The sequence below is a fragment of the Mytilus galloprovincialis genome, chromosome 2 (genome assembly GCF_965363235.1).
Source record: "Mytilus galloprovincialis chromosome 2, xbMytGall1.hap1.1, whole genome shotgun sequence".
Lineage (NCBI taxonomy): Eukaryota > Metazoa > Mollusca > Bivalvia > Mytilida > Mytilidae > Mytilus > Mytilus galloprovincialis.
Window position 1 is genome coordinate 114,758,933 of NC_134839.1, and position 288,358 is coordinate 115,047,290.

Consider the following 288,358-nt stretch of genomic DNA (forward strand, 5'->3'; position numbering starts at 1 on the left):
AAACGATATTTAATTTCATTTTCAATACCAAATAACGAGTAAATAAGTTCATTTGGCCTTCTTAGTCATCACTTAACTCTATTATAGTCCGACAGAAAAGATCTTGTTTTGTTTAATGTGTTTTGGTTTACCTTTTGCTGTGTTTTGTTATGATACTTTTTTGTAAGGTCTTTGTAGTCTAACATAAGTTATATGAAACGAATTTCAGGTGATTATAATTTAAAGGAAGTATTTCCATTTGTTTTTTTTTTTTATTACATTTTGTTGCGAATCGCCAACGTGTAATCACCAAAAAATATTCATTGATGTTGATCAAAAACTTTGGTATCTTTGATGATTCCTTTTTTAACATCAGTCATATCATTTTTTATAAAGACATTCGGTATTCAACTGGCCAGTTATTGTACATCTTTACTCGCCAACTGGTTTATATACTCGTATATATGAAGGAGAATTCGTACAGAACCTTTTAAAGAAAAAGAAAATCTATTTAGACTTAAAAAAATTTTAAGATATATTGGTGGTGTCCTTCATTTAATAAAATATGTCAGTGCGTGATGGCATGTCATATGTCCGAGTGAACCAACAGAGTAAGCAAATAACAGAAACGAAAAGGTCTGTTTAATATGTTGATTGATCTTTTATCTGATATTGATACAGATTAACGAGTTCAAACTAGAATCTTTAGTACAAACGTGATGATTTAAATTTGCAATGTGCAAACATACCCTGATCCCCGTTAAAAAGAATTTTCATATTTTAAAAGATACATCACTGAATATTTTTCATGACTTTATGAAACGCATCCCATTGAAGTTGAAATACAGGATACAGTTCAGCATCCCATATTTTGATTTTCATCTATGAAATTGACAATTAGGGTCAGTTGAGAACAAAACTTCACGACTAAAGCGAAGATTTCAGAAACTAAGAACCTTTCATTACTTTGTAGCAGCATTGCATATTACTTAACAACAGACACATACTTTTCTTTTCTTAAAATATCCTGTTCCAAGTCGGGAATATGGCAGTTATAATCTAATAGTTCATTTCAATGAATGATGCATTTGGTATTTGTTTTTGTTGCACTTCAGTATTCTGTTGTTTTGTTGTTTTCATCTTATAGTTGAAGTATTTCCCTAGGTTTTAGTTTCTGACCTGGCTTTGTTTCCTCTCAATCGATTTATGACTTTTTAACAGTGGTATATTACTGTTACCTTTATTTAAGTTTTTTTTAACGACCTTGACTTGCTATAAAGCCCTCGCATGGATGGTAGCATAACAACAGCACCCAGCCTATATAAATATATATCTACCAGTTTATATAATATGCCAGAGCTTGTATTTCTTTAATAAGGTGAGCTATTGACATACAAAAACTCCTCCAGCAAGTTTATGCTGACATCATGCTCTTCAACTTTGTACTTGTTTGGCTTTATAAATATTTTGATATGAGCATCACTGATGAGTCTTATGTAGACGAAACGTGCGTCTGGCGTACTGAATTATAATCCTGGTACCTTTGATAACTATTATTACAGCATAATTTAGTTCACTAGATATGTATTGATTTAAATGATTAATAAAAGTTTTTTTTTGTATTGTATTTAATAATCGCCCTAAATTTTGTAGTTTTACTGACTGCAGCAGACGACAATGAACATCGTCTCGTGCGAGATTTGATGAGAACGTATGATAAAAGACTCCGTCCATCTAAGAATGCATCCCAGTCGTTAAATGTAACATTTGGTTTAGCTTTGTCACAGATAATAGACGTGGTAATGTATTACAAATGTTGTAAGAATTAGATTTATTGAAATATCGTAATATTATATTACAAACGAAAACCCAGATGAGCCTTCTCCAAATATATTTAGTGTATGAATGTTTTTTTTGTATATGTAAATGTTCTTTGACTTAGGTTAGGCATTCGTATATATGAACATAGAAAAATCTGTTAAATGTATGTCTTGATTTTCCCTTTGTTACTGTTGATATTCCTAAATATTATGTACTTAAATTATTCTAAAATCTTGAGTGATCACTGTATTAAAATCAAACAGTCCTAGAAATTCAAACTGTTTTCACCTAATTCGATGACAACAAAATGTGAAAATGACCAAATGACAAACAACAGTCAACAAAAATATTTTGAATGAATGTTTGTGAAGAAATTTGTGATTGTCAATTCTTCTATAGCACATGGAATCTTATGAATGGTACCTCTTAAGCGTTTTTTTTTCTACGCTGAATCACACATAAATTATCAAATTTTAGGCGAAAATCATAGGTTTTGACCATCAAGTCAGTGCAGTCTATTTTTTCATCGTGTGTTATCTTTTTAAGATCCATGTTCATTCATATCTATAGTATATCAGTCAGACTTATACCTGCCTCATGAATTACTTTTTTACACATATTAAAATAAAATCTATTTATTATTTATTTTAGGATGAAAAGAACCAGATATTAACAACAAATTGCTGGCTCAATCAAGTAAGTGGCATTACGCTATAAGACCCTTATACGAGCTGATTATATATTTACTGGCTTTCTGCACTTAATTTATAGTTCATAAATCAGTTTTACTGATTTTCTAATTTGTTTAATTAGATAAAGGCAACAGTTGTATACCGCTGTTCAATAGTCACAAATCCATTAACCGAAATTATAAAACAGGGTCACAAACAAAAACCGCTGGAAACTATAAGAGGGAAAACAATGGAACAACTGAAACACTGAACTGTATACTACAAAAACAAACGGCGACATACATAGAAACGAACTATTTGATAACAACCGCAATATTCCTGACTTCCGAAAGGACAGTTTGTATTTTCTAATCATGTCGGTTTTCTTTTTTTTTAATCAAAATATTGATACAAATACAGATTAGCAATTCAAATAAACATTTATAAAATGTAAATATGTGTTAAATGGCTTTTAGATCCTTCTTCTACTGTATTTTCATAATTTTTGTGAAAAGAATTTTTGTAAAAATACCGAATTCAAAGTTATTTCTAAGTAAAGAAAGTCCATAAAGATAACAAAGTCAAACGTATGACTATATCAACAAACAGAAGGAATGAAAAACAACTGTATTCCTAACTTGTCGGAACAGTCATTTTCGAGGAAAATTACACCTGGTTTTATTGCTAGCTAAACATCAGACTTGTAGGACATTTTTTTCTAATTCAGTTACATTGAAAGGTTGAAAATGAATAAGAAATATAAGTTTCCGTTCTGTCCACAATTTACTTACATCATTAGTAGAGGTTATATGCTTAAAAGTAAAAAAAAAAATAAAAAATATAACAAACTCCAAGGGGAATCTGCGATATTTCTGACATTTCCGTTTAAAGTATATGCGACTGTAGTTTACATTTTTGCTTAAATAATGACTATTGAATAGCGCCATAATCTTTATAACCGATGTTAAAATCGCACTTAAACAATTATAGGACGACACAACTCAAGGTAAACACAGGGTTAAGATTTTGATTGCTATTAAATTGAAAGTAGTGCAAGTAACGGATGTCTCGTTTCTGACTTTAAACAATGAATACATAAAAGGATATGTAAATTAAAATGTTAATCAGAATGTAATCAAATAAATTATTAAAAAACATTAAACAGTTCACGCAATGAATCATTCGACCTTGAGAATCTACTTAGTATTTTAGAACGGGCAATTTCAAACTTAAAAACAAGCCACTTCATGGTTTTCCTTTCTTTTTCAATGGTACATTAAGATATACTTCGACCTTTACAGATGTGGAAGGACAATGGATTGTCATGGGATCCAAAGAAATATGGAGGCATAGAAGTTATACGCCTGCCTCATGATCTCGTCTGGAAACCAGATATTTTCTTATATAATAAGTAAGTTTTTTAGAATTCAAACAGGAAGATTAAAAGCGATTATCAAACTCACATGACGAAGAAAGACCGACTATATCATAGCAAAAAAGAACGAAAACACAAAATTAGGTCAACAGAACACTGCATAAAAAAACTCTATAGACTGATCAAAACGCTAAAAAAAACAGGGGTTATCTCAGTTGATCAACTGTTTCTTTATTGAATATTAAATTAAAAATAAATTCAAATATCTAACAATATAGAGCAACATTCGTCTATTATTTATTATCTATAAACAAAAGAATTTTAAAATCAAAGTGTTACATGTAAGATTGTAATAAACGTATATTATAATATATGTGCACACAACACGTGTTACGCAAACTTGAGTTTGGAAACAACACGTCTTAATGGTTTGAAGGCAAACTGATACAGACATCAATAATGCCTGTGATAGGTTTATATATTATGGACTGGAAAATTCCAGACAAAATGTACCATTAAAGTCCTTCTAGTTAAACTCAAATGCAATAAAAAAAAATCCTAAGATATGATTTGCTTCTGTGTAATATGTGTTTCCTGAATAGCCGTCATCAGTCTTGATTAAAGCCAAAACTTTGCAAAGTCGAAAATGTAATTATAAAAACCTATGATTGATTATGTATTGTTTTTCAGCGCAGATATTTCTACGTACTATTCCTCTCTCAGCTCCAATATGATCGTTGCCTCCGACGGAAATGTTACATGGCTTTCTATGGTAATTTTCAAAAGCACGTGTTCAATAAATGTGCGATATTTTCCATTCGATGAACAAAACTGTTCAATGACCTTTGCTTCATGGACTTATGACGGTTTCCAGGTGAACTTATCGTTGACAACAACGGAGGGGGATATCTCAAATTATATCAAAAATAGTGAATGGAGCCTTCAGAAGCTGTACGTTGAAAGAAATGTTATGTATTATTCTTGCTGTGCTGAACCTTATCCTGATATAACCTTTTATATTTACATACGACGTCGACCATTGTTTTATATCTTTAACATGATAATGCCATGTATTCTGATAACATTGGTGGCATTGCTCGGGTTTTATATTCCGTCCGATTCGGGAGAAAAGGTGACAATGGGAATAACAACATTACTATCAATGACAGTTTTTATGATGCTTGTAGCTGAAAATATGCCACCAACATCTAACGTATTACCCCTAATAGGTAAGTTATTGTTATCTTAATTATCATTAAGAGCCAATCTACCAGAAAACCATGCAAAACCGTCCGAATACCACTTTTGCAAAATGAGTTCATATTATATTCTTAAAAGACGTCATATGTTGTCTTGCACATTGCGCTTTTAGGTTATAATGGGCAGCACACCCTTGTAAATGATAGACGAAAGATACCAATACGGGCACTCAAACCATCGAAGTTGAGAATAAACTGATAACGCCATGAGTATTAAAAAAAAAAGTCGAAAGATACCACAGGAACAGTCAAACTCATAAATCGAAAAAAAAAACCTGACAACGCCATGGCTAAAAAAAAAAGACCCGACAATCAATAGTACACAAAATACAACATAACCATAATCATCATTTATACGTAACAAAACCATAGTCAACAGTTATACAAATATTCCGTAACGGTCAGTAAGCATTCATCATTATGAAGGCGTCTGGGTTGTCTTGATACATTTCAATTACGTTTATAATACATTCAAATGTAATTGAAATGAATAAAGGCAACAATAGTATGCCGCTGTTCATAAGACATAAATCGTTTGAGAGAAAACAAATAGGGTAACAAACTAAATCGACACATCAACTATAAGAGGAAAACAGCGAAACAACAGAAACACTGAACTGCCACAAAAAACAAACGACAATGCAACATACATAGAAGCGCACTATTAAATAACAACATATTCCTGACTTGGTACAGGACATTTTAGGAAAAAAATGGTGGGTTGAGCCTGGTTTAATGGCTAGCCAAGCCCCGCGCTTTATGGCAATGTTAAATATGACAGCGCTACATGACAAGAAAACAGTACAAATAAATGCAAGAACACTCAGAACAAAGACGTACATACTAGTAAATAAATAATATAATATGTTAATCACAGAATAACAACGAATACATAGGAATTTATGACTGTACCTTTTAATGTTTGATAAGCATGCTCAGTTGAAAGATCGACTTCACCATCTCATAAAACAGAGCTTTTTCTATAAAAATGGGAATCGTAGATACAAATTTCTTGTTTTGGGATACAATAATTCATATTTTGTAAAGAATCACACTGAATCTTCCAGAAAATATACTGAAGATGATATTATTAAAATGCTGGACTTTTTGATCGACAATATATTTGTTGAGTTTGGAGGATTTATATTTCAACAGACAGTCGGTATTCCAATGGGTACTAATTGTGCACCCCTGCTGGCTGATTTGTTTTTGTATTCGTATGAAGCAGAATTTATTCAGAACCTTCTAAAAGACAAAAAGAAAAAGCACCTTGCGAAATTCTTTAATTTTACTTTCCGATATATTGATGATGTTTTATCATTGAACAACCCATACTTCAGCCAATACTTACATCTCATATATCCTAGTGAACTTGAAATTAAGGATACTACTGATACTAGAAGGACTGCTTCATACCTTGATCTTTTCCTCAATATTGACGTAGATGGACGACTTCACACGAAAATCTATGATAAACGGGACGATTTCAACTTCCCAATTATCAATTTCCCATTTCTTAGCAGTAACATACCCTCTGCCCCTTCGTATGGTGTTTACATATCACAATTGATACGTTATTCACGTGCTTGTTCACACTATACGGACTTCATATACAGGAGTGTGCTCCTTACGCAGAAACTGCTCCAACAAAGTTATGAGGAGGACAGATTAAAATTGACACTCCGTAAATTTTATGGACACCATCACGAATTGGTGGATCCATATGATGTCTCTTTAACCAAACTAGCTAAGGACATTTTTACCACATGGTAGATTGTGGTTTGTCATTATGTCGTCTAATCTTTTAATTACCAAACGTGACTTATTCCCGATTGTGACTGTTTTGCTGAATGTGAATTCGTATTACTATAAGACGTGTTTCTGTACTTGTTTATCCCAAATTCATGTATTTAGTTTACATGTTTAATGTTATATTTGTAATTCTCATTTTGTCAAAATGTGTTGACGTCTTTTTATTATATTTAGGTGTTACGGATGGAAAAATTAATCACCGCCTTTATTTATTATATTTAATTTCGTACGATTAATTACGTTTGAAGTTGGATTCATAACAAACTGGATATATATATATATTACAGTTAATTGCTATTAATAAGTATTGCAATATGCATTTTGTTTTAATAAATTATCAGTATTTAGTTCTAATAGAATCTCAAAGCAATCCTAATTCTATCTCACTTTTGAATTATAGTTTTTCATGTGTGACGTCATGCTGTTTCTAAATTTCATAAATTCAAATGTGGCATAACGTTTGCCTTTTCACCATCGTATGTGACGTCATTTATTTTTTAATTGCGTTGACGCCTGGATTGATTCGGGTGTGTCTATGCTGTATTGAACTTGGCATCATGTATTCGGGTTGAGTTTTCTGTAATAAGTTAATACTTCAGTTTCATTATGAATATATCTTTCACATTCATTTGTTAAAATTTACTGTTTGCAATAGCATGAATCGTTCTATATAAAAGTGTTCTTATCCCGGGCATAAAAACAATGCCGTATTTGGCAAAACCTTTTCAACTTTTGATCTTCAGTTCTGTACAACTTTGTACTTTTTTCACTTTCGATCTTTTATATCTGGGCGTTATGTATTCGGGTTTAGTTTTCTGTAATTAGTTAATACTTCAGTTTCGTTATCATGATTTCATATTCATTTGATAAAATTTACTGTTTGCAATAGCATGAATTGTTCTATATAATAAGAATGTTCTTATCCCGGGCATACAAACAATGCCGTATTTGGCAAAACCTTTTCAACTTTTGATCTTCAGTGCTGTACAACTTTGTACTTTTTTCACTTTCGATCTTTTATATCTGTGCGTCACTATTGAGTCTTGTGTGGACAAGACGCGTTTTTGGCGTATTGAATTTTAAACCTGTTGCTTTTTGTTATCTATTAATCATGGTTTTCTTTGTCTAATATGGTCTCCTTTTTATTTGTATTGTAGTCCTGTAATATTATGTTGTCATTTCAATGTTATATTTAACTTTGCCATTAAAGTGCGAGGTTTGGCATGCCATAAAACCAGGTTCAACCCACCACTTTTATTCCCCTTTAAAAGTGTCCTGTACCAAGTCAGGAAGATGGCCATTGTTATAATATTGTTCGTTTCTGTGTGTGTTGCATTTTAACGTTGAGTCGTTTGTGTTTTCTCTTATTTTTTAGATAAGACGTGGCACGGTACTTATCTATCCCAAATTCTTGTATTTGGTTTTGATGTTATATTTGTTATTCTCGTGGTGTTTTGTGTGTTGCTTTTCGGTGTTGTGTCGTTGTTCTCCTCTTATATTTAATGCGTTTCCCTCGGTTTTAGTTTGTTACCCCGATTTTGTTTTTTGTCCATGGATTTATGAGTTTTGAACAGCGGTATACTACTGTTGCCTTTATCTATATATAATCGATGCTGGTCACTATATCGTGATAAAAACTTTGTTTATTGACAGGTATATACTATGGTATAACAATAAGTATTGTTTCGACGGCAACCGGCATGACTGTGTTTACTTTGAATATTCACCATAAGGGTCATAGAGGCAGACAGGTTCCTCAACTCATTAAGAGACTTTGTCACAATTTCTTCGCCAAGATTTTATGTATTCGGCTAGAACATGCCGACTATAGTACTTCACGAGTGGTAAGTTGTCAGTATATTTATTTAGTGACCTGTCTTTTCATGTGACTATTCATTGCTTGTTAAATTCGTTAAATTCTTGCGAAAAAGTGCATATACCACCTAGATTAACAAACGTTTAATAACCATCTAACCATCGTTTTCAATATAATGGAATTTGATTCAACTGTCATACAAGTGACAGGTTTAGCTAACTATAAGACCAGGTGTATTCCATCATTTTCTACTTAAGGAAATGCCTTTACCAAGTCAGAAATATGACAGTTGTTATCGTTCGTTTGATGTGTTTGAGTTTTTGGATTTGCCATTTGATTATGGACAGTACTTTTGTGATATTACTTTTCACTTCGTTCTTCGTGTATTTTGGTACTGAACTTAATTTTGCTTTTGTTATATTTACAAAATATCGTTTATCAAAGATATCAAGCGTATATTTTTGTACACTAGATGCTATTAGTATACTTAAGACTCACCAGCGACAATCGAACAAAACGATTTGACGACCAAGTCAAACACCAAGTTGAAGAGCACGTAAAACTGAATATTCCAAAAAAAGAAGTATTGGATAAACAAATGCCTCTACCGAGTCAAGAATATGTCAGTTGTTATCTATTCGTTTGATGTATTTGAGCGGTCGATTTTTTGTATAAGCAAGTTTAAGGAAATAGCTAATATTCAATTACAAATATTTTTTTCAACGTGAATAATAAATTTGCTTCAGTTTTTCATGTTTTTATATGTAATTTTTCATTGTTTATTAAATTGGTTGATAATGCCGATCGTAAAATTGATGGTACAATGAGTTATAATCCTGTTTCATGACAAACTTGAATTGTTTGATCACAGAAAGAACTATATATTCCAATTTCATATAAAGGGGGTCTTTTTTACCGTCATATGAGTAGTTCAATTAGTAAAATGTTTGACGTAGGTTTCGGTATATTAAACTTTATTTGATATAGTTTGTTTAATGTTAACGTGATGTTTATTTGGACCACTTATGATCAAACAAAGAAAAAAGTTTGATATCAGATAGTATAAACCTTAAACATGAGTAAACATTTGCTTCGTTGGAAATAAAATCGAAAGTCCTTGTTCTTAAAAGGTGACAAGTGTCATTGCTTTTTAGATATTAAAAAATCAAGAAAAAACACGTTATAAATTTAATGCGTCCGAAACACTTTTCTTGATTTCCCATAAACAGGAATGATAAAAGCCGAATGTTTAATAACCGAATCAGTTGGAGAGATATATTACCAGTTAAGAATTTATAACTATGGTGTGATATATGAAATCGTAAAACGGTTTGGTTCAACACATCACAAAACCGCGTTCAAACCTGAATGAAAACTCCTTTTGTTTTTTATTCTACTCAATTTTACAGTTTTGTCGTTCAATGTTTTGTATTGCTTTATAATAAATATATCGCTCTATTTTCTTTTTTAATTATATCATATTGATTCAGTGTTTTTATTTCGAAACTTCAACTGTTGAAGGTTACATATTCCATGGATATCAAAACCACCAATAATAAAGCAATATTTAAAAAGAGTGGTAGGCACGGAACGATCACTATTGTCTAATCCTCGCATAGTTTTTGTGAGATAAAAGATCGCAAGTTTAAAGTATAAGTTACAATCTAAGTTAATTTCAGCTGACAATATATTCTTCAAAATTGATTTAATGTCCGAACAGTACACCGCCGTCAAGTCCACACAGATGATGGTACCCTCGGGGTCGAAACCTTCATGATCAGTGGCATCAACCCAATAGTTGTAAAAATCATCATTGATACCAGGCTAATAATTTTGTTCACGCGTTTTGTCTACATCTTAGACTTATCAGTGACGTTCGAATGACAGGTCAAATCAAATACAAAGTGGAAGAGCATGTACAACCGAAAATCAAAAGAGACAAATGTGTTGAAGTTTTTAATAGATAATTCATTATACGCAATGATTTAGGAATGCAGATCTTATTTTAAGATAAATAACACATTCTTATTCTTAGTGCATAGTGAGTATGAATTTGCAATCATTGCAACAAATGGGTTATTGTATTGACAGTTACTCTAATGAAGTAAACCTGTTGAAAGCCTGTTGAACTGCGACACATAATAATAAAGCTGAGATTAAAAACATATGGCACAAATATTAGAAAAAATAACAGGAAATTTATGTATTCAATTTATTAGGTAACTGTCGGACCTTTAAGAAAGGACAAAGACGTATACGTGGTTTTAACAAATTTCAAATATATTTAAGAAAACTTCCTTTCCTCTAAAAAAAAGTTCCAAACATGTAACTTACAAAACCAAAAGAAATAATAACGATAAAACTGACTGACACAAAGTTCATTTTATTTACTTTATTAATAGATTTACTCCTATTTCAGTACATACCATCAGACGATACAAAGAAAGGATATTTGCCTTTTGCAATGGTCAGCGATAAAGACCAAATGGTAAGACAGTTGTTGACATTTAAACCATCGGTCTTTACACGTCGCTTTTTCTTTTATTTGAACACAAGGCTGACAGTAGACAAAAGAAGCTATTACAAGTATAATAATCATTCATTCATTTCACGTTCGACCTTTATATTGACTTACTACAAAAAATGATGTATTGTTAATGACATCTACTTCATTTAACTTAGAAGGGGGACGAAAGATACCAAAGGGACAGTCAAACTCATAAATTTAAAATAAACTGACAACGCCATGGCTAAAAATAAAAAAGAGACAAACAGACAAACAATAGAACACATGACACAACATAGAAAACTAAAGAATAAACAACACGAACTCCACCAAAAACTAGGGGTGATCTTAGGTGCTCCGGAAGTGTAAGCAGATCCTGCTCCATATGTGGCACCCGCCGTATTGCTTATGTGATAACAAAACCGGTAAATAGTCTAATTCGGTAGGTCACATTCATGAAAGGGAAGGGGATTGTAGTAACGACGTAAGGAACTTATCCGATATCCTTTGTGAAACGGTCTTTCCGTAACGGTCAACCAACTCGTGATGGCGTCCGTAAGTTTACGAAGGGATGATTTCACCTTCACCATTTGGAAGTCTTTGTTTAATAGCTTCCTTGTGAGCAGCAACCCTCTATCAAGAAACTCATGATAGGAAATGCAAGCACGGGAATATTGTATCAATTGGGAGATATATACCCCGTATGCAGGTACTACTGGAATGTTGCTACTTAGAAATGGAAAGTTCACAATTGGAAAGCTGAAATCATTTTTTTTGTCGTAAAGTTTTGTTTTCAATCTACCCTCATTGTCAATTTCTAGATGTAAGTCAAGATATGAGGCCGAATTTACTGTATCTGTAGTATCCTTTATCTCTAGCTCGATGGGATATATGCGTTCCACATAGTCACCAAATTTTGAATTATTTAGTGAAAGAACATTATCTACATAGTGGAAAGTAGAGTTAAAGGATATTGCTAAATTCTTATCTTTCTTCCTAAGAAGTTCCTGGATGAAGTCAGCCTCATAATAATAAAGAAACAAGTCGGCAAGTAGAGGGGCACAGTTTTTTCCCGTTGGAATGCCGACAGTCTGTTGAAAAAACACGTCCTCCGAACGTAACAAATATGTTGTCAATCAAGAAATCAAGCATCTTGATAATATCAGTTTCAGAATTTTTTTTGTTTTTATCCCTCCCTAAGACAAGGTACTTGTATCTACGTTGGCCATTCTTTTTTTATGAAGCAAAGCAATACCAACTCCTTCAATTTGTCTTCTAGTTTGGAATGTGGAATACTTAGGTAAAGAGTAGAAAAGTCAAATGTTTTAATACTGTTACAAGATGAAAGAGAGTTAGATTGTATGTACTCAAAAGTAACGCCATCTTACGACATTGGCGTTCGGTAGAAAACTAAACTTTACAACAACAACCACTACTTCGGTTTTCTCATTATAAAAACAGGTTTATATACCAACATTCCATATGCACATTCATACACCATATTTTATACCAGACTTAGCATAATTTTGGTCCAGACTCGGGTTTTATCTAAAAAAGACGAACTTGTGACGCTCGATTAAAAACAATCTTACTCGGCAAAATAAAGGTGGAAGTTGAGGAGCATAAAAATAAGTAAACATTATTGACTAGATATAGGATCATGTGTTCTTATAATTGTACCTACTAGTTTATATAGCAATATATATTTAGTAGTGTTTTAATTTTTTGAAACAAAATCTATGTAAGTAGCGAAAGAACAATTTTTACGGATTTTACTGCTACGTCCAATTGTCTTCAACAATTTGAAACAGATCAATTTGTTTAAATGCATTGTATCTAAATATACGGTCTTTATAAATTCATAAACTAGGTTTTTTGCTGAATGTTGAACTTGTTTTTGCTCTTTTTTTGTGTCATTGGGTAAAAAGTAAAATCACAAAAATACTGAACTCAGAGGAAAATCAATTTGGAAATTCCCTAATAACATGGCAAAGTCAAATGACAAAACATAAAAAACGAATGGACAAGAACTGTCATATTCCTGACTTGGAACAGGCATTTTCAAATGTAGAAAATGGTGGATTTGACCTTGTTTTATAGCGCTAAAAAACTCATTTTCTTGACAGTCTCATCAAATTCCGTGATATTTACAATGATGCGTGAACTAAATAGACATAACAAATAAAATAGTCAAAATATGGATACAGCTGTCATCATCGTGTAACAATTTTAAAAGAAACAATTTAACGGAACACAAAACATCTATCTACAAACACATTCATTGCTTCGCGTGTCTGACGTCAGACAATTTTATACGTGAAATATTTTTGTTGTTCAATGTTTATACAAACAATTTTTAAATTTCACATGGGCAATGTTAGCATACAGGGTTAAAAAATCAAAAGTATGTCAGAATCAATTTAAAAATAGACCGAGATTTAAAATAGTCCAAAAGTTCTATAGAATTTATAAGAATTCACAAATAGTTCATTCCACTACGCGATTGAATTGAATTGTCTCTTTAACATATAAGCAAACAAAAAATTATTTCAACAATCATATATATTTTTTTATCATAGACAAACAAATTATATTATCATGGATATTAAAAATTTTAAATGATTTATACCAGCAATTTATATCTTATGATATACCATGTACTCTACAGACTAAAAATTGACAGAACTCATTCAGCGTTTCATGTTTTCAACATCAATATAAAAATAAAAAGATCAGTCAGTTTAACAAACCAAAAAGAATGGTTATGAATGACGTCTATGAAAGAAAATGACCATTATACAATCAATAATAACCATTAATTATATGGTTTATGCGTTCGGTCAGTTTCCGTATAGATATAAATCGTTACTTCGTCCTGTAAAGTCGTATTTGAATGTCATTTATTTAAGCTAAACCATTGATTTTAAAAAACGAAGAAAAAAAAAATAGTTTTTATCTTTGAATATTAAGTTATTACGCAGTTTGGCAAAAATATGGCAGTCCGATTACCATTTATATTAACAAAATATATTTTTATAATTCCCATATAGTCCTTATTATCTAAATTGAATTAGTTGCAAAATGTTTAACTATTGGCGAAGTTCTAGTACATTAAAGATTTAGAGAGTCAAATCTTAGAATAATTGATAAATTCCCAACGAATGTTACTGAAAAGTAATGGGATCTGTTTTATTATCATATCGTTCTAAAAAAATGTCGTAGCTTCATGTGGTCAATTTTGGTTTTTATTCGTCTAATGAAACCGCGAGATGTTTGTCAGATACATTCCCTATTTCCATTCTCAATTTTAAGTATTTGCCATCGAATTTATACTTACAAAATAAAGGTGATAGAATGTATTAAAGAGACCGTGATATCAAATAGGGCTTTTTGCCACATATTTGAAAGTACAAAATTGATGGTTCGGAAATATCTACCTCTCCTTAATTGTAAAAAAGAGTATTCATTGGATGTTAGAATGATTGAAAATTAAGACATAGATACATGATTTTTCTTATCAGTTGTAAGTGTCTTTGAACTAGCTGTCAGTAATTACAAGTACTCTCAGATCATACTTAGTATTTTACATTTGTCTTTCGGGCCTTTTATAGCTGACTATGCAGTATGGACTTTTGTTCGAAGGCCATACGGTCACCTATAGTTTTTAATTTCTGTGTCATTTTGTTTCTTGTTTAGAGTTATCTCATTGGCAATAATACAACATCTTTTTTTATATTTATTGACAAAAAATAACGTAGTAGATTAGAGCGATGTTTTATATTGGAGACACTGTTTGCATCATTCATGAAGGTCATGAACTAGTTTACTCATTGTCTTAACTAATAGTTCATTGCAATGCATTCCTGATCCAATATACTTATTTTAACATATTATAAGAATCAAACTTTTATTTAAGAGATACATTAAAAAAAGGCTTTTTTTATTTGCTTTCCTTCTTCCATGCAAATGAGCTTTTGAAATTATGAGGTAATTATTGATACAAATTTGTCAACGCTCTATACCACTAATTCAATACTCGATATAGACGGTTTAATGTTGCCATCAATTTGTACCGCTACCATAATAACATTCATATCGTATTATATTTGGCACCATGCTGTTATTCTAGTATCTTAATTATTCTCAAATGTAAAATAACATTTGGGTTAAGTAGTATTATGCTTCAATTTCTAACCAAAATTAATGGATTCAATACACATTGTTTTTCATGAATTACATGGCTTTACATAATTACCTCTTACTTGCTTGATAATATATGTACAATATTGTTTGTCATTTATTTTTACGACTTCAGCAATAGATCAGAAGCTTCTTTCAGAAAAAAATATATAATTTATGTTGTAAACTTTTGCTAAATGTTGGAAACATTTGGCCACTCTTTCGTACCTAGGGAGATTAACTCTACATTTTGTCAAATATTCCGTAATGCTATTGATTTTTTTATATATTTTACTAAAGAACATTGTTATTCACAGTTTAGCGTCTGCAAGCAGTAAGTAATAGATTTCAATATTTGTACCAAAATAAATCTGCATCAGAACTATAAGGATCTGTGAAGACTCCAAATGAACAGTTGTTCTGATTAAACAAAATCGTTACTCGACAAAACAGAGTATGTCTCAGATGCATCTCAAATAGATTTTAAAAAAAATTTTCATGCACCTCATCTCTAACTTAAAGAAACTGCTTGTATTTCAAGATTAACTTACTCCTTCCAAACTTCAACTGTTTTTGAAATAATAATAATATTCAACATAATAATTAAATATTTTCATCAACATACATATACCATATGCTTCTGTAACCTAACTTGCAATGCAGCACCTTCCCTTGGTGCTCCTCGCAGTGATGATTCATACCAACCGATTTGCCAATTCATTCAAAGCATGTTTGTATCCTCTTCAACTTTATATTCTATTTGGCCTTTTAAACATTTTTTTATTTGAGCGTCACTGGTGAATCTTTTTTAGACGAGCGTCTGGTGTAAATATGAAATTTTGATCCTGGTATCTATGATGAGTTTATTTGGTATGTCTGAGACAGTGGTAATATACGGTTATATATATACATCTGAAGTGTATGCATTTTTCATTTCCTATTGTTAATTTTCCTTTTTTAGACGGCGATGTGCCTTTGGCTCCATCATACGGTGTTTATATATCCCAACTCGTTCGGTTTGCCCGTGTGTGTTCTGATGTCATAGATTTTAACGAACGTAATCAATGCATCACTGGGAAATTGTTGTGTCAGGGATTTCGATACCATAAATTACTTCAACTTTTACTAAATTATTTCATAGATACAAAGATTTGATTAGTAAATTTGGCTGTACCTGTAGAAAACTTATTAAAAATGGTATTTCACATCCTAAATTTTATGGTAATATTGTACTTAAAGCGAGGAAATCACTATGTGATCCGTGTAAACTCTTCGAACCTTTAAACAAACTTATAAGTAAGGGTTATCGTACCAATATTGTAATTAGATCTCTGAATATAGTTTACATTGGTACTAATATTGATTTTGTCATTAGCAAATTAAAACATAACTAAATTGTATCTTCTTTTGAGGCGGGATGTATAGAGACACAGACACGTTAATTTTTTATCTCTATAGAAGTCGCTCCTTACTATCCCACTACCTGTCGATACATTTATTTTTGGCATTGCACAAGTCATGTCTTCTCTGACTGTTTATGACGTTTAAATACTAAATCACTGGGATGTGTTTTAGTTGATTTTAGTCTCTAATGCATGATTTTTTATTATTAATTGTTTTTGGCTTTTAACTAGCTGTCAGTAACTGCGAGTACTCTCAAATCGTATTTTCTTGTTATTTCGACCTATTGATACTGTTTATAATGTTTTTATGTTATTTTATATTAATATGGATCTTGTCTTTATACCAGCTTTGATGATTTGGAATATCTTCTGATTTTCACTTCTTCTTACTACATTTGTATTAACTTCAAGGTTTACCTGTATTATTAAAACTGTTTTTTTTTTCAAAAGTGATTATTTTCGAAGGATTAAATATTTCGCAGTGATGTCTTGACATGGCTTTGTTTGGACTTGTTTGTTTGTTTTTTGGCCTTAAAATGTTTGTCCCTAATATTTTATTAACTGTGCATTTGCATTCAGATATCGCAGATCAAATTTATTCGTTCATAGTGTATTAATTTACGTTTTTTGATTGAGCTAAGCCTGCCAATTGATATGTTATCGTGTGTTTTTCTATGTTGTGATGTTATGCTATTGTTACAGAAAAAGGAAGAAGGTTTTGGTACAATTAAAACGTTTAATCCCGCTGCAAATGTTTGCACATTTCTTAAGTCAGGAATCTGATGTACAGCAGTTGTCGTTTGTTTATGTAATTTATACGTGTTTCTCGTTTCTCGTTTTTTTTATATAGATTAGACTGTTGGTTTTCCCGTTTGAATGGTTTTACACTAGTAAGTTTGGGCCTTTATAGCTTGTAGTTCAGTGTGAGCCAAGGCTCCGCGTTGATAGCCGTACATTGACCTATAATGGTTTACTTTTTTAAATTGTTATTTGGATGGAGAGTTGTCTCATTGGCACTCACACCACATCTTCCTATCTATGTTTATACTTTTTTCTTTACTTTGCACAGTTTGTTTTTGTTGTTGTCTAAAATGATATGTTTTGACTTCTACGTGTTGTAAAAAGTGACATTAATCCCAAATCCAAAGTGCACACTTTGGTAACTATAATTTGCACTCGATCAATGTAATTTTATCTTTCCATTAATGTTGAAGAAAAAAATGTAATCTTTTAATTTGTGTTTACTTCCAGGACAATCGTAATACTGACGACATCCACCCTTCGTCTAAATATTGTGTGAACCAAGATAGAGGCAATGGTAAAATTCCTTGTAATTTACAGAACAATTTTCAGCATATGCCATCTTTTCCCGATATGAACAAATTTGAGAATCAGCTGCGTCATGTTTTACAAAAAGTATGCTGTACTATAGAAAATAACGAAAAACGCCAAGAGGAACAAGATCGCCGTGATGTCATCAAAATGGAGTGGCAACAAATCGCGCAGATTGTAGATCGTGTTTTACTCTCCATATTTGTTGTAGTGACACTTACTGTAACTATTGTCGTTATGGTACAAGGACCAGCAATGTATGGGTCACAAATAAATAACGATATACATGATTGAAACACCACAGATACTTGCGGTTCGGTAAACAATTATGCTGGAATCGGTGACAGGAAAATCTCCAGCGAGAGTCACAAGCAAACAGTTCAACAATATGTCAAATGTTTCACTGTAGCTATGTATTTACTATTATTGTTAAAAAAATTTAAAACCTTTATTTGCTAGTAAGTATTTTCGTTAGACAAACTCCAGTGGGTGTTCGCAGTGAGTATCCGACCATGGAATAATTTCATGTTTTGTTCTTTAAAGAATAAGGCACATATGTCATAATCTTACACTTTAATTAAAACGCTCATTCAACTCTTATAAATAAAGGCAAGCATAGGATACTGCTGTTCAATAGAAAATGCACATATTAAAATATTTATAATCGGAAGTGTTGAACGAACAAACATGATAAAGGTACTAAAAGTAAATGATTTGTAAACAAAATAATTCGCAAACGAATAATAAGTCAGACAAACATGTTTTCTACCCAAACGCTTCGCATGGTTTATATAAGTTTCGTACTACTAAAATCTAAACATACAAATATTTTAGCATTTGAATTAAGAACTTTAATTTATTTTGGTCAAATCTAGTAGTTCAGTATTTTTGTGATTTAACTTCTTTCTAGTTTTGTTTCTATTTTTTCTATGATTATAATTAATGCCATCTGTTTGCAATTTTCTCCATCAATCTAATGTAAAAGTTTATTCAGACAAGTTAGATGGCTAAGTACTAATCAATGATGTTAAAATGTCGTAGATTCATTAAAAAAGTACAAATTATGCTGAAAAACAAAACCCTTGGGAACCACAAGGTGTTGATTCAGATATCGGGTGATAGTTGCATAGACGAACTTAGTTGTATTTGTGTGAAATGGAAGAGAGGCTGAAATATAAACGTGTCATCAAGTCTCATACTGAAATATAAACGTGTCATCAAGTCTCATATTGAAATATAAACGTGTCATCAAGTCTGATACTGAAATATAAACGTGTCATCAAGTCTGATACTGAAATATAAACGTGTCATCAAGTCTGATACTGAAATATAAACGTGTCATCAAGTCTGATACTGAAATATAAACGTGTCATCAAGTCTCATACTGAAATATAAACGTGTCATCAAGTCTCATACTGAAATATAAACATAAACGTGTCACCAAGTCTCATATTGGAATATAAACGTGTCATCAAGTCTCATATTGAAATATAAACGTGTCATCAAGTCTCATACTGAAATATAAACGTGTCATCAAGTCTCATATTGAAATATAAACATGTCATCAAGTCTGATATTGAAATATAAACGTGTCATCAAGTCTCATACTGAAATATAAACAGACAATGACATGGCAAAAAATTTAATTCGACGAAAAGAAAAAATAAAAGTCCACAAAATACCTTAAAGAAAACAATAAACCGGAGGTGATCTCAGATGCTTCATACAGACGGCTATAAACCGGAGGTGATCTCAGATGCTTCATACAGACGGCTATGAAGATCATAGCCTGTCAACCAGGTTGTACCCTCTGACAGGAAGTGATCTCAGATGCTTCATACAGACGGCTATGAAGATCATAGCCTGCCAACCAGGTTCTATCCTCTAGTTTTTTCCTAAAATATCCTGTGCCAAGTCAGGAAAATGGCTGTTGTTATTTTATAGTTTTGTTTCTACGTATGTTGCATTCTCGCTTGTTTTTGTTGCACTTCAGTGTTTCTGTTGTATCGTTGTATTCCTCTTGTAGCTAATGTGTTTCATTCGGTTTTAGTTTGTAACCCTGATTTTGTTCTCTCAATCGATTTATGACTTTTGAACAGCCGTATACTACTGTTGCTTTTCATGCACCCGTCGTGTTACTCGTATGCGCTCAAATAAGTGACAATTGTAACTCCTAAATGTCACATTTAAGGACGGGATTGGATTACGACAACTTAAACATATCTAACGCCCTTTGTGACAACACGCATTAAACCAGTCCTGTAGTGCGTTTTGTCTTCAAAAGACTCATCTGTGCCAATCGAATCGAGAGGTAACAAGGCTATGTATAATTGAAGGGCATCTAAGTTACTAGTCAATTTCACTTCTGTTTATGTTTCGAATAGTATCAACAGACACAACCCCTTTTTATGTTTTTTTTTACTTCGTTATTGGGCATAGCGTACTAAATTATAATCCTTGATACTTTTGATAACTATTTATGAGCTAATAATTGTGTGACATCGGGCACTCCTATAGAGGCTAAGACATTTTATTCGGAATTTCTCCTTCTGGTGACATAATTTGCGTACCAAAATACAGAAAAAGACTTGTTTTTCTATAGTGCAAAAATGGTTAAAAGGAAGTAAATTAAGATGACTGATGCCACCTAGATTTTACATCCAAAAGAATAGGTAGAAGTAAATTTATTTTCTGCTGCCTTGGAAATAAGAAATCAAAATAAAATAGTGAGAAATGGGTGTTGGCCATTGGTGTAGAAATAGCGAGAAATCAAGAGAAACCTGTCTGTGACAAGCAACATTTTTTGTGCCAAATTTAGCAAGGGGTGCTCTTCATTCAAACTATTTCGAAATTTCCGGAACTGTTGACTACCCTAAAAAAATTCAATTTTTCAATCAAAAAAGCTGCGGCGCCATATGTGTTTTACCGTTCTAATTACACTCAAAAGTGTTGATAATTCAGAATTTGAAATATTTTTCAATAGTGAAAACGCAGGACCAAAAAAAGCTACCACTGTAAATAATTACTTCCTTGTAACATACCTTGTAACATAAAAGATTAAACTGTGTATAAGTATTAAAGTTAAATGCAGCGGTGATTAAATATGATTTATAAGTTAAACGTTATGACAGAAAATGCAATAGTATACTAAAACACGTAATAAACAGATAAAACAATATGATTGCCAGATAACCTCCAGAATCTATGTCTGACTTGATATGAATACTGTCAAACAAGTTTAAGTAGATAAACAAGAGGGATAATGTAAAGTAAAGTACTATCCTATGGGATATTGTCCCTCAAAACTATGTTAATGACTATGTATCATGAAATATCGTCCCAATCTAGGAAATAATGTAAAAAGGGACTGTGTGAAATCTTGTACATCTACAGAAAATAATTCATAGATGGATAGTACGAAATTTTACCTCGAAAAAGAGAGGTTTCCAAGGTTATATTTGGTGTATAGTGAGAGAAAAATATTGCAAGATGAATTGTCATGGAAATTTGTCTCATGAAAGGGAGTTTATAAACATTTAATATTTTGGTTAATATATAACCATTGTTTTCATGAAGAAAAAAAAGTTGTAATAATTCCAGAAATACCGGCAGAAGATTTCTCAAGGAAGTCATTATTATATTAAGAAATGTTTTCATGAATAGTATTTACAGTGATATATTGTCAAGGACAGAATTTCAAAGAAAAATTTTGTCACCGGTGGTATTTCATATTTAACTAATGTCCAGAAGGAAGTCAGAAAGGTTATGTATCAATCAAATGGGCTGTTTATTGGCCCTGTATACTCAAATACATTGTAAAAGTAATATTTGGGTCCTTTACTGAAACTAAGAGTTACGCCCAAAAAAACAAATGAATACAAGATATTTTGGCTCTAACATTAGAGACTCTCTTAATTTGATCGAATCTCTTCAATAATGTTTAACTCTTAGGATTTCACAGTTGATTGGAGCTAACTGCTGACCTCTGTATGTTTTCCCCTATTATTAATGATTATTAATCAATTAAACACAAAGCATCAAAACATGAAACAAACCTTTAAAATGATAAATAAGTTATAATTCATTCCTTCGACTTGACATGCAGGGTGCAATATTTGAATCAGTATCTGCGCACTCTTTCAAGCATCTGAGCTCACCTCCACATTTATGAGGGCTCGTTTTGCTCAGCCTATTTACTGTTTTGTGGACTTGTTTGTCATTTGATAGTCTTTTATTTTTGCCCAGTATGGATTCAAATACACTCATCATAGATACCACCTGGATTACTGTGGATCTGTTTAGTTAACGCATCAATGTAAATATAACGGAATTTGATGAGACTGTCATCAAAGTGAGAGGGTTAACGCTATAAAACCAGGTTTAATCCACCATTTTCTACGTTTTACAATGCCTGTACCAAGTCAGGAATATGACAGTTCATGTGATTATGGACTTTCCGAATTGATTTTCCTCTAAGTTCAGTATTTTTGTGATTTTACTTTTAATTTTCCTGGATTAAGGAAAATTTACATGTTCGTAAATGTTTAATTTCGTGGTTTTGTCATAGCCTGCATACACGCCTATAGAAAATTTGTTATTCGTTAAACACTTAATTTAGTTAACCTGTACCCTAGAAAATTGGTATCCAACGAATAATAGTGAATCCGCAGTTAATTTTGTATTTACGCCAGACCCGCCTATCGTCTACATAACTCATCAGTAACGTTCGAATCATAAAAAGTTTAAAATAAAATTGGGAAAGGAAATGGGGAATGTGTCAAAGCGACTACAACCCGACCATAGAGCAGACAACAGCCGAAGGCCACCAATGTGTCTTCAGTGTAGCGAGAAACTCCCGCACCTGGAGGCGTTAAAGGCCAAATGAAGAACGTAGTTGAGGAGCATTGAGGATTAAAATTCCTAAATAGTTTGCCAAATACAGCTAAGGTAATATATTCCTAGGGAAGTAAAGTCTTAGTATTACAAAAATTCAAAACTCTTGTAAACAGTATATTCATAAATATGACCATATCAATGATAATACATGTCAGCACAGATGGGCTGGTGATACCCTCGGGGAATTAAAACTCCACCAGCAGTGGGATCGACCCAGTGGTTGTAAATAAACTCCTCATAGATACCAGGATTAAATTTTATATTTACGCCAGACGCGCGTAACAGTAACAGAAACTTGTAATGTTAAGTTTCGTATACCAATTTGAAGAAAAATCCAAACGGGCATCCAGCATCGTATGTTTGTTATTATGCATTCTTGACGTTTCCAAGGTAACCATAAAACAGCGCTGTGGAAACATCAAATTAATAAAGTTTTATTTTGTTTAATGGTACTTTTAAAGTTTAATTACACTAAGTGCAAATAAAGTGTCAATTAATCAATTAATTTGGTTCGTTCAACTGGGTCCAAATCAACTAATGAGGAATGTAAGATTGCTTTCAGAAACAGTATGATTGTCATTGATAGATGTATTGCCTACCACCAGTTTGTTTACCACTTTTTACGCTGCTTTTAGCTTGAACATAACTAAACGCAAGTCCCTGAATTCCCATCCTAACGTAGCTGGGTAATTATTCATCTACAACAATTGGCATCCCTCTAAACAGTAGTGTAACGTCAGAACAGTATAAGTTCAGATGGCCCTTCCGCAGTACCTGCGATCACCCCCAGTCTTTGTTGGGGTTCGTTTGCTTATTCTTTAGTTTTCTGTGTTGTTTCTTGTGTACTTTTATTGGTCTGTCTGTTTTTTTTAATATTTTTTTGGCCATGGCGTTGTCTGTTTATTTCTTATCTATCAGTTTGGCTGTTCCTCTTGTATCTTTCATCCCTCCTTCAGATGGCCATATAACCTATATACCAGTCACCTTTAGCGTTTATTGCTATAAAGTGCGTATCTTTTTATTTTCACATAAGTGTACCGAAAGCATTCAATAAAAATATAAAGCAAACATAACTGCAGAATAATGTTGTTTAAAGAGTTATAAAAGAGTGTCATAAAGATTACATATTTACTATCATGTAATTGTTACGTTTTGACTTCTTTATTTGTTTCAGAAGATAGATGATTGAAAAAGGTAAGAAATGAGAATTACGATTTCAAATATCTAAAACATTGTTTTGAACCTTGCGTGAATCTCACATTTGAAGGACAGGACCTGGATTTTTGGGTACATTGTACTATTAAAGTGCAAGTAATAAAGTTCACTACTTAAAATTACATTCATTACATAAAGTATGATCAAATCTGATTTACAGCTTTAAATTGTTGATTCAAACTACATAAATGTGCTTAAACGCATAATAAGTAAACAAAACAATAGAACTGAATGACAAAGTCTGGTAACCTGTAGCATTCTTCAACATCGTGAAATATCTCAAGAAGATATATAAAGTTAGGTAGATTTACCTGAACTACAATTATTTCTAAAAGACACAAGGTGACTGAACAAAGGTAAGGACGCCAAATTATTCTCAAATAAATATTGAAAAATATGAAAAATCAGATAAACCTCAATTTTTCGTTTATGTCTATTGTTATATTTTGGAATTAAAGTTGAAGATGGACAAATTATCGCTAATATAAAAATTGGCCTGTCTTTTGAAACTTTTAATTTACATTTTTAAAAAAAAAAATATATATACCATAATGGGACAAGAGATACGCAGTTAAAAATCGAATGTTTTCTTTTCTCGATTATGATAGTTCGTCTGATTGTGGATTGTTGCATGCATAAGAAGTAAAATATATGTCAAGTAAAGAAACATTCAACCAGCAGTGTAAATCATATGTGAATGCATAAAAGTTTTGCATTTTCTTCATTTATTCACGTTCAAAGCCATATATTTGAAATCGAAGAATAAATAATAATCGAAACAGTCTTCCATCTTCTAACTTGAACATCCATTCGTTTGATGGGTTAGAGCTTTTAAATTTGATTTGACATTTGATACGGAGTTTTCGTCTTGAATTGTCTTCGTATTTCGTTACTTTTGTTATTTTACATTTTTACACTATATGTTCAATATACTGGAACCTTTAATATTATATCTATTTACTATACTATGTAAAAATATTATAGGTCACGGAAAAGACTATTTTCACCATCAGTAAGTCGAAGTCTATAAATAAAGTGAATACACAGAACCCCGATCCAATTTATCTTTAGTATCTATTTTGTATCTACTAACAAAATTCCATTTTTCTATAATTCCCATTAAAAAAAACTGCTTTGAAATTGGATATTCCCAATACACTGATTTGTTGAACTACTGAGGTGATCAATAGAATTCACAAACCTAAATAAACGTTCCCCGATTGGTTGAACTACTGTGGGGTTGATGAAATGCAACGCAAGCCTCGATGTAAAGCACACGCTTTCCAAGAATAAGGAGAGTTGTACAAATAATGTGAATACAAAGACCCCTGATCCAATTTGTCTTTTGCTACAAATTATCAAGTATTCATCATTTTCTGTTTTATATCTACTAACAACATTCCATTTTTCTTTAATTCCGGCTTAAATATGTCAAAATCTGCAGAGATTTTCTTGCGCTCTAATGTAATTATAAGTGAAGTTTATTAGTTAGAAATGAAAATATTGCTTAGAGTTAACTGTCCACATATGAAATAAAAAAAAAACATACTATTCAAAGAACATCTGGAAATTATGGGGTCTAACCCGTTGTTTCCATTTTTTTAATTTGTATATATCACGAAGTTACATTTTAGGGTAGGATGCGACGAGACAGTAAAATGTTTTACATTTATTCAACAATTCCACGTGTTAACTTATATAGTTACTCAGTAACAGATGTGTCTATGAAACAAGAACATTGATGCTTGTAAACACAAAGTCATTAGATTACGAGATATGAAAGAACTGATTTTTTTCATTATAATTATAAGGGGGTATAGTTATTTAACTCATAATTACTTCATTTTTATTTTTTTTTATTTAGTTTAATAGTTACTTGTGACTTAACAAACATTAAAAATTTTGTGTTTAAAAAATGTATTCTCTATATCTCTAGAAAAATGGTGCTAACAGTAATAGTTTACTGTTTGATGGTATTCGCAATTGCAAATTGCAAAAAGATCCAACCGCAATCCGTGAAGATGGCTTGTGAAAACTCTATAGTGAACCTAGCATGTCCAGACAAAACATCCATCAGAGTTGTCACAGCAAGTTATGGGCGGGACGATTATATCACGTGTCCACATTTACATATTAGGACTGACGACTGTTCTGCTGACAATTCTTTAACTATAGTTCAAAGCCAGTGTGACGGCCGACAGCTGTGTAATGTCAGAGCATCAAATTCTCTCTTTGGAGATCCATGTGTAAACACTTACAAGTACCTGAAAGTCAAATATATTTGCAAGAAAAACAAAGGTAAATAAAGGCAACAGTAGTATACCGCTGTTCGAAATTCATTAATCAATTGAGAAAAAAACAAACCGGGTTACAAGCTAAAACTGAGGGAAACGTATCAAATACAAGAGAAGAAGTACGACTCAACAGAAACACAACACTAAAATGTAACATACACAGAAACGAACTATAATATAACAATTGCAATTTTTCTGACTTTGTACAGGTGGGTTGAACCTGGTGTTGCGGCGAGCCAAACCTCGCGCTTTTATTGCAAAACATTTAAGAATCTTAATTCTACAACCCTCATGTCCATATATCAAGGTGTGTTACATGTTTATACTAGTAAATACTAGTACCAGTTTTCATCGACTTCTCTTTATACAGTGATTCAAGGAATGTTATAGGTGTTTTAAAATCAGTTAATGTATAAAACTTGGTTGATAGGAGGCATTTTTATGGGTTGGGGTATGTGGTCGCCATTGTCTCTAGAAGCTCGGCAGTTTTCGTACTTTATTCTGATTCAAGTTTGCATTTCCTTGACATGGTTTGACTTGGTTTCAGAGAAAAATGGACTCTTAATTTTAATGATAACTGACAATTACTATTTTCCATTCGTACTGTATATAGACATAATTGATTATTTCACCTAAAATATCAATATATATTAATAGCTGTCAAATGTATTTCAGGACCATCGCCACCCAATAAACCATCTTCTCAGTTAAATGTATGTGAAGGTCAAAGAGGCAATATACAGTGTCCTGGTAACAAATACATCAAGATCAATGGAGCGACATATGGACGGACAGACAGAACAACATGTCCAGATCCCAGAATCAAGACAACAGAATGTTCCACAGATAAACCACTTTCTATGATAAGAGATCAATGCCAAGGTCAACAGGAATGTACTGTTACCTCCTCAAACAAATTGTATGGAGATCCATGTGTGAACACGTACAAGTACCTCACTGTAAACTTTGACTGTACAGGTAAGACGCTTAATAATAAAAGACATGAAATAAAAGTCCACCAACACGTGCATTTCTAGTATATTTTTTTTCCCTTACAAATTTGATGTGCAGAAGGATTTCTTTATGGGTTATTGGTGAAAACTAATTGCTAGTTCGTGATTTGTTTAATTTGGTTGCTATTTTATTCATGTCACAGTTATTTTCGCTTCAACATAACATATTTGTGAAATCGTTTTGGTGGTTGGGGTGCGGATGAAATACATATTACTGGTAGTTTTTACAGATGATCGATCAACATTATGTATTCCCTTCCCTCCCCAACCCCACCCGTGAATCTGCTGGTTGAACAGAAAATATAACTTTCTGTTACTTCAGTGGGATATCAAAAGCGTCGACCGTAGCTCACATTGTGTAAAGCTCAGAACATAATAAAAAAAATGTACAAATATATTCAATTATGAAAGTCTAATAAAGCATAGTTCTTGATAAAAATTTTAGTGCAAATATACACAAATTGCGGAAGTCTCTCAGTTCTCCAAATTAAAACAAGTGGCATCACCAAATTCAATTTATTTGTTGAAGTGAAAGATCCAAACAGTGTATCTATTATAACCATGTGTCATGCGTGTTTTATTTTACAGGAAAAGGAAATGCAAACAAAGAAAAGGGAAACTGGAAAAAAGGAAAAAAAGATGATTAAAAATGAAGACCAGCGATTCGATTTTAAAGTTTACATTGTTTTTTGTTTTTGTTGTTTGTTTGCTGTAGTTGTTGGTGTAGATAGACGTTTAAGTATTGTACATAGATACGTTGTCTTCTTCGTTGTAGCGTTTGTCTGATCTCTACTTATGAAATAAACTGCTGATGGAAATAATCTGTGTTAATAAGTATATTATTTTCGAAGGAAGAACTTGGGACATACAAATAAGATTAAGTTTCATTGTTACTTCTATGAGTGTGATTCCTGAAGCATTTATAAATTAGGAAATATCACAAAATACATTATTTCGAATAAAATTTATACTACAAAAAGTACAGATGTTTGTAAAGGCATGATTTGTCAACCTTTACTGTTGCTGAGTGGCTTTTACAAATTAAAATTCACAAATTGTTAATGAATATTATTGACCACCATCCAATATAAGTTTTTTGGAAATCTTTTTAGTGATTCAAATATGACGTCACTTTCTGCGTTGATGGTTTTGGCTAACTCGGTTGTGTATTTTTACGTGCTGGTTTAAGTTGTTTTGTGTAATATATCCGTTTTTATTCTGAAGTTAGTCACCACTTCGGTTTTATCATGTACATCTATTATATAGTCATTTTATAAAATTTACTGTTGCACAAGTATAAATTATTCTAAACCATAAGTATGTTCTTATCCCAGTCAGAAGACCCTAGCCGCATTGGTCACATCTTTTTGGAACTGTTGGTCCTCAATGCTCGTCAGCTTTGTACTTGTTTTGGCTTTCGAATTTTTTTCGTCTGAGCGTCACTGGTTAGTTCTGTGTGGACGAAACCCACGTCTGGCGTATTACATTTTAACCTTGGTACCTTTTGTTAACTATTATTCGTGTGTTTCTCTGTCCTATATGTTCTACCATTTATTTGTCTTGGTAGTCTTGTCATGTTATGTTGTCATTTTAATGTTATATTTAACATTGCCATACAATCGGGAGGTTTGGCATGCCACAAAACCAGGTTCAACCCACCATTGTTTTCTAAAAATGTCCTGTACCAAGTCAGGAAAATGGCTTTTGTTATATTATAGTTTGTTTCTGTGTGTGTTACATTTTAATGTTGTGTTTCTGTTGTGTCGTATTTCTCTTCTTATATTTGATGCGGTTCCCTCAGTTTTAGTTTGTAACCCGAATTTGTTTTTTTTCTCATTCGATTTATGAATTTCGAACAGCCCTACGCGCGTTGATGAATTTCGAACAGCCAGACGCGCGTTTCGTCTACATAAGACTCATCAGTGACGCTCAGATAAAAATAATTGTAAAGTCAAACAAATACAAATTTGAAGAGCATTGAGGACCCAAATAGTTATCAAAGGTACCAGGATTATAATTTGATACGCCAGACGCGCGTTTCGTCTACATAAGACTGATCAGTGCCACTCAGATCAAAATAGTTGTAAAGCCAAACAAATACAAAGTTGAAGAGCATTGAGGACCCAAAATTACAAAAAGTTGTGCCAAATACGGCTAAGGTAATCTAAAGTATTAATAGCCTGATAGCAAAACATGCACTAATTTTAATCTGAAGATATCTTACAAGATGAAACAATGAACTATACGAATGTTTTGCAGTTTTCCAGTCAATATTTTTCAGTATTGTATCCACGGCAGAACATTCAATACTGTTTAAACATTTCTCTTGCAATCAATTAAGACCTGTTCAGTCTATATTCAAACTGTTAATTAGCTGCGATCTACGTGTACATATCGACATCTTACTGAAATGTCTGAAATGATGTGAACAGTACTGAATTGACATCAAGCGAACTGTCTAAACACTACGTACCTTACGGAAGTGAATACGTCTGAATATTTACGGAAACGCTGAACATGATGATCCTGTTATTATCTATATGACCTTTTCAGACTGAATCTCATTTACTAATGATATTTTCAATTAAACTCTATTTCCATATCGTGAACTATATTCAAAATGTACAATGAAGGATCAATTTACGACAGAAGAGATGATTTTATTTTGAACTTTCAAACTCTCTATAGCAACATGGCAGCAGCATCGCATATAGAACATGATATGTATTTCCCAGTTTATATAAAACCTTAGTACTTGTACATGTGGTGTTCTTGTGCTCTATCTTGTTTTGTGCAGAGTGTTTTGCAGGCTTGTTTATGTAATGCCCTCACCTACAATAATTCAGTACGCCAGACGCGCGTTTCGTCTACATAAGACTCATCAGTGACGCTCATATCAAAATATTTATAAAGCCAAAAAAGTACAAAGATACAAAACCTTAACTTTAAAATGTTCCTCACAAAGAAATCCCTCTACCACGTCAGGAAAGTGACAATTGTTTCCATTCATATCATATGTTTGAGCTTTTGATGTTGCCATTTGATAAAGGACTTTTCGTTTTGAATTTGTCTTCGAGTTTTTTTATTATTATTATTTTACTTTTTTACCAGCGGATTTAGTGTAAAGCCAATTTAAAGAAAATATTTCTGTTTGAAATTTGACAGTTCATGTCCTGGTAAAACGGCTATTTATTCTTTACAGTAAATGAAAAAAAAACATGATTTTTCAACTTTATTGCATATAAAATATATAAATAACTGTGTATAAATAAAATCTAATCAATTAGCTAAATGTTCACCAAGTCATGTTTACACAAATTTCAACTTGTACACCACTATAAAAAATAATATGCGGTATGATTGCAAATGAGACAACTTTTCACCAGTGACAAAATGATATGGAAGTTAGCAACTCAAGGTTCAATAATTTCTGTTTACAAAAAACATGATGCACATCAAGATCTGTTTTAAAAAATCACAATACATGTCTGTACAGAATTTTATTTCTGGTAATTTCATTCAAAGAAAATGGACGAATATTTAAAAAAAAGTTTGATTTTTGCATTTAAAAAAAATGTCATCAAATACAGCATTCAGTCTCGTGCATTTAGCTTTCCGATCTCAGCTTTGTCACACAAACATATACATACAAAGACTTACAAACACGCGCACCTATTAAAAATACAAAATGCATAGATCAGCACACTTAGATAATAATTCAATTTGTACAAATGCAAACAGGTTTTCTTTTAAAGTAAAATAAAAAACAAAAACAAAAAAAACAAAAAAAAAAAAAACAAAAAAAAGAGAAAGCATATACAACTCTACAATTTTGTTTTAACCGTAATTTCTGTCTAGAAATAGAAAATAAAAAAGTTACTCATTGTTTGATCAAGTTAAACTTAATATTATAAAGGTTTTTTTTTCCATTTAGAGATTGCCTGACTGATAATGATACAACATGCAATACCACATATCAAAGAAATAACTTGCTTTTGTTGGTTGCTTTTCATCATGATAATACGTTTTTAACTATGATCTCGAGATTCCATATCGATGACATAATTGCGTTCTATATTTTTTTCAAATACTTATTTGCAAGAATTGTTGCAACTCTTGGTAACCCCAGCATGAATATCTAAGAAACATTTAATCCAACATAAGCATCTAAGAAACATGTAATCCAACATAAATATCTAACAAACATTTAACCCAACAATAAATTTAGAATGATGTTATATACAGATAATAACAATAATAATAACAGGTAAAGCATTCACCATAAACAAGTTCATCAACAACAATAGTCACGCATAAGTATGTATTAATTAAATCTGCATCTGCAAATATGTGCGCTAAATACTTTTGAATGTTAGAATGACAAAACTTCTTACACTTAAACACCACAATGTCCAAAAGGCTTTTCCCAAAGGAACAATTATGATCGATGTCCAACGCTTTAATTTCCGATCAGTTTGCATGACCTTTTATTCTCTAAACAAAATTTAAAAAAAAAGCGTTGATTGAAACATGCCCAATTATGTATGTTGTAAAATAAGTTTCCTTTTTCACTTATGCTGAGTTCACACGTAATTTGAATTCGATTCGCATTAACTAATTCGAATTAGTTTAATTCGCATTCGAAACGTTTAACGTCCTTACGTCAATTCTAATTCGATTGCAATGCGCGTCACATTCCATTTACTGTCCGAACGACGTTAACTTTTAATTCGTATTAACAAAAACGTATTTCTAATGCAAATTGGGTAATTCGAATTAGCTAATTCGAATCAATTCGAATTAAAGAAGAAGAGTGTGTGAACGCGATTAACGAATTCGATTCGCATTCGATTCAAATTCAATTCGAATTAAGTGTAAGTGTGAACGAGGCATTAGCTTATACTTCTCATGCAAAAGAATTCCTTAAAAAATATTAAACTCTATACAATCAGAATTAATAATGTTATTATTCAAATTCAAATTGATAATGTTTACTATTCTAGTCTAATACAAACAATATTGTCCAACTGAAAATGTAATCGGGTGAAACTGCACAATAACATTTGACTTCGACCACGTGACTACCAGTCGGAAAGTGGTGATGTTTGCATTGACGAATCTCGGCCTTCGATGAGATAATTTGGCGGCAATCTGGAGGAAAACGGTTGATGTAAAATAGAACGACTTGATAAAGAACCATTTAATGCATTGCCATTGTCAACAGGAAGAGATCTGAAGGAAACATCCGGTCTGTGTGAACTACCCACATATTGAGCTATTACTTCCGGTTTATTTGAACTGCCTACATACTTTGCCACGACTTGTCCTCGCTCTTCAGCAATATGCATTTGTTTCTCGCGGAGTTTCTCAGCAATGAATTCCTTGTCTTTGGATATCGGATATAGCGCAGCTTGGAGTGTATTTTTCTCTCTTTTTTCTTGTTCAAGTGCGCGTTCTAACTCCTCACATCTGTCTTGTACGTCATTAGTGAAATGCATGATATTTGGCTTGACCTCAGTCTCGACCTCCATGTCCTTCAAAGCAATGTTTTCCTGAAATTTGATAGCAGCTATTTGTCTTTCGATTGCATATCTTTGCAGTTTGTTCCTTTCGTACATTGTCAATAAGTTTGTATGCCCGGAAACATTTATGGTCTTTTTTGTACCTTCAATATCTTTGACCAATTTTATTTTTTCTTCATTCAGAGTTTGCATGTCTGTTTCAAGTTTTGATATTTTCCCTTTAAAGTCGTGCACTTTTAATTCAAGGTCGCTAGTTCTATCTTCTCGCTTTAACAAATTCTGTAATTCCCTTGTCCCTCGTTCTAATTGCGATTCGTGATCCTGAATATTCTTAGAGAGTGCAGATAACCGTTTTGAGAACTGTCCCTCCAACGCCGCTAGTTTTTGTAATCGCTCATTCAAGTCTTTTGTTTTCATATCATCTAGTTCCAACCAACGCTTTGCTAACCATGCAGCCTTCTGAAACTTGACAAGTATATCTGGAATCAGTCTCATCAAACTATAAGTTCTGGAATTTTTCACTTTTAAGTGACAGACAGCCTTTTCGCTGTCTTGACTGAACATTTCCGAACTAAATTGAGACTCGTTGTCAATAAGGAAATCTAACTGTTCCTTCAAAAACGAAAGTCTGTGTGAGATCTTTTCGACTTCAGTAGAATCGTAAAGGTTTTTGATATCTCTAAACTCCCTACCAAGTAGGAGCAATGCAGCTCTTGCTAACATCTTTTTCCGTGTCGTGTGAATGTTTTCGTCAGATTCCTGACTTCCGGTTTCAGAGAGTCCAAGTTGACTCCATCCAGAAAACGAGGACAATCCTGTTACATGACTATCGAACGTTTTCACTGAGTTTACGCTGATATTTGAAAATGACATCGCTGAATCAACTGAACGTTCACGATCTGGCCCTGTACTCCCAAATTCATAAAAGTATTTGAACAGAGGATTGAAAACTCTGTCTATAAAGTTAGCACGAAGATCTCGTAGGTATTTTAAATTGTTGAAGAACCAAATAAAATATTGTACAACTTGATCGGGTTCTTCTGGTTTCTTTTCTGGTAAATCAGTTTTTTTATTTCTTTGACGCATGCGGGCTTTTCTTATTTCCACCTGTAGAGCCTGTCGTAGTCCCGCCAGTGTGTATATATCACGTGCCCCCTTACAACGTCGTGCCATTTCTCTGAACATTTTAAGGAGCATGTCCACGTTAAAGTTGTCATAGCTAAGGTACACTTTCTCTTCGAAAGCTTTTATTTGTTGGTAGAGAAGGTAACTGCGATATTTCTCTTCTAAAGTCAAAAGGCGTACCTAAAATATATTATTTAACAGAATTAATGTATATAAAAAAGATGTGGTATGATTGCCAATGAGACCACTCTTCACAAATGACCAAATGACCCAGAAATTAATAGCATATTTTACATTGTATGGGACGACATCGCGTGTTTTACATTGTATGGGACGACATCGTATTTTACATTGTATGGGACGACATCGCGTGTTTTACATTATTTGGAAAGACAGAGCATATGTAACATTACATGGGACGACATATTTTATGTTGCTTGACACAACATAGCTCATTTACATTTATTGGAATGACATGGTATAATTTATGTTGCTTGGAATTACCTATCGTGTTTAACAATGCTTGGATCGATATAGCATATGTCACGTTGCTACAAATTTGCAGAATTGGTTGACTATTATGTAATCTCCGATTCATAGATGATATCGGATATGTTACTTATGTCGTTACTACAATCCCGTTCCCTTTTCACGAATGTCACCTACCGAATTCAAATTGAGAAAGGAAATGGGGAATGTGTCAAAGCGACAACAACCCGACCATATAGCAGACAACAGCCGAAGGCCACCAATGGGTCTTCAATGTAGCGAGAAATTTCCGCACCCGTAGGCGTCCTTCAGCTGGCCCCTTAAAAATATGTATACCTTTTATAGCTCACTATGCAGTATGGGCTTTGCTCATTGTTGAAGGTCGTACGGTGACCTATAGTTGTTAATGTCTGTGTCATTTTGGTCTTTTGTGGATAGTTGTCTCATTGGCAATCATACCTCATCTTCTTTTTTATATACTAGTACAGAGATAATTGACGTCATTCTAAACTCCGAATTATACACAAGAAACTAAAATTAAAAATCATACAAGACTACCAAAGGCCAGAGGCTCCTGACTTGGGACAGGCGCAAAATTGCGGCGGGAATAAACATGTTTATGAGATCTCAACCCCCCCCCCCCCCCCTATACCTCTAGCCAATGTAGAAAAATTAGACTATTTGTCGGGTTTGTAATAACATGGGCAACACGATGGGTGCTACATGTGGAGCAGGATCTGTTTACCCTTTCTGAGCACCTGAGATCACCCCCAGTTTTTGGTGGGATTTGTGTTGCTCAGTCTTTAGTTTCCTATGTTGTGTCTTGTGTACTATTATTTGTCTGTTTGACTTTTCTTTTTTAGTCATGACGTTGTCAGTGTTTAAATGTCCCTCTGGTATCTTTCGCCTCTCTTCTGTAAATATATTTGAAACTTGCTATGATGCCCCAAATACTATATATAGTGGTTAATATCTATCTTGATTTTAATCACATTGAAACAGATGCTTTATTTAAAATTTAGTTTTATAAGTAAAAAAAGTGCGTTATACTTTTTATCATAAAGTATAGTAATTGTCCTAAGTGTATGTCTTTTGATGTATATGCGCTACATGTTTCTTTGTATATTTGTTTTAGAAGTTGGTTAAAAGAACTTTTCAATTTCTTATTATTTCTGTTGACGAAATGATTGCTCCGTTAAAAAGGACAGAATTCGAAAATAAGAAAGGTGTTCTCAAACACCTTATTGTGTTATGTGTTGTGGGCCATTTACATCCGAACTGTTGTACTTTGTATACTGTTTGGTAATGGTTTTTCGGGTTTTGCCGTGATGTTGACAGTTTGTATTCGACTGTTTGGTAATGGTTTTTCGGGTTTTGCCGTGATGTTGACAGTTTGTATTCGACTGTTTGGTAATGGTTTTTCGGGTTTTGCCGTGATGTTGACAGTTTGTATTCGACTGTTTGGTAATGGTTTTCGGGTTTTGCCGTGATGTTGACAGTTTGTATTCGACTGTTTGGTAATGGTTTTCGGGTTTTGCCGTGATGTTGACAGTTTGTATTCGACTGTTTGGTAATGGTTTTCGGGTTTTGCCGTGATGTTGACAGTTTGTATTCGACTGTTTGGTAATGGTTTTTCGGGTTTTGCCGTGATGTTGACAGTTTGTATTCGACTGTTTGGTAATGGTTTTTCCATGACGTTGACAGTTTGTATTCGACTGTTTGGTAATGGTTTTCGGGTTTTGCCGTGATGTTGACAGTTTGTTTTCGACTGTTTTGTAATGGTTTTTCCGTGACGTTGACAGTTTGTATTCGACTGTTTGGTAATGGTTTTCGGGTTTTGCCGTGATGTTGACAGTTTGTATTCGACTGTTTGGTAATGGTTTTGCCGTGACGTTGACAGTTTGTATTCGACTGTTTGGTAATAGTTTTGCCGTGATGTTGACAGTTTGTTTTCGACTGTTTTGTAATGGTTTTTCCGTGACGTTGACAGTTTGTATTCGACTGTTTGGTAATAGTTTTGCCGTGATTTTGACAGTTTGTATTCGACTGTTTGGTAATGGTTTTGCCGTGACGTTGACAGTTTGTATTCGACTGTTTGGTAATGGTTTTCGGGTTTTGCCGTGATGTTGACAGTTTGTATTCGACTGTTTGGTAATGGTTTTGCCGTGATGTTGACAGTTTGTATTAGACTGTTTGGTAATGGTTTTTCCGTGATGTTGACAGTTTGTATTCGACTGTTTGGTAATGGTTTTGCCGTGACGTTGACAGTTTGTATTCGACAAATACGTTTGAATGTCCCTTTGGTATCTTTTGCTTCCCTTTTGTTGAAATGAAGTAAAAAGGGGATATTCAACTGCCCCTTTCTTTTCTTGTTAAGGTTTTTGTTATCAGTCGTTACATCTCTCACCTCCTTTTTTTTTAGAACTTACTAAAACCGAAGTCAATGAGAAATCTAAAAATCAAAAAGAAAATCGTCATGTGTGCCCATTCTTAAAATGATCAAACAAGTGAAAAAAAGAATATAGTTCCTCCATTGAATACACCTATAGGGCATAGAAACAAAAAAATCTCTAACTCATTTTGCGGTATGTTCGAAGCTCTCTCAAAAAGAAAATCCATAACAACATTCATTATCAAATTAGTTAGTAATATCCAATATTCTGGCATCTTAATAGGTACGTGTATGTATATTAAATTATGACGGTGTAAATCGCCTGCATACTTTTGGGAGCACCCGTGTCATTAACAATCAGGTTTTTAAGCTTGATAGATTTATGCTTATCAATCTAATTTATATTCGTCAGATAAAATATCGTTTCATTTCAATTTTGACAGCATTGATTTACAGACAATATGATATGACTGTTTTTATTTTTATTTTGCATATTCTAATGAAAACTAATTTCAGTATTGAGTTTACCATTAAATTATGCATTTAGACTTGTTTGACTTAAAGTATGCCTTTTATACGAATCTATTTTAATTCATTTCACTAACAACCGGGTTAATACAAACTTTTTGTTACTAAACTTGTCTTAATGTTTGACGTATTAAAAATCCACTCGGGAGAAATTCTGAATAAAATGCAAATATAAAAAATCCGAATGACGTAAATACAATAATACTGTGCTGTGAACCTTCCATTAGTACACGGACATAGTTAATTTTATTCTTTACACAACCCAAATTTATGCATTTTTTGGAATACATATCTTACACAGGTCATCGACTTTCTAATTTCCCTTATTTGTCAACTTATTTTATATGTGTATAATTTGTTTCAATTTACATTCATGTTAATATGTTTATAGACTGCTCAAATATAATATTGTTATAGTAGTATTCAGGGGACTTCATCAACACAAACGATGTACTTTTGCTTTCAACATATAAAATATGTTTATAAAGTTAATTTAAAATGAACCATAAACTCTTTTTCAATATAATAGTTATCAATTATATCTTAAAAACTGTATGTGATTTACAGAAATACTAATGTCGGCAATCTTCATTGGATTTTTAAATCAGTACTAAAGTTGTAGAACGCTGATGATAATATTCAAAAGAAAATCAAATAAGATACGGCAAAGGGAATGGACTTAAAAGAGTATAAACTACTTAAACTTAAGCATGAAACAACACGATTATGTTATATAGATAACCTGTACATTCGTTTATGTCAATCAAATTGATATACTACTGTTTATAAAAGCTTTTACTTATAGTCAATACAAATGGCTTGTTTCAAATAAATGGTTAAGATTTACTACTAATGATTTATGAAATGTTTAAACAGTCGAATCAATGTTCTTGTGATAACTTTGATATGTGACTTTTATAGCTCCTATAAGGTATATACTAATACCTATGTGTAACCATGGATGCTTATTGTGGATAATCAATTAAACTACTTCACTATTTGTATGTTTGTTGTTGCAGTTTTCTATCACGGAACACTCTTGTTTTAAGCATTCTTACTATTCTCAATGTTATATCTATATGATTAATAGGAAAAGATCAAAATAATAAAAATCTATTTGTCGACTTTGACGGTTTTGGTTTCTCTTTGCATTGTTTTATGTTATCTTGTCTGAACGTTGCTAGCACACAGCCTTGCTTGAATCGGGTGACTATTTTTACAAATAGACGTATTTTTATATAAAAGAAAACTCTTAGCAATATGTGTACACAAAAATAAAAAACCGAAATTTTGAAAGTAAAAAAAGTTGTACTGAACTCTCATTCTAAAAATTTAATTCTCTACAGAAGTTCTCATATTTCAGTAAAATTGAACTAAGTCAAAACTAGCAGACACTTTGTGAATATTTAGGACGAGAACAAGCGAATTAGGTACGGATTTAAAGTATAGAGCAAGAAAATGAATGGATAAGTAAAACGGAGGTAAATACACATTGGCTTTGTGTCCTCTGTTTCAAATTCAAACCAATAAAAAAAAAATCTTAAACGGCCACTCATAAATCGAGTTATTTGTAACTTCAAAATCGTCAAACATTTGATGTCCGTGTATGGTGAGGTAGTGTTTTAACATAATTATATTGAGAAAAGATTGCTAAAAAAAGAAATCAATACATCACAATTGGATATCAATTTACCGCTGGAGATTAATACATTGCTGCCTCTTTTGATTTAACGCCCAAATTTAACTGTAGAAACTGAAAAAAAAAACGACCAATCAAGCAGTGGGTCTACAGCTAAGGCTATTATTGCAAAGGTATGACAGAAAATAAGAAAAATAGCTAATTCAACTAAAGCTTATATTAACATTCTGGGAAAATAAAACCTGTCAAATAAATCTTATTTTACAACTGACCTGTTGAATCAAATGTTTGAAAGTTATATCCATATCAAATTCAAGACTGACAATTGGAATTTACAAATATTTAACTTTACATCGTTAAAATTGAATTTAAATATTCACAGCAGTGTATGAATTGTTAGTATTGATCTACGGTAGTTAAAACACAACAACGATATAGATTTTTGAGCTAATCCACAGTTCTCTAACGGAAACGGATGTTTATATGTCCAAACATGAGAATCTATATTGTCACTTGGCGGGAATAGTTCGCAAATGGCCTGCAAAATCAATTAAACCATAGGCACCATGTATTGCTTTATGTAAACACGTGAATACTCGTGTTAAGACGATTTTGTTGGCTGTATGAGCAAAATTACAGCTATGATACTCATGAAAAAATGAACCATTGGCTGTTTGAAAAATAAACCCTTAAAAACCCGTGTTAAAACCCAGGGGGGATTGTGCTTAATTTGCATATGATGAAGGCATAATCTTTCAATCGGTTTAATTAAGATCTGAAGCTGGCATTATTATTACAAAACGTGGTTTGTTCTTTCCAATAAATAAAATTTGATATAATCAGAAATGATTAATTGATATATTTCAATTTTTTTTTTATTTTAATTGAAAAAGAAAAATCCAATAAAAGAAGAGATATGAGTATGATATAGGGACTTGCTGAATATTGTGAAACTTTTTCTTATGCAACTTCCTTTTTTATATTCACCAAAAGACTTGTATAGCTAGTTTAAATCCTACCAACAATAATAGGACTATCAAACCGCTATGTTAACACGATATACTTTTACTAAAGCATTTTTTAAAAGCTCATTTGACTATGTAAATCATGTTTCCTGCCAGGTATTTATGATAAAGGTATCATGTCAGGTATTTATTGTGAAGGATTACTGCCAGGTATTTATGATAAAGTTGTCTTGACAGGTATTTAATATGAATGATTGCTGCCAGGTATTTAGGATAAAGGTGTCATGTTAGGTATTTACTGTGAATGATAACTGCGAGGTATTTATGATACAGGTGTCAGGTGTCATGTAAGGTATTTATTGTGAATGATTGCTACCAGGTAGTTACGATAAAGGTGTCATGTAAGGTATTTATTGTGAATGATTGCTGCCAGGTAGTTATGATAAAGATGTCATGTTAGGTATTTATTGTGAATGATTACTGCCAGGTATTTATGATAAAGGTGTCATGTAATGTATTTATTATGAACGATTGCTGCCAGGTATTTATGATTAAGGTGTCATGTAAGGTATTTATTATGAATGTTTCAGGAATATAGCCATTGTTATATTATAGTTCGTTTCTGTGTGTGTTACACTTTAACGTTGTGTTTACGTTGTGTCGTTTGTTTTCTCTTATTTTTGAGTGTGGATTCACACTACTATAAGACGTATCACGATACTTATCTTTCCCAAATTCATGTTTTTGGTTTTGATGTTATATTTGTTATTCTCATAGGATTTTAGTCCGTTTCTGTGTGTGACGTGTGTGATTGTTACATTTTAATGTTGTGTCGTTGTTCTTCTCTTATATTTAATGCGTTTCCCTCAGTTTTAGTTTGTTACCCCAATTTTGTTTTTTGTCCATGGATTTATGAGTTTGAACAGCGGTATACTATTGTTGCCTTTATTCCTGACAGCAATTTATGATAAAGGTGTCATGTTAGGTCTTTATTGTGAATGTTTATTGTCAGGTATTTATGATAAAGGTGGCATGTCAGGTATTAACTGTGAATGTTTCCTGCCAAGTATTTATGATAAAAGTGTCATGTCAGGTATTTATTGTGAATGTTAACTATTCAGGTATTTATGATAAAGGTGTCATGTCAGGTATTTATTATGAATGATTACTGCCAGCAATTTAAAATAAAGGTGTCATGTTAGGTATGTATTCTGAATGTTCACTGTCAGGTATTTATGATAAAGGTGGCATGTCAGGTATTGACTGTAAATGTTTCCTGCCAGGTATTTATGATAAGGGTGTCATGGCAGGTATTTATCATGAATGATTACTGCCACGTATTTATGATAAAGGTGTCATGTCAGGTATTTATTATGAATGTTCCTGCCAGGTACTTATGATAAAGGTGACATGCAAGGTAATAGTTTTAAAGGTAGCCTTCCATACTTAATCAAATTTTAATGGTGAAATACTTTGCAAGCATTACCAATATATTTATTTTTTCAACAGTGTTTTGGAATTTTGGATCCTCAATGCTCTTCAACTTTGTACTTGTTTGGCTTTATGAATATTTTGATATGAGCGTCACTGATGAGTCTTATGTAGACAAAACGCGCGTCTCACAGTGGCGTACTAAATTATAATCCTGGTACCTTTGCTAACTAATTAGTATTCCATGTGGATCATTTTTATACTTTGAATAATTGGATTTACATTTGCAATATATTTATATATATGTTTATATCGCTTATATGACAATCGGAGGTATTCGGAGGTCAACTCAACAGTTAATTAGATAGCGTCTAGACTAAAATACACACGAAACGAAGCTACATATTATCGAGCCTATGTCCGGTATATTGTTTATTTTAGACTTTTTTTTAATAATTTTTATAAATGTTTGATACATCAAATAAGAGAATTTGAATCAAATCGGTAAACATGCATTTGACAGCTTGTGCATCTTTAAATAGTTATCAAAGGTACCAGGATTATAATTTAGTACCCAGACGCGCGTTTCGTCTACATAAGACACATCAGTGACGCTCATATCAAAATATTTATAAAGCCGATTTTCTACAACGATATACGAGTTCCGTTTTGATAACAAAAACACAAATTTTACACATATTTGCACATTTTTCAAACATCATTATGTTTAACATGATCACTAACAAATTAAGAGTAAATGCCTATAAATAGACGATGAGAGATAGAAAGAAAGAAAGAAAGAGAGAAAGAAAGAAAGAAAGTAAGTCAGTTAGTCAGTCATTTAAACTGACGAAATGCTAATAATTCGATTTGCTTGTAGTTGTCTGTACCTGTATCTTTTCAGCAGTTTTATGACTTTTCGAAGTTTCTTCATCTGTAGAACTGAAAAAAGGAAAAAAGAATACAATTGTGTCTGTGGCGTCAATCTTCTACTTGTAAAAGCATCCTTTACTATGCAGAGACGCTGTTGATCTTTAAGTACTCAGATGGGGGATAGTGAGGGTATTTTTTTATGTAATTGTTTGCTCATTGTTGACCACTGACCTTGTATCATGTATGTCTGTACACACTGAGATCCCACTAAAGTAAGTTTCAATAACCAACATATTTTATTGTTAAGATATATTTCAAACCTATTTTTACCTTTTCTGCACTGAAACTTTAAGAATTCGACAACATTACATTATTGTATAGACATCAAATAGTACTACTTGAACTCTTTGTCATCCTCAAAAAATAATTTGGCAGCACAGAAATAAACTGATTTGTAAATATACCTCTTCCTAAACCTATCATTATACGACAGACTTTTCTGTCAGTCTTTTCATGTGTAAATATATACACATGATTAGTAAAACTAAAATAGATTGAATAATGTGACTACTTGGGTGAATTAGAGGGTTATGGAGTGAATTATGATTTGTATGCACTATACAGATCCCAGTAGTAAACATGTGAATGAGAAGAATGAAGGGTGTTCGACAGTGATCATAAATTCTGTGTAAAACGATTTACTTTTGCAAGGTACCCATGCAAATTAAGATCACCTATCAATATATTTACACGTAGAAAAATATTATGACCTTATTAATCTTTATGAATGCTGCACCTTTTTGTGCAAGTATGAAGTAGTTGGTTTAAAATAAAAATAACACCAAAAACAAGAATAGGCATTATTTCGATGGGAACTCAATCTTGACAAATCTGTTAATTTTATCGTGCGTTCTCGATTTTAAAAACATGGTAAAGGACGATTTAAATTAAAAAAAAAAAACGGATTTGACTAAATTAAATGATATAAAGTAAAATCACAAAAATACTGAACTCCGAGGAAAATTCAAAAAGGAATGTCCCTACTCAAATGGCAAAATCAAATGATAAAACACATAAAACGAATGGATAACAACTGCTATATTCCTGACTTGGTACAAATATTTTCAAATTTAGAAAATGGTGTATTGAACCTGGTTTTATAGCGCTTAACCTCTCACTTGTATGATAACTTCACAAGAATGTTTATCATTTGACGTTAAACTATCCTACTGTATATACCTATACCATTATGGAACAATATACTATATTCTTATTCAAGTAGCGCGTGTTTCTGGTTCGAAACAGCAACTCTTATAACGACATTGAAAAAAAAACCCCAAAAAACATTTCCACGGCAACATAAAATACAGTTTTCAAAAATAGAAATGCCTTAGGTGCCTGTAAAATATGTCATGTTCTGAAGTAGTTACAGTTGTCATTGTGGCGAATTTTATGAGAAAGGTGTGTCACAATTGATTGCAATCATATTTTCTTATCTGATTCACAATTTTTACCATTTCAGCACCCCAAATCTTTTCATTCCAAGCGAAATACATGTCTTGTTCGCCGAATTCATTATATAGGCGCTGCCACTGAAATCAATAGCTACAACCAACGAGGCCCCTGCCAGAACAATCCGCCATGTAGTAATTGATTTGGTATTGAGTTGATTTATATAATATATATTGTCTTCTGTGTTTTAGGTAACAGATTATGTAAATGCACTATAGATTTGTACAACAACAAAACAACAACATGCAGTAGGGTTTCATAGGAAATCCCATAGGCTAAGTTTTAAAAATGTATGTAGTTTCTATCTTAAGAGTTATATACTTTGGTTTGATACCACAGTAACTTTGGCTACACTTTCAAATAGATTTAAAAGACTTTTTTTCGTATGAGATTTATGGATTGTTTTGAATAATTTGTTTATAGTGATCAATTCAAAATGATAAAATGAATTTACAGTCTAACTGAGTGTACGTTTTTGTATGATTCTTCAAGAATTACAGTGTACGCTTACCACGGTGGTGCTCCAAGTTCAAAGAAATTCACACAAAAGATGATTAAAGAGCTCAAAAATGCATTTATTTTACATATAATTTAATGGCCATTTAACTTTAAAAGTCGGTTCTTTATGTGTAAATTATGTTTTAAGGATTCATTAGACGTATTATATATTATAACACCTATGTCTAATCAAAAACTGGAATTACTTTGTACGAAAAAACTCTTCTTAAAAGTCCTTATTAAGTATTTTTCGTGGTAATTTTATCCCTCACTTCTTGTTTGGTTAATTTCAACTTTCTATCAACTACAAATTTAAGCAGGGAAATAGCAATTGGAATTTATAATTGATAATCAAATATCAATTGTAAATAACTTTATGTTTCTACTTTACTATACAGAAGTTTCATCAAGCACTGTCAATTTTCATACAAGTATGACTTTGCTTTTTTGTATGTTACGTAACTTACTGCGATAAAAGGATCAGTAAATACTATGACATAATGATTATAATACAGATCTATAAGTGCACCCTACCGAGAATAAAGGAAATTATTCTCCCTTTCTGACAATGATGTCATGTTTTTATAACATAATTCAATATCAATGACTTAATATCATGCATTGAACTTTTTAGAAGATTAGAACACAAGATTTGATCATATCTGGACTATGATGATTTCTTCAAGTGTCAGGTGTTGTTCTGTCGCCAAAAGGGGACGACAAAAATTACAAATGGTCCACTATCATATAAGGAGCCATTTCTTTCAAGCAAGATTTCTTAATTAAAAAATACTGTTAGACGTACGCCTAATTTTAGTTGACAGTTTCTATACGAGCAAGATTTCTAATTTAGAAGCTACGAGTAGACGTACACATAATGTTTGATGACACTGTAACCATTGAAGTGCAATAGTACTTCTGTTTTTTAAACAAAGAATAAAACCTCCCTGGTTTAAGTCATACACTGGTAGTATCGCTACCTTCGTACACACTATCTAAATTGTCATGATTCTTTCACGACATGACTTTCTATGACTAAACATGAAAACCTAAATATTTTTCCAAAAGGAGATGCACACGAGGGAGGGGACAACAGTTTGGTATATGTATTTGTTTACAGAATAGGTCTGTAAATTTGTGACAGGCATACTTAATCAAAACGACCCCCTTCTATGCATACGCATCCAAGATATGCCATAGCTCTTTGAAATTATGTAAAGGAAGTAGATGAAAATAACACGTTATGTAAATTCAACATAAAACAATTTACAGGACAATTTACAGGACCCGATTTAGATGTCATGATATTTATCAGAGGTACCAGGATTATAATTTAATACGCCAGGCGCGCGTTTTATCTACATAAGACTCACCAGTGACACTCAGATAAAAAAAGTGATAAAGCAAAACATGTACAAAGTTGAAGAGCATTGAGGACCCCAAATTCCAAAAAGTTGTACCAAATACGATTAAGGTCATGAACATATATTAAAATCATTAAAAATGGACTAATAAGTTATCTTCTTTGAAGCGCATAATTGTGTACATAAATTTCAATGGAATGTCCAAATATGCGTCAGTTAAGACTTTTGGGCCACTTTACTTTAGACCGATAAGGAAAAGGTCAATACTCAGAAAATATGATATTTTCTATATAAAGGACTGACTACTTCCTAAAAAGAGTAATTTCTTTATTATCTCCAGAGTTTTCACTATAAATGATGGTTTATTCATAAAGATTTAAGTAGTGTTGAAGTGCACAAAGAGCAAAAAGGTAAATAGAAAAAAATCTGCCACAGCGACAATGACATGAATATGATAATGAATTACCAAGATGATATCTTAGTTAGCCAACAGCAGCAAAGTGATTTATCTATACTAAAATGTATATTGTATGTAAAATAATCAAAAAGGTCGAGACAGGGTGCATTGATATTATTTATCACACGGAATATATTATGTATTATTCATTGTAAGGTGTCGAATACAATCTCAATAGTTTGTATTCATTTGTGGTTAATCATAAAAAAGATTTTAGAAAACGTTTCTTCCCCATTAAAATCTAATTTATTTTCATTATTCCAGAATCAATTAAAGTGTTAAATATTTGGGATGAGTAAACGATTTAGTATAAAACCATCAAAAGCAATAGAAATAAACACTATTATCCTTGAAAATGACAATCATTACAATTTATGACAATGATTACAATTTATGACAATATTTGATTATGTTATGATTTGTATGTCATGGTGTCCCCTTTACAAGTTCAAACCTATAACTCTACCACATCTTTGCTAACTCTTTTCACGAGGAATTTAAATGAACATTAGTTATACAATAATTCGGTTTTATCTTTTCACCAATAATTTTTGAACCACGTCAAAGACCGAATTTATTAATTTTTAATTGACGTCAGTTTTTGTACTGAACTGATACAGTTGTAGATATCATTTACATATATCTCGCCACGTCATTGGTGGAACATATATTCTTTTATTATTATTAATATTTTTTTAGTAAATTAAAGATTTGAAGATTTTATGAAACACTCAGACACAGAAACATGCGTAATATCAGATTACAACAACAGCATAACATAAAACTGAAATCAATCTGATGTTACAGTATTTGTTCATGGATTTTATTCAAATATTCATATTGTTCAATTTGAATAAGGAGTGCAGAAATGTTTTCATCCTTTTTTCTTCTTCTTAACTGCAATCTAATGTTGCCGGATCTTTATGTAAAACGACGAAAAACATTGTAAAGATGTTTTTAAAATACGATAATGCAATCAGAGATCTTTTAATTAGACTGACGTAATTGATACACAAATAAAGAAGCATTTGGTCCGTTAAAAGATACTGCGAGCCCGACAAGTACTTCAAGAAACTCCTGCTCCTGTTATATATGTTACTGACTTATGTTCTAAAGTACGTTATGAAGGACTTAAGTGCATATTTATTTAAGAATTGAATGCTTCTTTTTGTAACTTCATTGGGGTGTAAAAGCGTTGACCGAAGTACATTTTGTATGAAGTGCGGAAGCGCTTCATTCTAAAAATGTGCGCACGGTCAACTCTTTAACAACCCTATGAAGTTACAAAAAGAAGCATTTAATTCTTATAATTACATTTTTTAGCTACGATCATGAAAACACGAATTTTATCATTTTTTATTTAATTTGCCAGTGTACTTTATTGTGGGACCACGTGTTATCATGAACGATAAGTTTTATTGTGAAATGCAATTATTTAAGGCATAACACGTGATGTGCAATTAATCAATCAGAATAACGTATTATAATGAAACATACATCTAATGTAATTATTTTGTAACAAATTCGATTTTTCTTGGTACTGATTAATATTGCTGGTATTCCGTGATTTTATACGAAACAAAATAAATCTTCTTTGGTATGACATTATCAAGTTTCTTTAACGAATGAATATGAATTAAAATCTGGACTGTAAGACTCGGAAAGTTCGTTTATGAGTCGCTACTTATGAATGAATATAACTAGTTATATATTAACAAAGGGATTAGCATCTCGTGATATAACATGTAAAACATGTAAACAAATAAACATCAACAGCTACCTACCATTTTTTTTTATTAGTTTGTTTATTTGACATTCTAATCACCAAGATGCTTTAGTTAGGAGGTAAATGTGACCAATGAGAATGTGGCAATACATATAAAGATTTTAAAGTGTTTTTTCATTGTCTTGATTTTATATCGAAATCTATTTAAAATGACACCCTTAACTTTTAGGGCTTGGAAGAGTTCAAAGAATAAATATTAATGACCTTGAAATAGAATAATCAAGCACAAAGATACTTATACAATGTGAGTAAGATATAACAAAAGCCCCCATCTTCACCACAAGTTAAAAAATTTAATCTATTTCAATTAGTAAAGATAAAGGCGACATAAGTTTACCTATGTTCAACTCTCCTAAACCAACAAGCTAGGAACAAATCAAGGTAGAAAACAAAAGCTGAGGGAATCGCATGAAGTCCTTATAGAGCGAGATCGGGTTCGTCGACTGATATGCATACATGTATAGCCCCGCCACATTATGTACAGGTCCCAAGTCAGGAGCATGTAATTCAGTGGTTGTCGTTTGTTTATGTGTTACATATTTGTTTTTCGTTCATTTTTTTTTATATAAATAAGTCCGTTAGTTTTTTCGTTTGAATTGTTTTACATTGACATTTCGGGGCATTTTATAGCTATAGTTATTAATTTCTGTGTCATTTTGGTCTCATGTGGACAGTTGTCTCATTGGCAATCATACAACATCTTTTTTTATAATCACACGCCATGCAAACTCGCACTCAGTAACATTTTCACAATCGGGAAAGACGTTTACAGATTAGACGACTTTTCTTTTATTTAAATGTCTAAGACAAATGCGTTGAGATTTCAACACATTGTATCGGTTTACCAATTCGTCATGGTGGCCGTAAATAAAGGCAACGGCAGTATACCGCTGCTCGAAATTCATAAATCGATTCAGAAAAACCCAAATCCGGGTTACACTAAAATTTAACACATACAGAAACGGACTATAATATAACAATGGCCATTTTCCTGACTTGGTACAGGACATTTTAAGAAACAAATGGTGGTGTGAACCTGGTTTTGTGGCTAGCCAAACTTCGAACTTTTATGGGAATGTTAAATATAACATTAAAATGACACCATTACATGACAGGAATACTGTACAAATAAATGCAAGTACAACCAGGACAGAGAATTACGCAAATAAACAATACAATATAGTACATTTCGACAACGAAAAAAGAGAAAACATGAAGTTAACAAAAAACAAACGGCAATGCGACACACATAAAAAACTATACGACAACAATTGCCATTTTCCTGACTTGGTACAGGAAATTTTTTAAAGAAAAAATTGTTGGTTGAACCTGGTTTTGCGGCTAGCCAAACCTCGCGCTTTTGTGGAAATGTTAAATATAACATTAAAATGACCACATTATATGACATTGTAAATAAACATTACAATAGGACATTTTGACATGCTAATAGTTATTAAAGTTACCAGGCTTATAATTTAATATACCATATGTGCGTTTAAACTTATGTGTTGTCAGTTTCAATTATTCTTTCCCGTTACTCAGTATAAAGTAAAATCACAAAAAAATGAACTCTGAGGAAAATTCAAATCGGAAAGTCCCTAATCAAATGGCTAAATCAAAAGCTTTGTAAAAATAGCCATGTTCTAATGAGCACAACATATGTTTGACACATGCAGCCAAATTTACTGTTTATTTTCTCGTCATTTTCATTGTTATTTTAATAAAATACACAAGTATACATTTTACCAGCTTACATAAACTTTAATTATTAATTGTTTATCAAAGAACACATTTTTACCCTGCTTTTAGTTTTTAAACTTATTAAATATGAAAATGCAAGGTATAAACACCACGGAAAGTAAACAAGAGCAGCCAAACATATTTAGTGATATTCGTACGCTTCAACCTATAAAAAAGTACTATATTTGTCCTTATAGAATCGAAATCATTCCATCATGTCATGCTGCTCTATGCTCATTTTAACATGGTAGGCATCATATTTGACCATATATTACACCTTGCTTATGCTCAGTGTAAAATATCGACCAATATAATGCCTACTCATGTTAAAATGAGCAAAGAGCATGACATGAAAGAATTATTTCTTAATTGAAAGGCAAAATCAACGAATCTATGTGCTCTTCATGACAACGTAATTATTGTCCGTAAAAATATTCAAAACAAGGTTAAAGACCGAAGCTTGACTTATTTCGTTATATTCTGGTTAACATGTACCATATAAATATAATAATAAAAAAAGTAAAATCACAAAAATACTGAACTCCGCTGAAAATTCAAAACGAAAATCCTAATTAAATGGCAAAATCAAATGATAAAACACCTCAAACCAATGGACAACAACTGTCATATTCCTGACTTGGTAAGGTATTTTCAAATGTAGGAAATGGTGGATTGAACCTGGTTTTATAGCGCTAAACCTCACACCAGTACGTTTTTTTTCTAGTTTTATAGGACTTTAAAGGCACTGATCGTTTATGTAATTTAAAGTATAAAGCCATTGCAATGTATAAAGTCATCGTTCATTTTTATTAAATATCTACAATATGTTCATTATTCTGTCAAAGTGCATATTAAACTGACATTATTAACAGGATTTGGTAAAGTACTCAAAAGTGCGCCTTGAAAATATATAAAAAAAATATGGTGCATTTATTTGATTTTTGCTTTAGGTTCCAAAAAACACCAGAATTATGGAACAAAATTATTATCAATCCTATACCTAAAGCAAACATGACAGATCCGCGCGACCCTTTGTCTTACAGAGGAATTGCATTAGCTTGTGTTTCCTATAAGCTTTATTGTAATATTTTAAACGAAAGGCTTGTGCAATGGATAGATGACAATAATATATTAGTCGACGAACAAAATGGTTTCCGTCAAAATCGAAGCACTATAGACCAATTGTCTTCTCTTACAAACATAATTGAAGTCAGAAAAAAGCTTCGTAAATCTACTTTTTGTGCGTTTATTGATTTTAAAAAGGCATATGATACCATCAATAGAAATATACTATGGTCCAAGTTAAATGTAATGGGGGTGGCTGAAAATTTTTGTGCTGCTATACAGTCTATTTATTCAAATATATTATGTTCAGTACGATTAAACGGCCATTTATCAAAATGGTTTAATGTTAACAGTGGTCTTAAACAAGGATGCCCATTATCTCCCTTGTTATTTAATTTATATATTAATGACCTAGTTTCATTCTTGAAATCATATGAGTGTGGTATTGATATTGATGATGAAAAAGTTTGTATTTTGCTTTATGCTGATGATGTGGTTTTACTTGCAAACGATGAAAAAGAATTACAAATTCTGTTAAATGCATTAGATATATGGTGTGGAGATAATTGTATGACCATTAATTCCAAAAAGTGTAATATTGTGCATTTTAGAACACCTTCTGTTGATAAGTCACATGTTGAATTTAAATGTGGGAATGATATCATTGAATATTCTACTACTTATACATATTTAGGTTTAGTTTTAAGTGAATTTTTAGATTATAATGTAACTGCTAAAGCTGTTGCAGCTTCTGCAAATAGAGCACTTGGCCTTGTTATAGCCAAGTGCAAAATCTTAGGTGGTGTTACTCATAATGTCTTTTCAAAATTATATGAGAGTTTGGTGCTTCCAATTGTTGAATATGGTGCTGGTATTTGGGGTTGCAAAAATTTTTCTTTTATAAATGCCATCTATAATAGAGCTTGCAGATTTTTTCTTGGAGTGGGTAAATATACTCCAAATGCTGCAGTTGCAGGGGATATGGGGTGGATACCTATCTTTCAAAAACAATGGCAATGCTTAATTCGACTATGGTGCCGTTTGAACAATATGAGTTCTGATCGTTTAAACAGAAAAATTTTCATATGGGCAGACATTATGAGTAAAAAACATAAGTGTATAAAAAATTGGAATTTTTATGTAAGGAAAACGTTTTCTGAGTATAATGCAGAACATTTGTGTATCATTACAGATTATGTTGATAGTACCTCAGTTGTCAAAACTGTTATGTCTAAAATGTTTAGTAAATATGTCGAACAGTGGCAAGGCAATTTACAATCAGAGAAAGCTTTATCTGGTAAAGGTGGTAACAAACTTCGTACATATAATCTATTTAAGAACAGTTTTGAAACGGAAACTTATTGTAAAATTCCAATGCCATTTTCGCAAAGGAGTTCTTTTGCCAAATTTCGATGTGGTGTAGCACCACTAAGAATAGAAACGGGGAGATTTGAAAAATTAATTTTAAAAGATCGAGTCTGTGATAATTGTATGAATATTTTAGAAGATGAAGCCCATGTTATTTTATCGTGTCCTTTGTATGATGATTTTAGAAAAAAAATTATTTGATGAAGCAACACATTTTAATAGTGATTTTATGTCTTATGGTGATAAACAGAAATTAGTGTTTTTATTTACAGATAATAATATGATTCGTAGCTGTGCCAAAGCCTGTAATCTTATTTTAAATAGACGTAGAAATGTTTTATACTGTAAATAATGTTAATGTCAATATGTTTTATAATAGATGCATTCTTTATATAATTTTTAATGTTATAGTCTCTTGTAATTCTGTACAGAATGGCTCTCCTTTTATATTTATATATTTTTACATTTAATGTAATGTTGTATTATATATTATTGAGAGATGAGACTTAAATAAAATATTGAATTGAATTGAAAAATTGCATACTAGAATCTATATTTCTGTCAATCCAGTAAAAATATAAAAGAAAACCATTAAAAACTACCCTCTTCTGATATAAATTTATTGGAATATTGATATTCGCTCCTTTAGGAATTCTCTGCAATTTGGACCTTATTGAAAACAAAAATCACATACATGTATATTGGTTGACATTATGACGGGGGAAAAACACAAAAACACAGTTTTAAAATCATGTTTTAAGCGTTTACAAAATTGCTATTCTAATCAGCATCAATATCAATATACATGTAACTACGTATTCTTACTTCTTTGTAATTCTTTTGATAACAAAAATTTATTTGAAAAAACAATAATAACAGTGACAATATTTTTTTTTTTTATTATTTATGTTTTTTAGAGGTAACCTTTTGCCTTGATTAAAACAATATATTGTTTTGTTATTAATTACCTCGTTACAGTAATTCTTGGAATAGATGGTGAAACGTCAGTATTAGTCATCTGTTCCTTTAACACCATGTTCATGTCCTTCTTAACTGTATTTAACTGTTCTTCTAATAAACAGTATTACACGTCCCTTTATTGTAATACTTTCACATAGATTAAGGGTCATAACACGATGATGCAGTACAACTCAAGAGTATATCTCCTGCTTATATATTTGATAAATGACATTGACTGTTTAATTTCCCATCTGAAATTACACCTGCAAAGTTTCACCTAGAAGTGTGATATAACGAAGAAGTAACATTTATTTATTTCAATAGAGACCAATATGATTCGTTTTCTCAATAAAAACGACCCACTGCGCCACAAAAACCCATTTCAATAACATCATCCAAGCATACAATCAAATCTTAATCGACTTAAACGCAATTCTCTACTTTTATTTGAAAACCTTTTGTTCATCTTTGTACACTTCAAACAATGTTTATTTACATCATCTTGACTTGAAAAGTAAATACCTTTAATCCCTTTAAATCTTTTGTTAATGTCTTTTGTTAAAGACGGGTTTTCAATCGGTATTACAGAATATATGTGTTATATCTTTTCTTATATTGTTTGCAGTTGTTCACTTACTTCTGTTAATTGTTAATTTTATAAATATTTTTTTCATATATTAGATTTTTCTTCTGACTTCCAGCTTAAAAAAGGGACGAAAGATACCAGAGGAACAGTCAAACTCATAAATCGAAAATAAACTAACAACGCCATGGCTAAAACTGAAAAGGACAAACAGACAAACAATAGTACACTTGACACAACATAGAAAAACTAAAGAATAAACAACACACAGCCCACCAAAAACTAGGGGTGATCTCATGTGCTCCGAAAGGGTAAGCAGATCCTCTCCACATGTGGCACCCGTCGTGTTGCTTATGAGATAACAAATCCGGTAAATAGTCTAATTCAGTAGGTCACATTTATGAAAGGGAAGGGGATTTTAGTTACGACGTAAGGAACATATCCGATATTATTTGTGAAACGGTTGTTCCATAACGGTCAACCAACTCGTGATGGCGTCCGTAAAATTTACGAAGAGATGGTTTCAACTTCACCATTTGGAACTCTTGATTTAATAGCTTCCGTGTGAGCAACAACCCTCTATCAAGAAAATCATGATAGGAAATGCAAGCACGGGAATATCGTATCAATTGGGATATATATACACCGTATGCAGGTGCTGCTGGAATGTTGCTACTTAGAAATGGAAAGTTCACAATAGGAAAGCTTTTTGTCGTAAAGTTATGTTTTCAATCGACCCTCATTGTCAATTTCTAGATGTAAGTCAAGATATGAGGCCGACTTAACTGTATCTGGTGTATCCTTTATCTCTAGTTCAATGGGATAGATGCATTCGACATAGTCACCAAATTTTGAATTATTTAGTGAAAGAACATCATCTATATAGCGGAAAGTAGAGTTAAAGGATATTGCTAACTTCTTATCTTTCTTCCTAAGAAGTTCCTGTATGAAGTCAGCCTCATAATAGTAAAGAAACAAGTCGGCAAGAAGAGGTTAAATGTGCAAGTAGAAAAAATTAATGGCATACACTTAATTAATCAATTAATTAATTAATTAATGGTTTATATAAACGAATGTATTTTTGAATGGCTGGCTTTCTGTATAATGGTATAGTTGGAAAGGCCCATTATAGATGGACAGTAGTAGACCTAGTGAATCTATGATAGGTGGTAAAAGTCCAGATTTTAGATCTGTGAACCATGAGTAATGGTCGTATGTGAGTGATGTGCGATAGTCGATATGTGCGATATAAAATGAGAGAAAAGATGATCGACATGCAGGACCTTTGTGATATGAACGGTAGTCGCCATGATGAATCTACGGCAGTGGGCGATATTTGACAGGTAGAATGTGTGACAGAGGACCAATATGAAAGATACCTTTTTATCTCTTCAGTTTTCTCCTTTACTGGTTAGGGGACGACCATTTGATATTCTGGGGGGGGGGGGGGACAGGAGGATTTGTTTTTGATCAGTTATTTATTTTTGTAAACTAAGAGGACAGATTATTTATTTTCTGCACTATTGAAGCAAGATTTTTCATTTTCATTAAAGCAAGGGACTGATTATTCATTTTCAAACTATGTTTAAGATATTCAAAAACATAAATTTTTTAATCGTAAATGTATCGTTAAGTCATTATGTACCATTTAATCAGAATTAATCATCATCCTCTGCCAAGTGCTTATACATGTATTGCATACATACTTAGTTTTAAAGTTTGGTTGTAACTAGCCTCTTTTAAAAGTATCGACAAACATATTTCCTCGAGGGGAGCGAGGCAATTTTTTTAAGGGTTTTGGAGCCACTGAAGGCCCAAGAAGCTATAGAACAAATGATGCAAAATCATGCTCTTTTAATAGGTGTTTCCCCTACTCTTTCTTAATCTGAAAATGCAAGTTTTGTTTTAATAAATTTTTTTCAATATTTTGGTCTCAAAGCAAAATGCATCAATTCAGTGTAAGACTTGAGTTTCTAGGGACAACATCAAAAGACCAATGTGCATGCTTAAACAAAAATGGAATTCACATAGTTAAGTCTGTGGCTGCTGGTTTTTTTTTTTTAAACTCATGATCAAGATCATAACAAAATGACTAGATTACAAACGGAATGCAACACTAACAGAATACAGAAATGTAATCAATGAACAAATACAAATAAATAAGAAACATTGATCCCGAAAAATCAGGCCTACGTCTGAGGGAAAACAGAACTTGCTTCTTGCAAGGCACTCGCCGTAAACACAATTTGTTATAAAGACAAGTGTTTGGTCTGAAATTTCCTACATTTTACATGAGGCTTTTGCCTCAATGTAGTTATGGCCCTGTGTCGTGGGCCTCAATCCTTTTTGTTGTCTGGGGGGACTATGGGATTGAAGTCACGCTTTTCGTTTTCCAAATTTTATTTTACTGCCATCTAACAAACACATGGGTGACAGACGACACTAACTGTTCGCCGCCGACAAACATAAAAAGGTATACAGTCCCGTAAAATACAATAAACAGGATAAATTATGTCCTACATTTCCGGTAACCAGAAATACCAAATAGAGGTATATAACATCCCCCGCCCAAATATAAAATTTGAAAAATTTTGGTCTGGTCACTGGAAATGCAGACAGCAATATGACATAATACAATAATAATAATAATAAAAAACGTTTCAAATTTGTATACACCCTTTCTCATTCTGGCATTACTAACTCCGTACATGGACACAGTTTTGTTTGTACTTGCATATATACTATATCATATATAAGATGAATATAACTTTCATACAGTTGACTCAACTCTTAAGTTTGCTATATATTGGTTACAATTTGTGCTCTAATCACAGTGCTGCTAGCAGAGACCAGAAACTCTTAATAGAAATATTTTAAATAACACAATCTAGTATAACACTATCACACACACACTTATAAAGTAGCCAGAAGTTTCATGAAAATAATTTTGATAGACATATATACATACACTCTCAGCCTCAATAAACAATGTTATAGAAAATATACAGGTTTTCACTCCAGCAGACACTAACACTCTGTACACCGTTATATATTCAACTGAGAAAAACTTTCGCAAGTATTTGAAAAACTTTTCAATTCTGTTGCATGTAACACATCTAGTTCAATTAATGCCTTTTCTAGCTTCATGATATATATACCTTTTGAATGAAACATTTGATAGAAATGCATATCTTTAAGAAAAATCAAAACAATCAATCGTAATATCATACGAAAATAACAGTAAATAAAAGTACATTAGTGCAATTCAATTAAAGCGATGCTATCATCACCAAAAACGTCACAAATCAAGAAGATTATGTCCTTCTGTATAGTCCATAGCTGAAAATCAGGGTATGACTGTAACTACTCACATCTCGCGATCTAAGGTATGTAAGTTTAGCGATGCAATCATCACCAAAACAGCAGAACAAAAGTCCAACCATGGGTATTGCTTAACGGAGTGTAAATAAATTGAGCGATGCAATCATCACTTTAAAAAGGTCGCAACTAAATTTTGTAAGACATCCAATCAATGCTATTTTTAAACGAAGTGTATAATTTCAGTTAAGCGATGCAATTATCACTTTACAACGCACGCATTTTCTGTTTAGCGATGCAATCATCACCAAAACAAGGAATTAAACCGATTTCTGAAATTTCATCTACGGCACTCTGATTGTTTCATTGGAATAACTTTTCAATATATGACATATTTGACTTGAGCTAATCGTTTGGCGATGCAATCATCACCATGCGAAATTTTACTAAAAATATAACTACTGAATCAACGGCGGTGGTCTTGAAAGTAGCAAGGTTTGTGCTTTGGGTGGTAATTTTGATAAAGGGAGCCAAATTGCATTCTGTGCTGGTTCTCCTACTTTCTGAATCAAGTAAACGAAATTTGCACCGTCTTTTCGCTTGGCAAGAATACGTTTTACTTTCAATTGATTGTTTTCGCATGAATCCACTATTTTATCGGGGTCTATATAGTTATCATCACGGTACCGCACAGGCTTCTGAATATTCCTTCTTGGTCTATTTAAATTTGTAGTATCATGTTGAGAAACCACATCTGTATCCGGGGCGTCACTTTCTGTCGTAACATTTGTAGAAATAGACTTAGAATTCTCCGAGGTGTCTCTGTCAACGGAGCTAGAACTATTATCCGACTTACTGCTAGAATTTTCACTTTCATCGGTTTGTAGGTTAAAATAAGGTGCTGGTAAGGGCACCCGTATATGTGCAAGCTTTAATCTATTGATGTGCACGGGACGGCGAAAATTTCTCTTTCCTGTTGGATCTCTTAAAAAAACTAGATGTGCACTCGGAAGACATGTTACAGTAAACGGTCCATCATAAATATGCTGAAATTTCCTGCCTTGTCCAACGGGCTCTCTGGATAAATAAACATTGTCGCCTACAGTCAAATCTAGTTCATGTGCATTTTTATTTTCGGTCTCTACCATTTTCTGTTGAGCAACAAGGGTATTCAATTTTATATGCTCTCGAATAATGTTCAAACGGGCATCCAAATTCTCAATATATGTTTTTACATCTTTCGGAATGTCTTTAAAATCAACTATGTAAGAAGGCGATAACGGAAAATTTGGCCTTTTCCCGTAGACTATTTCAAAAGCAGAGTATTTTGATCCTGAATTTACACAACTATTGATTGAGAATACTATCCCAGGAAGCATTTCTTCCCATTGTTTATTGTCTAAAACATAAGGCGTTAAACGCTCCGCTAAGGTACGATGTGTACGTTCACAGCGACCCAAACAGTGATGCATCATACTAGGTGTAAATTCTTGCTCTACATTCAACATTTTGCAAACTTCCATTGTACATTTGGCAATAAATTCTGATCCTTGGTCTGAAATAACCGTGCTACACACACCAAAATTACAGAAAAAATTGAAAATTGCCTGAGAAACTGATATTGCATCGTTATTTCTTAATGGCACAGCAAACAAGAAATTACTGAAAGCATCAACTGCTGTAAAAACGTATGTATTGGCATTATTTGATGAAACAAGTGGTCCAAAAATGTCCATTTGCCATACTTGAAATGGTTCACTAGGAGTGGGATATGCTACTATTTTTGCTTTCGTTTTTAAATTGCTAACTTTACGTGACTGGCACTCATGACAAGATTGCACGTATTCACTGATTATTTTACCCATTCGCGCAAAATAATAACGCTCTCTAACAGAGTCTAAAGTATTCTGAATTCCACTATGTCCACCTAATGGGGAGTCATGAGTAATTTTTAAAATTTGCGAAATCAATTGCTTAGGAATAACAAGTTGAAATTCACTCATGTTCTTTGTTCTTTCTGATTTTGCCTTTCTACGGTGATATAACACATCGTCAACTAAAATGAAATCACACGACTCCAATAAAATACGGCGAGATTCTTTTTGTGAATCTGGCAAAACATCATCTTCTAAATATGCAATGATTTTCTTTAAATCGCTATCTTTCCGTTGTAACTTTTTGATGTTAGAGGTATTTGCACCAACTTGAAAATCGCGCAAAGTATTAGCAAGTTGTTCAACGTTCTGATTATTTCTGCCAAATTTCTTTTTGCGATTATGTACATAAGAGTCTGACTCGTCCGTATCGGCATCATATGGATCATTTAGCGAGTCATGCTCGTCAGTTTCTACACTGTATAAATCGATGTGCTTGTCAGCTACTATGTCTATAGCCTGTACAACAACGTCGGTATTATCATTCGATTCAAATAAATCAACAAATTTCACTCCACCGGGTAAACGTATTTCTCCTGTATTTTCTGTTACCAAGGGGAAAAACGGATCATCTTCTGCAGGGCTTTCGATCGGAATGTTTTTGGGATTTTCACATCTTGAGAGCGCATCAGCGACTTTCATTTGTTCTGCAGGCTTATATTGAATTTCAAATGTAAATTGCTGGAGAATGGCAAGCCAACGCTCATAAATAGCTCCTTTGAATTGCTTCATAAACAATGGTTGGAGTGCTTGGTGGTCGCACTCCACGATAAATTGTGTACCCCTTAAATAGTCCGCACAGTCAAGAATACTAGTGACCATTCCCAACAACTCTAATTTCGTAGGACCATACGACTGCTGCCATCGTGATAAAGACTTTGATCCGAAACGAATGATATTTGGTTTTTCCTTTGTTGGGTCCTTCTGATAAAGCATGTACCCTATTCCTTTTGATGAAGTATCCACAGCCAATATAAACGGTAAATCGAAACGGGGGAAACTGAGATTATCGGTATTTACAAGATGAGTTTTAAGATTTTGAAATGCTGTAGATTGTTCAATTTTCCATTCAAATTTTTGATTTTTCTTCAGAAGTTTAGTGAGTGGACTAATTATAGCACTGAAATTTGGTATAAACTTTTTAAACCAGTTAAATAATCCAATTGTGCGACGAAGTTGTTTTATATTCTGTGGTGCTGGAAAGTCGACAATAGCCTTCACTCGATCTTTTGGGGGTCTTATCCCATGTTTAGAAATCTCGTGTCCAAGAAAAATACACGTCTCACTTGCAAAATGGCATTTTGTCTGTCCAAGTTTTAGTCCTGCATCTCGAAATCGTTTAAAGATTTCTTTTATATCGTCTAAATGCTTTTCAAAGGTTTCAGAGCAGATCAATACGTCATCTAAATAGCACAAACAAGTTCTGAATTTTAGACCACGCAGTACCTTGTCCATTAGAAGCTGAAATGTGTTAGGTGCCGTCTTTAACCCCATTGGCAGCCTTAAAAACGTGTACGTTCCAAAACATGTGTTGAAAGCGGTATATCTTGAAGATTCGGCGGATATGCCCATCTGAAAAAATCCGGAAGATAAATCTATCGAAGTTATATAATTTGGTACTATTTCAGCAAAGGATTCCGTCAGTTCCTGTAAGTTTGGTATAACATATTTAAAATCTTCTGTTTGCGCGTTTAAATGTCTAAAATCACAAACAAACCTATAACTTTGAGTTGAAGTCTTACTATTCGACGCTTCATTTCGCTTTGTGACTAATACTATCGGACTTGTAATGGGTAGCTCCTCTTGTTCACTAACTGGCACAACTATTCCTTGTTCAAGCAAGTTATCCAGTTGCTCACGCAAAACCTCACGTTTGTAAGGGGGTAACCTGTACGGCTTATGATGTTTACCAACAGCATTCGGCTTCAGATGTATTTTATGCTCCACTAAATGTGTATATCCAAGGTTTGGATTTTCTTTCGTCACAAATAAATCAAGATTATCCAACAAACATTCAGCTAATTCTGATTTTTGATCGTGTGTTAAATGATCGGATAAATCAAAATCTGTCTTAATCTTGGTCAAAATTTCTTGCCTGTCGGGACTGTCTGTAATGTCACATTGCTGTTCGGAATTATCGGTCCGCAGTCCATTTTCATTAGCAACCAACTGAATATTCTGCACTTCGGGTATCTCGGGTTTTTCAGACATTGCAACATAGGTGTACTCATTCGATAATGTTGAAAATTCAGCAATATTTTTGCCTTTTGGAATCGTTATTTTCACATTACTAGCATTCAATAATTTAATCGGAACTTTGCGATTGACAGGAACGACAACTAAAGATTTGGCAACTAAAAACTTGTGGTTAACTGAAAATTTGCTGTTTACGCATATCCCTTGCAATCCGACTGTAACGTAATTTGGTAACTTCCCAAAAGTCAAGTATTCTGTATTCGGTTCAAGTTCTATCCTCTTAACTGTTTTAACTGGCACAGTCTTCTGATTACAACTAAAATCACTAAAATCTAAAACAATTTTATTTTCTCGTAAATATTCAGTACCGAGAATCAAAGGATGAGATGTTTTGGGAATGATATATGTTTCAATAATTTCATTTTTCTGATGAATTGTGGCTTGAAGTTTGGATATTCCGTTAATTCTGATTTTATCGTTGTTGGCTAATCGAATTTCCGATTCACTTAGTTGTTCAAAATAAAGTTTATGACGATCGGATATCGAATCATACAAAGATTTAGAAATGACATTGATAGAGCTCCCTGTATCAACTAATGCAGCTATTCTTAGATCACCAAATAAAACAGTTATGTACAAAAATTTATCTTTAGTTGAATTTTTATCAAAATCGGCACCAATAGACGAAGTTAACCCGGACGATTGTGCCCCACACCCGGGTTGGTTCTGTTTCCCTGTGCATAAAACTCCAGTTTGGTACAAGATTGAGCAATGTGGCCATTCTGATTACAAAGTTGGCATTGATCAGACGGTTGAAATTGACCATACCCGTTCCAGTTACAAACTCTTTGAAAATGACCGAGACCTTTGCATCTCCTACATTCAGCTGAGTCAAAACGAGACGTATTTGCATTATTCGTGCTTGTATTTTCAGGTCTTTGTGGTTCTTTGTGGGGTACTTCCCTGACTGCCATACTAGTTATCAGACCGCTTAACTGTCCGATTTGATCCCTAATGTCATGAACATCAGAACGTGATGGTTCACTCTGAACATGCTCCTTGCGTTTACCCTGAACTAAGTCGGTAAGAATAGCAACCTGATTTTGTAAATCACGGATAACCTCGTTCTGGTTGGAATCAGTACTGTTTGATTTTCCTGGCAACTGCCGAGGTGCATGTTTATTTTCATGTTTAAGAGCATTTATAGAGTCTCCGTGTTGTCTATACCCACAGGCTTCCGCCATTTTTGCAGAAGTTAAGGCATGGTGTGCATCGACTGGTTGACCAGCACGTACAAAAAACGACATTTTTTCGGGCAACCCACTTATAAATTTTGCTACTAACTCGTGGTCATGCTTTCTTAATATTTGAGCTTTTTCCGACAGCTGACTGAAATAATCTTCTAACGACTGACCCGGAGATAATACCATGTTTTGGAAAATTTCACTTTCCATTATAACTGTTGCGCTTTGCCAACTAAAATTTATATATTTTTCCTTGAACAAAACACAAATTGTTATCCACGAACTTTTAGACTCGTCACTCAAAGAATTGTACCAAGTTAACGCAGGCCCCTTTAGATGTAAATGAAATGCTGCAATGCGTCTTTTGTCTGTTTCTGGCAATTCATGGAGAAGTGCGTAAGATTCAAATTCACTGAAAAATCCTTTCGCATTATCTTGGGGGTATCCTGAAAATTCACGACACCTGACTAATTTGCTCATTATTGAAGTAGTCTGAATCTTAATAGGTAGATCAACCGATTCTGTGGGGATTTCTGTTACATTTAACGGTTGTGGGGTAGATGTAATTGGACTTGCCTCGGCTAATAACACATTTATTTCTGGTTCAAAATTTGCAGTGTTGTCTGGAGAATTAACATCACCTACATTTTGTAAATCAAACTCTGTTAGTCCTACAATTTCGTTATCCTCAAGGAATCCGTCACTTAATAATGATCCAGAAGATAAACTTTGTATGTTACTGTCCGTTTCTGAATCGCTTTGATATTCGTTGTGTTCTATAGAAGGCTCGGAATTTTCATCTGACATAATCACCATTTACCGGTACAAAACTTTGTGTTCATGTTAATAGAATGGATACAATAGGCACTACTTGAAACTCATTGGCGATACAAATATCACCAAACAAGTATTAATAATGGAACATCGAAAATATTATATGTCTACACACGTATTCAAAACTGTTTACTGCACATTTATTTAATTTGGAATGCAATATTATAATACTGGCGATACTATTATCACCCTGTCTATGCATGCATCATTTTTCCTTCCTAAATAAACGAAAACGGATAATATCGGATTGCTGAGTTGTTGAGACATGCACTGGCGATACTTTATCACCAAATAATTATGAGATACTAATCAAAATATGTAGCTGACTTGTCGCTGACAAAATTGTCAACTTCCACGTGTTCGCAAAAATAATGTTCACCAAAAATTATATCACAAATAAAAGCAATATTTACGCTAATAAGAGCCTTTTAAGTCCTCCACCATGTCGTGGGCCTCAATCCTTTTTGTTGTCTGGGGGGACTATGGGATTGAAGTCACGCTTTTCGTTTTCCAAATTTTATTTTACTGCCATCTAACAAACACATGGGTGACAGACGACACTAACTGTTCGCCGCCGACAAACATAAAAAGGTATACAGTCCCGTAAAATACAATAAACAGGATAAATTATGTCCTACATTTCCGGTAACCAGAAATACCAAATAGAGGTATATAACACCTGTTAAATAAAAGTGAGGTAAGGTTTCCTGAGACAATATACCTCAAGTTAAATGAAACCAATTTTCAAACATTTCAAGTATATTTAAATAATATTAATACGTTTATCATTAAAAAAATGGGAAGTGTTTCCCGATTTTTTTGGGGGGGAAAAGATGAATTTATGAAGAATCTGGTGCCGTCCCAGACTTTCGATTAGACCTGCGGAGTTATTTATTTTCAATACATTGCAAGTCAGGTAATTTATGTTCAAACTACCACAGAACAAACCATTTATTTTTGTGATTATCAAGGCCGAGTTATTTATTTTCAAAATCCTCCTGCCCCCCCCTCCCCCCCAGAAAATCAAATGGTCGTCCCCTTACTAGGATTCATAAAATGTAAATATATGTACCTATTGAATTAACCTTGAGTATATCAACTAGAGGCTCTAAAGAGCCTGTGTCGCTCACCTTGGTCTATGTGCATATTAAACAAAGGACACAAATGGATTCATGACAAAATTGTATTTTGGTGATGGTGATGTGTTTGAAGTTCTTACTTTACTGAACGATTTTGCTTCTTACAATTATATCTATAATGAACTTTGCCCATTAGTAACAGAGAACTATATTTGGTAAAAATTTACATATATTTACCAAATTAATGAAAATTGTTAAAAATTGACTATAAAGGGCAATAACTCCTTAAGGGGTCAATTGACCATTTAGGTCATGTTGACTTATTTGTAGATCTTACTTTGCTGAACATTATTGCTGTTTACAGTTTATCGCTATCTATAATAGTATTCAAGATAACCAAAAACGGCAAAATTTCTTTAAAAATTACCAATTGGAGGGCAGCAACCCAACAACCAGTTGTCCAATTCATCTGAAAAATTCAGGGCAGATAGATATTGACTTGATTAACAATTTAACTTCTTGTCAGATTTGCTCTAGATGCTTTGAATTCATAGTTATAAGCCAAAAACTGCATTTTACCCCTATGTTCTATTTTTAGCCGTGGTGGCCATCTTGGTTGAATGGCCAGGTCATCGGACACATTTTTCAAACTAGATACCCGAAAGATGATTGTGGCCTAGTAGTTTCAGTGGAGATTTTGTAAAAGATTACTTAGATTTATGAAAAATGGTTAAAGATTGACTATAAAGGGCAATAACTCCTAAAGGGGTCAACTGACCATTTTGGTCATGTTGACTTATTTGTAGATCTTACTTTGCTGAACATTATTGCTGTTTACAATTTATCTCTATCTATAATAATATTCAAGATAATAACCAAAAACAGCAAAATTTCCTCAAAATTACCAATTCAGGGGCAGCAACCCAACAACCGATTGACCGATTCATCTGAAAATTTCAGGGCAGATAGATCTTGACCTGATAAACATTTTTATCCCATGTCAGATTTCCTCAAAATGCTTTGGTTTTTGAGTTATAAGCCAAAAACTGCATTTTACCCCTATGTTCTATTTTTAGCGGTGGCGGCCATCTTGGTTGGTTGACCAGGTCACGCCACACATTTTTTAAACTAGATACCCCAAAGATGATTGTGGCCAAGTTTGGATTAATTTGGCCCAGTAGTTTCAGAGGAGAAGATTTTTGTAAAAGATTAATTTAATTTATGAAAAATGGTTAAAATTGACTATAAAGGGCAATAACTCCTAAACGGGTCAACTGATCATTTTGGTCATGTTGACTTATTTGTAGATCTTACTTTGCTGAACATTATTGCTGTTTACAGTTTATCTCTATCTATAATAATATTCAAGATAATAACCAAAAACAGCAAAATTTCCTCAAAATTACCAATTCAGGGGCAGCAACCCAACAACCGATTGACTGATTCATCTGAAAATTTCAGGGCAGATAGATCTTGACCTGATAAACATTTCTATCACGTCAGATTTCCTCAAAATGCTTTGGTTTTTGAGTTATAAGCCAAAAGCTGCATTTTACCCCTTTGTTCTATTTTTAGCCGTGGCGGCCATCTTGGTTGGTTGACCAGGTCACGCCACACATTTTTTAAACTAGATACCCCAAAGATGATTGTGGCCAAGTTTGGATTAATTTGGCCCAGTAGTTTCAGAGGAGAAGATTTTTGTAAAAGATTACTTTAATTAACGAAAAATGGTTAAAAATTGACTATAAAGGGCAATAACTCCTAAACGGGTCAACTGACCATTTTGGTCATGTTGACTTATTTGTAGATCTTACTTTGCTGAACATTATTGCTGTTTACAGTTTATCTCTATCTATAATAATATTCAAGATTATAACCAAAAACAGCAAAATTTCCTCAAAATTACCAATTCAGGGGCAGCAACCCAACAACCGATTGACCGATTCATCTGAAAATTTCAGGGCAGATAGATCTTGACCTGATAAACATTTTTACCTCATGTCAGATTTGCTCTAAATGCTTTGGTTTTTGAGTTATAAGCCAAAAACTGCATTTTACCCCTATGTTCTATTTTTAGCCGTGGCGGCCATCTTGGTTGGTTGACCGGGTCACGCCACACATTTTTTAAACTAGATACCCCAATGATGATTGTGGCCAAGTTTGGTTTGATTTGGCCCAGTAGTTTCAGAGGAGAAGATTTTTGTAAAAGATTACTTTAATTAACGAAAAATGGTTAAAAATTGACTATAAAGGGCAATAACTCCTAAACGGGTCAACTGACCATTTTGGTCATGTTGACTTATTTGTAGATCTTACTTTGCTGAACATTATTGCTGTTTACAGTTTATCTCTATCTATAATAATATTCAAGATAATAACCAAAAACAGCAAAATTTTCTCAAAATTACCAATTCAGGGGCAGCAACCCAACAACCGATTGACCGATTCATCTGAAAATTTCAGGGCAGATAGATCTTGACCTGATAAACATTTTTACCCCATGTCAGATTTGCTCTAAATGCTTTGGTTTTTGAGTTATAAGCCAAAAACTGCATTTTACCCCTATGTTCTATTTTTAGCCGTGGCGGCCATCTTGGTTGGTTGACCGGGTCACGCCACACATTTTTTAAACTAGATACCCCAATGATGATTGTGGCCAAGTTTGGTTTGATTTGGCCCAGTAGTTTCAGAGGAGAAGATTTTTGTAAAAGTTAACGACGACGGACGACGACGGACGACGGACGACGGACGACGGACGACGACGGACGACGGACGACGGACGCCAAGTGATGAGAAAAGCTCACTTGGCCCTTCGGGCCAGGTGAGCTAAAAAGGAAAAAATCACAGGTTTTTTTCTCGATGATTTCTTTCTTCTCTTTTCGGAAATCTTCTTTTTCAATTGATTTCTAATTTGATTTTTTTTTTTTATTATTTATTTCTTCTTTTAAATCTTAAATTTTTCATAAAATGAGTTAAATAGGTAACACCAAATAAAAAAGGAACGTACAGAGATGTCAACAAAATTCTATTTGACTCAAAATGATGTAGTAGTTTTATTGTTTCCAAATCCTTCAATGAAACCGTATAACCTCATTTAAACACATCCATGGCAACTAACCGTATCAATAATATTCTCTCTATTTAAAGTTCTCGTGATTATATAAGATTGACACACAAACCCAAAACGAATAAGTTATTGCTTTACACGAAAGATGAAAGTAATTTACAAAAATCTTACGTTTAATAGATGTTCGCAAATATAGAAAAAAAACTTCTAACGTCTAAAAGCTTATATATGAAAAAAATTATTCGTTTTAAAGGGATGATTAGAAAAGCAATTTTTAAATAACGAAATAATAACGAGGTGATTACATTAGTAAGGAATTCAGGTTTGATAGAGAAAGTTTCTTTTCATATTGAAAGAGTTTAATCAAATCAATAAATATATTTCACCAGAACACCGATCATTTTCAATTAATGAATCGTCTGATTAGTTCAAATCTAAATTAGATGATTTGCTTCATTTACAAAGGATAAGCATAACAGGATAAGTATTGATATTAGTGAAATGCAGTATGAATGTTTAACTGTGACATATTATACTGAAATCATGGCAGAACATATTGATCGAGGTCACATTAGAAAAAAAATATGTTATCCTTTTACTTATTAAAAGGTTTGCAATAGTCGACTTATTTTGTATCTGTTTTATTCAAACAGTACAGTTATCTATACTAACGAATATTTCATAACAAAAAGTTTTATCTTAAATTCCAAATTGAAAGTGTCATGATTATTTATACTATAGTTAGATACGATGATTAGTTTCCCCCCTTTTTGATTATGATGTTTGATGGCTAGTAAACGTCCAGTGTCACATTAAATTGGTCTTTCTCGTAATTTCCTTCTATATGGTGTTTTTTATTTTCTCTGTCGTCCATTTTGAATTTCTTTTCGTTGTATTTTGTGATAGAGTAAATTATGTTGGGCTGTCTCTTTGTTGTATTTGTGTGTGTGTGTTTTGTTTGTTATGAACTTAAATTACTAGTAGTTAAAATATTCCGTAGTTTTTTTCGTATAATATTTTCTCAATATTATGCGAGTCTTTGTTGTATTATAAGTCGTCAATGGTGATTTGTAAATCTGGTTGCAGATGTTTTGCTACACTATTAAAATTCTGTTGTAATGGGAAAAGGGAAATGTGCTAGTTTTTATTAGTTGTTAGTTGCTTTGAACTAGCTGTCAGATAACTGCGAGTACTCTCAGATCTGTTCATTGTATCTTTTTGTGTCGGGATGTATAAGTAACCGGCCACGTCCACTTGTATTTTTGTCCATCTGATGAGTTAAGCCCTTTTCGACTGATTTTTATAGTCCGTTCTTATGTTGTACTGTTATACCACTGTCCCAGGTTAGGGGAAGGTTGGGGTCCCGCTAACATGTTTAACCCCGCCACATTATGTCCCAAGTTAGGAACCTGTAATTCATTGGTTGTCGTGTTTATGTGTAACATATTTGTTTTTCGTTCATTTTTTTTTATATATAAATAAGGTCGTTAGTTTTCTCGTTTGAATTGTTTTACATTGTCTTATCGGGGCCTTTTATAGCTGACCATGTGGTATGTGTTGCTCATTGTTGAAGGCCGTACGTTAACCTATAGTTGTTAATGTCTGTGTCATTTTGGTCTCTTGTGGACAGTTGTCTCATTGGCAATCATACCACATCTTCTTTTTTTTATAGATTAACTTGATGAGATGATTATAGCTTTTAATTCACTGCGGAACATTATCGTCTTCGTTCGTTTTATCAAAACAGTTTATCGACAGGTTAAAGGTATTTGACATCAAATCTTTTTCCTGTATAATTATTCATCACAGTTTATAGTCTAATTCAGAAGAGATCCGTACTTTATATCAATGTTTTATGTCTATTGGTTTTATGTTAGTTGTTTCTGTGCCTCGTACCGATCGTCCGAGATAAGCCAATTGCAACATTTTTTTACAATTTGATTTTATGTTGTGGTGTTACGCCACAGTTTCCTGTTATCGGGTTGTACGACTTTGCCCCCCGCAGAGCTATAGAAAAACAGTACATTAACGGGTGTTACACGGACTCTTTTTAGACGATACACGGACTCTTTTTAGTTGTTACACGGACACTTTTTATGAATAGAATCACTCGTGCATGATCAGTGAGTTCATGGGCACTTTAACTTTCAATTAGATTTGAACTTTTTGGTTCCCCGACTTATTTCCTGTCTTTTTATTGAACAAAATATTTACGTTAGCATCAATATCTTTTTTCAAACATTTCCATTTAAATACTATTCATATCAGTACACTAAGGGATTAGACATTTAACTTCAAAAGGGGGGTATGGTTTTCTCCTTAAATAGATATTTTGATCCTAAATTTTATGAGAAAAAATCTATTATGGTCAAGCAGTTGACAAATTATTTTTTTGCATGATTCCCGAATACAATTAATAGTGCTAATTTAAACAAAAACATTTGGATGATGGCGTTGAAAAGTAAATAGTTAAAATACTAAAAAAAGAACATACCGCCCCCTTTATGAAGCAAAATATTCGTTCAATAAATGTTTTCTTCAATATATGGATATGAATAGTAATTTGGACAATGCTGAAATTAAAGAAAGGATGATACTGACGTATATTTCTATAAAAATAAGACAGGAAATAAGTAAATAAAAATCAAATCTAATATCAAAAGATAAAATTCCTATCAACTCACCAATGCACGATTGATCCTATAAACAAAAAGTGTTCATGTAATACACGTCCAAATAAGCATTCAACTTATGTCATCAATTTTGGGTGGTATGCTGCGATTGGATCATATAGTAACACGTGTTTAATCCCGATCAACACTTGCATATCTAGTGACGAGCATGAATTTAAAAAAAAAATCAAAGTATATGCCTAAATATATTTTATATTATGACAAAATCCATTTTGTTCATAAACATTTCATACACTAATGAAGTAGGAAATTCATTTTTTTGATACCTTTATATTTTTATCTAATTTATATCAGTGGCGGATCCAGGACAAAACAGGGGGGGGGGGGGGTGGGGGTGGGGGTGGGGGGGGGGGGTGGTCCAACTTTATGTCCCCATTTAAATTCATTGATCGTCAAAAAAGGGTTGTTCCAACCAACGGGACCCCCACCACTGAATATTAAATTCATGTATTTGGCAACAAACACGCGATTTTTACGATTTTTTTTAAGGGGGAATGGGGGATGGAATGGCACATCCTGCATTTTTTCATCAAAAATAAAGATCACAGCCTGTTTATTTTAAAATAAATTAGCCCCCTCCCCCTCCCCGCTTTCCGTTTCATTCATAAAAATCAAACGTTATCTTACTTACCACTTGAAAAAAATCTCGGTTGAATGGTAATGAAAAAAAAAGTGTTTATACTACTTACTACTTACATTTACTTACATTTACTGCTTTATGGCTATCTAAGTTTATCAAATGTTTAGTCTTGCTTAAAGTATTATAATAAATTTCTTAAAACGTCGTACAAGTCAGATAAAAAACAAAAGTAACAGAAGAAACAGGCCGGTTACAACCAGCCGAATAGTTTTTCTGCACTTGTAGTCAGGTCTGACCTGACTACTCGTGCAGAAAAACTATCCGGCAACGGTTGTTACCGGTCTGTTTCTTTGTTACCTTTGTATTTTATCTAATACGTAGAGCGCTATACATACATTTTATACACGCCACATTCTGTATGTGATTGGCACAGTTATGTCTTCCCCTCTTACACCAATCATCGGGTTTTACTGTCCATGATCAATGATGAGGTTCATAAGTCTCAAGTTTTAATGTGAGTATAAAAAAGAAGATGTGGTTTGATTGCCAATGAGACAACTCTCCGCAACAGATCAAAATACACAGAAATTAACAACTATAGGTCACCGTACGGCCTTCAACAATGAGCAAAGCCCATACCGCATCGTCAGTTATAAAAGACCCCAAAATGACTATGTAAAACAATTCAAACGAAAAAACTAACGGTCTAATTTATGTACAAAAAATGAATGAAAAATAAATATGTAAAACAAACACAAACGACAGTCACTGAATTACAGGCACCTAACTTGGGACAGGCACATACATACAGAATGTGGCGGGTTTAAACATGTTAGCAGGGTCCCAACCCTCCTCTTAACATGAGACAGTGGTGTAACAGCACAACATTAGAACGAACTATGAAAATCAGTTGGAAAAGGCTTTTACTCATCAGATGGATAAAAATATAAATACTACAAATGCAAGTGGACGTCCAAGGTTTGTCAGACTTTTGTTTGTTGCTAAGTACATTGTTGTTTTTTTTTCGTAATATATTGATTGATTGATTGCTATGTTCTTATTGTGAAGCTGCATCAGTTGTTTTTACAATGAATAAATAAGGGTCTGATGACGGTTCTAAACTATTATCATTCGTAGGGCCAGTACTGCGTTCGATGTCAGATTTCTCCGACACTAAATTAAAGCATTGGTTATTACTTAAGACGGGTTTATTTATATAATGTTACATACATACATCGTACCCTCCGTTTGTCCCTTTTAAGGTTGCATGTATATAGCCTATTGGAAGGCAGGTTAACATTATGTTGAAATGATAATAAGTATTTGAAGTCAATGTTAACTTCATAAGCTCTTTATTTATAAAAAAAAAAATGAGCAGACGTTTGTGTACTCTTGTAAAATATTGCTCAACCTTAAAATAAACTTGTTTCATAAGTGACAGACCAACGCACATTTAATATTAATGATATATCTTATTGTATTTGTCAAAGCCTTTGCCCGGATGTATTTTATGAATTGTTATAACTACCTTTTCAAACATTAGAATCAATTAAAAATATTAAGATATATATGTCTTTGCTCTTGGTAGAATCTCATATATTAGCTATCTTGTAGTACTTTTGACTTTTTATTTGTGTACTAGTATCTTTAAAATTGATTCTTTTATGCGATCCAAAACAGTAAAATCTGCCCGACTATTTTTCTTTCAAATGTTAAATATATCATTGACTATAACAAAAATAGGTTAATTAATTATTTGTACTTGTTTACAATTACTTTGTTGCTTATTTTGTACTTATTTACAATTACTTCGTTGTTAATATAGTACTTATAAGCAATTACTTTTTTGTTTATATTGTATTTATATACAATTAATTCGTTGTTTATTTTTGTACTTATACATAATTACGTCGTGCTTTATAGTGTACTTATAAACAATTACTTTTTTTGTTTATGTTGTACTTGTATACAATTACGTCCTTTTTTATATTGTACTTATATGCAATAACTTCGTTGTTAATGTTGTACTTGTATACAAGGACTTCATTGTTTATATTGTACTTATATACAAATACTTTTTTGTTTATATTGTACTTGTATGCAATAACTTCGTTGTATATATTGTACTTATAAACAATTACTTTTTTGGTTATAATTGTACTTATATACAATTAGTTTGTTGTTTATATTTATATGCAATTAATTCGTTAAAGTTGTACTTTTCGTTGTATATATTGTACTTACAAACAATTGCTATTTTGTGTTTATATTGTACTTATAAATAATTACTTTGTTGTTTGTATTGTACTTATACACAATTAATTCGTTGTTTAAATTGTACTAATATACAATGTTTTCGTTGTTTATATTGCACCTATATGCCTATAGTGTACACAAATAAGAGATGATATTAATACGAATGTTTTATAAACTTTTCTAAATTCTTGAGTTATCATTCACACTTTGTACAAATGTTGTATTTGTATAAAGTCTATAAACATCAATCTTCCACTGTTGTTAAACATAATTGGAAAGCTATGCCTTAATCATTTGGAAGCACATGTAATTTGACTCTGCATCCTTTTTCTACAATAAACGAGTTAATATCCTGGTGTAATTAATATCAACTCAATCATTCAGTAAACAGTCGCGTTGCTCTCTATGACACCATTAATTATTATATTGACTGATTTTATATGAATTGAAAGAATTCAATTTTACTGATAAAAAAATATACGACACGTTAAATATCATTTAAACCACCGGTGCTTTACAACAAATCAAAAACAAACGCGGACATCAACAATTTTGCATAATTCATTATCTTACAGTAGTTTCATTCGAAAAAGCTTGTATGCAGACGACTTCATAGTTTCTTAGTAATTTCTTAATTTGTCAACAGGGTACTTATAATGTTGTAAATCATGATGGTCTCTTGTAGAGAGTTTTATGGTATCAAATAACAGACTACTTAGCTGCTGATACCCTGGTGAACCATTAATCCACTAGCAGTGGAATCGACCCAGTATTGGTATATAAACATCCTATTTCGTAGAACCGAAGCATTTTTTCAGATTTGCCTTCATCGGGAATGCTCAAACCAAAACTTTTAAAAGCCAGAATTATAAACCTGGTACTTTTTCACAACCACTGGATTGATGCCACTTCTGATGGTCCCCAAGGGGATTTTCTGGGTTTTTTTTGCAATAACTTCATGCACATTCAGTGGTGAACACTGTCTCTAAGTTGATAGAACAGCAACGGGGACACAGATGACTACATCTTTTGTTTATTTCGTTATATGCAAAATAAAACAGCAAATTCCTTTGGCGACCATCAGCAGTGGCATCAATCCAGTGGTTGTAAAACTCACCAAAAATACCAGGTTTCTAATTTTGTACGCTAATTGCTCGTTTCGTCTACACAAGACGCGTTACCAATGTAAGGATCAAAATGGTGGCAAGATCAAGTCAAATTACGCAGTTACAGTTAAAGAGCATTTGAAATTTCTAAAATGCTGTCTCTATCTTGATGAGGAAACCTAACAAATATAAGCAAGAACTATTTAGACATTTTATATAAAGATAGTTTATATAGGAGCTGTTTTATTTTACATTCATATAAGCTTCATATTAATTCACATGATTTTTGTAACGAGTCGCATTAATGTATAGGTGAAATATGTGCATGACCCTTTTTTTTTTTTTTTTTTTTTTTTATCTTTTATCTAATTTTACAAAATATCGTCTGATCTTAGACGGATTTGTTTACCTTTTTCATCTGTGAGGTAGGCAAGTTCTTGATCTCGTGTGTTCTTGTTTTCTTTCAGGAAGTTCAACCCGTTTGTCAAGGTAACGAGCATCACACGTTTTGTATTATATAACTGTATAACTATAATGGCAACCAATGAACAACAGGCTCCTGACTTGAGTAATTTTTCCTTTTGGCAATGTTGTTTTCGTTTTTCGGTTCATTAATAGTTTATTTCCCTTGGTATCTTATCCTCTTTTTGATATAAAGGTAATTATGATATGGTTTAATATCTTGTCTAGATACGAAACAATTTATTGGTTGACATATGAAATGGATACCTCATTGTCGAACATCGGTGTGCTTTGTTTGTTCTTTGGTTTGTTTGATTTGATATTTGTGTCAATGGTGTCGTGGTATTGCTGTCTAATTCAAGTACAACACAAACTCCTTATAGTCATGCCTTAATATAAAACTATTTAATAGTTCTCTTTTCATTGAAGTTTTTTTGTCATGAAACGGGAATTTATTTCATTATATCTTTACATACAGGTATAATATATATTTATATTCAGCAGATACTAACAATTTACAAGCCATGCCATTTTCCATTTGTAAATGGCAATTAAAATATTTCATGTAAATACGATCATTTCAAAAATAGAATTTGAATGGACCAATAGTTAAGATTGTCAGTAAATAACAATGCTTAAAGAAGTACGAGCAATTTTAATTACTTTTTTTTCCAAAATAGATATCTATAGAAGAATGAGTTTACTGGTCCAAATAATTAGTATTGCCAAAATTACTATAGTATGTAGCAATTAATGTTAGTTATCTAAATTTACCAAATGTGTTCACATTTAGGTCAAACACTAAAGGCATCTAATCGACCAGAATGAAAGGGAGACATCCTTGATTCATATAGGTAACTTTGTCAAATAATACCTCTAAAAATCATATAGATAAAAAAGAACAAATGGAGGGAAAACAAATAAACACTGAAACAATAACACCATTATACAGATAAAATCAGATACGAAAATATATATAGAAGGGTTTTTTTGTGTTTTCATCTACAGAAGTTTACTTTTCCATTTTGTCATGCGGATCATTTTTGCAATTTAAACTTTTGACCGAGCTCCTTTAGTTTTTGAAACAATTGCAACGGAATACAAAAAAAAAAAAAATTCTCCCGTTGTTATTTCTTTCTCAACTTTTTTCTTTTCTTCGTATAAGATTCCTATTATAAGGAACACCCCTTAACGGATAATATCAAAATGTTCAAATGGGAGGACAAGGGTAAATATATTACATCAAGGTAAAATCCAATGGTGTTGCGCTCTACATTGACAGTGATCTGTAAAAATCATATTAGATTAAATATACAATAATATACATAAAAAGGATAAAACCAATTTTCAAAAGGTCATATAACCCAAATAGTTAGTCATTCATTTTACCAGCAAATAGCATTCTTAAAATTATATAAAAATAAAGTACTTGTTACAGAATAGTTGGAACGATATATATAGTAACAATAATAAATTTCAAAAAATTATCTGATATTTCTCTTTTCCATTGTCTATGTTTCACCATCCAATTCTTAATGACACTTGTCAGCCGTCTAGCTTTTTTAAAAGAGATAATCTATGGGAATGTATTTTGAAGCAGAAGTGTCTTGTAAGGGTATCCAGTTTAAGAATTGACTCTTCTTTGAATCCTAGTTGTTTAGTATACTTTGTACAGTCCAGTACAAGTTGTGTAACTGCTAGCTTGTTGTTAAACAGTAGTTTCCATGTTCCGGGGAGAGAGTTTTCTGTCACAAATCGTTTAATAGGAGTGAAGTATTCTTTTCTCTCATTGCCTAGAACAGGGCATGTTGTTAGGACATGTAACTTATATCCTCTATTTCTATTATGTTTTGCCCTACTGAGTCCCACACGGGATGTGTTGTTTCTGCAATGCCATAGGTGATGTTCAGAAATTTTAATTAGCATCACATTTTGTTTAGTTGACATTCTATACATGAAGCTGCTAGACTTTGGTTTAGTTGACATACTATACATGAAGCTGATAAACTTTGGTTTAGTTGACATTCTATACAAGAAGCTGCTAGACTTTGGTTTAGTTGACATACTATACATGAAGCTGATAAACTTTGGTTTAGTTGACATTCTATACAAGAAGCTGCTAGACTTTGGTTTAGTTGACATTCTATACATGAAGCTGCTAGACTTTGGTTTAGTTGACATTCTATACATGAAGCTGATAAACTTTGGTTTAGTTGACATTCTATACAAGACACTGCTAGACTTTGGTTTAGTTGACATTCTATACAAGAAGCTGGTAGACTTTGGTTTAGTTGACATTCTATACATGAAGCTGCTAGACTTTGGTTTAGTTGACATTCTATACAAGAAGCTGGTAGACTTTGGTTTAGTTGACATTCTATACAAGAAACTGCTAGACTTTGGTTTAGTTGACATTCTATACAAGAAGCTGCTAGACTTTGGTTTAGTTGACATACTATACATGAAGCTGATAAACTTTGGTTTAGTTGACATTCTATACAAGAAGCTGCTAGACTTTGGTTTAGTTGACATTCTATACATGAAGCTGCTAGACTTTGGTTTAGTTGACATTCTATACATGAAGCTGATAAACTTTGGTTTAGTTGACATTCTATACAAGAAACTGCTAGACTTTGGTTTAGTTGACATTCTATACAAGAAGCTGGTAGACTTTGGTTTAGTTGACATTCTATACAAGAAGCTGATAAACTTTGGTTTAGTTGACATTCTATACATGAAGTTGATAAACTTTGGTTTAGTTGACATTCTATACATGAAGCTGATAAACTTTGGTTTAGTTGACATTCTATACATGAAGCTGCTAGACTTTGGTTTAGTTGACATTCTATACAAGAAGCTGGTAGACTTTGGTTTAGTTGACATTCTATACATGAAGCTGATAAACTTTGGTTTAGTTGACATTCTATACAAGAAGTTGATAAACTTTGGTTTAGTTGACATTCTATACAAGAAGCTGGTAGACTTTAGTTTAGTTGACATTCTATACAAGAAGCTGGTAGACTTTGGTTTAGTTGACATTCTATACAAGAAGCTGGTAGACTTTGGTTTAGTTGACATTCTATACATGAAGCTGCTAGACTTTGGTTTAGTTGACATTCTATACATGAAGCTGATTGACTTTGGTTTAGTTGACATTCTATACAAGAAGCTGCTAGACTTTGGTTTAGTTGACATTCTATACAAGAAGCTGGTAGACTTTGGTTTAGTTGACATTCTATACAAGAAGCTGCTAAACTTTGGTTTAGTTGACATTCTATACAAGAAGCTGGTAGACTTTGGTTTAGTTGACATTCTATACAAGAAACTGCTAGACTTTGGTTTAGTTGACATTCTATACAAGAAGCTGCTAAACTTTGGTTTCAATCCACTGAACAGAAACAGAGGTGAGAGTTTTCAAGAAATGTTTACCGATGACGGTCGATAGACACAAGAAATGTTTACCGATGACGGTCGATGGACACAAAAAATGATGACAAAAGCTCACCTGATCCTTTCGGTTTTGCTTCAACGACGAAAAAACCCTTACTTCTGTGCTCTGTCCTGATAAATATATATATCGTAAATGTGTCTGGGTAGGGTATTAATACATCTTCCAGTGAATTGTTGTGACTCTTATTGCCCGACAACATCATTGAGAGGAAGAAATAAAGCAAAGATGTTGGTGACCTTCTGTTGTTGTCTGTTCTATGGTCGGGTAGTTGTCTCTTTGACACATTCCCCATTTCCATTCCCAATTTTATAGAACAGTAAATATCATTGTCTTTTAAAACAATGGAAAAATGAACTTACCTAGACAAGGAAATGTCACTGCTCTTACGTCGGAATTCCATGGCAACAGATTTCTCAAATAATTATTTTTCTTTGATTCTTCTTTGCTTGCATATTAATTTAGATTTCAGAGTTACTTTGTATTTGAAATTCCAAATTAAGCATCTTACACGAACACAAATTTACTCGTTAATTCAGTTAGAAATTCCAATCTCATATATAGACTTTCAAGAATTTGTTTCGACTTGTAAATATAGTATACGGACTACAAATATCCTTATAGTCCGATTTTAAGACCATTCAAAGCACAAAATATTCAACAAAACAAATAGTGGTTGTTGGGAAAAAAAGAAGCGAAAGATAGCTGTCTTTTCTGGACAAAAACAATGTCATTTGATAACAAGAACAGTATATCCTCAGCTACATTAAAAAATAAAAATAATATAATTTAATTTCGCGACAAAGATCACTTATCGCAATAATATAGATACGTGTAAGCTTCAATATAATTCTCTTTAAAGAAGTGGACACGACGATGGTGATTTATGAGGTTTTTGGACAGTGAGTATTGATGAAATAAGTCCACTTAAATCAAGTTGCTTCTAAGTAATATTGATATCATATAATAAATCAACTATTATTGGTTAAAATCAATTTCTGTATGTTTGGATAAGATACTAGTGGTCATGTATAGAAATGTCGGCAATTGACCGTCAATTTGACCTGTATGGAAACAATGTTTTCAATAACTCCTAAGTAACTGATTTCACTTCTTGTGGGTAAAATAAAATAATGATACATATGACTGCACAAAGGCAAAATTCTTATATTGCTTATGAAGTCTTTTTATACACTAAAAAGAACAATCCCAAGAAAACCTATATATTTTGTAGTAGGGCTTAAAGCGTAGAGACAATGTGTAACCAGTAGGGCGTTTACATCTCAAATTATTATACGTTCTAGTAAATACTTGGATTCAAGCTGTCCATAAACAATATATGGCTATATCTATCTATGCTATGCACAATGAACTAAAATATACACACTGACTTTAATCCGATATAAGGTAACAACGATTTTCATTTGATTTTTTGGTGTTTTAACGCCACTTTTAAGCACCGCATTTTGGCTATTTCGTGGCGGACAGTTTTTATTATGGAAGAAGGTAACGACGAACACTTTAATTTAAACATGAATGCGAAGTTCAAATATAATACCATCTAACAGCCTTTCCTTCAGAGTAGACGGGCTGTCACTACAAGACAGTGTTGCCGGTACAGTCCGTCTCTTCTAGACAGTGCCTGCTGGTACAGCTTTCCCTCTGAGTGGGACAGTCTGTCACTAACATACAGTGAGGGTTGGTCTACAGTCCCCCCGAGTAGGACAGTCTGTCACTAACAGCTCACTGAGAGCCAACTGCCTGCAGACTTGAGTTTATAATGGGATTTTTAACGAACTTGGTTGGCAACACAGCCCTCGCACGGTCGGCGTTTTTCATTCCTTTATATACTCGTGGTCGAATACATCATTTCCTTAATAGGGGTGTTCTTTTAATGTTCCCCATCTGGAACATAGAGAACCCCTTACACGAACACCCCTATAACCTTCGACTCTACCACTAACTTTCCCGCTAAAGACGGCGTAACGTTTTCTCTAGCGTTAATCATGTATGGTTACACTAAGTCTCTTCGTATTTGTAACCTTCAATATACATTACATTAGCTTAGAATCCTGACTCACAGTCCGATGGTAAAGGCGAAGAGACGATTGTGTTAGAACACAGCTTATGATGACAAGTAATTAAAAACCATGCAAAATCTATCAAGTCTCATCTTGTAGCACCTGTCACACGTTATGATGTTCTTGTATTTCGTGGCATTCATTTTATACTCATTGTATAAATGCATCCCTAGTATAGCGGGGTCAACATGTGTCGGAGCGGCCAGCACTTCCCCTGTAACCTAGGATACTGTGTTCTAGCAACTGTAAAACTTGTAAAACTCATTTTGAAATAGGTTAACACATCGCACAAGTACAAAAATGGAACTAACAAAAGACCAAAAGACAATTACCGATCTAGGAGTACTCGCAGTTACTGATGAGTTCAAAGCCAATATTATAACTTATCATCGGAATAAAACACATGTTCATCATAAATATCAATCAGTACTACGGGGCGCCGAACGGGACTCTTGTGGTTTTGTACTCGAAATTCAATTTTGTACGGACAAAAGTGAGTTTTGTTCAACAAAAATGAGTTCAGTTTAACAAAATTTGTAGTATACTACAAATTTAAATTTTGTCATACAAAATTATCTTTCAGTGGACAAAAGTTACTTTTGTCATGATAAAATTCATTTTTGTATCACAGACTTGACTTTTGTTACCTAATCTGAAAATTGGGCGACGAAAGTCAATTTTGTATGCAAATTAGTTTAGTTTGGATTCTGTGAACTAATTTGCATACAAAAACGACTTTTGTGATACAAAATTGAATTTTGTCGTCACAAAATTGAATTTTGTCTCACATAATTGAATTTGGTTCACAAAATTGAATCTTGTCTCACACAATTGACTTTTGTGTTTTAATTTCCATATCAGGTAACAAAAGTCAATTTTGTATGCATACCTTTTTGACAAAATTGACTTTTGTCATGACAAAAAATGAATTTTGTCTACAAAAATGAATTTTGTCTACAAAAAATAATTTTGTCATTACTAAATTGAAGTTCTCATAAAACAAGTCTGGATCACATAATTTTGTAAGACAAAAATGATTTTGTCATGACAGAATTGAATTTTGTATACACAAAATTGATTTTGATTACAAAAAGTGCAAGTCCCATTCGGCGCCCCGTTAGTACACATCTAACACATTTAATGTGGAGACGATATAAACAGTCTGAGAAAATTTGCAAGATATTGTTCCAAGCCAAATATAAGTATCCATAGGATGTAGGACTAAAGTATCTATCAGTGCACAACTTACAGACTTAGAGTGCAGTCTTAGAAAAGCATGACATGATTGCGCCACGCCAAATAAAAGCTAGTATCCAGAGGTTGTATGACTTAAGTATCACTCATGCAGTGCATATCTAACAGATTTAGTGTAAAGCCCTTATAAACAGTTTGCTAAAATCAAGACATTGTGCAGTGTCTAAATTTCAGTATCCACACTCAGTGGCGGATCCAGAGGGGGGGTTCCGGGGGTCCGCACCCCCCCTTTATTTTGGCCGATCAATGCATTTGAATCGGGACATATGTTTTGCACCCCCCTGCACCCCCCCTTTGCCCTGGGCTAGCACCCCCCTTTCGAAAATTCCTGCATCCGCCACTGACACTGCCGTACAGAACGCAATAAAGGCAACAGAAGTATACCACTGTTCGAAAGTCATAAATCGATTGAGACAAAAACAAATCCGAATTACAAGTTAAAACCGAGGGAAACACATCAACTAAGTATACAAGAGGAAAACAACAGAAACACTGAAGTGAAAAAAAAAACAAAAACAAACGGGAATGCAACTCACAGAAACGAACTACAAGATAACAACTGCCATTTTCCTGACATGGTACAGGACATTTTAAGAAAAATGTTGGGTTGAACCTGGTTTTGTGGCTAATCATACATCGCACTTTTATTGCAACGGTTAAATCATTACACTAAAATGACAACATGATTACATGACAGGGATACAGTTTCTGGATAAATTCAAGACTGACATTCAGGACAGAGAAATACACAAATAAACAATACAGTAGTAAAACACCAACCAGTACACGTCTTACAGATTTAGTGTAAAGACCACAGTCAAAAATAATTAAGTCAGTTGTGAAAAGCAAGATAGAATTAAAGTATCACAGGGTTCAGGACTAATGTATCAATCAATACACATCTAAAAAATTTAGTGTAAAGAAATTCTAAGCAGTCTCAGAAATGCAAGACATTGTGCATTGCCAAATATAAAGTTTATTTTTAAGAAGTTTAAGGTTGATGTTCTTCTTCCTGTATCTTCCTCCAGTGCTCAGGAGCACATCTATTTGAGAATACGGAATATTATATAACTTTGACCGATATTACTTTTTTATTAATATTTTTTTTATTATTTATCAGCTGTGTGTTTTAATTAATTTAAAATTAACACCACCGGCAAAGGACATAACGACACCGATGTAGAAAATTTATACACAGACAGGTTGAAATCCAGAACGTATCTCAGAAGATCATACAACGATTAAGTAAGTAAAGACTGTTTTTGAATTATACACAGTAAATATAGTTATATCCAGGTAAATTGAATTTAATATTCCTTATTCCATGTGGGAATATTGATATTTGCTGAATTATTGTAGAAACGTAGCTCAGGACAGTAGCTGTCTCCACAGGAGTTTGAAATCCTATCAAATTATAAGGGGGTAGAAATATAGCAAAGTCGACTATCACAGTAGAGCTTCTCTCGCTTCTTTCTTTGAGAGAATCTCTACTGTGATAGTCGACTTTGGTATATTTGTACCCCCTTATTGATAGGATTCCAAACTGCTGTCTCATTGAAAAATACAGACCCCCTGCTATAAGACAGTCAAATCTAAATAATAACTTCTCCAATTTTACAGATTTTTAATGAATGAAAACAGAAAGCTTGGCTCATACATGTGTCATTGAGTCTACATGTTATTTTACTTGCCTTGTACATTTTTTTACACACCATACATGTATATCAGACAATCAATAGACCTGTTTCTAGTTTTTCCTTCATCGGAAAAAACTCACCAATTATGTGTGCCTTTATGACGTCATTTACCAGATAGAGTGGGTTCTGTATCCCTGCACTATTAACGTTCATCAATCGTCTTAGTGATCATCATTGTGCAGGATAAACTAGAAATAATATTTGTTCAGAAGGTACTTAATCACAATTCCCTATTGAGAGTAGTGCTGATTGTCAATTACAACATTTCAATTTGTTGAATAATCAGTGCAATATAGCACCACAGTTTTCCAACCACTAGCTGAACAGAAATGACAACGCCCCCTAAACGTAAATGATGTTCACCAAAACCAAGATTTTTGAAGGAAATGCATTGAACTCGAAAGTTGTCTATTGAGTACGCTGCCACAGTGTGGGACCCCCATCAAACCACGGGAACTGCTATTTTGCATGTTGCGTGTTGTATTAAGAATAAAGTTAAAACACATATTTCTACACTAAGTCTTTTCTTTCTTATTTGTTTGTTGTTGTGCAATTGCTGTTTCGATGAGGTCATTCAAAATTATACTACAATACCTTCGATAGATGAATGGTGGTTTAATTTTAAAGGGTGGTTAATTAAACATCACGAGAACAAATTTATATATAAAAAAGAAGATGTGATATGATTGCCAATGCGACAACTCGCCAAAAGAGACCAAAATGACACAGAAATTAACAACTATGGGTTACCGTACAGCCTTCAACAATGAGCAAAGCGCATACTGCATAATCAGCTATAAAAGGCCCCGAAATGACAATGTAAAACAATTCAAACGAGAAAATAAACGGCCTTATTAATATAAAAAAATGAACGAAAAACAAATATGTAACAAATAAACTAACGACAACCACTGAATTACAGGCTTCTGACTTGGGACAGGCACATACATACATAATGCGGCAGGGTTAAACATGTTAGCGGGATCCCAACTCTTCCCCTAACCTGGGACAGTGGTTTAACAGTGCAACATAAGAACGAACTATAAAAATCAATTGAAAAAGGCTAAACTCATCAGATGGACAAAAATACAAGTGGACGTGTTATGTTATGTTTTTACCAGTGTCTGTAAATTTAACTTTTTTTATGTTGAAGTGACAGAATCTGAAAAATGAAGGCTATAAGTTTTCAATATTCATTTGTTTAGTTTACTTGATGTTCAATGTTAAGGTTTATGTCATAACTGAAATAATGAGTCAAATTTATTCTGCAGTATATTATGCTTGAAGATATCCTTCAATTCATTCGAAATTTATAATTAACCTTTCACCAAAAGTCATTTAAACTTGGATTCTGGAGACTGATAGTATTAATTCGATGATATGTGTAATTTGATAGAAAATTGTATAACCTGTTAATTATTTTCAATGACAGAGATTTTCTCTCAACATAGAGATTTTTATATCTAGCTAAAATAAATAAACAATTTATCAAGCTAAAGATGAAATGATCTCTAATACAACAATTAAAAACAATTAAAATTAAAGAACGCCCATGTGAAACGGTTTATTTGTCCCACCCCCACCCCCTTTTCAGAAAGTCATCCATAAACATACTCAACTTTTTTCACATTTTAACATTTATTACTTTTTTATGTAAACGAACAGAAAGTCACAGGACATAAAGTCACAAATAATTTGCTGTCAATTGTTTGAAAATATACAAGAAATATCTTGAAATATATACTAGAAAAATAAAGAATCGCAAATATTTAATCATGCAAAGGATATATTTTTTGGCACCATGAAGCCTTTTAAGGGCCAAGCCACTTTGACAGTTTGGTGGTTTTTTTTACCATCATAGATAAAAAAAAAATATAAATTGTGTTTATAAAGTTGGTTTATATACAATAGTTTAAGAAATATACAACACTGTTTTTGGAAAAATAAGCGTTTTCTTATTTAAAGAAAATAATCAGATAAAATGAATTGTGACTTTTTGTCCTGTGACTTTTTGTCCCTGACTTTACACTTTTAATTTTGACCAGGACTTGAATATTTTCTAACATAAAGCATCTAGTTCCAGTTGACACAACTTTAGGAACAGAATATAAAAACAAAAAAGTCGTAATGACAAGATTAGAGTTGAAACAAAATCATACATAAAATTTAACAGTCAATGGTCAGTCTGCTATATTACAGAAAAACAATACAAACAACACTCTTGAAAATAGCAAATTATTGTCAACAATTAAAAACTGCTTATTGATAAGATATAGTTTACAAACTTAAGCTCTATGACAGTATTTTAAACTTTAATTAAAAGACAGATCTCACAAACATGTTTAACCCCGCCACATTTTTGCGCCTGTCCCAAGTCAGGAGCCTCTGGCCTTTGTTAGTCTTGTATTATTTTAATTTTAGTTTCTTGTGTACAATTTGGAAATTAGTATGGCGTTCATTATCACTGAACTAGTATATATTTGTTTAGGGGCCAGCTGAAGGACGCCTCCGGGTGCGGGAATTTCTCGCTACATTGAAGACCTGTTGGTGACCTTCTGCTGTTGTTTTTTATTTGGTCGGGTTGTTGTCTCTTTGACACATTCCCCATTTCCATTCTCAATTTTAGATATTGAAAAAAAGTGCAAACTACATGATGTATGTCAAAGAAATATGGTGAAAATTCATTGACTGGTATTAAATTTTACAAATAAAGTTTTACAAAAAGTATATGAATATCATAGGAGGTCATATAACCTCCTTGGTATATCATAATCAACAATTGTTTCAATTTTACAAAAAAATGTAAAAGAAATAATGCAACACGCAACATGCATAATAGTCGATTTCTCAAACCACACCACTCTAATGAGTACAGCGCCAAGCAGCACATTTTGTATACAACCAGTACACCTACACTTCCCCAGGTTGTGTCACTGGACCAACTTCAGTGGGTTACCCTACAACAAAGACGAGAAAACCAATGACTTGTCCTTGGCTAAAAGATCCAGAACTAACTAGTGAAGATGCAACCAGGTATCTTCTACACACCTGAGGACAGTAGAACAAGAGGTGCCAGGCCATAGAATCAGACAGATCAGTGCAACAAAGAGAGTTTACAACAACTCCTTTTCCACACACTCTATAGGAGACTGGAACCTATTGCCAGACACAGTAGCAGCTGCAGCAACACTTGAAGAGTTCAGGGCCAGATTAACCAATGTGCCCTGGGCCCAGATGAAGTCTAACTAGACCATCTAGACACCAGCTTGTCAATTATACATTGGAAATAGTTTTAATTATTTGGTTAATCTTTTATTTTTATTTAATGGAGACACATCCTGTTTTACCAAGTGGAGTTATTAAAACACTCAAGTATGAGGTCAACTCCTTACCAGAAGAAGAATAAGGGTTTATAGTGTGAGTTAATGGTCTAGTGGTTAAAACTGATACATGTAGTTACAGTGGTGAAGGTCCCAGTTCCATCCTGACTTTGAGTGCAGGAAATTGCAATACATTATTTTTAATTTGTAAGTTTAGTTTCTTGTGTATAATTCGGAGTTTAGTATGACGTCCATTATCACTGAACTTGTATACATATTTGTTAAGAGGCCGGCTGAAGGACTCCTCCAGGTGCCGGAGTTTCTCGTTGCATTGATGACCCATTGGTGGCCTTTGGCTGTTATCTGCTCTATGGTCGGGTTGTTGTCTCTTTGACATATTCCCCATTTCCATTCTCAATTTTATTAGAACCATATTTATCATGTGTTTATTGCTTATACTCAAACCAGAGTTTAAACTAGAATGAGGCCTTGGTTGGTTTGGTATTGCAACATCTTGAACATGGTCACGGCCATCAACAGAACAGGAACAGTTAAACATTACAGACATATAGATTGATGTCATAATCTATAATTTTACTTTTTATATCAGATGACAAGGGGGAATCATGATGAAGTTCTGCTGTGACCAGTTAAACATTACAGACATATAGATTGATGTCATAATCTATAGTTTTACATTTCATTTCAGGTGACAACAGGGAACCATGATGAAGTACTGCGGTGACCAGTTAAACATTACGGACATATGGATTGATGACGGTATCAATCAGTGTTTCTTAGATACTGTGACCTCTAGTTTACTATTTGCGTTCTTGTTGATTTTTGGTTGTGTACAGTGTTCAATGTTCAGAAAATATTCCACACCAATAGATACAAACACCAGGAAAGGAACATTAGGATTCACATGTCAGGTAATATTCCACACCATTAGGATTCACATTTCAGGTAATATTATCACACCAATAGATACAAACGCCAGGAAAGGAACATTAGGTTTCACATTTAGGTAATATTCCACACCAATAGATCTATACAAACACCAGGAAAGGAACATTAGGATTCACATGTCCGGTAATATTCCACACCAAAAGATACAAACACCAGGAAAGGAACATTAGGATTCACATGTCCGGTAATATTCCACACCAAAAGATACAAACACCAGAAAAGGAACATTAGGATTCACATGTCAGGTAATATTTCACACCATTAGGATTCATATTTCAGGTAATATTCCACACCAATAGATACAAACACCAGGAAAGGAACATTAGGATTCATATTTCAGGTACACAGGTAAAATAGCTACGGACGTTTCACGGCCGTGGTAATAAACGTCCGTAAAACATCCGTAATCCGTAAAAAACTGATGTAAAACGGATTGTCCGTTTCACGGACGTATCGTAAACATACGTATTACGGACGTTTCTACAACATCCGTATTACGGCTGTATCATATTCAAAGATGTAAAAGTACCATGCATGATATACGCACGACTGCTTATACATGTATAAAGTAAAATTCTTAACTTGCTTTCAACATTCTGCATGCCAGACATACATATGTATAGTGAATCTCTGCTTCAAGGCTATAACTTTAAATATTTGCATAATATGAGTACATACATGACATACATGTACTAATATAATTTTTTATTATTAAAATAATTAACTTTTGTTCATTATGAACATCCATTCGCAACTACCCTATATTTTAAGCCTAGAAATAGCGTACCAATTATCAATAAGCACTGTTAATGTCAGAATTTCTCTCCCATCAGCCCAAAGAGTCAATGAAAAATATGTAAAATGTAAAATAAAAAAAATCCCTACCTATCCTATTTTTTCAAAGATGTAATAGCTGAATAGCATGAACACAGATATTATTTTATTTGACCTAATTACAAAAAAAAGAAATTGAAAAAAATCTTTCTATATTTTTTTCTAAAGGTTGTAATTACAATTAAGTTGAATTATAAATACAAAGAGTGCTTGGCAGTGGCAGATCCATTGGGTCCGGGGGTCGGAACCCCCCCTTTTTTTTGGCCGATCAATGCATTTGAATTGGGACATATAGTTGGACCCACCCCCCACCCCCCCCCCCCCCCCCCCCCCTGTTTTTAAAATGGCTGGATCTGCCCCTGCTGGGTGTCTTTCAAACAACCAACTAATCATGCTAATGATGGATGGTTAAATAATTGCCATAAAAGCAGTTAAAACAATATAAAACATCTAACATTTAACCTTATTTGCAATGCTTGAGCAAAAATGACTGTAGTCTATGTATATATTGTACAAGGCTGAATTAAAATTACCTCATACCAGGTTTCACCAATGGCAATAGACCTGACTGTTGTCTAATATACTTGATTGTTGATCATTCTGATTATCTGTCCAAGTACAAAACTATGCTAACAAGAAATTGCACATGAGCATATAGAAAGTACCTGAAAAGTTTCAGATTGTTTAATGTCTGAAGTAGTTTCTACTGTTCAATGAGGATCATAAGATGCAGGGGGAAGGAAACACTCTTATCATGTTTTAATCACAACAACCAATGCAATAGTCACATGGTGTTCCTTCGTCCCTTATACATTTTGTACCCGCCCTTTAATATATTAAAGCCCTTAGAATGTATATGTTAAAGTAGTCTCAGAATCAATGTATGTAGAATAATGCCGGTAACATTAAAATGTTATCATACATTTATCCTCCTTTGGTGTGGAATAAGAGCAAATTACCTGCTAAGCTTCTATTTCATTGTGGGACTATGGGAAGAAAGGGGTACTATTTAAAGTATTTTTAGGCAAGACAGAAAATTAAAGTACAGGGCCTTTTGCTGTAGGTCTATTGTTAACGATGAAATTGGAAAGAGGATACCAATTACATTAATCTGTAACAAAAAATACAATCAAACGAGATAAGACAGAGAATAAAAGATAAAAATGTCAATATTTAAAGTCCCTTTAAACTTACCATTAAACATAAACTGACTGATCCAGAAATTTGTATAAAGGGATGGGGGGGGGGGGGGGCACTGACTGTTAAAAAAACAGGCCCCACTAGTCATGCCATGTACTAGCGAACAGTTCGGAACTTCCCGTGGCTTCTCAAAATTTGGCAACCTACATCTCAATTGCAAATTTAGTAAGTACAATTTTGACTTGATTCGACATATTGACAAACATGATAACATAAGTGACACACTGACGACATTAAAAGATCAATGTAGGATAAAAAAAATTAAATCAAATAGTTTAGGGGTGTGGTGGATGGGTAAACATTGCTGCAAGTTTTGCTTATCTCACATCAATTTTACATGTATATTCAATCATTTTTTTCCAAAATTAAGTAAAGAAGGTGGGGGGGGGGGGGGGGGGGGGCAGTGAAAAAACTATGTTAATTAAGTTTTGTTTATTCCACATTGAACTTTTGATGTCGTCCACAAGATCTTGTGAGCTTAACGTTGAATATAGGAGGAGAATTATAAAACAAAATATATTGTTAAGTCCAAAATTTAGCCATTTCAAGGATCTATCAGGCTGATAATGTAGCACTGGCTATTATTAGAATCTTAATTGTATCGAGTAAATCAAGGAGACAGTAGGAAAACTTATAAGATGTTTCCTAATAATCATGATTACAAAAGAGCTTGACACGAATTTTTAACTGAAGGTCTGTCCGATTGGTAAAATTTTGATTGCACTTAAATGAATACATAAGTGACCCCCCCCCCTTCCTCCCCCGCCCATAATAAGTGTCCAAGACTTTAATTCTTCTCTGATTTAAGCTAGGATGTGTATAGTAAGTAAGTCAGTAATTTTTATTGGTTTGAAATCCAAAATCATAGGATTGATACCAAGACAATACACATTGGTTATACACAAACATCATGACAAACATACAGACATATATATCATACCAAATTCATAAAGATTGTACTATATATATATACACAGCCATGTATCACCATCATTGCTGGTGATCCGATGGATAAATCTATTGTAGAGTTGTCACTGACTTAGACGTTCTAATACATATAATAATTTCTGTGACTGTATCTTGCATTAATTTGTACTGAACAATAACATCCCCATGGCTTATATATCATGTAATGTAGTACGACGCTAGATTAAAACTGACGAGGAAAGGTAACACACGGCCACCGAAAACTTTATTCATTGTGAGGCCCAGGTGGTCGTGTGGTCTAGCCGGCGGGACGGCTACAAAAGGGGGGGGGGGGGGGTAGGGGGGTTCTAACTATGTCCCCCTGCAAATACATTGATCGTCCCAAAAAGGGGGGTCCAACCCCCCTGGATCCGCCACTGATGTATGATAATGTCATGTAGGCCTATGTCTCCGATTCATTTCTTCATAGTTTTATATAAAGCGGCCGTGACTGATTTGTAGACAAATCCTTGTTTATAACAGAGGCCTATTTTAAAATACTCAGTGTACCACTTCTGAACTTTTTTGTATTTATTTTCAATACTTAAATCCCCATTCTTGATTCCAGACCGGGTTCCGGACTAACTCTCAATCATATACGTAAATGATCGTAAAGTGTATTCTCGAAAGCTTGACAAATGGAATACGAAAACCCGGAAAAATCCCCGTTGCCGTTTTTTACACTATGACGCAACTCATCCATGGACGCTCGTCGGCTGCTGAATTCATGTTTTACAGTTAAAAGGAATGGAAAGATGTATACTAGTCTGATAGAAAATACGAGGACCTCTGGTTTTTCAAAACTGTTGGATCAACAAGTTATTATAAACAGATAAATTGAAATGGTTTGCTTGTCGATTAACTTGAAGAAACCGGGTTTTAAACAAGAAAGTTGTGTGTCTTTTTGATGGATTATTTACATACCCGCTATTTTGTACTTGGAAAGCGCACCGAAAGGTAAATATTATCATGCAAATATTTAAGAAGATGTTAGTGGTATACTTTTCACGAAAAAACATTTGAATTTATAAATTTCATCGCATGCAAACCCGAAAATCAGTCTGACAAAGATCCGAAGATTGGCAAGAACGGACGCAAGTCAACTCGACCCACTGCCAAAACGGCCTACTTTTTTAACAACACGTCTCCCTTTCTAAAAATGTCCCACTCTTGTTAAGGGAGCTACCATGTGAGTTTTATTGGAGGTGGGGGGGGGGGGGGGGGGGGGGTCACCATGTCACAGGCACTTGTCTCAGAAAAAAAATTCACTATATACCTTAATATAATACATATTTAATACATATATATAGGATTTTTTTTTCTGAGACAAGTGCCTGTGTGGGGGGTGCTTGGATGTTATTTGAAAAATATGCGGAACTGGAGTTCTGTCAACTTTAAAAAAAAATGCAGGATAACATTTTTATCGTAGCCCCCACCCCATAAAAGTCAAGTGGTGGCTTCCTTACCAACTCGTCCTGCTTTAAAAAAAAATTGCCCTACTTTATATAAAAATGGTTAAAATCTGTAAAATATACTCCTGCAAAGAATGGCCTTGCCCAACTTGCATGACTTGGGTAAAATCTAAATGAATATAATTAATATTTAATTTATATAAAAAATAAAAGTCTGCAAATTTGCCCTTATTTACATAAATTTGTACTTATCTAGACTACCTAGTTCAAATAATTATGACTTCTTGAAAGACTATTACATTTTTTTTATTTGACGCCTTACTGTACATAGGAGTAAAGCGTCCAAAAAATAATATTATAATAGCCTTTCAAGACGTCATAATAATTTGGAATACTAGACTACCCAGAAATTAGAAAACACTGATATAAAAATTTAATATACATTAAATTGATAATGGAAATGGGGAATGTGTCAAAGAGACAACAACCCGACCATAAAGCAGACAACAGCAGAAGGTCACCAACATGTCTTCAATGCAGCAAGAAATTCCGGAGGCGTCCATCAGCTGGCCCCTAAACAAATATATATACTAGTTCTAGTGCTAAACTCCAAATTGTACACAAGAAACTAAAATTAAAAATAGTACAAGACTAACAAAGGCCAGAGGCTCCTGACTTGGGACAGGCGCAAAATTCAAGCGGGGTTAAACATGTTTATGAGATCTTAACCCTCCCCCTATACATGTACCTCTAGCCAATGCAGATGTATGATATCTATTGATTTAAATTGATGTGTCATTTCTGAAACCATGATTGTGGATTCATATTTATTATTAAATTATTATGTACATGTAATTTATGTATTTATTTAGTGTATCATAATCTATTTGAACTTTTTTTTAGCTTACTCAAAATCAAGCTGTTTTGGCCTCCTTTTGTACATGGGAAGTGGACTCCTTGAGAAGGTGAAAGGTCTGCTTTACATGTACGTAATGTTAATATAAAAATACAAAAAATGTGGTGATCATGGTGATAGTGAATGAGAAAATAGAGGAATTTTTAAAAGTGTAAATTCACTTTTTTCCACTTATAAATCTGTCATATTGTAATTATGATAATAATGTTTAAATTACATAATTAGGGAGCTACCATTTGATTTTTAGGGGGTGGGGGGGGCTAGGATGAAAAATTTTGTCCTGCATTTTTTTTCAGTTGTAATTTCTGTCCTGCCTTTTTATTTTTCACTCTATTCGGTCCTGCCTTTTTTTTATTAGTTTATTCCGACTTTTATTTACCTAAATTGTCATCCTGCATTTTTTTTGCAAAGTGTCTCATCCTGCCTTTTTTTTACACTCAAAACTCCTGTCCTGCCTATTTTTTTCAAATTTCATCCTAGCCCCCCCCCATAAAAATCAAATGGTAGCTCCCTTATTTTCAAAATAAAATATTGTTTAGGTTGCTATAAACAGTTTCATATAAAAACTAGGGGTTATTCCCCAACTAAAAATAGACATGGAGGGAAGTCCCTTTTTATCAACATAATTGGTGAAAAAGTATCATGTTTTTTGTATTTGGTTGTAAAGATATATTAATTAACTTCAATTAAAGCAGGTTGAATGATTAAAATAATTAAAAAAATTAGATTAAATATACATGTTTTGAGGGGAGACAACACTGTAAACAGTCTGTTTTTTTTGGCAGTGAAAATTGAAAACTTATTTGCAGACACTGTAGCTCTTTATGGAGCAGGCGAACGTACAAAATGTACCCTGAAGCATGAATTTTTTGAAAGACCAGGTAAAAATCTATGAAATTCATACAACTTTGATTATGAAAAATGTGCAGGTATCATGTCTTCAGGGGTGTGCACATGACCTGATTTCAGGTTTTTGTCGAGCCTGCAACTTTTGTTGCAGAAAGCTCGACATAGGGATAGTGATCCGGCGGCGGCGATGTTAGCTCACTTCTTAAAAGCTTTATATTTTAGAAGGTGGAAGACCTGGATGCTTCATACTTTGTATATAGATGCCTCATGTTACGAAGTTTCCGTCAGTCACATGTCCAATGTCCTTGACCTCATTTTCATGGTTCAGTGACCACTTGAAAAAAAAGTTCAGATTTTTCGTAATGTTGAATTCTCTCTTATTATAAGTAATAGGATAACTATATTTGATGTGTGCGTACCTTGAAAGGTCCTCATGTCTGTCAGACAGTTTTCACTTGACCTCGACCTCATTTCATGGATCAGTGAACAAGGTTAAGTTTTGGTGGTCAAGTCCATATCTCAGATACTACAAGCAATAGGGCTAGTAAATTCGGTGTATGGAAGGACTGTAAGGTGTACATGTCCAACTGGCAGGTGTCATCTGACCTTGACCTCATTTTCATGGTTCAGTGGTTATAGTTAAATTTTTGTGTTTTGGTCTGTTTTTCTCATACTATATGCAATAGGTCTACTTTATTTGTTGTATGGAATGATTGTAAGGTGTACCTATCTAGCAGGCAGATGTCATGTGACCTTGACCTCATTTTCATGGTTCAGTGGTCAAAGTTAAGTTTTTGAGTTTTGGTCTTTTTATCTAATACTATATGCCATAGGTCATCTATATTTGGTGTATGGAAATATTTTATGATCTTTATGTCAGTCGCGCAGGTTTTATTTGACCGTGACCTCATTTTCACAGTTCATTGCACAGTGTTAAGTTTTTGTGTTTTGGTCTATTTTTCTTAAACTATAAGTAATAGGTCAACTATATATATGTTGTATAGAAGCATTGTTAGCTGTACATGTCTGCCTGGCATGGTTCATCTGACCTTGACCTCATTTTTAGGGTTCATTGGTCTTTGTTTAGTTATGTTGGTTAATGTTAAGTTTATGTGACAGTTGTATTAAAGCTTAGCTTTATACTTAGGACTATCAACATAATATCAATGATTAGTATAGAAGACGAGACATTTCAGCGTGTGCACTCTTGTTTAAGCTTAAATTAGGCAATGTTTTTCCCAGTTTCTCTGGATAAAACTTTTTTATACTATTAAAAGTACACTTTTTTTTATTCCATTATAAACTAGAGAACATTCTGATTCCAGTGATATCTAGTTTTATACAAGTATCTTTATTAATCAGTCCACCACTAAGGGTCACTTATACATGGTCCCTCAAAATATGACGTCATAGAAAAAAACTGTTGATTGCACCCTTAACAAGAAAAGAAAACTCTCCACCAGAAATCAAGTGACATCGAAGTTAACTGTTAACATATACAACAATAGGTCACTTTACATCCTTCAACAATGACTATGAGCAAAGCCAATACTGCATATTCAGTTTTTAAGGACCCTATATGAGAATCACAAATTTGTAAATCAATTCAAACAAGAAAACTAAGAGACTGATTTATACAATGTAAAATATAAAAAACAGAACAAAAAAAAATATGATAAACAGCAAGATAAGACAAATTGAACCACTAAATTACACTTATTTAGTTAGAAATATGTGTCGGATGACCCCTCTTGCTAACTAACATGCCAACATGCATAGGGGTAAAATGCAGTTTTTGGCTTATACATGTATCTCTGAAAGCAGAAACTAAAGCATTCAGAGCAAATTTGACCTGGAGTTAAAATGTTTACCAGGTTAAGAAGAGCTATCCTTTTTTTTTCTGGGAAAGTTTGTTGGTCTAGTTTAAAAGATCAAAACTAAGCCAATTTTGCAAAATCAAATATTAATGCAATTTTGGCAGATATTAGGCCAACCTTAAAAATATGTTTGTTTGCAGTTTACCGACTGTACCTTCAGACTGAAGGGTCGGTAGGTAGGAAAAATATTTTATTTTATCAGCCAAAATACAGTTTAAACAAGCAGTTAGACTAAACCAAGTTTCTTGTGAAGAAAAAAAAACATTTTAAAACAACAAACACTGGACATGCTGAAAACCAACATCAAATGAACAGGCATTTTCAGATAAAAAACTTTTTAACCAAAACTGAAACTTTAACAGTGTCATTATCCAATTTATGACATAAAATATGGTATAATTATTAAATACTGGAACACTTATAAACAAGGAATGTCATTATGACTAGAACTGTTTTAAAGAAATATATTCAGACATGTATGCTTCTTGACTAGAATGTTTTCACGAGTAGAGTATTTTCATCAGAAAAATGTAGATATTAAAGATTTATAAGACAATGTATTAAAGAGTGTATTTTTAATAAAAAAAATTACCATTGAATCATCCTCAATTGAAAAAAGGGCAACTTGAAAAAAAACTATTAAGACATTCGACTGTTTTCATATTTCTAACAATATTTAATTATATGTGATAAGGTTATATTTTTGCCAGGCTTTAATGAAAACCAAAGAAATCTAAAGTTTGGGGTGAAATCCATAGCACCCCATTAAAAGTAAATGGTCTGTACTGAAATGTTTTTAATGCATAAAAAAAATTGGCAGCATAGCTCCTAAGGACATGTTTTAATTGAATTCACACAGGCCACACAGTTTGGGTATATTTAATATTGTAAGAAAGAGAATAATTGCAATGAGTGGGGCAGCCCCCCCTTATCCCAAAGGAGCATACTCATTGCAATCGAAGATAGATTTAATATAGAGAGAGTATATTTATTATTCAAGCTAACCATTCATTTTCTCTACATCTTTGTGTAGTTAGGGTTGCTTCTTATTGATTTGGCATGATCTATATCCATTAACATTTCAAATGAGCCCATTTCTCCGTACAGGCGTGTTTACCACAGGCACTTGTCTCAGAAATTTTTTTTCCTATATACCTTAAAATTTTTTTTCCCTATATACCTTAATATTAAGGTATATAGGAAAAAAAATTTCTGAGACAAGTGCCTGTGGTGTTTACAGATATCCATGAAGATTTAAGTCACGGAGGAGTGGTTTCATCTTTGTCGTCTTCACAACGATTTGTAGAAAATATGCCATACTTCAAGCTGCTGTCGAATTATTTAACCACTGAAATTGGTTCCATAAAGTCAGGCTCCACAGATTCTGTACCCGATTTGTTTGAGACAGAAAGGTTATCGTGTCAGTTATGAATATCCGCTGCATCATCGTCAATGATATCATCACACATCATTACATGTGCCTGAATCTGTATAAACAGTTTACTAATAAACTTTTTTGTTTGTTATTTGTCTTAAAATTGACACGAGACGACAGCGTAAAGTACTCCTCCGTGACTTCATGGATACCTGTAAACAATTTCCATGTGCTTTATCATTAAATGGTCACATGAACGCTTGACGGGAAGCTAAGAAAAACCGTTCTTGAAATGCGTAATTGACCCAGACTTTAAATCATTTCCGGAAAGGACCCAAAGTTCCGGATCGCGTCAATAGAAGTATTAAAAAAAATTTCTTCAAATTTAAAGCAATAAAATTTTCACAGTCGGGAGGATTTTCAAGGGTCGGTCGGTAAACTGCAAACAAACAATATTTTAATTTAAGCCTTATAACTTCATTTCATTAAACATTATTTCTTTTAGCATTTTCAAAGAATGTACAAGTACAAGTACTTTGAGAAGTAGGAGAAGATAAGCAACAGAACAGAATTCATTTGGGTCATTGCTGTCTAGATTATATAGTGGATTCATAGATTGTCATTATATTGATTTATGCATGTTATGTGCATATGAGCACAGAGGAGCAGTAGTCAATGAATAATTTTGTGATGAGAGGTATGTTTATATTAAAATGATGCCTAGTTTATTTGATAATTTTGCTCTCTTGTCAAACTCGGTAAATCATGGACATGTAGTTTCCAAGATTTATTTTAAAATTTGAGGTCATAGAGTTCCAAGTTTTGATTCTTGTTGTGGGCAAGTTTGAAAATTGTCCATGTTAACAGTTAGAAGTGACAAATTTTTTTTTTTTACAAAACCATAAACAATTTAACTTAGATTTAACCCTTTCCTCCATGGAATTTTTTTTTTACAAACTTGATTCGCATAGGATTTTTTCAATAAAAAAAAAATCATCAGGTTTAAAGTATTAATGCATTGTAAAAACGAACATTTCATCAATGAAATTCAAGTCAGATATTCTCCTGAATATCCTTTTCATATTGGATACAATTTTTTTAAAGTCTTTTTTAATATGCAGACATTTTGTAGTCAATGCGTTTCAACTGAGGTACTACACAGGCGTCAAAAGGCGTCATTATGGAGTAAAGGGGTGGGGTCAAAAAGCGTCATTATGGAGGAAACGGTTAACCTCAAACTAATTAAAACAGAAAATGTTTTAGTTCTAATCTATAGCGTTATGCCCTTTATATACAGAGAAAAAAGTCCCATAAAATCTAACTTGAGGAAAACTCAAAAGTGGCATTTTATATTTCCTTTGGAAATTAACATTGGAAGGGGAGATAACTCCGCAAAAATGAGTCCTTTTTTGGTCAGTTTTTGGTTGATTTTCTTGAAATTTATGTAAAGGCTTAAGCACGATACTTTTATGGAGTTATAAGTTTGTATTTGACTAAATTATATAATCATGATAATCTCCTGCTCATGAAATGTACAAAACCGAAGTGTTACAGGTATTATTTTTTTTTGGTGCATTTTTCATTAAAGAAATTGCAAATTTGAAGCTTTGAGACCATTTTGAAAAAATAATGTGAATATTTGGTATTGTTTATATCTGTATATTATATTCTTTCAGCATCTTACTTGTCTAAAGAAACTTTAAACCACAAAATGAAGAATACGTGCTTAATTATTTTTATCAAATTTGAGATTCTTAATTACATTTTGTGTACCTTGACACCAAGCAATAGGTATGGGCTTTGCTCATTGTTGAAGGCCATACAGTGACCTATAGTTGTTTTTGTCTGTGTCATTTTGGTCTTTTGTGGATAGTTGTCTCATTGGCAATCATACCACATCTTCTTTTTTATAATAACTTATGGTAAAGTGATTAATATTGTGCAATTGTAGTTATAATATAGGGATATTGCATGAATATTGTCATGAGTAAAATTTATATTGCACGAGCTTTGAGTGCAATTTTTGTTCTACAAGGGACAATATTTCCCAATATTCATGCAATAATTTTGAAGATGTATTGCACTGGTGCAATATTATAGGGTTATTGCATGAATATTGGGGAATATTGTCCCGAGTTGAATTTTATATTGCATAAGCTTGCGAGTGCAATATATGTTCTACGAGGGACAATATACCCCAATATTCATGCAATAACCCTTTTATTGTATAGCAATATAATATTTGAAAGTAAAAAATTGGTTTAAACTAAGAGTTTGTCATTGATAATGTCATGATTTTTTGAAGATTTTTGCACTAGTGCAATATTATCAGATTATTACATGGCATTTTTCATATCGCATGTATTATCAGCCCTAGGTTCAATATCAGCCCAAGAGCCGCATGGCTCGAGGGCTGATATTGACCGAGGGCTGATAATACATGCGATATGAAAAATGACATGTTATGATCTTTTTATCATATGCTTCAACAGTAGAGAAAAATAACAGATTCATATATTGATCCTTCTACGTGGTTCCCAAAAAGATCTTGAAAGAGTAAAAAGTTCACGGACGTCGGACCCAAAATTTGATACATTCAATAAGAAATCTTTCTATCATATGCCTCAACAGAGAGAAAAAAAAAACCAACATTTTAATATGGACGAATCGACAAAAAAATAATTCAACAATATACATGATGAAAATTGTTTGGAAAAGTCAACTTTTTTTAAAGTAACTTTCTAAATTATGTTTCAGAAAAACTTAAAAAATGCATTTATTTAATATTTTTTTTTAATTTAATTTAATTATTTTACACAATATACTTTCCAGTATTCATATAATTGTTTTGTACACTACTTTGTAATGTTTTTCACTGAAAACGTAGCATTAAGGTGTATTTTCCGGAATTTGCCGAGTATCACCGGAATACCATGTGATAACGTTACGGAAAGGCATGTGATAACAATCGAAGCATGTGATAAACTTTTCATATCAGCCCGCTAAGCACCAATTCGAAAAATATAGAAAATACTTTAATTTAATGCTATTATCATACGGTAAAAATCATATGTTATTAAGTCTAAGTATATGATAATAGAATTTATTGCACGCTAACTTTTAGTTATTTTCTGTGGGAAATATTATATTGCTATGCAATAATAGAATTTATTGCACACTAACTTTTGGTTACTTTCTGTAGGAAATATTATATTGCTACATGTATGCAAAAATTCTTATAATTAGTGCTTCACTTAAATGTTGACAAGTTTCTTACTCCTTGATACAGGTCCTAATTTGGATTGTAAATAAATATTTGACATATTATATGTTTCTGAATAAATGAAGTCAAAGAACTTGCAATTGGTTACACAGCTACTTTTGCATCTATGTACTATTTCTGAACCAAAAAATATGTAGTACTGTAGCTTCGGAGGTGACGGCATCAACAATGTATTAGTTTGTGATTAGGTCTAGTTTATGGTGAACCACATGTGATAGGATAATCATATTTGGTATGCAGTTGTATAAGCATTGGCACATCTCATTTCCATGGAGATTATTTGGCCCTGCCTTCTCAGTCATGGTCTATTGACTTCGAAACTTTTGCTCATACATGTCAGTCTTCACGATGAACTTTTAAATCTACAGGCCCTGAGCTCAATTTTTGAAAATTTTGAGTTAGATTCTGTTGGCCTGTAGATGATTTTTACAGGCCAGAGAGCAATTTTACAAGTCTGGGCTGCCTGGGCTGCCACTCAGCGTGAAGACTGACATGTATTAGTTTGTGATTAGGTCTAGTTTATGGGGAACCACAAGTGGTAAGTCAATGATATTTGGTATGCAGTTGTATAAGCATTGGTATATCTCATTTCCATGGAGATAATTTGGCTCCGCCCCCTTAGTCATGGTCTATTGACTTTGTAATTTTTTCTAAGTTATCATGTATTAGTTTGTGATTAGATCAGTTCAAGGGGAACCATTAGTGGTTGGACAATGTTAATTGGTATTCAGTTGTATAAGCATTGGCACATCTCATTTCCATGGAGAATATTTGGCCTCGCCCCCTCAGTCACAGTCTAATGACTTTGAAACTTATCTTAGTTTACATGTATTAGTTTGTGATTAGATCAGTTTAAGATAAACTGCTTATGTTTAGTCAATAATATTTGGTATGCAAATTTATTGGCATTTGCAAGTATTGTTTCCATGGAGATTATATAGCCCCACCCCCTCATCATGGTTCATTGACTGTGAAACTGTTACATAGTTTACACATTAATGTTTGTAATTAGGTTTGGGAACGACTTATACGTGTACCGTACCTAAATGTTACAATAATTTTTAAGTAAAGAAAGTTATGATACTTAATATCAAAAGTAAATGTCCAGTACTACAGATTTTAAATACAGAAACATTACCTATGCAAAAGTAGCAGTTTATATGAATTCAAGAATTGAATCTACATGTATATTCAATTAAAGATTTCTTGCTGTTGTGCAATACACTGGGCTGTTGCGCAATAATTGGTTAATCTGTTGTCAGACTGCAAACAAACAATAATTTCTCATTGTCACATGTATATCAGAAATTTATAAAAAGAAAACTAAAAGGAGGTTTTCTTAATAGCTATAAATCGGTCTTCAAAGTTTAACGAAATTTTAAGGATACATGTATTTCCAAAAACTTGAAAGTCACCCCTTTTCTTATGACATGTATGAAGAAAATCTTATAACTCAGAAACTGACAAACTTAAATTTATAAAAATCAAATGGGAGCTTACAACAAAAAATATGAACAATTTAACTAAGTTTCATGATATTCAGCATTTTTATGTCCCACTCAACGAAGTTTTGGGGGGTATAATGTTTTTGACCTGTCTGTCGGACGTCAAGTCCTGTTTCTTGTCATCACAACTGTTCTCAAACCACACAACAGAATTTCATGAAATCTTTTTAGATAATAAGGACATACAATGTTTCAAGTTTAATTGTACATGTACAGTGTTGCTTATTTTTCTCACTTTCTGATTCAATGCATGCATTAAGCCTTACTCTGCTCGCCTCCTTCTGCTCCATACACACACACTTGAGATGTCAGAAATTCAGACTATCATAGCATTTACATTACAAACTTACCTAGTCAGACTGGCCAATATTATGTTTTGATAAGTTAACGTTGTTATTTAGAAAACATAAAATATTTGCCACTGGACATTCAAATAAGCAAAAAAAAAACCAACCCGTTAATGATTTTGCATTAACAGAATGAATTTGCAAACATATAACAATTAGCTTATGTAATTCATGGAAGTTCGATTTATATTCTTTATGAATATTTTATTTCAGTTACCATCACAGTGAACATGGTGAAGAATAACCAATACCATGAATACAGGACACAGAAGACTACCTCACAAACTTGGGAATTTTACAAAAAATAGAACGTTTAAATTTACAAAGAAGACATTTATTTTGACATTCATAGACTTGGAAAGTAGAGAAATTATAATGTGAATATAAATCCTTGGAAATAAAATTTTGAACTTTGAAGAAGATTGAAGATTATGTTTGTTCTAAGAAAGTTTGAAGAAAAAGGATACATTCAAAACTGTAAAAAGGAAACATAACAGTATTCTCAATTTATACTCTTGAGATCAATTACTCTTGATATATAATTAAAAGGACTTATAAAAGTAAGGACATTTGGTTGAATTGCCAATGAGAAAAATATCCACCAGAGTTCACATGATGTGATAGTGAGCTATTATAGGTATCCATATGTCCTCCAACAATGAAAAAAATGAACTATATAGTGTGTTGTGAAAGGGTTTGGACATGACAAATAGAGAAAACTAAGAGCCTTATTTTATCAAGTTAATACATGAAAGCAAAATATGAACCAAAGACCACCACTGAAATACTTCTGATTATTGTTGATTTACTCTTGAAATATCATGTAAAATGTTTAAAAAGATATCATCAATATTCAACTTGTTAAACAACAAGTCACTGTATGACAGAAAGTTCTTTGACAAAATCCTTGTATGTGTATTGCATCAGAATATTTTTTTTAGATAGAACAGTAGGAGACTATATACATGATATAAGGAAATGCAAATAAAAAGTATCATCACCTTAAAAAAAAGTATAGCATTTTATCATTGACAGTTCCATCAAAAGTTTCAGCAATACAATGCAACTGTTACATAAAAATCAAACTATACTATACACTATAATAAGTGTGTTATATATACTACAATAAGTGTGTTATATACTATAATATATATATATTATAATGCATAATTATAATAGACGTTATACGTCCGTGGTACAAAACATCCGTATTACGTCCGTGGTACTAAACATCCGTAATACGGACGTGGTACTAAATATCCGTATTACGGACGTTTTACGGACGTTTTACGTCCGTGGTACTATTCGTCCGTAGACGTGCCGTATAATACGGACGTTTTACGGATTTTTTACGGACGTAAAACGTCCGTAGCTATTTTACCTGTGTAATATTCCACACCAATAGATACAAACACCAGTAAGGAACATTAGGATTCACATGTCAGGTAATATTTCACACCATTAGGATTCACATTTCAGGTAATATTCCACACCAATAGATAGAAACACCAGGAAAGGAACATTAGGATTCATATTTCAGGTAATATTCCACACAATAGATAGAAACACCAGGAAAGGAACATTAGGATTCATATTTCAGGTAATATTCCACACAATAGATAGAAACACCAGGAAAGGAACATTAGGATTCACATGTCAGGTAATATTCCACACCCATAGATATAAACACCAGGAAAGGAACATTAGGATTCATATTTCAGGTAATATTCCACACCATTAGGATTCACATTTCAGGTAATATTCCACACCAATAGATACAAACACCAGGAAAGGAACATTAGGATTCACATGTCAGGTAATATTTCACACCATTAGGATTCACATTTCAGGTAATATTCCACACCAATAGATAGAAACACCAGGAAAGGAACATTAGGATTCATATTTCAGGTAATATTCCACACAATAAAAACAAACACCAGGAAAGGAACATTAGGATTCACATGTCAGGTAATATTTCCAGGGCCGTAACTACATTGAGGCAAATGAGGCAAATGCCTCATGTTGGAAATTTTCAAAAAAAAAAAAAAAAAAAAACTGAAACAGGATTGTCTTCATATCAACCTGAATTATTTTCACGAAGTGTCTTGCAAGTCTCTCTGTTGTCTCCCGTGCATGTTTTTCGAGATCCATGTTTCTATTTTACTTTTAGTTTTCAGAGTTGATGGTCTATTGTTTGTACTTCTGTGTCCCGGGTTTGTCTTTTGTTCATTTATTGTTCTACTTTATAACTCTAGTCTGCACAGTGTTGATTTTCATTCGTAAACTGTGGTTTTGCCATGTTGCATGTCCACCGATGTCCAGACATTGTACGTGAAACTATTTTAAGAATATACGATGCTACTGGACATCAAAAAAATGTCGTTTCTGCATGGAGAATTGAACTTGATATCAAAGAATACAAAAGTGGCTCTTTTTTGTAGATGAAACTAGATAGCTGACATGGTTTAGATTAAAGTAAGACCACAAATTTCCCGGTATCAAATCATCTTTAAAAAAAGTCAATTTATTGCTATATGGCCTTTTACATTGAAGGATTAAACTTGCATGAAGTCGTGTTTAGACTCTTAAACAGAAAAAAAGAATATGGAGTAAACGTGCACAGGACCTTATCTCACACGAAGTCAATGCATAGAAAAAATACAAATGATCAATGGCCAAAGTTTTTTTCCCCTATTCTTCATCTTGATAGATGATGGAGGGTCTTCAACAATAAAAGAATCATTAATACCATAAAACAAGGTCAAGATGGTCCTTAGTGTCGACTTAAGCAGTACTAGTACTTAAAATATAATACTGCACTGTCACTCTATTCAATCTAGCCATAAAAAAATCACCAAAGTCTGAATTAAGCACAATACAAGACAAGACAAGAACAGACAGACATAATGATTATGAGAATTTCGGTTTTTGCTTTATTCTACATATCGGTCTACTTTTAATGTTGTCCCCGTAAAACCTAAAAGTCTTAAATTACAATGAGTTTTTGCTTTGAGAACAGAATATTGTCAAAAGAAATAGCTTAAAATTAATTGCGTTTCAATGTAAGTAAGAGTCCGGGAAACGCTCAGAATGCACGATCTTGCGTTATTTTTCTCAGAGCTTCTGGGGGCCTTGAGCGGCCCGGAGACCCCACGCAAATTTTTTTTCACCTCGCTACGCTCGGCGAATATATTTTGCCTCAATATTATAAGAGGCTAGTTACGGCCCTGATTTCACACCATTAGGATTCACATTTCAGGTAATATTCCACACCAATAGATAGAAATACCAGGAAAGGAACATCAGGATTCATATTTCAGGTAATATTCCACACAATAGATAGAAACACCAGGAAAGGAACATTAGGATTCACATGTCAGGTAATATTCCACACCAATAGATACAAACACCAGGAAAGGAACATTAGGATTCACGTTTAAGGTAATATTCCACACCAATAGACAAAAACACCAGGAAAGGAACATTAGGATTCACGTTTAAGGTAATATTCCACACCAATAGACAAAAACACCAGGAAAGGAACATTAGGATTCATATTTCAGGATGAATGATTGGACAGAATATTCCTATCTTTCAGATACACATGACAAACTACATCGAACATGAAAGGGACAAAAATTTGGATTCACATTTCAGTTGTAAAAATATTTAAACATGCACATGAAATGTTCCATTCCAATAGACATGTTAGATACAAGCATGACAAAGAAATGGTAATTTAGATTCACGTTTCACTGTTAAAACATGATTAAAAATATATACAGAAAATTTTTCCACTGAGTCAATAGAAAAACTGGAGAAGGAACAGTTTATTTATATTTTAGACATAGCAGTTTAAAAAAAAAGTATAAAAATAAAAGCCTAATGATGATTACATGAGGGCATTTTGATTTTGTTCTAGTTCAGAAAAATGATCTTATCCAAAACTTATGATGAAAAGGGGTATATCTCAAGATTTTCCAAATGACAAACAAGTATAGGAGGACTAAAATTGTATGCTAGCACTCTTCCTTCCAAGGGGTGATTTATAACATTTTTTATACTGTCTGAACTGGAAACATGTGACCCAGCTATTTTTTCATGCTATGGTACATGTATATTGTATTTGTTTTTCAGGTTTTATTTACATTGGTCTTAGCTACAGAACCAGTTATTCATGCAGTTCTACAAGACACAGCCATTTATCCTCAGAAAGTTTATGGCTATCAGATACTAACAATGATAGCTTTGTTCTTAGCCTGGTCTGGATCAATTAGACTCTTGTTTCTGGAGAGGAACAAAGCTTTGCCGACCATCCCCACAAGAGGCCATGGATTAGTTCTACTGATGTTGTGGACTCTTGCTCTCATTAAGGAGCACCTCCCCTTGATCTCATGGTGGAGCAACAGATACTGGTGGAATATCAAAGGGTGTGTATATCTATTCATCAGTAACTACATGTATTGTAATGAATTTAATTTTTTTTTTTTTTTTTTTTTTTATGAAATACAGATATTCTGTATTATGTTCTTCTCATATATGTTATGATGGTATGATACTAAACCCCTAACGGGAAGGATTGTGCCTGATGTTCATATGATGAAATCATAATCTTTCAGTCAGTTTAATTGAAGTCTGGAGCTGGCATGTCAGTTAACTGCTAGTAGTCTGTTGTTATTTATGTATTATTGTCATTTTGTTTATTTTCTTTGGTTACATCTTCTGACATCAGACTCGGACTTCTCTTGAACTGAATTTTAATGTGCGTATTGTTATGCGTTTACTTTTCTACATTGGCTAGAGGTATAGGGGGAGGGTTGAGATCTCACAAACATGTTTAACCCCGCCGCATTTTTGCACCTGTCCCAAGTCAGGAGCCTCTGGCCTTTGTTAGTCTTGTATTATTTTAATTTTAGTTTCTTGTGTACAATTTGGAAATTAGTATGGTGTTCATTATCACTGAACTAGGGAAGTAACTATAAGATGTGATGATAAAGTTTGGTTTGATTCAAATTTGAGACGGGAAACGAGAAAACGGGACAGATTTCGAAAATTTTTTATGCGTTCACATAGTACATCTGCTGAACATAAATATAAGCAACAAAGGAACAAAGTTAATAATTTAAAAAAGCAAGCTAAAAAGCATTTTTACGCGACTATTAACGAGAATTTGGATGAACATAAAGTTGCAAACTGTAAACAGTATTGGAAGACCATCAATATGCTAATTAAAAGCGACAGACCAACTCATGATATTCCTCCGCTAAGAGACCCGGATCATAACTTTAACCTTGCGTATGAAGGAACAGAAAAGTCTGAGATTTTAAATAAATATTTTTGTTCTATTTCTAATATAAATGATGCTAATAAAAATTTACCGGAATTTGATGATCGCTGTCATGATTTTCTTTCGCAGATAATTGTTAGTGAACAAGATGTACTTGATATTATTTCCACGCTTGATCCAAATAAAGCGGTAGGACCAGATATTGTTAGCAACAGAATGTTACTTGCCGTTAGAAATGAAATTTCAAAACCATTATGTTTACTTTTTAATAAATCACTTCATGAGAGAGTATTTCCCGATCAATGGAAAATTGCATATGTTATTCCCTTATTCAAAAGTGGTGACAAATCACTTCCTTCTAACTACAGGCCTGTCTCCTTATTGTCATGTGTGAGTAAATTATTAGAAAAAATTGTTTTCAAAAATATTTTTAACCATTTACATGAAAATAAACTGTTGTATAAGTATCAATCTGGATTTATTCCAGGATATTCCACTACGCACCAATTAATTGAACTTTACAACAAAATTTTATTGGCGCTAAATGATAAGCTAGTTACTAGCATTACATTTGCAGATATAAGTAAAGCTTTTGATACGGTTTGGATTAAGGCTTTACTATACAAACTTGAAAAATATGGTATAAAGGGAGACTTGCTGTGTTGGTTAAAAAGCTACCTATGTAGCCGATCTCAGAAAGTTGTCTTAAAAGATTCACTTTCAAAATTTGGAAAATTAAACGCCGGTGTGCCTCAGGGTTCGGTATTAGGACCGTTATTGTTTTTGATATATATTAATGATATAGCTGATGGTTTTTCTGGATTTGGGAGGCTTTTTGCAGATGACACTTCAATAGGTCATACTGCTCCTAATGAATCGATCTTAAGAAATTTAATCAGCACAGATCTTGTTTATTTAAATGCGTGGTCAAACAGATGGCTAGTGAAGTTTAACCCAAATAAAACAGATATTATGATATTCAGTATGAAAACTATACAAAGTAATTTTTCTTTTGATTTTGATGGCACTACATTAGAGCCAGTTCATACGCATAAACATCTTGGTGTCATATTTAGTAGTGATTGTAAATGGAGTAAACATGTTGATAAGCTGATAGAAAAAACTTCGAAGCAGCTTAATGTTTTACGAAAACTAAAATTTAGACTTAAGAGGGAATATTTGGAAAAAATTTATATGACTTTTATTCGGCCAATTTTGGAGTATTCGTCAGAAGTATGGGATAACTGTGGACAAACAAATTCTGATCGGTTGGAAAATATCCAAATCGAGGCTGCTCGAATAGTTACGGGATTAACAAGTTACGCTAGCCGGAACAGTATCTATTTGGAGACGGGATGGGAAAAATTAAGCGTCAGACGGGAGGTTAAAAAATTATCTATGTTTTATAAGATTATAAATAACCAAGCGCCAGATTATTTACACGATTTGGTTCCGGATTTTGTATCAGATATTTGTAATTATAATTTGCGTAACAGTCAAAATATTACTATTCCCGTAAATCGTTTATCAGCTTATCAACAGTCTTATTTTCCGTCATCTATTGCACTGTGGAACTCTTTAGACTTAAGTATAAGACATATTCCTACATTTTCCTTTTTTAAATTAAACTTGCACAAACTATACTATAGAAATAATAAATCTCCGAGATTTGGTTCTTTAGGAGATCGTTTGTATTCTGTTTTACACACAAGGCTGCGTAACAGATGTAGCGCACTGCGTGCTGACTTGTTCAAAGCAAATTTGATACAAAATGCATATTGTGCATGTGGTTTTATGAATGAAAATGTTGAACACTATCTATTATATTGTATTAATTTTTCAGCTCAGAGAAATCTGATGTTAAACGAAATTAATGTCTTAAATGTAAATATTACTATAGATTTATTATTATTTGGTGATCATGCTTTAAGTACTGAAAAAAATGATAATATTTGTTTATCTGTTCAAAGGTATATAAAAAATACCAAACGTTTTTCTCTGCATTGACAACCTTAATTCTGTTTACAACACATGTGATTAAAGATATTTCTATATACATGTAATGACAATAATCGAATGATCTTGGTGAATATTTACTGTTATGTTTTGTTATCAATAACGATTCAATGGATTTTAACGAAAGAATATAAGAATAAGTTTCAAATCTATAATTACCATTGTGCAGCATACATCCTTTTCGTAAACTTGGATTATATGTTAAGATCCCATGCTTTATCATGAGAAAAACACACACACTTATTTAAGTTATGTCCACAAGAACAAAATTTGCGCATAGGTAATTCCACTAACCATTCGGTGTGTTTGTGTCGTATTTATACAGTAAAAAGATGCACTCGATTAAAATCCATTGATTCGCTTCAAAAAGTTTCCTTTTGTTTTCATGTCTTTATTCTTAAACTATTTGTTAGTATGAAATTTTTGATGTGTTCATTAATTATTGTGTATATTTTGTTTTTGTTTTGGAGAAGACGTTACTAAGTTGTAAAACTTGTGTCTGATCCTTTTGTCATTTTAAACAATAAAATATGTTTAAATTTAAATTTAACTGAACTAGTATATATTTGTTTAGGGGCCAGTTGAAGGACGCCTCCGGGTGCGGGAATTTCTCACTACATTGAAGACCTGTTGGTGACCTTCTGCTGTTGTTTTTTTTTTTTTTTTTTTTTTCTATGGTCGGGTTGTTGTCACTTTGGCACATTCCCCATTTCCATTCTCAATTTTATTAAAAAATATTTTTTATGTACAATTGAAGAAAAAGCATAATTTCATAACTGCAAAGCAAGATTAAAATTATTCTTGTTGAGAAACTGTTGCTTTGCATTTATTTAATTGTTTCCTGTATGTTGTACTATATCAATATAAACTAAATGGCCCTAGTGGCCAATGCAAGTGGTCTATCACTAGCCTTTCCACACTGTGGATGTGAGTTTAAACCAAGCACATGGAGGTTCAAATCAAACGAAGGATATTGGTTATACACAAGAGCTTCAGATTCCACCCCTAGTAAAAACTGATCTCCACAATATAGTCAATAGTGCTGAAAGTGGAGTTTCAACAATCAACCAATCAATATAAACTAAGCATAGATGTGTGAATTAACAAAAGAAAGTAGCCTAACGAGTCAAGATATTAGAACCAAGAAAATCTTTTAGAAATATCTACTGTAATCATAACTGTTAAACATCTAAGTGCTCAAATGAATGGAAAACCGGGAAAGCATCCTGAACATTTCTTTTCTTATTTGTACCCGTACATATTAGTAATTTAAGGGGCATATGATACAGTTTTGATCCCGTATTTACATTTTGATAAAAATTTCCATATTGACTATTTTTTACCTGATTAAATCAAATATGTAATAAAAAATATACCTTCATGTGCTACTTTTTGAGTAAAATGAGGTCGAAATTTTGTATATTTGCTCAAAATTTGGATTTGTGGCCATGTTTTCCCTTTCGAAAGAAAGACATAACTTTTTTGTTTTAAAAGATAAACACAAATTGTTTTTTGTTAAATAATTTGTAATTTCTGTATTTAATAAGTATCCTAAAAACTTATACATTTTTTTATTCAGAAACAACTCATATTTATCAAATGTTCATGAATGTAGGAAAAAACATCATTTTTGAGGGACTGGATGGGGGGGTCAGTTATTCTGTAAATATTTAATTTTCACCCCTTTTTTCTCTAATCTTCAAAAAATTAGACCACCCATTTCTCTAATCTTCATTTTTTTGGCCCGTTATTCTCTAATCTTCATTTTTTAAGGGCATTATTCTTCAATCATTTAACCTCATCAAAACCCTAATTTTTTGCCTATATTTTTTATCAAATTTTAAAAAATTGCACTATTTACGTTTTCATGAAAATTGGCACACATAATCTTCTCGCGTAATCAAACCAAATGGACTTTTAAAAAAGAGGGGTCCATGAACTCGTTTTCAAGTAAAATAAGTTTGAAGGATAAAATCAGTTAAAAACTGGATCTTGTCCTGATAGGTCAAAGTTTGACGTTGTGAAAATAACAATTTACGTTAGCAACGTCATTACCTCCCCTGTAACTGTATCATATGCCCTCAACCACATTCAGGGTCAATTTTAAGATGGACATATTATTATACAAACAGCTGTTTGATACTTGCTTATTGTTATATCATTGACAGTAACCCAACATCTACGGTTATATCTATTGAATAGAACAATTCATTTTGAATAATTCCAATTTAAATGTATTTATATTATATCTTTCAGTGATTCCAACAAGATAGAGTTTGGATTATGGGTTGTCAGATATGTGTGTACTATGATTGTATTTATAATAGGACTTAAAGCACCTGGGTTACCAAGAAGTGTCCATCAGTTATTGGTCAATGATGAAGATGAGGTGAGCTTGATGTAAATCTGTATCAGTCAAAACAGACATATACAACTACAGTAAAACCTGGGACATACTCTGATAAATTCAATGTCCACCATGGTGGCCTTACATTTCTATCATTATACTATCTGTTGCTAAATTAGTACATAGGGTATTAACTATTATAGCCAATCAGGGTAAAGGGAATCCTGATTACATTTTAGTGATAAAATGAATAAGCTTTCAGGTAAAGCATCTCTGGTAAAAGACTGTGACAATGACATAAATTAAAAGAAATAGAATAATACAACTAGTTAAACATATAGCTTGATAAAAATATTAAAGTCAATTTTAGAAAAAAATATCTGCCAAGGAAGAGTTATAAAAATGCCTATTTTTAGTCCCTAGAGGTTGAATATCACAAAATATCAAAATTACACCTTCCATATGGTCACTAGACAGATAACTGGTATCAGTTAAAAATACATTTAATTTTTGTATATGTTATGCTTTCAAACTTTTATGTGGAAAGTGCAAAGACTGCCATATCTGCCTCATTTTCAGGTATTCTCTTTGATATTTAGTTCCTGTGTGTATAAGAAACATGTGAAAAATTATATGTTGCCCTCAAAATATTGTATGCGAAGGTGCTGTTTCAAGTTAAATAACTTTTTGCGTTATGGCTGTTTCTCATATTTAATTTAGCTGAAAACAATAAGTAATGATTAATTTAGCTTGTTAAGGATAATTATTGACACAAATTGTCATGGTCAAATATGTTTTTTTTATGTTTGCAGATTAGGGGTAATTATTATCACCGATCCCCATTGTCAAATATTTTTTGTTTTTTTGCAGGTTAGGGGTAATCAAGGCCAGGAATCAACATGGTCAAATGTGTTTAAGAAGTTAAAGATCATGATTCCTTATGTGTGGCCTAAAGGAAGTTTATGGCGACAGAGTCTAGTGATCTTATGCTTAGTATCACTCGGTATAGGCAGAGCTGTCAATGTTTTTGTTCCTATTTATAGCAAATATATAGGTAAGCATGTTAATTAGGTGTCTATTGATCATGTATTTGATATCTCTGGGTAGCAGCAGTGCTGACAATGTTTTTGGTCCTAGCTACACCTTTTGCCTAGATGTTAATTTAACCAGATAGGACAATTTTAAACTTCGTTTGCTTTATTAATACCCCTACAGAAACATTATTGATTGCTTATACTGCCTTTTTAGACTTGTATTAGCTGGCTTATTTATGTTTACATTACTAATAATCATGGTCATCATGATTACCCTAGGTTGTTTTTTTATTTCAGTTGTGAATGTTCAATATATAGTTCAATTATGCAATAAAATCATTGCCTTCAACATCTGGCAGTGTCCCTGTTTTTCACATTGAAATGTTTTCTTGAATGGTTGCTGAAAAACATGTTAGATCTAATACACAGAACTGATGTAATTCATATTCTTTACATGTAATTATTTTTATAGCTGATATTGTGTTAAATTAGCCATTTTACCAAAGCAGGAGGGCTATTAGTTATAGCAAGTTGTAAAGAGTATTACTTCGGATTGTAACAGTACAAGAATATAATTTTGAAAAGACTAATTATATTGGTATTTACTATTCAATAATTGTTGTCAAGTCATGCTCTAACTTAATTGGTATATTTTATATATTTCAGTTAACAGTTTAACAGTTGTTGTCCAGTCATCTGAGGATGCAGTAATAAAGGCTGGTCCAGAGTTTAGATGGGACTATATTCTTATTTATTGTGGTCTGAAGTTTTTATGTGGATCTGGTAGGTGATAAAATTAGGAAATTGAAATACTACTAATATAGAAACCATTAGATTTTACCTGATCAAACTATTTAAACACATTGTAAGTAGTAGACAGTATATCAACATATAGATGTGGTACAGATATGCCTTTTGAAATTAAGTTTACTTGTAAAAAAAAAGGAAATAAAATAAAATTGATGACCATAGATTGGTGTAATTCAAAACCGTAAAAGACAAAAGTAAATAGCCATATCTGATCATATCTGTTTACAAAATTAAATTAAAGTAACTTATTTTAGCCTTACAATTAATATGCATCGTTTTTTTTTTCTTTTTATTGTTTTTTTTCTGACCCCTTTGGTTTTGTTATGTCAATAACTATGATAAATGTACTTTGTATAGAATGACATTAGATAGTATATCATACCATTGTGGACATGTCAATGACATTAGATAGTATATCATACCATTGTGGACATGTCAATGACATTAGATAGTATATCATACCATTGTGGACATGTCAATGACATTAGATAGTATATCATACCATTGTGGACATGTCAATGACATTAGATAGTATATCATACCATTGTGGACATGTCAATGACATTAGATAGTATATCATACCATTGTGGACATGTCAATGACATTAGATAGTATATCATACCATTGTGGACATGTCAATGACATTAGATAGTATATCATACCATTGTGGATATGTCAATGACATTAGATAGTATATCATACCATTGTGGACATGTCAATGACATTAGATAGTATATCATACCATTGTGGACATGTTAATTATATGTTTCATACATGTGGTTAGTTAACAATTATTTTATATGTTTCATACATGTGGTTAGTTAACAATTATTTTATATGTTTCATACATGTGGTTAGTTAACAATTATTTTATATGTTTCATACATGTGGTTAGTTAACAATTATTTTATATGTTTCATACATGTGGTTAGTTAACAATTATTTTATATGTTTCATACATGTGGTTAGTTAACAACTGTGAAGTAGGTCAATTAAATTTGTCTTATACTTGCATTTTATTTTTTTATTTTTTTTAGCAACCTCAGGGTTTTTAACAAATATGAGGTCGTTTTTCTGGATACCTGTTCAACAGTACACTACCAGAAGAATCTCTGTGAAATTGTTCAGTCACTTACACAAGTATGTTCAACTTAAATATACTTATCTCTGCATAATTTATGATATTAAAAATCTTACAAAAAAGTTAATTCTTCACTTTTCTCAATAGTTTACTTGTGGATTCAATATAATTCATGGGATACTAATTTTCGTAGAGTTCTTTGATATAGTTAACCACAAATTTTCATGTAAAATAAATAAGGAACACATGAACATTTTCTATAGATTTGAATGCAGACTGGCAAAACTTTGAATTCTAATATCCAGTAAGATATAAATCATCCACAATCCAAGAAAATTGATATCCATGAAAATGAATGCATCCACAGTAAGTAAAATGACTGAACATATTTTAAGGAATATTTAACATAATAATTTGTAGTTGATTAAAATCTTATCTCTACATTACATTTGATAGTATACCAATTTAATTTTAAGTTCAACATTATACTAACCAGTTACAATTTTTTTTATTTAAATATTTTCTCTGTTAGGAGTGACTAATGATAGTAGTTAATAAAGTATTCATAACTGTCATCTTTGTCTGATGCCTTTTAATATATTATGCAAATTTAATTTCCAGTTTGTCATTAAGATGGCATTTATCAAGGAAAACAGGAGAAGTATTACGAGTGATGGACAGAGGTACTACAAGTATGAACAGTCTTCTAAGGTGAGAATATATATATATATATATAAGTGTCTAAGAATGTAACTTTAATATGCATCAGCTACATACTCTTGAACCTGATGGACTTAATGAGAGGGATGAAAAACAGTTCTACCCAAAACCAAAGGAATAAATCATGAATTTCATTCTATTTAACTAAAACAACTATTTGTTAAGATTTAAAAATTGTTATGTACAATAAACGACAAAAATATGTTTTATGTAGACCATCAATCAATATGTAAAACTTTTACACGAACTTTGTGTAGCTCAAGCTACAAAGATATTTTTTTGTCATGCATCCGATTTCACCAAGATAGATGCACACGCCCGATGAAGCTAATTTGTTAAGCGAAATATTGCGTGAATAATATATAAAATATAACAACTAATTTTATAACACTCATTAGTGTGTTAAAGTTAAATTCTTAGACACTTATATAATTTAATTTAGTAACTGCATCAGTTTATTTACAAACTGATCCACACCTAGATAGATTGACTGTTGATTGTTGCTATTTTTAGCAACTATTATATATATATATATATATATATATATATATATATATATATATATATATATATATATATATATATATAGGAGAGACCATCAACAAAGCAACAGCTGTCAACATCAATATAAAAAAGAAGATGTGGTATGATTGTCAATGAGACAACTCTCCACAAGAGACCAAAATAACACAGAAATTAACAACTATAGGTCAACGTACGGCCTTCAACAATGAGCAACGTCCATACCGCATAGTCAGCTATAAAAGGCCCCGAAATGACAAACACTTCTAATGAGAAAACTAACAGCCTAATTTATGTACAAAAATTGAATGAAAAACAAATATGTAACACATAAACAAACGACAACCACTGAAGTACAGGCTGCTGACTTGGGACAGGCACATACTTCCAGAATTTGGTGGGGTTAAACATGTTAGCAGGATCCCAACCCTCCTCCTAACCTGGACAGTGGTATAACAGTACATCATAAGAACAAACTATAAAAAAGTGTCAATACCTTTCTATAATCTGAAGAGACCTATGAATGTTATGACTGATTAAGAACAATGATTGAAGAAGATTGTCATTGTTTGGTTAGACCATGTTGTTATAAAACCAATTGTTACATCCAGGTCATTTGTACTCTATTGTCATTGTTTGGTTAGACCATGATTTTATAAAACAAATTCTTACATCCAGGTCATTTGTACTCTATGTTGTCTCATAGGTAATCATACTACTTTTTATAATTAAGTTGTGCCTGATAATTGAATTTAGTGATAATATTTTTTCTACTTTCAGCTATGTTTTGTTCAACATTTTACCAACTATAATTGATATTACAATTGCTGTGGTATATTTTGTAACTGCCTTCAACTATATCTTTGGACTCCTTGTATTTCTATGTATGGCTATGTATTTAGGTATGTACACTAAGAAACATATAAACAATAATTACCCAAATTTGTATTACAACAGATGGATTGTGAGTTTGATTTATAGAATGAAATATTTTATAATCAAAAGTTACATCTTTTTAAGAAGTTCAATATTTTCATTTTTTTTATGTGGGTTATTAGTTAAAATCAGCTAATTAACAGTATTTCTATATTATCATGATTATAAGCAAATATTTTGCACACAATTATAATCCAATATGTAACATGAGTTTATGAAGTTAATACATGTATGCATCTTTGTAAATTAACAGGTCTTACAATATCGATAACCGAATGGAGAACTAAATATCGAAGAGAAATGAATTTAATGGACAATCAAAGAAATACAAAGGCTGTAGACTCCTTACTCAACTTTGAAACAGTAAGACATAATATATCAGTTTCTTTATAACTGATAACTTGAGAAATAAAAAAAGCTTTAAAACTGGGCATACATTTGTTCTCGTATAAATTACAGATTTATAACTCACCTTTGAAATAACAAGGCAATAAACTTCAAAAGAAAAGATTATGTAAATGATATGATTACAAATAAGCACTGTGCACAAAACCAAAAACAAAGGAACAGTGTTTTATTGCTGTTCTTCATCCCAAAGTCAGGTTGATGGAACAAAAAAACGTCACTTTAGTTAAACACATCTCAGATAACTTTAGTCAGAGGAAGAAAAACGTCACTTTAGTTATTAAAACACATCTCGGATAACTTTAGTCAGAGGAAGAAAAACGTCACTTTAGTTATTAAAACACATCTCGGATAACTTTAGTCAGAGGAAGAAAAACGTCACTTTAGTTATTAAAACACATCTCAGATAACTTTAGTCAGAGGAAGAAAAACGTCACTTTAGTTATTAAAACACATCTCGGATAACTTTAGTCAGAGGAAGAAAAACGTCACTTTAGTTATTAAAACACATCTCGGATAACTTTAGTCAGAGGAAGAAAAACGTCACTTTAGTTATTAAAACACATCTCAGATAACTTTAGTCAGAGGAAGAAAAACGTCACTTTAGTTATTAAAACACATCTCGGATAACTTTAGTCAGAGGGAGAAAAACGTCACTTTAGTTATTAAAACACATCTCGGATAACTTTAGTCAGAGGAAGAAAAACGTCACTTTAGTTATTAAAACACATCTCGGATAACTTTAGTCAGAGGGAGAAAAACGTCACTTTAGTTATTAAAACACATCTCGGATAACTTTAGTCAGAGGAAGAAAAACGTCACTTTAGTTATTAAAACACATCTCGGATAACTTTAGTCAGAGGGAGAAAAACGTCACTTTAGTTATTAAAACACATCTCGGATAACTTTAGTCAGAGGAAGAAAAACGTCACTTTAGTTATTAAAACACATCTCGGATAACTTTAGTCAGAGGGAGAAAAACGTCACTTTAGTTATTAAAACACATCTCGGATAACTTTAGTCAGAGGGAGAAAAACGTCACTTTAGTTATTAAAACACATCTCGGATAACTTTAGTCAGAGGAAGAAAAACGTCACTTTAGTTATTAAAACACATCTCGGATAACTTTAGTCAGAGGAAGAAAAACGTCACTTTAGTTATTAAAACACATCTCGGATAACTTTAGTCAGAGGAAGAAAAACGTCACTTTAGTTATTAAAACACATCTCAGATAACTTTAGTCAGAGGAAGAAAAACGTCACTTTAGTTATTAAAACACATCTCGGATAACTTTAGTCAGAGGGAGAAAAACGTCACTTTAGTTATTAAAACACATCTCGGATAACTTTAGTCAGAGGAAGAAAAACGTCACTTTAGTTATTAAAACACATCTCGGATAACTTTAGTCAGAGGAAGAAAAACGTCACTTTAGTTATTAAAACACATCTCGGATAACTTTAGTCAGAGGAAGAAAAACGTCACTTTAGTTATTAAAACACATCTCGGATAACTTTAGTCAGAGGGAGAAAAACGTCACTTTAGTTATTAAAACACATCTCAGATAACTTTAGTCAGAGGAAGAAAAACGTCACTTTAGTTATTAAAACACATCTCGGATAACTTTAGTCAGAGGGAGAAAAACGTCACTTTAGTTATTAAAACACATCTCAGATAACTTTAGTCAGAGGGAGAAAAACGTCACTTTAGTTATTAAAACACATCTCGGATAACTTTAGTCAGAGGGAGAAAAACGTCACTTTAGTTATTAAAACACATCTCAGATAACTTTAGTCAGAGGAAGATATAAACTAGAAAACTAAGGACAAAATCAATGCTTATGGAATCAATTGAATCAATCAATTGGTTATTATAGTAAATGGAAGGGAAAATGGGGTATATATCAGTGAAACTACAACACAAACATCCAAACAAACAAACTAGCAATAAGATATATGTAGAGACATAAAGTCCACAATTTCATTTATTGTACTTTTATATGGAATGGGATGACTAAATTTTTCTTCTTTTTTTAGGTAAAATATTATGGAGCCTCAGAGTTTGAAACAAACAGATATGATGATGCCATACTGAAATATCAAGTAAGTTCATTAATAATAACAATGGATTGATTAGAATAAATAATTGATATTTACCTAAGATTTACAGGAATTCTGATTTGAGAATTCAATTATCAATGATTTATTTTACATGGCACTAACATAACAACCTTACTAGAATTGGCAAGTTATGAAAACATTCAATTTAACTTGGTTGAAAAAAGATAAATGGTGACTGCTGTAATTGTATTTCCATATCAATGTCATAGGTGTTAATGTGTAGATGGTAATGGATGAAATGACAGGTACCACTATATGTTACATAGAAACAAGGATGTAAACATTGGTACCACTATATGTTACTTAGAAACAAGGATGTAAACAAATAATTGATAAGAGGGTAAAACACTTCAAATTATTAACAAAAGTAGGTGAATTTACAGTCAGTATTTTTTTTAAAATGACTAAGATATCTTATTTTTATTTTGAAATGTTATTATGGCATATTTATGAAAATAGAATTTTCCACAATAAATATTTACTTCAAAGAATACTAAGCCTAAACTTTTTTTGTTTTTTTACAGAAAGCAGAATGGAAATCAATGGCCACATTAAACGTGTTAAATACACTACAGAACCTTGTGATAACCATGTCTACTGTAGCAGGCTGTCTACTGTGTGCCTGGGCCGTGGTCCATAGTCTCAGTAACCTACATCTAACTGTTGGGGACTATGTCTTGTTTGGTACTTATCTCATGCAACTGTATGGACCTTTAAATTGGTTGGGAACATATTACAGGTCTGTATTTGTTTTATAAACCATATGAATGGAATTATTCTGTGATCTGTTTTAAAAGACGATGCAGGGTTTATATGTAAGGGACAGCAACCCAATGGCAGGGAGAAGCAATCTACCACATTTATTTTTCTAAAACCTTTGTCTATGCATTCATTAGAATTTCTGTACCTTTGTCACTACCTACTGATTTAAGAAAAAAAGTATATTTAATGAATTCTAGCTTAATTTTTAAACTAGGATTTAATGGCAATTGTCACAAGGTATCAGACTTTAAACAAATGATAAGATAAGATGTATATTTAAGCTTGCTTCTTATCTACTGTATCTTAGGCGCATGTGAAGGAATTATTTATAAATATGCCTTGGATCTATTGTTATTCATGCTGTGTGTGTATTTTCCTTTCATTGTATGATTTGTACTTTTTAATATCTTATTTATATTTGTGATAAATATCTGACATTTAGTCTTCTTTTATCAGAATGATACAGCAGTCTTTCGTTGACATGGAAAACATGTTTGATCTTCTTGATGAAGGCCAAGAGGTAATAAGCTACTACTATTCTATTGAAAATAAAATAAAATTAAACTACATCAATTGAACACTTTTTAAACTTCAGAATTTCTTTTAACAAAAATGGGAAATTTGATACTGTTCAAGCTTTCTCAACGTGACATTTTTTTAATGTATTTTTTAATTGATACAGTGAAATCAGCTTGATATTCAAGTTGTCATCATGTTATTTAATAAAACTTTAATGTAACTAAACATACACCACATGGATAAGCAAAAGTAACAATAAGGTATTGTTCACGAAAAAGATTCTAAAGCTGTGACATTTAGGAACATGTTTCTGAAGGATTTACTTGTTTTTCCTCTTCGTTGATCAAGTTCATAGCTTTGTTCCTATTTAAGCATGTTGTAAAGTTAACATTTTCCAATTCCAGGTGAAAGATATTAAAGATGCAATGGATATTGTTTTGAAAAATGGAGAAATACAGTTTAAAAATGTTGACTTCTATTATGATCCAAGGTAATTATAAGAACAAAGTAACCTGTAGATCTGACCATTTTTGTTTTAATACATTAAGTCTTAAGATTTATTAACAGTTTAACAAATAAGTGAAGTATAAATTGTGATTTTATCTGCATGAACTAGTTTATTTAGTTCTGTACCCTCGCTTTACTTTTCTCTCTCTCTCATCTGATTTACAAAAAAATACAAACATGGAAATAAAAATTAGAAAAAATAACCAAGTTTGAAAACAGACCTTTTATCCATTAAAAAAAATGGTTACATAAACAAAATACTAGATTAATCAAAGACGGTTTAGGTGTCATAATTGTATCTTGTTAATATTTTAACTTATATTTACTTTTCAGTAAACAGATTTTGAAGAGTATAAATTTTACAGTCCCTGCTGGTCAGACCTATGCTCTGGTAAGATAAAGTTGTGAATACAAAAGGGAGACAATTTGTGTGAATACTTGGAGCTCATATATATAAATTAAAATGTTTTTGTTCAATAAAGAACTCCCTTTAAAGTAATATTTAATTTAGCAATTTCATCAGTGTTTCAAACAGATTTATTATATTGTGTATGTTTGAGCTTGCCAGTTTCTCAGCACAAAACCTCTGAAAAAAATTGGATTTTAATCAGTACATGTATAATATGTAATGTGTAAAAGTTTAAAAATATTTAGGACAAGACAAGTGAAGGTTAGAGTCTGGGATAGTTTTTTTAATTGAGTGTTTACTACAAACATGTGGATGTAGAGATACATTAGTTATCTTAGCACTCGAAAAAATGTAAATATGTTTAGAATACAGTAAGTTATCTTTATACAGGTTCTGAAAATACATTTTATAGATGTGAATAAGTATTTTTATGTATTTGCCTCAGGATGGCTCTAACTCAATATTTGACAATCAAAAATATATAAAAGCTATAATATTAGAAAGACCTAAATGATCGAAATATTTGATTGTATGTAATTTATTGAAGATTATTTGATTGTTTCAGGTTGGTCACTCTGGAAGTGGTAAGAGTACAATTATACGGTTGTTATTCAGATTTTATGATGTCACTGGTGGTCAGATTATTATAGATGATCAGGATATATCCAAGGTAGATATAATACAAGAATTGATGTTTAAAGAATAGTTTGCTTGTCACAGCATTTATTAAAAGTTACAAGAATATATGTAAAAAAAAAATAGGCCATAGGTTCAAAACAAAAGATTGATAAATTATATGCTATTTATATTAAACAAAAAGTCCTAACAAACATAAACATGATAAATACTGAATCAAAAAAAAAAATTTGCATTGACTGGAAAAAAAAGAGAAAAAATTTAGAAAGATTTTGGATTACAGATTACTAAATGAATTACACTGAATGTTAGGCAAACTGCAACAATCAATCTAATTTATTGAGGAAATCATCCTTTATCTTAAAAATAGAGGGATATTATTGAAGAGAAGGAAAGGTAGAGGTAAAATATTATCAAGACTTAAGAATTAAATGTATTTTACATTCCAGGTGAAACAAGAATCATTACGACAACAGATAGGTGTGGTACCACAAGATACAGTTTTATTTAACGATGATATACGTTACAATATACGATATTCTAAGTTTACAGCAACTGACGAAGAAGTAGACAATGCAGCTGATGTGGCTGATATACATCAGAGAATTCTAACCTTTCCTAAAAGTAAGTAGAGGGAGCAATTGTGCACCAGATGTGGCTGATATACATAAAAGAATTCTAACGTTTCCTAAAAGTAGGACAGAAATGAAAGGGTATAGAATGTAGGAATTATCTTTGTTCAGTTTTTCTTAGGTTTAGACAGAAAAAAGTGAACATTTAAAAAAAAAAAATTATAAAACCAGATAAATGAATTTCTCAAATTCTTTGTTAATTTATCCCTTTATGCACCCCTTGTATTATTTTTTTTTAATCAAAGTGTGGTTCGTTTGATCTCAGTTCTTCATTGGTTAAAATCCGATTATGACTTCGAATTTTCTTGCTTTCCTCTGAATTTTCTATTGTGATGGCATGAAAAAAGGCGACCATGCCTGATGACGTCACATAGAAAGAACACATCTTTTTGCAGATCATTTGAAAAGAGTGAATAACTATTGTAAGAATCATTAGAGAAACAGATTCCACCACCAAATGTAGTGTAATAAGATATTTATCCAATCTTAACAAGTAAATTTTCAATATTAAAACGCTCTCCAAGCTTCATGTTTTAAATTTGAAAATTTAACTGTCTCGAGTGGATAAATGTCGTATCTCACTCGATGCAGTGGTAAAATCTTTATCTATATAATTTCACAAGCTCTATTTTATTAATTTATATGTTGGGTAATGAAATAATTCCCTTTATTGTCTTTTTTTCTTCATGGTTCTGATTAAGATAGATACTTTTGAAATGATTCAAACAATTGTGTTTTTTCTTTTCAGAATATGAAACAGTAGTCGGTGAAAGAGGATTAAAATTAAGTGGTGGAGAGAAACAAAGAGTAGCAATAGCCAGAACAATATTAAAATCTCCTGCTATTGTATTAATGGATGAGGTATATCTAATTACCAAAACTTTATAAAAATATTTGTCCATCTTTCATTATACAGCTGTGAACAAGTTTAAGTTGGGTTGGAAGTTTTAAATCACTCTATACATCTATCTACATGTCTGTCTGTCATTGAGCTGTGAACAAGTTTAAGTTGGGTTGGAAGTTTTAAATCACTCTATACATCTATCTACATGTCTGTCTGTCATTGAGCTGTGTAAGTGCTTTTCCTTAATGACTAAAACATGAAACTTTACACAATTGTTGACCACTACCTGAGACTACATTTTTAAGGGGAGATAATCAAACATTACTTACTTTAGCATTGAAATATGCTTCAATACTCTGTCATATTCACAAAAATGCTATATATATATGTAGGACTCTAAAGTGTGATGGGGACGCTAAAGTACGATGGTCTATGCTAAAGTACGTTGTTCCATACGCTAAAGTGTGATGGTCCGGGAAAATATAGATGAAAAACGTAGTTTGATAATGACGTTAACAGTTGTTTACACAAACTAAAAATGAACATACCGGAAAATAAATTAGGAATATTTGATTAACATTTTTTACACCATATGTCCATGACTTACGAGTAATTGATTGAATTTAACCGTTTTTTGTCGGCTGAATCACAATGGTTTTTTTTTCGAGTGCTGAAAAAAGGACTTGTATCTCACATTTAGATTTAAGCTTATGCAAATAAATGTTGCATATTCGGACAATGAACGAATTAGGGATTTTTAATTTTCAATGACAAATGTAAGGGAGGTTGTAACATTAGTGTGAACATCAATCTACACCAATTATCCAAATATTCAATACGCTCCGAATTGTTAAAAACTTGTTTTACATGAGATATAATATTAGCAAAACATAATTTACCTTTATAACAATTATTACTTGGTCGGACTTGTTAATTTAGAAACAATTACTTCCGCCTATCGGTAAATTATAAAGCCTATCACATATGTTATACCTTAGCATAATAGCTTTTGCAAAAAGACTTTTTAAATCTCGATGATTTAATACTTCGAATCTTACCCTTAGGACCATCACACTTTAGCGTGATACACCATTGTACTTTAGCGAACAAACAACCAAAGCACTTTAGCATGAGACACCATCGTACTTTAGCGTAGACCATCACACTTTAGCGTGACCATCGCACTTAAGAGTACCATCGCACTTTAGAGTCCTACATATATAAAAAGATGTGGTATGAATGTATGTTTATTTAATGGTGATACAATTGAAATTAGAAAAAAAATACAGAACTTATGCATAGGAAAAAGAATTAATGCATTAGAGCTTGGATTTATGTATAAAAATGTAATAATGTAAAAATCCACAAAATTTCTTGAATGTTTTGGTACATAAATATCATGTCAAAACAAGACTTTATTCAACTGAGACCTTTCAGTTTTTCCACTATTAGCTCCAAATTTGATAATTTGAATACTGTGGATACCAATTTTTGTGGATTGCAGAAAACTTGCCTTTTCGTGGATATGTAATTTTACGCATATGGTTTTGCCAAAGTCTACATACAACCTGATAGAAAATTTGTTATTAGTTGAACATTTATATTCAGTAGTCTAAGAAAACAAAAAAGAATTAAATACAGTCATCTTTTGTGTTCAAATAAATATTTTACATACAAAAATGAAAATTATTACTTTTGAAGACATCTTTTTTTAAATCCATAATTTTCTTGGATAAAAAGATAGAACTAAGATTTTTAATGCTTATTCAAAGCTGTATAAAATTTTATTTCAGTTTTCCATTCTGTGTCCTGCAATAATGTACTAAAAACAATATAAACTGTCTATAAAATTGAGAATGGAAATGGCGAATGTGCCAAAGAGACAACAACTCGACCATAGAAAAAAACAACAGCAGAAGGTCACCAACAGGTCTTCAATGTAGCGAGAAATTCCTACACCCGGAGGCGTCCTTCAGCTGGCCCCTAAACAAATATATACTAGTTCAGTGATAATGAACGCCATACTAATTTCCAAATTGTACACAAGAAACTTAAATGTCTATGTCTTTTAGGCTACATCAGCATTAGATACTAAAACTGAAAGAAATATACAGTCAGCTTTAGAAAGAGTGTGTGAAAACAGGTCTACAATTATAGTAGCTCATAGACTTTCTACAATTATACATGCACATAGAATTCTAGTTTTACAGGAAGGAGAGATTGTAGAACAAGGGAGGTAAGTACAACATATTGATATAGTATTGAACAAAATGGGGAACTAAGCCAGCCTTATAAAAGGTAATGACTATCCTCTCTGCCAAACAAACTTAATTTGATTGGGATAAATCCTTCAGTTTTGTGTGTATTTATAATTGCAATTATTGAACAATGCATGAATAAAGGCAACAGTTGTATACCGCTGTTTGAAATTCATAAATCGATTGAGAAAAAAACAAATCCCGGTTACAAACTAAAAGTGAGGGAAACACATCAAATAAAAGAGGAGAACTACGACACAACGGAAACACAACACTAAAAAGGAACACACAGAAACGAACTATAATATAACAAAGGCCATGTGTTTCAAAGATTTGAAAATATGGGGTTGATTATATATCGATTTTAGGAATCACTGCATACAAATAATACTATAATAATAAGAAATTATTTGATCTAAACAACAAAAACAAATGTTTCCGCTGTAATTAACTAGCCTTTATGATCACTACCATAAATTGAAACATTCAAAGTTTTGAAACCAATACTTTCGTTGCTAGGCAAAGTTCTGGATTTACATGAAGTGTTGAAGGACCTTATACAGAAGTTTCTAATAATTTTATATATGTTTTCAGTCATGAAGAGTTACTGTCAGCTAATGGACTGTACAGTGAAATGTGGTCGGAACAGCAGACTAAAAAGGAGGATGTAGATAATTCATCACTTAATGGCACTGCTGAAAACAAGGATAGTTGATATAGCATCATACCTTGGAATAAACATTTAATCTTGTGTTGAAGATGAAATATTGAGATTTGATTTCATTTTTTCAAAGTCATTTCCAACTTTCCTGCCATTCCATTATGATTCTATTATCTGTTTGTAATGAAGGGTATACATATATTATGATAACCAGCCAATCCTTCTTCCCCAGCCAAATACAAGGATTGTACAGATGTTATTAGCTCAAAGCATGGGCATTAAATGACTGTACGTTGCTGAATGGTGTTTATTTGTTATGTTTTTCTATTAGTGGTCACCACAGACTGTATCTTAGAAACCTAAGTCTCTAAGTCTCTGTCCCAAGTCATGAATGGTGTTAGCTATATAGTGGTTGTAATATTAGTGGTCACCACAGACTGTATTTTAGAAACCTAAGTCTCTAAGTCTCTGTCCCAAGTCATGAATGGTGTTAGCTATACAGTGGTTGTATCTCTGTCCCAAGTCATGAATGGTGTTAGCTATACAGTGGTTTTATTTTTTGTATTGTGTGATAAATAAAATCTTCAGGTTTTTTTTTTCGTTGAAGAATTTGGTGGTGAGTACAGTTTTGATGGTCTTATAACTTTTTAAAACGTTTTTGGAAATTAAGGGCAACCCCTTAGGTATAGTAATTTGAGGTTATATGTTGTCCTCTAGATATCTTTAGGCTTTGTTGTTTGTCATTCTCTCAATGGGTAATATTCCTCATCATCTTTTACACATTTTTATAATGTAGCAAATTATTTTTATTAAATGTTGTTGTTTCTCGAACTATCTTTCACTTCTATAATTATGTCCGTCCTCAAAAAGTTGTGCTATTTCCAAGAACCACAAATCAGATCCATCTGAAATTGGTATCTTAACTGTGTACTGTATGTTTAGATTCACCACTCAACATCTTCATATATGTACTGAATTTTTATATGTTCTTACATATGTTATGAAATTACTACAATTGCTCATCAACTTTGTGTCCAGGGAATACTTATTGCTGAGGTAACTTGGTTTTTTTTTCTGAAGCATTTATTGGGATAGAATGAAATGCATCAAGAGACCAAGTGAAATTGATAAAATTCACACAGACTTGATGCATCATATTGTGTTGTACACTTGCTACTTTAAAAAAGTAAAGAAGATATTATGGATAACTATTTATGATTATGATAGGGACCCTGCAATGGGTATTCCGACATTAGAATTTTGAGAATTTCATATCACCTTCAATAATAAAAGTCTGACCAAGCATTTTGATATGTCTTCCTGTTTAGTTTTGATTTGATTTGATGTGTTTTTAATGCCACTTTTAAGCACCAATTTTGGGCTATTTCATGGCAGCCAATTTTTATTGGTAGTGGAAGCTAGAGTTCCCAGAGAAAACCACTGTTCTTTGATAGGAAAACTGACAATCTTAGTCAATTAAGATTTTAGGCAAGTACACCTGCACAAGCAGGATTTGAACTCAAACAACCTCAGTGTTGACTGATTAATGATTACAGTAGTAACTACTTAGACCACTCAGACATTGAGGTCCCTCTCCCTATTTAAAACAAGAAGTGATAGAACTATATGTAATTTATGGTATGTCTATTCTAGAATGATATGCATGTTTGTTTTTTTGTTAAAATGTTTATGCTAGAATGATATAATAATTTGCTATCATTTCAAGTGTTTTTGTAATCATTCATCATCAATCTATTTATTTCAACATTTTTAAATTTTATCACCTTGTTTTTGAATGATTTGTTCAAATTGAACAATCCAGGAAGAATATATAGCTTTATATTCAAAATTATATGTACTTTCCAAGAAAAACATTCTAATTAAGATTTCCTTATCTTCTTGTTTCAAACTTTTATACAAACTGTAATTCACAAAGACATCCTCGTCAAGATTCCAAGGTTACAACCCTTCATACTAAATGTAATCAGTATTCAGAGACAATATATATTATTTGAAAGCATATATATTTTAATCAGTTGTGCATAATCATGATAATACTTGGGTACATTTATAGAATTGTTGGTGTTGTTTTTATCAATTTTGATATGAATATATATATGTTGTGGAAATACTACAGTTAGATTGCAAGATGCTTCCAGCTGATTACTTGCCACAACCATTGGGGTTGTGTATTACGTCAAACTTTATTTATAAGTAATTTTTATCTTATTCAATTGAACCCATCACTTACTGTCTGTTAGATTTATATGTTTTTGTATGAATTGAAATAAAAATGTTTTTTTTATTGAAAGAGACTACAATCAATTTTTATACGACCGCAAAAAAATTATTGGCATAGTAAAATGGTATGATGTCGTCATCTGTGTCTTCTGAAGACACATTTGGTGTCCAGACAATAACTTTAGTGTAAGTGACTGGATCTCTTTGAAATTTAACAAGAAGGTTCAATACCACAAAAGGAAGGTAAGAATTGATTTTGATGACGATGGTCCCAACCGTTTTGGAATAAGAGGCCCAAAAGGGACCCAAAACAAGCATTTTTCTACTTTCAGGATATGAACTTGTGTTCAAGTATTTCAATTGCTCTGAAATTGTACCACAATGTTTGATACTACAAGAAGAATGTTTGGATTAATTTTGGGGTTAATGGTGCCAACAGTTTAGGTATTAAGGGCCAAAAAGTAGCATTTTTGTGTGTATATGTATGGATCTCTCTTCTATTGTACCACAAGGTTCCATATCACAAAAGGAAGACTGGGATTGAGTTTGGGGGTAATTGCCAAATTCATTCCAGAATTACGGGCCAAAAAATTGACCAAAAACAAACATTTTTCTAGTTTCCAGACAATAACTTGTGTTTAAGAATATGGATCTCTCTGAAATGGTACTACAAGGTTCCATACTACATAGGAAAGGTGGGGGTAATTGCTCAAAGGGGGGATTCAAAAAGTTTGAGGGGGTTCAAGTTTTTTAAGGGGTTTCATTTTTTTTTTTTCAAAATTTTTCAAATTTTCAAAAAGAATCCTTTAATTGCACAGTATTGTGTAATAGATTTGTAAGATCTTGACATTTAGTTTGTCAGAAACCTTTACTATGTCAAAAATGTAATCACAATCCAAATTTAGACAGAATCAAGCTTGAACATTGTGTCCAAATTTGCCACAACTGTTCAAGATTCAACCTCTGCGGTCGTATCAGGCTGCGCTTAGCGAATCACTTTATTCTGTCATATCTAAAGTTCACAGCAATAATTATTCGGTATCTAAATAAAAAAAATCATAGGACTAACTCTCACACAGATACACATTTTTGTCAAGCCTTCGACTTTAGTCAAAAAAGCGAGACATAGCGATCCTACATTCCGTCGGTGTCGGCGTCGTCGTTGGTAGCGGCGTCCTCAAATATTCACTCTTTGGTTAAAGTTTTTGAAATTTTGAGAACTTTCTTAAACTATACTGGATTTCTACCAAACTTCGACAGAAGCTTATTTATGATCATAAGATAGTATCCAGAAGTACATTTTGTAAAACTAAAATTCCATTTTTTCCTTATTTTACTTATAATTTTTTTTCCTTTGGGAAACATTACTCTGTGGTTAAAGTTTTTAAAATTTTATAACTTTCTTAAAATATACTGGATTTCTACCAAACTTCGACAGAAGCTTGTTAATGATCATAAAATAGTATCCAGAAGAAAATGTTGTAAAAATAAAAATTCAATTTTTTCCGTATTTTACTTTTGAATGGACTTACATTTTCTGCCAGGTAACAACACATTAACTCTGTGGTTAAAGTTTTTAAAATTTTAATAACTTTCCTATACCATTTTGGATTTGTACCAAACTTGGAAAGAAGCTTGTTAATGATCAACAACTAGTATCAAGTAGGAAATTTTGTTAAAACTTTGCACCTGTGTATTTGTATTTTACTTATAAATGGAGTTAGTTTTTCTTCCAGTTAACATTACATACAGTCTGCAGTTAAAGTTTTTAAATCATTTATTAGATTCATTAACTATCTTGGATTTGTACCAAACGTGGACAGAAGCTTTTTACAATCAAAAGATAGTATCAGCAGGAATAGTTTTATTGATTTTTTTCTCCTCATTTTTGTTGATCCTGTGATTAACAGCAAATAGTTATCAAAGGTACCAGGATTATAATTTAGTACGTCAGACGCGTGTTTCGTCTACATAAGACTCATCAGTGACGCTCATATCAAGATATTTATAAAGCCAAACAAGTACAAAATTGAAGAGCATTAAGGATCCAAAATTCCAAAACGTTGTGTCAAATACGGCTAAGGTAATCTATGCCTGGGATAAGAATATCCTTAGTTTTTCGAAAAATTCAAAGTTTTGTAAACAGGAAATTTATAAAAAATGACCACATTATTGATATTCATGTCAACACCGAAATGTTGACTACTGGGCTGGCGATAGATACCCTCGCGGATGAAACGTCCACCAGGAGTGGCATCGACCCAGTGGTGTAAATAGTTATCAAAGGTACTAGGATTATAATTTAGTACGCCAGACGCGCGTTTCGTCTACATAAGACTCATCAGTGACGCTCATATTAAAATATTTTTAAAGCCAAACAAGTACAAAATTGAAGAGCATTGAGGACCCAAAATTCCAAAAAGTTGTGCCAAATAGGCTAAGATAATCTATTCCAGGGATAAGAACATCCTTAGTTTTTAAAAAATTCAAAGTTTTGTTCCAGAAAAATTCAGATTAACAAAGGGATGAGTTCAACTTCACCACTTAGAACTCTTGGTTTAATAGCTTCCTTGTGAGAAGCAACCATCTATATAATCCGTTTGTAGGCGCTGCTGGAATATTGCTACATAGAAATGGAAAGTTCACAATTGAGAATCTGAAATCATCTCTATTGTCGTAAAGGTATGTTTTCAACAGACCCTAATTTTCAACTTCGAGATGTAAGTTGATAAAGACTGGAAGTAAAAATAAACAACCTGCCCTGGTTCTATTTTGTTTGTCTATTAGCGGAGGTTCTGCTTCAAATGAATACAAAAATAAATGGCCTGTAGAAGGGTACGATTAGTAACCCATGAAATAATCCCACAGTGTGCATTAAAGGCCAACATTTTTGTTACAACATATTCGTTGTATTTTTTTGTTCGAATCAATGAGGTAGGTTGTTAAAAAAGTGGGTTTTTTTCATGACAGAAAAAAGGAATGTGTATTAACGATTTCCTTTTTTGTTCAACTGTTTTGTATCACAGGCACTTGTCTCAGAAATTGTTTCTTCTTATATACCTTTTAAATATTTTAGGAATATAGGAAATTTTTTTCTGAAACAAGTGCCTGTGGGCAAAACGGCTAAAACGTACTCTGCTACCCAATCGCAGCTTTCATATCTCTATTGACATGTAAGCCTCATGTCTGTACACACTATTTAGGCATACGTAATAGGGTAGTGATTCTAACATTAAAACTGCAACAGATGGATATAACAAGGAAGAATGACTAAAACCGACATTTCAGGAAATTTACAGACAGTCATGAGCTGGATCACCAATACAATGTGTTAAACGTCCCAAGCGACATTTTTTTCACGGTCTCAATTCTTTAGATACTAGGAAAGTTGTCCGATCTATTTTACTGATTTTGTTCTATTCCTTATTGTGATAATCTGAATGCTGGTGAAGTGCATGCATTTTCTTGAGGTTTACTTTTATTATTTCGATTTCTGTATTTTACACTGAACATAAGTAAACTACAATTGTATTTTACACTGAACATAAGTAAACTACTATCGTATTTTACACTGAACATAAGTAAACTACTATTGTATTTTACACTGAACATAAGTAAACTACTATTGTATTTTACACTGAACATAAGTAAACTACTATTGTATTTTACACTGAACATAAGTAAACTACTATTGTATTTTAACATAAGTAAACTACTATTGTATTTTAACATAAGTAAACTACTATTGTATTTTATAGTGACCATAAGTAAACTTCTATTGTATTTTACAGTGAACATAAGTAAACTACTATTGTATTTTATAGTGAACATAAGTAAACTACTATTGTATTTTACAGTAAACATAAGTAAATTACTATTGTATTTTACAGTGAACATAAGTAAACTACTATTGTATTTTACACTGAACATAAGTAAACTACTATTGTATTTTACACTGAAGATAAGTAAACTACTATTGTATTTTATAGTAGCCCATATGTGTAATGAAAAAAGTAAAATTACAAAAATACCGAACTCCGATGAATTGTTGTTTGTATTTCGTCTTTTTGTCATTTGTTTGTGTCGTTATCGCTCTACTATTTCGTCTTAAAACTGTCTGATTGACGTTTTGGTATCTATTTACTTTCCTTCATAAACATGTTTACTATGTTTACCTATTGACTATAATCATTCAACTAAGATACCCTTACCTTATCATAGACGTCAGCTGTCTTTTATTTTGCAACATTACTTTTTATAACGCATTTTCCTTAGAATCAAAATTGACGAATCGGTTGCTTATGAAATCTTGACAAGCCTAAGCTTGTTATTGTCAGTCTTCTGTTTTCGAGGTCTGCAAAATAACTTCTTTTCATTGACCTATTGTATAAGCAAACGTACATTCAAAAAGCAAAATTATGTATTTCAATTAGTTGTTCTATCAAACTATAAGTAACACACAAAAAAGTAAAATTCACAAAAATATGAAGTCCGAGGAAAATTCAAAACTTTCCCATATCAAATGGCAAAATTAAACACTCAAACACATTAAACGAATGGATAACAACTGTCATATTCCTGATTTGGTACAGACATTTTTAGTGGAAGAAGACGTCAAGTCTTCTGAAGACTTAAGGGGCCGACCATTGGCTTTGAGTCTCCGTATGCCGCATTCATTTCGTGTATTACAATTTCAAAACAACTTAGATTCCTGACACCGATTTTTACACATGATTGGGCATCTGAATCATTTAATTTGTAAATTATGATTGTAAAACAATCACTATCGTAAATATGACCCTTTTATTTATGTAAATTATTAGATTTCATCTCATCCACATGAACGTAATATTTGTTTACTTGTAACAGGATGTTTTAACTGTAAATATTTGTATTACGCATGCGTGAATTTGGTATCGGTACAACTCGCCCTGTTTACAAGTTCGCCCTTGAAGTTACGAATTTGCAATCCTGCAGACAAGAAGATTTTATTTTTATATAAATAAAAAGGATATATAAAGTGTTATCTTTATTCATGGGTTTCCTTTGTCATGTGAATTAGATGCCCTTCGTAACATACATGTGAACCTCCCGTTTAGGAGAAAAAACTCCCGTGTATGAAATTTTTCAGACGCCATATTTGATCATTTCTTACTACTGTACGGGTGTAATTGACACCTGTGTTAAATTTTACCTGAACATCAAAGAAGATGTATAATTATATGGCTTCACTTGACAGCTTGGGTGTCAAACATACTGGTAATCAACGATGTTTACCTCCGGCTAACTGCCGTTGTGTTATCAAAACGATGTGTATTGGGATTATTGAAATACTTTTTTGTTACTTCCCTTTGTTTTATCCTGTTTTCAGTTATTTTGCTTTTAAAAATGTAAATGGTAAAAAGACTATAAATGATTAATATTTTAATCAAATAATCATAAAAGGATGTTGATTAAATGAATTTAAATGATTTTGGACAAATAAAAAAATTAAAATTTATAAATTATTTTATTAATTTAGACCTCCTTTCAAGGATTAAATTGAAGTTTATATATTAAATTTGTTTATAACTGGTTAGAAGTCAACATACAATATGTGCAACTAGGCTAATAGTCTAGCTTCTACTATCTTCATGTATAATTTTTCTACCGATTTAATATATAACTAGAATTATGCAAACAGACTTAAGGAAAAGGCATGTAAGTCATGTAAGTTCATACAAATATGACACTTTTTCTAGACAATCCAGATCTTGCAAAATACATCGCTAAAAATTGTAACCTTTAATTTTGTTGTTGTGCAGTAAAAACCCATATGGGAACTTTCAAAAGTTGGCAGGTATGTAACAAGTCTTACTATTTTTATGCTCCATTTATGGGCAATATGTTTTCTAGTCTGTCCGTCCGTCCTGCTTCTGGTTATAAAGTTTATGGTCGAGGTAGTTTTTGATGAAGTTGAAATCCAATCAACTTGAAACTTAGTACACATGTGTTCCTCTTGATATGATCTTCTTAATTACTGCCAAATTAAAGATTTTACCTAATTTTCATAGTCAACTGAACATAGAAAATGATTGTACGGATGGGAAATCCATGTACTTATGACCTTTTCTTGTTTGAAGAAAAAAAATACATTTTAACGATAATGGAACAAAGCAGCCTGGGTAAGTGGGGCTGCTTTTATGGTAATTCAAGTTACCTTTTATTCACCTTCTTCCACTTCAGAGCTATCAGCTCTTTGATTATGAAGAAAATGGTCACTGATTAATGAAGCGGAATAACATATGTCACTGATTAATGAAGCTGGTATTTTGGACCCTTACAGAGATGCAGGTTTCATCCCACAGCTTTTGGTATAGTTAGTGTTACTTATAATTGTTCGTTTGGTGTTTTTTGTCTTCATTATCTTCTTTTTGTTGGCAATGAAGTTGTTTTTTTTCTCGACTTACTATTCTCGATAAGTCCTTTACATTTTACTTAGTATAAGTTTGAGTATAGGGCATTGTAGCGATGTTTGTTTTGTTTCGAAGCAAATATCTTGAAAGGTGTCAATCAACTACACGATTTTAATTTTTTTGCATTTTTTAACAATATTTTTAATCATTTCAATATTCCATGTAGAAAAAAAAAATTGAAATTGGAACTCTTAGATAGGTTTATTTTGAAATGAAAGAAAATTTACTCAATATAAACATTTATACCAATACGCTATGTACAACGTTGAGTCTCTAGAAAACAATCTATTGTGATATGCATTTAAGGTGATTGTCAAATTGCAAGCGGTATTACTGTTTATGGCACAAGAGCCTGAGTAAGAATCCATCTGAGTTAATAGTTACATTATATATCCATTTTATGGCATAATCCTCAACTCCATCCATTAGTAACCGGAAGTTCTTTTTCAAAGTGGTGGACTGGGAATTCGATATTTCGGGGCTTTGACTCACAGCTCTCTTAGTTTTACAACTATTTTGATCTGAGCGTCACTGATGAGTCTTATTAGACGAAACGCGCATCTGGCGTATAAGAGTAAAATCCTGGTACCTTTGATCACTATTGTTTCATAGTTGATGATGCCAAAGTCTCTAGTTGTCGAGCCTGCAACTTTTGTTGCAGAAAGCTCGACATAGGGATAGTGATCACGCGTCGGCGGCGGCGGCTACGGCGGCAGCGTTAGCTAACTTCTTAAAAGGTTTGTATTTTAGAAGGTGAAAGACCTGGATGCTTCATACTTTGTATATAGATGCCTCATGTTACGAAGTTTCCGTCAGTCACATGTCCAATGTCCTTGACCTCATTTTCATGGTTCAGTGACCACTTGAAAAAAAAGTTCAGAATTTTTGTAATGTTGAATTCTCTCTTATTATAAGTAATAGGATAACTATATTTGGTATGTGCGTACCTTGCAAGGTCCTCATGCCCGTCAGACAGTTTTCACTTGACCTCGACCTCATTTCATGGATCAGTGAACAAGGTTAAGTTTTGGTGGTCAAGTCCATATCTCAGATACTATAAGCAATAGGGCTAGTATATTTGGTGTATGGAAGGACTGGAAGGTGTACATGTCCAACTGGCAGGTGTCATCTGACCTTGACCTCATTTTCATGGTTCAGTGGTTATAGTTAAGTTTTTGTGTTTTGGTCTGTTTTTCTCATACTTTATGCAATAGGTCTACTATATTTGTTGTATGGAATGATTGTAAGGTGTGCATGTCTAGCGGGCAGATGTCATCTGACCTTGACCTCATTTTCATGGTTCAGTGGTCAAAGTAATGTTTTTAAGTTTTGGTCTTTTTATCTAATATTATATGCCAAAGGTCAGCTATATTTGGTGTATGGAAATATATTATGATCTATATGTCAGTCCCACAGGTTTATTTGACCATGACCTCAATTGCACGGTTCATTGCACAGTGTTGAGTTTTTGTGTTTTGGTCTATTTGTCAGTCCCACAGGTTTATTTGACCATGACCTCAATTGCACGGTTCATTGCACAGTGTTGAGTTTTTGTGTTTTGGTCTATTTTTCTTAAACTATAAGTAATAGGTCAACTATATTTGTTGTATGGAAGCTTTGTTAGCTGTACATGTCTGCCTGGCATGGTTCATCTGACCTTGACCTCATTTTCATGGTTCATTGGTCTTTGTTTAGCTATCTTGGTTAATGTTAAGTTTATGTGACAGTTGTAATAAAGCTTTATACTTAGGACTATCAACATGATATCAATGATTAGTAAAGAAGGCGAGACATTTCAGTGTGTGCACTCTTGTTTTAACATAATCAATAAGACTATATTTGTATGGGGACAATGCACGCATATGGGGGGGGGGGCTTGAATTCACATCTTTGACGGCAATGGTCTCTGATAACGTTCCGTGGTTGGAAATTTTAGAGGCAATAGGTTTAGCGAAAATGTATGAAATGACAGATGTAATTTGATCTTTGAGAGCACAATATTTCGTCATATATTTGTCAAAACATGCTTTATCATACCATCACCGCGTGCATTCACAATACGTAGAATGTCAAAAAGATAACCTTCTATTATAAAAAGCCTGTGCTTAGGTTTGTCAAGTTATATCTTGAATTTATTGAAGATGAAAGTTATCTATTTACTAGGAATATTGTTGGTGGTTTGTGGACTTAATAAGTCTGAAAAATGTGTCTGTCTTCATTGGGCAAACGATCCAGGTAAAACCGTGTTAGATTGTATTTGTATTTTCGCGGCAGAGTTAAAATAAAATAACGCAATATTTTATGGATCAATGTTTACAAATATTCAACCTTTTATTCTTATTTTCATAGAATCAACGTGCCTTGAAATCCACTTTTTCGAAGGGTTAATAAAACAGAATTTCAGTGTAAGTATTATGTCTTCAAATACAATTGAGAATGAAAATTGGGAATGTGTCAAAGAGACAACCACCCGACCAAGGAGCAGAAAACAGCCGAAGGCCACCAATGGGTCTTCAATACAGCGAGGCAGACCGCACCCGGATGCGTGCTTCAGCTGGCACCTAAACAAAAAAGTGTACTAAATCAGTGATCATGGACGTCATACTAAACTCCAAAATATTTAAATGAACTAAAATTAAAAATTATACAAGACTAAGTTGATTTCGAATAGTATATCATTCTCTTTAATCGACAGCTCATCAAAATATTCGAATTTATCAGGAAACATAAGTTTGAGAAAATGAAATAACAGATACAAACTTAGATTAGAAACGCAAAGGCATATTAATGGAAATTCACTGGTAAATATATCCAAACAGCAACAACCATTATTTTCTAAATCAGATCTTATCACCGGCTATCGGTACGACAAAAACAACAGGTTTTGTGCTAAAGATTGCAGATTTATGTCTACGTTTCCGTTTACAATTGGTACATTGGATTTTACAATCGTGTACAGCAGCTTTCGATCTGCGTGAAATTTGATATAGAAAGTTAAAAGAATATTCTTTGAAGTACTGTTTAGCTTAAGGTTTGGTCAGATTGATTTAGTTGATATACTTAACTTGTGCTTACAAAATTAAGTAAAATATGAGAAATATATATCTCTGGTAAAATACACGAAAAGTGACTGTCAGATGTTTTCTGCTTTGGTCGGATTGTTGTCTCTTTGATACATTTCCCATTTCCATTTTCCATTTTATTTTCCAAAAAATTTTGCACTTCTTATCTTTGTAAGAAATAACGAAATACTTGACATGAATAAAATGAGATCCTGACCTATACTTTCGTGAAAATCTTGCTAAATCTGTAATTACAAAGAAGAAGGGAAACCTGTGTTTCAATTTTGTTTTCCAAAAAAATTCTGCACTATTTATCTTTGTAAGAAGTAACGAAATACTTGACATGAATAAAATATGTATCTGGCCTAAACTTTCGTGAAACTTTCGCTAAATTTGTAATTACATAGAAAAAGGTAAACCTGTGTTTCAAAATAAATATTTGGAACAACAAATGAAAAAAAGCGTCTTAAAAATGATGCAGAAATTCGACAAGTCAAAATAACCGACACGTAAAAGTGATAGCTTGGTGAAACTTCGATATGGTTACCATACTTTGATATGTCTACCATACACGCACTTTAAAATATGGTATTTGTAAATTCTGTTTCTGCAATGCATGATAAATCTTAAAATGAAGAATTGATCATAATAATATTTAACTATGTAATTTGTTTCCAGATTTCGACTATCGATATTTCACTCATCACCATAGAGGAAAAACAGATATGTAGAAGTAAGATTAACAAGTTAATCTCTTTTTCTAACAGAAATTTAAAACATTGGTATAAATGATCATACCTGCACTACCTTCGAATTATCACCTTCATTTCAAATAATAAACTAACAAAATAATTATTTAAAAAGATGTGATTAAAAGTGATACTAGGTCTTCAGTAAAGTTACGTGAACCAAATACGAAAGAACTGGGAATTGCACTCTTAAAATTTCAAAATATTTCCTTATGTATGAATTATTTATCAGATCTTAAAGAAGAAGACAGAAAGCTTGGAGGGAGCATTGATATAACAACAAACCCAGACGGAAGTCATTCGTATGGCGGCAGTGTAGATACGCCATTTGGAGGCGTTAGCGGCCATGTGCATACTTCTCCAGATGGTCATATATCTGGTGGAGATGCTGGGGTGTCTGCTGGATTAGGACTTGGATCTATAGGAGTACACGGTAGTTACGATAAGGGTAAAGGTGTGAGTGGAGGTGTTCATGGTAGTGTTGGTGTTCCTGGAGCAGAAATAGGAGGTTCTGTTGATGTTAATTCACATGGGACTGTTACTGGTGAGGGCAGTGTTACTTCAGGGGGAACTACGTTTAGTGGCAGCGTTAATTCTAAAGGAGAAACTGGTTCAAGCATGACTCAGTCAGTTCCCTTTGGTAAACGTCACGGTAAGGTTACAAAAAACAAAGCTAGAAACAATGTTTCATAAAGATATACTGGTACTAGTAATTAGACAGTCCATGATAGGTTAAAACGGGAGGTTTGACTAGCTATAACAAGAGTGCACACGCTGAAATGTCTCGCCTTCTTTACTAATTATTGATATTATGTTGATAGTCCTAAGTATAAAGCTTTATTAAAAACTGTCACATAAACTTAGCATTGACCAAGATAACTAAACAAAGACCAATGAACCATGAAAATGAGGTCAAGGTCAGATGAACCATGCCAGGCAGACATGTACAGCTAACAATGCTTCCATACAACAAATATAGATGACCTATTACTTATAGTTTAAGAAAAATAGACCAAAACACAAAAACTTAACACTGAGCAATGAACCGTGAAAATGAGGTCGAGGTCAAATAAAACCTGCGGGACTGACATATAGATCATAAAATATTTCCATACACCAAATATAGTTGACCTATGGCATATAGTATTAGATAAAAAGACCAAAACTCAAAAACTTAACTTTGACCACTCAACCATGAAAATGAGGTCAAGGTCAGATGACATCTGCCCGCTAGACATGTACATCTAACAATCATTCCATACAACAAATATAGTAGATCTATTGCATAAAGTATGAGAAAAACAGACCAAAACACAAAAACTTAACTATAACCACTGAACCATGAAAATGAGGTCAAGGTCAGGTGACACCTGCCAGTTGGACATGTACACCTTACAGTCCTTCCATACACCGAATATACTAGACCTATTGCTTATAGTATCTGAGATATGGACTTGACCACCAAAACTTAACCTTGTTCACTGATCCATGAAATGAGGTCGAGGTCAAATGAAACTTGTCTGACGGGCATGAGGACCTTGCAAGGTACGCACATACCAAATATAATTATCCTATTAATTAAAATAAGAGAGAATTCAACATTAAAAAAAATCTGAACTTTTTTTTCAAGTGGTCACTGAACCATGAAAATGAGGTCAAGGACATTTGACATGTGACTGACGGAAACTTCGTAACATGAGGCATCTATATACAAAGTATAAAGCATCCAGGTCTTTCACCCTCTAAAATATAAAGCTTTTAAAAAGTTAGCGAACGCTGCCGCCGCCGCTGCCGTAGCCGCCGCCGCCGGATCACTATCCCTATGTCGAGCTTTCTGCAACAAAAGTTGCAGGCTCGACAAAAACCAGGTTCAACCCACCACTTGTTCAGGGATGTGGCAGTTGTAATTAAAGTCCGTATCAATTACACAACAAATGTATATATTGGCGTTTGTTTTTGTTGCACTTTAGTGTTTCTGTTGTTCCGTTGTTTCCGCTTATAGTTCGTGTTTCCTCGGTTTTAGATTGTAGCCCGGATTTGTTTTCACTCAATCGATTTATGACGTTTAAACAGCGTTAATTACTGTTGCCTTTATTTAAATTAACTTAGGAGTAAATACCCCTTTTCCACAAAGTATTTTATCAAATACTCAAATTAAAAAAAAACAGTTAAAAATAAGTGAAAATCTTGTATTGTATTAATAATATGCACTATCCAAAGACCGACCATTTTGTTTTGATGGTTGTCCATATTGTTATATTTGCTGCGTATTTATACTATTTAGAGTTTGATATTTTACTAATAATATTTACAGTGGAGGTTGATGAAGAAAGGGTGAATGAGGAATCCGAAGAATTAAAGATGATCATCAGTAACAAAAATACAAATGACGACAAATCCGGTGATGTCTTGATAACTATACTTATTCCACAAAGGAGTAGGATACAACAGTCACGGATTACTTACCGTTAATTCTACAGGACAAATTTAATGCTCCAAGACAAAGAAACGTTTAGTTGTTGTATATCTGAATCGGTGCTCACTGATTACCTAGTCAAATGTTATTTTGTTGAGGTGTCAGACCACCAATTAAAAATCCCTATCTGTTCAACCAAATTTTGCAATTTTCAGCTTTCTAAATATTTTACCTTAAGTTTAACTTCATAGAAACCAGGTATATCCTTAATTGTACATGTATCAGCTTTCTACATGCCAATTTTCACCATACCTTTAAAGCCTTCTAACAAAATAACTGACCATCAAACAGAGGTACTCCAAAACAAAAACCTGGTTTCCTGGAAATCTAAAATTAGTATACTATGGAGCGCATTAATCCTCAATTTTTAATGCAAACTCATAGACAAGTAAATTTTGGCTCAAAATGATCTAGATATATTTCTCTTTCACCAAAAGTTTCATTTCTGCAAATTTGTTGGTTAGTTTAAGTAAAAAAGGACATCAAAAGCACTATTTTGTGTCAGAGTAGGGCTACTTTTACATACGTTCTAAATTGGAGGGAGTAATTGGTGGTCTGACACCTAAAATTAGAATAATATATTGTTCATTACTACAGAAAGTTAATAAATGCATGAATTTCGTGTTCCTAGCTTTTTTTGGCCTGAAGAATTCCATTGTGACAATAACTTATAGTAGATAAGAAATTTTTCATTGCACTTCTTGTAAAATTAGATTTTTTCCCCCTAACAAACAGCTGTATTCTTGTATAAAATACGTGTAGCCTATTTGTAAAACAATATAAAATGTGAAGAATCTGTATATTATTTGTTAGCACGATTGATTTGAATCAATGTGTAGTTGGAAATCTGAATTTTATTTGTTTTCATTGCTTTAACTGGTCAAAATTTAAAGTTGTAACTAACAGGAAATTTAGCAAATATGAACGCAAGATAACGAAAGGATAAATATCCAAACCATGTTGGTTAGTTGCAAACTGTGATAAGCCATTTATAACATAGATACATAACCTGGGAATACGTAAATTACAACATTGCCTGATTAACTTTATATGAAAATTAATCTGTCTGTCCACTATGAGATTACATATTTTCTTTGACAACCAGTTCTGATAGAGATATTTTCCCATAAAAATTAAATTAGTGAAACAAAAGATAACAAAAAATGTTTGACATACTTACTGCTGTTTTACTCTATGATTGATAATGATAGCCTTAAAAGGGGAAGGCAGAAGGTACTGGATGGATAGTCAAACTAATAGTTGATGACATACTGACAAAGTCATGGTAAAATACAAAAAAAAAAAAAGGAAAAAAAAAACCCAAATAACTGTCTCCAAAAAAAACATAGAAAACTAAAGACTGAGGAAACGAATCCCTCCAAAAACAAGGAGTGATCTCAGTTAATCAGATCTCAATATGCGACACCTGTCTTGGTGTTCCTAATAAAGCATTGAAATGAGGTCAATGCCCCATCCGCATAATCATTTCCATGTGGACCGTAAAAATGGGGTAAACCTCTAATTTGGCATTACAATTAAAATGTTCATATCAGAAGGAACATGTAAACTAAGTTTCAAGTTGATTGGACTTCAACTTCATCAAAAACTACCTCAACCAAAAACTTTAACCTAAAGCAGGACAGACGAACGAACGGACGGGCGCGCATACTAGAAAACATAATGCCCATAAATGTGGCCTAAAAATAATCACTGTCCATAATCTATCATATATTATATGACAGTTGTTATCTTATGGTTCGTTTCTGTGTTTGTTGCATTGTTTTTTGTTTTTGTTGCATGTCAGTGTTTCTATTGATTTGTTGTTTTCCTCTTATAGTTGATGTGTTTATCTCAGTTTTAGATTGTAACCGAGATTTATTTTCTCGCAATCAATTTATGACCTTTGAAATAAACTCCTCATAGATAACAGGATTAAATTTTGTATTAGTGACACTCTAATCCAAAAGAGTTAAAAATGACAAATAAAGTATGAAGTTGAAGAGCATTGAGGACCAAATTTCCCAAAAGTTTTGCCAAATACAGCTAAGGTAAACTATTCCTGATTTAGAACAGCGGTATACCTCTGGTGCCTTTATATAATTTACCCTAAACTTTTGGTTAACCTTTAGTGCCACAACCACCATTATTGTAACATTAAAACTCCTGAACAATTTACCTTTATCTCTACAATGAAATCACAAACAGGTGTAAAGCTATTTAGCAAAACATTTGTATGATTGAACATTTTCTGTTGACTTTTGTACAGCGGTATACTACCTTTGCCTTTATTTTGTTATAATCATAAAACTTTTCTCCCCAAAAACTTCTTAGAGAAAGACAGAGAGTGATCATTAACACAATTTAAAACATTTCAAGCTTTTTTACTGCCAACATATATGAGTAAATAAACAATGAAATAAAGATTGTATGTAAATATTTTATTCAGCCATCACTTAAACATGTAAAAGTGCTATATTTTGGTTCCTTCACACCAAAACACATACATCAAAGCAGAGACTCTGAATTTCCTGGAATTTCCCTGGATCTGTGTTTCTTACTGGCATTACACTAGGCATCAAAACTATTATATCAATTAGGCATATCCACTGATGTAAGGGAGTTCTTGACTTTTATACCTATTTACGGTCGTATAAAAGTAGATTTATTAAAAGTTTTGATAAGGTGGATCATAACACAGTTGTCAATTATATTTGTGTTATATAATATTTTGAGGAAATTTAAAAAAAAATCTGATTTCTTTTGAATATGTAGTTAGCTCAGTTGACATTTTACTTTTAATTGTTGACTAAAATATTTGGTGTTAAAGAGTTGAGTCCTGTGTGACTTTTATCATTTCTCTCACTGTACCTTTTATCATTTGATTGATAAAGATGGTAACCAGGGAGGAATTTGTTCTCCAGAACTAGTTCAGCACAATCCAATGCGCATGTGCCTAATCCAAGTCAGAACCATATCAGTGGTTGTGTTTTTATGTCACACCTTAATGTTTTTGTCGCTTAGGGAACTTGGGAAGATAACAGATATATAGTAGTCTTTTTAATATTATTTATTTGTCTGGTGTTGAACAGTGCTGAATTTCTTCCTTAATTTTGTATTTTCTGTGCTAAAGAGGTTCCTCTTGTTACCTATCTTCCACAGACAGTCTGTAACTTTCATTTAACTTGTGTATTCAAAACTAATTTTGCTCATATATTTCTTTTCCATAACTATCATCACACAGTTATAATTGGAACTTAGAATGACCAGCTGACAGTGCTTTCTCTGCTAAAGATACTCTCTCTATCAATAACTTATTCTGTTCTTGTTTAGACTTCTTCCCGACAAGAAAATGTCTCATAAATAATTTAAGTCCTTCATGTAAAAGATGTAATTTTGTCAATGGTGCAATTCTAGAGAAAACTTCTTGCATCACATGATCAGGATGATCCAATAGAATTTCTTGTAACACTTGCTTTAGGAATCTCACCATGTTCTTGTCTAAAGTACCAAACTCTACTACCTGAAATAAGATAACATATATTAATTCTCACTTTTAATTTTGTTCCTAATTTATCAATTTCACCATTTGAATTGAATATTTTCAATTTTACTTTTCTTGCATTGTAGCATTTGTCAAATACTAAATGGTTACTTATTGTATGTGTAATTGCTAATTCAGGGTTGCAATATAATGACAGGACTGTGCCAATTAACAAACACAGACATAAGAATATATAACTTTATTTATTTTTTATTTTTTAATAAACAACATTTTATTTTCTATAGAAAATAATGACAATATTTTTCTTACTGAGCAGAAGCATTAATTTGAACATTTATATAAAACATAAAGACATGGATGCTGACTTTGTCATATACATAGGGTATAAGTGTTATTTGTACATTTTTAATATGTTTACATACATACCTTAAACACACTGAGTGATATGGACTTTGTAACCAAGAGATGGACCACAATTTTCCCTAAATTGTTTCTACTCTGTTCTGATTGGTGACTCATTTCTTTAAATTTGTCCCACAGCATGAATTGAAATGTCATCTGAAAATATCATAATTATCTAACTTTTAGTATTATTGAAAAAGCTATTGTGAATAATGAATGACATTTTTTTTAGTCTGTATTTGCTCAAATCGTTTTAAAATAAATAACATGCATTTGATTTATAAACTTATAACTTTAATTATCACCAAAATACCAATATATCAAAAATCCAAGTTGTCCAAGACAAGTATAACAACAAGATATCAATTGAAAAGTTATTGACATATCCAATGAACAGTGATGATTAAAGATAAAATAACTGAAATAGTGATAGCTTTATCTATCAGGAGATATGTCCCTTGCCATTGATAACTTTCCCTATCTGGAGTTATGTCCCATGCCATTGAAAGCTTTCTCTATCAGGAGATATGTCCCTTGCCATTGATAGCTTTCTCTATCAGGAGTTATGTCCCATACCATTGATAGCTTTCTCTATCAGGAGTTATCACATGACATTGGTAGCTTTCTCTATCAGGAGTTATGTCCCATGCCATTGATAGCTTTATCTATCAGGAGATATGTCCCTTGCCATTGATAGCTTTATCTTTCAGGAGATATTTCCCTTGCCATTGATAGCTTTCTCTATCAGGATTATGTCCCTTGTCACTGATAGCTTTATCTATCAGGAGTTATGTCCCTTGCCATTGCTAGATTTATCTATCAGGAGTTATGTCCCTTGCCATTGATAGCTTTATCTATAAGGAGTTATGTCCCATGCCATTGACAGCTTTATCTATCAGGAGTTATGTCCCGTGCCATTGAAAGCTTTATCTATCAGGAGATATGTCCCTTGCCATTGATAGCTTTATCTATCAGGAGTTATGTCTCATGCCATTGATAGCTTTATCTATCAGGATCCCTTGCCATTGATAGCTTTCTCTATCAGGAGATATGTCCCTTGCCATTGATAGCTTTCCTTATCAGGAGTTATGTCCATGCCATTGATAGCTTTATCTATCAGAAGATATGTCCCTTGCCATTGATAGCTTTCTCTATCAGGAGATATGTCCCTTGCCATTGATAGCTTTCCTTATCAGGAGTTATGCCCATGCCATTGATAGCTTTATCTATCAGAAAATATGTCCCTTGCCATTGATAGCTTTCTCTATCAGGAGATATGTCCCTTGCCATTGATAGCTTTCTTTATCAGGAGTTATGCCCATGCCATTGATAGCTTTATCTATCAGAAGAGATGTCCCTTGCCATTGATAGCTTTCTCTATCAGGAGATATGCTCCTTGCCATTGATAGCTTTCTCTATCAGGAGATATGTCCCTTGCCATTGATCAGGAGATATGTTCCTTTCCATTGATAGCTTTCTCTATCAGGAGATATGTCCCTTGCCATTGATAGCTTGCTTTATCAGGAGTTATGCCCATGCCATTGATAGCTTTATCTATCAGAAGAGATATCCCTTGCCATTGATAGCTTTCTCTATCAGCTTTATCTATCAGAAGAGATGTCCCTTGCCATTGATAGCTTTCTCTATCAGGAGATATGCTCCTTGCCATTGATAGCTTTCTCTATCAGGAGATATGTCCCTTGCCATTGATCAGGAGATATGTTCCTTTCCATTGATAGCTTTCTCTATCAGGAGATATGTCCCTTGCCATTGATAGCTTGCTTTATCAGGAGTTATGCCCATGCCATTGATAGCTTTATCTATCAGAAGAGATATCCCTTGCCATTGATAGCTTTCTCTATCAGGAGATATGTTCCTTGCCATTGATAGCTTTCTCTATCAGGAGTTATGTCCCATGCCATTGGTAGCTTTATCTATCAGGAGATATGTCCCTTGGCATTGATAGCTTTATCTATCAGGAGTTATGTCCCATGCCATTGATAGCTTTATCTATCAGGATCCCTTGCCATTGATAGCTTTCTCTATCAGGACATATGTCCCTTGGCATTGATAGCTGTATCTATCAGGAGATATGTCCCTTGCCATTGATAGCTTTATCTATCAGGAGATATGTCCCTTGCGATTGATAGCTTTATCTATCAGGAGATATGTCCCTTGCCATTGATAGCTTTATCTATCAGGAGATATGTCCCTTGCGATTGATAGCTTTATCTATCAGGAGTTATGTCCCATGCGATTGATAGCTTTATCTATCAGGAGTTATGTCCATGCCATTGATAGCTTTCTCTATCAGGAGTTATGTCCCGTGCCATTGATAGCTTTCTCTATCAGGATCCCTTGCCATTGATAGCTTTCTCTATCAGGAGTTATGTCCCGTGCCATTGATAGCTTTCTCTATCAGGAGTTATGTCCCTTGCCATTGATAGCTTTCTCTATCAGGAGTTATGTCCCATGCCATTGATAGCTTTCTCTATCAGGATCCCTTGCCATTGATAGCTTCCTCTATCAGGAGTTTTGTCCCGTGCCATTGATAGCTTTCTCTATCAGGAGTTATGTCCCTTGTCATTGATAGCTTTCTCTATCAGGAGTTTATGTCCCATGCCATTGATAGCTTTATCTATCAGGAGTTATGTCCCATGCCATTGATAGCTTTATCTATCAGGAGATATGTCCCATGCCATTGATAGCTTTATCTATCAGGAGTTATGTCCCATGCCATTGATAGCTTTCTCTATCAGGAGTTATGTCCCTTGTCATTGATAGCTTTCTCTATCAGGAGATATGTCCCTTGCCATTGATAGCTTTATCTATCAGGATCCCTTGCCATTGATAGCTTTCTCTATCAGGAGATATGTCCCTTGGCATTGATAGCTTTATCTATCAGGAGATATGTCCCTTGCCATTGATAGCTTTATCTATCAGGAGTTATGTCCCATGCCATTGATAGCTTTATCTATCAGGAGTTATGTCCCATGCCCTTGATAGCTTTATCTATCAGGATCCCTTGCCATTGATAGCTTTCTCTATCAGGAGTTAAGTCCCATGCCATTGATAGCTTTCTCTATCAGGAGTTATGTCCCTTGCCATTGATAGCTTTCTCTATCAGGAGTTATGTCCCATGCCATTGATAGCTTTATCTATCAGGAGTTATGTCCCATGCCATTGATAGCTTTCTCTATCAGGAGTTATGTCCCTTGCCATTGATAGCTTTCTCTATCAGGAGTTATGTCCCTTGCTATTGATAGCCTTCTCCATCAGGAGTTATGTCCCTTGCCATTGATAGCTTTCTCTATCAGGAGATATGTCCCTTGCCATTGATAGCGTTCTCTATCAGGAGTTATGTCCCATGCCATTGGTAGCTTTATCTATCAGAAGATATGTCCCATGCCATTGATAGCTTTATCTATTAGGAGATATGTCCCTTGCCATTGATAGCTTTCTCTATCAGGAGTTATGTCCCATACCATGATAGCTTTATCTATCAGAAAATATGTCCCATGCCATTGATAGCTTTATCTATTAGGAGATATGTCCCTTGCCATTGATAGCTTTATCTATTAGGAGATATGTCCCTTGCCATTGATAGCTTTATCTATCAGGAGTTATGTCCCTTGCCATTGATAGCTTTCTCTATCAGGAGTTATGCCCAATGGCTGAAATCAGCCATTTTCCTAATAATTACTGAATTAACTGTAATAGCCTGTCAGAATCACATAATGGTTTGTAAACAATATGAATAATGTTCATCTTATAACTTTCCTTGAGACAGTGGTCTTTTATCATAAGGTTTATCCTACTTACCAGAAATCTCCTGTCATATTCACAGAACTTTTGTAGAAGATAAGAATAAAATTGATTATATGATTTTTCCTGGAGACAGCAGTCTGTTATTACATGGATTAACTCCCTTTCTTGTTGATTTTTCAGACCAAGTCGTAAAAGTTTCTCAAATGCATCAATATAGTCCTGAAAATGCACAATGCATACTGTAGATTTAGATTTCTAATTCACCTAAGTCTTTTATTAGAATTTATGTTTCTCAATATTTAATTTCTGGACTATTGTTTGTCTGTTAGCATATTTTATTGACAAATTTACTCCTCTGTATATCTTTTGGATCCTGATTGTTTATAGATTCTACTAATTTGTGTGCCAAAACTATAATGATAGACATGTAAAGGAAGCATATACATTTACCATACTGTTCATTCAACTGAAAAATAATTTGCCTCCATTGTTTTACACATACTGTTTATTTTTTTCTTTTGAGGTTAGTGAAGTAAATTCAAGTAACGGAAAGAAATGGTACTATATTAACTAAACTATGTCTAAGGTTTGACATATTTTTCCTTATCCCAGTGTTACAACCTTGTTATTATAAAACAGAAGATAGTTCTCCTTATTTCAGTATTACTCCCTTTCCTGTGTATTGACTGAGGTCCATACAGAAAGGGGAGGAGGGATGATATGGTACCAATATCTACCTCACTTGTCATTACAGAACAGAAGATAGTTTTGAAGTTTGACTGAGGTCCACAGTAAAAGAAAGGAGGAATGATATGGTACCACTATTTACCTCGCTTGTCATTATAGAACAGAAGATACTTTTCCTTATTCCAGTGTTCATTCTCTGTTTTCTGGCTAATTCTAATATTTTATCACTGGCTTCTCCAAGTATTGTTGTTTGAACTGTTTGTTTAACATCTGTAACAGAAAAAAAATAATTCTTATATTTTAAAATATTTTAAATAAAAGAACCTTTATGAGTATGCTCACATACCCGACATACATGATATGCACATATCAAATTACTACATTATTATTATTTAATCAAAGCCTTAAAGGCTGTAAAAGCAATTGCTGCCATGTTAATGTTTGGGGAATTTTATTTTTCATCCACATATATACAAGAATTAAACCTGACATGAGTGTTGTCTAGTTAAAAGTAAGAAGGTTTTAACTTTATATAAATAAAAGACTTTAGCAGAAAGTCATTTTTAATATGTTTTATATTTCACAAGGAGACAACACGTTTACCAGGCTAAAGTTGGGGTCAAATATACATGTGCTGAAACATATAACTCAAAAAGAAATCATCATGGATTATCCCCTGGTAGTGTTTGTAACTTCCTTGGCAATAATTTCCTTTATTGATTTAATTTTAACAATTTTCATTATTAATTTATATTTAACCATTAACACAAATGATTAAGTTAAAACATTTCAACTTTCCAGACGCAAATGTTAAATCAAAGAGCTGAAGAGCTCTGAAGGGAAAAGACGGCCATTGTTATAATTTTTAGGGGGGTATCTTTTGATAGTCTACATACAAAGAATGAGCAAAAGAACAGCTAGAACACATAGAAAGGCTGACAATAATGAAACTAATTGTTGTTTATTGTTATTTCATTTCCTTAGTCAAGAATTCATCATAGAGACAATTTGGACCAATGAGATCTGCACCTTCTAAATCAAAATATTTGATTTAAGTTGGGAGTTAATTATCTAAAATTCAATTGAATTTAACAACTACTACATTATATTTTAAAATTTTAATTATGTACAACTGAACGGCAGACTATTCTCAATTTTTTTGTGACAATATTCTCAAGAAAGTGAGGACTGAAAAATCTATTCCGTTTTAATTTTCCATTGATAAAGTTCCCAGTTACAACTCTCATCACAGGGATACATGTACTTATAAAATCAAATATGATTGATATAAAAGCTGTGTGAAGTTTGTTTCCAGATCCCACATTTTGATATATCTGTAAAATTCATGAATAAATAGCTTTAAACTACAAAAAGCAATATTAAAAAAAAAAATGAGAAAAAAAAAAATGACCACTACAATAATTATGTTGGTACGCAAAATTATTTTTTAATTGATGACTACTTATCATATATATACTTAATGTGACATTTTTAGTGTTCATGAATATACATTAACTTTCATTTTAGTGGGTAATTACTCATCAATTGAGGTGCTCCTTAATTGGAGATTCTAAAAACATAACTTTACAGAAAGAATGAAAACTGCAGTTACTCTCCCCAATCTCAATAGGTATAAACTACAAAAAGCAACATTTTTTTTTTTTTTTTTTTAACCATTTCAATAATTATGTTGGTACACATTTTCTTTTATATAGAAGACTACTTATCATATACTAAATGTCACATTTTAAATGTTCAGAAACATTTACTTTGATTTTAGTGTAAAATTACTCATCAATTGAGGTGCTCCTGAATTGGAGGAAGATTCTAAAAACAGAACTTTACAGAAACAATGAAAACTGCCGTTTCTCTCCCCAATCACATGTATCCCCATTGACATTGTTTACCGCGAAAGTTGACCTACATATTATCTGATTATAGCCTCAGATTCAAGCATTTCATGTTGGTATGTGAATCATCTACACTACAGCAAACATCATTAGGTTTATATTTAACAAATACGGATTTTAAATTAGTATATAAGTACTGTGAATGATTTTTATAATGATTCTGAATAAAGGATGTCCCTGTGTAGTGTGGCATTCCAACAATGACGTCACTAGGTTAGATATATTTAGAATACTGATTTTTCCGAACTGTAAAAGAAACGTATATAGTGTAAGGGAAAGCTCAATATACGATAATTTCATGAGAAACAGAAGGGAAATGTGTAAAAAATGTATTTAAAGTCAATCTGTTCTCCTTGTCGTCAATTTCAGTATGACATATTGAGGGGGTTTCCAAACTATCAAAACAAAATGATTGACGTGAGGGAATGATACTCTGGCCAACCCCATTAGGGAATTGACGGCTTGAAGCCGTCTTTCCCCAAAAACAGGAAAGAAATAAAAGACATAAACATGTAAAGAATATCTTACAAGACATAAACATGTAAAGAATAAATGTATATTTCAGCTTAATAAAAATATTTTCATAATGTTACTTTGTCATCCTTTTAAAACTAAGTTCCAAACATTATTGCTCAGTTGATATGTGTCCTTCTGATGCGGTAGGAGCACAGGCACTTGTTTCTATCCATAGGAAGGTCGATTATCCATATGTGTTTTCAACAAGGGTTTCGTTCCGCTTAATTATTTGCGCAAATAAAGTTTGTCTATTTTTAGATTACAGGTAATAATTTGACACTACACATTAACCTGTGTAGTGATTTTGATTTTACAATAAATGTATGAATGAACGATAATTTTATGAATGAACAAGAGCACCTGACCTCTTAAAGAAACACAAATTAAACATAAAAAACCGTATTTATTAGGAGATAACTCAGTTAAATTTTCAATACTAAATCAACAACTGAAATGAATCCATATTTTGTTGAAACATCGTACGAACGGCGGAAAACGGAATCGCATTTATAAAAATGTACTTTTTTTCACTCGGACTTCTATGTTATTTGATAGTCAAACGGTTGACCCTTTAAATACAAAAATACATCTACAAGAACATATTCTGAAACTTCTTAAATCCACTAACGTTTTTTTAAAGTTTCAAGCTATGTATTGCATTAGAAAACATACATAGGTGTTAAAGAATGACTGACCAGGAGCCTGTTTAACAAAATACTATGGCTTGATCTGGGCGGAGTCTCTGATCTGGGTCACAAAGATGGCCATACGCGACGGCATAAAAGCAATTGCTTTAAAAACAGAAAACACGGGAAAATCTCCTTGATGGAGTCAATTGATGCTCTCAGTCATACTGCCTTTTTTTTATAGATCATGTGCTGCTGATATTTTTTGCTGTTTACAGTGTCTGTATACCTATTATATGTTTCAAGATAATAGGCAAAACCATATATAAAATTAGTACAAAATCTTAATTTATGGACAACAATTCCTAAATAGCTATAAAACAGTCATTTGTTCTTTTTATTTTTAAGTAGATGCTGACATTAAAAGCTCTTTTTCCATGTCAGAATTTCTCTATTTTAATTTTCAAGATTTAAGACAACTTATGGTTTTAACCTTAAGGTTTTATTTTCTAGCCATGGTGGCCATGTTTGTTGATTGGCGGGAACAAAAGCATAAATTGTAGGATGTTATTCAGTTTATGCCTTTTATGTGCCCTGTAATATGGGAAATAAAAATAATGTATTCTGTTCTATACTTGATACCCTAGCCATCACTATCCCAATTTTGGTTAAAATTGGTCCATTGGATTTTTTAAAGGTTGATGACAATGGACAATGACAAATGCCAACTTACAAGTGATTGCCATGTCCAACAATGCACACAGGGCTACATCAGATAAAAAGTGTAAACTAAAAGTGTGACATTTCTTCACATACCTTCATGTTTATCTGATCTTCCTTCCCATGCTGATCCTACGACCCACCAGCGACCTTTGTCCTCTGCATTCATTAAATCTTCTAAGCCTATTCTCAGTTGGTTAGTACCAAGGCTTGCTAAATAGGAAGTAATAAAAAAATCATGCTTTTAAATGTATGAAATACTATTGGGAATTACCATTATCAAAACAGTCAGCTGCCTAAGTGATAGTATAAAAGCTAACTAAGTGATAGTTTAAAAGCATTTAGTAGTGATATGGTTGGTCAATTTCAATACTAAGTGATAGTTTAAAAGCATTTAGTAGTGATATGGTTGGTCAATTTCAATACTAAGTGATAGTTTAAAAGCATTTAGTAGTGATATGGTTGGTCAATTTCAATACTAAGTGATAGTTTAAAAGCATTTAGTAGTGATATGGTTGGTCAATTTCAATTTATTTTTTTGAAGAGGTACAATCACCCAATCATCTTCAATGATTGATTTGATAATTGGGAAACCCTCTTCATAAAAATAATCATTCCATTCAGTGATTGGGTAGAATACTCAGCAGTTGTTTTGCAACATAGGTTCCCAATAGAACCTTTTTCATATTTCCAAATTTATATTCCATTGACACGCTTCAACTTGAAAGATTTAAGATCTTACATTGTTATATCGTCTTACACCAAAACTATATATCTTCAAATTATGTACCAAACTATATTTCGCTGGTATTTTCTAGTGTAGTTATATTTTAGTTGTAATAGCTTTTTGAAATAATCTTAAATTAATTTTTAACAAATTGATGGTTAATAAATATTTCTTGCAATGTTAAAATTGATGTCATCTCATAATGCAGTTTTCTTACAATAAATGAATAAATAAATACAAGTGGTTGTGTTCTTCCTAGCTTGACTGTCTAGCAGTTACCTGGATCCTACATATATATATATATATTATTATTATTCGTTGGATACCAATTTCTGTGGGTTTCATGTGTACAGGTGAACCACAAATTGAAATATTCAATGAACTAAAAAAAATGTATTGCTCTGTTTGTAGAGATTGTCAAAATCATAAATAATTAAATATCAACAAAAATAAAGGTTGTCCTCAATCCATGTAAATTGATATCCACCAAAAATAAACAGGGTATATAGCTGACAGTATGACATATTAAGGCTTACTTTTAGCATGATTTCTAGCTGTTTTTTTCATCTGTTCACATTTCTCTGGGTCATAATTTGGTATTTTCCTCATGTTATTGTTTTTAATAGCAAGTAAGACATCTAACATGAACTGTACCCGACTTGACTGAGTTTTATCCAATGACGTAGCCTTCCCTTGTATCAAGAGTATAATGTCTTTCAGTGTATGAGGGTCGTCCTTCCGCAAACTGAATCCAACAGCTGAAGAAATAAATCAAGGTTATTTTCTTTTAAGAATCAAATGTCATCTTATAGACAATTTCTAATTGATGTTACAATTAAACAGTTGTGATAAACAAGAGGCTCTTTAGAGCCTGAATCACTCATCTGACAAAAATGAAACTTTTACCTCTGATGTCTGTATAGAGTTCCCACCAATCTATTATAATCTTTCAGATCATAGGTAAAAACACAAGTGGCCATATTACTATATTGGTTATTGCTCTAGAAAAATATATTTTTAATGCAATTTATTTTCTGAAAATTTTCAGTTCAATAAACAAACTGTTTACCTGTCTTATATTAACTATGTGTACTTACATCTCAATACCAGTAATATAAGTTCAATGTCTTTTTCCGTAAATCTTTCTACAAACTTTCTAATGATATCAAAGATCAGTATACAGTGGATGACCTTAAATAAAATATATCTATTTTTACATTATTGTACAAGCCATTATCAGGATCAACATATCTATATTAAAACTGTATAGTTGTATTCAATTCAAACATCAAACAATATTGTAGACCTTTTATATCCATATCTCTCCCCCACATAGAATGTACTCACTATCACTTTGTTAAAATAAGAATACAACAATATTAATTAATAAGTATAGAAAAACTAATCAAAGAATTCAAATATTGAAAAGTATTCATCCTGCATGACTGAACAACACATTAATTCATGACTACGTTCTGTTTTTGTATCAAGTTAGGCTATCTGGACCACATTGTGTTGTATAGATTTTTTTCATGAAGGAGTGTTTTGTTTGAGTGAACTATTGTAAAGTCCAATATTAAGCCAGCTCCCATGAACATTTCTCACTTTACAGATAAAAAGGCAAAAAGAAACGGCATTGTAGAAATAATTTACCTTCATAGCTTACCAAAGTATTCAGTGTTATTTAGTACTCACTTTGAAGTTATAAAGATGAGAAAACAATAGAACAATATTGTCAAGGTATTTCCCCTCCAAATCTTCCCAAGTTGCTTTTAATTTCCATGCTAACTCCTGAATGAACAAGCCACCTAAAATATAGTAAAATAAATGGAGAATGTGCAGACGGACAAGCGTAAAAATTAAGAGTGAAACTTAATGCCCCTCTAGATCTGCTACAGCAGGGGCTTAAAAAGCGCTGAAAATATTTAGATAAAGTTCAGACTGACTGAAATATGAAATCCAAGCACTAACTTTTGTTGAAGCTTAATTCCATTTCTTTATTTATAAGTATGTGAAAGATGATGTGCAAAACATCGTGTTGTAGGTTATCTTTATTGTTTTTAAGGTTATATTTATCTATGTTCATGTTGAGTTTATATCTATATCATTTATGTTAAAGCTATTATACCTCTTTTATTGGGAGCAAATAACAATGACTTCTTTTAACTATTAGATAATATTCAATACAAAGGATGATCACATTATATATCACCATTTTACAAAATTCCTTTAACAACTAAATATTATTTAAAAAAAACAAAAAACATGACCGACTTTCATTACTATATTAATCAAAACAAAAGACCTTTTAAAATTCTAACATGACAGATTTTCATTTCCAAATTTATCAGAACAAGAGACCATTGTATAAGTTTTCCATCTTACCAACTTCCATTCCTACATTATTATTTAGTATAGCAACCAACATCATCAGTTCCATAGCTAATCTCTCAGGCGTGACCATACTTGACACAGTGGACTCCATGATGATATCTCGTAATGTTTCGTTAACATCTCCTCGACTGTTTGTTGTATAAATTGTCTCTATCTGTGAGATGATTGGACCCATGTTAGCTTCACTTGTCCTGAAAATATAAAAACAATGAAACACCAATGACAGTTCATGTATATATGTTGCATCATTGTAGGTTGATTTTATAGTCTAATAATTATCGTACCTCACAATTAATGACAATAAGCTTAGGTCTCAATCTATGAGATGATGGGAGGAATAGAACAGAACAGAACAGAACAGAACATATTTTATTTCCAATTAAGGGCCCACAAGTGGCATACAGAGCATACATGAAAGGGTATATAAACTTGTCCCTTTCAAACAGAAATCTGTTACTTAATATCAACAACTACTCAAATCTCACAAAACATGTTTAACCCTGTCACATTTTTGCACCGGTCCCAAATCAGGAGCCTCTGGCCTTTATAAGTCTTGCTGACTTAGTTCATATTTGTGCTTAGAGACCAGCTGAAGCCCACATCTATAGTCGCCGTCAGCTGAAATTCGTAGCGGTTATCAGTAAAAATAATCTAAACTATCAATCGTGTTCACTCGAGATATGGTTTTTCACATTCCATTCATAAATCGCAAAAAGAAAAACCACTACTGACCTATCTTTTAAGTGATCGCACTGTAATAATCCTGACCTTCACTTTTTCATAGACGATTTTGAATGGTGGAATCAGCCATTGTTTTGACCGGAAGTGTTTCCGTGGAGTTCAATTTCATAAAATTTGCATAAAGCGCGGGAAACCTTATCACATCAATGAAAGGAACATTTCAGGAAACTGCGTACAGTGACGAATGTCATATGTAAACAAATGATCCTCATAGAAACGAAGATGGCGGAATTACAATGGAAAATATTCTGGAAAATGTGAAGGTCAGGATTATTACAGTGCGATCACTTAAAAGGTAGGTCAGTAGTGGTTTTTCTTTTTGCGATTTATGAATGGAATGTGAAAAACTATATCTCGAGTGAACGCGATTGATAGTATAGATTATTTTTACCGATAACCGCTACGAATTTCAGCTGACGGCGACTATAGGTGCAGGATTTTCTTGCTGTATTGAAGACTCATTGGTTGCCTTCAGCTGTTTTCTGCCCATTGGTTGGATTGTTGTCTCTTTGACAAATTCCCCATTTCCATTTTTGTTATTGCAGCCATAATGATTTTGTGAAATGATTGCATGAATCAAATAATAAATATCTCATTTTTACCATTGGAGAATAATTTTCTTAAACTGATAGAACTACAAATTTTGTCAAGAATAGAAAGATCTGCTGCAGTTTACAGATAAGAGGCTTTAAATGCATGTGCCAATCACCTGGCATATTTACTAAATTTCACATGTAAAAAATACTATAATTCTTATCATGACTACACCTGAAGATCAAGAATTTTCCACTCTCTCAACACTAACATCTAAAGGGGCCGGTAGATAAGACTGTTATATTTTCCACTCTCTCAACACTTACATCTAAAGGGGGCCGGTAGATAAGACTGTTATATTTTCCACTCTCTCAACACTAACATCTAAAGGGGGGCGGTAGATAAGATTGTTATATTTTCCACTCTCTCAAGTCTCAACACTAACATCTAAAGGGGGCCGGTAGATAAGATTGTTATATTTTCCACTCTCTCAACACTAACATCTAAAGGGGGCCGGTAGATAAGACTGTTATATTTTTGTACTCTCTCAATGCTTATATTTAATAGGAATCCAAAGGATGACTAATCCTAATTAGAAGTTCACCTGTTAATTAAACCTTTTAACTGTTTCTTAAGTCTTTCCATTTTTAACTTTTTCTTTTCATCCATGGTGTCTGCCATTGCCAACCTCTTCCCTGGTGGTATATATGAGCCTGTTGCCGCAGTTACTATATTGCCCTCTGAATCTCTCAGCCTACCATAGATATCTTCTTTTAATGTTGATTGTGGGTTGTCTCCCCTTTTGTGAGGTATTTTTGTTGCTGCTTCAGTGTCACTGTTTTCATCTGAAAAGCTATCATCACTTTCATCACTGTCAATTTCCTCTGGTGAATGTTTAAAATTACTGTTTAAAATCCTTTCATCCTCACTTTCATCATGATTGTGTAAATCATCATCATCATCATCTTCATCTAAATTCTGATCATCTAAATTTTCCTCATCATCTTCAGTCACATCTTTATCATCATCACTTAAATTATCATCATCTAAATTTTCATCTTCGTCAGAGTGTTTATCCTCTTCATCTGCCTCTCCCACCTCATTGTCCTCTGAGAATTTAACATTTGATATTGTTTTATCTTTCTTGACAGTTTTAGAAGTTTTCAGTATTGATTTCGCCTCGGATTTTTTGAGATGTGACATTATTTCCTTGATTGCTTTTTTCTTTTGTTGATCATCGTCCATATCATCTGAGTTTTCATCGTCCATCTCATCACTTACCTCCTGGTCACTGTTACTGTCATCTTTATTCCCTGGAAAATAGAGGAAAAACTCAAAATACATTGGTAGATACTAGGGAGATGTCTAATGAATATTTGGGAATAAAGACATAGAAGTGGAATAAAAAATAAAGACTATTCTAACTGTGACATTACTTATTCATTTCAATTATATATTTCTATGGATGTAGCAGCTTTTACATTTAAAAACATATACCATGTATACCATTAAGAATTGTTAGATGAAGACATATACCATGTATACCATTAAGAATTGTTAGATGAAGACATATTGCTTTTGAAATCATTTAATTCTATAGCTCTTCACTACTTAATAGAATAGTGATGAAATATAAGCTGTTAGTTTTCTCAAGAGTTGTTTCACATTGGTTATTTCTGGCTCTTTTAAAGCTTGCTATGGGGTATTGGTTTAGTTCACTGTAAAATACCATACAATGACCCATAGTTGTTTACTTCTATATTATTTGGTGTCTGGTGTGAAATTGTCCCATTGGAAATCATACCACATTATTGTTATAGCTGATAATAAAATTGAGAATGGAAATGGGGAATATGTCAAAGAGACAACAACCCGACCAAAAAGCAGACAATACCTTGCTGCTTGGACATTGATTTGAATCAAATATAATAATACAATACTAATTATAAAGGTTGTGTATACCTGCTGTAGTTTCCTCCTCAATGTCAGAGTCCTCGTACAGGGCTGTTACTTTGTCTTTATCTACTACGTCTAATAAATCTGTATTTACTGTTAAGGCTTATTCATATGCTCAATAAAACACCAAAAGTCATACAAACTTTTAAAATATTTGACAAATTGAACTACTTTTGACAATGTTTGAACTTTACATGCATTAACCATTTAAATGAAAGACTGTAACAATATCATCTGGCTTGTTAACTTCTTTTTTACCATGGTCAACAAGGAACAACACAAAAATGCAAAATTCAAGAAGCAAAATACATTGTAGATCCAGACGATGATTTGTGTGATGTTAATGGATTTTAACAAAAGAAGCACAATGTGAAGTTTGGGTAACAACTTTTGGGTTTAGTGATGAAGAATGTGAAGTCTGCTGACAATTTATTATCAAAGATTGACAATAGCCAATAGGTATTCTGACCAAAACATTTTTTTTCTAATCAAGATGCATTCTCAACCTAGGTATTTTTTGTTGGAAAGGTACAAAAGCTGTAAAACTCAAACAAAGCTTTTGTCCAAATTATTTTGTGGAGCATAGCTTTGGTAGTATCCAGCAAACAAACTTATCAATGACAACTGTGACCTTGACCAATAGACTCTGCAATGATCCCATAAGGCAATATCAAACCATAGTTGCTAAAAGCTGGACATTTATGGTTTGAAAAGAAATCATCTGGAAACTATTTTGTCCAAATTGTTGCAATGACCTTGACCTCTGAACTGAGTCTGAATTTAAGTATATAAAGAAACTTGCCACATATAAAATATATATCTACATTTAACATTCTAAATCAAAAGATACAATCCAAGCCATCATTCAAAAATGACTGTGGTAGAGTTTTACTCTTTCTTTTATTCAAATGAAGCTGTTTCGACAACTGCTTTAACATTCTCTCTTCTTTTTGAATGGCAGCACGCATATCTTCTTTTTTCATCTCTTCTTCCTAAATAAAAAATCATATTACAATTGTCATTCAATATAACTGTAAATAATTCTCATCCAACCTTCAAACCAAATAAATACCATATTTTGAAGAAGTCTTTACTTAAGCACTTGCTCCTTTTAACATATTTTGAAGAAGTCTATACTTAAGCACTTGCTCCTTTTAACATATTTTAAAGAAGTCTATACTAAGGCACTTGCTCCTTTCAAGTGTTTGTGTGTTTAGTTTACAACATCATTTAGTTTTAAGTTCTGTAAAGTGCTTTAGGGTTTAAATGATTTAGTGTACAATTGATAGTAAAAAGGCATCTTTGTCCTTAGGTTTTGTAAAATAACTAGTTAGTCTCATTAGCTAACATGCTGTATCTTCTTTTGTTCATATTAACAATTTTCTATACTGCTGGTTAAGTTGACTATCCATAGAAATAATTCAGTAATAAAATCAAACACATTAGTAACAATATTCATTTAGACTAAAGATCCTTGTACTGTTATAACAAAAATAGTAAAAATTTTCAACCCCACACTATCATATAATGACCAATAAAGTATTCTGACCAAAAACATGGTCATTCTAACCATTTTCAATTTTTCTTTCTTTTTTTCTTTTGATTTTTTCTTCTTTTTCTTTTGCTTTTCCAAACTTTTCTGTTTTCTTTCAATCTTTTCATCTTCTTTCTTTTTCTTTAACTGGTCTTCTGCTTTAGGTATCTACAACAGTATAATGAAATGTTAATATGAGAGGGGTCCAATTGATTGATTGATTGACTGTTGGTTGCTTAACGTCCAGTGGCAAATATTTCATGCATATTCAGGACGAGAACAAGTTCACAATAAATACAATAGGTAGGTCTTGTCATAATAGAGGCCATAAAGAATGATGATCAGGGAAATTTCGACTGCCACTGGAAAATGAGGGTATATTGGATAGGGACAGAAATTTTGCCTTACAACAGGCCACCTATGGGCCCTCAAAGAGCTGTTGTAAGGGTTCTTAACGTGTAAAGAGCATGGCACTCTTTTTACACGAGACATCAGATTTAACGTCCCCATTCTGACCGGACGTGACTGCAAACTTAATACATTCCGCACAGCCAAATCGACGCCCCACTTCGGCAAGCGTTATACTGCCGGTCGGGAGAAGACCAAGTGACCATATTTCTCTTCCCCAGTCACCCATGGGGGGGGGGTCCAAAAGAGGCTGGATTGGTTTGACGCAGGTACGACTTTAAACAGGTGGATATTTACATGTAAGTGAATAGAGGTATATATCCACTCCTCATAACTTGTTGATAACTCAAACACATGTCTCAGGTGAGGCAAGACCTTTTTTCGGTATGTCGGGATTGGGTGTTTTTAAACTCTGGATTTTGTGATTGGCCCTTTCGGGTTTCAGGTTTTCTTTTTTCAAACTTCGGGATATCGACATTTTTTTTTAAATTCGGGACCTCGGGATTTCATGTTTTTAAACCCAGGATTTTGGGATCAGGACCCATCCGACTAACCTCATGTCTGCCTTTAGCAAGTGTATAATGTACCTGTTTTCCCTGATAATGTGCCAATTTTCTAGCTTTTTTCATATGCCTTTCCTCTTTCCTCTTCATTTTCCTTGGTAGTTTCTTCTTTCCGCGTAATGAAAATTCTGATTTATCATGCTTGTACAGTTCAACATTACTGTCTTTTGTTTTAGGTTCAGACAGGTGCATTATTTCATCTCGAAAGCGTTTCAAATTCGCTGGGTCATCTTTAAACTGGATTTTTCTTTTTCTCGTCATTTTCTACTTGGTTTATTTCACAAAAACACACAGATTACTACTTAGTGTTTCTATTCCATGGGCGCAGCCATTTTTGATGAAGTCATTTCGCCACAAAACACTATTCGTCCCAAATTCTCTTTCGGCCTCTTTTACGATTTGGATTGAAGGAGTCTTGCTGTGATGTGCGTATCAACGTCAACTATCGGTTACAGCCATCAATTCATAAAAAAAAGTAAGACTTACAGGCCCGGTGGTACGTACACTTGCAAGGTGATGTTTCTTTAGCCCCCTCTAACGATGTATACATTTTACAACTTATTCGCTTTGCCCGTGTATGAAGTCGTGTTTTGAATTTTGATGATTGTAATTTATGTATAACTGACATTTTAATAAAATAATGCACACCCATATTTTTACTGCTGTATTGTTTATAAAGCCCGGAAATTTAGATACAATCTATATGTAAGTCACTGATCTTTTTATTCTTAAAGGTAATTAGTTGAACACAATAGTAAAATCTTTTAACATTGTTTTATTGGTATCAACATTGATTGATATGTACAGTTACGAGAACTAACAATCCTACATCATGTCCATGTTCAGAGGCGGATTTGGGGGGGGGGGGGGGTGGGCCCAGGGGCCCCCCCCCCCTTTTTGAGAAAAAATTTGGTTGCTTATATAGGGAATCACTGAAGCGTGACTGGAGCGGGCCCCCTCTTAGGTCAGTCAGTGGGCCCCCACATATGAAAATTTCTGGATCCGCCACTGATGTTCATATTACTACTAACTAGTATGGCATTGAACCAGGTCATGCGTTTTTCAGACTGTTTATGACGTCTTTACACTTGAAACAGCAGTGTCAGGTGGCTATGCGTCACCGTTCCCTCTTGTTCATTAATGGTTCGATCCGCTGAGACTGAGCTCTGGCAAATTAAACCCAATACAGATGTTCAAATACTTTATCAAAATATTCCACATAATTTACATGTCAACAGTGAAAACAAAACATGAATTTGCAAATTTAACATTTAATTTAATTGAGTGAGGAGCTATTTCAGCTCCCCTAAGTAGTTTCACAGTTAAAGAATGCGGCGCAATGATATCTCCACTGGTCTATTTGAGACCCAGTACAAAATATTTTTATAACACGTCTATTCTTATAATTTTGCCATGTGATAGAGACTTTCCGCTTTGATTTTCCTGTGAGTTCATTATTTGTGTGATCAGTTTACTTTTAACAAGTTCATTTATAAGGTATAATTCCTCCATAAGAATGGCAAAGTTTTCTATAAAATATATAGTAAGTTGTAAAAACATCTTTAAATCATCACAATATACATGTAATTTCATTTATGTCTTCCCTTTGATATTCCGTTCTTACATAGTACTATAGTTCTTTTTACGTCATCCTGTATTCTAGCAAAGGGAGATTATTCCAGAACATCTCTGTTACACACTAAATGCCTCTGATATGTATAATTGTGATACTAAGTCAGCGATTTATCTATTAGTTTTTATTTACTTTAAACTAGTTAAGTAACATCGAGTACTCCTATTTCGTAGCTATGTGTCTATTGTTTAATGATGGACGTCAAGTTGGTTACTTATTCCCTATTCCCTATTAGGTAACGAATAGGGAATAGGGAATAAGTAACGAATAGGTAACGAATAGGGAATAGGGAATAAGTAACGAATAGGGAATAGGGAATAAGTAACGAATAGGCAACGAATAGGGAATAGGGAATAGGTAACGAATAGGTAACGAATAGGGAATAGGTAACGAATAGGTAACGAATAGGTAACGAATAGGGAATAGGGAATAAGCAACCAACTTGACGTTCATTGTTTAATGTTAGTTATTTCTATGTCTCTTTACGGCTTTTTAGTTAAGCCCGTTGTAACTGGTTTGTACAATTAATTGTTCTTATGTTGTGATGTAATACCATTGTCCCAGATTAGGATAAGGTTTAGTGCTGACAAACATGCTTAATCCCGCCACATTTTATAAGTGAAAAAGGGGTCAGAAATATACATGAGTTCAGTAAGCTACGAAATGATACTTATGTAGTCAAGTCCAGTGACGTAGTTCACCACGATTGTCAGGTTTTGAGATCACAAGAACAGTTTAAATATCGAGAAAAAAGTAATTTCTGTGGACAATTTGCAGATGTTAAGGATAAGAGGAAAAACACTAATGTATTTCCCGTCCGAACCAAAAAAAAATCAGATTAATATGGAGAAAATTTGTTGTGAGAGAAAAGATAAATGGGGTACACATCTTCTTTTTTATATATACAAGTGTATTAACCAGAATTGTATTTGTATACATGATTTACATTCTGCAAAAGCAGTTTAATATCCGCAGTGCACTTTGAATTTTCGAACAAAGAAACAAAAAAAGATTCCATCAGACACACCTACTCATAGCAAAAACAAAATCGGTGGACTCCAGCACCAACAGGAACAAACTACATTCTAGAAAAACCACGAATCATTGAAGTTCATGAAACTAAATCAAGAAAATGCAAGCAATCGTTCTGAATAATCAAGTCTACTCTATAGGACTGTTTGGCCAATACAAAGTACTGGATGGTCAGTATTGTGTCAAATGATAGTTGGAGGAACATTGCCAGGACAATTAAGCATACTAGTTGTTTATTTGCTAGTGATTGATATAAATCCGAGTGACCTCACTTGCAAACCTCAACACTGCATTTCACCTCTAAGGAAGCAAGATGACATAATGTAGACCCTGTTGTTACATCGATTAGCATTTATACTGGAAAGAAGTGAATATTATCCTGAATAAAGCAGAAGATAATGTCTTAAAATAAATCCAAAACGTTTTCAGAATTTCATACTGAAATGAGTTTTCTAAGATCTAGCGGAGACATGATTAAAAGCTCCGGTCTCTCAGAAGTTTTTTTTACTGTTTATGCTCCTACTGCTTTTGGACAAAAGGTAAGTGGTAACGCAATTTCCCCGACCTGATCTTGATTATTTCCGTACTCAAATAACTTTGACTCTACTCATTACAACTGAAATATATGACAGAGCTGACACCTAAGATCCTTCCTGGTATTTGTTTTGTATTCTTGTCCTTCGTATTTGCTAATGTGCTTTGTCTATATTACGTTTTGCTTTTATTTATTGACATATTTCTTTTTTTTATAGGAATTAAGATTATTACACAATGTTAATGTAGACTGTTGTACTTCTATTTTTGACGTTTTGACCGATTATGTCTGTTTGTTTTTCTACACACATCATTGTCAAGATAATGGTATTGCGACTGCCATGCAACTGAGAGGTTTAACTAGCTATAAAATCAGGTTTACCAAGTCAGGAATATGACAGTTGTTTTCCATTCGTTTGATGTGTTTGATGTTTTGAGCTTTTGGTTTTACCATTTTATTGTTGTCTTTGAATTTCCCTCGGAGTTCTGTATTTTAGTCATTTACCTTTTCTCAATCAAATTAAGATGGTTTACCTAGTCAGGAATATGACAGTTGTTTTCCATTCGTTTGATGTGTTTGATGTTTTGAGCTTTTGGTTTTACCATTTTATTGTTGTCTTTGAATTTCCCTCGGAGTTCTGTATTTTAGTCATTTACCTTTTCTCAATCAAATTAAGATGGTTTACCAAGTCAGGAATATGACAGTTGTTTTCCATTCGTTTGATGTGTTTGATGTTTTGAGCTTTTGGTTTTGCCATTTTATTAGGGTCTTCAATCGGAGTTCGGTATTTTGTCATTTACTTTTTTCTTAACCAAATTTAGATGGCACAGAAAACTTCCCACAACAGATATAAATCATATCAAATAACTGCCAGTAAAAAAACAAATTCAAGCATTGGTAGAAGTTTTTTTAATGTTTCCAATAAGATTATATGTCGATCAAATCATTGAATGAAAACCGAACTATAAGGTGGTTTCTGATCACATCATAACATTTAGAAAATATTTGGAAAATTGCCGCAATGCTTCCCTTTGGTTCCACTATATGGATAAGGTTTAACTTCTTTTAAAATTTATCACCGCTGAAAGTCAGGGAACTGTTAGTTACATTTAAGATTATTCAGTAGATGCTTATCTAGAGGATTCAGGGAACAATCTTTATGCAAAATCCGTTCACATTTATTTAGAAACAAATGTCAAATCTGCTTGCATAGCATCATGCCATAGACTATTTATTCACTCAGGCCTAGGACACAAACAGATCGTTTCTGGACCGGTTTGTATACTGATCTGGTAATTGAACAAGCCGTGATGCGAAGTTAAAAGACCACTAATGGTCTGACCAAGGGGCGTGGTTAGAGTCAATCACAAAGACTCAGTGACTCAATGCCACAATATTCAGAAAGGATTGAAACTACGCAGAAGCTTACTGATGTGCTTATTATACAAAAGCATAAATAACTTTGGGAAAGTAGAATACAGGACAAAGAAGGATGTTTAATTTTGAATTCGTTTTTTGGGAAAGGATTTTTTTTTTAGTTTGGTATAAGATAACAGTATATAATAACTGTTAATTTTACTGATGAAAAGATAAACGAAGGAAAATCAATGGGAAATACATTTAGAGGTATCTGGAAAATCAGAATGCAGTATTGATGTTTTTGTTTTCAAGAAGAACAAACAGGTGCTAATTAGCTTTAGCCTGTAAAGATAAACGGAAGAAAATAGCGAAGAAGAGACTGTTGACCCGAGCTGTTATTAAACGCATTACTGCTGCGGTGAAAGAATTTTTCCCTTTTTTTTGAAACTCTTGAAAATTTTAAAGTTTGAAATGTAGATTTTTTTTCAATTTAGAAATTTTGAGTATTCAAGCTACATGATTTGAACTGTTAGGACTAATGCGACAAGCTCAAAGGACATAAACTGATGTCTTATGGAACATTGGTAACTGTGATGTTAGTTATCAAAGGTACCATGCATATAATTTAGTACGCCAGACGCGCGTTTCGTCTACATAAGACTCATCAGTGGCAACTTGACTCTGAAATATATTATGATTTGATGATTACATTGATTCAACGCATTCCATGAAATAAAGGAATGACTTTTGAGAGATCTAGTATGTAGGAATTTTGGTCCTCAATGCTCTTCAACTTCGTACTTTATTTGGCCTTTTTAACTTTTTTGGATTCGAGCGTCACTGATGAGTCTTTTGTAGACGAAATGCGCGTCTGGCGTATATACAAAATTTAGTCCTGGTGTCTATGATAAGTTTAAGTACAGTATCAAAAACGTCGATATGACCATGAAGTTATCGTTTTTGACAGTTACACATCAGGCTCTAACACAAAGGACCATATACAAATATGCCAGTCAAAATGAGTAGAAGGTGCTTAAATCATTTTCCAAACAACGACCCCTTCAAGTATTAAAACAGAAATTTTATTACAATGAAAATATACTAAATTTCATAAATAAGCTAACTGAGGGCTTAGTAAAGAATGACTTTCAAACTGAACTTTCAAATACTGATGCTAATGTTCTTATAGCAAAGACGGGTGCCAAACAATTACTATCAAATCATACTGTTGTCATTTGAGAAGAAACAATTGTTCTAGACCTTCTTGTATTTTACTGCATTCTTAATTCGTAGGGACTATTGTACAGGTTTGATAAAAGAAAAAAAAACATGGTTCGATCAAACTTTCAAATACTGATGCTAATGTTCTTATAGCAAAGACGGGTGCCAAACAATTACTATCAAATCATACTGTTGTCATTTGAGAAGAAACAATTGTTCTAGACCTTCTTGTATTTTACAGCATTCTTAATTCGTAGGGACTATTGTACAGGTTTGATAAAAGAAAAAAAAACATGGTTCGATCAAATTTTGGGATATACAAAAAAGAAATAAGCTACGAATGAGACTTCCGTTAATACACTCATTGCCATGGTATGACACTACCTCAAAACTTTATAAAAAACTTCCGTATTTAAAACAATTAAGAATTTCGTAAATTAGCATTACCATTTCTTAGCAGCTGTTAGTCTGTAGAAGATTTGTAAATTGTGGTGTGCAGATAATTGCTATTTCCTTGATAGACGGAATCTGCTTATCATGCCTATGAATAAGCTATTTAACAAAAGGTTCCCAGTGCTAAAGTAGACGTCATGACTTGTAAAGTTTTACGACATTATCACGACTTGGTTGACATTTTGGAAAATCCGTCATTAGACGACCACAGATATATCCCAATAGTTGTTTTCCAAATCTTGCCCAATTTTCCTCGATTGTGTCAGCATCAAATGAGACTTATTACCACATTTATACTATACATTGAACAACATGATGTGTGCTACTAGTGAAGCAGGATCTGTCTACCCTTAAGAGCACCTGTAATCACTCCTAGTTTTTGATTATGTTTCGGTTGCTATAGTTTTATATGTAGTGATTTGTGGACTATTATTGACGGTCTAACATTCTTTCGATACCTATGTTTTGAAGATCATGTTTACTCTCATAGTTTATAGAGTATTAACACTTAATCCATTGGATGGTTACTGAAAGACAATTAAGTTTTATAGAAATGATTCATTTAATCATTGTTATTGGTTTTCAACTAGCTTTCAGCATGTGCGAGTTCTCATATCTGGACTTTATCTGTGGTGTTTTTTTTTGTGTTTTTTTTTTGGTGCTTTATATCAAACCTCTTTAATTGATTTTTATAGATAGTTTTAATGTTGTGATGTTATATTCTTGCCCCAGGACTGGGGTATGATCGAGCGCCCATTTTCTAAGTTTTTTATAAGTTGTCTGTCGTCCTTCCTTTTTTGCCATAGGTTGTCAGGTTTTCTTCGACCTATTAGTTTTGAATGTCCCTTTGATATCTTCCAACTCTTGTATCAAAATAGGGACAAGGTTCGCTTGCCAATTCGCGTTTCAGAATCAAATGCATCCTGGGTAATATTTTCAAACGCGTACACCAAAACGTTATGATTGGCTAATAACGTACTAAACAATAGAAATTCAACCAATGGCGTAACGTAATTTTCATTTTGGTGTACGAACAATGAGATTACCCATAACCCTTTAGATTCCGAAAAGGTGCATTGGCGAGGATGTAAGCAATTAAAGGTCACCGTACGACCATCCACAAAATGAAGAAGCTCATATTGTCTTGCATAGCTATAAAACCTCCCAACTGCACCAACATGGCCCTATGTGAAACAATTCGAAAGCGGAAAGTAACCGATTTCTGATTAAAGACATTAAGATAACCACGGAATAAAAGGCTCATAATTCGTTTGATGTGTTTGTGCTTTTGATTTTGCCATTTGACAAAGGACGTTCTGTTTTGAATTTTCGTCGGAGTTCAGTATTTTTGTGCTTTTACTTTTTTTTTTTAACTCAACAGATTTTCTGTATTGGGATTTGAGCTATTAAACGATTTTCAATAGATTTGTTTATCTTATTACCAAAAAGTATGAGGATCAATACATCAAACTTGAACTATTCACACTTGTGTAAGTTTATCAGATACCGCGTGTCTCATACTAGATAAATATAGATTCATACATCAGTGGATTACCGAATTTATCCAATCGAGAAAGTTACTAGTAAGTAAAAAATTTATACAATGTGTTCAGAAAGGGTTAAATTTCTAAAGAATTAGAGACATCTTGTTCTCTGAGACTCAAGTACAAACCAGTAAACATCCTGTTATAGTTGAGAGTTATTAATAACAGTGCACGATGTATTGTGACAGGAGGGGGCAACTGTTATGCTGTTATGGGGCAATTTAATTCTTTGTTATCTGTTATTCTGAAAATATATTTGTTGTTAGCTGTTATTGTCTTATTCATTGTTAGCTGTTATTGGACTATTAGGTTTTTTGTTTTCTGTTATTGTGATAATATATTTGCTGTTAACTGTTATTGAAAATTGGAATGTTAGCAATTTTTTTTGACAGCCCATATTCGGCAGAAATTGAAGATTATTGGACATTGGGGTCTACCACTAGTAATATGGTGGGCCCGTATTCGGTGAAGGATTTCATTAATATATACCCATAACAGATCAACACATAAACATATTAATATCAGTGAGATCCAGGACAATTCCAGTATATCTTATGATTATCCTTTGTAATAAAATCCATTTTTTTATGAACATGTAGCTTGCTGTTCGGTGTGAGCCAAGGCTCCGTGTTGAAGGCTGTTTTTTTTTACATACAATGGTTTACTTTTATAAATTGTTACTTGGATGGAGAGTTGTCTCATTGGCACTCTTACCACATCTTCCTATATCTATGTATTTAGAATTGATGTTTTTGTATGGAGATAATGTTCCTTGTCTCCCGTACGTACATATTAAATTCGAGCATTTCTTAATACGACAAAAAGGAAAATATATGGCCAGGGATATCTGATGAGGATCTCAATTAAGAACTACATGTAGGTCTTAACTACCAGTTAACATTTTATATAATAAAGTACACAGACTCAGATGTGTGATTATTTTCAAAGCAGAACCAAATACATTGTACAATGAAAGTTCAAACCATGTACTGGGTTCCGAAGCTGCACATACATCATTACAAACAAAGATTTATTTCGTCTTTAAGCCATTTTTCCACTACTAAACTATGTATTCTACTTACTAGTACACTTGGTACACTCAAAAACCTGATAATAAGTTGTTCAAATAAGGCCTTTGAAAATAGTGGAATAATTGGAGTGTCAAAATTATTTTGAAGTACTTGATAAATTGCATGCTTATAATTTGTGCTTTTGATTTTTCTACCCTATATACCACTGTGTCTCGTAGTCTTATTAAGAAAAAAATCACACACCTTATGCATTGAACGTGCATATAAAAAAGAATCAGAATGCAAATATATATATATTCAAACTCTTTCAGGTCATTTTTTAGTAATAACAAACAAAAGAACTATGTCAATTGGACCTGCTTTGATACCATAACTGCCCATAAATTTTTATTAGATATCATTTTTGTCTGCTATGGAGTTTACGTATATTGTCAAGCTATCAGAATTCCAACTTGGGGACTAACTGTGCACCACTTATTGCGGACCTGTTTCTGTATTGTAGTGAGTTACAATTAATGAAAAAATTCAGCAACGGAAGGGATTGTGCTTGATTTTCATATGATGGAGACATAATCTTTCAATCAGTCCTGGACCTGACTTATTTTAATATTTCATTTACTGTTATCTGTTTTTGTCCATTTTAATTCCTTATTATTGTTATAAGCCAAATCAATTTGCTGTTATGCTGTTATTGGGACCTCCCTCTGACAGGTAGATGGTATACGTTGCAGCTGTTTTTCTCGGCCGTGAAGGATGATAAGTTTACTTAGTATGCAGTCACGTCAATGTGTTTTCTCGTCATAAAACATCATGTACTGTGTTACAACCATAAACAAAGTCGACGAAGAAAGATATCGCGGGTCCGTGACTGAATTAAAGTATATAACTATGCCTAAGCCTTATTTTAGTAATTGGTATTGTCATCTGATAAAGTCATGTCGATTATAAGATACACAGTTTTCTCTGCTTTCAAATCTTTCTGTTTGAACCCGTCGACCTGGAACTTATCAATTATTGGAAATATTAATTATTTGGAAAACAAAAGGTCTAGGCTATCCAGGAATGGGGTATTTTTTAATCAACAGCATTGTCCTATATTAGTTATCTTAGAAAGTCTTGCTGATTGCTGAATAAAGCTACAATAGGGAACAATTTGACAATTATTGAATTTAGTAGTGTCCGCCCTTTGATTATGACCCGTGTATATAGCAAAATCCTAAATACACCGTTTGGTGGTGCGCCTGTCAAATGCGGAACGTACAGATAAGGTAATAGCTAACAGGTGAATATACTATTGGTATCGGTATCGGATTAGACCCGGAACTTGTTAATTACTGGCAATATTAATTATGTGGAAAACAAAAGGGTCTAGAGTGGTGTAATTTTTAATCTACACCATTGTCCTATATTAGTTATATATAGAGTTGAATTCTTTGATTTGTCGTTTTTACCCGATGACGGCTGACAAATTGGACCTCGTAATTTTAGTATTATAGATGTATTTGACCTTCAAAACGATGACCGTTTCATCAAAACAATTACTACCTATTCTATAGATATGTGGTGTGTTCTTGAAATCAATATAATTCTTAGATGAATTTAAAAACAAAAACTTTTAAGAAACACACACGATTTAATAACAACTAGGACAACGCAGCAGCTTAACATATATACATGATAACAATTATCACCAGTGTCTCAACAATAAAAAAGATGATCTCTCAAAATGGATTTAAATGTGCCCAAAATGTCTCAATATATTTATGATTTGTCAAATTAAAAATTATCTTTTTTACATTCTTCATCATCATCCTCCTTATTACAATCTTTTCCACTGCTTCCGCTTCCTCCACTGCCTCCGCTTCCACCACTACCGCCACCTCCTGATCCACCACCTCCTGATCCACCGCCACCACTTCCTCCACCACCGCCTCCGGATCCACCTCCTACACCGGCACTAGCGCTAGCAATTGCTACTGCAGCGGCATTTCTTAAGTCGTCATTACCAGAGGTCAACATCCATGCAAGTCCTTGGTTTCCACCAGCCAAAGCTAATGCATAAGCAGATGCAACAGCTTCTGCGTCAGCTCCTGCCATTGCAGCAGCAGCGGCGGCAGCGGCAGCTGAAGCTGCTCCACCTCCACTTCCTCCTGCAGAAGCGGCGGCAGCAGCGGCTGCTGCTGCTGCTGCAGATCCTCCATTTCCACCCCATCCACCACCACCTGCAGCTGCAGCTGCAGCGGCGGCAGCGGCTGCTGCAGAACCACCAGCTCCACCCCATCCACCACCTCCTGCAGCGGCTGCGGCAGCGGCGGCAGCAGCTGCTGCGGATCCACCAGCTCCATTCCATCCACCATATCCACCATTATTTGCAGCGGCAGCGGCGGCGGCGGCAGCTGCTGCTGCTGCTGCACCAGAACCTGCACCATAACCACCAAGGAATTTTCCACCATATCCACCTCCACCTCCGGATGAAGCAGCGGCTGCAGCGGCTGCAGCAGCAGAACTACCACCACGTCCACCTTTTCGTCCACCTCCAGCTCCAGCTCCAGCGGCTGCTCCTGCTGCTGCAGATCCTCTACCTCCCCATCCACTTCTACGTCCACCTGCACCTCCAGCTGCTGCTGCTGCAGCGGCTGCAGCTGCGGCAGAAGAACCTCCAGAACCTCCTAGCCAATTCAACCATCCAGCACCTCCACCTCCGCCTGAAGCTGCTGCTGCGGCTGCAGCGGCTGCTGCGGCTGCTGCTCCTCCAGCTCCTGATCCAGCTCCAGCTCCAGCACCAGCTCCAGCTCCTGCTCCTGCTCCAGCTCCAGCACTTGCACTTGCACTGGCCAATGCACTGACCAATTGTGATCCAAGATTTACTAATACTGAGAGAAGTCCTTTGAGATCATCATCATCATCATCACCTCCGTCACTACTATCACTGCTTCCACCACTACTGTCCGAGCCATCACTTCCGTTACTATCTCTTGAGCCATTGCTATCGGAACTATCATCACTGCTGTCAGAACTGTCTGAACTGTCTGAACTGTCTGAACTTTCGGAACTTTCTGAACTCACATCTACTTCAACTGCAGCTTCGGCATCAGCACCAGCTCCAGCACCTGCACCTGCAGCGGCAGCAGCGGCAGCAGCGGCTGCACCAGCTCCTGCTCCTGCACCAGCTCCAGCTCCTGCACCAGCAGCAGCGGCAGCACTAGCACCAGCTCCAGCTCCAGCTCCACCACCCCATGACCATCCCCAGCCACCTTCATCACTTGAATCACTTGAATCGCTACTACCACCACCGCCTCCTCCACCACCACCACGGCCGCCTCTACCACCGCCTCCACCTCCAAGGCCGCCTAAACCTACAAGACCGCCTAAACCAAGAAGGCCTCCAGCACCAGCTCCTGCACCGGCACCAGCACCAGCACCGGCACCACCGGCACCGGCAGCAGCAGCAGCAGAGGCACTAGCACTGGCGCCAGCACCACCTCCTAGCAACCATCCGAGTCCGTAACTGTCCTCTCCGAATAAATAATCATAATAGTCTTCCCAGTACTCTTCTACATCCTCGCTAGCAGCTGAAATGTAAATGGTAAGAATGAAATCACCGCCATAAAAGTATCAAAGATGTCATAGCCGGAAGATATAACAGATTGATTGGTTCAGATAGAGCAGAAAAAGATGAAATCATCATGTCCGGAAAATAGGACAGATTAATTGGTTGTTGGTTGAGACAGAACAGAAAATTCAAAGGTATAATAGCCGGTAGATAGAACAGAAAAGTCAGAAATCATTACTGCATCAGAGTGAGACAAATAAACAGGTACCAGTCATTAAATAATAAATAATTCATTTATTATTGCTATTTCTTGTGAACTTGAAAAATCGATTTGAAAATAAGGCGTTGTAGTGATTGTCCAGTTAACACAAACAAAAAAAAACCCAACTTCTAACTGTGAACAAATATGAAAATAAGGATTTTGACATACAGTTGTACATATAGTTCACTACCCACCAGAGACGAAAGAACGAGAGTCTAATCTACTAGTATATTTATATTGCATTATACGGTTTTCAACCATAAGAAAATCCCTTTCATTTATGGTAGCAAGAAAAACTGTGAATTGATTTAAAATAGAAAAACGACGGCCAGAAAACTGCAACAGAACAAGATAAAAACTAAATGACATATAGACATGGACGATAACCACTACAAAAATTTGATTGGGGATAAATATGTTTGTGCGCGCTCTACCCTACGTTATTCTAAAACTGTAGGTGAACAGCAAAACGAATAAAAAAAAAATATGTGAAAAAGGGTCTAGCTCATCAGATCGGCACTAAGCAACAATGAAAACCAAATAAAGATAAAAACAAAATAGAAAAAGAAAAAGAAAAACTGTACTTATCTAAGATACTTATATGTACAAGTGTGTTCAATTCTATGTAGACATCGAGTACAGCACACAAATCTATTAACTACAAAACAGAGCTGCCAAATTATCCTTTAACATACAGAAAATAACTAAACCCTCAATAGAGAAACAGAAGTAAACAAATTCAAATGCCTCATGAAAGGGTCAGATAAAATTTCTTTAAGAATAATGAATACATTAAAAAAAAATATTAATGAATTTCACTTCAAAAATATATACAAATATGTTGACTGGAATATATATAGATATACTCACTAGAATAACAACAACAACGTCCTTTGTTCCATACAAGTCCTACATTACACGAAAATGTTTGCCATCCTACTCCTTTTACGAGCGAAAGAAATTGTCCAGGGTTACTTGCTGGTTTGAATGCACATCCTACAAAGAAATATACATGAAGTCACGGAAATGTTTATACAATAAAATGTTACAATTTGTTTAAACGACATAAGGCTCAGTGTTCAAGACCGTGCCTGGACCTATAATGATTTACTTTGATAAATTGTGACTTGGATGGAGAGTTGTCACATTGGCACTCATACCACAACTTTCTATATCTATAAAATATAGTTCAGAATAAACTGTTGACAGAGATACAAATCGCGGTTTTATGTAATATTGAAAGTCTAATGCAAATGTTGATATTAAAATAGCAGAATTTAAAGATGTAAACTATGTAAATCATTAAAAGCCAATGTACCATGACTGAGGGGCGGGGTAAAATATTTCCATGGAAATAAGATGTTCACGTACTCATACATCTGCATACCAAGTATCTTTGACCTAACACTAGTGGTTCCCCATACATAAATATAAACTAAGTGTCAAAGTCAATAAACCATTATTTACGTGACGAGGCCAAATCATCTTTATGACTCTCCACTATAAATAACTCTTTTTTTTTCAAAAGAATAGTCCCAAGTTCTTCCCAGCATTAAGTATTAGTGCAATAGAATTAACCTTAATGAACTTTATTGAACAATTTAAATTTTGGTCAATTTCTCAACTGTAGAATGCATTATGTTGACTAAAACACTTATCTTTTGGTCAATTTCTCAACTGTAGAATGCATTATGTTGACTAAAACACTGTTCTCAATACCTTTAGGCATACGAATCAAATTTATGGAAGTTTAATGTTCATTGTTTAGTAGAAGAAGAAGGAATCTGTAGCCTTCCAAATTTTCAGTGTTACTCATTCCTTATGTAGTTAACCAATTTTATTTCAACAGATTTTGTAATCTAACTTATAAGTTTATTAATAGGCAAAACTGACTGAACGGAAAAGCAATAGACCATATAAAAAAGAAGATGTGGTATGATTGCCAATGAGACAACTATCCACAAAAGACCAAAATGACACAGACATTAACAACTATAGGTCACCGTACGGCCACCGACAATGTAAAACAATTCAAACGAGAAAACCAACGGCCTTAATTATGTAAAAACAAAAATGAACGAAAAACAAATATGTAACACATAAAAAAACGACAACCACTGAATTACAGGCTCCTGACTTGGGACAGGCACATACAAAATAATGTGGTGGGGTTAAACATGTTAACGGGATCCCAACCCTCCCATACCCTGGGTCAGGGGTATAACAGTACAACATAAGAACGAACAATAAAAATCAGTTGAAAAAGGCTTTCTATAAAAATAAGTAGATCTGGTATGATTCCAAACGCCTGACTACGGATTTCCCCGATGGGTTTACAGGAAAGGCGTACCTAACGTGCGTACCCTAACGGTGTTTTAATAAAAGGTGTTATATATATCAATAGTACTCACCAGCGAAAGTTTGTGTTACGAAGCAGAGAAGGGCAACTAAAATAAGCTGCCTCATTTTGAATAAACCCAGGTGGTGCTCTGAAATGAAAAAAGTATTTTTTCCAGTACAAGAAAAAAATTCAAACAGAAAACTAAAAACAAAAACAAAAAAAAAAAAAAACATTAAGTATGAGCACTTGACGTTTAAATACTTATAATTCAAATCTCAAATTACATTTAGAACTTTATAAATACACAAAGCTTAAATTATTTTTTTTCAATCCAAAAATAAAAAAAATGATAATGATAAATACGGAACATTAATAACGATTATGTTAAAGATAAATATGAAACATTAATAACGATACTCTGGTGAATTCTATTTTATGGATTAATTTTTCTTGTTATTCATTATCATGAAAATTACTGAAGTTGATTTTAATTATTTGCTTTTTGATATTTTTCATCGATTTGAAAAATAAATCAAGTTCACAGCAATATACTACACATAAACAATTGATTGGAATAATACAATTAAGGAAAAGTTTTTGGTTATGCATTCAGATGAAATATAAAGATATAAAATAGTTCTATAGAATTGGATTGCCTTACTTACTGTGTGATAATATGGAGAGCACACCCGCTGTTTAAGTTTCGTAATGATATGAAAAAACCGATTGCGTCTTTATATATGGGTTCATCAGTATTCCACACGTATAATGCCCTCTGTTGGTAGAATGAATTAAGCTAATATTGCATTCTAAATGTAAATAGGCGTTGTACAATGAAATCCTTTGACAGATACCTTGTTTGTTAAGTGTCAGCATTCTGACCGACATGAGCCGTCATCGTGCTCACGATCGTTGTTAAGTATGTATTAAACACATGCTTTTATGATTATATACTTCATTTATCTTTTTTAATTACAAAATTAAATTACCAACATTTTCATGATGGTTCTAACTTATAATTTTATAATAACGAACTTAATTCAAATCTAATCTTTGAAAGTCATATCATTTCAATCTGACATTTCAGAGATACATTGTAATAGTAAGCACCATTCTATCACTCATCGAGGATTGAGACGGGACGTAAAAAAATACAAGTAATAGCGATTCCGTTTGTAATCTTGAAATAAAGATGCAGAATATTTAAAGATCAAATTAATTGCATATTATTTATAATTGAAACTTGATAACTTCAGTATTGGGAGGGGTTTGTGGAAAGGTAACAATTATCTTTTGGATGAGGTTACAAGTCAAACTAAAGAACAATATGGTTGTCTTGAATATAGCAGATAAAATCATTTTTTTTTTAGATTCTAGTGATATCGGGATACAATTAGTGATTAGTTAATTTTGAAATCAGTATCACTTGAAATAGTGGGGAAACAATATTCACAGAATTGACTGTTGCAATTAAAAAAAATGAAAAATGAGAAAATCCCTTCATTTTCTTACACATTTGTGTTATGTGCTGCAATTTTAGGAATACGTCTTACAAAAAAAGAACGAAAATAGTAATTGTTTTGCTTTAAAGATTCGGATTTTTTATATCAAAATATGCTGATTGATGACTCCCGATTTGTTTAAGATGGTTCACCTATCTTAAAAGAGGTGCATCTATTAGCGTTGTAGAATTATGTGCTGAATGGTCGGGTCTCAAGATTAATTTAGAAAAAAATCCCGAAAGGTAACAAGGATTAAAAAAATGAAATAGAGCCAAGATACAATGTATGGCAATTGGGGTGTCAACAGATTTACGCTCCGGAGTATTAAATATTTGGTGGATAAACAAGAAATGGAAACACTTAATTGTGGACCCAAACTTAAAAAATTGAGAGAACAATACATAATTTGTCATCAATATATTTTAACATTATCAATCCTTAGATTACTTAACCAATTCAGTAAAAACATATTTCCTTTATTTTGGATGGTAAACCTGGCAAAATTAAAATAAAAGAAAATCAATTTCTCAAATTAATGAATTGGGTGGACTTAACATGTTGAAGGTCAAGAAACAGTAAATGGACTAGGTCACAGATTTCCGTAAAATTTTGCTCTTTGAACTACAACTGAAAATCGTAATAATAATGCATTTATTTCATTTATCAATTGAAATTTAACGGATTTAATTCTTTCAAAATGGATGGACATTTGAAAGCACAAAATCGGCCAAAAGCCTTCTAGATTTTGTCTTTAAATCATCAAATCTCTCATTCTACCGGGTACTCCTTAGATTTTTCTTGAAAAACTATATGTTGTTGATACATAAATTTCCGTTTTAATTGTACAAAATTAAGATAGGGTCACCGACTTCGTTTAACGGTATACATCATTCACAGTCGTATTCCTAAGAAAATAAGTATCCAGCGTCGAAATAATCGTAACGTAAATAGTTATCAATGGTACCAGGAGTATAATTTAGTACGCCAGACGCGCTTTCCGTCTACATAAGACTCATCATTGATCGTAATCGCGTTACGGTCCGTAAAACGTTGATTTTTGACGATTTTCATTACCAACAAGGTAACAAATTGATTAATAGACACAAGAGGAAGTCGGTGACCATTTGATTATTTTATTTCATTAAAACAGAAATGTATGTGTCAACAACATATAGTTTTTTAAGAAAAGTCTATGGAGTAGAATTGGAGATTTGATGTTTTTAATCCACATTTTAGAAGATTTTTCTCCGATTGTATATGCTATCTATTCAATTATTCACTCATATTGAAAAAAAATCAATCTGTAATTTTTCAGATAATAAAAGAGATAAATGCATTTTTTTTTCGATTTTCATTTGTAGTTCAACGAGTTGTATGCACAATTTTAGAAAAAATCTGCGACATTGCCTATTTACTGTTCCTTTACCTTAAAACAATATACCATAAACGGATAATTATTGTAAATTACGAACTAATTCTGAATAAAAACAAATCGAATGAATTATTCTATGAAAGTCAAAGAACTCCTGTAAACAAATCCTTTTTGCGGGTCGTTTTAATGGCTTGGACAGAACTCCAAACTAAAGTAGCTGTTTAGAACGGATATGATTTTACCACATCTAATATTTAAAACTTGTTGTTCAGTGATTGTCGTTTGTTGATGTGGTTAATAAATATTTATTGATTCTCGTTTTTTATATAAACTAGACTGTTGGTTTTTTCCTGTTTGAATTGTGTTACACTAGACATTTTTGGGGCCTTTATAGCTTGGTGATCGTTGTGAGCCAAGACTCTGTGTTGAAGGCCGTATTTTGACCTGTAATAGTTTACCTTTTAGATATTGTGACTTGGATGGAGAGTTGTCTTATCGGCATTCTTCCATACATTTAATGAACTGACTGGAATTTAAAGTAGAGGCTCTATAGAGCATGTGTCGCTCACCTGCATATTTAACATTGGCCACTTTTTAGTAAAAAAAAAAAACACCATCAAGGTGGAATAACGAAGTGTTAACTGATAATTTGGTCATGTCAGCATATTTGAGATCTTATCCAGCTGCTGATTTTTCATGTTTAAAGTTTATATTTATCTTCAACAGTTTCATAAGATGATATGCGAAAAAGTCAAACTAACGTTATAAATGTCAATAAGGGGCAATAACTCAAACAATGAATTACAAAAATCAAAGCACTGTAAGCGTTGAATGCAGTTAACCAAAAACCAAGGCAACCGTAATAATGAAAACTGTGGCAATGTTGCCTGAACATTAAACATTCATATATAGTCCATTCATGTTTATGTAATGATTTATTTATTAAGGCAAATAATTTATATGTTATCAAAGTTTCAAAAACAATGCATATATCAATGTATATTTTTGTATGGTGAGTCTGCAGTGGTACAAGTTCCCAATGATTGCAGTTGTTCTACTTGGTAGTTGAACGGACTGGTTTCCCTGGAAAGAAAACTGAGTTTTTGTTCTATAGTACAAAAGTTATGAGACACGAATCAGACAAATGTTCACTACAACAGGGATCAAAGGTGAGGTCTGACTGACCTGCCCAAAGTAAATGTAAATGATTTGTTATTTTGTCCTATACATATGAATATATATAATTTAGAGGGTGGAGATCTCAACGGTTTTCATGTTCTCAAACAGGTAGGGGTAGGCAGAGGATTGAGGGGGGCCAACCCCCCTTTTTGGGAAAAAATTGGTTGCTTAAATAGGGAATCACTGAAGCGTGACTGGAGCAGGCCCCTTCTTAGGTCAGTCAGTGGGCCCCAACTTACGAAAATTTCTGGATCCGCCACTGGGGATAGGGTGACCCTAGGGACTTCCCCTACATTTCATTTTATTTGTTATATTGTCCCATGCATGAATATATATGGTTTAGGGGTGGGGATCTCATTGGTTTCAAAGTTCTCAAACAGGAGGGGTAGGGTGACCCCAGGGATTCCATCTATATTTCATTTAATTAATTATAGTTATTTTATTTGATTTGTTATATTGTATAGTTAAGTATGAGTATATATGGTGTAGGGGTAAGGATCTTGACCATTTTCAAGTTCTCAAACAGGAGGGTGTACAGTGACCTCAGGGACTCCCCTATCTTTCATTTGAATTGTTATATTGTCCCGTACATGAATATATGGTTAAGGGGTGGCGATCTCAACGGGTTTCAAATTCTCAAACAGGAGGGGGTGGGGTGACCCAAGGGACTCCCCTATATTTCATCTGATTTGTTATATTGTCCCATACATGAAAATATATGGTTTAGGGGTGGGGATCTGGACCATTTTTAAATTCTAAAACAGGAAGGGTGGGTGACCCCCAGCGACTCTTTCTATATTTCATTTGATTTTTCATATTGTCACAAACATGAATATATATGGTTGCACTCCCCCCCCCTTAAATTTGCAAAGCATGGGTTGTTCTCAGCTTAATAAAGAATATTCCGATAATTTTACCTCAAATTTTTTTAGCCTCGCTCTGCTCGGCGAAAATTTAAGTTTGCGCCCTTCATAACCTAAAATCCTGGATCTACCCCTCATATGGTTTAGGGGTGGGGAGCTGGACCGTTTCCAAGTTATCAAACAGGAGGGGTAGAGTGGCCCAAAGAATGCCACCTATATATCATATGATTTACTTACATTTAGGTATAAATAATATAGTTGCATTATTTGTGAAAATAAAGAAAAACACTTTCAGCTACTTTAATTGACCCTTCAAAATTGAGAAAAAACAAATAACCCTTCGAAATTGCAGTAATATGTTTACACTTTAAAAGCATCTCACATGCATTATCATCATTTATCACTGATAAAGAAAATTTAGACTGTGACCATGAATATGTATATTTTTAGTTATACTGTTCCCAGCTGTCACGTTGTATTGGATTTTTAAATTAAAATTTGTCAAAAAGTAATTTTGAGTTTCTGTACCGAGGCGGGTGTAGGGGGGGGGGGGGGGGGGCAGGGTGCCCTCCCCCCCCCCCCTTTTGGGAAAAATTTGGTTACTTATATAGGGAATCATTGAAGCGTGACTGAAGCGGGGCCCCTCTTAGGTCAGTCAGTGGGCCCCCACTTATGTAGATTTCTGGATCCGCCACTGCTGTATAAAATATTTTTCTGCTTTTTCTTTCTTTTACATATATCTTCTAGTGTTTATATTCATTTACCATGCATAGATTTATTTTTTCATCTGCTTTGATTTATTTAGTAATTGATCGCAAAACCCGGAATTATCCTTATCCGCTTCCGGAATCGTATCTGATATTGTAAAATTTTGTCTTCACGGCCGCCATTGTTATGTGTTTACAATGTTGTTTTTGTCAATCAGATACGATTTTACTCGAATTTATACAATATTTGTCGGCGATTTTCTGTATAAAGCTAGCGGTTGAACAAAATGAAGATCGCTGTCATAAATAATAATGATAAAAATAAGTTTTTAGCTCGTTTAATTGGAGACTTTGGTGAACATGGTGAAAAGGTTTGCAAAGTAGTTTCTTATTTTCTTTCAAGTGGAAGGCAACTACGTCGGGCGTAGCTAGAAACCAACTATCCTATTCGAAATTCCGCTTGCAAAAGTGGAAGGTGGAGGACCTCGGACCACCTCTAATTTACACACATGCCTCTAAATTGAAAAGCTACGAAAATTTCTTTTTCTAATTTGAAATTGCCGTCAACAGCATGAACAGTTGAACTTATTATACAATAGACTACTGACGTAGTTGTACTACGTATTGATGACAAACAATATCCCTACGACTTTTGCCATTTGGGAAATCTAAACTACTTGTCTTAAAAGATTTTCGGCAATTAAATAGTTCATACAATTGTTCTTTGACATCTTGGCTAGAAGCACAAGTCATAATGAACTGCACAAGGATTCTTAATAAGCACTACTTCCTATGTGTAACTTCAAAACTTTTGGATAAATCGACGATCATTTAAGGTTTTTCTGGTCATATTTTTTGTAATCCAGAATAAAAAGTATTAAAAAAGTGTTCAATTAGTTATATATAACATAGTAGCGAGCTAGGTAATAACAATGGCAAGTATTTCAGCATTTATTGGGTAGAACACAAATCTAGGGTGCTCGCATAATGCAGCTTAACTGCATAAAAAAACAAAACACGTTTTCAGGGCATTTCGGCTTAACGTTTACAAATTTCACTTTTTTTCTTTGTAAAGAATAAAATCCTTTGTACTTCTAGAAAAATTCAATAGTCATTTGTGTATTTTATCATGGGATCCCATAGTCAACTGTATATCTTATCATAGGATCTCTTAGTCGTTTGTATATTTATCGTGGGATCCCATAGTCATTTATATATTTTATCATGGGATCCCATAGTCATTTGTATATTTTATCAAAGGATTTCATAGCCCTTTGTATATTTTATCACGTGATCCTATAGTCATTTGTATATTTTATCATAGGATTCCATAGCCATTTGTATATTTCATCACATGGGATCCCATAGTCATTTGTATATTTTATCATGGGATCCCATAGTCATTTGTATATTTCATCATATGATCCCAGTAATATTTGTATTTTATCATAGGATCCTAAAGTCATTTGTATATTTTATCACGGGATCACAAGCATAGTCATTTGTTTATTTTATCAGATGCTCTCTTCGTCTTTTGATTATTTTATTATGGGATCCCATAGTCATTTGTATATTTTATCATGGGCTTCTATAGACATTTGACAATTCAATGAATGTGTTTGTAGATAGATGATTTTGTGTTCTGTTAAATTGTTCCTTTTAAAATTGTTATACGATGATGACTGATGTACCCATATTTTGACTATTTTATTTATTGTGTCTGTTTAGTTAACGCATCAATGTAAATATAACGGAATTTGATGAGACTGTCATCAAAGTGAGAGGGTTAGCGCTATAAAACCAGGTTTAATCCACCATTTTCTACATTTGAAATTGCCTGCACTAAGTCAGGAATATGACAGTTCTTGTCCATTCTTTTTTGATGCGTTTTGTTATTTGATTTTGCCATGTAATTATGGACTTTCCGAATTGATTTTTCTCTAAGTTCAGTATTTTTGTGATTTTACTTTTTTGTATATTTTATCATGGGATCCCAAAGTCATTTTTATCTTTTATCTTGGGGTCCATTTGTCATTTTATATTTTATCATAGGATCCCATAGTCATTTGTTTATTTTATCATGGGTTTCCATATTCCATTTTAATATTTTATCATAGGATCCCATATTTTTTTTTTATCAAGGGCCCCTGAAGTCGTTTGTATATTTTATCGTGGGCTCCATTTGTCATTTGTATATTTTATCATAGGATCCCATAGTCGTTTGCATATTTTATGATGGGCTTCAATAGTCATTTAGATATTTTATCATGGGGTCCATTTGTCATTTGTATATTTTATCATAGGATCCCATAGTCATTTGTTTATTTTATCATGGGATTCCATAGTCATTTGCATATTTTATTAAGGGGTCCATTAGTCCTTTGTATATTTTATCATGGGCTTCCATAGTCAGTTGTATATTTTATCATGGGCTCCATTTGTCATTTGTATATTTTATCATAGGGTCCTATAGTAATATTTGTTTATTTTATCATGGGCTCACTTAGTAATTTGTGCATTTTATCACGGAATCCCATAGTCTTTGTTTATTTTATCATGGGATTCCATAGTCATCTTTTGCATTTTATCACGGGATCCCATAGTCGCTGTATATTTTATCATGGGCTCATTTAGTCATTTGTGCATTTTATCCCGGGATCCCATAGTCGCTGTATATTTCAACAAAGGATCCTTAAATCATTTGTGCATGTTATGACGACTTGGATACCATAGTCATTTGTATATCACAATCTGTGTACTATAGCACTCGGTCGTACGAATTTTGCGGTATGACAAGCACCTCTTGCTTTGCAGTCATCGCCCATTGTGCACTGTGGTGTTAACAATCTTGTGAACCAAGATATATATATCTATATTTGTAATGATATTAATCATATGATAAATGCTGGTAAAACATTTTTATTGCCTTGTATGAGTGTAAAGATTATATTTGCTTTTGTAATTTTCAAAGATAACATTGAAAATGAAACCTGAGACGTTTGTTCCAAAAGGGATATACATTGTTGTCTCTTTGACAATTTCACCATTTTCATTCTAATTTTATTTATAGATGGCCTAACTGTGTGGTTGCTGCTAATATCTATATTGTGTATTTTTTATTTTATTTTGTGTTTAACTGTTTTTTGGTATTGTGTCTGTTTATCTGGAGCAGGTTCTGTATTATTTGTTTGCTATTTTCCCACTAAATCGGGTGTTAGCGATTGATGTCCAGCATCCTCGAAATCGGGTGTTAGCGATTGATGTCCAGCATCCTCTAAATCGGGTGTTAGCGATTGATGTCCAGCACCCACTAAATCTGGTGTTAGCGATTGATGTCTAGCACACACTAAATCTGGTGTTAGCGATTGATGTCCAGTACCCACTAAATCGGGTGTTAGCGATTGATGTCCAGCACCCACTAAATCGGGTGTTAGCGATTGATGTCCAGCACCCACTAAATCGGGTGTAAGCGATTGATGTCCAGCACCCACTAAATCGGATGTTAGCGATTGATGTCCAGCAATTCTTTCGATGATTCCTGTTATGATCTGCTATCCTTTTTGTTAAAATTGAAAGTAACTCGTATCTCACAGTGATTATTTTATGCTGAATTTATTCGATAAAAACATTTCCTTGTTTTATTATGTAGAAGAATTTATGCCAGAAGGAAAGATCAAAACACATTTTTTTCCAATGTTTCATCATTGTAGCCTTTTCAAAAATGTACTAATTGAACGCGTGAATTATTCGGAGCCGTCATTGTGTTTAGATTTATATTACTTTGTTGATCCCGTATTCTACATGTATGAATAAAAATTCGATATCCAAACAATGGATGTCTTTATTCTTTGGAAGACGTGTGTCCTATCATTATCACTTAAATCTTACTTATCTTACTTAGTAGTCGATGAATCACATCGCGTATAATTGTTTTTCTCCAATTAAAGTCATCAGAAAAGTAAATTGTTACGATGTTATAGACAGTATTAAACTGTAAAACAATTAGTATTTTGCATGTCAAATCGTTTGTCTCGATGTGTACCTTTGTAGAATTTGTAATTAGCTACATGTGTCATTTTTGTAATTATAATTTAACTAGGTAATTAATTAGGACAGTAATTATAGATGTTTTTTCTCATTTTTTATTTTTCAAGTTTAGAAATAGCTTATCAAGTACAACCACAATTAATTATGACTTTTTATATTCTATATATCATGCCATAAAGTTGGATTTCACGTGTCAGGCCGGATGGATAATTATTTGTATTCAAAGGAAGGAAATGTTGAAGGTGGAGAAATGCTAGAACTACTTTATCAATTCAAAGATAATATATTTTTTTCTTCTTCTGAAAGAGAGTTAAATATTTATTATATTTCTGAAAGGATAGGAAAAATAATGTATCAGGTAGTTTGTTTTTCTCTTTTGAATTATATGACATTTTGTCACGACCGTCACTGATCCAGTTGGAGTTTAATATACGGTTTGTTTTTACTCATGTTTAAACCGTTACCGATATTTGTTTTTAGTCTAGCCCTGGAATTTTTTTTCAAGTGGATAGTTGTCTCATTTAAAATCTTTCGACACCTTTTTATTTTTACATTTCAGAATTAAGCTAGACGATAAAGGTCATCATACTTTTGTTGCTCAATTTGAAAACATTCTTTGTAATTAGTTGGTTGGTCACTGTAAACAACTTGGAAATAGCAAACGTAAAAACGGTGCAATTTCATCCAAGGTTCTTTTCATTTTGCTTTAAAGTGGTCTATAGTGTTATTGCTTCAAAGTGGTGTATAGTTTTGTTTCTGAACAATCTTATCAGCTAAATTTAAAATCTGTTTTTTGTTTTTGTTTCATGAATATACCAGTAATTGTCACTTATCTAATGTATCTAATGCGTAATAACTTTTTGAGGCAATTTTTAAGCTATTGTTCGATAAAAATGGTAAAGATAAAGTTTTTTTTCAAAACGATAGATAAGGCAATCAACGTATATTACATTAAAATAACTATATAGCTAAAAACTGCAACTTTTACTGATTTTCTAATATCTAAATTTGTTAATATATAATCATAATGAGACAATTCCTAAGAATTCTTAGGAAAGAAAGTGTTTTATAGTTCGTTTCTTTCGAAAAGAAATAGAGTTTGGTGCAATTTGGTTAGACATACCCTTCAGTGCCATACTGGACTGGAAAAAAACTTTATTTTGCATGTTAAAAAAAATAATTTTGCATGTTGCCTTCAACAGTAACGTGAAGCGTCGAATAACATTAAGAATTAAAAGAAATATGTAAAGATTTGTAAAGATATTTTATGCTTAGAATATAAAATATTTAATTTCAAAATTACTGTCAGATTTTGACTCCTTTCAGATTTTGACTTGTAGTGGAATAAACACAGGTGAACTTAGCCCTATCCCATTTCTTAATTTAGCCCGAAGAATTTTGTTTACATGTTAAAAATATTCCGTTTTAGTGATTAATGATTGCATGAACATTACAGGGGTCAATGATAGAAGAGTCACACCAGTGGCCACGATCACTAACCACCTGGTAAAAAAGTGTCAGTGTGCTAATGTACAAGTTAGTCCTTGTCGCTTTGTGTTTCATTTCTACAATTTACTCGTTTAATCAAGCTCCTAGAGTACTTTTTTAAAATATAACAACGAAACTGCGAAACGCAATAATGAAAGCACACTGGCACTTTTTTACCAGGTGGTAGGTGATCGTGATTTTGCCATTGAATATTTACCATTGGATTAGGTTATTTCCGTTCTTACTTTTCCTCGGCGTTCGGTATTTTTTGTGATTTTTCTTTTTTCTCTGCAATGTATGTGCTTGGTAAAAAGTATATCATAAATATATATGCTGATGTACTTTATTGTATTGCAGTCACCATGATTACGAAACAACACTGCATTTTTGGCAGACCGATGTTGCCAGCGAGGCTAAAGCTATGCTGGAAGGAGAATTATCTTACATTGTAAGAAAAAATAGCGGATTGAACCTTGTTTAATTACATACCAAACCTCCCGTTTTATGAAAATGTTAAAAAAAATATCGCTAAAACACTACTTGACAGAAATACAGCACAAACACACGCCAAGCATTCATAACAGAGAAACGCACAAACAAATAACTGTATTGTATATATAGATATTACAGTGTATTTATGAAATCAGGGGTTTTGTAAAAGCTCTGGAAAATATCTCAAGCTGTTGGGATTTTATAAAATCCCTGAAAATAATGCTATGGATTTTGAAAAATCCCTGGTTACAAATTGTTTACTTAATAGAAACACCGATAATTTCTGAAATATGTTTTTTAATGAACACTAGTAGTTCAAACTAGTGTACAGTGATTATGAAAAAAAAAGGCAAACAAACTGATAGTATGACTACAATTTATTTATGTCTTCATGATACGTTTGGATCACATCGACTGTTACATATTTGCCCTAGCTGCTTTTCAACAGATACACCTATTTTCACATCTAGTCTTTCAAGAACTACATTTAAAAAAATATTGTCGTCCGTCACAAATGACAGTTTAACTACTGATGGACTCCAAGACAGAGACTCCGTGGATTCAAACTGGTTTCTAGTATATGACCATGATATAATGCTATGTTTGGAAGTAAGACAACATCTTTCTCTGAATTTTCAAGGAAAATTGCTATGATATTTCTTGGAACATCCTTTCCACGATCCATAACTGGGATAGGAATAACAACATTCAATGTCTACTTCTTCTTAAACTCTATTAGACTATCTCAACATAACATTAACTTATTTTACAATTCATTTTGAAGCGTTTGCACGTTCATTTTCAATTGTCGTTTCCAAATCTTATAGAAAGCATAAATATTCTTGACGGAAACTTTTTGTTATGACCAATTTTCCACACAAAGCATGTACAGTTTTTAACATGTAGAACACGGAGTTGCATTCAATGTAATTGCTTGACATACAACACACATATGGGTTAGTAGCTTTGGGCTCAGAAATGTTCATTTGTTCATCTTCAGTTCTACAGTGTTTTAGCCACTCGTGTTTATAATGAGCTCCATGTTTTCTAAATATGACAAATCTTCGCTGTCAATTCTAGCTATAAGTTCATAAGGGAGTTGGGATGATGTTAGCTTTGTATCAAGTTTTCAGTCTTTATTAAGATTATTGTACATCCATGTGATAACCATATCCTTGATATCAGCAATACCTGCTGTGGGCAATTTTAAAAATTGAAAATCCCTGAAATTTCAGTGTTATAATAAATCCCTGATTTAAAATTTTCACTGTTACATACATATACAGCGTAACATCATAGGTTCCGTAAGACAAACAATGACACTCTTGTAGAACGATTCGTTAAATTTTGTGACAATTCAATTGTAGAAACTGAAATCAATGCATGATGAATTGTCTGCTCCTTTCTGAAAGAGGGACGAAAGATACCAAAGGGACAGTCAAACTCATAAATCTAAAAGAAACTGATAACGCCATGGCTAAAAATGAAAAAGACAAACAAACAACAGCACACATGACACAACATAGAAAACTAAAGAATAAACAATACGAACCCACCACCAAAATAGGGATGATCTCAGATGCTCCGGAAGGGTAAGCAGATCCTGCTCCACATGTGGCATCCGTCGTTTTGCTTATGTGATAACAAACCGGTAAATAGTCTAATTCGGTAGGTCACATTCATGAAAGGAAAGGGGGTTGTAGTTACGACGTAAAGAACATATCCGATATCATTTGTGAAACGGTTATTCCATACCAGTCAACCAACTCGTGATGGCGTCCGTAAAATTAACGAAGGGATGGTTTCAACTTCACCATTTGGAACTCTTGGTTTGATAGCTTCCTCGTGAGCAGCAATCTCTATCAAGAAAATCATGATAGAAAATGCAAGCACGGGAATATCGTATCAATTGGGAGATATATATCCCGTATGCAGGTGCTGCTGGAATGTTGCTACTTAGAAATGGAAAGTTCACAATTGAAAAGCTGAAATCATCTCTTTTGTCGTAAAGTTTTGTTTTCAACCGACCCTCATTGTCAATTTCTAGATGTAAGTCAAGATATGAGGCCGACTTAACTGTATCTGTAGTATCCTTTATCTCCAGCTCGATGGGATAGATGACATTAGATTTGAACTCATACAAAATACTGAACGGTTTATTGATAATATTGAAATGTAAATAACGATACACAAAGATGTATGTCCGGTAGGGTAAGGTAATTTCAGGTTCATCTGATGAAAGATTTTGGACACTTTTTGAACACTTAAGTGTCTACTTCAGTAAATTCAATTAGGTTGTGTGAAAGATTTGAACTGATTTAATCATATTCAAGATTAAATGTTATCAATCTATCAAACATGCCATAATATGTCACTTTTCAGTTGGTTTTTGTCAAAAATAAAAGTGGCCGCATCTGTGTTCGTCCTCGACCTTTATATATGTCATGTATTATCATCAAATACAACTCACATTTAAGTATTATGATAATAGTCTTTTATTCAGAAGCAATACAGCTTATAGAATTTACATATACAAATATAATAGCATCAGTGAATAATTACATACATGTTTTATAATTACAAACAGTTTGTATCAATGGCGGAGAATGACAACAAATAATATAAATAATGAAATATAAGTATAATATTATGAATAACGAATCTTATCAGCTAAATAAAGGTATTTACCTAGATTGTTAAGCTCTTTGATGTTATGAACAGACAATAATTGAACAAGTTTGTAACTAGATGGTTTTTTCCAATAAAATGGTTTTATATATGTTTTCCTTATATCAGAATATTTCTCACATTGTAAAATATAATGGTATTCATCTTCAATCATGTTTTTATCACACATATTACATAATCTGTTTTCTCTTTCAATATTACAAAATCTACCAGTTTCAATGTTAAGGCAGTGTGCAGACAATCTATATCTACTAATATATGGCTTAAACACATAGTTTACAGGTTTTTGTAGGTAAAATTGTAGAGTATCTGGATCGTGTATATATCTATAAAAATTACACTTTGATGACTCATTGAAAAAAGCATTCATTTCACTGACAAAACTACCTTTCATTCTATTAACAATTTCTAGCAAAAAATGATCAACATTAATAACATTTTGGTGTAACCATACATCTTGGCAACCATAACGAAATAATATGTTTCTTATTTCACATGCCCAATTTTGTTTGTCACGAGGTTTTAATATCGATCTTTCTAACATTTCTTGGTAGCAAGATTGTAAAATACAGTTATCTGTTTTCAATAATTTAAACCAATATCTAAGCATTCTGCAATATCTCTCTATGTACAATGGATATCTACCTAATTCACTATATACCATATAATTAACAGTAGTTGTTTTGACTTTCAATATACGTTTTAAAAAACTTGTGAACTTTCTCAATATTTTCGGCTTTGTGATGTCCCCAGACTTCACAACTATAATTTAATATACTAGATACATATGTGTCAAAAAGAGATAACATAGTTTCATGGTTAAAACAATCATCATATATTTTACTATATAAACTAAATAATGCTTTTCTACCCTGATTAGCTAACATTTTCTGTGTATGTACAAAGTTACCATTGTATTTTTAAAAAAGTAAACCAAGATATGTAAATTCATCACATAATTCAATATCAACATCATTAAGTACCATTTTTCAGTCGCTTTAACGAGGCCTCTATTTCTAAACACAACAATTTTGGTTTTAGACAAGTTAATATCCAAATCATACTCTCTAGAATATATGTCTACACTGTCTATCATCTTTTGTAAACCATCAACAGTTTCACTAAAAAGAACTGTATCATCTGCATACATTAGCAAATATAAATTGAGCATCTTTAACTCATATGACTGACAACCTTGACTTAAAAGTTCATTTTCAATGTCATTAATATACAAAGAATATAAAAAAGGAGATAATGATTCTCCTTGCATCAAACCAACATTACTTTGGAAGAAATTTGAAAAATTTCCTTCCAGTTTAATACAACATTTAATTTTTGCATACATAGATTTAATAACAGTTAATAAGTTTCCACTTATACCACATAGAACACAAATGTGGCCACATCCATTGAAGACGAAAACTCTAAAAATTAGCTCATATGCTAAAATTATGAAGATTTAATGATGCCAGTACCTGATAAATATGCATTATTGATTGTACTGTAAAAAAAACCATCCCATATATGTTTGTAACAGAAGTATTCTACTTTCAATAAATAGCTAAAAGTTTACATTTTAACAGTTTTGTAAAACTGCTGTATTTTGGGGCAAAAAAGGGATCTTCCTGAACATAATGGTACGGGAATGGTCGGGTTGTTGTCTCTTTGACACATCCCCCATTTCCATTCTCAAATTTATCCTTTACATCTATAATACAAAATGTGATGAAATTTTTTGTAGAAAGCATCTTCCTTTAGTACTAGGATTACTATCATAGCTTGCATTTGTAACTTTGTAATTCAAGTTTAAGATAAAAGTAATTTTAAGGTAAAAGAGGAGATCGAAATATTAAAAATCAGCAACTGTACATTAACGATACATTAAAATCAGGGTTATTGATAAATTTGAACGAGTGCAAATAAACTTTAACATGTACCTTTGTTAACAAACATTAGGCAACATATACAACTGCAGTAAATACTACAATTGAGCGTTGATACATGCAGTTGACATAAGCATTATGAATAACTGCTGATAATGTAATGTCCATTATATACACAATTGAAATAAACATATATATATATATATATAATTAATTTAATCCTGTTTTTCAATAACCTGTTTCTCAAAGCTAACATACTTAGAAGAAACATATTTTGTTAAAAGACACAAACGATATTAATTAGATATAGGAAGGTGTGGTGTGAGTGCCAATGAGACAACTCTCCATCCAAATAACAATTTATAAAAGTAAACAAATTATAGGTCAATGTACGGCCTTCAAAACGGAGCCTTGGCTCACACCGAACAACAAGCTATAAAGGGCCCCAAAATTACGAGTGTAAACCATTCAAACGGGAAAACCAACGGTCTAATCTATATATATAAAAAAAAAAAACGAGAAACGAGAAACACGTATAATTTACATAAACAAACGACAACTACTGTACATCAGATTCCTGACTTAGGACAGGTGCAAACATTTGCAGCGGGATTAAACGTTTTAATGGTACCAAACCTTCTCCCTTTTTCTGAAACAATAGCATAACATCACAACATAGAAAAACACACGATAAAATATAAATTGGCAGGTTTAACTCAATCAAAAAACGTAAGTTAACACACTATGAACGAATAAGTTTGATCTGCGATATCTGAATGCAAATGCAGTTAATAAAATATTCGGGACAAACATTCAAGGTCAAAAAGCAAACACACAAGTCAAAACAAAGCCATGGCAAGACACCACAGCGAAATATTTAACCCTTCGAAAATAATCACTTTTGAAAAAAAAAAACGGTTTTAATAATACAGGTAAAATTGAGAATGGAAATGGGGAATGTGTCAAAGAGACAACAACCCGCCCAAATAAAAAACAACAGCAGAGATCACCAACAGGTCTTCAATGTAGCGAGAAATTCCCGCACCCGGAGGCGTCCTTCAGCTGGCCCCTAAACAAATATATACTAGTCCAGTGATAATGAACGCCATACTAATTTCCAAATTGTAAACAAGAAACTAAAATTAAAATAATACAAGACTAACAAAGGCCAGAGGCTCCTGACTTGGGACAGGCGCAAAAATGCGGCGGGGTTAAACATGTTTGTGAGATCTCAACCCTCCCCCTATACCTCTAACCAATGTAGTAAAGCAAACGCATAACAATACGCACATTAAAATTCAGTTCAAGAGAAATCCGAGTCTGATGTCAGAAGATGTAACCAAAGAAAATAAACAAAATGACAATAATACATAAATAACAACAGACTACTAGCAGTTAACTGACATGCCAGCTCCAGACTTCAACTAAACTGACTGAAAGATTATGATTTCATCATATGAACATCAGGCACAATCCTTCCCGTTAGGGGTTTAGTATCATACCATCATAACATATATGAGAAGAACATAACCCGTGTCATGCCAACAACTGTTTTTAGAATAAATGTGTTTAGTTCCGATGCAAAGACCTTATCAGTGACTCAATATTAACGCCAAAATATGCAATCTTTAATGACTTGACAACAGTATCGTAATTATATCCCTTCTTAATAAGTCTATTCAAAGGTTTTGTAAGTTTCTGAGGTGAATACTGACACCTTTGTGCTTTATAAAGAATATTACCATAAAAAATTGGATGTGAAATACCTGAACGTATTAGAAGTCTGCATGTTGAGCTATATTTACGAATGATGTCTTTATACCGATGATAAAATTTAGTAAATGTTTTGACTAGTTTGTGATATCGAAAACCCTGGTGTAATAATTTTTCAGTAATACATAAATTTCTCTCGTTAAAATCTAAAACATTGTTACATACACGAGCGAATCGTACAAGTTGAGATATATAAACACCGTAAGATGGTGACAAGGGAACGTCACCATCTAAAAACGGATAATTAACGATAGGAAATGAAAAATCATCCCTTTTATCATAAATTTTAGTATTCAGCTTTCCATTAGTGATATAGATATCAAGATCGAGAAAAGGGCAGTGGTCATTGTTAGTATTAGCTTTATTTAAAGTAAATTCAACAGGATAAATTTCATTAATATACATACTGAAGTCGTCATTATTGAGAGCCAAAATATCATCCAAATATCTAAAAGTATTATTAAATTTGTTTATCAGATGTTGTTTCGATGGGTCTTTGCTTATTTTTGTCATAAATTGTAACTCATAACAATACAAAAACAGGTCCGCAATAAGTGGTGCACAGTTAGTCCCCATTGGATTTCCGATAATCTGACGATATACGGAATCCCCAAAGCGAACAAAAATGTTATCTAGTAAAAATTCAAGGGCATATAAAGGTAAATCTTGAAATTTAAACAAATGTAGTACGAAGAAGTGAAAATTAGAAGATATTCCAAATAATCAAAGCTGGTATATAGAAAAGATCCATATTAATATAAAATCACAAAAAAAGCTTTATAAACAGTATCAACAAGTCGAATTAACAAGAAAATACTAAGTCAATTTTAAATCAACTTACCTTTATCTTTATTCAACTTTCATCATTCAATGGTTGTTCGAGGGTCATTTTGGCTCATATAAGATATAATATAATGATTCAGAACAAATAGTGCTAAAATAAAAAAATTAAAAAAAATTCCTCTCTTGTTGATAAGTGTAAAAAGTAAAATCACAAAAATACTGAACTCAGAGGAAAATCAATTCGAAAAGTCCATAATCACATGGCAAAATCAAATAACAAAACGCATAAAAAACGAATGGACAAGAACTGTCATATTCCTGACTTGGTACAAGCATTTTCAAATGTAGAAAATGGTGGATTGAACCTGGTTTTATAGCTAGCTAAACCTCTCACTTGTATGACAGTCGTATCACATTCCATTATATTGTCACCGATGCTTGAACAAATCAAACAGACACAATAGTTAAAAATGTCAAAAATAGGGGTACAGCAGTCAACATTGTGTTATCATATTAATCACTATAAAAACAACAAATGTAACGAAGAAGCACACATCAAATTAACATCCTCATTTTGAATATATTATACGATTTTATTTGTCTATGTAAAATGCACCCATCAAGGAAGGAGGGTTTTGAGTACTAGTGTAAAATTGCGCGTTTGAAATTCGCACAGGTAGAAATGAAATAATTTTGGCGTTCAAAGTATGACGGGATGCATAAATACAGTCACGCAAAATAGATATAACAAAAACTGACTAAACAGTATAAAGTAATAATAAATAAAATAATAGTGTGGTTCAAAATATGACGGGATACATAAGTACAGAGTCACGTCAAATGTATATCACAAAAAAGTGGGTTAACAGTAAAAGTACTATTAATAAATAAAATAATTTTGTCATTCAAAGACAAAAGACAAATAAAAGAATAATATAACACGTTATTAAGATAATGAACTTTTATGCGGATATCGAACCAGTCTTTTTTTCATCACAATAAAGTAACTCTATGAACAAACGATTTCAGAAGATAACTTATCGAACAGCGGTATACTGCTGTTGCCTTTACTTATTGAACAGCGATATGCTACTGTTGCCTTTACTTTTTAAACAGTGGTATACAACTGTTGCCTTTACTTATCAAACAGCGATATACCACTGTTGCCTTTACTTATCAAACAGCGAGTATACAACTGTTGCCTTTACTTATCAAACAGCGAGTATACTACTGTTGCCTTAACTTATTGAACAGCGGCATCTTACTTTACTTATCCAACAGTGATATACTACTGCTACCTTTATTTATCAAACAGCGATATACTACTGTTACCTTTACTTATTGAACAGTGATATACTACTGTTGCCTTTACTTATCAAACAGCGATATACTACTGTTACCTTTACTTATTGAACAGTGATATACTACTGTTGCCTTTACTTATCAAACAGCGATATACTACTGTTACCTTTATTTATCAAACAGCGATATACTACTGTTACCTTTATTTATCAAACAGCGATATACTACTGTTGCCTTTACTTATTGAACAGCGGCATATTACTTTACTTATCCAACAGTGATTTACTACTGTTGCCTTTACTTATCAAACAGCGATATGCTACTGTTGCCTTTACTTATCAAACAGCGGTATACTACTGTTACCTTTATTTATCAAACAGCGATATACTACTGTTGCCTTTACTTATTGAACAGCAGCATCTTACTTTACTTATCCAACAGTGATATACTACTGCTGCCTTTACTTATCAAACAGCGATATACTACTGTTGTCCTTACTTATCAAACAGTGATATACTACTGTTGCCTTTACTTATCAAACAGTGATATACTACTGTTGCCTTTACTTATCAAACAGCGATATGCTACTGCTGCCTTTACTTATCAAACAGCGATATGCTACTGTTGCCTCTACTTATCAAACAGCGATATACTACTGTTGTCCTTACTTATCAAACAGTGATATACTACTGTTGCCTTTACTTATCAAACAGCGATATGCTACTGCTGCCTTTACTTATCAAACAGCGATATGCTACTGTTGCCTTTACTTATCAAACAGTGATATACTACTGTTGCCTTTACTTATCAAACAGCGATATACTACTGTTGCCTTTATTTATCAAACAGCGATATACTACTGTTGCCTTTACTTATCAAACAGCGATATACTACTGTTGCCTTTACTTATTGAACAGCGGCATATTACTTTACTTATCAAACAGCGGTATACTACTGTTGCCTTTACTTATCAAACAGCGATATACTACTGTTGCCTTTACTTATCAAACAGTGGTATACTACTGTTGCCTTTATTTATCAAACAGCGATATACTACTGTTGCCTTTACTTATCAAACAGCGATATACTACTGTTGCCTTTACTTATCAAACAGTGGTATACTACTGTTACCTTTATTTATCAAACAGCGATATACTACTGTTGCCTTTACTTATCAAACAGCGATATACTACTGTTGCCTTTACTTATCAAACAGCGAGTATACTACTGTTGCCTTTACTTATTGAACAGCGGCATATTACTTTACTTATCAAACAGTGATATACTACTGTTGCTTTTACTTATTTAACAGTGGCATATTACTTTATTTATCAAACAGCGGTATACTACTGTTGCTTTTACTTATTTAACAGTGGTATATTACTTTACTTATCAAACAGCGATATACTACTGTTGTCTTCACTTATTGAACAGCGGTATACTACTGTTGTCTTTACTTATCAAACAGCCAGTATACTACTGTTGCCTTTACTTATAGAACAGCGGCATATTACTTTACTTATCAAACAGAGATATACTACTGTTACCTTTATTTATCAAACAGCGAGTATACTACTGTTGCCTTTACTTATCAAACAGCGGTATACTACTGTTGCCTTTACTTATCAAACAGCGGTATACTACTGTTGTCACTTATTGAACAGCGGTTTACTACTGTTGCCTTTACTTATTGAACAGCAGTATATTAATTTACTTATCAAACAGCGGTATACTGCTGTTACCTTTATTTATCAAACAGTGAGATACTACTGTTGTCCTTACTTATCAAACAGCGGTATACTACTGTTGTCTTTACTTATCAAACAGCGGTATACTACTGTTGCCTTTACTTATCGTGTACATATAAAGGAAAGATGATGATTTATTGTGTTTCAGCATGAATGGCTATATCGTGGTGCTGTCTTACTGGTGATTGAAGTCCAAGTACCAAGAACAACATTCAGCCAGGAATAATAGCAATCACAGTCAATAAAGATGTGGGTCAATCAAAACCTCCAAGAGTGCATTTCAAACTTATCATCTTAGTTTTGAAATTCTATTATTCACTGTAGATGAACATCTTCAACCTCTAGGTCAAACACCGTGTTTAGGTCTGGCTTAATTTTTAACTTGTTTTAAGGCGTGACACAAATCCAAATCAATGTTTATAAAAGAGTAATTACTTGAAAACAGGTTGACAGATTTTCTTAAATTTTCAGCGTGGATATGGCTTGTTATTTCATTAATTGTAACAACTGATGTTTAACATAAAGACAAGATCCTAAGTAGCCCACATGATACAAAAAATATAATGTTGAAGCTCACTTTAAATCTTGCATTAATGATTTTGATCAGGCAACAGTCACATCATGTCTCTTTTAACACTGCACATCGCCCCGTGCTGTTACATTATCTTATAGTATGCCTGAATTATAAGGCCTATAAATACATAGTTTCCTGCCAAGTTATCCAACATATATCTGTACATGGTTGTCTAAATGTTTGTATTGCTTTTTTGCTCAGTGTTGAAGGCCTTCTGTGACTTTCAGATTAACAACAGGAATAACAGTGCTGTTCCTTTTGTATTTTTGCTGTGAATGTACTTATTTTGTGTCATTAATGGATACCAATATATTTTCTTTCTATCATATTCATTAAAATTAATTTTGAAACACTATATTTTAGGCTTAATAGGGCCCTCAAGTAAACTTTACCTTCTATTCACACTGTTTTGAAAATTGCGTAAACATGTCTAGTTCTATGCTTATGCTGAAAACAGCAGACTTGTAAGTGCACTGAACACTAACACATACATGATATTATCTGTTTATTCACTCACATAATAAGAAATGTTTACATAGCAATCAGTAAAATTACAGAGAATAAACCAACTTAATATTACCCACTTTAGATTCCTGAGCATGTTATAATATTAACAGGTTACCTGCCCTGTGCTATGACATGCTGATACTCTGTCAATCTAGAGCACTTAAAAAAAAGTAAAATCAAGATTAAAATCTGTACAAAATGGGTACAAAAGTTCTGTTTACCAAGTGTGTTGTTTAAGAATACAGAAGTCACTTCGGTAATTTCCCTAATTCAACATATTAGGACAGTAACTAAATTAAATTTCAAGTATTATTAAAATATTTATAGCCAAACAAAACATGTCACAGAGACAGAGATGTAAACTATAGGGGAATTAACACTTACAGAATTAAAAATTCAAAATCAGGTCAGTCGGTTTTTCTATAGTATAACCTTATATACCTTCCCTTGGTTATAACATAGGAAAACAAAATAATATTAGATAGTAGCTACATATAATTTTGCTTCTAGTTTTCCTTTGTGTACATTTTATTTTTCCCAAACACGTTTCTGTTACAGCTGTTTTTGTATAAGTTGTCAAACATTAGAAAAATGTTCATCATATTTTGAAATTTTTTTTTAGAAACTTGCAATATCCAAACACTTAATGCGTAACCTTTTTATTATTTTAAATCCTGTTCTAGAAATGTGAACAAAATAAACTTCCTAATATACATATTTCTTTGGAGATTTTGTATGGTAGACATGAATGTCTATATATAGTGTGACCATTGATTGACTAAATAATATCATGATGAAGAAAACTTAATAACAGTATAACTATACAAATATATGTATGATTATATAGCGATGAAATAAAATGTCTCTATTTACATGATGTTAAAATAAAACTTTGGAAAAAATAATGTCCCTAATGTTATAATATTGAAAAATCAATAAACAAATAATCATAGCAACATATGAATGAGACAATAAAAGAAATTAAATAGAACATGCAAATATACAATGGTTCTGATCTCCAACTATAACTCATGCTTAGTGTGATGGAATAATATCTGCCTCAATCAGGACACATGTAATAAATTGATATTGATATAGTCAACAATAATTTTACTTAATTTTTGTAAACTTTTTATAATGAAATAAAAATCTTATTACAGCAATAGTGGTTGATGCCAATTTCCACAGTATGAACAAAATACTTGGACATGAAACATCTTCCCTGCCAGACAAGACAATAATAAGTTGATTATCTATCAAACTTCTCCATTACAACTGTTACATATATCATACCAAGTGTAAAAGCTGTACATTCATTCCCATATAACTATGACACCAACAAAAGTTATTCTATAAACCACTTTATAGTTCTATCTGTAATAAAGGACAGTTCCACTCCAGACTTCATATTCACTGCTTGTTTTCTATTTTAGTCATAAATATTAAACCTGAACTTTGTGTGTCCCAATTACATCAAAAAGTGCCATTGTACAGTGAATTAGTGTAGACCAATATTGAGTTGTTTATAATGAAGAATGAGAAAACTCAGCATTGACAATTAATGGAAATAATTCTTATGTTATAAAAATGCATCAATAATAAAGAACATGAAGATTGTTGAAGTATGATACCAATACTAACTCTTCTTTATCATGTTTATGGTGTATGACTTCAGACATATCTTCAGAGACACACAAAGCAGGAAAACAGAGAGTGCAACTACACATATACTAGACCCATGTCAGCAGAGTGTTAAATAACATCTGCCCTGTTACTGATACCAATCAAAACATTTACTGTGTTAAGTATACAAGTGATGAACAATTATCAAACCATTGATACATCAAAGAATGACTACAGCAGTGCATATCTGTGTGTACACACCATACAATATCATTTATGTGTACACAACACAATATAAAATCTGTGTGTACACATCATACAATATCATAAATGTATAAACACAAGGCAATATTAAATCTGTGTACACACAGTGCAATATCATATATACCGTTACCTCTTGTGGTCTTAAACTCATTTGATTCAAATCTTTGGATAAGCAGAAATGTTCCCGTGGTACAGGGCTCTCTCTATAGAAATGTTCCCGTGGTACAGGGCTCTCTCTATAGAAATGTTCCCGTGGTACAGGGCTCTCTCTATAGAAATGTTCCCGTGGTACAGGGCTCTCTCTATAATAAACATATGTATTCATACTCCTGATGAGTCTAAATTTGGATTGACTCAAACCAAATAGACGATCCTAATGTCCACAAATATGTAAAACTACTGGTATATGGAAATATTTCAATGGTCAGGCTGATTTCTAGATATTAAAAGTCAACTGTATGTGTACACACTGCACAATATAAAATCTATGTGTACACACTGTACAATATAAAATCTATGTGTACACACTGTACAATATAAAATCAATACATTATAAAATAATCTACATTTATTTCCACATTTATATTTCATAATAATTTAAAAAATCATGCTTTGATTCTTGATATATACATAAATATAACTTACTCTATAAAAAAAATTAACGTTTACAAAATAAAAAGATAATCAATTCCATAGTTTTAAATTACAGACTGAAGGTATTCATCTCATAATACTAAAGCAGAAATAAAAATTCTGATAATAAAATTTAAACATGAACAACATAAGAAAACTGCAGTGAATAAAATAATTAATGAGATGGACGAGTCTCACCAGGAGATCAGTTATAATGATTCACATGTTATCCTTCAGTTATAATGATTCACATGTTTATGTTATCCTTCAGTTATAATGATTCACATGTTTATGTTATCCTTGAGTTATAATGATTCACATGTTTATGTTGTCCTTGCTATTAGTATTTGGGAATTGATAAGCAATGCATATAAAGCATTTCAAACAGTATAGCATTCTCACATTAAGCTTGATACATAATATCAGAAAGCTCTTATTTGAAGTTTCAAGAAAAATAAGATAAAAATTTGATACATGCATATTATCTATAAGAATGGATAATTATTTGGTAAACAGGAATTAGATTGAAGATGTATGTAAAAAATGCACGACAGGGAAGAGCATGCTCATAAAAAGCCTTTTCAAATTTCAAATAATGTCAAATTAGTGACTAAGAGGGCTCCACCTTTATTTGAGAGTGAGATACATGAGTAATAGCCTAAGGAAAGTAATGGACTACTTTTGGTAAAAAAGTTTAACTGTTAATGGTCTGTCTTTTGCATTTCAGACTTATTTACTCAGAAATGGAAAAAATCAGAGGAAGAACCACTATTTTGTCAATATTCATCACATGATAAACAAAATTTAGGGTCCAGCCAATTGTTTTCACATTCTGCAAGTTTTGGTCCATTCAAAAAATCTGTTCTACAGTGTAAAAACATATTTATCTAAATTCATATAAAAATTTATGCAGCAAAAAACATCACATGAGGTTATATAAGCAAAGACATCATTTATTTCAAAATGTGTAAAAATAATTAGTAAAAGCATCTGATCAACAGGCTAATCATAATAATTAGAAGAAAGCATACATTTAAGTGAGTAATATGACATTGAAATATTAAATGTTTTATGGTTTCGATGACATTTTAGCTGCTGACTTATAGAAAATACACATCTTGTATATGACAGTCAATTTTGTTACAAATTTATAACACTGATATTGATGGTTGAATGAAAAAATGTCAGACAAATGAAAAATGTCAATCTTACATGAAAATAATAAGTGTTTAACGTTTCCGACGACAAACACGCTTGTGTTCTTTATGCCAATGTTCTTGTTGACATTTTACACTACAGTAAGATGTGTTCCAGCAACAGTGATACATAGCCTCTTCTTCACAATTATAACACTGAAATAAATAAATACAAATCATAAAATGATCAGAGCTGTAGCACTAAAACAGTAAATTACAGGTGATATACAACCTCTTCAGCTTAACAACAGATAAAAAATAAAGTCACATTTTGAGCTTCAAAATCTTCTTTTTGTCAATATTGAAACCATTCTGAAGCAGGCTAAAAGTATATATAAGTCTAGGTTATGTTTGACAACCAAAATAAACATATGACGTTACATTGTTTAGATGCTCAAGATGATGCAACAGATTCAGAGACTTTTTCTGTTATGGTATTTTTAAGCCAAAATATTTATCAAATGGAATTTATTTTTAATATGTGGCATTAGAATGGATATAACTGTATTATATCTTAAGCTTGGCATTCTTAAATCTTCCAGTTAACTGTCGCAGTTATCCATTTAAAAACTACACTTCATGTTGCTAGGTAAACTACATTTTACGAAGACCAAGCTTAAAATTCAATACAGTTATCTCTTTAACAGGACAGATACATTTTCTATGTTCAGTGGACTGTGAAATCAGGGTAAAACTCTAATTTAGTATTAAAATAGTAAATATCATATCATAAGGAACATGTGTACTACATTTAAAGTTGATTGGACTTCAACTTCATTAAAAACTACCTTGACCAAAAACTTTAGCCTGAAGCGGAACAGAGTGACGGATAGAAAAACAGACCAAAAACACAATGTCCCTAGGTATTAAGTTTGACCAAGTCTTGGTGGAGACCATGATCTGTATCAGAATTTATTGCCACACCACTATTGCAGATCACTAAAATAGGATTTTAAAAGGTTATTTCATAAAAACTCAAATAAAATGTACCCATTGTTTCTTTTTTGTCTGTGAAATGGCTTCTTTGTGTTTTTGCTGTAATTTTTTCATTTCGTCCAGGATCTCTGCTTTACATTTTTCTTCTGTTTGTCGTTTCGTTTTCTCTATTTCCCGTACCATACTCGACGTTGCCCTGGAAACAGCCTGCTGTTTATCCTCTTCAAAATCTTTCAGTAACTAATCAACAAATAGAATACAAAACATCAACAGAAGAACCTTTAGGATTTTGCTCTCTGATATAAAGAATTTATCTTAAGAGTCCAGAAACTAAAATGACTGAAGAATACGCAGGTATACTATAACATAATACATCCATATTGTTTTGAAAAATGTGGAATAATGGGGGCATAATGGGGTACAAGTTACTTTGTAGAATGAGTTTAATTAATCAAAGCCTTAAAGGCTGAAAAAGCAATTGCTGCCATGTTAATGTTTGGGGACTTTTATTTTTCATCCACATATATACAAGAATTAAACCTGACATGAGTGTTGTCTAGTTAAAAGTAAGAAGGTTTTAACTTTATATAAATAAAAGACTTTAGCAGAAAGTCATTTTTAATATGTTTTATATTTCACAAGGAGACAACACGTTTACCAGGCTAAAGTTGGGGTCAAATATACATGTGCTGAAACATATAACTCAAAAAGAAATCATCATGGATTATCCCCTGGTAGTGTTTGTAACTTCCTTGGCAATAATTTCCTTTAAGTTGATTTAATTTTAACAATTTTCATTATTAATTTATATTTAACCATTAACACAAATGATTAAGTTAAAACATTTCAACTTTCCAGACGCAAATGTTAAAAAACGGGAAAGAAATAAAATATCTTACAAGACATAAACATGTAAAGAATAAATGTATATTTCAGCTTAATAAAAATCTTTTTTAAAACTAAGTTCCAAACATTATTGCTCAGTTGATATGTGTCCTTCTGATGCGGTACGAGCACAGGCACTTGTTTCTATCCATAGGAAGGTCGATTATCCATATAAATAGTTTTATATGGATAGTCGACCTTCCTATGGATAGAAACAAGTGCATGTGGGTACGAGATAACTACAATTCTCATGCAATCCCGAAAAGGGTGGTCATCACAGACAAACATGACATTAAATCGTTATCACTGAACTAGTATATATATTGTATAGGGGCCAGCTGAAGGACGCCTCCAGGTGCGGGAATTTTTCGCTGCATTGAAGACCTGTTGGTGACCCTTATTCTGCTGTTGTATGTTTTTCTATGGTCGGGTTGTTGTCTCTTTGACAAATTCCCCATTTCCATTCTCAATTTTATTATACGAACAAGAACAAACAGTTCTACGTTGCTTTGATATTTATCAATTTTCAGGAAACATTGCGAAACATGATCTTCAATATTTCGAAAACATGTGAAATAAAATTGCTAACACGGTGGACCGTCGAGTGTCAACAAACGTAGTAGACTTGTTCACTGAAAAGACGAGGATAATGGTTTCATCTGACATTTGTTATGCAAACCCAGTTTTGATCATGATATTTAAAAAGACGTACTTTTTTTCAATCTATACATGTATTAATAAACTAGAAAATTCCAAATTGTAAATATCTCTTCATCTGGACCGACTTGGCATCTACTACGTTTGGACGGGTCCATTTCATTAGTAAGGTGATCGATCAATATTACGGAGTTTTGACAGAAAAGGAAAACGAACTTATTGTTATGTGTTTTCAACAAGGGTTTCGTTCCGCTAAATTATTTGCGCAAATAAAGTTTGTCTATTTTTAGATTACAGGTAATAATTTGACACTACGCATTAACCTGTGTAGTGATTTTGATTTTACGATAAATGTATGAATGAACGATAATTTTATGAATGAACAAGAGCACCTGACCTCTTAAAGAAACACAAATTAAACATAAAAAACCGTATTTATTAGGAGATAATTCAGTTAAATTTTCAATACTAAATCAACAACTGAAATGAATCCATATTTTGTTGAAACATCGTACGAACGGCGGAAAACGGAATCGCATTTATAAAAATGTACTTGTTTTCACTCGGACTTCTATGTTATTTGATAGTCAAACGGTTGACCCTTTAAATACAAAAATACATCTACAAGAACATATTCTGAAACTTCTTAAATCCACTAACTTTTTTTTAAAGTTTCAAGCTATGTATTGCATTAGAAAACATACATAGGTGTTAAAGAATGACTGACCAGGAGCCTGTTTAACAAAATACTATGGCTTGATCTGGGCGGAGTCTCTGATCTGGGTCACAAAGATGGCCATACGCGACGGCATAAAAGCAATTGCTTTAAAAAATTTTGACTCTTAAAGCAACTGAAATTTTTATCACATGCAAGATATAGGACCAATATGTAGAAATATTGATTGATATAATGTTCTGCAGAACCCTGTGGCATGCCTTCTATTGCTGCTGTCAACATATTCACTCAAGTGTGGTAATTTTGTTGATTTGTTAACTATAAAATTATATATCACTTAAATTATATATCAATTACATATCAAATCATAGATTGCCAAGTTCTATTTTTTTTCTTCAAAAATATAACAATTTTTCTATTTTATCTATCTCATTTCAGTACCATTTATTTTTTTCCTAAAACTCACATTTCTTAAAGCTATTTAATCACACATTCTGATCAAAATACTTATGATACTCCTTTTCCTGAAGGCCGACCAAAGCCATAAAAACATGGATACATACCATTTCATACCCTCATTAAGCATGAACACTTACCCTATCAGACAATTCTTTGAGAGCTTTATCTGTATTGGCTTCATGTTCTTTTTCTATTTTATCCTGGTAATCCTTCATCTTTTTGTTGAATTTTTCCTCACAGTTACATTTAGTAGAGGAATCTGTCTGGGAATGTTGTTGTTTAATGGACTGAAAATACACAAAAACAATCTACCAATTGTACACCAATGAAATTGAAGACCAATAGAGCAAATGATAGCAGTTTTAAATGAGAAATGAGGATGATCCCCACTGTGCTGCACTACTGTTTGCATATTGAAGTAGGTACATTGAATTACCTCCCCTTGTACATGTTGAATAGGGATAGATTATAGCCTCAGGTAGTATTCTATAATTGTGTTAAGTTTCATCAATATCTATCAAATGGACAGACATGGTGATGCCTATATTCCCCAGTATAACTATACAGTTTAGACAGACATGGTGATGCCTATATTCCCCAGTATAACTATACAGTTTAGACAGACATGGTGATGCCTATATTCCCCAGTATAAATATACAGTTTAGCAATGGACAGACATGGTAATGCCTATATTCCCCAGTATAAATATACAGTTTAGCAATGGACAGACATGGTAATGCCTATATTCCCCAGTATAAATATACAGTTTAGACAGACATGGTGATGCCTATATTCCCCAGTATAAATATACAGTTTAGACAGACATGGTGATGCCTATATTCCCCAGTATAAATATACAGTTTAGCAATGCAAATACACCATACATATTGTTTGGACAACAGTCTTGTTGAGATAAGTTGCCAGCCAGATGTCTTTACTTTAATTGTGGTGTTCGGTCGTCATCTTCTTGGAGTGTTCCACACATCTCCCTTTATTTATACTTTTTAGAAGTATATTCTGCTCTCTGGAGAGCCTGATGTCACCCTTGTTTAAGTGTAGTTTGTGTTTCTCCGTCCTTAGTCTTTTTATGTAGTGCTTTGAAGACTTCAAGTTTTTGAGGGTGTATATAAATCTGACAAACCAGAGGATCCCGTAAGGTCTTTTTTAAAAAACAGAAAGTAAAATGGAGCATCTTCAGATCTGTGTAAGCAAAGCTTGACAAGAGGATCTGTCTGGGCATTCTGTTGGTTTGTTAACAGTATAAAATTCTATATTTTTTTTATTTCAAAACAAGTCTTTTTTTTAAATCTTTTTTTAGTGCTACTTATTGAACCTACCTTTTTAATGGTTTGTGTTGCCATAGTAACAGTAGGGACTTTTGGAACTGCTTGAACTTTGTCCTCACTGGAGGTCACAATATCCTCTGCAGCATTAACCTAAAATTGTGACAACAGACAATTTAATTATAGCCATGCAAATCAATTCAGTTAAAAGAATTGCAAAATCCAGTCTTCATAAGAATACTGAACAAATACTTACATATCATATTTGATAAGGCACAAACATTCTCACTTAAGACAGAAATAAACTGAATACTACCATTATTAATATTTGACTCTTGTCTATATCAGAATGACGTCTTAGGCAGAAATAAATCACAAAAGAATAAGAGTCCTATCAACCCCTCAATATTACCAGTAGTGAACATAATTATTTGTTTTCCTCTTGTCTAAAATTTTGTACTATTCCATAAATTTCATGCTTCAGATTGGACATTTAAAACTCTATTTAAATCACATGTATTTATATAAAGATAGTTTCTAAAGATTTACCTTGAGACATGGCCTTTTCTTTGGGGGACTACTGGTGGAGCTTACTTCTAAAGCACTATTCTCCACTTCTTTCTTATCTTTATCAGCCTCACCATCAGAATCATCCTTATCTGACGACACAGTTTCATTATTAGCTGCCATTTCAGAATCAAAGTCATAGGGGTCATCTTTCTCCTTGCTAGCCTCTGATTCTACTTCCTCTTTTTCATTACTTGCCTCTGACTCTTCTTTGTCATCATCTTCATCATCATTTTGTGAAGGAAGATTTGCTAGATTTTCCTGGTATCTTTTTAGCTCATCACAAGCTTTATTAAAACCTATGAAATACAATAATGACTTAGGATACAGCAAACCAACACTATTAAGTTGGCATTTAGTTAATATTTTATACACCAAATACAATTGACCTCTAACTTATTAATGATAGCCTGATGTTGAACAATGTAATATTCAAATATTATATCCATAAAATGGCCCTACAAATAATCTTGCAGAGAATATCTGTATTTTGATTGTTAAAGTCCCAAAACTCTAGATCTAGAAAGCAAATCTGAAAATTTTGAGAACTATTTGAATCAGCACAGAAAAGATTTTTATGCCCCACCTACGATAGCAGATGGGGATTATGTTTTCTGGTCTGTGCGTCCGTCTGTTTGTTCATTCGTTCATCCATTCTTCAGTTTGTCTGTCCCGCTTCAGGTTAATGTTTTTGGTCAAGGTAGTTTTTGATAAAGTTGAAGTCCAATCAACTTGAAAATTAGTACACATATTCCCTATGGTATGATCTTTCTAAAATTAATGCCAAATTAGATTTGTAACCCAATTTCATGGTCCATTGAACATGGAAAAAATAGTGCGAGTGGGGCATGCATGTACTTTGGACACATTCTTGTTTTATTATATTTTTTTCCTATATTTTGTTGTTATGTTGTTTCAAAGTTACAGGACTTAAACCTTCTTCAAGCATACACAAATCTTAAATATATCATGAGTGTTTAAAAAATAAAAGAAGTTTGTTACTGTATCTTTATGTGATGATATTAATCTAACCTGCAGTTCTTTTTGTGACTAGTTTCTGAATATTGATATCTACTGGTTTTATTGATTCCTTAGGTAATAGAGATCTACAAAAAGAAATATAATGTTCTTATAACAAAGTATACATTATAAAGCATATATATCTACACAAAACTAAATGATCATAGATATTCTGTTTTTATTTTTATTTCTTATCAGAATGATTCTGTAAAAAGTACTCTTAATTCAGTGCTCTGTACTGATCTTTTGAGTTAAGCCGATTGCAACTGATTTTTAGTTCTTATGTTGTCACAATTCATGTCTGTTATATTTGTTTTTCGTAAATTGTTTTCTTATAAATTAGGTTGTTAGTTTTATTGTTTGCCATAGCAGACTTGTAACTAACTGTTAACCTTGTGACCTTTATGTGACCTACCATTGATGAAATCCACCGAAGAATCTGACATCACACCGATCACAGAGTCTCCTAATAATCTTGGCAGGCCAGTAACTGTAACTAACTGTTAACCTTGTGACCTATTTGTGACCTACCTTTGATGAAATCCACCAAAGAATCTGACATCACACCAGTCACCGAGTCTCCTTATAATCTTGGCAGGCCAGTAACTGTAACTAACTGTTAACCTTGTGACCTTTATGTGACCTACCTTTGATGAAATCCACCACAGAATCTGACATCACACCGATCACCGAGTCTCCTTATTATCTTGGCAGGCCAGTAACTGTAACTAACTGTTAACCTTGTGACCTTTATGTGACCTACCTTTGATGAAATCCACCACAGAATCTGACATCACACCAGTCACCGAGTCTCCTTATAATCTTGGCAGGCCAGTAACTGTAACTAACTGTTAACCTTGTGACCTTTATGTGACCTACCATTGATGAAATCCACCACAGAATCTGACATCACACCAGTCACCGAGTCTCCTTATATTCTTGGCAGGCCAGTAACTGTAACTAACTGTTAACCTTGTGACCTTTATGTGACCTACCTTTGATGAAATCCACCAAAGAATCTGACATCACACCAGTCACCGAGTCTCCTTATAATCTTGGCAGGCCAGTAACTGTAACTAACTGTTAACCTTGTGACCTTTATGTGACCTACCTTTGATGAAATCCACCAAAGAATCTGACATCACACCGGTCACCGAGTCTCCTTATAATCTTGGCAGGCCAGTAACTGTAACTAACTGTTAACCTTGTGACCTTTATGTGACCTACCTTTGATGAAATCCACCAAAGAATCTGACATCACACCAGTCACCGAGTCTCCTTATAATCTTGGCAGGCCAGTAACTGTAACTAACTGTTAACCTTGTGACCTTTATGTGACCTACCTTTGATGAAATCCACCAAAGAATCTGACATCACATCTGTCACCGAGTCTCCTTATTATCTTGGCAGGCCAGTAACTGTAACTAACTGTTAACCTTGTGACCTTTATGTGACCTACCTTTGATGAAATCCACCAAAGAATCTGACATCACATCTGTCACCGAGTCTCCTTATTATCTTGGCAGGCCAGTAACTGTAACTAACTGTTAACCTTGTGACCTTTAGACCTTTATGTGACCTACCATTGATGAAATCCACCAAAGAATCTGACATCACATCTGTCACCGAGTCTCCTTATTATCTTGGCAGGCCAGTAACTGTAACTAACTGTTAACCTTATGACCTTTATGTGACCTACCTTTGATGAAATACACCAAAGAATCTGACATCACACCGATCACCGAGTCTCCTTATTATCTTGGCAAGCCAGTAACTGTAACTAACTGTTAACCTTGTGACCTTTATGTGACCTACCATTGATGAAATCCACCAAAGAATCTGACATCACATCTGTCACCGAGTCTCCTTATTATCTTGGCAGGCCAGTAACTGTAACTAACTGTTAACCTTATGACCTTTATGTGACCTACCTTTGATGAAATCCACCAAAGAATCTGACATCACACCGATCACCGAGTCTCCTTATTATCTTGGCAGGCCAGTAACTGTAACTAACTGTTAACCTTGTGACCTTTATGTGACCTACCATTGATGAAATCCACCAAAGAATCTGACATCACACCGATCACAGAGTCTCCTTATTATCTTGGCAGGCCAGTAACTGTAACTAACTGTTAACCTTGTGACCTTTATGTGACCTACCATTGATGAAATCCACCAAAGAATCTGACATCACATCTGTCACCGAGTCTCCTTATTATCTTGGCAGGCCAGTAACTGTAACTAACTGTTAACCTTATGACCTTTATGTGACCTACCTTTGATGAAATACACCAAAGAATCTGACATCACACCGATCACCGAGTCTCCTTATTATCTTGGCAAGCCAGTAACTGTAACTAACTGTTAACCTTATGACCTTTATGTGACCTACCTTTGATGAAATCCACCAAAGAATCTGACATCACACCAATCACCGAGTCTCCTTACTATCTTGGCAGGCCAGTAACTGTAACTAACTGTTAACCTTGTGACCTTTATGTGACCTACCTTTGATGAAATCCACCAAAGAATCTGACATCACACCGGTCACCGAGTCTCCTTATTATCTTGGCAGGCCAGTAACTGTAACCTTTCAGTTTTGCATATACCAGTTCATGTGGTGGGTCCTTAAAGAGAAAAGTTTAAAATACTTAATTTTTTAAAAATACACTCCACTTTATGGTCAAGGAACAGTAATTGGAAGGAAGGTTTTGGCATGCTGACAGAGCTAATGTATATGTATACAAAGATGGAGTTTGGAGTGGTCCATCAAATGAGGTAGAGGTTGAAATTTTCTGACAAATCTTACTTGACCAGGGATTTTTTATTCACCTTATATATGTATATATATATATATATATATATATTTGCTTGAGGAATACACATGAACATACTGACACAAGATAATAACTAGGTAGAAAATAGATGCAGCAGAGGCAATTTATATCAAGTTTGTTATAAAACTCTTCAGAAGATAAACCTATTTTTATGTTTTCTCAGTTAAAAGAGATGAAGCTGGTCAGATTATGCTTACTAATTGTGCATGGGTTTTTTTTTATTCATTACTCGTACTGTTTATTATAGGCAACAAATGTTAAGGTATAATTGCACTGATAACCCCATAGACCAAATGATGGATACTTTTATAAGCAAACAGACAACACAAACTTAATGCTTGATTTTTCATGATTCAGGTATGCTTGTTTCTGTAAATAACTTTTCAAAGATGTTGTATATTTCTTAGTCAAACATGTTACAAGATCATACATTGAACATGGAGATATAAACTAGTGATGACAAGATGCCAGGCAATAGGTTTCAATTGATGACAAATATTTCTATATATAGTACATTATTGTAAATCTATAAAGTACTGCTTATAGTGTGAAACTCTCCACAACTGTCCTTATGCTTGTTTAAAGCTGTCACTAAAATGACACTTAATTTAGAAAAAAACAAACAAAATAAACACACACTTTAAGTATGCAATCAGTTGAAAATTTACTTATTTGATAGTTAAAAACTTACACAAGGCTGACAAAACCAATTATCTGGCTTGGCATTAGACAAGTAATAACAGCTTCTACATTGTTTTATTTCTTCCACCTAAAATATAATAAACATCACATGGTTAAAACATTGGACAAGTAATAACAGCTTGACATTGCTTTATTTCTTCTACCTAAAATATAACAAACATCACATGGTTAAAACATTGGACAAGTAATAACAGCTTCGACATTGTTTTATTTCTTCTACCTAAAATATAACAAACATCACATGGTTAAAACATTGGACAAGTAATAACAGCTTCGACATTGTTTTATTTCTTCTACCTAAAATATAACAAACATCACATGGTTAAAACATTGGACAAGTAATAACAGCTTCGACATTGCTTTATTTCTTCTACCTAAAATATAACAAACATCATTTCTTCTACCTAAAATATAACAAACATCATTTCTTCTACCTAAAATATAACAAACATCATATGGTTAAAACATTGGACAAGTAATAACAGCTTCGACATTGCTTTATTTCTTCTACCTAAAATATAACAAACATCACATGGTTAAAACATTGGACAAGTAATAACAGCTTCGACATTGCTTTATTTCTTCTACCTAAAATATAACAAACATCACATGGTTAAAACATTGGACAAGTAATAACAGCTTCCACATTGCTTTATTTCTTCTACCAAAAATATAACAAACATCACATGGTTAAAACATTGGACAAGTAATAACAGCTTCGACATTGTTTTATTTCTTCTACCTAAAATATAACAAACATCACATGGTTAAAACATTGGACAAGTAATAACAGCTTCCACATAGCTTTATTTCTTCTACCTAAAATTTTATAAACATATATAATAACAGCTACAGCAATTAAAGTAATGTGTGTTTTTGATAAACAGGGAAAAAAATGTTTCTCAAAATATTTTGTTTTCTAAACACTACCAAAGTTTTTACCTGAAATTAAATATAGGAATCAATCTTGAATATCATATTATACTTCTTTAACAATTTTCATTAAAATTTGTGCCAAAAAGAAATATCTCAAAATTTTAGATTTTTTGTTAACAAAAGTTTTTTCCACTATTTTTTCCCACTTTCCTCTTGTATATTTAAACATATTTATTAGCAGTGTGTATTAACATTATTGCAATCTGTATGAATTCATTATATTGTAATTTTGATTACCTTTTCATTATATTGTAATTTTGATTACCTTTTCATTATATTGTAATTTTGATTACATTTTCATTATGTAATTTGGTTTTCATTCTTTTACAATATAATTCTCAATTTTGTATTTGTTCACTCATAAAAATGAGAATGGAAATGAGAAACGTGTCATAGAGACAACAACCTAACTAAAGAGCACAAAACAGCCAACAATGGGTCATCAATACAGTGATAAAATTCTGAACCCAGAGGGCGTGTTTCAGCTGGCCCCTAAAGAAAAATGTGTACATGTTAAGCGAAAATGAACGTCAAACTAAACTTTGATATATACAATACAAATATACATGACCACTCTGTGTTTTTGTTAAAAGTATTTCCATTTGTATCCATCTGATGAGTTAAGCATTTTTCAACTGATTTTTATATTCCATTCTTATGTTGTTCTGTTACACCTATGTCCAAGGTTAAGGAAAGGGTAGGAAAGCCTTGACATTCTGTATGTATGTGCTGATACCAAGTCAAGAGCCTGTAATTTGGGGTTGTTGTTTGTTGATGTGTTGCATATTTGTTTTTCATTCAGTTTTTGTACATAAATTAGGCTGTTAGTTTTCACCTTTGAATTGTTTGACACTTGTCATTTCAGGGCCTTTTATAGCTGACTATGCGGTATGGGCTTTTCTCATTGTTGAAGGCCATACAGTGACCTATAGTTGTTGATTTCTGTGTCATATGGTCTGTTGTGGAGTGTTGTCTCATTGGCAATCGTACCACATCTTCTTTTATATATGTTTACACTCCTTTCCTATTGTTCAGACAGAAATATCTAATTATGTCATTTTCTACTTCATTTTACCTCATGTTCACAATCTTTTGCCATTATTCTTGCCAATTCAGCAATGCCACCTTTGTATTCATCTGTAAAAGAATGTGTCTGAAGTTAGTCTAAAATCATTGTTATTGTGGAGAAATCATTATTTCTACATGTAAAACACAACTGTATCAAAGAAATAAATTTACTTTTTTGTTTCTAATTTTGAACCATGTAACCTGAAACTGGTAATGAGGTCCAATTTGTCATCCATATAGCATGCATTGCGGTACAAAAGTTACTTTTTTTACATATATTTATTACCTGTACCAAATTAGGAATGTGAAACATGTTATCCATTTGTTTTATGTGTTTAGCTTTTGATTTTGCCATTTGGTTACAGAATTTCCCATTTAATTTTCTTCGTTGTTCGGTAATTTTGTTATTTTACTTTTTACATGTGTATCTACCTCCATATATTAAGTGTGTAATTGTGGTATATAAGTTGTGTGTATTACCTCCATATATAAGATGTGTATTGTGATATATAAGTTGTGTATCTACCTCCATATATTAAGTGTGTATTGTGGTATACAAGTTGTGTGTATTACCTCCATATATAAGATGTGTATTGTGATATATAAGTTGTGTATCTACCTCCATATATTAAGTGTGTATTGTGGTATACAAGTTGTGTGTATTACCTCCATATATAAGATGTGTATTGTGATATATAAGTTGTGTATCTACCTCCATATATTAAGTGTGTATTGTGGAATACAAGTTGTGTGTATTACCTCCATATATAAGATGTGTATTGTGATATATAAGTTGTGTATCTACCTCCATATATTAAGTGTGTATTGTGGTATACAAGTTGTGTGTATTACCTCTATATATAAGATGTGTATTGTGATATATAAGTTGTGTATCTACCTCCATATATTAAGTGTGTATTGTGGTATACAAGTTGTGTGTATTACCTCCATATATAAGATGTGTATTGTGATATATAAGTTGTGTATCTACCTCCATATATAAGATGTGTATTGTGATATATAAGTTGTGTGTATTACCTCCATATATAAGATGTGTATTGTGATATATAAGTTGTGTATCTACCTCCATATATTAAGTGTGTATTGTGGTATACAAGTTGTGTGTATTACCTCCATATATAAGATGTGTATTGTGATATATAAGTTGTGTATCTACCTCCATATATTAAGTGTGTATTGTGGTATACAAGTTGTGTGTATTACCTCCATATATAAGATGTGTATTGTGATATATAAGTTGTGTATCTACCTCCATATATTAAGTGTGTATTGTGGTATATAAGTTGTGTTTATTACCTCCATATATTAAGTGTGTATTGTGATATATAAGTTGTGTGTATTACCTCCATATATAAGATGTGTATTGTGATATATAAGTTGTGTGTATTACATCCATATCTTAAATGTGTATTGTGGTATATAAGTTGTGTATATTACCTCCATATATTAAATATGTGCTGTGGTATATAAGTTGTGTGTATTACCTCCATATATTAAGTGTGATATATAAGTTGTGTTAATACCTCCATATATTAAGTGTGTATTGTGATATATAAGTTGTGTTTATTACCTCCATATATAAGATGTGTTTTTTAGTATATAAGTTGTGTGTATTACCTCCATATATTAAATGTGTATTGTGATATATAAGTTGTGTATATTACCTCCATATATTAAGTGTGTATTGTGGTATATAAGTTGTGTTTATTACCTCCATATATAAGATGTGTTTTGTAGTATATAAGTTGTGTGTATTACCTCCATATATTAAATGTGTATTGTGATATATAAGTTGTGTATATTACCTCCATATATTAAATGTGTATTATGGTATATAAGTTGTGTATATTACCTCCATATCTTAAATGTGTATTGTGGTATATACCGGTAAGTTATGTATATTACCTCCATATATCAAATGTGTATTATGGTATATAAGTTGTGTATATTACCTCCATATATCAAATGTGTATTATGGTATATAAGTTGTGTGTATTACCTTCATATATTAAATGTGTATTGTGATATATAAGTTGTGTATATTACCTCCATATATCAAATGTGTATTTTGGTATATAAGTTGTGTGTATTACCTTCATATATTAAATGTGTATTGTGATATATAAGTTGTGTATATTACCTCCATATATTAAATGTGTATTGTGGTATATAAGTTGTGTATATTACCTCCATATATTAAGTGTGTATTGTGATAAATAAGTTGTGTGTCTGCCAGGAACTCTTCTAGACTTCTATATTTGTGATTATTGACTTTATTTTCTATTGTATTTAAGTCACTATGTTTAAAGACAAAGAATTCAGAGTAATTCACTTCTTCTTCTCTGTGGCCTATCTTGTGTAGTTCTCTTGTCTGAAATAGAAAACAAAGAAAATACTTACAATGCTTAATCAAATACACTTTATACAATATAATATATACAATTTAATCTAAGATTTTTCTGGAAATACATTTGGAAGATAACTAACTACCAGGTCCTTAAAAAATCTGTAACTGTGAATTCAGTATTATTCGTTGGATACCACTTTTTGTGGGTTTTGTGGGTACAGGTGAACCACAAAATTAAATGTTCAACGAAAAAACATATTTTTATAGGCTTTCTATACAGAGATTGTCAAAACCATGAAATCAAATATCCATAAATATGCAAGTTTTCAGCAATCCATGAAAATTGATACGCATGAAAATAAATGAATCCAAAGTAATCAGCATGAAATAAGAATCAAATAAGATTTAAAATGTAACTCCAAATAAACTTTTAACTCAAGGATATGTATTGCCTATTTATAGTAAAAAAAGCCAGAACCCCCCTTTTTTTTGGTTGATCAATGCATTTGAATGGGGACATGTTGTTGGAACAACCCCCCCCCCCCCCCCCCTTTGTCCTGGGTTAGGAACCCCCCCTTTTTAAAATGGCTGGATCCGCCCCTGCATAGTGATTACACATGGTATATAAACCCTTACCTTTTCTTTCATTCTCATAACAGTATAACTCAGCAGTGTGTTTAACATCTTTCTTTTTAACTTTCTTACTCTTCCAGCCTACAATATGTAAAACAAATAACATTAAATCTAATGGTTCCCAGAAGCCTGTACTGTTTTTTTTTCACTTAAAAATCATACATTATAATGGCTACTAATCATACTTCAAAGCCTGTATGGTATAGTGTCTATTCATAGTTTTAAAAATAAACAAAGTTACAAACAACACATGAATATGTGCGCATGTAATGCCATTTCCTAAATAAATAAAAGACAATATACAAACAAGGTTTATGATAAGGGTCAAATTTATTCCAATAATTGAACAATTAAACAGATTCCTGAACAGTGAGTTTTGCTTGTAATCAAAACCTGCAAAATACAATAAATCAAAAGGTACCTAATCTATCAAAGGTATGATGGCAAACAGAAAGTCAAACATATAAGGAAACAAGGCACATAGTATTGCAAAATCAGATAATGCTTGATGCTATAGAATATTCAAAAAATTGAAAACATGTCAAATCATTCACATGGTAGAAAGTAAAATCTACTGAACTCTGAGGAAAATTCAAAACGGAAAGTCCTTAAGGGCAGAACTTGACGAAGCTTGATGTATTATGAAGCTACCTCTTGCAGCTGCTGAGCAAAAAGGTAACACGAAAAGTACCAGGGACAGACAGGGGTTATTAAGAATACATCTTTAAGAGAAAAAAAATCCTGAACCAGCCTGTATATATCTGTCCATTTTATATATATTGTGATTAAATTAATTCATAATTCCTATAACTACAAAGGCATAAAAAAGCATATTTTTGTAACAAGTACCGTGAATATTTTTCACTAGACTATTTGCTTGTACATATAATTGACATATAAAAAGAAGAGAGACCAAATGACACAGAAATTAACAACTATAGGTCACCGTACAGCCATTTTTTTTTAAACAGAAAATAAATTGCTGGACAATATATGATATAAAAAGTTAAAATGTCCATTAATATAATATAGTCACATGCAAACCATTACATTAAATAAATAAAGCAAATAAAAAACTGTCAAAGCCACTGTCATTTACTGGTTATAATTCTTTAAGCAAAAGAGCTGGTTGTTATATAAGCAAATCAATATAACCATAGCTTTATATATATACATGCTATAAACTTGATATAAGTACATTATCAGACTGTTATGAAAGATGTCTTTCCTAGCATTTAATAACATTTGATAATTGACAATCCTATTCAATTAAGATTGGAGTCAAGTGTACCCGCATGAGCTGGTTGGAACTCACAACCTAAGCCACCAAGGCCCCAACTAGCCATCAGTTGAAGTGACGTCACTATATACAATGTATAAACATGTACAAACTTATCGGAATTTTACGTACTGTTTGAAATGGTTAATACTGACCCATCAATCAATCAAGCTTTAATTAAGAAGTCAGTTCATAGTAATAGGGAGGACAAACACAACTAGTTTGACCATACTTTGGTAGCTTCCACCAATTTACTTCATTTGGTTTGCTGTTAGTTTAAGTTTTCTTACCGATATTTGTATAACTTTAATAATTTTTTCAACCCATCTCTCATTTCATGGAGTGATTTAAAACTTAAATATTATTTATGGTCTGAGATTGCAACGTGACAACTGTCAGATTTAGAACAATTCGTTGTGTGTTGTTGGCTAGAATATTTACAGGCTTTAACAAGAACTCTTCCAGTCATTATCACAAGAAATAAATTTGACCAGGGAAATCCAATCTAAAAATATCTATCCCTTGTTCTCCCATCCCACTCCTATGTTTAATCCCAGCATGCATCACCATGTCACATGACCACCTAAATATGTACCTCATCAAATAAGTAGAGAGTTTGTAAACTTTCACCACTGTAACTTGCCTCTAGTTCCTTGTGATTTAATAAAGGTCAAAGGTTATTATAATATTATAAGTTACAATAAGAAAAGATTAAGTAACAAAATATTTGACAGCTTATTTACTGTTGAGTAGTTTTCAGCTGGGAATGAGCTGCAATAGCTGTACTTTGTACTTTGAAAGGTCTTATAACACTAACTTTTATAAGATATCCTTTAGAAGAATCTATTTGGATGCCTTTAAAGAAAAGTTAAGATAAAAAGATTTCTACAAATTAGTAAAATTAGAAAATAAGGACTCCATGGAGAAATAACTTAAAACTGACAAATATAAATATATGTGTACTCTTGGTTAAGACAGTATTAAAAAAGTCAACAAATTTCCATAGTTTGTCACCATGACACTTAAGACTGCATCTATGAATTCCATTGGCAGCAGCAGGGGCTGCAGAATCAATGCATGGACATATAGAAGTAAAGATTTAATTGTCAATGAAGTAACGCGGGTGCCTAAATGTTCATTAAACAATAAATTTCTCCTAAAAGCAAACGGTCTTATCAAATTCAAAACAATTGACTGTCCTTTTAAAAGATTTAGATATACATTGTACTTTAAAATACAAGTTGTAATTGGATATACATTTTTTCAAAAGGTTACCTGCATTGTTTTCACTTCTATAAGAAATTCACCTTTGTAAGTGGTAACTTCATAGTTATTTTACATTATATTGTCAAATGAAAAATTTGTAAAACCTGATACTCTAAAATAAGCTTGGTAGAGAATATACTTATATATAATTATTTACTGACATTTGGATGAATAATTTAAACTTGATAAAACAACACATCATCCAAAGTAATCATCAGATAAAGTAATTTCATAATATAATATTATAATTATAAGGAAGCTATAATAATACAGCAATAATTATAAACAGAGTGAGAAAGTCACATGACTCAAGTAAATTTACATAACATATGTCTAACTGTTGGTATACATGGTATAGGGGAGGAACTATGAACGCAGTGTTATCTATACATAGCTATAGAATTTACATAATATATGTCTAACTGTTAGTATAGGAGAAGAACTATGAACGCAGTGTTATCTATACATAGCTATAGAATTCACATAATATATGTCTATCTGATGGTATAGGGGAAGAACTATGAATGCAGTGTTATCTATACATAGCTATAGAATTTACATAATATATGTCTATCTGTTGGTATAGGGGAAGAACTATGAATGCAGTGTTATCTATACATAGCTATAGAATTTACATAATATATGTCTAACTGTTGGTATAGGAGAAGAACTATGAACGCAGTGTTATCTATACATAGCTATAGAATTTACATAATATATGTCTATCTGATGGTATAGGGGAAGAACTATGAATGCAGTGTTACCTATACATAGCTATAGAATTTACATAATATATGTCTAACTGTTGGTATAGGGGAAGCACTATGAACGCAGTGTTATCTATACATAGCTATAGAATTTACAATTCACAATTCTACATAATCATATAAAACAAAAGCTTAATCAAATAAGTGCATAGCAGAGATACTAGGAAATAAATCAAATTCTAAAAATGAACATATGATAATGCAAATTAAAAGTGGTTCATGTTAACATAGAATAAAATACCTTCAATGTCTTGTGTTAAGTGTTTTATTTTGGATAATGGTCTTTCAATGTTAAAGTCAATTGAAAAATTGGAAAAATATATATGTAAAATCTCAGTTCAATTCTCAAATTGTAATATTGCATCAGAATATATATATAGCAATGCTTCAATACAAACTCAACTCATGGTAAATTATCTTCTGTATGACTTCTGGCTAGAGAAATTATCATAAAGAGCTTGTGAACGGAAGTTTATTTTACTACATATAAATCAAATCTTTTCCTCCCATCTTCTCCCCCAGAATGAGATGGATACACAGTAAATAAAGGATATACTAAAATATAGAACTTATTTAGCAAGCAAAGAATTGTGTGCTTCATATTTCTGGACATTTAATCTGGAAAATCAAAGCAGTGAGTTTAAACTAATCCCAAACACAAAAAAGAAAAAAAAGAAATTAAATGTCAAAACAAACTTTAAATAGAACTAAATACAGCATGAAGTAAAAGCTATAACAAGGTTAGACGAGAAATGTTACCTGCTTCTCCTGTAGGTAGAAATATATAGAAAGCTATATGAAAGTTTATACATCAATAAGGTATATACATTTGTGTTGCATCTACCACATTGTCCTTATTATTAATGGGTCCTAACTTTTATTACAGCAATTGTCAGAAACCAAATTCAGTGGCCAGTATATATAAACACTTTGAGTGCACAGATTAACAAACTTTTGTCAACATAGCAACTTTTATTTTAATCCCGTTATAAGAACTGTAAACCCATTTATTTTATGTTTTTTGAAGCTGACTACAGATTGATTGTAGATTATAGAGTAAGGGCTAATTTATCATTTGTAAATATTCATCAAACCTTATAACTAATGTTATAGATTTTATGCTGCAATAGTTTGGTGGATTTATATGTGTGGAATGACAAACATGTAAAACTGAACAATATAGCTACGGCTCACTAATTATACCTTGCTTCAAAGGTAAACAGGTTGATGAACAAGGAATTACAAATCATTTTACACAGTAAAGCATGTTCCCGGTATGTCTGATAAAACCAGGTGCTCTGCAGGGCGAAGCTTTACACGACGGCAGAAGTTGAACCCTGAACAGTTGGGGCGAGTATGGACACAACATTCAAGCCTTGATACAGCTCTGAATTTGGATTGTGATCAAATTTTTGACATTAAATGAGTTTTTGACACAAAACAAATGTCAAGATCTTACAAATCTATTCCGCAATATTGTGCAATTAAAGATTTCTTCTTTTTACTTTTCAAAAATTTGGAATTTGAGAAATTTGAAGAAAATAAAATTGAAATCAACTACCAACCCCCTTTTTTTGCAATTAGTCCAAAACATGATATTTCTTTACACATAATATACAAGTAGTGTAAGGAAGGTAAATCCAAACATTGTATGTTAAATGTTTTAGAATTACCTCCCTTACACTGCTTTTAAATTGTATTAATTGTCCATTGACCAGAAATACCTAGTTTTTCCCCTGTGTTGCCCTTAATTGTGGTATGGTATCATGGTATGGAAACTTGTGGTTTAATTTCAGAGAGATTTATACACTAAAACATAAGTTATTATTTGAAAACTACAAAAATGATTATTTTGGGCCCCTAATTCCTGAACTATTGGGACCATAACCCCCAAAATCAATATTAACCTTCCTTAAGTGTTATTGACCTTCTTGTGAAAATTTATAGAGATGCATACACTTAAACACAAGTTATTGTCTGTAACCTAGAAAAATGCTTCATTTTGGCCCTTTTTTGGCCCCTTTTTCCTACATATTTCGGGAAAATTAACCTCAAACTGAATCCCAGCCTTCCCTGTGTTTTATGGAAACTTGTTGTACAATGTCAGAGAGATCCATACAGTTACACACAAGTTATTGTCTTGAAACTAGAAAAATGCTTGTTTTTGGCCCCTTTCTGGCCCTTAACTCCTAGCTATAGACTGTTTGCTTAAAAAAACCCTTAAAATAAATCCCAACCTTCTACTTATGGTATTGAACATTGTGGTACAATTTCAGAACAATTGAAATACTAATACACAATTTTTTGTCCTGACACTAGATAAATGCTGTTTTTGGCCCTTTTGGGCCCCTAATTTCTAAACATTTGGGACCATAACCCCCAAAATCAATCTCAAGCTTCCTTTTGTGGTTATAAACATTGTGTTAAAATTGAATTGATTTCTTTTCACTTATTCAAAAGTAATTATCCAGAAACATCTGTCTTCGGACAACGCTGACGCAGCCGACGACTTGATAATAATATACTACCAAATTTTTTTTAATTTTTGCGGTCGTATAAAAATGCAGGTACCTCTTATCTGAAGTTCCCCAAAAAAATATGATGAATGAATTTCATGGGATGTACAGACAGACAGACATAAAATGGCATACTCCCCCTCTTTTGGAGTAAGGGTGTAATAATAAATAATATACCAATCTATATCTAATTAATTTGATCTCAGCTAAAAAGTACAGGTTTTTTCTTGATGTTTGCCAGACCCATCAAACAGTATATGTTGACATATTGATTATGGTATACCATGATAATTCATGTCTATGAGGGGTCTATGATAATCTATGGACGAGAAATACCTACCCTGCATATAGTACAAGTAAATGTTGGTCCAGTCCATTCTTCTTTGGTACAGCTTGGATGGAATACTCTCCAGCAATCTGAACAAGGTAGCACTTCTCCTACATTATGGCAACCAAAACAGTACCAATCATGGTCCCCTTTCTGTAAAATAAAGATAATAGTATACAATAATCAGCACTGAAGGCTGAAGATTAATTTCATTTTGCAATATTGAAACTGTGAATTGTATGAGCAATTTAAAAATATGACTTGAAGTTATCATTCTCTGTTTATGATTCCCATTTGTTGTCAAACCTATTTAAATTCTGAAGCCAATCTGAAAAAAAGGTATTTTTCTAATTTAAAAATGTTTTCCTTAATTAATTAATTAATACATTATCATGGCATGACATTGACTGGATATTAATACACTGTCATGGCATGACATTGACTGGATATTAATACATTGTCATGGCATGACATTGACTGGATATTAATACATTGTCATGGCATGACATTGACTGGATATTAATACATTGTCATGACATGACATTGACTGGATATTAATACATTGTCATGGCATGACATTGACTGGATATTAATACATTGTCATGGCATGACATTGACTGGATATTAATACATTGGCTGGATATTAATACATTGTCATGGCATGACATTGGCTGGATTTTAATACATTATCATGGCATGACATTGACTGGATTTTAATACATTATCATGGCATGACATTGACTGGATATTAATACATTGTCATGGCATGACATTGACTGGATATTAATACATTGTCATGGCATGACATTGACTGGATATTAATACATTGTCATGGCATGACATTGACTGGATATTAATACATTGTCATGGCATGACATTGACTGGATATTAATACATTGTCATGGCATGACATTGGCTGGATTTTAATACATTATCATGGCATGACATTGACTGGATATTAATACATTGTCATGGCATGACATTGACTGAATATTAATACATTGTCATGGCATGACATTGACTGGATATTAATCCATAATCATTAATGAAGAATGATCACTTAACTGCACTTTTTGGGTATTACCTATGAAAGGTAGAGATAAACCTTAGAAGATATTCCACATGGTACAGTATGTTTGCAGCATACTTAATCTAACATTGCCCTCTGATTGTTTGAATAAAATACCAATCATATTATACTGAATTTTTCATTTATCTTATCATAAAGAGAAAAAGGTCCAAACAGTTTATTTCCATTAAACATGATGTTTTTTCTTGGGGGTTATATTTCTTCGAGCCACACATGAATATTTTTAGAAGAGATCTGCCAAAGGGAGACTTTTGATTGACTTCTAAAAAGACATGTAATCTGCAGCCCCATTGACCATGATAACTTATATAATAATAAATACCACTAGTTCCCCCTCATCTGGAATCCTATATCCCTCCTGCTCTATTCCAGTTTTGTTTCCTTTTTTACCCAATGTTGTATAGGAGATTATAAGTCCATCTTTACATGTATATTGTAGCTGTTTTTCTGTCTCCGCTGGTTTTGTGTCATACACACGGGTCATGTACTTTTGGATTCGATCAAGGTTAGGAATCTGTTTTTGTTGTCGAATGTAACGAATAGCATGAACTAAGGCTTTGGCTTTCACTACAGAGGAATGTCTTCTTTTTACTGGTCTCACCATCTTTAAAGCTAAAAATAGACAAAAAATGCTAACAAGTGAAAAAAAAAAAGAAATATATTTCATACTCATTTTGTTCATCATGATCATGCTTATACAAAATTTGTACATCTATTTGCCTACACTGTTCAGGCAACATTGTCTGAATTATTGTCAAGCAAATAAAGATTGAATTTAATCAATTTTTGTCTCATTAAAGGGAGATTATTCATTGATTGTGTTTTGTCTTTATTAAGACAATCTTTAATTGATTGATTGTCATGAATTATTTTTCCTTGGAGGTTATAGAAATTAATATTTTGGAAGATAATTAAAGAGTCTTTTATTCTATAGATACTAAATGAAGAATGTGTCCATGGGACACAGATGATGCCCCTGCTTACTTATCATATGAAGATAACTTCAAGTTATAAATAGACATAACTGAAGAACGGTAAAAGTAACACTACCCAAATTTGTACTTGATCTAAGTTTTGTGGTAATAAGCATTGTGTATAAGTTTCATTTATAACATTTGGTAAAGTCAAACTAAAGTTGGAGAATGGAAACAAAAAAATCAGCATTTTTTTTCCATTTGAAAAGGGACATAACTCTTTCATAACGGTTAAAGTGACACCACAAAAATTTGAACTTGATCTGTGTTTGGTAGTAATAAGCAATGTGCATACATTGTAAGTTTTATACCATTTGGTAAAGGCAAACTAAAGTTAAAGAATATGCATTGTATGCAATAATAAGTATCCTGTAATGGCAGATAAATAGCAATAGGGTGTATAGCTATTGCATGTTGGTTGTCTGCATTTTATGTTGGCTTTATTAGCTTTTATTTTGCTTATCAATCAGGTTGGGAACAAACCCTCTATATGGTGATTATACCTGTATAGAGGGATAATCCTTCTGTAGAGGGATTAAATTATCCCCCTATAGAGGGGTATTTTTGTTTAGACTGGATTTAAATCAAAATAGGGCAGAATGGCATTCTCTACTTATTATGGCAGTAACCTGCAACAGTCGATGCACCAATTAATGTACATAATTTAATATACACATGCCCAGTTTACTGCTTATCTGACATGTCTGACTAAATATAAAGTCTATTGTTCACCATGATTGAAAGCTGTGATGATCAGGTAAATTCCACTCACTTATGCCTCACTGAACAGAATTTCTATTGTTAGATTTAACATGAAATTTAAAGGTCAACTATTCCTTTTGTTGTTGATCAGGTGTTCAGAAAGGTATACAATAGATTGCAAGTTTTGTCACTTTAGCAGAAAACTGGTCATCCCAATTTATAGTAAAGTGCATATGTTGATGCATATAATGCTAGAGATTATAGCCAATATAACTAGAAAATGCCATTCTGCCCTGATTTGCTTTATATCCAGTGTAAACAAATATACCCCTCTAGAGGAGTAATTTTATCCCTCTAAAGAAGGATTATCCCTCTATACAGGTATAATCAACATACTGTTATGTTTATTTTTTTAATACTGATTAATGAAATCATTACAGTGTGTACTGGCTGGTCATTATCGGGTATGATATGATTTTGAGACGCTTACCGGCATAGCTAATGAATATGCATGAATATAGATAAGAACAGCACGTGTAGCCAAAAACTGAGAGTTGTAGATTTGTAGCATAACTGTAGATATGTAGTTTTGAGAATATAGAATAGATACCAAAAAATTGTTTTTAAATATTAATAATCCGAGCAAGTAAAACACAGATCTATCATGGTGGAGGACTCAAATTGTATATATTAATATTGTGACTTTAATTTCGTGGTAGTTGTTTAAACAGTTCATAATGGCTTGTTTTTCTCCTGGATTAACTTTTTCTTTGGATTTATATAGTTTTTTTGCTGATTTTATAACATTTTGTGGATATCGCAGGTGGTGCTGTTGTTGTAAAGATAGAACGGCGATATAAACAAGTGAAAACTATAATTATTACCTACTAATGACTTTTCAAGAACTTTATATACGGCAGCGTGATTTTCTATATAGTGTTGTAGACATGCATCTTATTATTTCTGAACATTACATTTAACGATGGATTTTCATTTCCATATTAGAGGTAGGCCAGTGTACAAAACTCTCTCGGATTTTTGATTATATCGATTAATTCCAAAATCATTTTTTAATGTAAAATAAAACCGATAACCACTTAGCTGTTAAATATTGGATCCAGTGCATATACATTTTAATCTGTTTTCTCCAATGATACTGTCAGTCTATTTTTGTGTGTGAAAATTGTTTGGCCACCACAACCAAGCAACATTGTTTTAATCGTTTTATACAGATCTGTGTGTGAAAATTGCCTCGCCACAGATATTCAAGATGAAGTTTGTACTTGTGTGTGAGAATTGCCTCGCCAAAGATATTCAAGATGAAATTTGTACTTGTGTGTGAGAATTGCCTTGCCACAGATAGTCAGGACGAAGTAAAACTTGTGTGTGAGAATTGCCTCGCCACAAGATTTTGAAAATGAGTGTGTGAACATTGTCTCGCCCCTCTATAGATGTAACAAATTACCAATCCATAGATACCATAGGCATATGTAGATGGAAGAATATTTGTGTGACAATATATTAAATAACTTTGAAATTTTGATGATATGTTTTAGAATTGATTTAGATTGAATTGTTAGTGACATGTACTTAATTTGTTTGTTCTAGTTGAATTGGTTTCTTTGCATGCTTGTATATAGGGCTACACGTGACTGCATAGATAGAAGTAGTATATTTGTTGTTGTTGATACTTAATAGTGCTGATAAGGTTACTTGTAAAAGTTACTTTTGCTATTTGAGTGTCTACTTGTATTAGGAATTGTTTAAGTGGAATCAAATGATTCAAGAGATATATATATAAGTTTAAAGTGGCCAAAAATTGGTGGCTGGGTAGAATCAAATGAGTCAAGAGTAATACATGTAATAGTGGCCAAAAATTGGTGGCCAGGTGGAATCAAATGATTCAAGAGATATAAAGTGTAAAAGTGGCCAAAAATTGGTGGCCAGATTTTATTAAAGGGCCAAAAATTGGTGGCTGGGATTTTATTAGAGGGGCCAAAAATTGGTGGCCGGGATTTGTGAATTGTTTGAACGTTGAACAACAGATGTAGTAGTGTAAAAGATGTTATGCTAGAAATAACCTATGTTTTCATATGAATGTTGTAAGAATCTTTAATCTCAGTTAAGGAGCATTAATGAATAATTGTGCGAGTGTGTGAAATAGACTTGTTATTATTATTTGAAATATTAAGAGTCTAAGGTCTCTGCTAGTGTCATCACTTTGAAACATGTACAGTCGACTCTCGTTATGTCGGAGTCAGCCGGACCAGAGAAATATTTCGAGATACACGTAGTTCGACTCAAACGAACACCGGAAGTTTGACCATCTAAGGGACACAACTCTTGCTTAGCTTGGTAAAGCTAAAATAAATCCTGGTGAATATGGCAAGGGGATCGATATTCTAGTATCAGATCGATGTATTTATATGTCACAGTCTATTATTATAATGACATTATTTTTACTTATTCAATTGTTTCAATAAAAAAAATCTATGGCTTTTCCAAGAGAGTAATTTCCAATTGATAGCTTCGTTATTCAGGTTGGTTATAGCTGACTAAATTGTTTATTCTCGGATACAAGAGATTTAAGAAAATTTTGATTTCTATTCATTTTGTTTTATCCCACTCTTTCTTTTCATAACAAGATTAAAGACGCCGTTTGAGTAGTTTTTAGGTGATCATCAACGGAAGCCATAATCCTCACTTTATACACACCCAAGCTCATTAGTGTAAATCACAAATTAATTGTTTTGTAAACATTTTAAATACTTTTTCATTAACATTAACAATGTATCACTAATTATTTATCCAAATTCTATAAAAGATAATCTTAGGTAAACACTCATGGAAATAGCATGTCATAAATCAATACAGTGGTCAGTGACCAGAAATTTCATTTAACTACACGTGTATTGTCTGATTCACTCTTCAATCCATTTAAATCCCGGAGGTCATGTTTTGACATACATGACATATGTGTATTAGTTCGAGATAAAAAATGAATTTTGAATGCTTTTGTTAACCTTGGGACCGTAAATTTAGTTCGACTCAACCGAAATTTCGACTCATCCAATTTCGACTCATCAGGAGTCGAATTACATACTTTTGTATGGAATAAATTTCGGGACCAGGTGAAAACTTCGACTCATCCGAAATTTCGAGTCAACCGAGTTCGAGACAACGAGAGTTAACTGTATGTTTATTTTTAAAGCTACATTTTTATGCATTGCAAGTGTTCACTTGAGCAAAGTTGACAGTTGTACAAATTTAATCTGGGAACTAAAGTTTAAACCATAATCATTGATTTTAATAGAAAAAATGTTTTATTGTTTTCAGATTTCATATACAGTTCAACATATTTTTTTTTTTTAATGCATATTTTAAAGAAGAAAACCTTTTATTCTAGATCTTTTAAACCCTTTTTTTTAATGTTTTTAAACTAAACAAAATTTGTAGTTATTTAATTTAACACATTCAATTATTATTTAATGAGAACTTATGATTTTTTTTTCAAGTTTTAAATGTGTGTATATTAAAGTACAGTTAGTATTTGCTGAGAGATTGTTTTAATTTTTTTTTATTATAATTATTCATAATTTTTTATATAAATAGATTTCATTTACTAGTTAGAAATTTTTAGAAATTTCTAATTTGTGGGCGGGGATGTTATGTTTATTTTTTTAATAATATGATTAATGAAATCATTACAGTGTGTACTGGCTGGTCATTATCGCGTATGATATGATTTTGACAAGCCTACCAGCATAGCTAATGAATATGCATGAATATGCATGAATATAGACATGACAGCATGTGTAGCCAAAAACTGAGAGTTGTAGATTTGTAGCATTACTGTACATATGTAGTTTTGAGAATATAAAATAGATACCAAAATATTGTTTTTAAATATTAATAATCCGAGCAAGTAAAACAAGGATCTATCAATACAGGGGGTTTGTTCCCAACCTGCTAATTGCTATAATTTGGGGTATAATTTGCTGTGCTTGATACCAATATTTATTCTTTGAATGGTGTGCTTTGTGTTTTTTGTCTAATGCTTATCATATATGTGCATGTCGGATAAAAGCTTTACAGACTACAGTGCTTATGTTGTATTGTTATTTATATACCGGCTTAAAATAATTCTTGTATGCTGAGCAGATTACTGATTCTTGAAAGATGGAGCTGAATTCATGAAGGCAATTTCCCGACTTGAGATTATATTGTTAAGTGCAATTGTCACTATTTGGGTAATTTTCAGCACCAGTTTTTGCTATGCAGCTAAAGAATTCATACGAATCGATACTGACCGAGGAGGAAGCACATTAAGCACTAAGAAGGGGTTATTGCAATTAACGATTTTATGCATCCTTTGCTGACATAATCAAATTTTATACTACTATACAAAATATACTGATTTGAGTGCATTCAGCTTCTGACTTTCAGATAAAATATTTATATGGGATGTTTACTAACTTCGAGAAGATGGTGTCCTGTGTAAAACGTATTAACAGCAATTTATGCAACGTCATAGATTTTTGTAAAATAGTACGCATAAATTCCTGACGTTTTCTCATGTAAACCGGAAGTGAATACCTGTGCGGATGGCAACAAGTACGCTCAGGTAGATTAAGACATGCTTTGAACTTTGTAAAATCAATAAAGTCTACGAACAGAGATAAGAACAACTGAAGATGCCAAGAATAGTGGAATGTGTCCCCAATTTCTCCGAAGGTCGTTGCAAAGAGGTATACAGGAAGTAGTTTTGCAGACATAAATTCCTAAAATAATGATAAAATTCGTCTGCATCAGATTAAAATTCCAATTATAATAATGTTGAATCATGCACGCATTAGACAAAAGTCTGTCATGTCCGGACTTATTTTGAAATGTATTTTGTTGACAGATGCATGAAAATTGAATCTCGTCTTGCAATGACTAGAGTTGAGTCTTGTGCACAAATCTGTCAAAAAAACTTGTGCATAAATAGATTCTTGTACATGATTTTGTTTTAGTATTAATTGCTTATTTTTAGAAGTTGTACTTCAGTTTAAAAGCACACATATTTTGTTAATTAAAAAAGTGGAGATGATAAGCATTGAGAACATGTACACTACACATAGACCAAATGATGAGATTGTAAACAAATATGGTGCAGCCTTCAACAATACACCTTATTGCTAATACCGACTGAACTGGTCGCTTGAACTTTTGACGAATACAACAATCACTTTTCGATTGTGGCGTCAAATATATTGTTTTATGGCGTCAAATTTTACGGGAACCTGTGTGATTTTCAGTAATGGCAGACAAATAGCGATAAGGTGAATGAGCAAAACTCTTTGTAACTTAAGCTTTTAATGGCATAGAAAAAATATTTGTGAAACAGTTTGGAGGAAATAGGATGGCATGATATAAATAGAGAGAGGGATAGGACCTTTATCAGATGTTTTTAGGCTCAAGATTTTGGGATTGATCCTTTCAGGATCTGGGATTTCTTTTTTGGGAATTTTTGGATTTAAATTTATTTACATTCGAGACCTCAGGATTTAGTGTTTTTACGCCCAGGATTTCGGGATCAGGACCCCTGCTACCCCTCCCCTAATAGAGTTAGGATAGTTTTGATTTTATTTAAGGTGGTACCTAACACTACAGGGAGATACATGTGACTCTGTAAAGTCAGCTAAACGTTTTAATTACGTTGTGTTGTAAAGGGAATATTAAGCTTCTTAATGATCAAAATTTGTGCTCGTAAAACTGTTACCAGTGTATATTTTCTCACAAGACGGTTGGTTCAATTTTTTTTTAATTTTTATATTTTTGTTGAAGGGTCAAAGTAAATACTTTCTTAAAATTTTATTAAAATTAAACGAGACAAATTAATTTTAGCATGTTTTGTGAAAGTGTTAGGTACCACCTTAAAAAGAATTACAGATAAAATGCTAGATAAAATTTTAGGAAATTTGGATATGCTTTTTCAATAGTTAAATTCAGCCATTAAAAAATATTTGACGATAGCAGAATATTTTATTATTACTGAAAGATTCTGAAATTATGAAACTGTGCAGGGATTATATACTTTGAGTAGATAATACTGATATCAAAGGAAAGTACTGCCATTGCTTCTCCCAGATCTACATGTACCTTAACTCATTGAATCTTTAAAAATAATCATTTCAATCAGAATTGAAATGTGACATTCATGTAGTAAGCATGTTGTGTACTTATAGTTACTTACTTATCTAAGAAGAGTAGTGTGGAATGATTATCTATGTACGAACATGGTGTAGATGTCATATAAATAGACCAGAACTTTCTCTAGATAAGGCAGACAATTACTTTTAATAGATAATCACAAATCTAAATATGTTAAAGATGAAGACCAAAATAATAGAATGTGTACCAAATTGCTCTGTTGGAAAAAATAAGGAGGTATGACAAAGTCTACTATGTAACTATGTCTATCAATAATTATTTCTTGAGGATTAAGTTCACAAAACTGTAGGTAATAGAAAACTGTGGATTCATTTATGTATCAATTTTTGTAGATTAAGATCCGGAAAACTTGCATTTTCATGGACATTTGATTTAGTGGTTTTACCAATTTTTGCATTCAAAGCCTATAAATATTTTTTGATTTGTTGAAAATTTGAATTAGTAGATCACTTGTACAACAATGTATCCATGAAACCCTAGAAAAATTGTATCCAACTAATAATAATGAATCTACAGTATACTTTTCTGTAAAAATTAATAAGTATTAAAGTCATAAGAAACCTCAAATTAAAAAAAATTATGCATATATTTTTTGTATACATGTAACTCTATGGATAGTTTTCATTATAAAACTTATGTGCATATACTTTTTTCCGAAGAAAATTCTATAATTGGTCCATATTTAGAAGAAGTTTACTTTACTTTCATTGCTTCCTTCCAGGAATCAATTCCCTGACATATTTTCCGTATGCAAAGAGACCTCAGAGTGACCCATCTGGTAAAAATCTGTGGATCGCAATACACATGGATGTCCTTAAAATAAACTATTATCTGATTGTACATGTTAAACACATGCTCAATATCCATGCTTTTTTGTTGATTGTTGACAAACAGGTGACAATCGTTAATCTTTGGCTTCAAAACACGAACTTTAATTACCTACCATATTTTCACAACAACACTGACCAATTGAAAAAAAAAATGACGATTATACAAAATTTATGCGAAAAAAATGATAAAATCTTGCACAAAAGACTTATATGCTTATAGTTTATGATGTTTGTATGCATTGGTTCAAGAATTGGAATAACATTATTTTTCACCGGTCACTCGTTTCTAAAGACTTTAACTTGAACAAATGTTCATTTTTGTTTTATCAGAAAAAAGAAATATTGAAAATGAATGGCTGGCATTTTATTAGAGGAGTAGGTCCAGTAGTGAGTAAGACCCCTTTTTTTTGCCCCAAAATATAGCACTTTTACAAAGCTGTTAAAATGTAAATTTTTGGTGATTTATTGGAAAGTAGAATGCTTCTGCTACATAAATATTGGCTGTTTTTGACAGTACAATTCCTATATTGCCAAATTGGGTACTAGCCCATTGAGTCATGCTAAATTACTGAAATTGTCACAATTTAAGCATTTTAGTTAAATTTTAGACGGTTTCCCTCTTGAATGAAAGTGGTTGCATTTGTGTTCATTCTTAATATTAAAATGTGAGTTGTATTTGATGATAATACATAACATATATAAAGGTTGAGGATGAACACGGATGCGGCCACTTTCATTTTTGACAAAAACCATCAGAACAGTGACATTTTTGGCATATTGATAGATTTTACATATTTAAGCCTGAATCAGAGTGTATTTAATGATTAAATCGGTTAAAATCTTTCACAAAAACAAATTGAATCAACTGAAATAGACACTTTAGTGTATATAAAGTGTCCAAAATCTTTCATCAGATGAACCTGAAATTAGAGACCAAAATCGGACCTTACCGTACCTACTCCTTTAGTAACGTTTGATCAAAGTACAAATAATTCTCATGAATTAATCTAATATAGGGACAACATTGATTTGTACCTTCACTTATTTAAAATGCAGAAGGCTATATTAAGTTTTGAGTACTGAAGGGGTGGTAATTATTTGAAGGTTGATGAATGTTGAGTGTATCATTATGTGAGCTTGTTTGTAGTACCTCTAGTTTACAGCCTAGTTACTTATTTGATTATTTACCCTTCTGAAGTAGTTATGCAAGTAGATGAGGGATTGTTAAGGTATACTTTGCTTCACTCTTGTTGTTTTGGTTGCTCTCTCAATTGAAGTTCCTCCTCTCATATCTGTGTAATTCTATAATGTCCCTCTATAGGATGATGATTTCTTTTATCTAGGCTGTTGAAGGCATTGCCAATGCTATAGCCAGTACTGATGGATGTAATTTACTGGATGTGGACCCAGGAGTGTCTACTAACAGGACAGTTTACACTTTTGTTGGTCCACCAGAAGCAGTTGTCCTTGGAGCCCTGAACGCTGCCAGAGCTGCATATACATATATAGATATGAGGACACATACAGGTAATACATATACATATATAGATATGAGGACACATACAGGTAATACATATACATATATAGATATGAGGACACATACAGGTAATAAACAGAATAAAGTTAAACTAAGAATCACTCAACTTTAGCATGACTTTTCTCATGGTACTTTCTTATACTGTCTATTTCTTAAAGAATTTAGGTGAGAAAGTTCTATCCAGGATTAAAAAAGACAGAATGAATTACACTACACCCTTAGTTTAATTACTACTGATATCAGTATAAACATTGTAGTGTAACAGCCAATTACTATTGATATCAGTATAAACGTAGTGTAACAGCCAATTACTATTGATATCAGTATAAACGTTGTAGTGTAACAGCCAATTACTATTGATATCAGTATAAACATTGTAGTGTAACAGCCAATTACTATTGATATCAGTATAAACATTGTAGTGTAACAGCCAATTACTATTGATATCAGTATAAACATTTTAGTGTAACAGCCAATTACTATTGATATCAGTATAAAGAAATACCTTGTAGTGTAACAGCCAATTAGCAACCACAAATTAAAGATCAAGATAGATAATCAAACATACTTTTACAATTTCACCATTGAGCAGGTGGAAAATGTAGCCATGTTTGTGAGTGCTCAACTATCCCTTTACATTGGACAGTGGTGTAACAGAAGCACACCATTAGAATGTTTCCCTACAAATCAAATTATAATGCTGCCTATCCTTCACTCTTTATTGGCAGGAACAAGTAACTAACAAGGGAAACAATTTGCATAAAAAAAAATCTTTGAGTTGAATGAGATTCATTGCTCATCAAATTGATTGTTGTCATTGCTCATCAAATTGATTGTTATACAAAGTGATCTTCAATAAGACTATTCAGCTATTTTTTTTTGTTTTGTAAATAGGAGAACATCCAAGAATGGGTGCCATGGATGTGTGTCCATTTATTCCAGTCCAGAATGTAACTATGGAAGAATGTGCCATGTGTGCAAAAGAATTCGGAGAAAAACTAGCACTAGATCTTGATGTACCAGGTAATTGAAACACAAAAGTTTGGAGAAAAACTAGCACTAGATCTTGATGTACCAGGTAATTGAAACACAAAAGTTTGGAGAAAAACTAGCAATAGATCTTGATGTACCAGGCAAATTTAAAACAAGGAGTTTGATGAAAAACTAGCACTATATCTTGATGTACATGTACCAGAAGTTAGAAAGAAATAGTCTTGAGATTGATGTACCAGATTTTTCTTATTAAACAGTTATAAAAAAAAAATGGCACATAAGCTTGATGTACTAAGTAATTTAAAACAAAAAGTTTAAAGAAAAATCTAGAACTACTGGTCTAGTACTTATAACCATCATAAATGAAGTTTTTTGGTCTTGCCTGAGATGAAAGTCTTGGTTTACATATCTGTGTGTCAGGTTTTATCGGACCTTGACCATGTGCCAATCATGATGCATCTGGCATTTGCCACTTGACATTAAACATATATCCATCCGTCAATCTATTCAATTCAGTATTATTTCTGTGGAGAAATTCTTAAGCATGTTATAATCTGTGCCAGTTTTCTAATAATTATTGAATATCTTTTGACAGCTATAGGTGCCCCTTTAAGATTGGTTGATCTTTTGAGATCTGTCTAATAAACTTGTTATTAGTGCACTATTCCAAAGAAATAACTAATTTACTGCATTTTGTTTTTTTTAGTTTATTTATATGCTGAAGCTACAGAAATAGAATCAAGAAAAAAGTTATCAAGCATCAGAAGTGGGGAATATGAAGGATTACCAGAAAAGGTAAGAAAACAAAGAAGTTGGGTATATAAGTATATAAAGTATAACCAGAAAATGAAAGAAACTACAGGTAGATTTATCCAGCATCAAAAGTGAGGAAAATGAAGATCAATAAAAATGGTTACAAAAAAGAGGTTTTTTTTTAGCAAAAAAACAAGACAGCAGTAAAACAAAAGTTTACTATCTTTAATCTTCTTTAAATTCTTTTCATTGACATTTAAAAAAAATCTAATTAGAAGACAACAAAAAATTTAAGGTAAGATAAATAAAGACAACAGAAGTAAATAATAAATATAAAGTTTTTGAAATTGCTTGTTTCAGGATGTTTCTATAGTGTTTCCATGTGTTAACTGAAGAAGTGAAGTCTTTTCTGTGGATATTTATGATGTTGTAATTCCCTGTAAATATGCATCATTGAGTACACTGGTGAATATCTAACAAGATTAAGATGATATACACATATCATTGATAATATGTAATCAATCCTTTATAATTAATTACAGATTATACAAGAAGAATGGAAACCAGATTTTGGTCCTGCAGAATTTAACCCAAGATGGGGAGCCACTGTGACGGGAGCAAGAAATTTTCTGGTAGCCTATAACATCAATGTTCTATCAACCAAGGAACAGGCACATAGGATAGCACTGAATATCCGGGAACAAGGCAGAGGAGAAGAACAAGTAAGTTATCTCCCTTTGGCAGAGTGCTCGCCCTTGTATATTTGTTATTGTTTGTTGGCTTTTTGTACATGGTCAATGTCTTATATTTTCTACATCACACTCTTCTTATTTTCTTTAACTTCTTTAACACTGATATGATATTAAATTAAAGAAACACTAGAAATGTTTGATATTTACCCTAAATGTCATGGTTTATATATACTATAATATATAAATTCTGGGAACTTGTTGTTAATGTGAGTTTAGTAATGGAAATAAATGTTGCTGGAACCAAGGTCTGGTCATGTAAATAAAGGTCTTGGGACAAATTATATATTCTCATATATATATATATATATATATATATATATAGGGTATCATACTGATTAAAACATTTAGTTTATCATTTACATAGAACTTTTTGGTATATTATGAAATTATCTTGTTATTCAATAATTTCATGGTGAATGTAACCATAGAATTTTATTAATTTTTAAAGAATGGGCAGACCATACTTTCAAATATCAAATCTGCTTATATTTGATTCTTGTACAAATTTTTGAAGAATTTTGTTTTTTTAATTTTTTGTGATATGTATATATATAGGACTCTAAAGTGTGATGCCTCCATAAGCTAAAGTGTGATTGTCCGTGAAAGTATAGACGTACGAAACGTAGTTGGATTATGACGTTAACAGTTGTTTATAAAAACCGAAAATAAACATCCCGGAAGATGAAATAAATATTGGAAGCGATCAGATGCATATTAATCTTTATGTTATCGTTAAAACATTGTCAACTTTAAGGGGATGTATTTACATAAATAGGCTGTGTAAACAGCAAGCTACATAAATTATCCAATACACCCCTCGTCCTAAACATGCATGAAATATTTGCCATTGGACATTAAGCAACCAACAATCAATACAATATGCCTGAATCATTTAAAATTTATTTAAAGGAAAAAAAGTATTTTGTGACACCTAAATAACCTTTTCAGCAATTATTTCTAGGTCAGTCTTCTAAATTTAGAAACAGTCACATATGAATACCATTAAAGTAATAGCCTATCGCATTATATGTTATATCAAAGCAAACTAGATTTTGCATGAAGACTTGTTTTTAACATTAGTGCCCTTGAACCTTTCTCTTTTGTTCCATCACACTTTAGCGTGCTATACCATCGCACTTTATCAAACAAACAACCATTGTACTTTAGGAGGGTAGACCATCACACTTTAGTGTGACCATCGCACTTTAGAGTCCAACATATATATTTAAGTATTTATTAAGGATTGTTTATTATCAATGTATTGTGTATTATGTCATTGTTTATTTTTAGACGTATGGAACAGGTTTTAATAACGAGGTATGCTCACCTTCACTGTTAGCAGTTGAAATATTAACATTTTCTCAAATAAACACATATTACACTAATATAATCTCACATTTTTTTCTGAATTTCTAATGTAGAATGTGTTATCATCACCTATTGATAAGATATAAGCTGTGAATTCATATGTCTTGTTTGTATGCTAGCTACTCACAAGCTTGATAAAGATGACTCAAAGATAAATACCATTATATATCATTTGAAGTCAAATTTTACATATGGTTATAGATTGATTTTCTCGCTTAAGGCGGTACAGTGAAAGTGAGAAAAGCAATCGAGTTGAGATGACCAATGATAATCTGTTTAGCGCTATTTTACCTATGACGACGTTGTCAATTTCAGTGACAATGGCACATGTTAATTAGTTACTAGCGATAATTTTTCATATCACTTGACTAATGTGCCTTATTTTACAGGACTCTTGCTAATTCATCAAAAACAAATATCCAAGATAATTGTAAATTGTTTAATTATTATAGGATTACAAAATATATTTTTGTAACAAAGTGACTTTATTAAATACACCTTTTTTACTTATCGATAAAGTTGCCTTTATCTTTTAAAATGCTTATAACGTCTGGGTACTAAATAGTGGATCTTTACCTACGATCTCTTTTCACAATTTTTTGAAAAAGTTCCTCAGTAGAATGTTATTGTTTCTTGTCAACCTTGTGAGTGTTTTGTGATTAGATCAACTAATACATGTACTATTAATAACATATTACTTATAACAGTAAATGATATGTTATTAAAGTCCTTTATTATTTACTAACAGTCAAGAATATGTTCTTGAAGTCTCTTGATTTTACCAAACATAGAAGTTATATACACCAATTTTAAGTTTCAGTATTTTACCTTACTAATGATTGACCTGAATTGTGTTCCTCTTGACATAATTACATCTATAAAACAATCTGTTATTATTTAGGATGTCATTCATTTCCTTGTGTGACACTTTTCAAAGTGATCGGAAAACATTTTATTTCCTTATTTTATGAATACAAAATTGATCAAAATTGGTGTATAAAAATATAGAAAGAAGGCTTATAAAATGTATATAATATAAATGTGTGTATATTAAAATAGTTAATTATATGAATGTTTATACAGATTATATCGCTAATTGGTGAAATAAACCAAAGGAGTAGGTCCGGTAAGGGCCGATTTTGGCCTCAAATTTCGGGTTCATCTAACGAAAGATTTTGACCACTTTTTAAACACTTAAGTGTCTATTTTATTTGAATCAATTAGATTATGTGAAAGATTTTAACTGATTTAGTCATGAAAAACGCACCGCTTCAAGCTGAAATATGAAAAATCTACCAAATATGCTGAAAAATGTCACTTTTCAGATGGTTTTTGTCAAAAATGAAAGTGGCCGCATCCGTGTTCATCCTCAACCTTTATATATGTTATGTATTATTATAAAATACAACTTACATTTCAATATTAAGGATGAACACGAATGCGGCCACTTTTGTTTTACACGAAAACCGTCTAAAATTTAACTAAAATGCTAGAATTGTGAAGTTTTCAGTAATTTAGTATGACTTAATGGTGCTAGTACCCGATATATGTGCATTGTATTGTCAAAAACAGTCCAGTAGAAGCATTTTACTGTCCAAGAAATAACTAAAAATTTACATTCTAAAAATTTTGAAAAACTGCTATATTTTGGGGCCAAAAAGGGGTCTTACTGGACCTACTCCTTTTAGACTTGATAAGTTCTACAAAACAATATGTCAATTTTGATATTTGTTTGCTTGATGGGAATATATAAGATAAACTTAGTTTGATTTACATCTAAAATTAATTAGAGAAAGTAAAAGAAGTTTTGTTTCACCTATAATGGAAAAAGGAGAATGGAAGTAAGGAATGCCAATTTGCCAACAGTGTAAACTATTTGTATAATGCTGTATATTATTGAAGGTTGAAGATTTGGAGTCATATGTCCATTGACCTTGATCTAATTAGCATGGTGCAACCATTTCAAAAAACCTTTTTATATTTGGTACAAGGCCTACATATTTGTCATACAGGAATTAATCACCTAACCTTTATCCTAATTTATAGTATTTCCCTGGTCAATTTCCTTACTCAGATACTATCAGCAATAGGTCATATATGCATATGATTTTAAGGTGTCAAAATTCTTTTTGACAGGTTCATCTGGCTTTGACATTATTTCCATGATTATACATTACAAATATGTGAACTTGACTGAAATTATAACTTTTATCAAGTCTTAATACAGTAATTCCTCTTTAATGACAAAAAAAAGTGACCAATGTTAAAGATGCAGGTGAGCATCACAGGCTCTTAGGAAACTATTTAGACCAGCTTTAGACACATGTAATTGTAATAAATGGACAAAGCATCACAGGCTCTTAGGAAACTATTTAGACCAGCTTTAGACACATGTAATTGTAATAAATGGACAAAGCATCACAGGCTCTTAGGAAACTATTTAGACCAGCTTTAGACACATGTAATTGTAATAAATGGACAAAGCATCACAGGCTCTTAGGAAACTATTTAGACCAGCTTTAGACACATGTAATTGTAATAAATGGACAAAGCATCACAGGCTCTTAGGAAACTATTTAGACCAGCTTTAGACACATGTAATTGTAATAAATGGACAATTTATAATGTATTTTAGGTTGATGGTTATTAAATTAAAAACACTTTTACATCAAATCTATGAATTATTTTGTTGTCCAGTAATATAGTTAAATGGGTATACTTCATATATATTGTATAATTATTTGTATTACAAAACAGGATAAAATATCATGGTATCTAAGCATATACTTGACTTATTTTGTATATATTTTTTAGCATTACGGAACAGGCTGGAATCCCGTGGTAATTAGACACTTATTGCAGTGTGCACTGCATGCTGATATAGCTATATTCACTGCTGGAATATAACCATTGCTTATATAATTTTATATCGTACAAAGACCTGTCTAAACCAATCCTTGTCTTAACTAAATGCCTCTTTGACCTGAACCCCACTGAAGATACTTCACCTTTCTGACCTTTATAAACTGGTATCCTCTTCTGAACATCACTGAGTATTCTTCTGGTATCCTCTTCTGAACATCACTGAGTATTCTTCCGTTGTGTTTCATTTATATACAAGATTCCTGTTTAAATTTGATTCTAAACCAAGATTAAATATTGTAAAATAATTTGTCCTGTATATACCAAGCACTTAAACCTAAATCTCACTCTTACTGAGTATCTTTATTAAGACTGTTTCCTGGTCAGTGTGAAATCGATTTGGTTTAGACAGAGTTTCTGTAGAACTTCTCTCTAACATTCATTGGAATAAGTATGGAAACTCTGTGGATTGGAAATAATTTAATGGATTGGTCACTTTTGATATGCAAACAGTTTATTTATTAATACTAATGTTTAACATGTTATTTTATATTTGTATTGATTAACAATAACATACTCATTTTTAACCTGTTGAAGTTTGAAGTATAAGGTATTTTATTTTTAACCCATTGCACAAGGAAGAGAAAGGTATGACCCTTGGGAAATCCCATGTCATGCCTCTACTTGTTGTAATGGTATAAAAAGTATTAATCAAGCTATACATTTTTGCTATAATGATACTGTATTAAGTTATTTTAGCTTTGTAATGTTTTTACAGTTTTACATGAATGGAATGGAGCTAAAGCTCGCCTTTGTTGCTAGAATTTCAAATCTTATAGCATATCTTCTGTCTACAAATCTTATTGTAATTAATTTATTCATGCTTATGTTGTTTTGTATTTTTCCTTCAGTCTTTTAAAAAGCTATGGCATGCAGTTATTCAGTTGTAGCCTTTCAATTAGTGTTTCAAAAGTTATTGGATTTTTTATAATTTTCCTTGATATTAAATTACATCACATTTTATTAAATTAGGATTTTTTGTTAAAATTCTTACAGAGGTAGGCATTGTGTCTTTTCTTAAAAATTTGATATTCATGGTCTATCAAGTGAAATTAAAATGTGTACGTAGTAAGTTAAGTTAGTAAACTGAATGTGTTTGAAGCACTTTTCAGGATTTACCTTCCAGAGGAATGTTAAAAACCAAACTTTTAAAGCAAAGACAAATGAACATTAAGATTTTTTATAGGGACTCAAAAATTGTAGCTAAAACCAATATATGTCAACTTTTCCTGACTGCATCTTGTTTCCTAGTGAATTATATATTCATTCACAGCATTTCCATTTTCACTATGGACTACATAATGATTTATCATTGAGTACCTATTCCATTAAGATCTTCACATGTTAAATATGATATTCCTGGAAACTACATTCCTCTGTCTTGAAGGACAAACAAAATTTCTCTGACAGGTTTAGTCAGTTTCAAATAACACTATTGTTAGGATAGGAAGTTTTTAGAATTTTGAAACAGTAAAAAATAATGTAATTTTATTAAAACCAGTTTCATAAAGTTTAAATAAATACCAAGCATATAGTTATTCTGTAAGCACATTTTTTTTTATTTTTCTTCTTTTGGCAGCTTAAAATTAATGTTTAAGTTAAATATCTCCATACAAAATTGATTTCAACACAGAACTGTCACATTTCCCAAAAAGAAGAAGAATTTTAACTTACAAATCTTACTATTTTGTTATTATAAAAACTATGTTTTCACCTTCATGAGATGTTTTGTATAATTTAACAGAAAGGGCGATGTAAATCTGTGCAGGCTATAGGATGGTACCTAGAGGAGGCCAACATGGCTCAAGTTTCTACCAATATATCAGACTATAACGTGACACCCATACATAAAGTTTATGAAGAAGTGTGTAAAGATGCAGCGGTATGTTACTTGTCACCTAGATTGTCTCCTGACTTGAATTAAACCCTGGACTTAATGAGCGAGGGAGAGGCAATAGGCATATTTTTCTAAATCAGCAAATAATTCTAATATTTATGCGTTTTATTCATTTTATTACTGGACCATGCATGAAATACTGGATAATCTTTAAGTGCATTTCAAGCTTGATATTATCCCCCTATAAAAAATAGTCAAAAATATAGGATTTCATTGAATAAGCCTTAAACAAAAATCATCTGAGATTTGGAAATGTTAAAAATGAACATTAAACACATCTCATGCTTGACCTTGTCTGTGAGGTTTGCAAATTGATTAAACAGAAGTAACCAAGTCTAATGATTTACATGTAGTAATATTAGTATGAAAAAATCAAGGGATTTACCAATTAGCTATGGAAAGGTAAGTCCTCACTTGACTAGCATATATTCTTTTTCATTCATTGCAGGAGTTAAATCTAGCAATTTGTGGTTCCCAGATTGTTGGTTTAGTCCCATTAGAGGCATTAATGCAGGCTGCTGATTATTACATGGAAAAAGAAAATCTGTTTATTTTAGAAGAGGACCAGAAACTTAGATTGGTATGTATTAATTTTGTAGTTATCTCTTGTTTAAACATCCCTGTCTCAGATTAGAAAATTTAGGTTTATATTTGCAAATTGTCATATTCCCTCTGTTGTGAAGGCTTCTCAGTAACAGAAAACACCTTATCGCTATTTGTCTGCCATTACTGGACATCACACAGGTTCCCGAATTTTTTTTATGTCATAATACAAAATATATGACGCCACAATGGAAAATCTAATGTTGTATGACATCAATAGTTCAAGCGGGACAGATTCTTGGGTCAGCTGGTAATAGTGATGAGGTGTATTGAACTGTAGTTAGGTTGATATGTACAAACTACCTCCATTGTTTTAACTTCCCTTTTAGAGAACAGAAAACTCAGGGTGATATATATGAAGCAATTATTTTCGTTTCCTCTCTTGTGAAATTTACCCTGTCACATAATAGGAAACTTAGGTTGATGTACAAATTACCTCCCTTGTTTTAACTTCTCTGTCACAGAATAGAGAAGTTAGATTCACTTATTGTTTAGATAAATCCTTGTTAAAAAAAATACCTGTCACGGAAAGATAAACTTAAATTGATACAGTGTAACCTGTGTAATCTGACACACTTTGGTTCCAGAAACAGTGTAACCTGTGTAATCTGACACACTTTGGTTCCAGAAACAGTGTAACCTGTGTAATCTGACACACTTTGGTTCCAGAAAAAAATATCCGATTTAGCAGGGTGTTTAGAATACTCATGTGTCTGATTAGACATGTTACACTGTATGTACCAATTATTTTAAAGTTCCCTCATTTATTGGTCACATAATCTGTTCTTTCACTTAAAAACTAAAAACTACTTAAAACCATCTTGTTGGCCTTATATTAAAGGTTTGTATACTTAAATGGCTATTTCTATATTTACAGGTCATTAACAGAATGGGTCTAAACTCACTAGGAGCCTTTAGTCCTAAAGAAAGAATTATAGAGTAAGTACTTGAATTCTTAGGAGATTTAATGAAGTTTAAAAAAGCAATATTGAGGAAGTTATGCTATCTTTTTCTTTATTTTAGTCGTATAGTACAAAGTATTGACAGATTCTTCAGTGATGCCTTACTATCTACTGTATTGTGAGAGAATCCTCTCTAGCAATGCCTGTTTATCAAGGTGGTAATGCATTGACAACATTAACAATTCATCAGAAAGTAGAAGAGCTAGACAATTCCTATTTTAAATATATTTTGCTCATTGTTGAAGGCTGTACAGTTACCTATAGATCTTAATGTCTGTATCATTTGGTCTCTTGTGAAGAGTTATTTCATTGGCAATCATACCTCTAATATAATATGTATAAACATTTTCTTGCAGAATTATTATTCCCTTATTCTAGAAATTATGATAACAGTGAATCTTTAATTTGAAGTTAAGAAATATAATGGTTGTGTATCTGAGACAGTAAAATACAAATATATATGTATGAAATGAAAGATGGGGATATGATTGCCCATCAGACTCAGAGTCGTAGATCTGAAGTAGATAGTTTATTTTTATTTATATTTTATTATTATACAATTATGTTTATTTTTAGATATATGATATCAGATGACAATGATGGTCCACTAGTGAGCATGGATGTTAAAGATTTTATATTAACTATTGGGTCAAGGTCACCTACACCTGGTGGTGGCTCAGTGGCAGCACTGTTAGCTTCTCTAGTAAGTATAAGTTCAATGTCACCTACACCTGGTGGTGGCGTTGTGGCAGCACTGTAAGCTTCTCTAGTAAGTATAAGGTCAAGGTCACCTACACCTGGTGGTGGCTCAGTGGCAGCACTGTTAGCTTCTCTAGTAAGTATAAGGTCATGGTCACCTACACCTGGTGGAGGCTCAGTGGCAGCACTGTTAGCTTCTCTTAGTAAGTATAAGGTCAAGGTCACCTACACCTGGTGGTGGCTCAGTGGTAGCACTGATAGCTTCTCTCATGAGTTTAAGGTCAAGGTGACTTACAACTGTCGTAACCTTTTAGAAATGGTGGCTCAGTGGCAGCACTGTTAGTTTCTCTAGTAAGTATAAGGTCAAGGTGACTTACAACTGTAGTAACCTTAAGAAATGGTGACTCAGTGGCAGCACTGTTAGCCTATCTAGTAAGTTTAAGGTCAAGGTGACTTATAACTGTAGTAACCTTTAGAAATGGAGTCTCAGTGGCAGCACTATTACCTTCTCTTGTAAAAATAAGGTCAAGGTCACTGATATCTGGTGGTTGCTCAGTGCCAGAACTGTTAGCTTCTCTAGATAGTATACGGTCAAGGTGACTTACAACTGTGGTAACCTATTAGAAATGGTGGATCAGTGACAGAACTTTTAGGTTCTCTTGAAAGTTTAAGGTCAAGGTGACTTCAAACTTTGGTAACCTATTAAAAATGGTGGCTCAGTGGCAGCACTGTTAGCTTCTCTAGTAAGTATAAGTTCATGGTCACCTACACCTGGTGGAGGCTCAGTGGCAGCACTGTTAGCTTCTCTAGTAAGTATAAGGTCAAGGTCACCTACACCTGGTGGTGGCTCAGTGGCAGCACTGATAGCTTCTCTCGTAAGTTTAAGGTCAAGGTGACTTACAACTGTCGTAACCTTTTAGAAATGGTGGCTCAGTGGCAGCACTGTTAGCTTCTCTAGTAAGTATAAGGTCAAGGTGACTTACAACTGTAGTAACCTTAAGAAATGGTGACTCAGTGGCAGCACTGTTAGCCTATCTAGTAAGTTTAAGGTCAAGGTGACTTACAACTGTAGTAACCTTTAGAAATGGAGTCTCAGTGGCAGCACTATTACCTTCTCTTGTAAAAATAAGGTCAAGATCACTGACATCTGGTGGTTGCTCAGTGCCAGAACTGTTAGCTTCTCTGGATAGTATATTGTCAAGATGACTTACAACTGTGGTAACCTATTAGAAATGGTAAATCAGTGACAGAACTTTTAGGTTCTCTTGAAAGTTTAAGGTCAAGGTGCCTTCAAACTTTGGTAACCTATTAAAAATGGTGGCTCAGTGCCAACACTGTTAGCTTCTCTAGATAGTATAAGGTCAAGGTGACTTACAACTGTGGTAACCTATTAGAAATGATGGCTCAGTGGCAGCACTGGTACCTTCTTTGTAAGTATAAGGTCAAGGTGATTTACAACTGTGGTAACCTATTAGAAATGGTGGATCAGTGATAGAAAAAAAAGAACTTTTAACTTAATCATGTCGAAAGACCTATTTCTCTCAATACTTTGAGGAAATTTGATATGACTTTCCATTTCTAAGTAAATGATTGCAACATTATCAAACTTTGTTAAAAAAACAATGACGAAAAAAGATTAGAAAAACTATAATTTATAAAAAGTTGAAAATGGTTGAGAGCTGTTAAGCTGCGGAGAAACAATTTTGATTAGACTGTACAGTTCCCATTTTAGATAAGTGTTCAATGTTTTATTTATATCCACTAGTTTGACTTTATCCTTTTAATTAATTGCTAAATGAAATTATCTCTTTTTCAGGGTTCAGCTCTGGGAGCAATGGTTGGGTTTCTGACTTATGGAAACAAAAAGTTTTATGAACTTGATTCAAGAATGAGGAAGATCATCCCCCCATTGTATAAAACCATGAAAGACTTGATACAATTTGTTGATGCTGATGCTGCAGCATTCAGTGAATATATGGTGAGTTGATTCTGTGAATATATGGTGAGTTGATTTGGGAATATATGGTGTGCTGATTTTGTGAATATATGGTGAGTTGATTTGGTTAAAATATGGTGAGTTGATTTGGTGAAAATATGGTGAGATGATTCAGTGAACATATGGTGAGTCGATTCTGTGAATATATGGTGAGTTTATTCTGTGAATATATGGTGTGTTGATTCTGTGAATTTATGGTGAGTCGATTCTGTGAATATATGGTGAGTAGATTCTGTGAATACATGGTGAGTTGATTCTGTGAATATATAGTGAGTTGATTCTGTAAATATATGGTGAGTTGATTCTGTGAATATATGGCGAGTTGATTCTGTGAATATATAGTGAGTTGATTCTGTGAATATATGGTGAGTTGATTCTGTGAATATGTGGTGTGTTGATTCTGTGAATATATGGTGAGTTGATTCAATGAATATATGGTGAGTTGATTTTGTGAATATATGGTGAGTTGATTTTGTGAAAATATTGTGAGTTGATTTGGTGAAAATATGGTGAAATGATTCAGTGAATATATATGATGAGTTGATTTGGTTAATATATGGTGAGTTGATTCTGTGAATATATGGTGAGTTGATTCAATGAATATATGGTGAGTTGATTTTGTGAATATATGGTGAGTTGATTTTGTGAAAATATTGTGAGTTGATTTGGTGAAAATATGGTGAGATGATTCAGTGAATATATATGATGAGTTGATTTGGTGAAAATATGGTGAGATGATTCAGTGAATATATATGATGAGTTGATTTGGTTAATATATGGTGAGATCATGCATGAAAATGAAATCAAACAAACATTAACATTTTAAATTAAAAAAAAATTGATTTAATTATATATTACAATAATGTAATATGTGTTCCTTTTTTGGAATTTTGAAACAAAAATGACATATGTTTTCCTTTTTAAAAACAGCTGGCATTAAAGTTACCACAAGACACAGAGGAAGATAAGGTTTTGTAAGTATGCAAATTCACTCTCTACATTCTAAGAATGGGAACTTTGTTTGTCTTTGAAAATTTGGAAGATTGTTTATTTGACTTTGTAGAAAAGTAGATAGCTTGTCTTAACATTTTTACCCAAGGAGATAGCTCTTTTGAATTTTTGATAAGAAAGTAAACTGCTTTGGAAATTTTATAAGGTTCTATATGTTAAGTGATTTAATTTCATGTAAGTAGTAACATTGATTGGATATATATTCAAAATTTTATTTTCTCAAAACAAATTGTCATAGTTTATGTAGAAATTAATTATAACTCCCTGCATGTTACTCTAATTGTATAAAGATATAGATTTGAAACAATAACTGAAACATGACTTCCTTAATATAATTTATGAGAAAAATACAAACAGCAACTATATATGTTTTCTGGAATCAAAAATAACTTTATCATCACAATATACATGAAATAATTGCCTAGACTACATAGTAAACAAAAATCCATCTATCATATTTATGTCCTGATATACTTTCTATCCTTTCTCTTAAAATTGTGTTGGTATTTTTCAGGAGAGCTGTAGCAATGCAGGAAGGACTTCATACTGCCATCAGGGTACCATTAACAGTATCCAGACTGGCTAATAGCATGTGGCCATTCTTAAAGGAACTAGCAGAAATAGGCAATATCAACTGTAAATCTGACCTACAGGTAAATAGCATGTGGCCATTCTTAAAAGAACTAGCAGAAATAGGCAATATCAACTGTAAATCTGACCTACAGGTAACTAAAGGGAGATAACTCTAGCTTTGTTGATGTTACCTTGACATAATTTTTACATTATCATAGTAATGATATATATATCTAATTTCAAAAAGAATAATATCAGCTATTTCTAGAACTATTTAGGCTTAATTGGGATAGACCACAATTATCATCTAAATGATAAGATGTGTTTTGCACCATATTATTGGCAGCATTTGTAAGTCAATTGGTCCTGATTTGAGGCCAATAAACCATATTGCTAAAAAGATTGTCTTTTCATGACTATATTACCCATGATGCAAATTATTAAACTTAAATAGTAGTTTCATAGATGTTCTTGGAAGTTGTATGTAGTTTTTGTGTTAAAAGCTTTTGAATAAGATATTGTAAAATTTATTTTATCCAAAATATTTTCAACTGAGAATATTTGTGTTGTTTTAGTAAGTGTTTTTTTTATATCTAGGTTGGTGCCAAGACATTAGAAACTGCAGTATGGGGAACATATTATAACATACAAACAAACCTGACTGATGTACAAGACGAGGAAGTTAAATCTAAGGTAATTATCTAGGTTGGTGTCAAGACATTAGAAACTGCAGTATGGGGAACATATTATAACATACAAACAAACCTGACTGATGTACAAGACGAGGAAGTTAAATCTAAGGTAATTATCTAGGTTGGTGCCAAGACATTAGAAACTGCAGTATGGGGAACATTTTATAACATACAAACAAACACTACAAACTCCTCAGAGTCTGAATTGACCAGTTTTTGTGCTCGACCAGTAAAATCGAGCACACATTTTACTCGACTAGTCTCGACATTGTCTCGACTGTACTTAACTGTACTTAAGTGTACTCGACTAGGTCTCGACTTTACTTAATTAGTCTGATTCAGTACTTGATGATCTTTGTGTAGTCTGAAATGGTCTTGACCAAGGCTCGACCTGTCTCGACTCAGTCTCAACCAGTCTCGACCTGTCTCGACTAGTCTTGACCTTCAAATTTAGTTTTGACTGGTGTAAATCAGCCCATCTAACTAAATTAAATATTGATCTTACAAAATTCAAGCTTATTAGGTAGTTTGATTTATTGCTGTGAAATGAAAGAATTTAATTTTACAATATGTAAAAAAAAAATTATTATATAAAAATTCAGATAGGCATCTTTAATTTTTTTTATAACTTTTTCAAATCAACTTGGATTTTCATCAAACTATGCAGATATCTTAGATATATATCAAGCTTACTGAATCCCATTTCCTTTAGTTTTTTGTAGTATTGCTGTAAAATTTAAGAATTAAAGTAATTTTGGTAAAAAAAGGCTAGGATTTGCAATTTGGACAAAATAGAGATAGTACACTTTAATTTTTTTAATAACTTTATCAAATCAACTTGGATTTTCATCAAACTATGCAGCTATCTTACATATATATCAAGCTTACTGAATCCCATTTCATTTAGTTTTTTGTTGTATTGCTGTAAAGTTTAAGAATTAAAGTAATCTTGGTATAAAAAGCTAGGATTTGCAATTCAGACAAAATAGAGATAGTACACTTTAATTTTTTTAATAACTTTTTCAAATCAACTTGGATTTGCATCAAACTGTGCAGCTATCTTACATATATATCAAGCTTACTGAATCCCATTTCATTTAGTTTTTTGTTGTATTGCTGTAAAGTTTAAGAATTAAAGTAATCTTGGTATAAAAAGCTAGGATTTGCAATTCAGACAAAATAGAGATAGTACACTTTAATTTTTTTAATAACTTTGTCAAATCAACTTGGATTTGCATCAAACTGTGCAGCTATCTTACATATATATCAAGCTTACTGAATCCCATTTCATTTAGTTTTTTGTTGTATTGCTGTCAAATTTAAGAATTAAATTAATCTAGGTCAAAAAAGCTAGAATTTGCAGTTCGAACAAAATAGAGATAGTACACTTTAATTTTTTTTATAACTTTTTAAATTCAACTTGGATTTTATTGAAACTATATAGCTATCTTGGTGATGTATTCTTCTTACTGAATCCCAGGTTGTTATAAAGTTTGTTGTATTGCTGTCAAATTTAAGAATTAATTTAATCTAGGTAAAAAAAAAGCTAGGATTTGCAGTTTTGACAAAATAGAGATGGTACACTTTAATTTTTTTCATAACTTTTTCAAATCAACTTAGATTTTCATCAAACTCTACAAATATCTTTGCAATATATTGATCTTACTGAATCATAGGTTGTTATTTTGTTTGGTGTATTTCTGTCAAATTTAAGAATTTAATTAACCTAGGTCAAAAAGCTACGCTATTAGAAATATATCTTTTCTCATAATTTGGGAAAAAGTATATATAAAATATTAATATAATTCCTTTAATGTTTTATTCCTTTTGATATACACTATATAAATATATCAAAAACGGATAAAACATTAGAAATTATTAAAATATTTCTTCTGATTTGTGGTGATTTATAAAGTAATACCTTCTGCTTGGGGCAAACTTATTAAAAAGATCACATCTACCAGAGAGTTTTAAATTCTAAATAACATTTATTCAAAGTTGCAACATCCTGTTAAAACTAAATTGCAGGGCTTTTAATTCACTAAATAAGTAATACACGAGTTTAAGAAAAGTAGGGCTTTCTTTTTACCTGTAAAACATGTGTACTGATGTAATTAAATCATGTATAGTGTCATGTCATTAAATTTGACAAAAAAATATTTTAAAACTTCATAACAACCTGGAATTTAGAAAGATCACCAAGATAGCTAAATAGTTTTAATAAAATCCAAGTTGATTTGAAAAAGTTATTAAAAAGCTTAAAGTGTACTATCTCTATTTTGTTCGAACTGCAAATTCTAGCTTTTTTGACCTAGATTAATTTAATTCTTAAATTTGACAGCAATACAACAAAAAACTAAATGAAATGGGATTCAGTAAGCTTGATATATATGTAAGATAGCTGCATAGTTTGATGAAAATCCAAGTTGATTTGAACAAGTTATTAAAAAGCTTAAAGTGTACTATCTCTATTTTGTTCGAACTGCAAATTCTAGCTTTTTTGACCTAGATTAATTTAATTTTTAAATTTGACAGCAATACAACAAAAAACTAAATGAAATGGGATTCAGTAAGCTTGATATATATGTAAGATAGCTGCATAGTTTGATTAAAATCCAAGTTGATTTGAAAAAGTTATTAAAAAGCTTAAAGTGTACTATCTCTATTTTGTTCGAACTGCAAATTCTAGCTTTTTTGACCTAGATTAATTTAATTCTTAAATTTGACAGCAATACAACAAAAAACTAAATGAAATGGGATTCAGTAAGCTTGATATATATGTAAGATAGCTGCATAGTTTGATGAAAATCCAAGTTGATTTGAAAAAGTTATTAAAAAGCTTAAAGTGTACTATCTCTATTTTGTCCGAATTGCAAATTCTAGCTTTTTATACCAAGATTACTTTAATTCTTAAATTTTACAGCAATACAACAAAAAACTAAATGAAATGGGATTCAGTAAGCTTGATATATATGTAAGATAGCTGCATAGTTTGATGAAAATCCAAGTTGATTTGAAAAAGTTATTAAAAAGCTTAAAGTGTACTATCTCTATTTTGTTCGAACTGCAAATTCTAGCTTTTTTGACCTAGATTAATTTAATTCTTAAATTTGACAGCAATACAACAAAAAACTAAATGAAATGGGATTCAGTAAGCTTGATATATATGTAAGATAGCTGCATAGTTTGATGAAAATCCAAGTTGATTTGAAAAAGTTATTAAAAAGCTTAAAGTGTACTATCTCTATTTTGTCCGAATTGCAAATTCTAGCTTTTTATACCAAGATTACTTTAATTCTTAAATTTTACAGCAATACAACAAAAAACTAAATGAAATGGGATTCAGTAAGCTTGATATATATGTAAGATAGCTGCATAGTTTGATGAAAATCCAAGTTGATTTGAAAAAGTTATTAAAAAGCTTAAAGTGTACTATCTCTATTTTGTTCGAACTGCAAATTCTAGCTTTCTTGACCTAGATTAATTTAATTCTTAAATTTGACAGCAATACAACAAAAAACTAAATGAAATGGGATTCAGTAAGCTTGATATATATGTAAGATAGCTGCATAGTTTGATGCAAATCCAAGTTGATTTGAAAAAGTTATTAAAAAGCTTAAAGTGTACTATCTCTATTTTGTTCGAACTGCAAATTCTAGCTTTTTTGACCTAGATTAATTTAATTCTTAAATTTTACAGCAATACAACAAAAAACTAAATGAAATGGGATTCAATAAGCTTTATATATATCTAAGATATCTGCATAGTTTGATGAAAATCCAAGTTGATTTGAAACAGTTATAAAAAAAAATTAAAGATGCCTATCCGAATTTTTATATAATAATTTTTTTTTTACATATTGTAAAATTAAATTCTTTCATTTCACAGCAATAAATCAAACTACCTAATAAGCTCGAATTTTGTAAGATCAATATTTAATTTAGTTAGATGGGCTGATTTACACCAGTCAAAACTAAATTTGAAGTCCAAGACTAGTCGAGACAGGTCGAGACTGGTTGAGACTGAGTCGAGACTAGTCGAGACAGGTCGAGACTAGTCAAGACAGGTCGAGACAGGTCGAGCCTTGGTCAAGACCATTTCAAACTACACAAAGATCATCAAGTACTGAATCAGACTAATTAAGTAAAGTCGAGACCTAGTCGAGTACACTTAAGTACAGTTAAGTACAGTCGAGACAATGTCGAGACTAGTCGAGTAAAATGTGTGCTCGATTTTACTGGTTGAGCACAAAAACTGGTCAATTCAGACTCTGAGGAGTTTGTAGTGAAACCTGACTGATGTACAAGACGAAGAAGTTAAATCTAAGGTAATTATCTAGGTTGGTGCCAAGACATTAGAAACTGCAGTATGGGGAACATATTATAACATACAAACAAACTTGACTGATGTACAAGATGAAGAAGTTAAATCTAAGGTAATTATCTAGGTTGGTGCCAAGACATTAGAAACTGCAGTATGGGGAACATTTTATAACATACAAACAAACCTGACTGATGTACAAGACGAGGAAGTTAAATCTAAGGTAATTATCTAGGTTGGTGCCAAGACATTAGAAACTGCAGTATGGGGAACATATTATAACATACAAACAAACCTGACTGATGTACAAGACGAGGAAGTTAAATCTAAGGTAATTATCTAGGTTGGTGCCAAGACATTAGAAACTGCAGTATGGGGAACATATTATAACATACAAACAAACCTGACTGATGTACAAGACCAGGAAGTTAAATCTAAGGTAATTATCTAGGTTGGTGCCAAGACATTAGAAACTGCAGTATGGGGAACATATTATAACATACAAACAAACCTGACTGATGTACAAGACGAGGAAGTTAAATCTAAGGTAATTATCTAGGTTGGTGCCAAGACATTAGAAACTGCAGTATGGGGAACATTTTATAACATACAAACAAACCTGACTGATGTACAAGACGAGGAAGTTAAATCTAAGGTAATTATCTAGGTTGGTGCCAAGACATTAGAAACTGCAGTATGGGGAACATATTATAACATACAAACAAACCTGACTGATGTACAAGACGAGGAAGTTAAATCTAAGGTAATTATCTAGGTTGGTGCCAAGACATTAGAAACTGCAGTATGGGGAACATTTTATAACATACAAACAAACCTGACTGATGTACAAGACGAGGAAGTTAAATCTAAGGTAATTATCTAGGTTGGTGCCAAGACATTAGAAACTGCAGTATGGGGAACATTTTATAACATACAAACAAACCTGACTGATGTACAAGACGAGGAAGTTAAATCTAAGGTAATTATCAAGGTTGGTGGCTAGACATTAGAAACTGCAGTATGGGGAACATTTTATAACATACAAACAAACCTGACTGATGTACAAGACGAGGAAGTTAAATCTAAGGTAATTATCTAGGTTGGTGTCAAGACATTAGAAACTGCAGTATGGGGAACATTTTATAACATACAAACAAACCTGACTGATGTACAAGACGAAGAAGTTAAATCTAAGGTAATTATCTAGGTTGGTGCCAAGACATTAGAAACTGCAGTATGGGGAACATTTTATAACATACAAACAAACCTGACTGATGTACAAGACGAGGAAGTTAAATCTAAGGTAATTATTTAGGTTGGTGCCAAGACAATAGAAACTGCAGTATGGGGAACATATTATAACATACAAACAAACCTGACTGATGTACAAGACGAGGAAGTTAAATCTAAGGTAATTATTTAGGTTGGTGCCAAGACAATAGAAACTGCAGTATGGGGAACATATTATAACATACAAACAAACCTGACTGATGTACAAGACGAAGAAGTTAAATCTAAGGTAAATATCTAGGTTGGTGCCAAGACATTAGAAACTGCAGTATGGGGAACATTTTATAACATACAAACAAACCTGACTGATGTACAAGACGAGGAAGTTAAATCTAAGGTAAATATCTAGGTTGGTGCCAAGACATTAGAAACTGCAGTATGGGGAACATTTTATAACATACAAACAAACCTGACTGATGTACAAGACGAGGAAGTTAAATCTAAGGTAATTATCTAGGTTGGTGCCAAGACATTAGAAACTGTAGTATGGGGAACATATTATAACATACAAACAAACTTGACTGATGTACAAGACGAGGAAGTTAAATCTAAGGTAATTATCTAGGTTGGTGGCTAGACATTAGAAACTGCAGTATGGGGAACATATTATAACATACAAACAAACCTGACTGATGTACAAGACGAAGAAGTTAAATCTAAGGTAATTATCTAGGTTGGTGCCAAGACATTAGAAACTGCAGTATGGGGAACATTTTATAACATACAAACAAACCTGACTGATGTACAAGACGAAGAAGTTAAATCTAAGGTAATTATCTAGGTTGGTGCCAAGACATTAGAAACTGCAGTATGGGGAACATTTTATAACATACAAACAAACCTGACTGATGTACAAGACGAGGAAGTTAAATCTAAGGTAATTATCTAGGTTGGTGCCAAGACATTAGAAACTGCAGTATGGGGAACATTTTATAACATACAAACAAACCTGACTGATGTACAAGACGAGGAAGTTAAATCTAAGGTAAATATCTAGGTTGGTGCCAAGACATTAGAAACTGCAGTATGGGGAACATTTTATAACATACAAACAAACCTGACTGATGTACAAGACGAGGAAGTTAAATCTAAGGTAATTATCTAGGTTGGTGCCAAGACAATAGAAACTGCAGTATGGGGAACATATTATAACATACAAACAAACCTGACTGATGTACAAGACGAAGAAGTTAAATCTAAGGTAATTATCTAGGTTGGTGCCAAGACATTAGAAACTGCAGTATGGGGAACATTTTATAACATACAAACAAACCTGACTGATGTACAAGACGAAGAAGTTAAATCTAAGGTAATTATCTAGGTTGGTGCCAAGACATTAGAAACTGCAGTATGGGGAACATTTTATAACATACAAACAAACCTGACTGATGTACAAGACGAGGAAGTTAAATCTAAGGTAATTATCTAGGTTGGTGCCAAGACATTAGAAACTGCAGTATGGGGAACATATTATAACATACAAACAAACCTGACTGATGTACAAGACCAGGAAGTTAAATCTAAGGTAATTATCTAGGTTGGTGCCAAGACATTAGAAACTGCAGTATGGGGAACATATTATAACATACAAACAAACCTGACTGATGTACAAGACGAGGAAGTTAAATCTAAGGTAATTATCTAGGTTGGTGCCAAGACATTAGAAACTGCAGTATGGGGAACATATTATAACATACAAACAAACCTGACTGATGTACAAGACGAGGAAGTTAAATCTAAGGTAATTATCAAGGTTGGTGCCAAGACATTAGAAACTGCAGTATGGGGAACATTTTATAACATACAAACAAACCTGACTGATGTACAAGACGAGGAAGTTAAATCTAAAGTAATTATCTAGGTTGGTGCCAAGACATTAGAAACTGCAGTATGGGGAACATATTATAACATACAAACAAACCTGACTGATGTACAAGACGAGGAAGTTAAATCTAAGGTAATTATCTAGGTTGGTGCCAAGACATTAGAAACTGCAGTATGGGGAACATATTATAACATACAAACAAACCTGACTGATGTACAAGACGAGGAAGTTAAATCTAAGGTAATTATCTAGGTTGGTGCCAAGACATTAGAAACTGCAGTATGGGGAACATATTATAACATACAAACAAACCTGACTGATGTACAAGACGAGGAAGTTAAATCTAAGGTAATTATCAAGGTTGGTGCCAAGACATTAGAAACTGCAGTATGGGGAACATATTATAACATACAAACAAACTTGACTGATGTGCAAGATGAAGAAGTTAAATCTAAGGTAATTATCTAGGTTGGTGCCAAGACATTAGAAACTGCAGTATGGGGAACATATTATAACATACAAACAAACCTTACTGATGTACAAGACGAGGAAGTTAAATCTAAGGTAATTATCTAGGTTGGTGGCTAGACATTAGAAACTGCAGTATGGGGAACATATTATAACATACAAACAAACCTGACTGATGTACAAGACGAGGAAGTTAGATCTAAGGTAATTATCTAGGTTGGTGCCAAGACATTAGAAACTGCAGTATGGGGAACATATTATAACATACAAACAAACCTGACTGATGTACAAGACGAGGAAGTTAAATCTAAGGTAATTATCTAGGTTGGTGCCAAGACATTAGAAACTGCAGTATGGGGAACATATTATAACATACAAACAAACCTGACTGATGTACAAGACGAGGAAGTTAAATCTAAGGTAATTATCTAGGTTGGTGCCAAGACATTAGAAACTGCAGTATGGGGAACATATTATAACATACAAACAAACCTGACTGATGTACAAATCGAGGAAGTTAAATCTAAGGTAATTATCTAGGTTGGTGCCAAGACATTAGAAACTGCAGTATGGGGAACATATTATAACATACAAACAAACCTTACTGATGTACAAGACGAGGAAGTTAAATCTAAGGTAATTATCTAGGTTGGTGGCTAGACATTAGAAACTGCAGTATGGGGAACATATTATAACATACAAACAAACCTGACTGATGTACAAGATGAGGAAGTTAAATCTAAGGTAATTATCGAGGTTGGTGTCAAGACATTAGAAACTGCAGTATGGGGAACATTTTATAACATACAAACAAACCTGACTGATGTACAAGACGAGGAAGTTAAATCTAAGGTAATTATCTAGGTTGGTGGCAAGACATTAGAAACTGCAGTATGGGGAACATATTATAACATACAAACAAACCTGACTGATGTACAAGACGAGGAAGTTAAATCTAAGGTAATTATCTAGGTTGGTGTCAAGACATTAGAAACTGCAGTATGGGGAACATATTATAACATACAAACTAACCTGACTGATGTACAAGACGAGGAAGTTAAATCTAAGGTAAATATCTAGGTTGGTGCCAAGACATTAGAAACTGCAGTATGGGGAACATATTATAACATACAAACAAACCTTACTGATGTACAAGACGAGGAAGTTAAATCTAAGGTAAATATCTAGGTTGGTGCCAAGACATTAGAAACTGCAGTATGGGGAACATATTATAACATACAAACAAACCTGACTGATGTACAAGACGAGGAAGTTAAATCTAAGGTAATTATCTAGGTTGGTGCCAAGACATTAGAAACTGCAGTATGGGGAACATATTATAACATACAAACAAACCTGACTGATGTACAAGACGAGGAAGTTAAATCGAAGGTAATTATCTAGGTTGGTGCCAAGACATTAGAAACTGCAGTATGGGGAACATATTATAACATACAAACAAACCTGACTGATGTACAAGACGAGGAAGTTAAATCTAAGGTAATTATCTAGGTTGGTGCCAAGACATTAGAAACTGCAGTATGGGGAACATATTATAACATACAAACAAACCTGACTGATGTACAAGACGAGGAAGTTAAATCTAAGGTAATTATCTAGGTTGGTGCCAAGACATTAGAAACTGCAGTATGGGGAACATATTATAACATACAAACAAACCTGACTGATGTACAAGACGAGGAAGTTAAATCTAAGGTAATTATCTAGGTTGGTGCCAAGACATTAGAAACTGCAGTATGGGGAACATATTATAACATACAAACAAACCTGACTGATGTACAAGACGAGGAAGTTAAATCTAAGGTAATTATCTAGGTTGGTGGCAAGACATTAGAAACTGCAGTATGGGGAACATATTATAACATACAAACAAACCTGACTGATGTACAAGACGAGGAAGTTAAATCTAAGGTAATTATCTAGGTTGGTGGCAAGACATTAGAAACTGCAGTATGGGGAACATATTATAACATACAAACAAACCTGACTGATGTACAAGACGAGGAAGTTAAATCTAAGGTAAATATCTAGGTTGGTGCCAAGACATTAGAAACTGCAGTATGGGGAACATATTATAACATACAAACAAACCTGACTGATGTACAAGACCAGGAAGTTAAATCTAAGGTAATTATCTAGGTTGGTGCCAAGACATTAGAAACTGCAGTATGGGGAACATATTATAACATACAAACAAACCTTACTGATGTACAAGACGAGGAAGTTAAATCTAAGGTAATTATCTAGGTTGGTGGCTAGACATTAGAAACTGCAGTATGGGGAACATATTATAACATACAAACAAACCTGACTGATGTACAAGACGAGGAAGTTAAATCTAAGGTAATTATCTAGGTTGGTGCCAAGACATTAGAAACTGCAGTATGGGGAACATATTATAACATACAAACAAACCTGACTGATGTACAAGACGAGGAAGTTAAATCTAAGGTAATTATCTAGGTTGGTGCCAAGACATTAGAAACTGCAGTATGGGGAACATATTATAACATACAAACAAACCTGACTGATGTACAAGATGAGGAAGTTAAATCTAAGGTAATTATCTAGGTTGGTGGCAAGACATTAGAAACTGCAGTATGGGGAACATATTATAACATACAAACAAACCTGACTGATGTACAAGACGAGGAAGTTAAATCTAAGGTAATTATCGAGGTTGGTGTCAAGACATTAGAAACTGCAGTATGGGGAACATTTTATAACATTCAAACAAACCTGACTGATGTACAAGACGAGGAAGTTAAATCTAAGGTAATTATCTAGGTTGGTGTCAAGACATTACATACCTGTCAACTGACCCGTATTCTGCGGGTGTGACCCGAGATTTTCACAATTCTGAGGGATCAACCGGAACACCCGCCGGGTCATTGAAATAACCCGGGAATTCCGAAAATGACCCGATTTCACCCGTATTTCTTAGCCTTGAGATTGATTTCATAAGTAATATTCCTTTGAAATACCGGAAAATTCGTAATTCTTCCATGAACAGGAAGTTCATCTAGCTATGTAAACTGTCAAATTAAGTGACCCATTGAGTGCCAATCTAATTAAAAACCGATCTCTCATCGCTCCTGTTTCTGATATGTCGCGTGGGAGATCTAACGAAACCCGCTTTGAGGTCACATATGAGTGAACTAAAAGTTATGAATTTATAAAGATATGCAAATAAGTTGACGACCTATTAATAAGCCAATCAAAAAAGTTTATGAATTATTTTGACTGACGATTTCGTCGTAAATAAAATGAGTTAAATCCCTTTGCCTTACGTTAAACTTCCAAGATCGTGGAAGACTCAATTTCATTGGTCGAAAAAGACACACCTTCGAGGTCACTCACGTGTGACCTCAAAGCGGGTTTCGTTAGATCTCCCACGCGACATATCAGAAACAGGAGCGATGAGAGATCGGTTTTTAATTAAATTGATTGAGTGCATGGCTTCACTTGACAGCTTTGGTGTCAAACACACTGTTAATTAACACCAATTACCTTAGCTTTAGGTCGTAAATAAATTAGTTTACAAACTGAACTAGAGTTACTTCCCCTTATTTGTCACCATTCAAAATTATTCCTTACATTTACGTTTTATGGGTGAAAAAGATTAAATCATAAAAATATAAAATTCAAATACATATTGAAAAATAACTTTTCATTATTTTTATACCTTTATACAATTTTTAAAAAAAAGTTGAAAATACTTCCTTTAACTGTATTACTATATTTTATTATAGTCTAATTTCCTTGTAAAATGAACAATACTAAGATTAAAGCCTACATAGTCAATAGTCTCAAACATTCAACAATTACATTAAATTCTAATGGTTGATGATTGTAGTAGTTTTTCTCAAAAAGTAAAGCACATAAGACTGAGTTACACAAATTTATAAAATCTTTAAAAGTGCAATGAAATAATATTTAATAAGATATAAAATGACTTAACAAAGTGAACATGCATTGATGTTTTGGTATCTTTGATATACATTATAAGAAAATGTACCATAAATACTGAAATTCAGCTCGAAAAAGTTCGTACGCGTTATGACCTGAGATTTGATTCTTCAATGCAGATGATGACCTGCATTTTCATCGTCACAGGTTGACAGGTATGCATTAGAAACTGCAGTATGGGGAACATATTATAACATACAAACAAACCTGACTGATGTACAAGACGAGGAAGTTAAATCTAAGGTAAATATCTAGGTTGGTGCCAAGACATTAGAAACTGCAGTATGGGGAACATATTATAACATACAAACAAACCTGACTGATGTACAAGACGAGGAAGTTAAATCTAAGGTAATTATCTAGGTTGGTGCCAAGACATTAGAAACTGCAGTATGGGGAACATATTATAACATACAAACAAACCTGACTGATGTACAAGACGAGGAAGTTAAATCTAAGGTAATTATCGAGGTTGGTGTCAAGACATTAGAAACTGCAGTATGGGGAACATTTTATAACATACAAACAAACCTGACTGATGTACAAGATGAAGAAGTTAAATCTAAGGTAATTATCTAGGTTGGTGCCAATACATTAGAAACTGCAGTATGGGGAACATATTATAACATACAAACAAACCTCACTGATGTACAAGACGAGGAAGTTAAATCTAAGGTAATTATCTAGGTTGGTGCCAAGACATTAGAAACTGCAGTATGGGGAACATATTATAACATACAAACAAACCTGACTGATGTACAAGACGAGGAAGTTAAATCTAAGGTAATTATCTAGGTTGGTGCCAAGACATTAGAAACTGCAGTATGGGGAACATATTATAACATACAAACAAACCTGACTGATGTACAAGACGAGGAAGTTAAATCTAAGGTAATTATCTAGGTTGGTGCCAAGACATTAGAAACTGCAGTATGGGGAACATATTATAACATACAAACTAACCTGACTGATGTACAAGACGAGGAAGTTAAATCTAAGGTAATTATCTAGGTTGCTGGCTAGACATTAGAAACTGCAGTATGGGGAACATATTATAACATACAAACAAACCTGCCTGATGTACAAGACGAGGAAGTTAAATCTAAGGTAATTATCTAGGTTGGTGCCAAGACATTAGAAACTGCAGTATGGGGAACATATTATAACATACAAACAAACCTGACTGATGTACAAGACGAGGAAGTTAAATCTAAGGTAATTATCTAGGTTGGTGCCAAGACATTAGAAACTGCAGTATGGGGAACATATTATAACATACAAACAAACCTGACTGATGTACAAGACGAGGAAGTTAAATCTAAGGTAATTATCTAGGTTGGTGCCAAGACATTAGAAACTGCAGTATGGGGAACATATTATAACATACAAACAAACCTGACTGATGTACAAGTCGAGGAAGTTAAATCTAAGGTAATTATCTAGGTTGGTGGCAAGACATTAGAAACTGCAGTATGGGGAACATTTTATAACATACAAACAAACCTGACTGATGTACAAGACGAGGAAGTTAAATCTAAGGTAATTATCTAGGTTGGTGCCAAGACATTAGAAACTGCAGTATGGGGAACATATTATAACATACAAACAAACCTGACTGATGTACAAGACGAGGAAGTTAAATCTAAGGTAATTATCTAGGTTGGTGGCAAGACATTAGAAACTGCAGTATGGGGAACATTTTATAACATACAAACGAACTTGACTGATGTACAAGAAGAGGAAGTTAAATCTAAGGTAATTATCTAGGTTGGTGCCAAGACATTAGAAACTGCAGTATGGGGAACATATTATAACATACAAACAAACCTTACTGATGTACAAGAAGAATAAGTTAAATCTAAGGTAATTATCTAGGTTGGTGGCTAGACATTAGAAACTGCAGTATGGGGAACATATTATAACATACAAACAAACCTGACTGATGTACAAGACGAGGAAGTTAAATCTAAGGTAATTATCTAGGTTGGTGCCAAGACATTAGAAACTGCAGTATGGGGAACATATTATAACATACAAACAAACCTGACTGATGTACAAGACGAGGAAGTTAAATCTAAGGTAATTATCTAGGTTGGTGCCAAGACATTAGAAACTGCAGTATGGGGAACATATTATAACATACAAACAAACCTGACTGATGTACAAGACGAGGAAGTTAAATCTAAGGTAATTATCTAGGTTGGTGCCAAGACATTAGAAACTGCAGTATGCCAAGACATTAGAAACTGCAGTATGGGGAACATATTATAACATACAAACAAACCTGACTGATGTACAAGACGAGGAAGTTAAATCTAAGGTAATTATCTAGGTTGGTGCCAAGACATTAGAAACTGCAGTATGGGGAACATATTATAACATACAAACAAACCTGACTGATGTACAAGACGAGGAAGTTAAATCTAAGGTAATTATCTAGGTTGGTGCCAAGACATTAGAAACTGCAGTATGGGGAACATATTATAACATACAAACAAACCTGACTGATGTACAAGACGAGGAAGTTAAATCTAAGGTAATTATCTAGGTTGGTGCCAAGACATTAGAAACTGCAGTATGGGGAACATATTATAACATACAAACAAACTTGACTGATGTACAAGACGAGGAAGTTAAATCTAAGGTAATTATCTAGGTTGGTGTCAAGACATTAGAAACTGCAGTATGGGGAACATATTATAACATACAAACAAACCTGACTGATGTACAAGACGAGGAAGTTAAATCTAAGGTAATTATCTAGGTTGGTGGCTAGACATTAGAAACTGCAGTATGGGGAACATATTATAACATACAAACAAACTTGACTGATGTACAAGACGAGGAAGTTAAATCTAAGGTAATTATCTAGGTTGGTGCCAAGACATTAGAAACTGCAGTATGGGGAACATATTATAACATACAAACAAACCTGACTGATGTACAAGACGAGGAAGTTAAATCTAAGGTAATTATCTAGGTTGGTGCCAAGACATTAGAAACTGCAGTATGGGGAACATATTATAACATACAAACAAACCTGACTGATGTACAAGACGAGGAAGTTAAATCTAAGGTAATTATCTAGGTTGGTGTCAAGACATTAGAAACTGCAGTATGGGGAACATATTATAACATACAAACAAACCTGACTGATGTACAAGACCAGGAAGTTAAATCTAAGGTAATTATCTAGGTTGGTGGCTAGACATTAGAAACTGCAGTATGGGGAACATATTATAACATACAAACAAACCTGACTGATGTACAAGACGAGGAAGTTAAATCTAAGGTAATTATCTAGGTTGGTGGCTAGACATTAGAAACTGCAGTATGGGGAACATATTATAACATACAAACAAACCTGACTGATGTACAAGACGAGGAAGTTAAATCTAAAGTAATTATCTAGGTTGGTGCCAAGACATTAGAAACTGCAGTATGGGGAACATTTTATAACATACAAACAAACCTGACTGATGTACAAGACCAGGAAGTTAAATCTAAGGTAATTATCTAGGTTGGTGTCAAGACATTAGAAACTGCAGTATGGGGAACATTTTATAACATACAAACAAACCTGACTGATGTACAAGACGAGGAAGTTAAATCTAAGGTAATTATCTAGGTTGGTGGCTAGACATTAGAAACTGCAGTATGGGGAACATATTATAACATACAAACAAACCTGACTGATGTACAAGACGAGGAAGTTAAATCTAAGGTAATTATCTAGGTTGGTGCCAAGACATTAGAAACTGCAGTATGGGGAACATATTATAACATACAAACAAACCTGACTGATGTACAAGACGAGGAAGTTAAATCTAAGGTAATTATCGAGGTTGGTGTCAAGACATTAGAAACTGCAGTATGGGGAACATTTTATAACATACAAACAAACCTGACTGATGTACAAGATGAAGAAGTTAAATCTAAGGTAATTATCTAGGTTGGTGCCAATACATTAGAAACTGCAGTATGGGGAACATATTATAACATACAAACAAACCTCACTGATGTACAAGACGAGGAAGTTAAATCTAAGGTAATTATCTAGGTTGGTGTCAATACATTAGAAACTGCAGTATGGGGAACATATTATAACATACAAACAAACCTGACTGATGTACAAGACGAGGAAGTTAAATCTAAGGTAATTATCTAGGTTGGTGCCAAGACATTAGAAACTGCAGTATGGGGAACATATTATAACATACAAACAAACCTGACTGATGTACAAGACGAGGAAGTTAAATCTAAGGTAATTATCTAGGTTGGTGGCAAGACATTAGAAACTGCAGTATGGGGAACATATTATAACATACAAACAAACCTGACTGATGTACAAGACGAGGAAGTTAAATCTAAGGTAATTATCTAGGTTGGTGCCAAGACATTAGAAACTGCAGTATGGGGAACATATTATAACATACAAACAAACCTGACTGATGTACAAGTCGAGGAAGTTAAATCTAAGGTAATTATCTAGGTTGGTGGCAAGACATTAGAAACTGCAGTATGGGGAACATTTTATAACATACAAACAAACCTTACTGATGTACAAGACGAGGAAGTTAAATCTAAGGTAATTATCTAGGTTGGTGCCAAGACATTAGAAACTGCAGTATGGGGAACATATTATAACATACAAACAAACCTGACTGATGTACAAGACGAGGAAGTTAAATCTAAGGTAATTATCTAGGTTGGTGGCAAGACATTAGAAACTGCAGTATGGGGAACATTTTATAACATACAAACGAACTTGACTGATGTACAAGAAGAGGAAGTTAAATCTAAGGTAATTATCTAGGTTGGTGCCAAGACATTAGAAACTGCAGTATGGGGAACATATTATAACATACAAACAAACCTTACTGATGTACAAGAAGAATAAGTTAAATCTAAGGTAATTATCTAGGTTGGTGGCTAGACATTAGAAACTGCAGTATGGGGAACATATTATAACATACAAACAAACCTGACTGATGTACAAGACGAGGAAGTTAAATCTAAGGTAATTATCTAGGTTGGTGCCAAGACATTAGAAACTGCAGTATGGGGAACATATTATAACATACAAACAAACCTGACTGATGTACAAGACGAGGAAGTTAAATCTAAGGTAATTATCTAGGTTGGTGCCAAGACATTAGAAACTGCAGTATGGGGAACATATTATAACATACAAACAAACCTGACTGATGTACAAGACGAGGAAGTTAAATCTAAGGTAATTATCTAGGTTGGTGCCAAGACATTAGAAACTGCAGTATGGGGAACATATTATAACATACAAACAAACCTGACTGATGTACAAGACGAGGAAGTTAAATCTAAGGTAATTATCTAGGTTGGTGCCAAGACATTAGAAACTGCAGTATGGGGAACATATTATAACATACAAACAAACTTGACTGATGTACAAGACGAGGAAGTTAAATCTAAGGTAATTATCTAGGTTGGTGTCAAGACATTAGAAACTGCAGTATGGGGAACATATTATAACATACAAACAAACCTGACTGATGTACAAGACGAGGAAGTTAAATCTAAGGTAATTATCTAGGTTGGTGGCTAGACATTAGAAACTGCAGTATGGGGAACATATTATAACATACAAACAAACTTGACTGATGTACAAGACGAGGAAGTTAAATCTAAGGTAATTATCTAGGTTGGTGCCAAGACATTAGAAACTGCAGTATGGGGAACATATTATAACATACAAACAAACCTGACTGATGTACAAGACGAGGAAGTTAAATCTAAGGTAATTATCTAGGTTGGTGTCAAGACATTAGAAACTGCAGTATGGGGAACATATTATAACATACAAACAAACCTGACTGATGTACAAGACGAGGAAGTTAAATCTAAGGTAATTATCTAGGTTGGTGGCTAGACATTAGAAACTGCAGTATGGGGAACATATTATAACATACAAACAAACCTGACTGATGTACAAGACGAGGAAGTTAAATCTAAGGTAATTATCTAGGTTGGTGGCTAGACATTAGAAACTGCAGTATGGGGAACATATTATAACATACAAACAAACCTGACTGATGTACAAGACGAGGAAGTTAAATCTAAAGTAATTATCTAGGTTGGTGGCTAGACATTAGAAACTGCAGTATGGGGAACATATTATAACATACAAACAAACCTGACTGATGTACAAGACGAGGAAGTTAAATCTAAGGTAATTATCTAGGTTGGTACCAAGACATTAGAAACTGCAGTATGGGGAACATATTATAACATACAAACAAACCTGACTGATGTACAAGACGAGGAAGTTAAATCTAAGGTAATTATCTAGGTTGGTGCCAAGACATTAGAAACTGCAGTATGGGGAACATATTATAACATACAAACAAACCTGACTGATGTACAAGACGAGGAAGTTAAATCTAAGGTAATTATCTAGGTTGGTGTCAAGACATTAGAAACTGCAGTATGGGGAACATATTATAACATACAAACAAACCTGACTGATGTACAAGATGAGGAAGTTAAATCTAAGGTAATTATCTAGGTTGGTGGCTAGACATTAGAAACTGCTGTATGGGGAACATATTATAACATACAAACAAACTTGACTGATGTACAAGACGAGGAAGTTAAATCTAAGGTAATTATCTAGGTTGGTGTCAAGACATTAGAAACTGCAGTATGGGGAACATTTTATAACATACAAACAAACCTGACTGATGTACAAGACGAAAAAGTTAAATCTAAGGTAAATAACCTTTAATGTACCCCACTCTATATATATCTCAACAGTCATGAATTATAATGTGTGAATATTTTTAGGATCAATTAGATACTTACTTCCTGTTTGCCGATTCTTTGAATTTCCCAAATGTTCAATTATTGGTCATACTTTTCTAACAGATAATTTACAGAATACATTCATATTTGGTCATCAGCTCAATAGTAATGAGTTAAAACATATGTGCGACTTTTCAGATCTGTCCGACACATTTACTTATATCATGTTCTAGAGTATTTTATTTTCACCAGCATTTAACTTTTGAACCTGGTATTTGTACTTTTAGGTGACAGAAGAAATAGATGCAGCAATAAAATTAGCTGTTGAATCTTGTGCTGAAGTTCTGAAGATCTGTGATGAAAGGAAAGCTTAATTTGGACAAAACAGTATTTTACAGTGTTAGAGCTTTGTTTGAATCTGTGACTACTTGATTGTGTTGCATTCCTGTCAGCTTTTTGTAAAAGCTTTTTGTTATAGACTATTTCATACATGTCACTTATTAAAATGTGATAGAAAAATTGGGGATTGGACTAAAAGTTGATAATTATGAAGAGCTCAAGGTGGAACTTCAATTTCTTTATTAAGATTCAAAATACTAATTTATGTTAATGAGAATATATACTGTTTACATTTACCAAAAGAAATTCTTTCTATGTTATGTTTTTAATTGTTTAAGATGTAAATTGACTTGAAATATGGTTTATTAGCCTTTTTTATATTTGTATATTGATAAAGAGGCTCTTTTGAGTTTGATTTAAATCTAATTTTCAGGAAAATGCTTATATATATCCCACCAGAGACAAATTTGTTTGTTTTGGCAAAATGGTTATACTATTTATATATGTAATGATTATTTTGAAATCACTTAAGAATAATAGTAGGTGAAATTCTAATATTGTCAAGGAAATATTGTTATTAAATATTCCAAATATCAAAATAAAGATTGCACAGTGCCAGCTTATGTATTTTTTTTAATACTAAATGTTAGAAGGAAAAATGCAGTTCATTATTTTTGATTTTGCATAAAAAATGTATATATAGAGAGCAAACATTATTCATCACGATTTGTGCCATAATTCTTCAGCATTTATATGACAGAAATACACCAGAGAGAGAGAAAAAAGTGATGGTTCAACAAGTTACTAAAACTATATTTTTGATGATAATCAGATAACTTTTTCAGAAACCAAATTACTATGCATATTGCAATTTATGTATACCAAAACCACAAGTAATTGACAATATTGGTTGAATATCCATGGTGAAAGATATACTTATGTTAATGTTGAATTATGAGTTATGAATAAACCTTTAGCATACCTTTATTTTATAGGTAAAGGTAGACAACTATTGTTAAATATACATGTATTTAAGATTTTAATGAAGAAGTGTTAAGTTTTTGCAAAGGTATATTCTGAAATACACTTTATATATAATTTTATTTTTTTACACATTTGAAGTAATTGCTTTTATTTTTTTGTTTTACTGTTCCAGAATAGTCCAAATTAGGTAAATTTCAAATGTTCTTACATGATTATAAATCTTGTATTGTCAAATTTTGTGTACTCAAAACATGAAATTAAAAGTTCATGGTTTCATAAAAAGGGATGACACAATTTGTTTACCCATTGACCTTTTATGTTTTAATGGAGACTATGTGAACACCTACAAACATGTTTCAATTTCTATTGTGTAATGATAGATATAATAAAGATATAATAAAGAGTTAGTCTAGATCAGAAAAAAAACACATGTTATAAGTGTGGAATAATGTGCAATGGTATGACATAACCACTGGTATAAAACTAAATGGTTAATAATTATAGATAAACATGTATTAATTTATGTTCTTTTAGCAATATATTTTCATCTAACATACACTAATATTTAATGAAATGTATATTTATATATATATATGTGTGATACTCCAACAGTATTTCCATAATTGACAATTTCTCAAGTGTATCTAATTAACTTTTTGTCACAAATATTCAATAGGTCAACAGTACATGATTGACTCTAGATTTGGAAATTAAATGTTTTTGTAAGGCTTTAGACTTAATGTTACCAAATATATTTTTCAGATGATTAGATTTAAAATGATCCGTCCAATAAATATTGTACCTTTATGCTGATTCATCAAAACCCGTTTATGTAGTTAGATTTTATTGTTTGTAAATATTATTAGTCTGGCTTAAAGGAGGTAGTGAATATTAAAACTTTGTGTGATTTAACCTTGTCAATATTTCAAGGTTACAGAACAGATGTAGTGTCACACAATGACTTTATTTGTGCTTTCATCTTTGTTTCTGTAGACTAGAGTTGGGAGAGGGGTTTAACAACACGCATATAGATCTGATTAATTCAATATCTCATGACTGAAAGATATATCAAATTTTAGAATGTATTTTTATTAAAGGTCAAACAAAATAATGGATTTTACAGTTATACTCAATACAACTGAAATTGTTAGCAATTAGAAACTCCTCATGCAAATTGATTTGCCTTTAATGCATTTCTTTTTTCACTATTTTCAAAAATGATTTAAAATTTTTGAAATCAGAATTAACCATCAAAACAATTCAATACTTATATCAAGTTTAATAAATAATACAAAGTTCTAGTTAAAGATGTCAGTTGGTTCATCTACAGAACTTCAAGTTTAATTCACTCACATTTACTGTTTTGTTATTATTCAAGAATGGTTTATTATTGATGACATATTTTTGATTTATTATTGCTGATTATTCAATATTTAGAAGGTTGTGGCTGTGTTATTTTAGTACTTGCTCAAGTTTGTTTTTTACTTCCTGTTTTTATTGGCCGTCATAGAAATCTTTTTGATTAATTTACATGCAGTTTTTTATTACATTCCAAATAAACACAATTGTGATAAATTATAGATTTTTAAGCATTTATTTATGTAATTTAACTTTGTGTTGTTACTGACCAAAATAAATTATTTGTGGAATAAAAGTTATTGCCTAATTTGTTATATTGTAAAGTTTATTATACATTCTCACTGGCATATTCTCATCTTTTGTTATCCTATGCCATCTGTTCAAATCCAATCTACATGCACTGAAACTTTTCCAGCTAGGAGTATCTATATATATGAATAATGTTTAGCTTTCAACTTCATAAGATCTAGCCATATGTCCCCTGCTACTGAAAATAGAACATATCTGTTAAAGAGAGACAGAAAATAGAACATATCTGTTAAAGAGAGACAGAAAATAGAACATATCTGTTAAAGAGAGACAGAAAATAGAACATATCTGTTAAAGAGAGACAGAAAATAAAACATATCTGTTAAAGAGAGACAGAAAATAGATCATATCTGTTAAAGAGAGACAGAAAATAAAACATATCTGTTAAAGAGAGACAGAAAATAGAACATATCTGTTAAAGAGAGACAGAAAATAGAACATATCTGTTAAAGAGAGACAGAAAATAGAACATATCTGTTAAAGAGAGACAGAAAATAGAACATATCTGTTAAAGAGAGACAGAAAATAGAACATATCTGTTAAAGAGAGACAGAAAATAAAACATATCTGTTAAAGAGAGACAGAAAATAGAACATATCTGTTAAAGAGAGACAGAAAATAGAACATATCTGTTAAAGAGAGACAGAAAATAGAACATATCTGTTAAAGAGAGACAGAAAATAAAACATCTGTTAAAGAGAGACAGAAAATAGATCATATCTGTTAAAGAGAGACAGAAAATAGAACATATCTGTTAAAGAGAGACAGAAAATAGATCATATCTGTTAAAGAGAGACAGAAAATAGAACATAGCTGTTAAAGAGAGACAGAAAATAGAACATATCTGTTAAAGAGAGACAGAAAATAGAACATAGCTGTTAAAGAGAGACAGAAACTGCACAAGAGATATTCAATTTCATAGTTGATGACCATCTGAAAAATCATCAATATTGTATTAACCTCCTGAGCCTTATGATGAACAGTTTCCATGGTAATTTCCTTTCTGAGTTATATTGGTCAGATAGTCAAATTATATTCTGAAAAGAAGGATAGAATTTTTAAAATGGTTTTTGTCTTGCCTTCAAAGAAAATAGCTGAGGAGATATTAGTGATTTTAACAGTCCATTGTCATGACAGCATACTAGATAAGGACAGAAATTTAGCATTTCAGTTGTAATACAACCATTAATTTTCATCTAAAAATTGACAATTTGGGTTTGTTAACAACAATTCTTTACGGAAAAACGAATGATGTCAGCTTCCCAATTGTGATCTACTATTTCTATATAACAACATTCCAGCAGGGCATTTGGATTAAATATCTCCAGAGTTTTAATATGATTTCACTGATGTCATGAAGGAAGCTACAGAACCAATGGTTCTAATTGGTTAATTTGCATTTATCCCTTTAAAAGTTTATAGAATGTCAGTGGCTCATGTACAGATGACCTAGTATATGTTTTTGGTTGGGTTCGAATTGCTCAATCTTTTAAATTTTCCTTGTCACCTTTAATGGCCTTAATGTTCGTCTTTTTTTAATTTTGCAATAACGTTCTAATATTTTTGTTACGACTTGATGAGTTCTGAATATGCATTGAGTATCTTCTCCTGCTTTAGTACTGCAATGATTTATAATAATCTTTTCTTAAAACTGTCCATTTATAAAATTTGAAATCATAATGAAACTAAGTTTTCAACTCCCTCAGGCAAAGGTGGCCTTAGATGGATTTGGCTATTTTTAAATAAGGTTATTTTGGGGCATAAAGCTCTTTAATTTATCGGGTTTTTATAAATCCTTGGCTTTAAAATACAGGGCTTTGAGTGTTTCTGGTGGAGGTTAATCCAGAAAAGCGCTTCTGATGCATGACATTTATATAACGTGTGGTTTTCATTTTTTTATATAAGAGATGCCAAGTGAAACAAAACTTTTATGAATATTTTTTTCAGTTTCCCCTCAATTTAGTGTTGGATGGACTTGGCTTTTGGAGATAAACATACAAGGGTAAACGGTATTTCAGAATATCAACAACCCTTTTTAAACCTTCATAAAATTTCACGAAACGTTTTCAGAATTTTCTTTATTATTATGGAATATAATGGTAAGCTCATTAACCGTGTTTTTGTATTTTCTTAGGAATGGTTATATATTTATTTTTTGTCAGCCATCATTTATGAACATTATGTTGTCAAATATTTAAAACTTTAACATCTTTGTCAAATCTCCACCGAATTAACAAATCTTGGACAGACGCTTTTTAAAATAAAGAGAAAGCAATATAAAAAAAAATATTTGTTGGTGATTAATTATATTTTTTCTGTAAAAATTTTGAGTATGGCAAATATAAGAGTAATTGAAAGTGAATCGTCAGTGCAGACGCGTATATCTTTTAAAGAGATATATAGTTCATAAGAAGAAGGATGATAAATTTGTTTGTTGTATCAATTTTTATAATGTAATAAACTCGTCATAGATACCAGAATTGAAATTTTGTATTTGCGCCAGACGCGCGTTTCCTCTACAAAAGGCTCATCAGTGACGCTGGAATCGAGATAAGTTAAAAAAGCCAAATAAAGTACAAAGTTGAAGAGCATTGAGGACCAACAATTCCTAAACGTTTTGCCACATAAAGCTTAGGTAATATATTCCTGAGGTAGAAAAGCTTAGTATTTCAAAAAATGTAAAGTTTTTTTCTAATAGTTAATTCATAATTACGACCATATCAATGATAATGTCAATACAGAAGTGCTGACTACTGGGCTGGTGATACCCTGGAGGAATAAAAACTCCATCAGCAGTGGCATCGACCTAGTGGTTGTTAATAAACCCATCATAGATACCAGGATTGAAATTTTGTATTTGCGCTAGACGTGTGTTTCGTTTAACTTTACAATAAATTAACTCATCATAGATACCCAGATTAAATTTTGTATTACGCCAGACGCGAGTGTCGTCTACAAAAGACTCATAAGTGACGCTCGAATCCAAAAAAGTTATAAAGGCCAAATAAAGTACAAGATTGATGAGCATTGAGTACCAAAATTCCAAAAAGTTTTGTCAAATACAGCTACGGTAATCTATTCCTGGGGTAGACAAGCCTTAGTATTTCAAAAATTCAAAAGTTTTGTAAACAGTTAATTTATAAATATGACCATATCAATGATAATTCATGTCACTATCTTTACCAGGATTTAAATCTGTTAATTTGATACGACCGAAATCAAAACGCACAAACAAAAGATCAGGAAGGTTATCTATTTTAGTTAAAAATGAAATTAAATCAGGGGTAAAATTTCTTGAGCATTCAAATAATGACTACATATGGTTAAAGTTGAGTAGCTCTCTTTTTAATCTCCCAGAAGATATATATTTATGTTTTATTTACGACCCCCCTGAAAATTCATCTTACACCCATTCTTTAAATGAGGATATATTTGATCTTATAGAAAAAGACATTGCAATGTACTCAACATTGGGAAAAATTGTTTTAGCAGGAGACTTAAATGCCAGAACTGGGTCTGGGGAACTTGACTTTATAGATAATGATTCCCAAGATAATCTTATCCCTTTATATGATAATTATAATCCTGATTATGATATATCAGTCCGTCATAGTAAAGACGTGCACTTATCTACCCGAGGGAAATTATTAAACGATATATGTGTGCAGACAGGGCTTAGAATTCTTAACGGAAGAACCAGAGGGGATTTCATTGGGCAATTAACTTGCCATAATCCTCGGGGGAGCAGTGTAGTTGACTACTTTATAGTATCAGAGGAACTATTAGATAAAGTTGCTTTTTTTAAAGTTCATGACTTTTTAGCTGATCTTTCTGATCACAGTCAGGTGTCTATTATGTTAAATATAGATATGAAAGTTCCTGTCCTAGATATTCAGAGTGAACACTCTCAGATAACCCCCCCTAAATATATTTGGAATGATGAGTCTGTATTACAATTTCAAACAGCTCTGACCTCTAATGATATGCAAGAAAAAATATCAAAATTTATGTTTGACGACTCTGATTCTCAAAATATGACTTTAAAACTAAATGATATTATCTGTGAGGCAGCTGATAAATCTTTAAAACAAATTTTACCAAAAACCCCTAACTCTGTAAAGTCAAATACTAAAACTATAAAGAAACAACCAAAGTGGTTTGATTTTTCTTTAATTAAAATGCGTAAACAATTAGATGACAAGGAAAAGTTATTTAAAAAATATAATAATGACCCCATAGTGAGAGGGAACTTCTTCAGTTTTTTAAAACTTTATAGAAAAACTAGGAAAAATAAATATAAACAGTTCCGTAAAGATCTTGTTGTACAACTAGACAACATGAGAGATAACAATCCATCCCAATATTGGGCCTTACTACAGTCTCTCAGTAATGAATCCTCTACGAAAGGAGATACATCTAATATTTCAAACTCTGATTGGTTACACTATTTTAAAAAGCTTAATTCAAATTCCTTACCTGTAAATAAAGAACTAATTGATTCACTTAATAAACTAGAAAAGCATAACATTTTCACAGAATTGGATTATAAAATTACAGAAAAAGAGATAAATGAAGCAGTTAAATCACTAAAAAACAATAAATCAAGCAGCTTTGACTCAATAATAAATGAGATGCTCAAGTGCAGCCAATCATTTCTGCTTAAATGTTTTGTAAAGATATTTAATAAAGTATTAACTTCAGGAAAATTTCCTGATATATGGGCTAAAGGATTTATAGTCCCATTACATAAAAGTGGATCTAAAGATGATCCCTCAAATTTTAGGGGCATCACGATAGGTAGTTGTGTAGGAAAACTCTTTTTAAAGATACTTAATAACAGATTAGAAAAGTTTATAACTAAAAGAAATATAGTTGGTCCAGAGCAGATAGGATTTTGTAAAGGAAAAAGAACTAGTGACCACATGTTTGTACTTAAAACATTAATTGATAAATACACTAAGCAGGGACATAAACGCCCTATACCTGTTTTGTTGATTTAAAAAGGCCTTTGACAAGGTTTGGCATTTAGCATTATTTTTTAAATTGAGAAAGCTCGGATTGAGCGATTTATTTTATAATGTAATTAAAGATATGTATAAAAACACATCTTTATGTGTAAAAACTAATAGTAACACACTAACGGAAAATTTCCCTTCAGATACTGGTGTTCGTCAAGGGGATAATCTGAGCCCTACATTGTTTAAACTTTTCATAAATGACTTACCTGAAATATTTGATTCTGGCTGTTGCCCAGTTTTACTAAACAACAGAAGCCTTAACTGTTTAATGCATGCAGATGACCTCATTATGATTTCTGAAACTTCATCTGGATTACAAAATTGTTTAGATAATTTAATGGATTATTGTAGTAAATGGGGACTAGAAATTAACATGAAAAAAACAAAAGTATTAATTTTTAATAACACAGGAAGAATTTCAAAGGAAAAATTCACATTTAATGGTCAGCTTATTAATAATGAGAAAAAATATAATTATCTTGGCATGATATTCACTGTATCTGGCAGATTTACAGATGCTAAGTTTAATCTTTATAATAAAGCATTAAAAGCCTTTTTTAAATTAAAAAGATATTTCACCCATTTTAAACCTAATATTAAAACACTTTTACATCTTTTTGACCACATGCTGAAGCCGATTTTGTTATATGGCTCAGAAATTTGGGGTCAATTCTTTCCAAATAAGTTACAATCAAAAGGAGACAACTATTTTTTCCAAATGTCCAAAGATCTAATTATTGAAAAATTACATATTAAATTTTGTAAATATTCTCTACAGGTACCTAGAAGATCAACAAACCTAGCAGTGATGGGAGAGTTGGGGCGCTACCCCCTATCTCTTGAGGTTATTCTTAATATGGCTAAATTTTGGCTCAGACTCACAGAACAAAATAACTCTCTCATTAAAGATGCATTTGAAGAGTCTAAAATTTTATCTAAAACATATAAAGACAATTGGTTGGAAAGCATTTATTCATTATTTTTTTAAAAATATCTTAATTTAACCCCAGAATATTTGTTAAATCACAAATCTCATATAAAGTCAATTATCATTAAAAAACTCCGAATTAAATATGATGAAATTTGGCTTAACCAATTAAATAATGACAAACCTGGCATGGTGCAAGGAAATAAATTAAGGACCTACAGACTATTTAAAAATAATATAGGCCTTGAAAAATATTTATTGTTAAATAATTGTAAAACATTAAATGAGTTAACCAAATTTAGAATTAGTGCCCATGAACTTGAAATAGAAAAGGGAAGACATAAGGGAATACCCCCAGATAAAAGATTTTGTAAATTATGTAATAATGACATTGTTGAGGATGAAATTCATTTTCTTCTTCAATGTCCATCACTTAAAACTGAAAGGTCCAGTTTTATTTCAGATTTATCCTCTAAATTTACTAATTTTAAAACTTTAAATGACCAATCTAAATTTGTATGGTTGATGTCAAATGAAGATCCATTTGTTAATAACATAATGATTAAATTAATAGATAGTTTAATAAAATCTAGAAGAGTTAAATTAAGCATAAACACATGAGTAGTCTAGCTCTTCTTCTAATTATAAAACGGTACTGATTGTGTTCACTCACTCATTATCTTTGAGAATATATACTGTATTTGTTGTCTCCCTTCTCTTATATAATATTGTTTTAATTTTATTGTCATGTAATGTAATTTCAATGAAAAAAATCAACACAATTATTTGTACACTTTAATTTAAACTGTAATTGTACTGCTCCTCGGGGCGTCTTGATTGACAAATAAAAATTGTTGTTGTTGTTGTTGTTGTTGTCAGCACAGAAGTGCATCAAAGACTCATCAGTGACACTCGAATAAAAAATAAATAAAAAGGGCAAGTAAAATATTCTATACTTTATTTTTTAAGTAATCCTATTTTTGTTCTCTAGCGTGGTACCTCTACAAGGACACAAACTCTGAGACGTTTAAAAAATATAGAAGAGAGCGCTCCGTTTTGTATATAAGGGTTATACCTCATCAAATGAAAGCATGCTGGATGCCTCTTAGTTTTCATCTCTGCAGGTGAAACAAATAAGAACAATGGTACTTGAGACTTACACTATGCTCCAGTGTGTGAGAAACTGGTCTATTTAAGAAAATATATAATTTTAGGTACGGTGACATCCTGGACATACCACATATAACATTGCAACAGTCAATTCTCTATGTATGACGAACTGCATCTCTGTAATAAGGGGATGAAGAGTAGCATCCTATTCCATAATTCAGTAATATGCTATTTTTATTATTCGTTTGTAACGCATATTTTGTCATTTAGGTCAATCATAACCGGCGTTATGGCACCTATCATCTATATCCATATATCAATAAGCCTTGAAATGAAGTCTAAGGTATCTTTTGTAATAACGGGATGAAGGGTAGCAGTATTTTAAAATATGTTATTTCTTTATTTTTTGCATTTTGATTCCCTATAACCCTGTAAGCGTAAATGTAGATTGTCCGATGCTACTTTTTCCATGCAATATGTATTTCGTGACATCTCTTTTGTAATAAATTATCTTATATCTTTGAAGAATGCCTGTATTATGTAGCTTTTTCTATGCACTTGGTAATTTTAAGCCATCACTTGGTGGCCATCATTGTCTGATTCCTTTGAAGAATAACTGCACTATGTAATTTCGTGCCATCATTTTGTGTTCGTCATTGTATTATTTTCTTAAAGAATAATTGCATTTGTGTACCCTTTTTCAATGATGTCGGTAATTTCTTCCCATCACTTGGTGTCCTTCATTGTCTTATTTCCATGAAGAATAAATGCATTAGAGTACTTATTCCATACACTATGTAATTTCGTGACATCACTTGGTGTCCTCCATTGTCTATTTCCTTGAAGAATATCTGCATTATGCAATTAAGCGGGAGGTTTGGCAAGTCATTTACCCAGGTTGAAGAAGCCATTTTTTCTAAAAATGTCCTGTACCCAGTTATTCAGGAATATTGTATTTGTACTTGTTATCAAATAGTCTGTTTCTCTGTTGGCGTTTGTTTTGTATCAGTTCAGTGTTTCTCTAGTTTCCTTTGTTTTCCTCTTATAGTTGTAGTGTTACCATCGGTTTCGATTTGTAACCCGGTTTGTTTTCCCCTAGTCGATTTGTGACTATCAAACAGCGGTATACTACTGTTACATTTAATTTTTTCATGCCATCAATTGGTGTCCGCCATTGCCTTACTTCTTTGAGGAATATATTTACTAAATTTAGGTGCAGAACACATGCATTATCCTTTGCTTACAAGCATTTGTGTATAATTTTTCAAGGATACATTGCGTCCGGTCAGAATGGGGACGTTAAATCTGCTGCCTCGTGTTGAGAGAGTTTGCCGACTTGATATTTGCAGACTTCATGTATTTGGTTTTGATGTTATATTTGTTATTCTCATCGGATTTTGTCTAATGCTAAGTTAGTTTCTGTGTGTGTTACATTTTAATGTTGTGTCGTTGTTCTCCTCTTATATTTAATGCGTTTCCCTCAGTTTTAGTTTGTTACCTCGATTTTGATTTTTCCCCATCGATTTACGAGTTTTGAATAGCGGTATACTACTGTTGCCTTTATTTGTTTTTATAACCGTATGAAGCAAAATTAATTCAGAACCTTCTAAACGACACAATGAAAAAATAATATCACAAAAATACTAAACCTAGAGGAAAATCAAATAGGAAAGTCCATAATCACATGATAAAATCAAATGACAAAACATAAAAAACGAATGGACAAGAACTGTCATATTCCTAACTTGGTACAGACATTTTCAAATGTAGAAAATGCACAATGACAAATTCTTTTATTTTACTTCCAGATATATTGATGATGTGCTATCACTAAATTATCCATACTCAGTCAGCACTTGTATATCATATATCCCAGTGAACTTGAAGTTAGGGATACTACTTCCGAATCATCAATTTCCCATTTCTCAGCTGTAAAACACCCTCTGCTTCTTCGTATGGTGTGGACATATTTCAATTGATACGTTATGCACATCAATGCTCGTGTTGAGTGTGCTTCTTACGCAGAAACTGTTCCAACAGAGTTATGAGGAGGAAGCATTAAAGATGACGCTCCGTAAATTTTATGGACACCATCATGAATTGGGTGATCTATACGATGTGTCTGTTTCTAAACCAATTACTGTAATGTTTCCCACGCCTTAGATTGTGGTTTATTATCTCTGTCGTCCGTCTGCTCGAATTATGATGCATGTTCTTGGGTTTGGCTAGCCATGACACCTGGTTTAACCCACCATATATTTCTTAAAATCTCCTGTACCAAGTAAGGAAAGTGGCAGTTGTTATCAAATAATTCATTTCTATGTATGTTGGCTTCTGTATTTTATTGCACGTCTTGTTTTCCTGTTATACCTTATATGTTTTCCCTCGGTTTTAGTTTATAATCCAGATTTGTTTTCTCTCAATCGATTGATGACTACTGTTGCTTTTGTCTGACCGTGTTTTAAAATTTATCCTTATTTTTCAGTATCTAAATTTCTCCGACCTGACGGCATCTATTACAGATAGTAGTAGATACCGCTGTTCGAAAGTCATAAATCGATTGAGAGAACAAATTCGGGTTACAAATGAAAACTGAGGTAAACACATAAAAGGAAAACAATGAAACAACAGAAACACTGAAGTGCAACAAAACAAAAAAAACGACAATGAAACACACAGAGAAACGAACTATGAGATAACAACTGCTATTTTCCTAACTTGGTACATGACATTGAAAGAAAATATGGTGGGTTGAACCTGGTTTTGCGGCTAGCCGAAACTCGTGCTTCATAGCAATGTTAAAAATAACACTAAAACGATAACACTACAGGACATACCTTTTGTTATATTTATCTCGTCAACGTACAAAAAAATTTGGCACAGGACGCAAAGTAATCAATATTCAATCAATCAATCTTGTTTTGTACATGCATACCGGTAAAGGGGAATCGTATAACGTATATATATATTGATAACAATTCAATATTACACATGATTTTTATTCAACTGCCATACCAATGAGAAGGTTAGCTAGCTACGAAACTAGGTATATTCCACCATGTTCAAGGAATGAAAATGCCTGTGGCAAGTTAGGAATATGACATTTGTTATCCATTCGTTTGATGTGTTTGTGTTTTTGATTTCTTCATTCATGATGGAATTTTGTAAAATGAACAATGGACTTAATTCGGAGTGGTTTGTTTTTAACTAATCATATCCCTGTTTTCTAAAAATTGATACAGTTTTTTTCAATGACGTGTCAAATGAAATGAAATGAATGGCATATAACATGATATTATCACTCCAATAGAAGGTGAGTGTAGGATTGTTTTAGTCAGTATTTAAAACTAAACACATTTTAACATTCAAAGATGTAATGAAAAAAAGAACCCATCATACTCGGATAGACATATTTCTTATTAAATAAAGTAAAACACTTTTTAAGGGTATAAAAGAACACCGGAGAACGAAGTGAGGCGTAATCCTGTTGATCCTTCACTATGACCCCCGACATCAACCTCGGTGAATACAACATCCCCAGCTTTAAGACGAATGATAACTGTATTTCCGCCTTGAAGATCTTGTGTGTTATGATAAGAGTCTACTACCGCATCTATAACGTTCACACTATTGACCATTAGATAGATATAAGCGCCTCTAGGTATAGTGTCGCCTCTCTCTCCAATACTGAAAAACAGCAAATACATTCCACTTTCTGGACACGTAAAAGACCCTGTATTTACATTGTATCCATTTCCTTCATTTGTTATTATCTACAACAATAAATAAAACATAAGTAACGAAAGGGAAATTTGTAACAAATATAATCACATAGTTTAAATATGTGGAACAGGATCTGCTTACCCTTCCGGAGCACCTGAGATCAACCCTTAGTTTTTGGTGGGGTTTGTGTTGCTTAGTCTTTAGTTTTTCTATGTTGTGTCTTCTGGACTATTTTTTGACTGTATGTCTTTTTATATTTAGCCATGGCGTTGTCAGTTTATTTCTAATTTATGAGTTTGACTTTCCCTTTGGTATCTTTCGTTTCTTTTTTGAATAGATATGTTTATCCATGAAAGCCATTGCACAACATCACTCCATGAACAGTTTGTATCCCTATTACAAAGTTCAGTACTTCAGATTTTAAATTCGCCTCACTCAAATTAATTATAGATTATTACATGGCTATTCCATATTGGCCGGGGTATCAGACGAAGACTCCCATATCAAGCCAATATTGAAGATGACATTTAATAATCTATATATCACATAATTTCTAGCAGGAGAAAAAATAAAGCATATATATCAAATTATGTTTAATATGTTTTAGCAAAAATTCAAAAAACATTAGAAAAAAAATGTATCACAGTGAGTTGACAAAATTTGTATCACAGTGAGAAAAGTTTTGTGAAAAGTTTAACAAATAATTAACAATAAACATATTATGACGTCAAATTTTACGGGAACTTTTGTGATGTCTGGATAAATAAGTATTTCCACTGGTGATATTTACATTTTTTTTTCTGTTACAGCAGTCTATTGTTTTACAGACTTCATTGTTTTTATTCATTGTGTTCTCATTTTTCATTTCTTGTATGAATTTACTTGAAACGTCATTTGATACTCGGAAAAACTTTTCCTGATCGGATAGCTGTTCAGATGACATTTTGTTTACAAATAGTTTTTGACAGGAAGTCCAAGTCGGGAGCTCGATATCGATTTCGAGGGCTGATATTGATATTGGCCCCTAGGGCTGATAACCAACCTTGACTTCCAGTTATTATTAGCCATACAAAAACGAAGATATCAGTACAAAATATGTGATAATAACGATTACCACCCTGTACATTTCAGAAGATGTAGAGAAACACATGCCATCGATTTTCCTTGTATAAAATACATACCCTGTTATATTTCAAAACTTGTTGTGCGCCAGAATCGATGTCGTGGTCAAGATAAACACTGAATGCGACACCACCAGAACCAGCTAGTCAAAATGTAAAATTATAGATAAACATTTAAAGTGATGTGGAATAAATCAACTGTTGGGATAACTTTAATCAGATAGTTTTTATTGTAATTGTTATGATTAACAAGAGCCGAACTTAAAGAAAAACAATAAAAGAATATTTGCTTAGTAAAACTTTAGTTTATTTAAAATGATGGCTAATGTAGATATAAATATCTGGTTAATGAAGAGGTCAATCATACTAATTAAAATATCACTTTGATTCAAAGAAAGCAAATTAATTTGAGCTTCTCAAATGTGAACCTAACATTTTTATAAGGCAAACTTTCAACAGTGCTTGCATATGAAGTTTGAATCTCACAGTGGATAAGATGTCCTAGATTTGTATTTTTCATCAATATATACTTGATAGAGGGTTGGTGCTTACAAGGAAGCGATCATCACAGGGTTCTCAGTGGTAAAGCTAAAATGAGCCCTTCGAATGCTTCACTAAACGTCATCATAAGGTATGAATGATTTCTAGCTAAAAACCATCAACATATTTATTTTGTACTGACTTTTTTTAGTACAGAATGGTTTTAAAAGAAAGGAATAAATATCAATTATAAATATAACACTTCCCAATTGCTTATTTATTGCTGACATGAATGCCAAAAAAAATAGCAACCTAACAACCAAAAATGACTATAAACGGGCATCCAGAGGTCCCTACTATAACTTTAACACTGGTTATGCGATACATATCTCGGAGTGGGGTAGTGACAATGTAATAGGTGGTAGGGATGAGACGCGTGAAAAAGTCTCTTACCTCAAGCTTCTTGATAAGTAATAGGGTCGCGAAATTAAGAAGGCATATATAAGGTGTCATGAGTGGTGGGGATGACCCGCGTGAAAAAGTCTCTTCTTTCAAGTTATAAGGTCACGAAATTTAGAAGAAATATAAAATTGCTGATTGAAACAAATGCAACTGAATCATTTCAGATGTAAATTTTTTCTCAGATACGATTGAATACACCAGATATTTGTCACATCTATTTACCTCTCTATAAAAAAGTGTAAATATGTTATATATAAGTAGAATGATTGTTAAAACCAAATCTGAGAAGATTCACAGTTGTGTTTAAAAAAAAAAGAGGAAATTTGGGATACAGCTGCCGATCACCTCTTACCCCAAAAGAGTCGATATACCTTTCCCTTCCGAAAGTAATGAAATATTTAAACTATTAATAGTTTGATTATTTACATTAAAGCAGAACAAGGTGCTAACATCTTACCTTGAATAAGTCTCTTGTATAGTTTAGAACCCACAATACTAGTGTTGTTTAAAGACTGGTTTGTTTTGTGGATCGAATCTTTAACAGGTACCTTTTTTCCAGCCAGTTTCTTCTCTTGTTTGGATATATTATTAGAAATGTGTTCATGTTGTATAAGCTGTGAGTTCTTCAAATTTTGATTGATGTCAGTCCCAGTTTTTATGTTGGTTATCTCGTTGTCATTATCCTTGAGTATAAAGTTTTGCATATTCTTCAATTTACCAATTTCAATAGCTTGGTCTTCGATAACTTTCCACATTTTCACAAGTTCAGTTTTACAATTGGATTGAACCTTGATCAATGTCCGCAATTCCTCAATTTCAGCTTTTTGATCGTCTTTATCCTTGGTTACTTTCTGCAGCTCCTGAAGTTCAGCAATATGATATGCTTGATTAACCATATTTTCCTTTGGCAACAAAATGGGAGCTTCATGAATCCTAAATCAATATAAAGAAATTTTAAAGTAAAAGCTATCACTGTAAACATTTCTCAAGATTCTTATAGACAATTTGTATAATGTAATTTAATGTCATAATACGCTAATATACTTATGACACTATTTTACTCATCATTCTAGAATTGGCGATGTGGTATGAGTGCAAATGAGTCATCAAAGATCAACTGACTTGATGTAAGAAAATCCTATACCGTATATTAGGATAGAAAGGCTCCGCCAAGACAAAATGTAAAACAATAACCCACCTTCGAGTTCATCCGTCACCGGAAAAACTCGTCAATTTTGCGCGCTTTTATGACATCATTTACCAGATAGAGGGGATCGCCTGTATCACTGCACTATTAACGTTCATCAAGCGTCTTAGTGATCGTTATTGTGCAGGATAAAGTACAGATAATATTTGTTTTGTAAGTACTTAATTACAATTTCCTAATGACAGCAGCGCTGATTGTCAATTATGAAAATCTATTTTGCCGAATAATTCGTGAAATATAGCATTATAGTTTTCCTACAATTCGCTCAACATTGGACCGGAAGTGACGATGCCCCTAAACGCACGAATGATGTTCAATAAAACCAGAGTTTTTGACGGAAATGCATTAAACTCGAAAGTTGTCTAATTGAAATGGAGGTACGTCTAAATTCTGATATGATTTATGTTTCCGTTGTGTCGTTTGTTTTCTCCTATATTTAAGTGTGAATTCACATTACAATAAGACGTGTCACGGTACTTTTCTATCCTAAATTCATGTATTTGGTTTTGATGTTATATTGATTATTCTCATCGGATTTTGTCTAATGCTTAGTCCGTTGTTGTGTGTGTTACATTTTAATGTTGTGTCGTTGTTCTCCTCTAATATTTAATGCGTTTCCCTCAGTTTTAGTTTGTTACCCCGATTTTGTTTTTTGTCCATAGATTTATGAGTTTTGAACAGCGGTATACTACTGTTACTTTTATTTATGCTGCCATTGATTTATCTCCATCGTTTTTTATGTACCTTTTATTTCTTTGACTGAGAGCAGTGATGAAATAACTGAGCTGTTCTGATTAATGATTGGATTTCCAATTTGGCAACAGGTCAAAAGACAAAGGTGTAAATGATAAAG

The 288,358-nt window shown here is 32.7% G+C and overlaps 9 protein-coding genes and 2 long non-coding RNA genes across 29 annotated transcripts in view; 6 read left to right on the plus strand and 5 right to left on the minus strand.

Annotated features, from left to right (window-relative positions):
- The first annotated feature begins 1,266 nt into the window (after positions 1–1,266).
- Positions 1,267–18,568, plus strand: LOC143062619 (neuronal acetylcholine receptor subunit alpha-10-like). The gene is made up of 8 exons (XM_076234282.1): positions 1,267–1,273; positions 1,633–1,778; positions 2,452–2,496; positions 3,773–3,882; positions 4,537–5,075; positions 8,571–8,761; positions 11,153–11,221; positions 18,073–18,568. The coding sequence occupies exons 1-8, from the start codon at positions 1,267–1,269 to the stop codon at positions 18,445–18,447; spliced, it is 1,482 nt and encodes a 493-aa protein (XP_076090397.1). The 3' UTR covers positions 18,448–18,568.
- A 12,222-nt stretch (positions 18,569–30,790) lies between these two features.
- LOC143065494 (uncharacterized) lies at positions 30,791–78,621 on the minus strand. 3 transcript variants are annotated; one of them, XM_076239082.1, is made up of 3 exons: positions 78,448–78,621; positions 42,553–42,604; positions 30,791–34,398 (listed from the first exon to the last, which is right to left on the minus strand). In XM_076239082.1, exons 1-3 carry the CDS (start codon positions 78,486–78,488, stop codon positions 32,653–32,655), a joined length of 1,839 nt encoding a protein of 612 aa, XP_076095197.1. In that variant the 5' UTR covers positions 78,489–78,621; the 3' UTR covers positions 30,791–32,652. The 3 variants fall into 3 exon arrangements, with proteins under 3 accessions (XP_076095197.1, XP_076095196.1, XP_076095198.1); XM_076239081.1 differs by lacking the exon at positions 78,448–78,621 and adding an exon at positions 53,294–53,587; XM_076239083.1 differs by lacking the exons at positions 42,553–42,604; positions 78,448–78,621 and adding an exon at positions 39,539–39,687.
- Positions 78,622–82,558: 3,937 nt separating this feature from the next.
- LOC143065495 (ATP-binding cassette sub-family B member 6-like) lies at positions 82,559–128,513 on the plus strand. 4 transcript variants are annotated; one of them, XM_076239084.1, is made up of 20 exons: positions 82,559–82,665; positions 87,147–87,369; positions 106,111–106,403; positions 111,533–111,665; positions 112,494–112,677; positions 113,324–113,440; positions 114,505–114,607; positions 115,170–115,259; positions 116,571–116,692; positions 116,980–117,089; positions 119,165–119,230; positions 119,773–119,987; positions 120,467–120,530; positions 120,934–121,019; positions 121,370–121,427; positions 122,011–122,115; positions 122,531–122,705; positions 123,462–123,574; positions 125,630–125,793; positions 126,410–128,513. In XM_076239084.1, the coding sequence occupies exons 2-20, from the start codon at positions 87,163–87,165 to the stop codon at positions 126,528–126,530; spliced, it is 2,526 nt and encodes an 841-aa protein (XP_076095199.1). In that variant the 5' UTR covers positions 82,559–82,665; positions 87,147–87,162; the 3' UTR covers positions 126,531–128,513. The 4 variants fall into 4 exon arrangements, with proteins under 4 accessions (XP_076095199.1, XP_076095200.1, XP_076095201.1 ...); XM_076239085.1 differs by having other exon boundaries at positions 82,569–82,716; XM_076239086.1 differs by having other exon boundaries at positions 82,594–82,669.
- LOC143065500 (uncharacterized) lies at positions 89,836–97,472 on the plus strand. The gene is made up of 3 exons (XR_012975487.1): positions 89,836–91,363; positions 92,722–92,803; positions 97,341–97,472. It is a non-coding gene; the product is annotated as an uncharacterized LOC143065500 (long non-coding RNA).
- Positions 97,477–102,390, plus strand: LOC143065501 (uncharacterized). Its single transcript, XR_012975488.1, has 2 exons — positions 97,477–97,532; positions 102,184–102,390. It is a non-coding gene; the product is annotated as an uncharacterized LOC143065501 (long non-coding RNA).
- Positions 128,514–137,251: 8,738 nt separating the features above from the next.
- On the plus strand, positions 137,252–142,081 carry LOC143065503 (uncharacterized). Of its 2 annotated transcripts, none has more exons than XM_076239107.1 (5): positions 137,252–137,407; positions 137,522–137,577; positions 138,913–138,967; positions 139,216–139,635; positions 141,298–142,081. In XM_076239107.1, the coding sequence occupies exons 1-5, from the start codon at positions 137,314–137,316 to the stop codon at positions 141,453–141,455; spliced, it is 783 nt and encodes a 260-aa protein (XP_076095222.1). In that variant the 5' UTR covers positions 137,252–137,313; the 3' UTR covers positions 141,456–142,081. The 2 variants fall into 2 exon arrangements, with proteins under 2 accessions (XP_076095222.1, XP_076095223.1); XM_076239108.1 differs by having other exon boundaries at positions 139,216–139,527.
- Positions 142,082–143,882: 1,801 nt separating this feature from the next.
- LOC143065502 (nucleolar MIF4G domain-containing protein 1-like) lies at positions 143,883–162,811 on the minus strand. Its single transcript, XM_076239106.1, has 14 exons — positions 162,472–162,811; positions 161,513–161,644; positions 160,793–160,934; positions 159,949–160,026; positions 158,591–159,299; positions 156,703–156,902; positions 156,013–156,125; positions 155,415–155,508; positions 154,854–155,075; positions 153,687–153,803; positions 149,961–150,088; positions 149,186–149,350; positions 145,388–145,519; positions 143,883–144,979 (listed from the first exon to the last, which is right to left on the minus strand). The coding sequence occupies exons 1-14, from the start codon at positions 162,706–162,708 to the stop codon at positions 144,701–144,703; spliced, it is 2,748 nt and encodes a 915-aa protein (XP_076095221.1). The 5' UTR covers positions 162,709–162,811; the 3' UTR covers positions 143,883–144,700.
- Positions 162,812–172,868: 10,057 nt separating this feature from the next.
- Positions 172,869–178,149, minus strand: LOC143065504 (uncharacterized). The gene is made up of 4 exons (XM_076239109.1): positions 178,077–178,149; positions 177,482–177,559; positions 175,941–176,066; positions 172,869–174,827 (listed from the first exon to the last, which is right to left on the minus strand). Exons 2-4 carry the CDS (start codon positions 177,534–177,536, stop codon positions 173,032–173,034), a joined length of 1,977 nt encoding a protein of 658 aa, XP_076095224.1. The 5' UTR covers positions 177,537–177,559; positions 178,077–178,149; the 3' UTR covers positions 172,869–173,031.
- A 22,155-nt stretch (positions 178,150–200,304) lies between these two features.
- Positions 200,305–232,553, minus strand: LOC143065505 (zinc finger MYND domain-containing protein 11-like). Its single transcript, XM_076239110.1, has 14 exons — positions 232,465–232,553; positions 226,635–226,924; positions 225,235–225,375; positions 219,070–219,147; positions 218,274–218,457; positions 216,073–216,134; positions 214,051–214,128; positions 213,031–213,149; positions 210,532–210,605; positions 209,482–209,798; positions 208,987–209,085; positions 207,786–207,935; positions 205,026–205,211; positions 200,305–204,191 (listed from the first exon to the last, which is right to left on the minus strand). Exons 2-14 carry the CDS (start codon positions 226,914–226,916, stop codon positions 204,069–204,071), a joined length of 1,893 nt encoding a protein of 630 aa, XP_076095225.1. The 5' UTR covers positions 226,917–226,924; positions 232,465–232,553; the 3' UTR covers positions 200,305–204,068.
- Positions 232,554–232,566: 13 nt separating this feature from the next.
- LOC143065507 (formimidoyltransferase-cyclodeaminase-like) lies at positions 232,567–273,454 on the plus strand. 13 transcript variants are annotated; one of them, XM_076239124.1, is made up of 16 exons: positions 232,568–232,736; positions 236,378–236,561; positions 237,466–237,594; positions 238,271–238,359; positions 238,860–239,039; positions 240,360–240,386; positions 243,252–243,278; positions 245,104–245,241; positions 245,705–245,836; positions 246,737–246,798; positions 247,398–247,524; positions 249,337–249,498; positions 250,447–250,490; positions 251,042–251,180; positions 266,774–266,869; positions 270,753–273,454. In XM_076239124.1, exons 1-16 carry the CDS (start codon positions 232,683–232,685, stop codon positions 270,837–270,839), a joined length of 1,677 nt encoding a protein of 558 aa, XP_076095239.1. In that variant the 5' UTR covers positions 232,568–232,682; the 3' UTR covers positions 270,840–273,454. The 13 variants fall into 13 exon arrangements, with proteins under 13 accessions (XP_076095232.1, XP_076095230.1, XP_076095234.1 ...); XM_076239112.1 differs by lacking the exons at positions 266,774–266,869; positions 270,753–273,454 and adding an exon at positions 251,698–251,820 and having other exon boundaries at positions 251,042–251,252; XM_076239111.1 differs by lacking the exons at positions 232,568–232,736; positions 266,774–266,869; positions 270,753–273,454 and adding exons at positions 234,335–234,420; positions 251,698–251,820 and having other exon boundaries at positions 251,042–251,252.
- A 10,457-nt stretch (positions 273,455–283,911) lies between these two features.
- LOC143065508 (uncharacterized) overlaps positions 283,912–288,358 on the minus strand; it is a 10,063-nt gene continuing 5,616 nt past the window's right edge. Inside the window, exons 2-4 of the mRNA XM_076239125.1 lie at positions 286,756–287,231; positions 285,417–285,499; positions 283,912–284,285 (exon numbers count right to left, since the gene is read on the minus strand). Coding sequence (XP_076095240.1) covers positions 283,953–284,285; positions 285,417–285,499; positions 286,756–287,231 — 892 coding nt within the window. The 3' untranslated portion in view covers positions 283,912–283,952. The remainder of the gene's footprint in view (positions 284,286–285,416; positions 285,500–286,755; positions 287,232–288,358) is intronic.

What these genes read in the sequence shown, in the direction of transcription:
- LOC143065507 (XM_076239111.1), top strand. Translation starts at nt 234,355, where the DNA reads ATGTTAAAGATGAAGACCAAAATAATAGAATGTGTACCAAATTGCTCT. An exon ending in ATGAAGGATTACCAGAAAAG is followed by an intron (nt 238,360 to 238,859) that starts GTAAGAAAACAA and finishes AATTAATTACAG; the next exon opens with ATTATACAAGAAGAATGGAA. An exon ending in AAGTGTGTAAAGATGCAGCG is followed by an intron (nt 245,242 to 245,704) that starts GTATGTTACTTG and finishes CATTCATTGCAG; the next exon opens with GAGTTAAATCTAGCAATTTG.
- LOC143065502 (XM_076239106.1), bottom strand. Translation starts at nt 162,708, where the DNA reads ATGACGAGAAAAAGAAAAATCCAGTTTAAAGATGACCCAGCGAATTTG. An exon ending in TTAAAAGGTTTAATTAACAG is followed by an intron (nt 156,903 to 158,590) that starts GTGAACTTCTAA and finishes TTATATTTTCAG; the next exon opens with GACAAGTGAAGCTAACATGG. An exon ending in AGCTAGAAATCATGCTAAAA is followed by an intron (nt 153,804 to 154,853) that starts GTAAGCCTTAAT and finishes CTTCCTATTTAG; the next exon opens with CAAGCCTTGGTACTAACCAA.
- LOC143065494 (XM_076239081.1), bottom strand. Translation starts at nt 53,367, where the DNA reads ATGAACATGGTGTTAAAGGAACAGATGACTAATACTGACGTTTCACCA. An exon ending in CCAAGAATTACTGTAACGAG is followed by an intron (nt 42,605 to 53,293) that starts GTAATTAATAAC and finishes TCCTTTTTTCAG; the next exon opens with TTCTACAGATGAAGAAACTT. An exon ending in AAACTGCTGAAAAGATACAG is followed by an intron (nt 34,399 to 42,552) that starts GTACAGACAACT and finishes AATATATTTTAG; the next exon opens with GTACGCCTTTTGACTTTAGA.
- LOC143065505 (XM_076239110.1), bottom strand. Translation starts at nt 226,916, where the DNA reads ATGGTGAGACCAGTAAAAAGAAGACATTCCTCTGTAGTGAAAGCCAAA. An exon ending in CAGATGAGGGGGAACTAGTG is followed by an intron (nt 225,376 to 226,634) that starts GTATTTATTATT and finishes TTTATTTTACAG; the next exon opens with AAAGGGGACCATGATTGGTA. An exon ending in TCAAAGAATTGTCTGATAGG is followed by an intron (nt 205,212 to 207,785) that starts GTAAGTGTTCAT and finishes TTTGTTGATTAG; the next exon opens with TTACTGAAAGATTTTGAAGA.
- LOC143065495 (XM_076239084.1), top strand. Translation starts at nt 87,163, where the DNA reads ATGATGAAGTACTGCGGTGACCAGTTAAACATTACGGACATATGGATT. An exon ending in AATTCTAACCTTTCCTAAAA is followed by an intron (nt 122,706 to 123,461) that starts GTAAGTAGAGGG and finishes TTTTCTTTTCAG; the next exon opens with AATATGAAACAGTAGTCGGT. An exon ending in GAGATTGTAGAACAAGGGAG is followed by an intron (nt 125,794 to 126,409) that starts GTAAGTACAACA and finishes ATATGTTTTCAG; the next exon opens with TCATGAAGAGTTACTGTCAG.
- LOC143062619 (XM_076234282.1), top strand. An exon ending in ACTATAGTACTTCACGAGTG is followed by an intron (nt 8,762 to 11,152) that starts GTAAGTTGTCAG and finishes CTCCTATTTCAG; the next exon opens with TACATACCATCAGACGATAC. An exon ending in TCAGCGATAAAGACCAAATG is followed by an intron (nt 11,222 to 18,072) that starts GTAAGACAGTTG and finishes GTTTACTTCCAG; the next exon opens with GACAATCGTAATACTGACGA.
- LOC143065504 (XM_076239109.1), bottom strand. Translation starts at nt 177,536, where the DNA reads ATGAGGCAGCTTATTTTAGTTGCCCTTCTCTGCTTCGTAACACAAACT. An exon ending in CGTAACACAAACTTTCGCTG is followed by an intron (nt 176,067 to 177,481) that starts GTGAGTACTATT and finishes ATTTCTTTGTAG; the next exon opens with GATGTGCATTCAAACCAGCA. An exon ending in ACGTTGTTGTTGTTATTCTA is followed by an intron (nt 174,828 to 175,940) that starts GTGAGTATATCT and finishes TTTACATTTCAG; the next exon opens with CTGCTAGCGAGGATGTAGAA.
- LOC143065503 (XM_076239107.1), top strand. Translation starts at nt 137,314, where the DNA reads ATGAAAGTTATCTATTTACTAGGAATATTGTTGGTGGTTTGTGGACTT. An exon ending in GGAAAAACAGATATGTAGAA is followed by an intron (nt 138,968 to 139,215) that starts GTAAGATTAACA and finishes ATTATTTATCAG; the next exon opens with ATCTTAAAGAAGAAGACAGA. An exon ending in TCCCTTTGGTAAACGTCACG is followed by an intron (nt 139,636 to 141,297) that starts GTAAGGTTACAA and finishes TAATATTTACAG; the next exon opens with TGGAGGTTGATGAAGAAAGG.